At 43.4% G+C, this 244,011-nt stretch overlaps 1 protein-coding gene across 1 annotated transcript; it reads right to left on the reverse strand.

The window, feature by feature from the left end:
• Positions 1-109,604: 109,604 nt before the first annotated feature.
• On the reverse strand, positions 109,605-242,975 carry LOC124717026 (zinc finger protein 184-like). The gene is made up of 7 exons (XM_047243682.1): positions 242,930-242,975; positions 220,068-220,136; positions 213,076-213,138; positions 169,576-169,680; positions 147,088-147,189; positions 130,181-130,230; positions 109,605-112,662 (listed from the first exon to the last, which is right to left on the reverse strand). Exons 2-7 carry the CDS (start codon positions 220,116-220,118, stop codon positions 111,993-111,995), a joined length of 1,041 nt encoding a protein of 346 aa, XP_047099638.1. The 5' UTR covers positions 220,119-220,136; positions 242,930-242,975; the 3' UTR covers positions 109,605-111,992.
• Positions 242,976-244,011: the final 1,036 nt, after the last annotated feature.

Consider the following 244,011-nt stretch of genomic DNA (forward strand, 5'->3'; position numbering starts at 1 on the left):
GACATATCACAGGAAAACATACTCCACACAAGGACACCAACAAAAACGGAAAACATCTGATAGACTTTTGCAAAAGCCACGGCCTCGCCATTATGTCAACAAAATTCAAGAAACCAACACGAAAACTTACCACATGGAAATTCCCCAGCGGAAAGCAAGAACTACAAATCGACCACATAATAGTCCAGAAAGACTCACAAAAAGAAATTTTGAACATAGACACCCGTAAAGGCTACTTCGACTCAGACCACCACCTTCTACAGATCAGAATTCGTCTTTTGCCCAAGAAAAAGCTCCAGAAGAACAAAATTGTTAGACCAGATCCAGAATACGTTACTTTAAACCAGACACAAATATTACACAAAATTAAAATGGAGAAAACGACAGACTGGAGGCCATGAAACTAGCACAAGCACCACGCACACGGAAACACCGTTGGTGGAACCACACATGTGACCAAGCTATTGACCAACGAATCAGTGCATGGAAAAAATTTAGTAGCCATAAATCCCAAGAGAACTGGATGAACTTCTTGAAAACACAGAAGCAATCAAGCAAAATCATTCGCAGTGAGAAACGACAGTATGACGAACGGCGACTGACAGAGATCGAATCGGACTCCTTGAAGAACAATACAAGAAACTTCTACAGAACGTTCAGAGAAAATATGACTGGATATCAACCACCCAACTTGTGCTTCAGAAGACCGGATGGAACCCTAGAAACCAATACCAAAAAACAATTGTGACATTCTGGCAAAGTACTTTGAAAATCTGCTCAACACGGACCCCCCTATGGAAGAAATGATGACAGAAACGAGCACATACAATCCAGATAGTGAACCTCCAACTCTAGAACAAGTTAAAGAAATAATCAAGTCACTCAAGAATCGTAGAGCACCAGGAGAATATGGCATCATCGCGGAAATCTGGAAGTTACAAGACCCAGAACTCACCAAAGACATCCACAAGATCTTGGAAGACATCTGGAAGACCATGAAAATTCCTGACGACTGGAAAACTGCCCTGATCCACCCACTACACAAAAAAGGTGACAAGACTGACCCGAACAACTACAGAGGAATATCCCTACTACCGGTCACATACAAGATCCTCTCTAAAGCTTTACTGAACAGACTAGAATGCCAGACCGACCACTTGATTGGGGAATACCAAGCAGGCTTCCGTAAAGGGCGGTCTTGTGTGGAACAAATTTGGAACCTGAAAATGATTTTACAACACAAACAGAACCTGATCATTACCTTTGTTGACTTCAAAAAGGGGTACGACTCTATCGACCGGAAAACTCTCTTCAAAATTCTAGCAGAATACAAAGTAGACAACAGAACATGGGCTATCATAGAGCAAACTTTAACCAACACGACCTCCAAAGTAAAGTTCTGTGGGGAACTATCAGAGCCCTTTGAAATTCGCACAGGTGTCCGACAAGGCGATGGCCTCTCACCTCTCCTTTTCAATCTGGTGTTAGATAAGGTCATAAAAGAATGGGAAACATCACAACAGGGGATAACCTTAGGAAACCTACAGATTAAATGCCTGGCTTTTGCAGACGATTTGGCGATTGTCACGAAAGGTATAAAGGAAACAAAAGACGCTATTGAAAAACTGCACGAAATCGCTTCCAAAACTGGACTACAGATCTCTTACGAAAAGACACAGTTTATGAGCACAAAGAAACTCTCATCTCTGAACACAAAGTATGGCACGATTTACAAAACGGCAAACTTCAAATACCTCGGTGAAACACTACAAATGAGTGGACGTAACAGAGACTCAAACGAAGAAAGAAAGACTAAACTGGACAAGGCATACAAAGTAGTGTGGATTCATTACATCAAGAAGTCTATCTCACAAAAAGCCAAATTACGCCATTACGACACGGTGGTGCTCCCCGAGGCACTATATGCAGCAGAGACCACACTAATCCTAGGGCATACACGTATCAGACAATTAGAAAAAGTAGAACGGAAAATACTTAGGAAAATATTTGGCGCAACTAACAACAATGGATTATTGATCAAGAAACCTACAGAGGAACTGTACAAACATACGGAGACAATCACAGAAAAGATTAGAAAACGCAGACTACAATTCTATGGACACCTATAAAGAATGCCATCACACAGGCTGACCAAACAGATCTTTGACTGGGTAACCACTAGAAACAACAAATGGGTGGCAGAGGTAGAAAAGACCTGAACCAACTCGACATAACAGCAGACACAATAAACGACAGAATAAAATTCAGAAACATCATTAAGAAAAGTAAACTACATGAGATACAATGTGACAAACGAACAGGCATAAAATGGACCGAAGAACGCAAGCAAGATCACAGCAGAAGATGAAAGAAATATGGGCTACCAAAAAGGCAATCAAGATGAAGCCGAAGACACAAAGCCGACAAAAAGCATGGACAGAGGACCGGAAACAGAAACACAGCGAGCGAATGAGGGAAGTTTGGGCAGCAAGGAAGGCAGCAAAAGGAACTGGCCATGTAGTTTAGTCCAAATGTGCTCTTTAAGGGCAAAACACCAATAATAATAATAATAATTGTGTATATACCACAGTAGTGTTTCAGCGATTACATAATTACTGTTGTATTTGTGCTGTCAATTACTTCATTTACTGATGTGAAGTGAATAATGAGACAATTTCTGGTCTTCTGTGGGGACTAGATACAACTCAGAGAAAGCATGTTCATTAGATATTTCAGCTAATGTGATGAATACTCCTATGAGCCAAAACATTATGACCACCTGTTTAATAGCGGGTTTTTCCACTTTTCGAACATATGCGGTGCGACAATAAATGAGACTGAGGTGAAAAAAATGTTGCTTACCGTTTTAGTCAAGTTTAGTGTTGTCTTCTTCAAAGTAGCTACCTTCTGATTGCACACATTTTTTCCAGCACTTCTGCCATTTATGGTAACATTTCTGGATCCAAGCTTCTGTAATATCCTCCAAGGCCCTCGCCACAGCTTTTTGGACATCTTGTGTTGTTTGAAAGTGTGTCCCTTGACAGCAATTTTGACTCTTGGAAATAGAAAAAAGTCGCACGGAGCGATATCTGGTGAATAAGGTGGCTGTGGTAGTACTGAAATTTGTTTTGAGGTTAAAAATTGCTGTACCGACAGTGCAGTATGGGATGGCGCATTATCATGCAATGTTGGCATGGACATGAAGAACTCTTTTACGAAGTCTTTCTAAAATTTCTTTGTAGTACTATTGGTTAACTGTTTGTCCATGAGGCATCCACTCCTTATGAACAATTCCCTTGGAATCAAAGAAGCACACAAGCATGCATTTCACTTTTGACTTTGACATGCGACCTGTTGTTGGTCTGGGAGATCCCTTTGAGCACCATTGAAAACTTTGGCGTTTTGTCTCTGGATCGTACTGAAAAAAAAAACTTTCATCAGCAGTGATAATACGGCTCAACAATTCTGGATCGATTTCAGTTTGCTCTAGCAGATGGGTTGCCACATTTTTCCTTGTTTCTCGCTATTGTGGTGTGACATTTTTGGGGACCATTTTTGCACAAATCTTTCTCATACCAAGATCTTCAGTTATTATTAGACAAACCGTTTCTCGATTGATGTTCAGTTCTTCTGCAAACATTTTCACGGATAATCTTCGATCAGATCGTACGAGTTCACGCACCTTGGCCAAGTTGACATCCGTCCGTGAGGTTGATGGTTGCCCGCTGCGGTCTTCATCTTCAACATTCGTTGTGCCTTCAGTGAACATTTTATGCCAACAAAAAACTTGAGCTGTTGACATAACCTCCTCTCCAAAAGCATCCTGAAGCTAATGTAAGTTGTCGTCTCGTTTTCACCCTATTTAACGCAGAAAGAAATGGCATACCATTGCGCATTATTATGTGGTTCCATTTCTGTGACGAGAGACACTAACACGTGTTAACTTATTACGGCACAACTCACGACTGAGCAGCTGCATCGATGTGCCATTTGGACTAGCAGCAGCTTACAGACCAAGGTCAAGGTTATTGTGCCTACACAAGCCTGCAGGGTTGCCACGTCTTGCAAAGAAAATCGTCTCATTACTTTATTGTCGCACTTCGTAGTACTACAGAGGTTCTGCTTGGCTTGGATACTACAAGTCCTTCCAAGTATTCCAGAAGTATATGGCAGCAGTTCTCTACGCACAGGTCAAACAATTCTCGCAAACTTTGGGATGGTGGTTTACAGTCACACATCTGCCATCCGGAATGCGTCCCAATGGATACGAGATCGCGGACATTTTCTGACCGAGACATCAGCGTCAGTTCACTATAATGCCCCTCAAAACCATTGTAGATCGTTTCTGCACTGTCAACATATACATTTATCGTGCTGGAAGATGTCCTCGCCATAGGGGGAAGCTTCCAGCTTGAAGCGAAGGAGGTGGTCCGCAATATTGTTCACCTAGTTCACTGCTGCCATGATGACTCCGATTACCACCATAGACCCCATGGAAGCCCAACTCAGTACCCCATAGCGTAAGTCTGCCTCACCGGCCTGCGTCTGCAGTACAATATATCTTTCGTGCAGCCATTCGCTTGGATGACGGCGTGTAAGGACCCAACGATCGACCTGGTGTAACGAGAAATGCGATCCATTCGACAGGCGACATGTTTCTATTGAACCACGATTCTGTGCCCACTGCAGTCATAACAGATGATGTTATTGGGGCAACACAGTAACAGGTGTGGTTTGAGCGGTTTGGAGCTCCATGTTCAACAATGGCCTTTGAACGGTGTGCTCCGAGACAGTTGTGCCTGCACCAGCATCAGATCTGCCACAGATCGCTGCCTATACTACATTACACAGTAGGTGACCCTCCGACTTCTACGATTTGAGATGAGATGTGGTCAGCCTACTCATTACTTCACCGTCCTTCAACCACTTTCAGTAGGTGTTCTCGGTAGTAGTACTCCAACAGACGTCCGGCTTTTCCGTTTCAGACATTCTCGTTTCCAGACGCAGCGTCACATCAATGTGGCCTTAGTCAAAACCGCTCGTATCAGTGGATTTCCGCATTTGCGGCCCTTTTCATAGCTATAATGACTGCCCATTCGTCTCTCTTCCGCCTGCACCCTTTTCTTACTGCGCGACGTGCTCGCAACACCACGGGGCATTCATACTATCGGTGGACAGTGGTCATAATCTTTTGCCTCATCAGTGTACGTTTTACTGTCACAGACTCATGTTACAAAGTAAATGGGTAGTGCGGTGGACTATGTGAAGATGTTGTTCATAAATCCATTTGACAAGCTGTAACCTCCATCACATTGTGTAGCACGTATTTAATGCTGTTGCTGTTGTGGTCCTGAGACTGGTTTGATGCAGCTCTCCATGCTACTCTATCCAGTGCAAGCTTCTTCATCTCCCAGTACCTGCTGCAGCCTACATCCTTCTGAATCTGCTTAGTGTATTCATCTCTTGGTCTCCCTCTACGATTTTTACCCTCCACGCTGCCCTCCAATACTAAATTGGTGATCCCTTGATGCCTCAGAACATGTCCTACCAACCGATCCCTTCTTCTAGTCAGGTTGTGCCACAAGCTCCTCTTCTCCTCAGTTCTATTCAGTACCTCCTCATTAGTTATGTGATCTACCCATCTAATCTTCAGCATTCTTCTGTAGCACCACATTTCGAAAGCTTCTATTCTCTTCTTGTCTAAACTATTTATCGTCCACGTTTCACTTCCATACATGGCTACACTCCATACAAATACTTTCAGAAATGACTTCCTGACTCTTAAATCCATACTCGATGCTAACAAATTTCTCTTCTCCAGAAACGCTTTCCTTGCCATTGCCAGTCTACATTTTATATCCTGTCTACTTTGACCATCATCAGTTATTTTGCTCCCCAAACAGCAAAACTCATTTACTACTTTAAGCGTCTCATTTCCTAATCTGATTCCTTCAGTATCACCCGATTGAATTCGACTACATTCCATTATCCTAGTTTTGCATTTGTTGATGTTCGTCTTATATCCTCCTTTCAAGACACTGTCCACTGCGTTCAACTGCTCTTCCAAGTCCTTTGCTGTTTCTGACGTAATTACAATGTCATCGGCGAACCTTAATGTTTTTATCCATGGATTTTAATATCTAATCCAAACTTTTCTTTTGTTTCCTTTACTGCTTGCTCAATATACGCATTGAATAACATCGGAGAGAGGCTACAACCCTGTCTCATTCCCTTCCCTACCACTGCACCCCTTTCATGCCCCTCGACTCTTATAACTGCCATCTGGTTGCTGTACAAATTGTAAATAGTCTTTCGCTCCTTGTATTTTACCCATGCCACCTCCAGAATTTGAAAGAGAGTATTCCAGTCAACATTGTCAAAAGCTTTCTCTAAGTCTACAAGTGCTAGAAACGTAGGTTTGCTTTTCCTTAATCTATCTTCTAAGTTGAGTCGTAGGGTCAGTATTGCCTCACGTGTTCCAATATTTCTGCGGAATCCAAACTGATCTTCCCCGAGGTCGGCTTCTACCAGTTTTTCCATTCGTCTGTAAAGAATTCGCGTTTAATTTTGCAGCAGTGACTTATTAAACTGATAGTTCGGTAATTTTCACGTCTATCAACACCTGCTTTCTTTGGGATTGGAATTATTATACTCTTCTTGAAGTCTGAGGGTATTTCGTCTGTCTCATACATCTTGCTCACCAGACGGTAGAGTTTCGTCAGTACTGGCTCTCCCTAGGCTGCCAGTAGTTCTATTGGAATGTTCTCTACTCCCGGGGCCTTGTTTCGATCAAGTCTTTCAGTGCTCTATTTAACGCTAATTTCAAAAAATTTAATTATTGGTAACTCATGTAATTAGTATTACTCTCGTGCGATATAGTGACTACTGTAATGGTATTTCAGAAATAATTTAGTTTCGTGACCAGAACACAATACTGAATACCAACGTCTTTAACCCGCATATAATTACATTTTCATCTTCCGGTGGTAATTACCCGAGGTTGAGAACCATTGTTCTAGAATGTGTGGCATGCCCCGACCGCCCGACTGAAGGTTTGCCTTTCTTCAACCTAGCATAAGTCGTGCAGTCATTATTGCCCAACGAGTTCCTACATTTCTTCGGAACACCAACGGATCTTCCCTGAGTTTGTCTTCTGCTAGTTTTCCTATTCTTCTGCAAATAATACATGCCAATATTTTGCAACCAATTTCGAATGTCAGACAATCTGTCGTCCAGTTAAGTCACTTTGACTGCACGTGTTAAAGAAAGTGCTACGCCAAATTACTTGTGTGTAGGCTTCCATGTTCTCCAATTCTTCTGATGTCCTCTACAGGAAATGCAGTCTCGTTCTTCTTCTACTTTTAAGTGTGCAGCAACGGTGGATGGGTTATTGTCGCTTATTGCCGTGTGTTCTTTAAAGTTAGCACACAGCTTACAGAACACATGAAAATAAGCGACAGTAGCCCATCCACCTTTGCTGCGTACTTGAAAGACACCAAACACAAAATACCCAATGTAGATGCGTCACTTCAAACGTTACGTAAGTTTCAGTAAGGAAAATTCATGGATGTAATGGAAGAAATTGAAATTTACGCTCATCGAATATACCAGTCGTACAGAGTTTTAAATGAGCAAAAAGACCTGCGAAATTGGAAATTCCTTGACATCTTTTTACCTATTCTACGACGAAGCATTACAGAAACATAGAATGTAAAATTATCATTACACTCTTTAATAAATATGACTAATGCGAAACATCGCGCAACCATAAATCAGGTTTTATTCGAATCTCATAGTTTTCAGTAGGCTACTGTTTCATTAGAGTACTGTGATTCATTTTATATGTAAGATCTTGAAAAACGATATGCTCCCGCAATAAGAGAACATATACTTACAAGTTACTAAGAAGACATTACATACAGTCATATTTACACCAATGATGCACGATAATTAAATATAGTTGAGAAAAAAGCGTACATAGCTTAATACATACACTCCTGGAAATGGAAAAAAGAACACATTGACACCGGTGTGTCAGACCCACCATACTTGCTCCGAAAACTGCGAGAGGGCTGTACAAGCAATGATCACACGCACGGCACAGCGGACACACCAGGAACCGCGGTGTTGGCCGTCGAATGGCGCTAGCTGCGCAGCATTTGTGCACCGCCGCCGTCAGTGTCAGCCAGTTTGCCGTGGCATACGGAGCTCCATCGCAGTCTTTAACACTGGTAGCATGCCGCGACAGCGTGGACGTGAACCGTATGTGCTGTTGACGGACTTTGAGCGAGGGCGTATAGTGGGCATGCGGGAGGCCGGGTGGACGTACCGCCGAATTGCTCAACACGTGGGGCGTGAGGTCTCCACAGTACATCGATGTTGTCGCCAGTGGTCGGCGGAAGGTGCACGTGCCCGTCGACCTGGGACCGGACCGCAGCGACGCACGGATGCACGCCAAGACCGTAGGATCCTACGCAGTGCCGTAGGGGACTGCACCGCCACTTCCCAGCAAATTAGGGACACTGTTGCTCCTGGGGTATCGGCGAGGACCATTCGCAACCGTCTCCATGAAGCTGGGTAACGGTCCCGCACACCGTTAGGCCGTCTTCCGCTCACGCCCCAACATCGTGCAGCCCGCCTCCAGTGGTGTCGCGACAGGCGTGAATGGAGGGACGAATGGAGACGTGTCGTCTTCAGCGATGAGAGTCGCTTCTGCCTTGGTGCCAATGATGGTCGTATGCGTGTTTGGCGCCGTGCAGGTGAGCGCCACAATCAGGACTGCATACGACCGAGGCACACAGAGCCAACACCCGGCATCATGGTGTGGGGAGCGATCTCCTACACTGGCCGTACACCACTGGTGATCGTCGAGGGGACACTGAATAGTGCACGGTACATCCAAACCGTCATCGAACCCATCGTTCTACCATTCCTAGACCGGCAAGGGAACTTGCTGTTCCAACAGGACAATGCACGTCCGCATGTATCCCGTGCCACCCAACGTGCTCTAGAAGGTGTAAGTCAACTACCCTGGCCAGCAAGATCTCCGGATCTGTCCCCCATTGAGCATGTTTGGGACTGGATGAAGCGTCGTCTCACGCGGTCTGCACGTCCAGCACGAACGCTGGTCCAACTGAGGCGCCAGGTGGAAATGGCATGGCAAGCTGTTCCACAGGACTACATCCAGCATCTCTACGATCGTCTCCATGGGAGAATAGCAGCCTGCATTGCTGCGAAAGGTGGATATACACTGTACTAGTGCCGACATTGTGCATGCTCTGTTGCCTGTGTCTATGTGCCTGTGGTTCTGTCAGTGTGATCATGTGATGTATCTGACCCCAGGAATGTGTCAATAAAGTTTCCCCTTCCTGGGACAATGAATTCACGGTGTTCTTATTTCAATTTCCAGGAGTGTATGTATATAGCACATAACAACTGCTCGAAAGTAAAGTGCTCCTAAAAAAGCTAAAAACTTCTCTAATTTATTTTATGAGCAATATGGGCAGTCATAGGAGCAAGGACACACATGGCACAATATACCACTAAAGAATCATTCATAAAGTAAGTTACAATGCGCTTAGTCTATCTGACCCCAGGAATGTGTCAATAAAGTTTCCCCTTCCTGGGACAATGAATTCACGGTGTTCTTATTTCAATTTCCAGGAGTGTATGTATATAGCACATAACAACTGCTCGAAAGTAAAGTGCTCCTAAAAAAGCTAAAAACTTCTCTAATTTATTTTATGAGCAATATGGGCAGTCATAGGAGCAAGGACACACATGGCACAATATACCACTAAAGAATCATTCATAAAGTAAGTTACAATGCGCTTAGTCTATCTACAGATGTGTCGATTTCCAATGTCACAATCACAAATCTCACTAATGTATCCAATGCATAATGCTTACGTTTTAGGTACCTGAAAATGGCCTAAGCCCGAATTTGTACAATCATTCATGAAATAAAGAGAATGACAGATGAAGGCATCGCGAAATCATTCAAAAAATTCATTGCAGCTATAGACCATATCGCATCGAAACAAGGTTGTATAGTTTTTAAAAAAATTAATTTTTTTCTGTGCCTTTGTATTTTACACTTCACGTAAATGCTCTTACAATACGCACCCTCATTTACAAAATTTTATTTCTCCACACACACATTCTATGAGGGCTATTCAGAAAGTAGGGAACGTTTCCGTCTGACGCCGCTAGGCGCGCGCTGATCGCGTATATTTTGTTATGTGCGTGCTCTGCAGCTTTGTCGGTATCTATCTACGACAGCGGCAACGTCTGGGTTTTTCGATATTCGAATTTTGAATGCGCGCTGCAATCGAAAATCCCGCTAGTTGTGAGGTGCGGTCTGTGATACGGTATTTGTTTGCAAAAAACTTAAAACTTATAGAAATTTATCGTGAACTGTGCGAAGCGTACGGAAACAATGCAATGAGTGATTGTTCCATCCGGAAATGGTGCATTCGGCTTAAAAATGGCCGAACCAACGTTCATGATGAAAAGAGTGGACGCCCGAGCAACGTGACTGACGATCTTGTCGCTAAAGTAGATGAACGATTCGTGAAAACTGTCGATTCACAACGGAGTTTCCGTTTTTTTTTTTTTTTTTTTTTTTTTTTGAAACTGTCACTCAAAAGCTAGGCTGCCCAAAATTTTGTGCACGATGGGTGCCCAAAATGCTTAGAGAGCACCATAAAGAACAGCAAATGCAGGTAACATTGACATTTCTGGAGGTCTACCAAAAACATGGTGATTCACTACCGGATCGAATCGTAATCAGTGACGAAACTTGTGTGAAACACGTCAATTACGAGACAAAATTACAGTCCATGGAGTGGGGGCACATATGGCTCCCCCAAAAACCAAGAAAATATTTGCAAACCTTGTCAGCAAGGAAGTTGATGGCAACAGTGTTCTGGGATAGGCAAGGTGTGCTTCTTATTGATTTTCTCGAACGTGGAGCAACCATAAATTCTGCCCGGTACTGTCAAACTTTGCACAGCCGTAGTAGAGCAGTTCAAAATAAACGCTGAGGAAAGCTGACGTCCAAAATTTTGTTTTTGCATGACAATGCGCGACCTCACACAGCAAACCGTACTAAGGAACTCCTTAATTCATTCAAATGGTCCGCAGCTCGTGGTCGTGCGGTAGCGTTCTCGCTTCCCGCGCCCGGGTTGCCGGGTTCGATTCCCGGCGGGGTCAGGGATTTTTCTCTGCCTCGTGATGACTGGGTGTTGTATGATGTCCTTAGGTTGGTTACGTTTAAGTAGTTCTAAGTTCTCGGGGACTGATGACCATAGATGTTAAGTCCAATAGTGCTCAGAGCCATTTGAACCAATCATTCAAATGGGAAATTTTGCATCATCTGCCCTACAGCTCCGATCTTGGACCAAGCGACTTCCACTCATTTCCCAAGATGAAGAACTGACTTGCAACGCAGAGCTTTGATGACGACGCGGAACTCCAGGCTGAAGTCTCAGGCAGTAGAATTTTACGACGAAGGACTTTCAAAGTTTGTCCATCGCTATGACAAGTGGCTCGATGTGTTTGGTGACTATGTGGAAAAGTAGTATGTCAGTCGCTCTTTCGATGTATATAATAAAAAGTATTTCTTCAAAATGGTTCAAATGGCTCTAAGCACTATGGGACTTAACATCTGAGGTCATCAGTCCCCTAGACTTAGAACTACTTAAACCTAACTAACCTAAGCACATCACACGCATCCATTCTCGTGGCAGGATTCGAACCTGCGACCGTAGCAGCCGGACGGCGCCGGACTGAAGCGCCTAGAACCGCTCGACCACAGTGGCCGGTTGTATTTCTTGTACTTAGTTTCTTTTTTTAATGCCAAAACGGTCCCTACTTTTTGAATAGCCCTCGTGTCACAGAGCCATACTGCTTGTTTAAACATTTCTACCTTATTAAACGTGGTCGCAGAACTTCAAAGTCGATTTTCTCAAGAACTTTTGAGAATTGCGTGGAACAGCTTTGGGAGAGGTACAGTCAGGTGCAAAAAGTCGTAGGATAGCGACATGCACATATACAGGTGGCAGTAGAATCGCATACACAAGGTATAAAAGGGCAGCGCACTGGGGAAGCTGTCGTTTGTATTCAGGTGATTCATGTGAAAGGGTTTCCGACTTGATTATGACCGCACGACGGGAATTTTAACAGACCTTGAACGCTAAATTGTAGTTGCAGCTAGAAGCACCTTCGCTAACAGCACTACATCGCCTGCAGCTACTCTCCTGTGCTCGCGGCCATATCGGTTGGATCCTAGGCGACTGGAAAACCATGGCCTGGTCAGATGATTCGGGAATTCAGTTGGTAAGAGATAATGGTACGGTTGGAGTGTGACACAGACCCTGCGAAGCCATGGACCCAAGTTAACAAGGCACTGTGCGAGTTGGTGGTTCCTCCATGATCGTGTGGGCTGTGTTTACACGGAACGGACTGGATCCTCTGGTCCCACTAAACCGATCATTGACTGGAAATGGCTATGTTCGGCTACTTGGAGACTATTTGCAGCCGTTCATGGACTTCGTGTTCCAAAACAAAGACGGAATTTTTATTGATGACAGTGCTCCACATCAATGGGCCACAATTGTTTGCGACTGGTTTGTAGAACATTCTGGACAATCCGAGTGAATTATTTAGTCACACAGATCGCCCGACATGAATCCCATCGAACATCTGTGGGACATCATCGACAGGTCAGTTCATGTACAAAATTCTGCAGTGGCAACAATTTCGCAGCATGGTTCAGTATTTCTGCAGGGGACTTCCATAGACTTCTTGAGGCCATGCCAAGTCAAAAAGCTTCTGTATGCTGGTCAAAACGACCTCCGACACGATGTTAGGAGAGATACCAATGTAGGCCGGCCGCGGTGGTCGTGCGGTTCTAGGCGCTCCAGTCCGGAGCCGCGCTGCTGCTACGGTCGCAGGTTCGAATCCTGCCTCGAGCATGGATGTGTGTGTTGTCCTTAGGTTAGTTAGGTTTAATTGGTTCTAAGTTCTAGGGGACTGATGACCACAGCAGTTGAGTCCCATAGTGCTCAGAGCCATTTGAACCATTTAGATACCAATGTATCATTTACTCTTAACGCTGTTTGTCCCTCTTCATGTCTGGTTCTATCGGCCTCCTCCTGCTCTATATCCCATATTGTCTTTATTTTGTTATCTGATATGACTATCTTTTCCTTGTAATATGTTTTCTTCGATGTCCATATTACAGTCTTTGATATTTTGCGGTATTTCTTATAATGTGCTATAGCATCGGACTGACAGATAAAGTTTTTTTTTTTTTTTTTTACAAGATACCTCTATTCCTTGAGTAATCCATGGCTTCTGTGTAGAACCAAGGTTAGAGCAGTGTTCCAATAAGAAGAGCACTTTATTAGCAAAAGTGTTATATTTTCCATTCATGCCATGAGCACTGTAATCATCACTCCAGCCAATGTCTCTGAGCAGTGTCCTAAAATAATCAATTTTTGGCTGATTGATTACCCTCTTGAGCTCAGATTTAACAGATTTCGTATCCTGTTCAGTATGAACATTTAACAGAAGGAGCTGCGTGTCATGGTCTGCGAGGCCATTGACTATTGGTTTTGTAATATAATTTTGTTCATTCGACTTTTCTATAAAGATATTATCAATGGCTGTTTGTAAGCAGTTGGCTACCCTAGTGGAGAACTTTACAGTGGGAATTAAGTTGAATTATAGTGTTACTGACTCGAGTAAGTTCTTATTGGGAGAGTCTTTAAGGAAATCTACATTGAAGTCACCAGCAACCACTTTTTCTTTGTTTTCGGTTGTTAAATGGGCCAGTACAGCTTCAAGGTGGTCTAAAGCAAATACGTAGATCATTGTTCTTATAATGAACGCTGTAGTGTGTGAAACTTCTAAAACAGTGTGAATGCAGACGACGGGGAATTTTGTATCGTAATATGTTAGGTAAGTTTATGGTAAAAGGAAAGCTAATTCGAGTGCAAATGAAAATAGTTAATAGTGTAAAGTATATACAAAATATCAGAATGTTAAATATTTATGTCGGGAAAATGTACAGTTCGACAGTGGGTTATTTGTTGCTTGGTTAGTCATAAAAAGCGCGGACTAACGCGGATAATGTTTTTCTATCGGCCTCAAAGAAAACTGACCGGTCAGGAAGGAGTATTCTTCACGCATCTTTTCTCTTGGAGATAGAGAATACTTCCAGCAGTCTAGGTAGTCGGTGCCCATCCTTTCAGTAGTACGGTCGTGTGTAGTATGAGCTCCGAAGGCAGTTATAGTTTGCCGGTTTTAGTTGTGCTACACGCCTCAAAAGCTCTCTAAAGTGAAGGCATATTTATTCCGGTGTGTCTTTCAGAAAGTACGGATTTTTTAAGTAATTTTGTGTATGAGAAAAAGACAGTAATTCCGCGTGGCATATTGAGCAGATCGGTGACTAAAGACTTGAGTGCATTAGACAGCGATGAACTTAATGGTGTGGCGAGCATTTTCATTTAAGAACAATCCGTTTATAGTAGCTGTTCAGATTTCGGAAAATACGTTACCATAAACTTGCTAACATGAATGAAAGGATTTGTGCATGGCTGTGTTAGGATTAGCACGGGTTCGGCAGTGAACGTGTGATTCTCAACTTCAGAATATACGGAAGTTTTGCTAGTATTTCCACCTTTCATTCAAAATGAAAACCTGTTCCAGATTTTTAGAACAGTTACGTTGCATGCAGCCTGGTGCGTGTCGCAGTACGGTAGGTTTCTGCTCTGCTTTCCTACAGGCGATCTGCTGCGACGCGCTCACAGGTAGGTGCAGCTAAATGGACGAAAAGAAACCCCGCCGCCGCACTCTGCGAATCACACTTAAGCGGCTGGCAGAGGGCTAATCGAACTACCTTCACAGTAATTCTCTATTATTCCACTCTCTAACAGCCCGCGAAAGAAACGAACACCTATGTCTTTCCGTGCGAGCCCTGATTTCCCTTATTTTATGTTTTGATGATCGTTTCTCCCTATGTAGGTCTGCATCAACAAAATATTTTCGAGTTCGGACGAGAAAGTTCGTGATTAAAGTTTAGTGAGAAGGTTCCGCCGCAACGAAGAAACGCCTTTGTTTTAATGATGTCCAGCCCAAATCCCATATCATGTCCGTGACACTCTCTCCCCTGTTTCTCGATAGCAAAAAATCGCGCTGCCCTTCTTTGAACTTTCTCGAAGTACTCCGCCAATACTATCTGGTAAGGATCCCAGACCGCGCAGCAGTGTTCCAAAAGAGGACGGACAAGCGTAGTGTAGGCAGTCTCTTTAGCAGACCCATTGCTTTCCTAAGTGTTCTGGCAAATAAATACACTCGTAGGTTCGGCTTCCCACAACATTTTCTACGTGTTATTTCCAATTTAAATTGTTCGCAATTCTAATTTCTAGATATTTAGTTGAATTTACGGCCTGTAGATTAGACAAACTTATCGTGTAACCAAAGTTTAACTGATTCCTTTTAACACTCATGTGGATGACCTCACACTTTTCGTTATTTATGGTCAACTCCAATTTTCGCACCATTTACATACATTTTCTAAATCGGTTTGCATTTAGTTTTGATGTTCTGATAACTTAATTACTCGATAAACGATAGCGTCATCTGCAAACAACCTAAGACTGCTTCTCAGATTGTCTCCTAAATCTTTTATATAGCAGAGGGCCTATAACACTACCTTGGTAAACGCCTGAAACCATTTTCGCTTTACTCGATGACTTTCTGTCAATTACTACCAACTGTGACCTCTCTGACAGGAAATCACGAATCCAGGCACATAACTGAGACGATATTCCATAAGCACGCAATTTCACTATGAGCCGCTTGTGTGGTACAGTGTCAAAAGCCTTCCGGAAATCCAGAAATACAGAATGAATTTCTTATCAATAGCACTCAACACTGTGAGTAAGGAGCTAGTTATGTTTCACAAGAACGATGTTTTCTACATCCGTGTACTACGTTGTTTCTAAACCAAACACAAAAGGAAAACACAAACTGGCAGATGGAAATTACGTAGTTTCTCTACTGAACGCTGCGACTACCTTTTAAGAAGGCCTGGACATAACTCATTTTGCATAAAATTGGAGTTCAGTTGTTTCTAAAATAACCGATTCGTATGAAGATTTTCTTCATGTCACATGAAATGTACGATGGGTATTCTTTGTCTTGTCTGTACTAGCCTTCACATAACAAAAAGCAAAACCATATTAAATCAGAAATGCCATAAGAAAGGCATATGAAGATTCTTAGAATCAAAAGCAAGCATGTTGCTAGCCAAGTCTACAATCTAATATTCGTACAAAATCAATATGAGAACTATACATGCAGAGAGCTATATCCATAAAGAGAGACAAACAGATAGAGAAAATTAGACCAACTAGAACTTTAGGCCGCATATTAACAATAGTTTCTGTTAGCACGTGCCATAAAAACTTACTGAAGTAAGACTGTGCTACAGTTTGCAGAAATAAAAGTTTAGGGCTTAACGAAGAGGACTAGTTTAAAGTTTAGTTTAAGAAAAGGCGATATGGCAGTGATACGCACATTTGAAACCGCTGTGGCATTCCTTGTAAGTACACGCCCACCTTCCTGCAGCACTGCAGATGCAAGTGTTGCACTCCATTCTTGTCACTTTGCCAGGTACACACACTGTAAAAGAAAAACGCCATAAGAGTAGTTTGATATGTATTCAAAACAACTGGCTTCACCTGCGCTTGTGATGCAGAACTGAGATTTAGTCTACATGTGGCGAATTTCACCTGCTGTTAGACATTCATACGAACAAAAAATGTAGAGAAGAAGTCCTTTGGTTTATTTTCAGTCTGTATACTCCAGCCCTTGGTTTCGGTGGAAATAAAGTATTGCAAAATTCTTCAGTCAGTTTAATAATAAGATAATACCAAAAGAAAAACTCTTTTTTTGGCCTTATATCGGAATATTTTATTTTTAATTGCAGGACCTATGTTTCTGGTTGCTGTTTCAAAGTTATTGGTCACATCTTTTGGTGAAGAGGAGACTATGGGTAGCTTTTACAGTTTTTTTTTACAGTACAAGAAGGTTTCAGAGCAATTTCCATCTGAAATGAAATACCTTATAACGTAGCATCATTACTACAGATTCACTGCATATTTTTCTCTTATGCTCAGCTATCAGGAGTATCATTAACTTGACAAATTACTGGTAATGGCATTACTTTTTTCGCTACTTCACTATATGTTTCTTTTGATGTTGTGCCTCTGTTTCTCATCTTTTTCTTATTTCTCACGTCGCCTTCAAATAAATCTACGCAATAAGCAACTGCACATGACACTGGACAGCTTGCTACACCATAACAATTGCTCCCAATGAAATTGTAACAAGTTGGCCTGTACATCGCCACTTCATAATCGGTTATAGATAGGCGTCAGTTTTCAACTGTACAGATATTTTAAACATTATATTCCTCATCTGAAGTTAAGACTTCCACAACAGACAGCATTTGTACTGATGTACAGAAAGACTACGTTGCTATTAAAATGATCCCTGGAAAAGAAAAAGAAACAGTGTTACCTCCTACAGTCTCTCTAATACCGATAGCCAAGACTCCAACGATTGGCAGAGGTTGTACTATCAGTTACTATCAGCTACTGGAAGGATAGTGCATTGTTACTAGCGGGAGGAGACCGCAGATGAAGATGAGACAGAATTCGCGCTACTCCCAGAATAATTTGACAGAACGCTGGAACGCCTAAGTCTAAACAAGGCCTCTGGAATAGACTAAATTCCCTCAGAGCCCGTCATGATAGTGCTGTTCCACTGGGTGTCCAAGCCGTATGAGACTGGCGAAGAACAGACTTGTAGGAAAATGTAATAATTCCAACTACAAAGGAAGCGGATGCTGACAGGTGTGAATATTGCCCAACTATTTTTATGGTTGTAAAATATTAACACGAATTATTTACAGCAGAGTGGAAAAATATGATAGAACCTGACCTCAGGGAAGTTCAGTTTGGATTCCGGATAAATGTAGGAACATGTGAGGCAGTACTGAGGCTATTACTTACCTCAGAAGATAGTTTTTTTTCAGATTTGGAGAAAGCATTCGACAGTGTCGACTGGAATGCACTCTTTGAAACTCTGAATGTAGCAGAGATAAAACACAGGGAGAGAAAAGTTAGGCTTATGTACAACTTTTACTGAAATCAGACGTCAGTTATAAGAGATGAGGGACATGAAAGGGGATCAGTGGTTGAGAAGGGAGCGAGGCAGGGTTGTAGCCTATTCCTGATATACGAGGCGTGTTTTTTTAAGTAAGTACCGTTTTGAAATAAAAAAAAAATACGTGTTAAGATATCTCAGTAACTTTATTTTTGAAACTTCCTGGCAGATTAAAACTGTGTGCCAGACCGAGACTCGAACTCGGTACCCTTGCCTTTCGCGGGCAAGTGCTCTACCAACTGAGCTACCCAAGCACGACTCACGGCACATCCTCACAGCTTTACTTCCGCCATTACCTCCTCTCCTACCTTCCAAACTTAACAGAAGCTCTCCTGCAGGAGGGGGCGTGAGTCGTGCTTGGGTAGCTCAATTGGTAGAGCAGTTGCCCGCGAAAGGCAAAGGTCCCGAGTTCGAGTCTCGGTCTGGCACACAGTTTTAATCTGCCAGGAAGTTTCTTATCAGCGCACACTCCGCTGCAGAGCGAAAATCTCATTCTAGAAACTCTATTTTTACATGAAAGCCTGTACCTTAATCTACTTTTCTACATAATTTCCGTCAATATTGAGACACTTGTCATAACGTTGTACCAGTTTTTGAATACCTTCCTCATAGAAGTCTGCCGCCTGACTTGTTAACCACTGTATCACCACTGTTTTGACTTCGTCATCGTCTTGAAGACGCTGACTGCCCAGGTGTTTCTTCAAGTGCAGGAACAGATGGTAGTCACTGGGCGCAAGATCGGGGCTGTACGGAGGATGATCCAGAGTTTCCCATCGAAAAGGTGTGATGAGATCTTTGGTCTGATTCGCCACATGCGGACGGGCATTGTCTTGCACCAGAACGATGCCCTTGCTCAACTTCCATGGACTGTTCCTTTGATTTTGGTGTGACGTATGCCACCCATATTTCATCGCCCGTAACAATTTTGCTTAAGAAATCATTACCGTCGTTGTGGTACCGCTCAAGGAGAGTCAATGCACTGTCTAAGAAATTTGTTTTATGCACATCCGTCAACATTTTCGGTATCCAACGTGCGCACAATTTTCGGTATCTACATCTACATCTACATTTATACTCCGCAAGCCGCCCAACGGTGTGTGGCGGAGGGCCCTTTACGGGCCACTATCATTACCTCCCTTTCCTGTTCCAGTCGCGTATGGTTCGCGGGAAGAACGACTGTCTGAAAGCCTCCGTGCGCGCTCTAATCTCTCTAATTTTACATTCGTGATCTCCTCGGGAGGTATAAGTAGGAGGAAGCAATATATTTGATACCTCATCCAGAAACGCACCCTCTCAAAACCTGGCGAGCGAGCTACACCGCGATGCAGAGCGCCTCTCTTGCAGAGTCTGCCACTTGAGTTTGTTAAACATCTCCGTAATGCTATCACGGTTACCAAATAACCCTGTGACGAAACGCACCGCTCTTCTTTGGATCTTCTCTATCTCCTCCGTCAACCCGATCTGGTACGGATCCCACACTGATGAGCAATACTCAAGTATAGGTCGAACGAGTGTTTTGTAAGCCACCTCCTTTGTTGATGGACTACATTTTCTAAGGACTCTCCCAATGAATTTCAACCTGGTACCCGCCTTACCAACAATTAATTTTATATGATCATTCCACTTCAAATCGTTCCGCACGCATACTCCCAGATATTTTACAGAAGTAACTGCTACCAGTGTTTGTTCCGCTATCGTATAATCATACAATAAAGGATCCTTCTTTCTATGTAATCGCAATACATTACATTTGTCTATGTTAAGGGTCAGTTGCCACTCCCTGCACCAAGTGCCTATCCGCTGCAGATCTTCCTGCATTTCGCTACAATTTTCTAATGCTGCAACTTCTCTGTATACTACAGCATCATCCGCGAAAAGCCGCATGGGACTTCCGACACTATCTACTAGGTCATTTATATATATTGTGAAAAGCAATGATCCCATAACACTCCTCTGTGGCACGCCAGAGGTTACTTTAACGTCTGTAGACGTCTCTCCATTGATAACAACATGCTGTGTTCTGTTTGCTAAAAACTCTTCAATCCAGCCACACAGCTGGTCTGATATTCCGTAGGCTCTTACTTTGTTTATCAGGAGACAGTGCGGAACCGTATCGAACGCCTTGCGGAAGTCAAGGAAAATGGCATCTACCTGGGAGTCTGTATCTAATATTTTCTGGGTCTCATGAACAAATAAGGCGAGTTGGGTCTCACACGATCGCTGTTTCCGGAATCCATGTTGATTCCTACATAGTAGAGTCTGGGTTTCCAAAAACGACATGATACTCGAGCAAAAAACATGTTCTAAAATTCTACAACAGATCGACGTCAGAGATATAGGTCTATAGTTTTGCGCATCTGCTCGACGACCTTTCTTGAAGACTGGGACTACCTGTGCTCTTTTCCAATCATTTGGAACCTTCCGTTCCTCTAGAGACTTGCGGAACACGGCTGTTAGAAGGGGGGCAAGTTCTTTCGCGTACCCTGTGTAGAATCGAATTGGTATCCCGTCAGGTCCAGTGGACTTTCCTCTGTTGAGTGATTCCAGTTGCTTTTCTATTCCTTGGACACTTACTTCGATGTCAGCCATTTTTTCGTTTGTGCGAGGATTTAGAGAAGGAACTGCAGTGCGGTCTTCCTCTGTGAAACAGCTTTGGGAAAAGGTGTTTAGTATTTCAGCTTTACGCGTGTCATCCTCTGTTTCAATGCCATCATCATCCCGGAGTGTCTTGATATGCTGTTTCGAGCCACTTACTGATTTAACGGTAGACCAGAACTTCCTAGGATTTTCTGTCAAGTCGGTACATAGAATTTTACTTTCGAATTCACTGAACGCTTCACGCATAGCCCTCCTTACGGTAACTTTGACATCGTTTAGCTTCTGTTTGTCTGAGAGGTTTTGGCTGCGTTTAAACTTAGAGTGAAGCTCTCTTTGCTTTCGCAGTAGTTTCCTAACTTTGTTGTTGTACCACGGTGGGTTTTTCCCGTCCCTCACAGTTTTACTTGGCACGTACCTGTCTAAAACGCATTTTACGATTGCCTTGAACTTTTTCCATAAACACTCAAAATTGTCAGTGTCGGAACAGAAATTTTCGTTTTGATCTGTTAGGTAGTCTGAAATCTGCCTTCTATTACTCTTGCTAAACAGATAAACCTTCCTCCCTTTTTTTATATTCCTACTAACTTCCATATTCAGGGACGCTGCAACGGCCTTATGATCACTGATTCCCTGTTCTGTACATACAGAGTCGAAAAGTTCGGGTCTGTTTGTTATCAGTAGGTCCAAGATGTTATCTCCACGAGTCGGTTCTCTGTTTAATTGCTCGAGGTAATTTTCGGATAGTGCACTCAGTATAATGTCACTCGATGCTCTGTCCCTACCACCCGTCCTAAACATCTGTGTGTCCCATTCTATATCTGGTAAATTGAAATCTCCACCTAAGACTATAACATGCTGAGAAAATTTATGTGAAATGTATTCCAAATTTTCTCTCAGTTGTTCTGCCACTAATGCTGCTGAGTCGGGAGGTCGGTAAAAGGAGCCAATTATTATCCTAGCTCGGTTGTTGAGTGTAACCTCCACCCATAATAATTCACAGGAACTATCCACTTCTATTTCACTACAGGATAAACTACTACTAACAGCGACGAACACTCCACCACCGGTTGCATGCAATCTATCCGTTCTAAACACCGTCTGTACCTTTGTAAAAATTTCGGCAGAATTTATCTCTGGCTTCAACCAGCTTTCTGTACCTATAACGATTTCGGCTTCGGTGCTTTCTATCAGCGCTTGAAGTTCCGGTACTTTACCAACGCAGCTTCGACAGTTTACAATTACAATACCGATTGCTGCTTGTTCCCCGCATGTTCTGACTTTGCCCTGCACCCGTTGAGGCTGTTGCCCTTTCTGTACTTGCCCAAGGCCATCTAACCTAAAAAACCGCCCAGCCCACGCCACACAACCCCTGCTACCCGTGTAGCCGCTTGTTGCGTGTAGTGGACTCCTGACCTATCCAGCGGAACCTGAAACCCCACCACCCTATGGCGCAAGTCGAGGAATCTGCAGCCCACACGGTCGCAGAACCGTCTCAGCCTCTGATTCAGACCCTCCACTCGGCTCTGTACCAAAGGTCCGCAGTCAGTCCTGTCGACGATGCTGCAGATGGTGAGCTCTGCTTTCATCCCGCTAGCGAGACTGGCAGTCTTCACCAATTCAGATAGCCACCGGAAGCCAGAGATGATTTCCTCGGATCCATAGCGACACACATCATTGGTGCCGACATGAGCGACCACCTGCAGATGGGTGCACCCTGTACCCTTCATGGCATCCGGAAGGACCCTTTCCACATCTGGAATGACTCCCCCCGGTATGCACACGGAGTGCACATTGGTGTTCTTCCCCTCTCTTGCTGCCATATCCCTAAGGGGCCCCATTACGCGCCAGACGTTGGAGCTCCCAACTACCAGTAAGCCCACCCTCTGCGACCGCCCGGATCTTGCAGACTGAGGGGCAACCTCTGGAACAGGACAAGCAGCCATGTCAGGCTGAAGATCATTATCAGCCTGAGACAGAGCCCATGTGAGGGATCAGCCTCAATGCGGGCAGTATCCCGGGCAACCACAGTCGTAGTCCGATCGGGGGATGCGTGGGACGAGCTGGCCGTCCCCGACAAACCCCCATCCGGAACCCCACAGTGAAGCCCATTGGCAACAGCCTCAAGCTGTGTGACCGAAGCCAACACTGCCTGAAGCTGGGAGCGAAGGGATGCCAACTCAGCCTGCATCCGAACACAGCAGTTGCAGTCCCTATCCATGCTAAAAACTGTTGTGCAAAGAGCGTCTGAACTAATCTACAGAGCAAACAATTCGACACAAAATTTAAACGGTTATTAAAATACAAGATTGCCTAGTAAATGCAGTAATGCTGCTACTTGCGCACTGCTGACACACTGCTCGGCGGCGGAAGGAGACTACGCGATTTTACACTATTCAGGTACTAAAACGCGATGCTGCAACTCTCAAATACTATAATACGCCCGAAATTTATGAATTAAACAATGCAAGTAGCAAAAACACGCAAAGAAATTAAGAATTAAACTATGTAGCAAATGAGTGAGCTAGGAGTATACGACTTGCTGCTGCAGCTGCTTATCCAACGACGGCAGGGAGCGGTAATTCAAGTGCTCGGTCACAATGCCATACGAAAGACTACCAGAAACATTAGGAAAGTATCCCGCAAGGAGGAAATCGTAATGCGCCTGTTTTCTCTCACCTTATAGTCCACTTCCTGCACCAAACTTTCATTAACGACCGATCGCCTACGTTGTTCATCATGCACATTTCTGCGGCCATCTTTAAATGCTCTCACCCACTTTCTTACCTTCCATCACTCATAATGTTTTCTCCGTAAACTGCACAGATCTCACGATGAATATCGATCGCTTTTAGGCCTTTAGCACTAAGAAATCTTATAACAGCCCGTACTTCACAGTCGGCGGGACTCACGATTATCGGAGGCATCTTAAACATTCAGTACACAACGTAAACAAGGAAGAATCACACTGTAATGGCGTCAGTGCGTAGATTAAGGTGCAGGCTTTCATGTAAAAATAAATTTATCGAGATATCTTAGCACGTCTTTCTTTAATTTCAAAAGGGTACTTACTTAAAAAAAAACACGCCTCGTAATTCAATCTGTACACTGAGCAAACGGTAAAGGAAACCAAAGAGAAATTTAGAAGAGGAATTAAAGTTCAGGGAGAAGATATAAAAACTGTGAGGTTTGCCGGTGGCATTGTGATTCTGACAGAGGCAGCAAAGGACATGGAAGAGCAGTTAAACTGAATGGACAGTGTATTGAAATGGGGGGGGGGGGGTATAAGATGAACATTAACAGAAGCAAAACAGGGGTATTGGAATGTAGCAGAATTAAATCATGCGACATCGAGAGAATTAGATTAAAAATGAGACACTACATGAACAGATGAGGTTTGCTATTTCCACAGTGAAATAACTGATGATGGCCGAAGTAGAGAGAATATAACATGTAGATTGACAATGGCAAGAAAAATGTTTCTGAAGAAGCGAAGTTTGTTAACATCGAATGTAGGTTTACGTGCCGGAAGTCTTTTCTGAAAGCATTTTTCTGGATTGTAGGCTTGTATGAAAGTGAAACTGGATGATAAATAGTTCAGACAAGTCGAGAATAGAAGCTTTTTATTTAACCCTACAGAAGAATGCTGAAGATTAGATGGGTAGATCACGTAACTAATGAGGAGGTACTCAACATAAATGGGGCAAAAAAGGAATCTGTGGCATAACTTGAATGAAAGCAGGGCTCTGTTAATAGGTCACATTCTGAGACTTCAAGCAATCACCACTTTTAATACTGAAGGGAAGTTACAGTGGGGTGGTGGAGTAAAAATTGTACAGGAAGGCCACGAAATGGATACAGTAACCAAATTCAAAAGGATGTAGATAGCATTAGTTATTCAGAGATCAAGAGGCTTGCACAGGATGGAGTAGCGTGCAGAGCTGCATCAAACCAGCCTTGGGACTGAGGACCGTAGCAACAACATCAGCAACCCTGTACATTGCATACATGACGCTAGTGAGAACGGTTCTAAAATTCTCTCCAAGTGTTTCGAGACCTTATGCTTTCGGTATGATCCTAAGAGCTGAATGAATTGAGAGAGACCCATCTTGGATCGTAACAGATAAATGAGCCGAGCGCAACTCGTGTGCGTGCCATTTATTACTTGACATCTTGTCTTTGCGGTGCTGCCGTCACGTTTCTTATTCTATTTTCTGGCGTCACTAAGCTGCTGGCCTGCCTGCCCGTGAGTGGCAGCACAGCGCTATCGATAAGAGCACTGTCGTACTATCTTTGGAGCAACCGCTAGTATTTCAGGGTCGTGCAGGGAGTTCAGTCAGGATAGACCGCTGGTGACACACATGCACTGTCCGACGAAAGAAGACTTGAGCAGGGACGACCATTGGTTGGTTGTTCGGTCGGTCTTTCCATCAGGCGACGTGTATTTGATCTTCTGACCGCTTCGAGGCGCTCCAATCGGTCATCTTGCGGGATGTGGGTCGGTTCCTTCCTTCTGCAGAGATGTCGGGTGACCAATGGGCCAGTGTTCCCTCTGCATGGTTGGTTCCGATCCAGTGTCTCCGGGTCGTTGTGTGTCCGAGTTGCGAATGGACATCAAGGCAGTCGGGATGTAGTAGTGGTGAGGTTCGCTTCTGCCATGACTCGCCCGACCGTTGCCGACACACATCACTTGAGTGGGGCGACCTTGGTTGGTCGTCTCACCGTACGACGTGTATTTGGTCGCTGACCGCTTCTGGGTTCTCCGTGTGTGTCGACTTAGCTGGCCGGGGTGGCCGAGCGGTTCTAGGCGTTACAGTCTGTGTCGTGATTCATCCTTATTGTTCCACAGTCACTGGTTTCAGTACTGTTCGAGTTGTTTGTGGAAGTGTTTTCGTGGAACCCTGTGTAGCTTGTGTGATTTTGACTGAGCGGCTATTTTAATGCTGTCTGCGTGCTGATGCAGTGAGTCGGTTGGGACCAAGCAGCAAGCAAGTCTCCATGGCGCGAGGCCAAGCCGGAGCCGCTGGCGGGGTGCACGTGCTGTCGGATCGTGAGGCGCTAGCTGTGAGAGCGACGAGTTCGCTGCCCACAGAACCTGGACGCTATAGTTGAGTGATCTGTTAATCTGTTATTAAACCTCAACTATCTCTTCGTTCATTTGCCGGTTGTTGCTGTCTTGGCCGTTCGGGCTAGCAGCATCGTATGATGTGTTGGAGTTGGCGAAATCTTGCAGCCATCTTCCTACGTTTTGATTAATTATTGAATTGACTGTTACTTATCAGTGAAGTGCACCAGCGGTATTTTGTGTCCTGTGACGGTTAACGCTCCAGTTAACTGTCCTGGTCGTTAGCGTAGTTTGTAGGCAGTGTACCTTTTCTTCATCATGTTGTTGCTGTCCAGCACAGCCTGTAGTTCGACAGCCTTTAAGTTGTTTGGTTGATATTTGCTTAGACTGGTTATTGTTCCCCTGGATGTTTTTAGACGCCAATTTCTGGAGGCTTAGTGCTGTTCGTATTGTCATTCTCGGCCGATATTCTCCATCATTGTGCCATTGGTCGCACGGAAGGGAATTGGTTAAATTCTTGGTCGGTCCTTGGTACGGCCCTAGTTTGGGTTGCCATTCAATTACCTAACTTCAACTCTTGGCTGCCTGTCTCACCTCACCTTACGTTTGTGGTACCTTCCTAGGCCGACCCTTGGAACACTTCTCAGCACCAGTTGTTCTAAATTGTGATTTTAATTTTAGTTGAAGTATTGTGCGAGGCCTTTGGCTGTGTATTAATTCAGTTTTTTTAAAAGTTTACATAAAGGCCTTCAGACGTGTTAAATTAAATTTTGAGCATTGATTGTTTAAAAAAAAATTTATTCTTAGAAATTGTTCTATTTGAAATTGTAATCCAGGCCCTAAGGCATCAGTTGTTCCATGTGTTATGTGTGGACTTCAGCCGAGGGTTTGTGTGAACCCCTTAATAAGGCCTTCAGCCATGTATATTCTCCAAAGAAATTTTTTAAATAAAAAGCAAGAGGTTATTCTCAATTATTTATCTTACTTGTTCTTCAGGCCTTCAGCTGTTGTTTCAAATTTGTTTGCGGCCTTCAGCCATGCAATAAGTTAATCAGGCTTCGACCATTCTGTTATAACTTTAAAAGGAAATTTTCTTGCTTAGAAAAAAATTGATTATTAATGTGCCTTAATTATAGTTGTCCTTCAGACGTGTAGTGTAGGCCTTCAGCCGTTAATTGTTTTCATTGCATGTTTTTTATGAAAAAAGAATTTACCTTTTATTTTTAATTGCTTTTGATTTCTAAGCCAGGCCTTCAGCCGTTCTTGTGTTTGCTGTGTGTTTTTGTGTCTTCAGCCCAGAAAGCATTTTCAGGTTTCTTTAACTAGACCTTCAGCCATATTGTTTAATTGTGATCCTTAAGCCAACATGTAAATAAGTGGTTCTTAGAAAAATAAAGTTGTGTGTTCGTTTGTGCGACTCACAGTGACTGTTTACGGCCCCATCCACAACCTTAACCTTTTCCTGTGCGCTCTCTGACTACATACCAATCAGGTATCAATAAATACTAAATAATGGTTTAAAGGATGGAAGTGCCACGTATAAAAGAGCTTCAGACTTGTGATTACTTTTCAAATGAGTTACCTTGTTAAATGTTTAAGGCACGTAAGAAACAAAAAGTTTAGAAAAGGTATGGCATTATGTTTAAAGTGTAATGGAAGTTGCTATGTTTTACATAAAAGGCTTGTGTTAACCTTATATAATGCCTGCTTATGTGCTGTTTGTATGTGTCAAAGTACATAAATATGTCGAAGTATAGAATTAAGTTCTCAGAACTTTACTAATCTATGGAATTCATTTCATGTAACAAGCATTTTATATAGCATATATAATAAGGGAAACAGCTGGCAGACTAAAAATGTGTGCCAGACCGAGACTCGAACTCGCGACCTTCGCCTTTCAGGAACAAGTGCTCTACCAACTTTTTTTTTTTTAAATCTCATTTTGTTCGCTTATATTCGTTGCATCTGCTCGGGGCGGACGTCGTAATATATCCGTTCAAGTTCGTTGTTGATCGATTAACTTAGTTTTTTTTATGACAGAGGGTAGCTAACCCTCTGACCGAACACGCTGAGCTACCGTGCCGGCAACCAACTGAGCTACCCAAGCACGACTCACGACCCCTCCTCACAGCTTTGGAAGGTAGGAGACGAGGTACTAGCAGGGTTGAAGCTGTGAGAAGGGGCTGTAAGTCGTGCTTGGGTGGCTCAGTTGGTAGAGCACTTGCAGGTGAAAGGCGAAGGTCGCGAGTTCGACCCACGGTCCGGCACACAGTTTTAATCTGCCAGGAAGTTAAGTAAAAATGTCTGCTAGATTTCAGTTTTCACAGCACTTGGTCACAACAGTCGAGATTAGGTATTTTGTGTATGAATGATTTATTAAAAATGCATAACTATGTTTCATTCTAACAATGTATTAATTCTATAAATATTGACAGTTCCAATTTAGTCTAATGGATTCACATATTTTGACAATCTATTCACATATTTTGACAGTCTCCTGACAAATGATCACGGAAGAGAGTATATAGTCGAATGTTGTATGGTTTCTGTGTTCTACTTCCTGATGTGTTCCACACACTCGAGAATAATCTCATTTTTGGGCCTATATAACAAAAACTGAATTTGATCTAAAACTGATCTAATCCAGTGCAGTACTTGCCCACGAAAGGCAAAGATCCTGAGTTTTTAGTCTCTGTTTGGTAAACAGTTGTAATCTTAAAGGAAGCTTCATATTAGCACAGATTCCATGGTAGAGCGAAAAATTCATTCTGAAAGTCGCCAATTGTCCGATTCCTTGCTGACTTAGCGTACATGCAAATCTTAGCACAGTACCCCTGATGTCATATGAGTGTGATGAGGAGGTTGGTGAAGGGTGGAGGAAGGAGCCACGTGCCTGTAATGGCAGGGAGAGTGCACTAGGATGTGTAATATGTGTGTTTTGTCAACAAGGTCCCAGGTAAATCGAGACTAGTTGACGTCTTCAGATTTACACTCGTTATATTCCTCAGAGGTAGGCCGGACATATTGCTGCCAGATGTGAGTGTGCGTGTGTAGCAGAGGACTCCCAAAAATTATTAGAAAGGAACTGCATATAACATTAAACAAGTAAATGTGTGGCGCATTTAAAAATTATCTACGCGGTATATTCTCCAAGTTCAGATTTCCATGACTTGGTATCATGGTGAAAACACCATTCCCCCTACAGGGGAACGACAATGTACAGCAAGATGCATACCGGAAAAAATCAGCAAGGAAGCACTGTAGACCATTTCGAATAAACCGCTGCAGTAATGGATGACCTGCCTGGTATATAGCACCTACTCCGTTTAAATGAATGTTACGTAATGGACTTAGACATAACGCTAGATTTTACTGAAACTTCCTGGCAGATTAAAACTGTGTGCCCGACCGAGACTCGAACTCGGGACCTTTGCCTTTCGCGGGCAAGTGCTCTACCAAAGCACGACTCACGCCCGGTACTCACAGCTTTACTTCTGCCAGTATCTCGTCTCCTACCTTCCAAACTTTACAGAAGCTCTCCTGCGAACCTTGCAGAACTAGCACTCCTGAAAGAAAGGATATAGCGGAGACATGGCTTAGCCACAGCCTGGGGGATGTTTCCAGAATGAGATTTTCACTCTGCAGCGGAGTGTGCGCTGATATGAAACTTCCTGGCAGATTAAAACTGTGTGCCCGACCGAGACTCGAACTCGGGACCTTTGCCTTTCGCGGGCAAGTGCTCTACCAAAGCACGACTCACGCCCGGTACTCACAGCTTTACTTCTGCCAGTATCTCGTCTCCTACCTTCCAAACTTTACAGAAGCTCTCCTGCGAACCTTGCAGAACTAGCACTCCTGAAAGAAAGGATATAGCGGAGACATGGCTTAGCCACAGCCTGGGGGATGTTTCCAGAATGAGATTTTCACTCTGCAGCGGAGTGTGCGCTGATATGAAACTTCCTGGCAGATTAAAACTGTGTGCCTGACCGAGACTCGAACTCGGGACCTTTGCCTTTCGCGGGCAAGTGCTCTACCAAAGCACGACTCACGCCCGGTACTCACAGCTTTACTTCTGCCAGTATCTCGTCTCCTACCTTCCAAACTTTACAGAAGCTCTCCTGCGAACCTTGCAGAACTAGCACTCCTGAAAGAAAGGATATAGCGGAGACATGGCTTAGCCACAGCCTGGGGGATGTTTCCAGAATGAGATTTTCACTCTGCAGCGGAGTGTGCGCTGATATGAAACTTCCTGGCAGATTAAAACTGTGTGCCCGACCGAGACTCGAACTCGGGACCTTTGCCTTTCGCGGGCAAGTGCTCTACCAAAGCACGACTCACGCCCGGTACTCACAGCTTTACTTCTGCCAGTATCTCGTCTCCTACCTTCCAAACTTTACAGAAGCTCTCCTGCGAACCTTGCAGAACTAGCACTCCTGAAAGAAAGGATATAGCGGAGACATGGCTTAGCCACAGCCTGGGGGATGTTTCCAGAATGAGATTTTCACTCTGCAGCGGAGTGTGCGCTGATATGAAACTTCCTGGCAGATTAAAACTGTGTGCCCGACCGAGACTCGAACTCGGGACCTTTGCCTTTCGCGGGCAAGTGCTCTACCAAAGCACGACTCACGCCCGGTACTCACAGCTTTACTTCTGCCAGTATCTCGTCTCCTACCTTCCAAACTTTACAGAAGCTCTCCTGCGAACCTTGCAGAACTAGCACTCCTGAAAGAAAGGATATAGCGGAGACATGGCTTAGCCACAGCCTGGGGGATGTTTCCAGAATGAGATTTTCACTCTGCAGCGGAGTGTGCGCTGATATGAAACTTCCTGGCAGATTAAAACTGTGTGCCCGACCGAGACTCGAACTCGGGACCTTTGCCTTTCGCGGGCAAGTGCTCTACCAAAGCACGACTCACGCCCGGTACTCACAGCTTTACTTCTGCCAGTATCTCGTCTCCTACCTTCCAAACTTTACAGAAGCTCTCCTGCGAACCTTGCAGAACTAGCACTCCTGAAAGAAAGGATATAGCGGAGACATGGCTTAGCCACAGCCTGGGGGATGTTTCCAGAATGAGATTTTCACTCTGCAGCGGAGTGTGCGCTGATATGAAACTTCCTGGCAGATTAAAACTGTGTGCCCGACCGAGACTCGAACTCGGGACCTTTGCCTTTCGCGGGCAAGTGCTCTACCAAAGCACGACTCACGCCCGGTACTCACAGCTTTACTTCTGCCAGTATCTCGTCTCCTACCTTCCAAACTTTACAGAAGCTCTCCTGCGAACCTTGCAGAACTAGCACTCCTGAAAGAAAGGATATAGCGGAGACATGGCTTAGCCACAGCCTGGGGGATGTTTCCAGAATGAGATTTTCACTCTGCAGCGGAGTGTGCGCTGATATGAAACTTCCTGGCTTTGGTAGAGCACTTGCCCGCGAAAGGCAAAGGTCCCGAGTTCGAGTCTCGGTCGGGCACACAGTTTTAATCTGCCAGGAAGTTTCATATCAGCGCACACTCCGCTGCAGAGTGAAAAATCTCATTCTGGAAACATCCCCCAGGCTGTGGCTAAGCCATGTCTCCGCTATATCCTTTCTTTCAGGAGTGCTAGTTCTGCAAGGTTCGCAGGAGAGCTTCTGTAAAGTTTGGAAGGTAGGAGACGAGATACTGGCAGAAGTAAAGCTGTGAGTACCGGGCGTGAGTCGTGCTTTGGTAGAGCACTTGCCCGCGAAAGGCAAAGGTCCCGAGTTCGAGTCTCGGTCGGGCACACAGTTTTAATCTGCCAGGAAGTTTCATATCAGCGCACACTCCGCTGCAGAGTGAAAATCTCATTCTGGAAACATCCCCCAGGCTGTGGCTAAGCCATGTCTCCGCTATATCCTTTCTTTCAGGAGTGCTAGTTCTGCAAGGTTCGCAGGAGAGCTTCTGTAAAGTTTGGAAGGTAGGAGACGAGATACTGGCAGAAGTAAAGCTGTGAGTACCGGGCGTGAGTCGTGCTTTGGTAGAGCACTTGCCCGCGAAAGGCAAAGGTCCCGAGTTCGAGTGTCGGTCGGGCACACAGTTTTAATCTGCCTGGAAGTTTCATATCAGCGCACACTCCGCTGCAGAGTGAAAATCTCATTCTGGAAACATCCCCCAGGCTGTGGCTAAGCCATGTCTCCGCTATATCCTTTCTTTCAGGAGTGCTAGTTCTGCAAGGTTCGCAGGAGAGCTTCTGTAAAGTTTGGAAGGTAGGAGACGAGATACTGGCAGAAGTAAAGCTGTGAGTACCGGGCGTGAGTCGTGCTTTGGTAGAGCACTTGCCCGCGAAAGGCAAAGGTCCCGAGTTCGAGTCTCGGTCGGGCACACAGTTTTAATCTGCCAGGAAGTTTCATATCAGCGCACACTCCGCTGCAGAGTGAAAATCTCATTCTGGAAACATCCCCCAGGCTGTGGCTAAGCCATGTCTCCGCTATATCCTTTCTTTCAGGAGTGCTAGTTCTGCAAGGTTCGCAGGAGAGCTTCTGTAAAGTTTGGAAGGTAGGAGACGAGATACTGGCAGAAGTAAAGCTGTGAGTACCGGGCGTGAGTCGTGCTTTGGTAGAGCACTTGCCCGCGAAAGGCAAAGGTCCCGAGTTCGAGTCTCGGTCGGGCACACAGTTTTAATCTGCCAGGAAGTTTCATATCAGCGCACACTCCGCTGCAGAGTGAAAATCTCATTCTGGAAACATCCCCCAGGCTGTGGCTAAGCCATGTCTCCGCTATATCCTTTCTTTCAGGAGTGCTAGTTCTGCAAGGTTCGCAGGAGAGCTTCTGTAAAGTTTGGAAGGTAGGAGACGAGATACTGGCAGAAGTAAAGCTGTGAGTACCGGGCGTGAGTCGTGCTTTGGTAGAGCACTTGCCCGCGAAAGGCAAAGGTCCCGAGTTCGAGTCTCGGTCGGGCACACAGTTTTAATCTGCCAGGAAGTTTCATATCAGCGCACACTCCGCTGCAGAGTGAAAATCTCATTCTGGAAACATCCCCCAGGCTGTGGCTAAGCCATGTCTCCGCTATATCCTTTCTTTCAGGAGTGCTAGTTCTGCAAGGTTCGCAGGAGAGCTTCTGTAAAGTTTGGAAGGTAGGAGACGAGATACTGGCAGAAGTAAAGCTGTGAGTACCGGGCGTGAGTCGTGCTTTGGTAGAGCACTTGCCCGCGAAAGGCAAAGGTCCCGAGTTCGAGTCTCGGTCGGGCACACAGTTTTAATCTGCCAGGAAGTTTCATATCAGCGCACACTCCGCTAGATTTTACTGCTATTTTTAACAAAGTACGTGTGTCATAAAGTAACATCAGACCTCCGCTTCTTGTTAAGGATACAGGATAGTGACTATGAACAATGGTAACTTAATGTGAATGAGGCCAGCTGTTGGATAAAGATGCTGTCGGGCAACAACAATGGTAAAAATATTCCTCTTTAAAAGACTCTGACGTAAGAGCAGGGAAACTGCTGTGTCAATCCTCTTTCCACCTCCCTTACCAAAAATTTTGGCGTGTGAAAATGTTAGAGAGCTTTTTAACTCACTACATTCTAAATCCTTAAGGTCACAATATTCTTTTACCCAGTCTCCCTTCGTGGTTAAGCCTTCACACTCAGCATCTCCCTCTCACTGCCACTTTCTGTATATTTTTCTCTCCCACTGCCTCTTTTTCCTCCCATTGTTTTACAATATATTTCACTGGCACTGGCTCCTCTCTCACTTAAAGTGTCTTCTTCTGCCTTTCTTTTTCACTACCACTGGCTCCACCGTACCCTGGCAGTTGATATGTCTTTCCCTGTATCCACAGGTTTAAGATTTAGATCCAAACACTGCCCTCCCGTATACCTGCATGTTAAAGTTCTCTGGTCTGGGAGGGCTCTGACCACCAAAGCCTATGTAAGGACTTCACTCACCTCTCCCTTCCATTGACAATGTCTCCTCTCTCTTTTGTTTCCATTGCTTCTATCTCCATCCACCTCTCTTTCTCTTTTATTGTCACTGTCTGTCACTGACCATTAATATCTCCTGTCTGTTTGGCTCCCACTGCTATTGTCTCCATCTCTCTTTCTCTTTTACTGCCACTTCCTCTCCCCCATCATCACTTTCTCCTCGCCCTTTCTTTCTTGGCACTGTCACTATCTCTCTGCAACTCACTTTGACCACAAAAAAGCGCGAATACGATCACATACCAAAATATCTCTTCTCTCTTTTCCTCCCACTGCTTCTATCTCAATTCATTTCTCTTTCTCTTTTACTGCCGCTGTCTCTCACTGATCATCAATATCTCTTCTATGGCTCCGACTGCTGTTGTCTTCATCTATCTCCCTTTCTCTTTCCCCCCCCCCCCCCCCCCGTGTCACTATCACCTATCTCTGTCACTCTCATTGACTGTCCCACCTCTCTTCCACTGTCACTGTCCTTCTGCTACTCTCGCTCATCAGAAGAAAGTGCGAATATATCCAAGTGTCAATAATTTTAATTTCTGTCTGTCTTAAGAAGGAACATATTCCTCTTTGCCTTGCTCTGACAGGAGATTTTTCCCCGCTAGTTCCAGTTTTAATCCCTGGTATTCATTACGGTTTTGTATTCTCACCTTGTGCTTTCTTTATAGGAGCAGGCACTCTCTGGTTCTTGCGTTATGTTTGTGTACAGAGCTGTTTTGGCGTACTGATGTAAATTTTAACTGATATATACTAATGTTTGGAGAACATATTCACAGGAGACGATTACGATCCATAGCTCTTTAAATAATTCCGGTTAGTGAGACCGTTCTTCCGTGTCATTATTATTTTACGAGCCATCTTTTTTAAATTGAATTTTTTTTCTAGCTTTTATCTGTCCATGTCCCAGAAAATTATACCATATCTACTGACTGTGTGAACATTTGCATAATAAATTACTTCGAGGCTGGTGCTCTTAAAACATACACTGCAGCTGAAATTCGTTTTGCTACTCTTCTTGTATGTTTTCTCCATTTCAGTTGTTCATCTGTATCCATGGTTCAAATGGCTCTGAGCACTATGGAACTTTACATCTGAGTTCATCAGTCCCCTACACTTAGAACTACTTAAACCTAACATCACACACATCCGTGCCAGAGGCAGGATTCGAAACTACGACCTTAAAAGCAGCGCCGTTCCGGACTGAAGCGCCTAGAACCGCTCGGCCATAACGGCCGGTTATCTGTATCCATCCTTAATAATTTATTACACAGCTTACCAAGTCACCATTTAAGTTTAATTTAACATTGTTATTGTTTTTGTTTTGTACAAAAATGTGTCTTACGTATGTTACATGTTGCTTCGCTCGTATCTGGCCATTTTTGTATTAGAATGTCATCAGCTGTCCACAGCAGTAGCTCTAGTATTTAATCTGTGAGTGAATAGGATAGAAATGCGCTGATACTACACTACTGGCCATTAAAATTGCTACACCAAGAAGAAATGCAGATGATAAACGGGTGTTCATTGGACAAATATATTATATTAGAAATGACATGTGATTACATTTTCACGCAATTTGGGTCATAGACCCTAAGAAATCAGTACCCAGAACAACCACCATTGATCGTAATAACGGCCTTGATACGCTTGAGCATTGAGTCAAACAGATCTTGGATGGCGTGTACAGGTACAGATGTCCATGCAGCTTCAACACGATACCACAGTTCATCCAGAGTAGTGACTGGCGTATTGTGACGAAGCAGTTGCTCGGCCACCATTGACCAGACGTTTTCATTAGGTGAGAGACTTGGAGAATGTGCTGGCCAGGGCAGCAGTCGAACATTGTATGCATCCAGAAAGGCCCGTACAGGACCTGCAACATGCGTTCGTGGATTATCCTGCTGAAATGTAGGGTTTCGCAGGGGTCGAATGAAGGGTAGAGCCACGAGTCGTAACACATCTGAAATGTAACGTCCACTGTTCAAAGTGCCGTCAATGCGAACAAGAGGTGACCGAGACGTGTAACCAATGGCACCCCATACCATCACGCCGGGTGATACGCCAGTATGGCGATGACGAATACACACTTCCAACGTGGTTTCACCGCGATGTCGCCAAACACGAATGCGACCATCATGATGCTGTAAACAGAACCTGGATTCATCCGAAAGAATGTCGTTTTGCCATTCGTGCACCCAGGTTCGTCATTGAATACACCATCGCAGGCGCTCCTGTCTGTGATGCAGCGTCGAGGATAACCGCAGCCATGGTCTCCGAGCTTATAGTCCATGCTGCTGCAAATATCGTCGAACTGTTTGTGCAGACGGTTGTTGTCTTGCAAACGTCATCTGTTGACTCAGGGATCGAGACGTGGCTGCACGATCCGTTACAGCCATGCGGATAAGATGCCTGTCATCTCGACTGCTACTGATACGAGGCCGTTGGGATCCAGCACAATGTTCCGTATTACCCTCCTGAACCCACCGATTCCATATTCTGCTAACAGTCATCGGATCTTGACCAACGCGAGCAGCAATGTCGCGATACGATAAACCTCAATCGCGTTAGGCTGCAATCCGACCTTTATCAAAGTCGGAAACGTGATAGTACGCATTTCTCCTCCTTACACGAGGAATCACAACAACGTTTCACGAGGCAACGCCGGTCAACTGTTGTTTGTGTAGGAGTAATCGGTTGTCAGCACGTTGTAGGTGTCGCCACCGCCGCCAACGTTGTGTGAATGCTCTGAAAAGCTAATCATTTGCATATCACAGCATCTTCTTCCTGTCGGTTAAATTTCGCGTCTGTAGCACGTCATCTTCGTGGTGTAGCAATTTTAATGGCCAGTAGCGTAGTATGACAACCCTAAGCGAGATGCAATATTGTGGGCTGCGGAGTATGCAGATGTGGACTGGTTAATCTAACGTGTGAGTTTTGCGGGAAATGATCGCTTCGCTAGCCCGCTGTAGCAGGTGCCTGACTAGACTTACCATCATTTAGTTGTTTGTGGCAGTCCTTTTTGGTACAAAACGCTCTCCTGCCGCACTGCCTACACAAACATTTGTTGCACCCCATCATGAACGTTGTTCCTGGCATACAATGGGCCACACTGCCGCTCTTGGATCCACCTAGAAAAGAAAATGGGTATTAAATCCACAGTACCGTAACACAGAAGGCAAGTTGCTTTACGTAGGTTAAATGGAGTGTGAAATCCTTTCCGGACACTTTGTGACGCCACGTGCAAGCACTTAACGTCATGTTTCCGGTGTGTCACGATTTTTTCTGTTATATATGGCACAATACAAAATCTGCAGGCAAGTTTGTCATACAGCACGTCTGCAAGGAAATCCAAATTACTGGGATAGCTACGGAAATTTAAGGGTTTCGATTACTATATGCTTAGCTGGAAATTAGCGATTAATTGCATAATATACACTACTGGCCATTAAAATTGCAACACCAAGAAGAATTGCAGATGATAAACGGGTATTCATTGGACAAATATATAATACTAGAACTGACATGTGATTACATTTTCACGCAATTTGGGTGCATAGATCCTGAGAAATCAGTACCCATAACAACCACCTCTGGCCTTAATAACAGCCTTGATACGCCTGGGCATTGAGTCAAACAGAGCTTGGATGGCGTGTACAGGTACAGCTGCCCATGCAGCTTCAACACGATACCACAGTTCATCAAGAGCAGTGACTGGCGTATTGTGACGATCCAGTTGCCCGGCCACCATTGACCAGACGTTTTCAATTGGTGAGAGATTCGGAGAATGTGCTGGCCAAGACAGCAGTCCAAGATTATCTGTATCCAGAAAGGCTCGTACAGGACCTGCAACATGCGGTCGTGCATTATCCTGCTGAAATGTAGGGTTTCGCAGGGATCGAATGAAGGGCAGAGCCACTGGTCGTAACACATCTGAAATGTAACGTCCACTGTTCAAAGTGCCGTCAATGCGAACAAGAGGTGACCGAGACGTGTAACCAATTAGATCCCATACCATCACGCCGGGTGATACGCCAGTATGCTGACAACGAATACACGCTTCCAATGTGGGTTCACCGCGATGTCGCCAAACACGGATGCGACCATCATGATGCTGTACACAGAACCTGGATACATCCGAGAAAATGACGTTTTGCCATTCGTTCACCCAGGTTCGTCGTCGAGCACCCCATCGCAGGCGCTCCTGTCTGTGATGCAGCGTCAAGGATAACCGCAGCCGTGGTCTCCGAGCTGGTAGTCCATGCTGCGGGAAACGTCGTCCAACTTTTCGTGCAGATGGTTGTTGTCTTGCAAACGTCCCCATCTTTTGACTCAGGGATCGAGACGTGGCTGCACGATCCGTTACAGCCATGCGGATAAGATGCCTGTCATCTCGACTGCTAGTGATACGAGGCCGTTGGGATCCAGCACGGCGTTCCGTATTACCCTCCTGAACCCACCAATTCCATATTCTGCTAATAGTCATTGGATCTCGACCAACGCGAGCAGCAATGTCGCGATACGATAAACCGCAGTCGCGATGGGCTACAATCGGATCTTTATCAGAGTCGGAAGCGTGATGGTACGCATTTTTCCTCCTTACACGAGGCATCACAACAACGTTTCACCAGGCAACGTCGGTCAATTGCTGTTTGTGTATGAGAAATCGGTTGGAAACGTTCCTCGTGTCAGCACGTTGTAGGTGTCGCCACCGGCGCCAACCTTGTGTGAATGCTTTGAAAAGGTAATCATTTGCATATCACAGCATCGTCTTCCCGTCGGTTAAATTTCGCTTCTGTAGCACATCATCTTCGTGGTGTAGCAATTTTAATGGCCAGTAGTATATAAGCAGAGTAACAGCTGAAGTCCACACAAGGTTATCTTGCAGGCGCATATTTAAAGAACTAGAGATATTCACAGTACCTTCAAAATACATATAATCGTTAACGAAATTTTTTATTAACAGCAAATCCCAATTAAAAAACAATAGCAAAGTGTGTAGTTAACAACACTAGAAGAAAAGATGACGTTCAGTATTCTGAGTGCTGTAGTCAACCTTCAGGTATTAGTTTTCACTTTTAACTGCCCGAGCATGAACTCAGCATCATCTTGGTGTCCTTCTACGGTGAGGCAGTCATCAGCACACAGAAGTGTGTACAAGGTTTATAATATATTGATTACTCCTTGCTACTGTAGTGTTATCTTGAAGCTGTGAGAAAGGAGGACAGGCGTTCTAAGGCGCGGAAGCAGAGACGATGCTGAGGGCAGACGAAACTAGGATCGATATTGTTACAGGAAGTAAACTGTGAGGGTAGAGCCTTGCGAAAATGCAGACGCCCCCAGACGCGGTCCCAGGGCGTTAGTTACTCTTCAAGGAATAAACATGTAACTTCACATGTCGTCTAGACGCTGTGGTAGGTTGCCACCGTAGAAATTTGTAACCAACAGGCACATACTAGGGTAAAAGCCAGCTTGATACCACCCCTGAAAACAACAATGTCAGTAGGCTCACAAGGGTTAGAAAGAGAGCGGAAACGCGAAAAACTGTTAACCTAGCCCCCGAGGGGCGGGGCTAAATGACGTATAACAATAATGTTGCAAGCCGTATTTTGCAGAGCAGTTAACATTTTTCTTTCAGCTGAAAAATGTTGATACCAAATACGGACTTAGTGCAACTGCATTAACAAAAATGGTTCAAATGGCTCTGAACACTATGGGACTTAACTTCTGAGATCATCACTCCCCTAGAACATAGAACTACTTAAACCTAACCAACCTAAAGACATCGCACTCATCCATGCCTGAGGCAGGATTCGAACCTGCGACCCTAGTGGTCGCGCGGCTCCAGACTGTAGCGCCTAGAACCGCTCGGCCACTCCGAACTGCATTAACATCCCAACCTTAGGAGCTGTGTAGGGGACCTAACTAAACTGTGATTGGCAGGCACCTGCAAGAGACCTACGGGATTGGCTGGGTGGCTTTAAGTGGGAAAAACAGTGTCCCCACGAGACTCTTTAGATCCCCTAGATTCCGCATTTTGGCAGAGTTCTCAGTCAACGATCTGGGTGCCGAATCCGCGTCCGTCGACTCCAGCCTCGGTCCAGCTCCGCTTAAGTCTGCTCTCTCTCTTGGAGTGCCTCAGTGAACAGTGTCACATTCAGTACGTTTTGTTTTGCAACTAAGTTCTTGCCTTAAGATGATGCTAGCGTTTTCTACTGTGGTTAGTATCCACTCCTGGGACTTCTACACTGGCTTCTGTTGTAATAGTGTTATTGATGCTTTTTCTAACCCTAGAACTAGCCTCCAGTGTATTAGGTAGTCCTGTCTGGAATAAACAACTATTTCAAAACACTGTTTGTCCAAGAGTCTCCACAACGAGTTCCCTACCGAGTCTCACCACTTGCATTTCTAGTAAATGCCTGTACCAGTGTTGGCTCAGATAGAAGAAAACAATGAAATGCCTTCACTGTGAATTGTCTTTCTGCCTTCTGCTCTGGACCGCTCGGGAGCGCAGACTGACCAGTAACCCCTTTTTCCCTCTCCCACCTAAGTCAGGACATGACAGGTTTCATCCCCAAAAGGACTCACATGCCGCCAAATCTGTCCCTGCAGGTTTTAAGTGCTTTCTCCACGTACACTAACAGAAAAAAACAACGCCAAGAAATAATTAATGTAGAGTAATGAAATTTCGGGAATACATTTGTCTGCTTATGTGATTAACATTGCAAGATCACAGATTAATGTAAGCGGGAGGTAAGCCATTGAAAATTTGAAATGCTGGTAAAGTAATAACACGGTGTTGAATGCAAGCATGCAGACTTGCATGCATTGTGTTGTACAGGTGTCGGATGTCAGTTTGCGTGCTTGATTGGTTGGTTGGTTTAAAGGCGGGAGAAGGGACCAAACAACGAGGTCATCGGTCCCTTGTTCCTAATAAAACAACGCCACAAGTGTGAGAATAAAACGGACGAAACATATAACACAAAATGGAAAGAAAGGAAAAGCCACAAGAACGAAGAGAAGGCAACGTACACTAAAAGGATCAAAAGAGGACAATAAAACAACAGAGAGACGCTAGAAAGAGATGTGACTAAAACATGAAAGCAGATTACAGTGGCTGGCCAACCACGAGAATAAAAAGGGAAAGCCAGCCACTCTGCGACACATTAAAAATGGCTCTGAGCACTATGGGACTTAACATCTGAGGTCATCAGGCCCCTATAACTTAGAACTACTTAAACCTAACTAACCTAAGGACATCACACACATCGATGCCAGAGGCAGAATTCGAACCTGCGGCCGTAGCAGTCGCTCGGTTCCGGACTGAAGTGCCTAGAACCGCTCGGCCACCGCGCCCGCCGACACATTAAAACCTCCACCATAAAAGCACTAGGGTGGAGGACACAGAGGGACAAAGGACATGCGCCAAAACCTACATAGAAGTATAAAACCCACTCTCACGGATAAAACGTAAAACTAAAGCTGCTGTGGAGGCATTGTCGCCCAACACCGAAGGGTGCTGGAAAATGGACACGCAGCTCATCGTCGGACTGCAAAATAATGTCTCTGTGAAATATGATGCCCTGGACCATGTTTAAGCTCTTATGGGGCCTGATGGTTACAGAAACATCCCCCAGCTTGTCACAAGCGAGTTACTCCCGTGACTGGGAAGAGGATGCTGTTTTGTTCAAGACTGACCCAGATCTCATTTTGGACAAGCCCTCCACCTCCCCGAACTTGTCCTCTAAACGCTCAACAAAAAAACTGAGGCTTCATCGTCATGAAAGATTCCCCATCAGCTCTGGCACATACAAGGTACTGGAGCAAATAAGATCCGCTGCCATCCTTAGCCTGACGTTCCTCCCATGACGTGGCCAGAGAGGGAACGATTTGGGGTCGTACTTCTGTGCATTGAATTGAGCTCGTGATCGCTTAGAGACTGCTGCTGTTCACCACCAGCAAGATATGATGGACTACGCTTCATCTCGTGTCATCCTCCCTGATGACACCCACTCCGACCAGGGGCCCACCCACGGGCGCCAGCCAGCCGCAGCAAAGGCCACCTGACAGGATGGCCATTGCAGGGAGTCCTGATGCCGCAGGGGGATGGGCTGTTACCCCATGGCATACTTGGGAGGTTAACGGCGCAGGCTTCAGCAGAGCGATCCCTGTGTGGTCAGCGGGGGCTTCAACCAACATGGTACATTGCGGCCCCACCACAATGGACTGGCTACTGTGCTGGATGTCAGGTGCAAAGAAGTCCACAGTCATCGTCGACGCAGAAATCGACACTGCATAGTGCATGGTGGAAAACGCACCCAGGAAGGTGTCTTCGCCCAAGAAATGGAGAATGGGCAGGACTGCAATGCGACGACGAGAAAGTGGGCTAAAGATCTCAATGCACGATGGACAAGATGCACCTTGTAAGGCGCCCTTCCCCAATTGGCTTTTTGGGAAAATTTTGAAGAATGTAGGTCAAACCCTACAGGGGACCATCACAAAGGCCGAAACGTGTGAAACTCCTTTTAGTCGCCTCGTACGACAGGCAGGAATACTTTGGGCCTATTCTAACCCCCACAGGGGGGTGTGTGTTGGAGTTCCCTACCTGTTGCTTGGTGGGTCAATACAGGGACGGTTAACGCTGTTTGTGGATGACTCTGGAGTTGTTCTCTGATGTCTCGCAAGTGCTCGACTGGAGACAGGTCAAGCCAGCATGTCTACGCTCTGTAGAGCATGTTGAGTTACAACAGTGGTGTGTGGAGGAGCGTTATCCCGTTGGGAAGCACTCCCTGGATTGCTGTTCATGAACGGCAGCACAACAGGTTGAATCACCAGACTGACGTACACACTTGCAGTCAGGGTGCGTGGGATAACCAAGAGAGTACTCCTGCTGTCATACGAAATCGCACCCCACCCCGTAACTTAAAAAATCGCACCCCACCCCGTAACTTCAGGTGTATGTCCTGTACATCAAGCAAAAAAAAAAAAAAAAAGGTTCAAATGGCTCTGAGCACTATGGGACTCAACTGCTGAGGTCATTAGGTCATTAGTCCCCTAGAACTTAGAACTAGTTAAACCTAACTAACCTAAGGACATCACACACATCCATGCCCGAGGCAGGATTCGAACCTGCGACCGTAGCGGTCTCGCGGTTCCAGACTACAGCGCCAGAACCGCGCGGCCACTTCGGCCGGCTACATCAAGCATCCCGACAGGCTGGTTACAGGCGCCCTTCTACCGACACACGGTCATCACTGATACCAACGCAGAACTCGTTCCCATAAAAAAACGACAGACCGTGTGAGGTAACGGGTGAGTTGTGGCGCCCAGGAAATATTGTATGTTCGGTGTTGGGGCGGCCGCACAGAACGCTCGTCACAGCCGGGGCCCGGCTGCAAACACGTGGTGCCGAACAGTAGCCGGACGAGAGGGGTAGCCCCACCGCATGGTCCAGCCGGGAATTCCACTGTGGCGCTGTGTCGCTGGGAGTGCCAAAGATGGCGGACTTTGTGAAACCTTAATGGCAGACTTTTCACAGTTTGTATAGAAATTAATAGTAGCCAGATGAATCACGATACTTCAAAAAGAAACACGTACATTGGCATTATTTGCACGACGATTCTGATGGTGTGATCAAATTTTCAATATATTTATTAATCAGAGTTTAGTATCTGACGGTAAATTATACAAGTGACATCAAGCAACAAATTTCCAAAATATAAACGCTTCATCCGATTTTGTCGCTCGCCGTGTCTTTAGAAAGCTATTAGTGTAAACCTAAATTGGTATGAATTCCACGCATGTAACTTGATAGTATATGAGTTATTGGAGGTCCAAGTGGCCGATTACTACCGATCGCGTCAGGCCATAAGAACTCCACAGTTACACGAAAAAACGGTAGCAGCATGCTTATAAATACACTACTGGCCATTAAAATTGGTACACCAAGAGTAAATGCAGATGATAAAACGGGTATTCATTGGACAAATATATTATACTAGAACTGACGTGTGATTACATTTTCACGCAATTTGGGTGCATAGATCCTGAGAAATTAGTACCGAGAACAACCACCTCTGGACCTAATAACGGCCTTGATACACTTGGGCATTGAGTCAAACAGAGCTTGGATGGCGTGTATAGGTACAGATGCCCATGCAGCTTCAACACGATACCACAGTTCATCAAGAGTAGTGACTGGCGTATTGTGACGAGCCAGTTGCTCTGCCACCATTGACCAGACGTAACACATCTGGAATGTAACGTCCACTGTTCAAAGTGCCGTCAATGCGAACAAGAGGTGACCGAGACGTGTAACCAATGGCACCCCATACCATCACGCCGGGTGATACGCCAGTATGGCGATGACGAATACACGCTTGCAAATGTGCGTTCTCCGCGATGTCACCATACACGGATGCGACCATCATCATGCTGTAAACAGAACCTGGATTCATCCGAAAAAATTACATTTTGCCATTCGTGCACCCAGGTTCGTCGTTGAGTACACCATCGCAGGCGCTCCTGTGTGTGATGAAGCCTCAAGGATAACCGCAGCCGTGGCCTCCGAGCTGATAGTCCATGTCGCTGCAAACGTCGTCGAACTGTTCGTGCAGATGGTTCTTGTGTTGAAAACGTCCCCATCTGTTGACTCACGGATCGAGACGTGGCTGCACGATCCATTACAGCCAAGCGTATAAGATGCCTGTCATCTCTACTGCTAGTGATACGAGGCCGTTGGGACCCAGCACGGCGTTCCGTATTACCCTCCTGAACCCACCGATTCCATATTCTGCTAACAGTCATTGGATATCGATCAACGCGAGCAACAATGTCGCGATGCGATAAACCGCAATCGCGATAGGCTACAATCCAACCTTTATCAAAGTCAGTAGTTCTAATGAAATGTTGTCTACTCCCGGGGCCTTGTTTCGACTTAGGTCTTTCAGTGCTCTGTCAAACTCTTCACGCAGTATCATATCTCCTATTTCATCTTCATTTACATTCTCTTCCATTTCTATAATGATGTCCTCAAGAACGTCGCCCTTGTAAAGACCCTCTATATACTCCTTCCACCTTCCGGCTTTCCCTTCTTTGCTTAGAATTGGGTTTCCATCTGAGCTCTTGATATTCATACAAGTGATTCTCTTTTCCCGAAAGGTCTCTTTAATTTTCCTTTAGGCAGTATCTATCTTACCCCTAGTGATATGCGCCTCTACATCCTTACATTTGTCCTCTAGCCATGCCTCCTTAGCCGTTTTGCACTTCCTGTCGACCTCATTTTTGAGACGTTTGTATTCCCTTTTGCCTGCTTCATTTACTGCATTTTTATATTTTCTCCTTTGATGAATTAAATCCGATATATCTTCTGTTACCTAATGATTTCTACTAGCCCTCGTCTTTTTACCCACTTGCTCGTCTGCTGCCTTCACTATTTCATCTCTCAAAGCTACCCATTCTTCTTCTACTGTATTTCTTTCCCCCATTCTTGTCAATAGTTCCCTAATGCTCTCCTGGAAGCTCTCTACAACTTCTGGTTCTTTCAGTTTATCCAGGTCCCATCTCCTCAAATTCCCATCTTTTTGCAGTTTCTTCAGTTGTAATCTACAATTCAATTTATATTTTATTTAATTGCTGGACCATCGACACCAATACGTGTTTTGCAGAAACATACCGCATTCTCAAAAGTATTTCTGCTATCGTACTTAGCATTAAAAGTCTTTAAGATAGTACCTGCAGATTTTATTTAATTGTAACCTTTCATTTGTATATTTATATGTTACTTTCATATTTCGCAATTGCCGAGTGATAGAAACCTTCGACCACTCGATTCATGTGTGTATTCTTAGCGTATACTGTAGACTCAGCAGTATTTGCCCTGTAATGTGGCAACTATACTACTGGCCATTAAAATTGCTACACCACGAAGATGACGTGCTACAGACGCGAAATTTAACCGACAGGAAGAAGATGCTGCGATATGCAAATGATTAGCTTTTCAGAGCATTCACAACGTTGGCGCCGGTGGAGACACCTACAACGTGCTGACAGAGGAAAGTTTCCAACCGATTTCTCATACATAAACAGCAGTTGACCGGCGTTGCCTGGTGAAACGTTGTTGTGATGCCTGGTGTAAGGGGGAGAAATGCGTACCATCACGTTTCCGACTTTGATAAAGGTCGGATTGTAGCCTATCGCGATTGCAGTTTATCGTATCGCGGCATTGCTGCTCGCGTTGGTCTAGATCCAATGACTGTTAGCAGAATATGGAATCGGTGTGAGTTCAGGAGGGTAATACGGAACATTGTGCTGGATCCCAACGGCCTCGTATCAGTAGCAGTCGAGATGACAGGCATCTTATCCGCATGGCTGTAACGGATCGTGCAGCCAGGTCTCGATCCCTGAGTCAACAGATGGGGACGTTCGCAAGACAACAACCATCTGCACGAACCGTTCGACGACGTTTACAGCAGCATGGACTATCAGCTCGGAGACCATGGCTGTGGTTATCCTTGACGCTGCATCACAGACAGGAGCGCCTACGATGGTGTACTCAACGACGAACCTGGGTGCACGAATGGCAAAACGTCATTTTTTCGGATGAATCCAGGTTCTGTTTACAGCATCATTATGGTTGCTTCCGTGTTTGGCGACATCGCGGTGAACGCACATTGGAAGCGTGTATTCGTCATCGCCATAATGGCGTGATGATATGGGGTGCCATTGGTTACACGTCTCGGTCGACTCTTGCTCGCATTGACGGCACTTTGAACAGTGGACATATTTCAGATGTGTTACGACCCGTGGCTCTACCCTTCATTCAATCCCTGTGAAACCGTACATTTCAGCAGGATAATGCACGACCGCATGTTGCAGGTCCTGTACGGGCATTACTGGATACAGAAAATGTTCAAATGTTCAACTGCTGCCGTGGCCAGCACATTCTCCAGGTCTCTCACCAATTGAAAACGTCTAGTCAATGGTGGCCGAGCAACTGGCTCGTCATGATACGCCAGTCACTACTCTTGATGAACTGTGGTATCGTGTTGAAGCTGCATGGGCAGCTGTACCTGTACATGCCATCCAAGCTCTGTTTGACTCAATGCCCAGGCGTATCAGTGCCGTTTTACGGCCAGAGGTGGTTGTTCTGGGTACTGATTTCTCAGGATCTATGCACCCAAATTGCGTGAAAATGTAATCACATGTCAGTCCTAGTATAACATATTTGTCCAATGAATACCCGTTTATCATTTGCATTTCTACTTAGTGTAGCAATTTTAATGGCCAGTAGTGTATGTATCGCAGCCCGTAGAGTACAAAACCAGTCAAAACTTTTAATATTGCAACTCTGAGACCGAGGGTACGAAGCTGAGGGCCACATTGTGTCACATTTTCTGTTGTGAAAGACCGTAACCTTCACCCTGCCCTCCAGTCAGGTCTAGCTTGACACCACTGAAGTCGCAGATGACGGTGGTCTGGGATTAGTGGATTGCGCGCTACAGAGTTCTTGCAGTTACCGATTTGCAACAGTTCGTTGTGTCACTGCGGTGCCAAGCGCAGCACAAACTGCTGCGCCTGGGCCGCACACCGAGCACGGTCTTCTCTCTCGGTAATGCCAGGTGGCCGTCCGGAGCCCATGTCTTCTTGCGACCGTACATTCCTATGACAACCGCTGCCAGCAGTCATGTACAGTGACTACATAGCTGCCAAGTCTTCCTACAGTATCACAGAAGGAGCATCTAGCTTCTCATAGCCCTGTGAGACGACCTCGTTCAAAGTCAGTGAGCTCTTGATAATGGCGTGTTTGTCGCCTTGAAGTCATTCTTGACTAACATCGTCTCACTACGTCGAATCTCAGAGACGCTTGCAACCGTATAATGACTTTTCTGGAGACTAGAAATCTACTCTGTAGGAATCGGCATGGGTTTCGAAAAAGACGATCGTGTGAAACCCTGCTTGCGCTATTCGTCCACGAGACTCAGAGGGCCATAGACACGGGTTCCCAGGTAGATGCCGTGTTTCTTGACTTCCGCAAGGCGTTCGATACAGGTCCCCAAAGTCGTTTAATGAACAAAGTAACAGCATAGGGACTATCAGACCAATTGTGTGACTGGATTGAAGAGTTCCTAGATAACAGAACGCAGTATGTCATTCTCAATGGAGAGAAGTCTTCCGAAGTAAGAGTGATTTCAGGTGTGCCGCAGGGGTGTGTCGTAGGACCGTTGCTATTTACAATATACATAAATGACCTTGCGGATAACATCGGAAGTTCACTGAGGCTTTTTGCGGATGATCCTTTAGTATATCGAGAGGTTGTAACAATGAAAAATTGTACTGAAATGCAGGAGGATCTGCAACGAACTGACGCACGGTGCAGGGAATGGCAATTGAATCTCAATGTAGACAAGTGTAATGTGCTGCGAATACATAGAAAGAAAGATCCCTTATCATTTAGCTACAATATAGAAGGTCAGCAACTGGAAGCAGTTAATTCCATAAATTATCTGGGAGTAGGCATTAGGAGTGATTTAAAATGGAATGACCATATAAAATTAATCTTCGGTAAAACAGATGCCAGACTGAGATTCATTGGAAGAATCCTAAGGAAATGCAATCCGAAAACAAAGGAAATAGGTTACAGTACGCTTGTTCGCCCACTGCTTGAATACTGTTCAGCAGTGTGGGACCCGTACGAGATTGGGTTGATAGAAGAGATGGAGAAGATCCAACGGAGAGCAGCGCGCTTCGTTAGAGGATCATTTAGTAATCGCTAAAGCGTTACGGAGATGATAGATAAACTCCAGTGGAAGACTCTGCAGGAGAGACGCTCAGTAGCTCTGTAAGACCTTTTGTTGAAGTTTCGAGAACATACGTTCACCGAGGAGTCAAGCAGTATATTGCTCCCTCCTACGTATATCTCGCGAAGAGACCATGAGGATAAAATCAGAGAGATTAGAGCCCACACAGAGGCATACCGACAATCTTTCCTTCCACGAACAATACGGGACTGGAATAGAAGGGAGAACCGATAGAGGTACTCAAAGTACCCTCCGCCACACACCGTCAGATGACTTGCGGAGTAGAGATGTAGATGTAGATGTAGATGTAGATGTAGATGTACAGCTGGTTTGCATACTCATAGTGACGACACTATCGCCACTCCTATGCGACTGACACGAAATTTGAATAGACGCTATCTTTCAGATGTAGAAACAGGCCTACCAGCTTTAGTTTATGTCGCACAACTTCTTCTTAGTGTTGTGATTTTTTATGCCACTGTATTACCACTGTTGCTGATGTCGTGGTCATCAGACTAAAGACTGGTTATCAAGCAGTTCTCAGCGTTAGCCTGCTCTGTGCACGTATCTTCATCTCTGTGTAACCTCTGCAACCGACATCCATTCGAAATTGCTTACTCTACTCATGTACTCAAACTTTGATCTCCGTCAACAATTTTCAGCCCCCACATTTTCTACATTTTTTTTTCCTCCTGGTGACAACATCCTCTTTTTAATGGTAACAATAGTAATAACTATCATAATAATGATAATAGTAATAAATCTGACAGACTTAGTTATTCAAATAAATATCCTGGAATAAGTAGCAGAACTTGTTTCAAAATTTCAAGTGATAAAACAAAGTTCCCCCCCCCCTCCCCCCCCCCCCTCAACCATGGACCCTGCCGTTGGTGGGGAGGCTTGTGTGCCTCAGCGATACAGATAGCCGTACCGTAGGTGGAACCACAACGGAGGGGTATCTGTTGAGAGGCCAGACAAACGTGTGGTTCCTGAGGAGGGGCAGCAGCCTTTTCAGTAGTTGCAGGGGCAACCGTCTGGATGACTGACTGATCTGGCCTTGTAACAATAACCAAAACGGCCTTGCTGTTGTGGTACTGCGAACGGCTGAAAGCAAGGGGAAACCACAGCAGTAATTTTTCCCGAGGGCATGCAGCTTTACTGTATGGTTAAATGATGATGGCATCCTCTTGGGTAAAATATTCCGGAGGTAAAATAGTCCCCCATTCGGATCTCCCGGCGGGGACTACTCATGAGGACGTTGTTATCAGGAGAAAGAAAACTGGCGTTCTACAGATCGGAGCGTGGAATGTCAGATCCCTTATTCGGGCAGGTAGGTTAGAAAATTTAAAAAGAGAAATGGATAGATTAAAGTTAGATATAGTAGGAATTAGTGAAGTTCGGTGGCAGGAGGAACAAGACTTTTGGTCAGGTGAATACGGGATTATAAATATAAAATCAAATAGGGGTAATGCAGGAGTAGGTTTAATAATGAATAAAAAATAGGAGTGCGGGTAAGCTACTACAAAAAGTGTAGTGAACGCATTATTGTGGCCAAGATAGACACGAAGCCCATGCCCACTACAGCAGTACAAGTTTATATTCCAACTAGCTCTGCAGGTGATGAAGAAATTGATGAAATGTATGATGAGATAAAAGAGATTATTCAGGTAGTGAAGGGGGACGAAAATTTAATAGTCATGGGTGACTCGAATTCAAGAGTAGGAAAAGGGAGAGAAGGAAACATAGTAGGTGAATATGGATTGGGGCTAAGAAATGAAAGAGGAAGCCGCCTGGTAGAATTTTGGGCAGAGCATAACTTAATCATAACTAACACTTGGTTTAAGAATGAAAGAAGGTTGTATATGGAAGAACCCTGGAGATACTAAAAGGTAACAGATAGATTATATAATGGTAAGACAGAGATTTAGGAACCAGGTTTTAAATTGTAAGACATTTTCAGGGGCAGATGTGGATTCTGACCACAATCTATTGGTTATGAACTGTAGATTGAAACTGAAGAAACTGCAAAAAGGTGGGCATTTAAGGAGATGGGACCTGGATAAACTGAAAGAACCAGAGGTTGCAGAGAGTTTCAGGGAGAGCATAAGGGAACAATTGCCAGGAATGGGGGAAAGAAATACAGTAGAAGAAGAATGGGTAGCTTTGACCGATGAAATAGTGAAGGCAGCAGAGGATCAAATAGGTAAAAAGACGAGGGCTAGAGGAAACCCTTGGGTAACAGATGAAATACTGAATGTAATTAATGAAAGGAGAAAATATAAAAATGCAGTAAAGGAAGCAAGCAAAAAGGGATACAAACGTCTCAAAAATGATACCGACAGGCAGTGCAAAATGGCTAAGCAGGGATGGCTAGAGGACAAATCTAAGGATATAGAGGCTTACCTCACTAGGGGTAAGATAGATACAGCGTACAGGAAAATTAAAGAGACCTTTGGGGAATATCAAGAGCTTGCATGAATATCAACAGCTTTGATGGAAACCAAGTTCTAAGCAAAGAAGGGAAAGCAGAAAGGTGGAATGACTATATAGAGGGTCTATACAAGGGCGATGTACTTGAGGACAATATTGTGGAAATGGAAGAGGATGTAGATGAAGATGAAATGGGAGATATGATACTGCGTGAAGAGTTTGACAGAGTACTGAACGACCTGAGTCGAAACAAGGCCCCCAGAGTAGACAACATTCCATTCGAACTACTGACAGCCTTGGGAGAGCCAGTCCTGACAAAACTCTACCATCTGGTGAGCAATATATATGAGACAGGCGAAATACTATCAGACTTCAAGAACAATATAATAATTCCAATCCCAAAGAAAGCAGGTGTTGACAGATGTGAAAATGACCGAACTATCAGTTTAATAAGTCACAGCTTCAAAACACTAACGCGAATTCTTTACAGACGAATGGAAAAACTAGTAGAAGCCGACCTCGGGGAAGATCAGTTTGGATTCCGTAGAAATATGGGAACACGTGAGGCAATACTGACCTTACGACTTATCTTAGAAAATAGGTTAAGGAAAGGCAAACCTACGTTTCTAGTATTTGTAGACTTAGAGAAGGCTTTTGACAATGTTGATTGGAATACTCTCTTTCAAATTCTCAAGGTGGCAGGGGTAAAATATAGGGATCGAAAGTCTATTTACAATTTGTACAGAAAGCAGATGGCAGTTATAAGAGTCGAGGGCTACGAAAGGGAAGCAGTGGTTGGGAAGGGAGTGAGACAGGGTTGTAGCCTATCCCCGATGTTATTCAATCTGTATTTTGAGCAAGTAATAAAGGAAACGAAAGAAAAGTTCGGAGTAGGTATTAAAATACATGGAGCAAAAATAAAATCTTTGAGGTTCGCCGACGACATAGTAATTCTGTCAGAAACAGCAAAGGACTTGGAAGAGTAGTTGAACGGAATTGACAGTGTCTTGAAAGGAGGGTACAAGATGAACATCAACAAAAGCAAAACGAGGATAATGGAATGTAGTCGAATTAAGTCGGGTGATGCTGAGGGAATTAGGTTAGGAAATGAGACACTTGAAGTCGTAAAGGAGTTTTGCTATTTGGGGAGCAAAATAACTGATGATGGTCGAAGTAGAGAGGATATAAAATGTAGACGGGCAATGGCAAGGAAAGCCCTTCTGAAGAAGAAAAATTTGTTAACATCGAGTATAGATTTAAATGTCAGGAAGTCGTTTCTGAACGTATTTGTATGGAGTGTAGCATTTCGAAATGTGATGCTACAGAAAAATGCTGAAGATTAGATGGGTAGATCACATAACTAATGAGGAGGTATTGAATAGAATTGGGGAGAAGAGGAACTTGTGGCACAACTTGACTAGAAGAAGGGATCGGTTGGTAGGACATGTTCTGAGACATCGAGGGATCACCAATTTAGTACTGGAGGGCAGCGTGGAGGGTAAAAATCATAGAGGGAGACCAAGAGATGAATACACTAAGCAGATTCAGAAGGATGTAGGCTGCAGTAGATACTGGAAGATGAAGAAGCTTGCACAGGATAGAGTATCTTGGAGAGCTGCATCAAACCAGTCTCAGGTCTGAAGACCACAACAACAACAACGAAAGAAACTTCCTGGCAGATTAAAACTGTGTGCCCGACCGAGACTTGAACTCGACTCTCGGTCGGGCACACAGTTTTAATCTGCCAGGAAGTTTCATATCAGCGCACACTCCGCTGCAGAGTGAAAATCTCATTCTGGAAACATCCCATAGGCTGTGGCTAAGCCATGTCTCCGCTATATCCTTTCTTTCAGGAGTGCTAGTTCTGCAAGGTTCGCAGGAGAGTTTCTGTGAAGTTTGGAAGGTAGGAGACGAGGTACTGGCAGAAGTAAAGCTGTGAGTACCGGCTGTGAGTCGTGCTTCGGTAGCTCAGATGGTAGAGCACTTGCCCGCGAAAGGCAAAGGTCCCGAGTTCGAGTCTCGGTCGGGCACACAGTTTTAATCTGCCAGGAAGTTTCATATCAGCGCACACTCCGCTGCAGAGTGAAAATCTCATTCTGGGAACAACGAAAGAAAGTTTATGAGAAATTAAGTAAAATGCTTCAAAATTCATAAAAACAACAATGGTAAAATAGGGCGAGTAGCAAATTCAAATATCTTTGAGAAACTGTAAAACGCAATGGTCTAGAAAAATTTGAAGTAGTTGTAAGAGTTAACAAAATGGAGAGTGCATATGGTCTGACAAAGAATATTTGCAACAAGAAATGCATATGCAGAAAAATGAAACTAAAACATTATACCACAATGGTACGACCAGAATGTCTCGTAAACGTGAATGCTTAATAATGAACTATAAGCTTTACGGAATAGAGGTACTTGAAAGACGGATTCTTAAAAAAAATAATGGGTGCAGTACAAACTAGAGATGGCTAGAAAATCAGAAGTAATGAGCAGATATGCAAAAATATAAACACAATTTCAGAAGCAATGGTTAAAAGAAGATTAATCTGTTTTGGACACCTCTACAGAATAAACGAGACCAGTAACTTCATGGCAGATTAAAACTGTGTGGCCGGCCGCGGTGGTCTCGCGGTTCTAGGCGCGCAGTCCGGAGCCGTGCGACTACTACGGTCGCAGGTTCGAATCCTGCCTCGGGAATGGATGTGTGTGATGTCCTTAGGTTAGTTAGGTTTAAGTTCTAGGGGACTGATAACCACAGCAGTTGAGTCCCATAGTGCTCAGAGCCATTTGAACCATTTTTGAAAACTGTGTGCCGGACCAAGACTCGAACTCCGGACCTTTGTCTTTCGCGCGCAAGTGCTCTACCAACTTTTTTTCTCTTTCTTTTTAGCTTGGCTTATTCGCACCAACGATGTTACAGATCTTGACCACCTTAAAGATGTTGCAACTCATACCATTAAAGTGAAAGTCGTTCGAGAGTGGCCAGCAGGAGACTGAATTATTGTACATGAAATTCATTATTCATTCCATTATTTCATTGTAAGATCGTAATCGCTGCAGGAGATGTACAGCTTTTGGCTTCTGTGTCCGGAGGACAGCCGTCGATCAGGTAGGTGTTCTATCCGTGTGAAGTGTAACCGCAGCCATCTAGGCGCGTCTTCGCTGCATGATAAACCCCGGCTCAGTAACTACTTCAAGCTGGTCTTCTCGAAGGATAGTTTCTTGGCTTTCCGTTTCGTGTCAGGTGTATATCCACACTTTGGTTTCCCGAGTTCGGATTTCTCTGAGCTACCCAAGCACGACTCTCGACCCATCCTCACAGCTTTACTTCCGCCAGTACATCGACTCTTACTTTACTAAAGTCCCGAGTTCGAGTCTCGGTGCGGCACACAGTTTTAATCTGCCAGGAAGTCTCACATCGGCGCACACTCCGCTGCAGAGTGAATATTTCATTCTGGAAATGAGAACAAGGCGACGAATTACGGGAAGAAGAAATCGACAGTAGCTTGGATTGCAGAAATAAGGAAAGAACTAGAAAGTAACAACATCAAACAATCGTAAATAAGATACAATAACCTTTTTAAGAATAAAATACTAAACTGTCAGTGATCAAGAAATAAGAAATCTGGAACAAAATGTTCACAAGAAAGGAAAATACTACAAGTGGAGAAGATGAAGGCACTCCGTCTTCCGGCCACAAGTGGCCCACCGGGACCATCCGACCGCCGTGTCATCCTCATTTGTGGATGCGGATATGAGGGGCGTGTGGCCAGCACACCACTCTCCCGATCGTTACGATGGTTTTCTTTGACCGGAGCCGCTACTATTCGGTCGAGTAGCTCCTCGGCATTACGAGGCTGAGTGCACCCAGAAAAATGGCAACAGCGCAATGAGACCCGGTTGGTGACCCATTCAAGTGTCGGCCATGCCGACAGCGCTTAACTTCGGCGGTCTGATGGGAAGAACCGCTATATCCACTGCGGCAAGGCCGTTGCCAGAAGATGAAGTAAACCAGCAGAAATATAAAACAACAAGGATAGAAGGGGAACCGAGGTTGTTACGTGATCCTAGTTGGTCAATACGAAAATAAAATAATAGTAATTATTATTATTATAACAAAGAAGAAGAAGAAGACGAAGAAGAAGAGGTGGAGCCCTTCCACGCCAGCATTTGCTTGGTCACCACCACAGAAATGTCACCTCAGGAAAAGGGTTGATAATTCAATGGACGAGTCACAGGATTCGGGTCTGTGACATTCGTACGTCTGGGTGAGATCACTCACCAATTCCGGCCCATCGGGAGCCAATATCCTCCTGAGTAGCCCACGCCCAGAGATCTGAAGGGGGAATATTTTACCAGAGTGCTTGCCTCCGTCATTAAGCTGTGCGGTAGAGCAGCAAGTCCTAGGGGAATAGAACAGCTTTAGTTTCCCCTTCCTTTCGGCTGTACACACTTCCCTACATTACCAAACTAACAAATCCTTGACGCCTTACGACATGTCCTATCAACCGATCCTTACTGTGTCGCGTTGCAGCATAAATTTCTTTTCTCTTCTATTCCATACAGTGCCTCCTCATTAATCACGCGACCTATCCATGTAATCAACCATTATCTTGCATCAACACTTTTCGAAAGTTTCTACTCTGCTTGTCTAATTGTTTATCGTCTACATTTCCCTTTCATAAAGCACTTTACTTCAGAAAAAATACATTCCGAAAACACTCCTCAACTTTTAAATTTACGTACAACGTTAAAAACTTTCTCATTTGCAATAATATTTCCCTGCAGTTAGCAGTCTGCATTTTATACTGTCTCTACTTCATATCTCCTCTGTTATTTTCTTGCCCAAATAATAAAACTCATCTGTTGATTTTAGCGTCTCATTTACTTATTCCTTCAACATCGCCTGATTTAACAGGACTACATTCCCTCACCCTTGTTTTAATTTCGTTCAAGTTCATCCGGTAACGTCTTTTGAAAACAGAATCCATCCCATTCAACAGCTCTTCTATATTATATGTCGTCTCCGTCAGTATTACACACATCAAAAAGAGTTTAGCATCACCTCGGTTCCAAGAGTTTCGGAATCTGTACAGAAAATTGGATTAGAGATCAACAAAAACGTCATTTAACCCCTTTTTATTGCTCATGAAAACCACACATTGCATGTTGTACCACCATACAGGAAGACCTTCAGAGGTGGTGGTCCACATTGTTGTACACACTCTTACCTCTAATACGCAGTAGCACGTCCTCTTGCATTGCTGTATGCCTGCATTCGTCGTGGCATACTATCCACAAGTCCATCAAGGCACTGTTGGTCCAGATTGTCCCACTCCTCAACGGCGATTCGCCGTAGATCCCTTAGAGTAGTTGGTGGGTCATGTCGTCTGTAAAGAGCCCTTTTCAATCATCCCCGACATGTTCGATAGGGTTCATGTCTGGAGAACATGCTGGCCACTCTAGTCGAGCAATGTCGTTATCCTGAAGGAAGTCATTCACAAGATGTGCACGACGGGGGCGCGAATTTTCGTCCATAATGAACGAATGCCTCGCCAATATGCTGCCGATATGGTTGCACTATCGGTCGGAGGATGGCATTCACGTACAGACGTTACGGCGCCTTCCATGACCACCAGCGGCGTACGTCGGCCCCACATAATGCCACCCCAAAACATCAGGAAACCTCCACCTCGCTGCACTCGCTGGACGGTGTATCTAAGGCATCCAGCCTGACCGGGTTGCCTCCAGGCGCGTCTCTGACGGCTGTCTGGTTGAAGACGTATGCGACACTCAGCGGTGAAGAGAACGTGATGCCAATCCTGAGCGGTCCATTCGGCATGGTGTTGGGCCCATCTGTACCGTGCTGCAGTGTGTCGTGATTGCAAATATCGACCACGCTATGGACGTCGGGGGTGAAGTTGCGCATCATGCAGCCTATTGCGCGCAGTTTGAGTCGTAACACGAGGTCCTGTGGCTGCACGAAAAGCATTATTCAACATGGTGGCGTTGTTGTCAAGGTTCCTCCGAACCATAATCTGTAGGTAGCGGTCATCCACTGCAGTAGTAGCCCTTGGGCGGCCTGAGCGAGGCATCTCATCGACAGTTCCTGTCTCTCTGTATCTCCTCCATGTTCGAACAACATCGCTTTGGTTCACTCTGAGACACCAGGACATTTGCCTTGTTGGGAGGCCTTCCTGGCACAAAGTAACAATGCGGACTTTATGTACACCCTGTATTTATAATAGTGTTTTTCATTTGATATAGATAATGACGTACACTTTCTTGTGGAACTGACTGTATTTTTGACTAATAAGACACTCTTACAGTCGAGTCAAGGAAATTCCTAACACCTAGTAGCACCTTTGACAGCTTTCAATCGCAAAGCGCAAACGGTTGTAGGTGAAATGAAATCTGTAGCCGCCTAGCCGCGTGGGATAGCCGTACAGATTAAGCCGCCTTGCCACGGTTCGCGCGGCTGCCCCCCCCCCCCCCTCCCCCCCCCCCCCCGGCGGTGTTTTGATTCCTCCCTCGGGCATGTGTTTGAGTGTGTGTGTGTGTTGTCCTTAGTGTAAGTTAGTTTAGGTTAGATTATGTAGTGTGTAAGCCTAGGGACCGATGACCTGAGCAGTTTGGTGCCATAGGATCTTACCACAAATTTCCAAATACAGCTGCCTATGGGGATATGAAGAGGCATTGCCACGGGGACATTTACAAAATCGGGCTGTAGACACGCAAAGGAGCTGTGCCCAGCGTACAGAAACCGTCCGGGATACGGTGTGCATTGTGTATCATGTATTAAACCGGGAACCTAGACACGGCAGAGAGGCTTCGGCCTGCCGTAGCCCTCAGTGGTTCACAACCCCATAACAGGCCACAGCAGTCCACCCACCCCACCGCCGCCCCACACCGAATCCAGGCTTATTGTGCGTCTCATACCAGACGAGTGTAATCCCAAATGTTTGCGTGGTAGAGTAATTATAGTGTACACGTACGTGGAGAACTTGTTTGCGCAGCAATCGCCGACATAGTGTAACTGAGGCGGAATAAGGGGAACCAGCCCGCATTCGCCGAGGTAGATGGAAAACCGCCTTGAAAACCATCCACAGGCTGGCCGGCACACCGGACCTCGACAATAATTCGCCGGGCGGATACGTGCAGGGGACCGGCACGCCTTCCCGCTCGGAAAGCAGCGCGCTGGGCCGCGCGGCCAGCCCGGGATACGGTACTTATACATATTTCCTTGTACGTTTCATAATTTGTAAGGTGTCTTCGCCAATTTTCAATATTACACTACAAACAGAATCCTTATTTTTTTCGTTTCTAATAGAAAATTAACAAAATGAAATCACAGGCAACACCAAACGTAGGCGCTTTACAAAGGGTGGGTCTCCGGTCCAGATTGCACCAATTACGCTACTTTCGGAGTGTGCTGATATGATAGCTCTATACTTAGGAATCATACAACCGCTTGCTTGACGAAGGATGCCACCTAGAGTGGAAAGTAGCACAGGTCTGCAATACCCAAAAGAGGAAATGCGGGTGATTCGCTAATTTACAAACCGGTATCCCTGACTTCGGTTTTCCGTAGGATTTTGGAACATCAAAAAAATTGCTCTCAGCACTATGGGACTTAACTTCTGAAGTCATCAGTCCCCTGCAACTTGGAACTACTTAAACCTAACTAACCTAAGGACATCACAAACATCCATGCCCGAGGCAGGATTCGAACCTGCGACCGTAGCGTTCGCGTGGTTCCAGACTGTAGCGCCTAGAACCGCTCGGCCACCACGGCCGGCTACTGTGTTCAAAAATTATGAATTATCCCTGAAAAAACGATTTCTTAACAAATAGCCAACATGGATTTAAAAAATATCGTTCTTGTAGAACATAACTAGCTCATTATTCTCACGAAATAATAAGTCTTAAGGGCAGGCCATATCAAACTGATTACATGTTTTTGGATTTTCAGAAGGCATTTGAGACCATTCCTTATAAGTGACTCCTAATCAGATCTCGTGTCTATGGAGTATCGCTGTAGTTGTACGGCTGTTTTCTATATTTCGAGTCATAAAGGCCACAATACGTAGTAACCGATGAAAAATCATCGAGTAAAGCAGGAGCGATATCTGGGGTTCCCCAAGGAAATTTTGTAGGTCCTCTCCTGTTCCTAATCTATAAAAATGTTTAAGAGAGAATCTGAGCAGTCCTGTTAGATAGATTTCAGACGATGCTGTCATTTACTGTCTAGTTATCAGAAGATCAAACCCAATCGCAAAATGACTTCGGCAAAATATCAGTCTGGTGGTACTTGCTGTGACAGTGCGAGAGAGAGACAAAGATATTGTTTATTACTCTGTGGCGGTCAGCGCTCACATAATTATTCTTAGGATATAGAGTTTTTTTCTTCTTGTTAAGAGTAATTTTTAGGGGAGGAGAGCCATTCTTGTGATGTAAAAAATCGACGCCATTGCGAGTTTTGATTCACATTGTAAAATATAAGTGCATATGGAAGGAAATCAGTTAACAGAACAATAAAATATTGTTTATTTCAAGAAGGTACGTCTTATTATACACCCAGCGATATACTGCTATTGTGATTTACTAATAAACACCAGCTGAGAACAGTTCCGACGGGAGCGTTCAGTTCTAGTGAAATAGTTCGATGTTTTCTTCGGAAAAGAAGTCACTTCATGGATCATTCAAATCCACAATAGTAACTGGACATTTCTCAGAACTGAAAGAAATCTGATTGCTATGCAACAGAGCCCCGAAGAATATTTCTCCGTACTTTGGTTAACACTTTCAGCTCAACACGGTATCTGCAGCATCTGGAGCAGATTTCTACAACAGCGGAAGCGTGTAATCGCTATCAGTTTCACACACCGCCCTGTGTACGCTGTATGTATTTACCCACGACAGTGAACCTACAGTTACTCACACACATAGAAAGACAATACTAGGTGGTGTGGGGAAACATTTCAGTATAAAGGCCCTGTAGAGCTAAATAGTAATTAGCCTAGTAATAAAAGGAGTCTTTATATACTCTAAAAGCGATGATTATCTCTGAATAAGCAAAAGTATGAGGTCATCCACACGAGTACTGAAAGAAGTCCGTTACTTTCTGTTACACGATAAATCACACAAATGTAAAGGCTGTCAGTTCAACTAAATACTTAAAAATTACAATTACGAACAACTTAAACTCGAACGACGCATAGGTGATTTTGTGAGTAAAGCAAGCCAAAGAGTGCGTTTTGTTGGCAGAGCACTTGGAAGATGCAGCAGTTCTACTAAAGAGGCGGCCGCACTACGCTTGTCCGCCCTCTGCTAGAAAAAGGAAAGGAGCACTGGCGTTCTGCGCTAGAGTATTGTTGTGTAGTATGAGATCCTTACCACATAGAACTGACGGAGGACAACGGAAAACTCCAAAGAAGAGCTGCTCTTTTTCTATTATCGCCAAACTGGGGCGAGAGTGCCAAGAATACCATACACGAATTGGGGTGGCAATCACCAAAAAGGCGTTTTGCGTTGCGGATGGATCTTCTCATGAAATTCCAATCATTAACTTTCTCCTCCCAATGCGAAAATATTTAGCTGGAGAAATGTTCATCATAATAAAATAAGGGAAATCACAGAAAGATTCTTTTTTTTTCCGCGCGCTGTTCGAGAGTGGAACTGTTCGCAAATAGTCTGAGGGTGGTTAGGTGAACTCTCTGTCAGACACTTGATTGTAAATTGCAAAGTAATCAGGTGGATGTAGGAAAAGAGCACGAAGTATGTGCTGCGTTTACCTCGCACACAAACGCTCACCTTCACCTGTGAGGAATATGCAGCGCAGCGGGTGCTGTTGCCTCGGAAATGTCTCGACGCTTCGTTTTCTTCGGAAACCTAAGGAATAGAAATAAAATAATGTTAATGATGCGTATCATATAAAAGTAGTCATTAAGGTACGGCAACGCGCTTGTATTATACCAACCCATCCGCCTTGCATTAGACTTGGACTATGATGCGCTCAACGAACTTCCCAACATTTTCATCAGGCTAACATTTTCATCAGGCTCGACGACTGGCTATGTCGGCATCTCACCTGTTACCTCATAGTACACACCAGGCCGACAAGTTTCAAAAATTCTGCAAGTGGTTCAAAACCAACAGAAGGTGTATATCTCGCCAGTGATTGCGGAAATTAGTAAGCTAGAAAAATGTTCAAACTTTAGGCACCTTTACTGCGTAAGTCCCTGCACTAAGAGAAGCCGTTCGGTATGCAGATAACCCACACGATGACGCTTCTGTTATCACAGGTTCTCGAAGTGCTGTATAATTAACAGTTCATTAAAATTGTAACTCAAAAACTAACCACCATACATTATGCATACTTGAACATCTCCACAGACTTGTAAGTGAACATATCCTTTTGGTCAAAAGACTCTCGAAAACTACACGGAATGAGCTAGTAGACCAACTGCAGAAACAAACTGAGAGAGAAGGTAACTGAATAAAACTTCACAAGGCAAGACCGCTAGAAAAGCTGTTTATTGAATGACCGGTTTCGACAGATCTATGAGACAGGAGATTTCCCCTACTACAATAACTTAGTCATTCAATTTGTCTTCATCTCGATGAAACAGATCTTTTAGGAATGGAAAGAACTATAGCAGTCTTTCCAGCTGACAAAGGAGCAACACACTAAAAAGTAGTATACAATTAAATGTCCTGTCTCTGTCACGCAAGATTATCTAAACCCGACACAAACTGGACTCAATATATTTGTACAGGGTCGAAAGATTCGCTTATCTCTTCTGCCAGACACTTCCATAAGTAATTGCGGAACTCAGTCATGTAAAGTGAAATAATTAAGATTTGGAAGACAGCGAGATGTGTTACGTACAGTATTACTTGAAGCAGGAGTACCTCTCTAACGAATGTTTATAGGATTCAAGTAGCTACGCACATTACACCACGACATCCTGGATAGAGTATTGAGAGAAGCGGAAAGCTAATTCTAAACTATTCACATGAGGACTAAGAAAGAGAGTCTTCTGAGACGGCTGCAATTTATACAGCTCCTTGACGTATTTTTACTAATTTTGTGGCTATCGGACTCGAGTACGGGAGCTTTACAGACATGATAAACTTCATCACTAAATAAACCTAACGATGTAACCTAATGTCAACGACCTTGGCACAGTGGAACACCGGTTCCCGTCAGATCACCGAAGTTAAGCACTATCGGACTGGGCTAGCACTAGGGTGGGTGACCTCCGATCTACCGAGGGCTGTTGGCAAGCAGGGTCCACTCAGCTCTAGTGAGGCAAACTGAAGAGCTACACTATGTGATCAAAAGTATCCGGACGCTCCCAGAAACATACGCTTTTCATATTAGGTGCATTGTGCTGCCACCTACTGCCAGGTACTCCGTATCAGCGACCTCAGTAGTCATTAGTCATCTCGAGACGGCAGAATGGGGCGCTCCGCGCAATTCACGGACTTCGAAAGTGGTCAGGTGATTGGGCGTCACTTATGTCATAAGTCTGTACGCGAGATTTCTTGGTCGGGGGGCTGCTCATAAGCCACACATCACTCCGGTAAATGTCAAACGACGCCTCGCTTGGTGTCAGGAGCGTAAACATTGGCCAATTGAACAGTGGAGAAACGTTGTGTGGAGTGACGAATCACGGTACAGAATGTGGCGATCCGATGGCAGGGTGTGAGTATGGCGAATGCCCGGTGAACGTCGTCTGCCAGCGTGTGTAGTGCCAACATTAAAATTCGGAGGCGATGGTGTTATCGTGTGATCGTGTTTTTCAAGGAGGGGCTTGCACCCTTTGTTTTTCGTGGCACTATCACAGCACAGACCTACACTGATGTTTTAAGCACCTCTTGCTTCCCACTGTTGAAGAGCAATTCAGGGATGGCGACTGCACAAAAATGGCTCTGAGCGCAATGGGACTGAACATCTGAGGTCATCACTCCCCTAGAACTTAGAACTACTTAAACGCAACTAACCTAAGGACATCACACACATCCATACCCGAGGAGGGATTCGAACCTGCGACCATAGCGGTCGCACGACTCCAGACTGAAGCGCCTAGAACTGCTCGGCCACACCGGCCCGCAATGGCGACTGCGTCTTTAAACACAATCGAGCACCTGTTCATAATGCACGGCCTGTGGTGGAATGGTTACACGACAATAACATCCCTGTAATGGACTGGGCTGCACAGAGTCCTGAGCTGAATCCTATAGAACATCTTTGGGATGTTTTGGAACGCCGACTTAGTGCCAGGCCTCACCGACCGACATTGATTCCTCAGTGCAGCACTCCGTGAAGAATGGGCTGCCATTCCCCAAGAAATCGTCCAGCACCTGATTGAACGTATTGCCTGCGAGAGTGGAAGCTGTCATCAAGGCTAAGTGTGGGCCAACCATATTGATTCCAGCATTACCGATGAAGGGCGCAATGAACTTGTAAGTCATTTTTAGCCACGTGTCCGGATACTTTTGATCACACAGTGTACTTGATTGACAAGTAGTGGTTCCTGTCTCGTAAACTGACATACGGACGGGAGAGCAGTGTGCTGACCGCATGCCCTCAATATCCGGAGCCAGTGACGCCTTTGGGCAGAGGATGACAAGACTGCCAGTCGGTGCCCTTAGGCCTCCATGGTCTGCTCGGGTGGAGTAATGTAGCTTAATGGAAACAAGTGTCTTTTATGCTCTTCAGATATTAAAGTTCTTAAGTCACAAAACTGAAAATGTCATGTTCAATAGGGTTCACGTCTGGAGAAGATGCTGGCCACTCTAGTCGAGCAATGTCGTTGTCCTGAAGGAAGTCATTCACAAGATGTGCACGATGGAGGCGCGAATTGTCGTCCATGAAGACGAATATCTCGCCAATATGTTGTCGATATGGTTGCACTATTGGTCGGAGGATGCCATTCACGTATAGTACAGCTGTTACGGCGCCTTCCATGACCACCAGTGCCATACGTCGGCCGCATATAATGCCACCCCAAAACAACAGGGAACCTCCACCTTGCTGCACTCGCTGGACAGTGTGTCTAAGGCGTTCAGCCTGACCGGGTTGCCTCCAAACACGCCTCCGGCGATTATCTAGTTGAAGGCATTAGCGACACTCATAGGTGAAGAGAACGTGATGCCGATCCTGAGTGGTCCATTCGGCATGTTGTTGGGCCATCTGTACCGCGTTGCATGCTGTCGTGGTTGCAAATATGGACCTCGCTTTGGACGTCGGGAGTGAAGTTGCGCATCATGAATCTATTGCGCAATGTTTGAGTCGTAACACGACGTCCTGTGGCTGCATGAAAAGTATTATTCAACATGGCGACATTGCTGGCAGAGATCCTCCGAGCCATAATCCGTAGGTAGCAGTCATCCATTGCAGTAGTGGCCCTTCGGCGGCCTCAGCGAGGCATGTCATCCACAGTTCCTGTATCTCCTCCATGTCCAAAGAACATCGCCTTGGTTCACTCCGAGACGCGTGGACACTTCCCTTGTTGAGACCCCTTCCTGGCACAAAGTATCAATGCAGACGTGATCGAACCCCAGTATTGACCGTCTACGCTTGGTTGAACTACAGGCAACACGAGCTGTTACCTCCTTCCTGGTGGAATGACTGATCGGCTGTCAGACCCCCTCCGTCTAATACGCGCTGCTCATGCATGATTATTTACATTTTTGGCCAAGTTTAGTGACATCTCTGAACAGTCAAAGGGACTGTGTCTGTGATACAGTACCCACAGTCAACGTCTGTCTTCAGGACTTCTGAGAAACAGGATGATACAAAACTTCTTTTCATGTGTGTATGTAAGCAGAGCAGACACGGATGCGGCATCACTCTAACAAAGATATGGTCTGCAAATGGGGAAATCCAGTGAGATAAGCGAATCTGACAATTGGCATTGTTAACGGTTATCTCGAAAATGGCGAAGTTTGTCGAATGTTCACGTACTACGGTCATGAGCATCCACGGAAAGAGGAAGAAGGACAGTGAAACTGCCACCAGGTGCTAACTTGTTGGACGTACACGACTCTTCAACGAACGTGGGGTTCGGAGGCTTGTTTACTCTGTAAAGTAGGATAAATGGTGATCTGTCGCATCTCTGCCGAAAGAGCAAAATGCTGGTGCTCGCACAAGTGTTTCAGAGCACACAGTTCATTATACATTGTTGAACATGGAGCAGCCGGCCACCCCTCCGTGTTCACATGTTGACCAACTACGATTGTAGTGGGTATGGGACTATCGGGATTCGACCGTCGATTAATGCAAACGTGTCGACTCTTTGGGTGGATCACATTTTTGTTGTACTAGGTCGATGGTGGTCTCCAAAAACGCCGCCATCGAAGTGAATGGCGGCTCGAAACGTGCAGCGCACCATGGATGCAGGCTGATGGGAACAGTATTATGCTATGGGAAGCATTTTCCTGCACTTACATGGGACCTGCGGTACTAATCGAGGCTGACAGTTGCAAACCACTCGTATCTTTCATGCTTGATGTCTTCCCCAACGGCGGTATCATCTTTCAGCAGTCCAACTGTCAGTGTTTTTGAGCAGGAACCGTGCTAACGTGGTTTGAGGCGCCTTATGTTGAGTCTCAGTGTCCAAATTCGTCTGATATGAATCCTATGAAACCCACCTGGGTCGCTATCGAGCGCCATCACCTCATACTCAAATCAGCGGTTTGTTATTTACGAGAAAATCATGACCAGCGAGCAGATATCTAATGCCACACACCTCCACAAACCTGCCAACAAACTGTCGGATTCCCAATACGCAGAATCAGTCAAGTATTTCGATCCAAAGATGGAGAAATAAGTTATTAAGCTGCAGTTTCCTTTTCCTCCTGTAAAACAGTAATATCACTGAACGTGCCTCATACATATCTGCTGCTCCAGTGTAATAATGTACTATGGCTCCATTTTTAATTTTTTTCTTATGTCAGTATCAGTAGTGTTTGTAAATTTTTGGTTGTGTCCGACTAGGTGCAGCTAAATAAATGCTATTTTCGTTTCAAGAGCAGCGTTTCGCCTTAATTTCTTGAGAAAGCATCTGTGGGCTGAAATTCTCATTTAAATGTAGAATTTTTAATTTACATATTGTCCCCTCTAGGTAAAAGCCAGAGGCACTTCTGGTCCCGGGACTTGATTTCTCGTACAATATGTCTCATTACTGACAGCAAGTGTTGAAGTGTTCCATAAATTTATCTGAGCTATCTGTTCCTTTGCAACTAGCTACCAACCATAGACAAAAAATTGAAATGGATGCTACACACTGTAAGGAGCGTGTCAGAACTTTCCATTACATAAAACAATATATCCAACTTAGGGCTATTCTTTGCATTATGTAAGCACTCAGATATCGATAGTAACAATTTGAGAACAAAACATGGGAGCGCAATTCTAAGCATTGTTGTGAGACGAGATCTGTCTGCTAGAATGGAAGAGTAGTGCTGGTCGAGAGCTCGCAGACAGAAGACGTGTCACACTGCCCTCACGTCGGTGGTGGCAGATCTTACCACACTCGAGGCCTGATTTCGTTTATATAGCCAGGAGAGATTTAGATGGCTTAACTACGCTTGAAGATGGAATTCAAGGTAAAATTCACAATCATAGCGCAAAAGTAATTGCAGGGTCAGTCTCGTGATCGTTAATTAATGAAATCCCTTCTCAAAAGTTATTTAGTAGTTAACAGGACCCAAGCAAACTCCTTTTATTAAATTAATTCTTAATAACAATAAGCTTTAGCCGCTGCTGCTGTAAACCACATGGGAAAAGGCAGTCATCTAAAGAAGTGAATGCAAAACGTAGGGCCAAAACAGAGACACTGACACACCACAAAGTGTCATGTACTCTAGTCCAGTAAACTCCGTTGCACAAGTTAGATTCTGCTTATCGAAATGTTAGTTTTAAGTTTTCCATGTAACGATCTGTTGAGGACTCAAATAACAGTGAAACTGACACTCATGCAACGCGCATACAGCGTTATGCAGCTTAGATTCAATTTACTGATAGCTAGGTTGCTTATCGAGTCCATTTTCACAGACGAACGTAGGCAATATTGACTGTAGCTACGTTACATATACATAATTGTTCCATATACGTTAGCTTTACCCACTGTTACTGCGGAATGGTTACATTTAGCCGGAATTGGTTGTGTGTACGTTATACAAATTGGTTGTATATACCTTACATATGGCGAATATTAATGCTAGACAACACCATTGGAAATCATAAAAACGCAATAAGATCAACATTACACACACACACAGTGGTTATAGCTGTGCTACCTTGTTACTAGTTACATATGTACTTTTTTCAGCAATAATTGTTTATTATTGTCCATCTATGTTAATTATAAGAATTCTGTGTGACGTATTTCACAGACAAACATAGGCAATATTGGCTGTAGCTATGTTACATATACATATTTGTTCCATATACGTTAACTTTACCTGCTGTTACTGCGGAATGGTTGCATATACATTACTACACATGCAAACACACGTGCGCACGCTCATACAGACACACACACACACACACACACACACACACACACACACACACACACACAATATAATGTACAGCTAGCAACAGCGTTCAAAACAACCATAGTAGCACAGTGGAAATGTATGTATCTATGCATTTTAAACATTTTAAATTGTAAACTCTATATCATGAAATTCGTTATTTCTATTTTTAAGTTTCTTCATTCCTTTATATTTTATTATCATTTGTCCTTTTTTAATTATATCAAAATCAAAATCGTCAATTAATATAGAAAATCTATTTGGTAAAATAACTTTAAAATCATTGTTGAGTTCTAGACAAAGTTATTCTCCAAATCTACTATTTAAATAATCACAGTTTGAAATATTATGTAAAACATTTGTCTCAAGCTCATTAACTTCTCTAATATCCTTATAAATACTTAAATTACTTTGCTTCTTGATTAAAGTAGTTTCCATCTATATAGAAAATATTTTTATTAGTTTTACAAAAATAAATTTATAGTTTGTATTAAACATATTTTTCAAAATTGTATTTTTGGACTTATAGCTAAATGATTCATTGAAAATTATTACCTTTTTAATTTTTTATAAATCTAAAAAAATTATTTCTTAAAAATGGAGATCAAAAAAGAATGCAAGCTAAAGAAAAAGATACTTATGAAATAATTGAGGTATGTGTAAAAGATATTGATTGTCCTGTTTGTTTAAGTGATGCAAACAATAATCAATTTGATAAAGCAAATGGCAATCATATTTTGCTTAAAGAATGTATTGATAAATGGTGAAAGGAAAAAGAAAATTGCCCACTTTGTAGAACGATTATTAAAAACAAACCACCAACATTAGCTGATGATGAAGCTGATATTAGTACTATTAGGTTGGATGAAATTCTCGATCATACAGCACAGAACGTACTTCACGAGACATATTTTTGGATGGATTAGAATGATTATAAGATTATAAAAATTTACTTTTTCACAAATCTAATAAAGTTTTTCTATATAAATGGAGCAAGTGCCAGCTAAAGCAGGCTTAGAACTGTGTCAAGTAGAAAAAGATTGTTCTGTGAAAAATAAATTTTGTAAATTTTGTAATACAGAGAAATCAATCGATAATTTCACTTTACAAAAATACTCAAAATATGGTTATAGAACTATATGTAGGACATGTAAAAATAAATATAATGTAGAAAATTACAATAAAAATAGAATTCCTTGTGTATGTGGAAAAAGTGTTCCTAAATATTATTTTAAAGAACATTTAACACGAAAAACAAGTGAAAAGCATACATGGATAATGAAGAAAAATCTAAATCTACAATGAATAATGAAGAAATTGTAACTGAAGAAAAATCTACATCCACAACGAAAAATAAAATTAGTCAAAAAAAGAAAAATTTCAATTGTTTTTATATCAATCCAACACATAAAGAGAAACATAATAATAAATGTAAGAAATGTACTTTAGAATATAATAAGAATAAGAAAGCTTTAACTTTCTGATTTAATATTTATTAAAAAATAATTATCCTTTATGATTAAGTAAATACATTATTAACACTAATTTATTGTTAAACTAATTGTCTAAAAACTAATTAATTTTTAAACTATATAATAAACTAATTCTCTTTTTTAAATTAATTATTATATAACAATCCTTATCCATCTATTAAATAATTATCTTTTTATTCATAAAAATAATTTTTACAAATATAATGAAATTTTTGTAATAAATAGAAGAGCAAGCTAATTGATTATTAAACTAAATACCAAACTAAATAGGAAACTAATTCTTTGAGAAACTAATTGCTTAAAAACTGTTTAAAAACTAAATAATTAACTAATTGTTTAAAAACTAATTGACTGTTAAAGTAGATAGTAAACTAATTGATTTTTAAACTAAATAATAAACTAATTCTCTTTTCGATTAATTGTTTATTAAATAATAATCATTATCCATCTATTAAAAAATTATCATTCTATTAATGAAAATGATTTTTACAAATCTAATGAATTTTTTTGGGTAATAAATTGAAGAGCAAAAATGAAAGTAACATTGCTGCTCAACTACAACAATTCAATGTTCCAAGACTTCGTGAGTTTTATAAATTAATAATTTACGAGGATATTCAAAATTTCATAAAGCTGATTTAATTACTTTTCTTATTAGTAACTCTTCAATTATTATTAGTAATCATACAAATGTTGCCAGAAATAATACAACTGCAGTAAGTGAAAATAATACAAATATTGTGCAAAATAATAATAATAACAATAAATCTGAAGTAAGTGAAAATTATAAAAATTATAAAACTGAAATGAGTAAAAATTATAATGATATTGCTAATATTTATATACCTGTACAAGATAATACAAATATTGTTAAAAATACTAAAGCTGATCACAGATCTGAGACTGCTTCAGCTGTCACTGAACATAGTGAAAATATTTGGAAAAAGTTATCGTTTTATAATATTTATGATGTTCCTCTAACTAAAGAAGATAAATCATTAAAAAGAATATTTCGATTTTCTATAATTATATTTGTAAAACCGAAACCAAAGGAGAGGAAAACAATTAAAGATTACTTAGTTGAAAAAGCATTTGAAAATAGGTTACAAACTATAAATCTTGAAAGCAGTGTAGATATACTTGATCCCAAAAATTTCTTAAATTCAGTAAAAACAAAGATTTTTAAAACTGTTAAAGAATATTTGATAGTACTTCGTGGTGTAAAGACAAACGTTAATTTATATTGAGAATATATACTGAAAAAGATGAAATAGCTGCAAAAGTTCAAGATTTCGGACAATGAACACCAGATTATACTATTTTAGTAAAAAAAGATTTTAATAAAAAGTTTCAATATGGTATTGAATAGAGCTGGGGAGAAGAGGAGTTTGTGGCACAACTTGACAAGAAGAAGGGACCGGTTGGTAGGACATGTTCTGAGGCATCAAGGGATCACAAATTTAGCATTGGAGGGCAGTGTGGAGGGTAAAAATCGTAGAGGGAGACCAAGAGATGAATACATTAAGCAGATTCAGAAGGATGTAGGTTGCAATAGGTACTGGTAGATGAAGAAACTTGCACAGGATAGCGTAGCATGGAGCGCTGCATTAAACCTGTATCAGGACTGAAGACCACAACAACAACAACAACAAAAGACGTATTTGAAAAAATTTCTAATTTTTCAAACATCAGGATGGTCATTAACTAGAATTATTTGTTTACAGCTAGGAATTAATAAATATGTTCTATTAAAAGAATCATCCGATATTGATATACCTGAAGTAATAAAAAATAAAAAAGCTTGTGTTACTGAAAAAATAATGATGAAAAATGTTTTCTATGGTCTATAAAAGCAGCTTTGCTACCTGTAGATGAAAATTCAGAAAGAATAACAAAATACAAAAATGTTGGTCTTGACCTTGGTAAAAACTTGAAAATATTGAATTTCGTGTACTAGTTGATCATATTCCAAAAATAGAAAATCTAATTAATCTATCAATTATAATGTTTATTCAGTTGGTGATGAAGATGAACAATATTAAATGTGTCCATTAAAACTAACAAAATGTAAAAAAGAAAAACATGTACATCCACTTTATTTTAAGAAAGATAATAATTCACATTACTGTTATATCAAAAAATTATCTCGACTTGTATCAAGTCAAATTACCAAACAAGAAGCAGTAAAATTTATTTGTGATTTATGTTTACTACATTTTAATAGTAAAGAAAAATTAAATAAACATACACCAAATTTTTTAACTAAGAAACCATTAAAAGATGAAATGTCAAGTAAAGGGGAATATGTTTACTTAAAAAATTATCAATTTACACGAAAAGTTCCATTTGTTATTTATACTGATTTTGAATGTTTACTTTTAAAAATTGCTAATTGTAAATCAAATCCACAAACACCATATACAATGAAATATCAAAAACATGAACCAATTGGATTTTGTTATTATTTTAAATAAATGTATGGAAATTATAAAGATCCTGTTGTTTAAAGAGGACTAAACTGTCATAAAATTTATTGAATGCATAAAACAAGATGGTGAAGAAATTGGAAGAATATATTCTGAAACTGAAGAAATGAAACCACTTACACTTGATGAATACAAAATATATAACAAATCTACAGTTTGTACACTATGTAAATGTCGTTATACAAAAAATAATAAAAAAGTACATCATCATGATCATTTTACTGGAAAATAAATTGCTCCATTATGTAGTAATTGTAATTTAAAACTAAAACAACCTGATTTTGTTCTATTTATTTACATAATTTATCTGGTTATGATTCACAGCTTATTGTAAAATAACTTGGCTATGATAAGAATGAAATAGAACTAATACCAAATAATGAAAATCAATATATTAGTTTTGGTAAACATACAAAACTTTAAAAATTAGATTTGATGATACATTTAAATTTATGGCTTCTTCACTTGATAAACTTCCATCAAATTTAAAGAAGAATCAATCAAAAATATGAAAGAGCATTTTTCTTCAGAATTACTTAATTCAGCAATTATAAAAGGTGTTTATCCTTATGATTACATGGATTCTTGGAAAAAATTTGAAGAAACACCAAAAGAAGAATTTTAAAATGAACTGAATGATTGTGATATAACTGATGAAGATTATAAACATGCAAAATCATTTTGAGAAGAATTCAATATAAAAAATTTTGGTAAATATCATGATTTATATCTTAAAACTGATGTATAATTGGTAAGTGATGTTTTTGAAAATTTTAGAAAAATGCGTATAAATATCTATAATTTAGATCATTCTTGGTATTTTACAGCATCAGGTTTATCTTGGAATGCAATGTTAAGAATTACTGAACAAAATCTTGAATTACTAAATGATCATGATCCACTTGCCGGAATTCAAACTTACTAACATAAAACACTGTAAAGCACAGATTTTTTTAAATTTTGGTTTTGATAGGTTATAAACAGACAATTAAACACCAGTAAGAAAGACAGTAAAGACAACAGCATTCAGAAGGCTCCAGGGGGTCCGTCTGCCCTTGTTCACTTAGGTGAGACAGGTGGTGAGCCCAACTACTCTTGATCCGTCGGAACCCAACCAAGGGTCAGCTACGGACCGACCAACAAACGACTTACTTGCCACGAATCGGTACATGAGAATTCAAACACTGTGTTTGACTGCGATAACAGGTGAGGAAAGGACACTGCCTGAAATTACATTAGTGGCCAGGACAGGTAACTGGAACACTAACAGCCACAAGACAGAAAATTCCGCTGATGCACTTTAGTTGTAGTCAACCAATTTAGTTAGTTCCACCGCATGGTGGCTAAATTTCACTAATACAAACATAGTGTTGCTCGCAGGAAAACATCCCCAACAGCGAACCACCGAAACGAACCACAACTTGAATGGACGTGGCATGGGCACTTGAAACCACTACTAAACTTTGACGTCCTGGGTCGGTGAACCACGAAGCTCGTAGCGATTGGACAGCTCCACACACACTCCAACACTGTGCAGGGACCGCCAACAGTCCCAGCTGACTGCACCGCACAGAGATAACTTCCCTAGTCCGCAGCAACCGACAGACTCCCCTCAGAATGCCGACACCTCTAAAATAGTCGTCAATGGAAATATGCCGACTACACACACAACCTGACAAACACTTGCACGAAGACCTGAACGATACCCAACAGTAACTAAGTATGCACAAAGACAAATCAGGAGTCGATGCACAAACACACAGTCGACTCATAAACGATTGGCGAGCCAAAACGTGCCGTCCAGTAGAACGACTGGCTGACGATCCACTAAGACTGTGGCCCGGCTCAAGTGATGCATGGCGGCAATGGTCGGGCAAGCCATGTTGACGCATGCCTCACAGCCCCAACCCGACGGCACTAGTGCAGCATTGGAACTCCCGACTGGCAGGTCCTGACTGCACTCCAGACATTTTCCAACTGACTGGCAGACCGAACTCGCGATCCGAACTCGCTTACGACAGACAACGACTGGGAAGTAATAGCAGTCGAGCAAAGATACTACGAGAGGGGATATATCGATACACGCTGCTAACGCCATTCACGGTCAGGCAAAGCAGCAACACAGTGCCAGTAGTAATTTAAATTAATGTAGTGAGGTGGAAGTACATTAAATGCAGGGTGTAAAATACATGATGGCGGGAACACGTGCCACGCGCAGCTCACACACTAATGTGCATGTCCTGTGAATACGAACTTCCTATCTCTCACTTCAGAATGACTCTCTGGGAAATTGCTTTCAATTTAAATACTGAAACACAGTTTTAGCTTCTCTAATTAAATCATAGCAGCCTTCCACACAGCAACTACGCGGAACTGCTTCCACTTCGAAAATTTACTTGTATACAATAACTGGTAATCTGTAAAGTGTACGAAAGTTTCACGAAATTGTCATGAATGGTTAAGGAATCTGGACACCCGCTGTAGTAGAACTTAGTTACTTGCTGATCAAGGTCTGAATCGATATACACTTGAGGCTTAATCTCCTGTTTTCAAGGATCTGTGCCTAAGTGCCTCAGTCGGTGAAAATGGAATCCTTGTAGGAGCTTTGTTGTCCGTCTGTCTGTCCGATCGTTAAAAACCCATTTCTCAGGAATGTGCAAACGTAACAAGTTGAAATTTATCTCACATACTGAGGTATTTGGTTGCTTGGCGCTATAAAAACTTGAAGTTTCTAAATCAATGCAGTCAACAGATACCGTTATTTATGTCACATATTTTAATAACCGAAACTCACTCATCAAAAGCTATATGGTTCTTCCCATTGGCCGACGATCATGAAATTTGGCAAGAAGCAAGGATCCACAGTAAAAGTAAAGGAAAACATCCGAAAAATGTTAATTTGCCATTATAGGAAGTTTGATGTCGGATTACAAACGACAAAAGACATTTGTGATCCGGCCACAAACTTGAAATTAAAACAACCAGTTGTTCTGCATCCAGGCAGAAGGGCTCGTAATGGTAAAAGTCAAATATCAGGCAAGGAATGACTCTATTGCTGGTATGACGCGTTTCGGAATTTATCCTTCAAGTTATATCCAGGAGCACTGACTGCACGTAGATATGGCGTTCTAAGTTGTACGTGAAACAAACATTTGCAGACTAGTCTGGATATCTGATGATGGATAAATTCCGAAAAGCGTCATATGAGCAATAAAGTCACTCCTTGCCTGATGTTTGACTTTTACCATTGCGATCCCCTTAGCCCGGAGGCAGAACTGTTGATTATCATAATAATGGTCGCCTGCCTTCTGCATGATTTTGTGCCACACTAGTGGATAGGGTGTCAGGAGGTGCCATATTAAAACTTTCCCAATGATTTATTTGTTTCCAATACAGTGCTGTGTTCACCTCGGTCTGTGTCACAGGGCCCCGCAATGCTGAGGAAGCACCCCAGCAGTCTCTGCAACGCAGCACTGTGTCGTGCCAGTCTTGGCCAGCCCGCAGAGTTTCGATGATGCCAGGATGGCTGCGACAGCAGCCGACTCAGCACTGGTCGGTGTGAGCCAATGCGTCCTTCTCCTCGCCGGCGTGGCTGAGATCACCCGCTATCTGGTGTCCGAATCTGCGGCCCTCATCTCGGGAAGTCTCCAGCATGTGTCGGGGGCCAAGATGACTGCCTGAGGTAGCGAGCCGAATAGAGTGGCCTGCCGCTGGCTGGCTGTGGACCCCAATCAGCCTCAGAGGCGCGAACCAATGCCCAACCTTTTGCTGCGTGTAGCCCGGTGGTGTGACACACCCCGCCATCCAGGAGAGCTGCCACACTTGTATGAATCTCGTTATAAAACGGCACCTATTTATACTCGGCTGGGCGCCTCTGTTATGCAAACATGACGTGAAGCAGCGCGCTTGGCAAAACACTTAGGTTGGCCAGTGGCCCTATTCTGCCTGTGACTTGCGCCACAGAAACTGCTGTGTGCGCGCTCTCCAGCAGTTCTACGCCCCTGTGGCCTCTATTTGCCTTCACAACTGCTGGTATGCGTAACTTACTGCAATCCGGTCTACACCTGGCTGTAACTCTTGCTCCGAGTATCACACAAAACTAACTTTCCCTATCCTAAACGTTGGTGCCGCTACAACTGAGATACACATTCTCGATAATCTTTGAATCCCTGGTACTGGCACCTTGCCAGCATTAATCACGATAGCAGTCAAAAATGGTAGAAATTCTGAATTCCCAGAATGGATGAACGATCTGTATACACAATTAAGTTTGTACAGAATCCTCAGTACGTGAGTTCTGATCACACCTGACAGGTTTTCTTCACAGTTCCACATTACTCTACAGTAGCACAGAACTTCGTGTCACCCGAAACAGTAATCACAAAACAAAACAAAATTTTTCCTTATTTCTTCTTAATTGAGTAAAAACATTATTGTGCAACAGATACAGGGTGTTACAGATAAAAATAGCCCATGTACGTGTAAAGGAAATGCAGTGAAATTACGGAAATGAAGACTGAAATTGCCTTACCATTTTTTTACAACTAAAAACACAGTGGAAAATACAATTATAGAAGGTGTTGAAAGTGTAGCCCTGCAACATCAGTACACAGTTGTGCAAGTATATACGCAGTCAGATACACCCGATGTAAAGTTCGGATATCGATGACGGCAACTTCACGGCTGAGGTAATCTTCCAGTTCCTGTGTTTCATGTGGATTTGTTTCATAGACCTTGCTCTTCAAGTGTCCTCACAGGAAAAAAATCACATGCTGTTAGATCCGGCGAACATGATGATCGTAAGGTTTGCTGACAGTTTGTTCCTCAGTGAAGACCTCATGGACTCGTTCCAGGTATATCTTAGACATGTGGCATGTTACCCCATCTTGCTGGTCAGCATCCTTCTGAATCTGCTTAGTGTATTCATCCCTTGGTCCCCCCCCCCCCCCAATGAATTTTATCCTCCCTGCTTCCCACCAATACTAAACTGATGTCCCCGCGATGCCTCAGAATGTGTCCTACCAACAGATCCCTTCTTCTAGTCGAGTTGTGCCACAAATTACTCTTCTCTCCAATTGTATTCAGTACCTCCTCATTAGTTACCTGATCTACACATCTAATCTTCAGCATTCTTCCATAGCACCACATTTCGAAAGCTTCTGTTCTCTTCGTGTCTAAACTATTTATCGCCCATGTTTCCCATCCACACATGGTTGTGCTCCACACAAATACCTTCTTCAAAGTCTTCCTGACATTTAGATCTATACTCGATGTTAACAAATTGCTCTTCTTCAGAAACATTTGCCATTACCAGTCTACATTTTATATCCTCTCTGCTTGGATCATCATCAGTTATTTTGCTCCCCAAATAGCAAACTTCATCTACTACTTTAAGTGTCTCATTTCCTAATCTAATTCCCTCAGCATCACCTGCTTTCCATTATCCTCCTTTTGCTTTTGTTGATGTTCATCTTATATCCTCCTTTCAAGGCACTGTCCGGCCCATTCAACTGCTCTTCCAGGTCCCTTAATGTCACTGACAGAATTACAATGTCGTCGGCAAACCTCAAATTTTTTATTTCTTCTCCAATTTTTCTTTTATTTCCTTTATAACTTGCTCTCACATTGAATAACATCAGAGATAAGCTACAACTCTGTCCCACTTCCTTCTCAACCACTGCTTCACTTTCATGCCCTTCGACTCATAACTACCATCTGGTTTCTGTATGAATTCTATATAGCCTTTCGCTCCCTGTATTTTACCCCGGCCACTCTCAGAATTTGAAAGAGAGTATTCCAGTCAACATTGTCAAAAGCTTTCTCTAAGTCTACAAATGCTAGAAACGTAGGTTTGCCTTTCATTAATCTAAGATGAGTCGTAGAGTCAGTATTGCCTCACTGTTCCAACATTTCTATGGAATCCAAACTGATCTTCCCTGAGGTTGGCTTCTATCACTTTTTGTGTTCGTCTGTAAAGAATTGTTGTTAGTATTTTGCAGCCATGACTTATTAAACTGACAGATCGGTAATTTTCAAACCTGTCAACACTTGCTTTCTTTGGGATTGGAATTATTATATTCTTGTTGAGGTTTGAGGGTATTTCACCTGTCTCATACATCTTTCTCACTAGCTGGTAGAGTTTTGTCATGGCTGGCTCTCACAAAGCTATCAGTAGTTCTAATGGAATGTTTTCTACTCCCGGGACCTCGTTTCGACTTGGGTCTTTCAATGCTCTGTCACACTCTTCACACAGTATCATATCTCCCATTTCATCTTCAACTACGTCCTCTTCCATTTCCATAACATTACCCTCAAATACATTGCCCTTGTATAGACCCTCTATATACTCCTTCCACCTTTCTGCCTTCCCTTCTTTGCTTACAACTGGTTTTCCATCTGAGCTCTTGATATTAATACAAATGGTTCTTTTCTCCAAAGGTCCCTTTAATTTACCTGTAGGCAGTATCTACCTTACCCCTAGTAATATACGCCTCTACATCCTTACATTTGTCCTGTAGGCATCCCTGCTTAGCCATTTTGCACATATTTTCGATCTCAGTTTTGAGATGTTTGTATTTGTTTTTGCCTGCTTCATTTGCTGTAGTTTTATATTCTCTCCTTTCATCAATTAAATTCAATATGTCTTCTGTTACCCAAGGATATCTAGTAGCCCTCATCTTCTTACCTACTTGATCCTCTGCTGCCTTCATTACATCATCTCTCAAAGCTACCCATTCTTCCTCAACTGTATTTCTTTATCAAAATGGTTCAAATGCCTCTGAGCACTATGGGACTTAACTGCTGTTGTCATCATTCCCCTAGAACTTAGAACTACTTAAACCTAACTAACGTAAGGGCATCACACACATCCATGCCAGAGGCAGGATTCGAACCTGCGACCGTAGTGGTCGCGCGGTTCCAGACTGTAGCGCCTAGAACCGCTCGCCCACCTCGGCCGGCCATTTCTTTATCCTGTTTTTTGTCAATCGTCAATGCTGTCTCTGAAACTCTGTACAATCTCTGGTTCTTTTAGTTCATCCAGGTCCCACCTCTTTAAATTACTACCTGTTTGCAGTTTCTTCAGCTTTAATCTACAGTTCAAAACGAAAAAAATGTTGTCCAAGACCGCATCTGCCACTGTAAATGTCTTACAATTTAAAACCTGGTTCCAAAAGCTCTGTCTTGCCATTACATAATCTATCTGAAACCTTATAGTATTTCCAGGCTTCTTCCACGTATGCAGTCTTCTTTCATGATTCTTAAAACAACTGTTAGCTACGAATAAGTTAAGCTCTGTGCAAAATTCTACGAGGCAGCTTCACCTCTCATTCCTTACCCTCAGTCCATATTCACCTACTCCTATTCCCTCATCTTTGTCCTATCGAATTCCAGTCCCCCATGACAAATTTTCGTCTCCCTTAACTATCTGAATAATTTCTTTTATCACATCATACATTTCTTCAACCTTTTCATCGTCTGCGGAGCTAGTTGCTGTATAAACTTACTACTGTGGTAGGCGTGAGCTTCGTGTATCTTTGCTACAATAATGCGTCCACTGTGCTGTTCGTAGTAGCTTACCCGCACTCCTGTTTTTTTATTCATTATTAAACCCAATCCTGCATTGCCGCTATTTGATTCTGTATTTATAACCTTGTATTCACCTGACCAGAAGTCTTGTCCCTCCTGTCACCGAAATTAACTGATTCCCACTATATCTAGGTTTAACCTGTCCATTTCCATTTTTAAATTTTTTAACCTACCTGCCCAATAAAGGGATCTGACAATCCACACTCCGATCCGTAGAACACCAGTTTTCTTTCTCCGGATAACGACGTCCTCCTGAGTAGTCCCCACCCAGAGATCCGAATGGGGGACTATTTTACCTCCGGAATATTTTACTCAGGAGGGCGCCATCATCATGTAACCATACAGTAAAGCTGCATGCCCTCGGGAAAAATTACGGCTGTAGTTTCCCCTTGCTTTCAGCCGTTCGCAATACGAGCACAGCAAGGCCGTTTTGTTTAGTGTTACAAGGCCAGATCAGTCAGTCAAATGGTTCAAATTACTCTGAGCACTATGGGACTTGACCGCAGATGTTATCAGTCCCCTAGAACTTAGAACTACTTAAACCTAACTAATCTAAGGACATCACACACATCCATACCCGAGGCAGGATTCGAACCTGCGACTGTAGCGGTCGCGCGGTTCCAGACTGAAGCGCCTAGAACCTCTCGGCCACAGCGAGCGGCTTAGTCAGTCATCCAGACTGTTGCCCGTGCAACTACTGGAAAGGCTGCTGCCCCTCTTCAGGGACCACACGTTTGTCTGGCCTCTCAACAAATACCCCTCAATTGTGGTTGCACCTACGGTACGGCTATCTGTATCGCTGAGGCACGCAAGCCTCCACACCAAAGGCAAGGTCCTTGGTTCATTGGAATAAGTACATGTTTCACGAGGAGAAATTTTTATAAGTAATTGCATTCAGTTTTCTCTCACAAACCGACAATATTTTAGAAAGTCTAAATTTTAGCTAACTAAGCTGTTTAAAGATGTCTGCGGAAATACTTGTGTTCAAAGGGCCCGTGACTGCTGAAAATCACCCCCATTCTGCTTATAAGCTAACTAGGATTCTAGAAAATTTGGCAGCCTTACCACAGCATAGTATGCTCCAAGAAGAGATCGCCAACAAGATGGCAGCAACAGCAGCTGCGGTCTTCATGTCGACTCCAGCAGAGGAAGCAGTGGCGGTTGGCACCTATGTCCTCACCGGCTCACTTTGAATGCCCTCCCTCTGTCAGATTGAGTCATAACAGAGCCATAACAGATATCCACGTGGGAGTCATATTCTCTCGCTTTCCGAAAAAAAAAGTTTCTCGGAATGCCATTCGACATGCCTTATAGCTGTAATGATTGTGCTGTTTACGAATTTCTTGCAGACGCTTCAGTAACACCTGTCTTTAAAACTGTTAGTTACCTAAGCATTTTCATTTCAGCGTACGAAGTGCGACGTTATTCCGTTTATTACAGGACGTAATCCACGGAGATAAAGTGAGGAAAAAATTGTCATTCCGCAGGCACTTAACGCCGTCCGCTAATGCTAGCAAGTTTTGCGACTCTTGCATCTCTCTCATCAAGTGAGTGAAGCCGCTTTCGTACCTTGTCATCGAAATAACGACCGATGTCTTATCGTGTAAGCAACATTAAAAAATAGCTCGTTCTACGTCTGCATCTAAATACGGTGATGAGCCAAAAAATTATGACCACTGCCCACCGCGACGTAGAATGCCGCTTGGTAGCATTGTGGGCAGGTGACGAGATAACAAAAATATGCAAGCGGAGCAGACACTGACGGGGGATCATCTTAGCGAAGATATGGACTGCGAACGGGGAAATTCATTGAGATAAGCCACTTTGACAATGGGCAAATTATTATTATGCACAGCTTGTGAACGAGTATCTCGAAAACGTTGAAGCTGGTAGAATGTTCACGTGCTACTGTCGTGAGCATCTACGGAAAGAGGTAGAAGGGAGGTGAAACAACCACTTGGTGCTAAATGGTTGGACGTCCACGACTCTTCACAGAACGGATGCTCGTCTGCTCTGTAATGTACACAAAGAAATTGTTTCTGTTTATGGGAACATTATTAATCAACAAAATGTAACAGAATGGTGTCGTCATTTCTCTGAAGGTAGGACCCATGTTGATGACGAAGAAAGAACAGGTCAGCCATCTGTGATCTTTGATGCTCTTCTTCGGAGAACGGAGGAAGCAATTCGTGAGAATAGACGTTTCACATTGAATGAATTGCATCAGATCATACTGGACGTGTCAATGACAACTCTTTATGACGTTGTGACTGTCAAGTTAGGGTGCAGGAAATTGTGTGCACGCTGGGTTCCAAGACTGTTAACGGAAGAACACAAAAAGATGAGGATGAGCTTTGCACTCGACTTCCTTACACGCTATGCTGACCGAGCGAGGTGGCGCAGTGGTTAGCACACTGGACTCGCATTCGGGAGGATGACGGTTCAATCCCGTCTCCGGCCATCCTGATTTAGGTTTTCCGTGATTTCCCTAAATCGCTTCAGGCAAATGCCGGGATGGTTCCTTTGAAAGGGCACGGCCGATTTCCTTCCCCATCCTTCCCTCACCCGAACTTGCGCTCCGTCTCTAATGACCTCGTTGTCGACGGGACGTTAAACACTAAATCCTCCTCCATCCTCCCGCTATGCTGAAGCAGGTGATGAGTTCCTTGATCACATTGTGACAGGTGACGAGATGTGGGTTTATCACCATACACCTGAATCCAAGCAGCAATCAATGCAATGGCGCCATTTGAATTCACCAAAAGCCAAGAAATGCAAAACGTCGATTTCAGCGAAGAAAATCATGGTTTCTTTTTTTGGGACAGACAAGTCATTCTTCTGTTGGAATTTATGCCTCCTGGGACGACAATTAATGCTGCTGCATATTGCCAGACTTTGAAACGTCTTCAAAGGGCAATTCAAAACAAACGCAGGGGAATGCTGACAAGTGGAGTCCACTTGCTTCATGACAACGTTCGGCCTCACACAGCGCTCGTAACCAAAGCACTATTCAGGCAATTCAAATGAGACGTATTGGACCATCCGCCATACAGCCCTGACCTTGCGACCACCGACTTCCATGTCTTCCGTTACCTGAAGTCAGATCTTGGTGGAAAATCATTCCACGACGATGAAGAGATCAAAGATGAAGTTGAAATGTGGTTCCGACAACAGGCAGCAACCTTCTATGACTGTGGGTACAGAAGCTTGTGCACCGACTTAACAAATGTTTGGATAACGGGGGGTGATTATGTCGAAAAATAACAAATAATCCAGTTAATAAGATGTAACTGACGTTTTCTAAATAAATGTTCTATTTAAAGACTGCGAGCCATTGTATCTTTACTTTTCGAAATGTCCTCGTATTATATGCCTAATCTAACGATTTAGGAAAAAACATTCTGAGCTGTCCATGTAGACTGTTTGTGGATGATGTCATCTGAAGATTTCTTAGATAAGCTACTTGTATGATGTGAAAAGTGATTATAGTCTCCAAATAAGTTAGGTCGTCCACTTCAGTATGAAAGGAAATCCATTAAATTCGATTATAGTAATCACAATTATGAACATCTTAAATTGGTCATATACAACTGACAGAGCACATTAAAAAGAAGTTCCCAAGAAGGCAGAACTTTTTTCCGTGTATTATCATGTGCGCAATACTGTAAGTGCAATATCATTATTTAACTGAACATCCAAACCAGTTCAATGTCACTTGACGCTAATGCAACTGAGGTCAAAGCGAGGACCACCTTTAACATGTTCTCAGCCTTCGAAAAACGATTTGTGCCTGCGAAAAGCTTGTGCTCTTGGTAAGATTCCATATGTATGTCTCAGTTTCCCAAAGGTCACATCGTGGATTCCCCAAGTTTAATAGAACATTTGATGGCATAACGTTACTCTAAATTCTGCTGTTCCACCCAACAAAAACACATCTTATATGAAGGTGTAGCACGCAGAATTCGCATCTGTGATACATTGTATGTAAATTGAAGATGGAGGGGGGAGAAAAGAGAAAAAAAGGAAGGGCCAATTGATGTAGCTGCACCGAGATTTTACGCAGAATGGGCGGCAACGAGCGCAAGTGTGTGCCAGACCTGGATCCGAACCCGGGTACTCCTGCTTACTAGGCAGTTGCCTTAAATCACGCCCCACCTGGACACATTGTCTATCGCAATTGCCTGGACTATCTTCGCACCTTCTCAGCCGACCCACATTCTGTGTCGATGCACAAGTACGAGAGTTGAATGAAAAGCAATGCCTCCACCTTCGTTAATTGCGTTTGCATAGGAATATTTTAATAAATGAAACGCAGAAATAATCCTTAGAATGTGATCTTTAATTACCAATATTCACTTTTCCATTTAATCACCAGGCAATTGGATACATTTCTGCCAGCGATGAACAAGTTTTCTGAAGCCGTCACGGAAGAAGTCGACACTCCGTTTCCGCAACCACAGTCTCACAGTTCTCTCAAGGTCTTCATCAGAAGCATAATGATGTCCCCACGTTTCGTCTCCTGTCACAATTGAATGGAGAAAGGCATCACCTTCAGTCTCGTAATGCGAGAGGAGTTCCTGCCAAATTTCAAGTGTGTGCACTTTCATTTCAGGGGTCAGCATCCGGGATACCCATCGAGCACAGATCTCCGATAGCCAAGAAAAGCAATAATGTGACCCACAGTTCTTGTGAAATGCCGATTGTGCGTGCAATATCTCTCTGAGTGATATGATGATCGTCCTGAATCAATCTGTCAACATTTTGCTTGTCAAACTTGGTGGTTGCTGTCACAGGACGTCCAACTGTTTGTTTGTCATGCTGGTCAGATGTTCCAGGATCAATATCTTTAAACTTACTCGCCCAACGACGCACAGTACTGACATCAACACAATCACCATAAACCGCTTTCATTGTCTAATGAACCTCCTGTGGGGTGACACCTTCTGCTGTAAAGAATTCAATGACTGCATGTTGCTTAAATAGCATTGACCGACCGTCTGCGCATGGTTCCATACTTAACACTGTAACAACACAACCGTTCAATGCTAAGGCCACCTACCAACTGGATCTGTAGAGAAAAGGCGACGGAACAAGCCAGTATCTACCGCATACCAATGCTGCCAACTGTTGAAGAGTTACGGTGGAGGCATTACTTGTCAGTCAACCCTCGTACGTCCGACATCCTGCGGGAATCTCAGAGTAACGAGCGTGGAAGACATGGATAGGGCCTGCGGATGGGGGGTGATGGGTGGAAATGTGGGTCGGCCGAAGCACTCTGTGCTGTTGCGATGCACACTGTCTTTGTGGTGCAGTGGCTAAAGCGACTACCTAGTAAGCAGGAGATCCCGGGTTTGAATCCTAGTCCTGCACACATTTTCGCTCGTTGCTGTTGATTCTGCGTAAAGGTTCGATGCAGTTGTCATCAAGTGTTCCTTCCCTCCTTGCCTTTCTCTCCCATCCACCTTCAATTTATACAGGGTGGTCCATTGATCGTGACTGGGCCAAATATCGCACGAAATAAGCGTCAAACGAAAAAAAAACAAAGAACGAAACTTGTCTAGCTTGAAGAGGAAAACCAGATGGCGCTATGGTTGGCCCGCTAGATGGCACTGCCATAGGTCAAACGGATATCAACTGCGTTTTTTTAAAATACGAACCCCTATTTGTTATTACATATTCGTGTAGTACGTAAAGATATAGGAATGTTTTAGTTGGACTTCTTTTTTCGCTTGGTGATAGATGGCGCTGTAATAGTCACAATCGTATAAATACGTGATATCACGTAACATCCCGCCAGTGCGGACGGTATTTGCTTCGCGATACATTACCCGTGTTAAAATGGACCATATATCAATTGCGGAAAAGGTCGATATCGTGTTGATCAAAATGCCCAACGGGCGTGTGCTATGTATGCTGTTCGGTATCCTGGACGACATCATCCAAGCGTCCGGACCGTTCGCCGGATAGTAACGTTATTTAAGGAAACAGGAAGTGTTCAGCCACATGTGAAATGTCAACCACGACCTGCAACAACTGATGATGCCCAAGTAGGTGTTTTAGCTGCTGTTGCGGCTAATCCGCACATCAGTAGCAGAAAAATTGCGCGAGAATGGGGAATCTCAATAACTTCGGTGTTGGGAATGCTACATCAACATCGATTGCACCCGTACCATATTTCTATGCATCGGCAATTGCATGGCGACTACTTTGAACGTCGTGTACAGTTCTGCCACTGGGCACAAGAGAAATTACGGGACGATGATAGATTTTTTGCACGCGTTCTATTTAGCGACGAAGCGTCATTCACCAACAGTGGTAACGTAAACCAGCATAATGTGCAATATTGGGCAACGGGAAAGTGGAACATCAGCGACTTTGGCGGGTTAATGTGTGGTGCAGCATTATGGGGGAAAGGATAATTGGCCCCCATTTTATCGATGGAAGTCTAAATAGGGCAATGTATGCCGATTTCCTATGTAATGTTATACCGATGTTACTACAAGATGTTTCACTGCATGACAGATTGGCGATGTACTTCCAACATGATGGATGTCCGGCACACAGTTCGCATGCGGTTGAAGCTGTATTGAATAGCATATTTCATGACAGGTGGATTTGTCGTCGAAGCACCATACCACGGCCCACACGTTCACTGGATCTGACGTCCCCGGATTTCTTTCTGTGGGGAAAGTTGAAGGATATTTGCTATCGTGATCCACCGACAACGCCTGACAGCATGCGTCAGCGCATTGTTAATGCATGTGCGAACATTACTGAAGGCAAACTACTCGTTGTTGAGAGGAATTTCGTTACGCATATTGCCAAATGCATTGAGGTTGACGGACATCATTTTGAGCATTTATTCCATTAATGTGGTATTTACAGGTAATCACGCTGCAACAGCATGCGTTCTCAGAACTGATAAGTTCACAAAGGTCCATGTATCACATTGGAAGGATTTATACGTTTGTGACTATTACAGCGCCATCTATCACAAAGCGAAAAAGTGGTCCAACTAAAACAGTCATATTTATTTACGTACTACACGAATATGTAATATAAAATGGGGGCTCCTATGAAAAAAAAAAAAAACGCAGTTGATATCAGTTTGACCTATGGCAGCGCCATCTAGCAGGCCAACCATAGAGCCATCTGGTTTCCCTCTTCAAGGTAGACAAGTTTCGTTCTTTGTAGTTTTTTCGTTTGACGCTTATTTCGTGAGATATTTGGGCCGGTCACGATCAATGGATCACCATATATAAAACACAACTTCACCGATGGCACTCTCAAATATCACGTGATGGCTGTGCCGAGCTGAAACCTGGACTGAGCATCTGCAAGGGATGAACACACAGGTCTACTCACGTAGAACAACACAGCGTTGCCAGATCACTCGCAGTGTTGTCAGTCTCATTACTTTTCTCGCACATCTCATATGAGAGAGCTTTAGTGTTCCGTAAATACTTGTACACAGTATCCCCCAGGAGTTTTGCAGATGATGCAGTCATCTACAGTGAAGTACTGTCTGAAAGAAGCTACACAAATATTCAGTCACATGTTGCTAAGAGTTCAGAGTGGTGTGAGGATTGGCAACTTGCTTTAAATGTTCATAAAAATCTAAAATTGTGCATTTAACAAAACGGAAAAATGTGATATGCTATGACTACAGAATTACAAGCCACAACTGAAATGGGTCAATCGACAGATACCTTTGCAAGGTCATGAAATGGAACGATCATGTAAACTCTGATGTAGGGTAAGTAAGAGGCAGACTTCGGTTCATTGGTAGAACATTAGGAAAGTGCAATGAGTCTACAAAGGAGATATGATACTCATGCGAGCCATCCTAAATACTGATCAATTGTATGGGACCTGTACCAAAGAGGGCTAACACTCGATATTGAACATACCCAGAGAAGCGCAGTACAAAGGGCGATACGTTTGTTTGACCTGGGGGAGAAAGTCGCAGAGATGTTGAACAAACTAATCTGCTCAGCTCTCTGTGTGCGAAGTGGAGGAGCATTACATGTCACATTTAACTCGATATATTCCATGTCACCCATTTCCGTCGCAGTTCGGGTTTGCATCAGATGAAAATGCGATTCACTTTCAAGATTTCGTTTGCATAGTGAGTACACCGAATTTCAACAACAAAGTAGTTTTCCATTTGTTGAAATTTCGATAACATCATCGGGAAACGGATTTTTGTAATCATGTCTTAAGGGGACCACACCGTGGTTCAGGTCGAAAAAAATCGATTTTCAGTTTTAATCATATTTCGATAGCATTTAAAGAGCATTTTCCTACCACGTGTGTTTATGTGCCACGCCCACTTTTCTGCATATATTTTAGATCTTTATATCCCCCACATTGCAAGTTAGGGATTTTTTTTACTCCCGAGTCTGTTGGCTATCCTTGAAATGGACCAGTCGGTATTCTTTTGTTTCTGCAGTTTGTAAACAACACGCTTTCAAACATGCGGTTAGTTTTTTTCAAGTGTGATTGCAAGTAGTTGTTATACTAACTTTTGCAGTGCTTGTTTACATGTGTTTTGTTGTGTTTATTGAAGATGACGAAACGTAAAGGCATTTTCAAGAAACGACAATTTAGAGGAAACAAGTCCATGTCATGGATTGTGTCCATCAGGAAAAAATTCGTGGTGCAAATACAATAGGGCTCAGGCAACTGGAGAATCTTATTCTCACAAACATTCTCCTCCTGCTGCTGTTATTACATGCAATTAAACCTGTTTTCAGAGATTTGACTTATCGTGACCTTCTAAGAAAATGTCTGCATGGGCAGACAGAGAACTCAAATGAATGTTTCAACAATATGATTTGGAACTGCCTTCCTGAAACTTTATTTGTAGGCAAGCATACAATGAAACTAGGAGTTCATGATGCTGTTATTACATTCAATTGTGGTAATATTGGAAAGTGTTGGGTACTGAAAAAGTTGGGAATTAATCCTGGTGAAAATATGATCACTGGGCTGCAACATGGCGATAAAATGAGGATAGCCGATGCAGACAGGTCTGCATCTAATATGGCCAAGAAAGCCAGACAAACATCCAGGAAGGTGAAAAGGAAGCTGGAAGACCTGCGAAAGGACGAAGAAGGGCCATCATATGCAGCAGAACAGTTTTAATTAACTGTAATTAACAAATTTCAAAAGTTTTTTTTCCTGCAAACTAAAATTTTCAGTACATATGCCCCATTATATCAGAAACTATCATATTTAAATGAATGAAATTTTCTGAGACTCTGCATAACATAAAATTCCACCTCTGGTGCTACATTCATTAATATTCCCCCATTAAGAAGTACCCAAAAAAATATTTTCTGCAGCAAAAACTTAATACTTTTTGTTAATAAATTTAAAAAAGCATTTCTTAAAAACTATAAAATGGATAAAGTAGATTTTAGTACAGTTGACTCTATTTGCATCATGTAACATACAGTAAAAATATTAAGGTCCTGCATCAAATAGTTTTTTTCAGAAAAAGGTCAAATACTTGTCTAAATTAACATGGGTTAGATGGGCAGGGTGTGGTACCCTTAAGAAATTTGTTGCCGTATATACAACTAAAATGAAGCCATAATGCAGTTCTTGATGCCAAGGTCATCTCTTTGTACGAATAATGGTTTGTGAGTTCAAGTGGTTGAGTGAAATGTAAGATGGCGCATTGTGTTCTGTGCAGGACGGGGAAACTTTTAGTCTATGTCTGCATGTGCGCGTATTGATGTGTCGATCGTAAAGCAATTCTGAACATTTGTGTGATTCTTGGACTGTTCTTTAGACAGAGTAGGCTAAACAGACCATGAAATAGAAAAGTATAGAATGTTGAGAGATGTGTGATTCTGTAATATAAGAATAATACTCGATTTGTGAAGAACTATTGCTTTAGTAGTTTTTCCAGAAAGAAGCCATTATTCCTGCGTGCAGCTTTTTTTTGAAACATAAAATAAGCACTTTATTTCATTTCATTCGCCAGTATCCCCATTCTGCGGATTTTCTAATATGGAACAAAGAGTGGACTCAGCTTCCATATGTATCAGCTGATGATCGTCTGTCTTTAAGCGGCCAAGTGCGTTGCGTGTGCGGTGGCTACTTGACAATGTACGCACAGGCAGCTGGCTCGCCTGACGTCGCTTCCAAAGCAGGGAAATGCTATATTGGTTTTTAACAGAGTTTTAATAATAGTGTCATAAAAAACGGCAATAACTTACAAATGACACCCCATCTGTCTTTACTTAGTTTACTAACGACTCTTGCAGACATGGGACGGTACAGTACAGGGCAGTTTATTTACCGTTCTCTTCTAGCGTACAGACAATTAGTCAAGAATGTCATTTTTCTTAAAGAACAAAAAAGGCTAGTAAACAACAGAAGACATGGCCTTTTTCAGACAGACGACGTATGTCTTCCCAACAACGTGAAGTATCGTTCGCTGCACTTTCATCCAAATCACTGAGAGCGGAATGTAGGAAACTTGTGTGGAATGCAGTATCTACATTATTTAACGCACCAAGTGAGCTATCGCAACTGTAGCTGAGGGACAAACCACACAAACGAGATGATAAAACGTCAGAAGCAATAACACTGTATCGCAACAAAGAATAAACCAATTCTGCAATTGTCGCTACCTCTGAGCCACAAATGGCCGGAACCCTCAACACTATCGTCATTCGAAGAAAAACGTTATCACATTAACAAAAATATTCGTGTATACGGAAGTCAAGTGAAGTGTAAAGAAGTGCTAATCATTGCAGTCCGTACAAAATTGTTACGTGTCACAAAAAAATCACTATCATAACAAGCACAGCGTCAGAAATGTGCCTTTCTCATGCATGAAATCCTACGTCTACATTCTACGGCTTTCAACGGCGCTCTACATCTGCATCTATACTCTGCAAACCACATTTAAGTGCCTGGCAGAGGGCTCGTCGAACCGCCTTCACAATTCTCTATTGTTCCAATCTCGTATAGTGCGCAGAAAGAACGAACACCTATATCTTTCCGTACGAGCTCTGATTTCCTTTATTTTATCGTGGTGATCGTTTCTCCCTATGTAGATCGGTGTCAACAAAATATTTTCGCATTCGGAGGAGAAAGTTTGTGACTGTAATTTCATGAGAAGATTCCGTCGCAACGAAAAACTCCTTTCTTTTAATGTTGTCAAGCCCAAATCCTGTATCATTTCTGTGACACTCTCTCCCAAATTTCGCGATAATACAAAACGTGCCGCCCTTCTTTCAACTTTTTCGATGTACTCCGTCAGTCCTATGTGGTAAGGATCCCACACATCGCAGCAGTATTCTAAAAGAGGACGGACAAACGTAACGTAGGCAGTCTCCTTAGTAGGTCTGTTACATTTTCTAAGTGTCCCGCCAATAAAACGCAGTCTTTGGTTAGCCACCCCCACAACATTTTCTATCTGTTCCTTCCAATTTAAGTTGTTTGTAATTGCAATACCTAGGTATTCAGTTGAATTTACGGCTTTTAGATTAGACTGATTTATCGTGTAAGCGAAGTTTAAAGAATTCCTTATAGCACTCATGTGAATGACCTCACACTTTTCGTTATTTAGGGTCAACTGCCAATTTTCGCACCATTCAGATATCTTTTCTAAATCGTTTTGCCATTTGTTTTGATCTTCTGATGACTTTATTATTCGATAAACGACAGCGTCATCTGCAAACAACCTAAGACGGCTGCTCAGATTGTGTCCCAAATCGTTTATACAGATAAGGAACAGCAAAGGGCTTATAACGCTACCTTGGGGAACGCCACAAATCACTTCTGTTTTACTCGATGACTTTCCGTCAATTACTACGAACTGTGACCTCTCTGACAGGAAATCAGAAATCCAGTCACATAACTGAGACGATATTCCATAAGCACGCAATTTCACTACGAGCCGCTTGTGTGGTACAGTGTCAAAAGCCTTCCGGAAATACAGAAATACGGAATCGATATGAAATCCCTTGTCAATAGCACTCAACACTTCATGTGAATAAAGAGGTAGTTGTTTATCCACAGGAACGATGTTTTCTGAACTAATGTTTACTGTGTGTCAATAGACAGTTTTCTTAGAGGTAATTCGTAATGTCTGAACACAATTTATGTTCCAAAATCCTGCTGCATATCGACGTTAACGATATGGGCCTCTAATTTAGTGGATTACTCCTACTACCTTTCTTGAATATTGGTGTGACCTGTGTAACTTTCCAGTCTTTGGGTACGGGTCTTTCGTCGAGCTAACGGTTCTATATTACTGTTAAATATGGAGAAAATGCATCAGCATACTCCGAAGGGAACCTAATTGGTATACAGTCTGGACCAGAAGACTTGCTTTTATTAAGTGATGTAAGTTGCTTCACTACTCCGAGGATATTTACTTCTACGTTATTCATGTTGGCAGCTGTTCTCGATTCGAATTCTGGAATAATTACTTCGTCTTCTTTTTTGAAGGCATTTCGGAAGGCTGTGTTTAGTAACTCTGCTTTGGCAGCACTGTTCAAATGGCTCTGAGCACTATGGGACTCAACTGCTGAGGTCATTAGTCCCCTAGAACTTAGAACTAGTTAAACCTAACTAACCTAAGGACATCACAAACATCCATGCCCGAGGCAGGATTCGAACCTGCGACCGTAGCGGTCTTGCGGTTCGGCAGCACTGTCTTCGATGGTATCTCCATTGTTATCGTGCAGAGAAGGCACTGATTGTTTCTTGCCACTAACATACTTCACATACGACCAGAATCGCTTTGGATTTTTTGCCAGGTTTCGAGACAAAGTTTCGTTGTGGAAACTGTTACAGGCATCTCACACTGAAGTCCGCGCTAAATTTCGAGCTTCTGTAAAAGATCGCCAATCTTAGGGATTTTGCGTCTGTTTAAATTTGGCATGTTTGTTTCGTTGTTTCTGCAACAGTGTTCTAACCCGTTTTCTGTATCAAGGAGGATCAGCTCCGTCGTTTGTTAATGTATTTGGCAAAAATCTCTCAATTGCTGCCGATACTATTTCTCTGAATTCAAGCCATATCTGGTCTACACTTATATTATTAATTTGGAATGAGTGGAGATTGTCTCTCAGGAGGGCGTCAAGTGAAATTTTATCTGCTTTTTTGAATAGGTATATTTTTCACTTATTTTTGGAGGATTTGGGGATTATAATATTCAGTCTCGCTACGACAACCCCGTGTTCACTAATCCCTGAATCTATTTTGATGCTCGTTATTAACTTAAAATTATTTGTTGCTAAGATGTCAAGTGTGTTTTCACAACCGTTACTATTCGCATGGGCTCATAAACTAAGTGCTCGAAATAATTTTCAGATAATGCGTTTAGTACAATTTCGGATGATATTTTATGCTTACCTCCGGAATTAAACAGGTATGTTCGCCAACATATCGAGGGTAAATTGAAGTCACTACCAACTATTATCGTATTACTCGGGTACGTGTTTGAAATCAAACTCAAGCTTTCTTTGATCCTTTCAGCAACTGTATCATCTGAGTTGGGAGGTCGGTAAAAGGATCCAATTACTATTTTATTCTGGTTGCCAACAATGACCTCTGCCCATACTAGCTCACAGGAAGTATCTACTTCAATTTCGCGACAAGTTAAACTACTTGTAACAGCAACAAACACCGCCAACCGTGTTTACCCTACCCTTTCGGAACACCGTTAGGTTCTTCGCAAAAATTTCGGCTGCAATTAACACATATTCGAAAATATTTCTTCATGAATAAGTTGTAGCTTATGTCACTGTGTCAATGAGATTCTCCTGTTGGTAGATTTACGAGTATTCGCAATAATTCATGTCTCTTAGTAGTTTACTAATGCATGAAACACAAAAATATAAGAGCTATTTCGTTAATTACGTAGAAAAATAATTAAAAGCAAACATTATTTTTACGACAAATTTTACTGCTTTCTCACCACTTGGAGCGCTAGTATTGCTCCAACTGTTAACAGTAACAACTTTCGCAACAAAATGTGCCCGCCTACAGCGATTTGCATTTCGCAGAAGAAACCTGTCAAAAGCGCTGCTAAGTGTCTGGGATTTCCTAAGCTGACTCAACTGTAGGAGTGTCTTAGCAGTAAAGAATATTCCTAAATACATTAAAAGTTAAGGCATGATGCGGAATTTTTTTCACGAATCTGTGTTAATGACGTCATATCTCCTGAATGGTGTTTGGTAGTAGTGGTATAATTTTATTGGTGGATTTGGAGGAATCTGTGAATAACGTCTGCGAAATTTATTGGGAATAGAGTTAGTAACACAGAGGTAATAAATTTAAACGACATGCATGATGCGACACTTTTGATTATGTCATATCTCTTGAACCATGGTAAGGCCGCTCGGGGTAGTGTGTGTGTGTGTGTGTGTGTGTGTGTGTGTGTGTGTGTCGTACTTAGCATACGTTAGATTAAGTAGTGTGTAAGCTTAGGGACCGATGACCTCAGCAGTTTGGTCCCATAAGACCTTACTACAAATTAAAAAAAAAAAAAAAACTATCATAGGTAGCGATTGCTGCCTTGACAGAAAGGGATACCTTTACCAAGTTTGGTTGAAATCAGTCCAGTGGTTTAGAAGATGTGAAATGTTAGACTCTGCGTGGGACGTGGCAATTGCGCTCCGCATCTCCACGTGTTCCTGCTGAACAGTCAATCCTTAAGTAATTTTGGACGAGTTAGAAGCACATTCACACAGCGCGTCATGCTCCGTAGGTGTTTGTCTGCATGGAGCTTTAATAAACTACATTGTCTTCAACAAATATGATACACAAGCGCTATATTAAAGCTCTCTGGACTGTGACACAACTGAACTCATTTCCAAAATTGTAGTATGACAGCTTACATTGCAATAAACGCATTCTAAGATAACTTCAGGCGTAAACAGTTTGCTTTCCTAGTTGCAGCATAGTGTTTACTTGGAGGTGACAAACGTCGATGACCTCCAATTGCAGAACACTAAATATATAGTACCTCTATATGTCAAATCCAAAATGTAGTAGTGAACGAATATGCAAGCGTGTGCCTCTATGATAGAACTTATAAATCTCTTTAAACAATCTCTTTAAAGAATGGTGTTTTACAGGTGCTTCCATATGACATCAGCTACCAAATACCTTACAGAACTGCTGCTGTCTGGTGATTCACAAAGCTATGATTTCTATACTTGTGCACTGGTAAACTATCCCGCAAAACAGTATTATTATTAAATATTTCTTGTATATACATAGCTTTTATACACGATGCTGACTCCTCAATTACGACTCAGGAGCACTATAATAAAACAGGTGAAACATGTCAAATTTAGGACTGCTATCCACGAGCAATATTATTCCGACGGGGCTGTGTTTCTCATGTACGTATTTTCATGTTTCACAGTCTCGACCAGTCCTAACAAGTCAGGATTAGGCAGCTCACAATCACCGGCTACGCATAATTATGTATGTGTGTTTTGCAGGACAGGACTAGGAAAAAAATGCCTCTATTCAGCTTTGTGGCGTTTAAAACTTGCGTGAGTAATAGAAGGTGACTATAGTGCGGTTAAATAGGGCGGGGGGGGGGGGGGGAGGGGGTGGAGGGATTGGTGCACAATGTTGCATAACTACGAGGGCAGTTCAATAAGTAATGCAACACATTTTTTTTCTCGGCCAATTTTGGTTGAAAAAACCGGAAATTTCTTGTGGAATATTTTCAAACATTCCCGCTTCGTCTCGTATAGTTTCATTGACTTCCGACAGGTGGCAGCGCTGTACGGAGCTGTTAAAATGGCGTCTGTAACGGATGTGCGTTGCAAACAACGGGCAGTGATCGAGTTTCTTTTGCCGGAAAACCAGGGCATCTCAGATATTCATAGGCGCTTGCAGAATGTCTACGGTGATCTGGCAGTGGACAAAAGCACGGTGAGTCATTGGGCAAAGCGTGTGTCATCATCGCCGCAAGGTCAAGCAAGACTGTCTGATCTCCCGCGTGCGGGCCGGCCGTGCACAGCTGTGACTCCTGCAATGGCGGAGCGTGCGAACACACTCGTTCGAGATGATCGACGGATCACCATCAAACAACTCAGTGCTCAACTTGACATCTCTGTTGGTAGTGCTGCCACAATTGTTCACCAGTTGGAATATTCAAAGGTTTGTTCCCGCTGGGTCCCTCGTTGTCTAACCGAACACCATAAAGAGCAAAGGAGAACGATCTGTGCGGAATTGCTTGCTCGTCATGTGGCTGAGGGTGACAATTTCTTGTCAAAGATTGTTACAGGCGATGAAACATGGGTTCATCACTTCGAACCTGAAACAAAACGGCAATCAATGGAGTGGCGCCACACCCACTCCCCTACCAAGAAAAAGTTTAAAGCCATACCCCCAGCCGGTAAAGTCATGGTTACAGTCTTCTGGGACGCTGAAGGGGTTATTCTGTTCGATGTCCTTCCCCATGGTCAAACGATCAACTCTGAACTGTATTGTGCTACTCTTCAGAAATTGAAGAAACGACTTCAGCGTGTTCGTAGACACAAAAATCTGAATGAACTTCTCCTTCTTCATGACAACGCAAGACCGTACACAAGTCTTCGCACCCGAGAGGAGCTCACAAAACTTCAGTGGACTGTTCTTCCTCATGCACCCTACAGCCCCGATCTCGCACCGTCGGATTTCCATACGTTTGGCCCAATGAAGGACGCAATCCGTGGGAGGCACTACGCAGATGATGAAGAAGTTATTGATGCAGTACGACGTTGGCTCCGACATCGACCAGTGGAATGGTACCGTGCAGGCATACAGGCCCTCATTTCAAGGTGGAATAAGGCCGTAGCATTGAATGGAGATTACGTTGAAAAATAGTGTTGTGTAGCTAAAAGATTGGGGAATAACCTGGTGTATTTCAATGCTGAATAAAACAACCCCTGTTTCAGAAAAAAAATGTGTTGCATTACTTATTGAACTGCCCTCGTAGATTACTAAAATCAAAAAAGCTGCTACGATTTCTATCGGCAGAGATATCAGACAGTTTATGGCTCTCTGATACGTAACGGAGTCACTGTGTCTCGAGCAGGCTTAGGCTACTACGTATTAAAGATTTTCCGTATAAATTTCTCATAAGGTCGTTCTGCAATTTTGTCTACTGAGATGAAATAATGGCTTCTATGTCGATCTTGTGAGAATGATGCAGCAATAGACGTTTTTTGCATCGTGGTGTCACTTATTGTAAAATTTGCGAGAGCGTACATTCCTAGAAGAGTTAGCCTGTCTACTGCTTCGTCCTACACACTGCTCCCGAAAAGACGATAAAGCGAAAATGGTAGAGATCGGGTTCAAACGGAAGTTTAGCAACAATTGTTCTTCCGGCGAATCATTCACGATAGGAAAGGAAAAGTGGGAAATGACAGCGGTTCACAAAGTACCCTCCGCTACACATCGTAGGTTGTCTTGCGGAGTAAACAGAACAGACTGAACACAGTGTGAAAGAAGTGCATGTGTCACATCTGAGGGTTGCTGCGTTACTCCCTGTAAATAATAATTAAGTTATTACTGTGTAACGTGAAACATAAGAGCACCGGACCCCTGGCAAATCACGAAATTTTATCAGCGGATAATAGGTGCATGCTTAATCAAACTTTACTGGGCAGTGATGTACTGTTGAGACTTTCACTTAAGTGATAGTTCTCTATCGGATACTATCGTGTTCTCTCTCTTCGTTGTGGGCTTTATTTTATTTTATTTATTTATTTTTTCTTTATTGTTATTTTAAAACGTGTACAACAGGCAGGCTGTCAGTAGCATTCTACGCTGCTCTTCAGCCATAGAATAGACAATGAGAAAATAACAGAAAGAATACACATAAGTTACATAATGGTGGGTAATAAAACGGTAGACACATAAATACAAACACGGAGCCGTTCACACTCGACGATAATCCACACTACAAACTGTTGACACGATGCACAAACACTGAAGATGTCGATGCCACAGGTGAATGATGGAGTGTGATGGTGAACACTGAACACTAAACATGACGGCACACACGAGACACTAACGGCGATGATCTCTTGCGCGCGAATGTCCACGTAGCGTGTGCGAGTCCGGGGACCTGCCAAGAATGGAAGAAGGGTGAGAGGGGGGAGAGGGTAGAACAAAGATGCCGATGGCTGAGGAGATGGGAGGAGGAGTAGAGGGACAGGGGAGGGGAAGCCTGGGGGAGGAGTGGGGAGAAATGGAGAGAAGGGGGAGAGAAGGGAGGGAGGGTGCCCAAAGGAACAAACACAGGAAGAGGGAGGGAGGATCAAAGTTGGTAGGAGGGGTAGATGGAGGGGAGAAGGGCATCATCAGGGAGGGGAAGATGGCGGAAGCCACCTTGGGAGAGGGTAAGGAGGGTGGAGAGATGGAGAGCAGGTGGGAAATGGGAATACAGGCACGGCAGCGGGCGGGGGTGGGAGAGGATGGGGGAGACAAGCGGGTGAGGAGGATCGAGTTTTCAGGAGGTGTAGAGGTTCCGTATCCTTTCAAGGAAAAGGAGGAGGTGGGAGAACGGAATAAGGTCGTACAGGATCCGCTTGGGGGAAGGGGAGATGGATGCGATAGGTGAGGCAGAGAGCATGCCGTTCAAGGATCTGAAGGGATTTGTAAAAGGTAGGGGGGGGGGCGGAGATCCAGGCAGGATGGGCGTAGCAGAGGATAGGGCGGATGAGGGATTTATAGGTGTGGAGGATGGTGGAGGGGTCCAGACCCCACGTATGGCCGGAAAGCAGATTGAGGAGATGGAGTCGGGAGCATGTCTTGGCTTGAATTGTCCAGAGATGAGGGGTCCAGGAGAGGCGACGGTCGAGGGTGACGCCAAGGTACTTAAGGGTGGGGGTGAGGGCGATAGGACGGCCATAGATGGTGAGATAGAAATCAAGGAGGCGGAAGGAAGGGGTGGTTTTGCCTACAATGATCGCCTGGGTTTTGGAGGGATTGACCTTGAACAACCACTGGTTGCACCAAGTGGTGAACCAGTCAAGATGGGATTGGAGAAGGTGTTGGGAATGCTGAAGGCGGTGTCATCGGCAAACTGGAGAAGGTGGATGGGGGGGATGACGGTGGTGGCATGTCCGCCGTATACAAAAGGTAGAGAAGGGGGGAGAGGACAGAGCCTTGGGGCACATCAGTGGAGGGATAAAAGGTGTAGGAATCCGTGTTATGGATGGTGACGTAGGAAGGATGGTGGGAGAGAAAGGAGCCGATCAGATGGACGTAGTTAATGGGAAGGGCAAAGGTTTGGAGCTTGAAGAGGAGACCGGAATGCCATACGCGGTCATAGGCACATTCGAGATTGTGGAGCGACGGGAATTAAGCTGTTCAGAAAGGAGATGAGTAAGGTGGAGGAGAAGGTCATCGGAAGAGCAGGACAGCCAAAAGCCACACTGGGTAACGGGATGGAGGCGGTACTGGCGGAGATGCTGGTGGATGCGGCGGGTGAGGATAGATTCCACGACCTTGTTGAAGACCGAGGTAAGGCTGACAGGACGGTAGGAGGAGACGGCAGACGGTGGTTTACCAGGTTTAAGGAACATCAGGATACGGGAGATTGTCCACAGGTCGGGGTAGTAGCCGGTGGACAGGACTACATTGTAGAGCCCGGACAGGGTGGAGAGGAAAGAGACAGGAGCTTCACGAAGATGGCGGTAGGTGACACGATCGTGACCAGGAGCGGTGTTGCGTTTTGTGTGGAGTGTAGCAATGAGATCCTGTGTAGTGATAGGGGCATTGACTTCCGTGTGTGTAATGTTGTCCAAGTACTGGAAACCAGGTGCGGGGGGAGGGACAGCGGTGTCAGTTCGATCGCGGACATCCGGGAAGAGGGAGTAATCGAACTGGGGATCGTCGGGGATGGAAAAGACATCGGAAAGGTAGGAGGCAAAGTGATTGGCCTTACTAAGGGTGTCAGGGTAGGGGTGATCATCATGGATATGAGGATAGTAGGGGGAGGGTTTATTTCCGGTAAGGCGAAGGAAGGCTCACCATAACTTGGACGAGTTTATAGGTAGGGTAGAATTTAAATGGGTGCATGTCTGTCGCCAGTCACGGTGTTTCTTAGCCGCAAGCAAGTTTCGGATGTTTCGCTGGAGTTGCCGGTGGCGTCGTAGTGTGTCCGGGTCACGCGTGTGGAGGAAGGCGCGGTAGAGACGGCGGGATTCACGGAGGAGGAGGACAGCCTGTGGGGGTAAGGTAGGGCGGTGGGGGTGGATGACGACAGTAGGGATGTGGGCCTCCACAGCCTCAGACAAGGTCTGCTGGAGAAAGGAGGCGGCATGCGTAACATCGTCAGGGTGGTGGTAGGTGAAGGGGTGGCCTTCGACCTGGGTGGAGAGGGTATCCCGGTAGGCATTCCAGTCGGCGTGGGAATAATCATGGACGTACTTCGGGGGAGGGTGATTACGAGAGTCGTGGCGGGGGCGACGACCGTATGAAACGGTGAGGAGGACAGGGAGATGGTCGCTACCAATGGGGTCCAGGACATCCACCGCTATGCGGCCAAGGAGGTTGGGGGAGGAGAGGGTGACATCGGGAGTGGAGCTGGATTCGGAGTGGGTGTGCTGGGGAATGGGGACGAGGTCGCCTTGGAGGGTGGAGAGGAACCAATGCCACCGCCGTAACTGGGTGGCGGAACGACTATGGATGTTGAGGTCGGCGGCGATCATGTAGGAGAAGGTACGATCAATGTGGGAGAGGAAGTCGAAAGGAATAGGGGCATTAGGGCGGACATTGATGGTGGCGCAGGTGACGGTAAGGCCAGGGAAGAACAGACTAAGGATCAGGTGTTCAGTGGGGTCGGGAAGGAGAGGTTGGAGCCGAACCGGGATCTGGCGGTGGTGACCAATGGCAACTCCACCACGCGCAATCGGGAGGGGATTATCGGAGCGGTGGAGAAGATAGGGCGAAGTGTGGATGGTGTGCTGGGGTTGGAGGAAGGTTACATTGAGGAGGAAGACATCCACGTGGTGGGTTGCAAGGGTGTGCATGAAGAGGTTCTTGTTGGAGGGAAGGGAACAGATGTTGTTGAACAGGATGTTGTGCTGTTGCGCCATGACAGGGATTTAGACGAGAGTGTCGAGACGGGAGAAGGTGAAATGGGCCTGGTTGTGGGAGTAGGTGGCATACATTTTTAGGTGGAAGATGGAACGGGCGGCGAGGGAGACCTGTTGGAGGGTGTGAGGGCGCTGGAAAGGGTGGAAGTTTTGAAGGACAATGGTGAGGAACCTGATGTCCTCAGCAGTGGGGGGGGGGGGGGGGGAACAAAGGGAATTGCCAGGAGGGGTGGGGGCATCCAGAGAGCGGACAGGGACGGTGTGTTCAGGAGTGGTCGGAGGGGGTCGGGCTTTACATTTTTGGGAGTAGGTGGGATGGGGGAGATTGCAGGTATTACAGGAGGGAGGCGACTGAAGGTTAGGGCACTGCCGGAGGAAGTGCGCTTGCCTAAAATGCGGGCAGGTGGGGGCCTCGCGGCACTCAGCTGTTGGGTGCACGTTGTAGCACAGACACCTCTGGCAGCGAAGGGATTGAGGAGGGGAATGGGAGGGGTCAACCTTATATCGCTGGTTCAAGAGGAGGGCATCCTCCTTCAGGAGATGGTCAATGGAGGGGGCGTCCTCGGAGAAAACCTGCATAAGGCGGGTGGGGTCAGTTGAGTTAAAAATGCGACGGACCGCCCGCACCTCCAGCGAGGGATGTGCCTCGAGCTCCGCCAACACCTCCTCCTCCGTGATCGTCGGACTAAGCCGAGTGATCACGGCAGTGAGGGTCAGTGGGCGATGCGGGTGTTGGGATTAGCGGGTAGAAGATGGAGCAGGGGTGAGGGAGGTGTTGGGGCCAAACCAGGTGATGGGGAGGCAGGAGAGGATGTCAGTATGGAGGGTGGGGCTGGGGGAGGAGATGAGAACTGAATCCCATCTGGGAGTGAGATGGGGGCACCAGAGAAATGTTGGTGGAGGAGGAGGGAGAGGCTCTGGGCCTTGAGAAGGGAAGGATCGGGATGGGAGAGGAGGTATTTGTATAAAGAGAGGGGCGAGGAGGAGGAGGAGGAGGTCGAGGGAGCAGGGCCAGGCGGGGAGACATCCATGGCATCCTGGGGGCTGGAAGGAGGACGGGGCGGGGCCTTCTTGGGAGCGGAGGGGCAGCGGAAGGGAGGGTGGTGATATGAGGGACGGAAGGTGGCGGGAAGTGGCAGGTCCCGGCGTGGACGCAGTAGGCGGTGCCAGTGATGGTGATGGTGATGGCAACGGCGATGGTGGTGGCGGTGATGGCGAAGGTGATAGGGAGAGCTAGGCATGGGCAATGGCCCGTCGGGCCACCACCCTAAATGGAGCTGCAGTGACAGGCTGGAGGAGTGGGCGGAAAGGATCAGAGGTAGAGGAGCGGGAGGAAGAAGGTGGGGAGGGGGCGACAAAGGGCGAGAGAGAAGGGAGAGTTAGAAGAGGAGGGATGAAAAGAGTGGGGGCACCACTGGGCACACCATGTAATGGTGGTGGTGGCGGCAGTGGTGGTAGTAGTGGCAATGGTGGTGGGGGCTGACATGACGACACGGAAGAACTAAAACAGTACAGGACGAAAAAGAGAGGAAAAAACTGGGGACGGACGAAGACGAGGACCAGAGTCCCACGCTGCTGGCGCTGGCTGGCAGTAACGCCGCAGCTGCTGCTGCCGTGGATGGGGCCGAGGCCGCTGCTGCTGCTGCCGCTGCTGCTGGCTGGACCGCCGCTGGCCGGGACCACTGCTGGCTGGCCGGCTGGCTGAACCGCTGCTGCTGCTTGGCTGGACCGCTGGCACCTGCAACCCTAACGCTTCGATTAGTGCTGGAATGGCACAATCAAAGGGCGGTACTCGTAGCGAGGTACCGCCAGAGATGGCTTTATTTCAGTTTCATCCATATTTACAAAGCGTGTTTTCATCACATCAGGAGGAAATTTCTGTACTTCTTTCTTTCTTGCATCGTCCAACAACGATCCATCCTGTAAGTAGAAGCTGACTGAGATGCTGATCCTATCTGGCAAATTGTTTATGTATACAGGGTGGTCCATTGATTGTGACCGGGCCAAATATCTCACGAAATAAGCGTCAAACGAAAAAACTAGAAACAACGAACTTGTCTAGCTTGAAAGAGGAAACCAAATGGCGCCATGGTTGGCCCGCTAGATGGCGCTGGCATAGGTCAAACGGATATCAGCTGAGGTTTCTAAATAGGAACCCCCATTTTTATTACATATTCGTGTAGCACGTAAAGAAATATGAATGTTTTAACTGGAACACTTTTTCGCTTCGTGATAGATGGCACTGTAATAGTCACAAACATATGGCTCGCAATTTTAGACGAACAGTTGGTAACAGGTAAGTTGTTTAAATTAAAATACAGAATGTAGGTACGTTTGAACATTTTATTTCGGTTGTTCCAATGTGATACACTGAACCGTAATAAAATTTGCTGTTTTGAAGAGCGCGCCGCAGCTCGTAGGGTAAAGCAGTCACCTTCCGTTTCTGGCGGTGGCGCCGCTGTGGCAATCGCAGCATTGGTGTCTCCCTCTGGTGGGAAAGGGGAAAGGTTGCCTGTTCACGTGCATTTAAGGGGCGCTATGAATTCGGCAATTGGTCAGTCTCAGTCGGTGCAGTCTGGTCAGTTGGTCAGCCGGGTCAGCGTAGGGCAGTCAGTGTCTGTCTGTTGTCCGGAGTGCTAGTATGTGTTAGGCCGCCAGACTGCTCGAGTTTGCTCAGGCAATGGGCATTGGCTGTTGGATATATCGGTTGGTCGGTCGTGCACTGGGACACCAGATGACTTGTCCGCCTGGAGCGTCAGCGCATGTGAGGTCGCCACGTGAGTCCAGTGGGCCGCGCCGTATAGCGAGGGGTAGTGACTCCGCGGTCGACACGACAGCAACAGGAGTCAACCCACGACATCAGTCTGGCCGGGGCGAGCTGCGACGCCCGGAGATCAGCGCGCCTCCCTGCGTCTGTTGAAGCGGCTGGCAGCGGTCGGTTCGGCAGATCGTTTTGGGGGGTGCTGTGCCAGGTCTTCGCCAGAAATCGCGGTTTATTAGAAGTTAAGTGATTCGTGATGTGTTGTCTCATTTACTTGTTAAATTCTATTTGTTCTCTTGGTCAGTCTCTTGTACCCAGCTTGCTCATCTCTCTCTCGTTTGCATTTGTTAGGCAGTTAGTGTCTGTCTGCCATACGTTAATAGCTGCCTCTGTCATGTTTGTCGGATTCAGTGTTAACGAATTTATTGTGTAAGGTGTAAAGGCCGAATTTCTGAAATATGTTTTTATCTTGCCTATCATCTTGCGAGGTGGTATATGTGTAATGTAGAGCATGTTGGCACATTTTATGTAAAACTGCATTTCATGGATTTTATTTAAACGGTCATTTTAGTATATAAAGTTGCCACCCTTCCACCGTAAGAGTTCTATAAAAAAACAAGTTGCATTTTCGGTGGCAAATAATTTTTAATGTGAGTGTTTTGTACCGTTTCCATCCCTCTTACAGGGTGCAGAGTTTACGTGTTTCTGTGAGTTGCTAAAATTTTTAGTTTAAAGTAATCTGGTGTGTTGCAGATTTGCACCAGTGTAGTCTTTCCGAGGTGGTTGTGAGCGGTCGTGACTACAGCCATGTTAAAAGGGAGCGGCAAGGTTCTCAGCCCGAAAGCTCACATTATATAAACACAGATGATGTGACTTACCGAACGAAAGTGCTGGCAGGTCGATAGACACACAAACATACACACGAAATTCAAGCTTTCGCAACAAACTGTTGCCTCATCAGGAAAGAGGGAAGGAGAGGGAAAGATGAAAGGATGTGGGTTTTAAGGGAGAGGGTAAGGAGTCATTCCAATCCCGGGAGTGGAAAGACTTACCTTAGGGGGCAAAAAGGACAGGTATACACTCGCACACACACACATATCCATCCGCACATACACAGACACAAGCAGAAATGTCTATTTTCTCGAGAGGTATACAGGCACGGTTGCGACAAGTTTCCCCAAGCGAAATTCCATATTTCCCTGATTTCCCTACAAGTTTTAGCGCTTTGCCTGACAAGTTTTGAGATCTCAAGGGTAAGTTAAGACGTAAGTTAACAATCTAGCTTTGCAGCAACTGTACAGGAAACAATAGTGCAAACGGGGAAATATCGGGGAAAAAACCTTCCAAGCAGATAGCGTTTCCTGATGTGAGCAAAAATCTTAAGTGCTGACATCGACATCTTTCGTATGTTTTTAGATGGAGAATGCAAGCCATATGGTATGTGTGTTTCATCAAGACCACTGATGTTATTAACGAAACACATTTGGTGACAAAAATATGCATTTCCTTGAAGTGGCAAGACATTACTCCACACACAAAGAGACCCGGCCTGCGGGCAGATTGGTGAGACTAGATCTGACGGGCAGGACCAGCGCATTAGTGGGAACCGAATGTCTTCAGGTCGGCAGGCCCAATTCATTACAGACAACTGCAGGAACGGTCTGCGGTTTTGGCTCGCCATGGAAATTCACTCGTGTGGCCAGCTATTCACGACTCACAGGCAACATGTTGACGAAATGAGACCTCGGTGATGGATCTATGAAACAGATAACTTGTTCAAATACTCTGAGAATCAATAATAATGATAGGCAGGAACTCACTATAATGACTGCTGAGCTGCAGACAAGCACGCAGAAAAGACAATCACACTCTCAAAACTAATTTTTCGGCCATAACTTCTGTCAGAAAACGAGAGCACATACACATTGACACAACCACTCACTCACAACTCATGCACACGTGACGGCCATCTCCGGCTGCTGCGTCTACGGCCTGACAATCAGATCCAAACAAACCATTCCTCATGCCTCCCTGCCTGTCGTCGTCGGCAGTTGCCAGGTTAGCGGCAAGAAGCGGTGGCAGCACTGGCTGCAAGCAGTGCTGCCACCACTGCAAGCAGGAAGGAGAGAAATAATGAGGGAGTTGGGAAGCGGCGCACATATTCAACCGCACCAAGGCAGTGAAGATGCATGAAAACTCAGTAAAAAAACCATCTCATCTATGAGACAAAAACGAGATTTTTCCAGCGTCTTTTTCAAATTTCCCTGACGTGTTTGAAATTCGCTTATATTCCCCAATTTCCAGAATATGTGGCACCACTGAAACGTTCATTTGCCGCTAAACTATTAGTGCTCCAGTTATGGGTCCTTGGGGGCACGCCCGATGTTACTTTTGTTTTTTCTATGAATTACTTAAAATATCGTGGTATGTGTCTGCAATCATTATCACTAGTCGTTATAACTGCCTCGATCACTGCCTTCATCAGAATCTGTCAGACAAAAGGAACAAACGAGAAGTTATAATTCTACCAAAAATACAGCACTGCATTGTATACAGCAAAATGAAGATATGCCATATTTACAATCTCGATATCTCTCGCATTCTTGCATAAATTTACACAAGTTAGTTTTTCACTAACTGTAAAACCCTACAGAAAAAAATTGTTAATTATTCTTATTGGTTACGTGAGATGTGGCGATATAATTCAAGGTAATTACAATTCCGAAAATAACAGCTCGCTCTGGTCATCTGTTAGTCCACTAACATTTCAGAGCCTCTCGACGCCAAGTGGGAGCATCTCTCTCTCTCTCTCTCTCTCTCTCTCTCTCTCTCACACACACACACACACACACACACACACACACACAATCATTATTTCTTGTGTATTAATCGTCAGAATCTGAGTCTTTCTCTCACCCATACTTAGAATTTCCATAATGTGCAGATTCTATCGTATATTGGTGGTTCCACGTGGAGATCAGATCGTGCTCGTGTAGGAACACGCCTGCTGCAACACAGGTCACCTGCCAGATGTGGTATAGGTGTGCGATTCTTGCCTGACTGAAACGTCTAAAATATTGGTTGTAAACGTTTTGTATAACGTGCCACTACCGTGTGCAGGACGGGTTGCACTGCATTCGCAGTACAAACCATTATACTGTGAACTGTGGTGGTGTTAACAGAAAATTCGTTGACCCTCTGGCAGTTTTAAACCACACATAAACTGTTCTGTTGGATCTTGATATTATGTGGAAGGGTATTTCACGTCATCTCATGGTTATGCGTTACAACTATGCCAAGCACAAATAGAGAAAAGGTTGGTTTGTTGGTAGTATAGCAGAGATCGTTTCTTACCTACATGACGTCACTGTTTTATACTGTCAGAGGATCTTACCTTGCTTCTCATAGCAGCACAGATGTCTCGAATGAAAGATAAATATTACAGGGACGCTTCTCACTCCAGCACGGATGTCTCGAATAATCGATAAATACTACAGGGACTCTTGGTCACTAAATATCTTATGAACATTGATGTGACGTTGCACCATGTGAGACATTACCGGTCGTTCAGGTATATTTTTTATGGACAAAATAAAATTAATTGGTTGTTGTTATAACGGATACCCACGTTCTGAGGCGCAGAATGGAGCACATATTGATACAATTACATACAGCAGCATAATTGTGGTGTAACAATTTACAGCTTGTTTACTAATTTTTTCAGAATTTGACTTCCTGTTAGTTTCCAGAAGTTGGTGCCACTCGAATATGCGCTGACATCATTTCTTCTTACCTGTCAAAGTATCATTCTTACTACAGAGTAGATGCCTCAGATGATTCATAAATACTACAGGTATTTTTGAACACTGTATTGCTTATGGACATTACGCTAGTGTGTGACATTGTTCGATCATTTGGGCAGCAATACGTTGTTGTCACAAACACCGTGTGTGTGTGTGTGTGTGTGTGTGTGTGTGTGTGTGTGTGTGTGTGTGTGTGTGTGTGTGTGTAGGGGGAGGGAGGTCTATATTACACAGATGTGATGCACGTGTGATGTCATAAGATTGTTTAAGTACTTTAAATTAATTTCCTGTTGTAACAAATACCAGAGTGCTGAACATATTGCTCGAATTCAGCTGGGTATTCCGCCACTGACGTTGACGTCGACGGGCAGAGGAGTACGAGATGTGGATGTCAGCGAAGTATGTGAACTTCATGAAAGCAGTGCTGCGTTTCATACTGACAGCATGCATGCCACTGTCTGCAGAATGGACAGCTCAGCTTGGCGGGTGGTACATGCAAATTGACGCAACAAAGCAGGTGGCCGGGATGGGAGGGCCCTCTCGTCCAATACCCTTCCCTCCTTTACCATGGCATGTGGTTCTCAGTATGGCCTTGGAGATAAGGAAGTACTAATGCTGACAGTAGCAGAATATGATATGCACAATTGCCTCAGCTGTAATGTGACAGCAATGGTCGTTTTAATGTTATGTTATGTTACGAGGAATATACTACAACTCTCAACATATCACTCCTTTAAGGCTAGCAAGGGCAAAATTACATTAATTACAGTGCACACAGAGGCATTTAAGCAATTATTCCTCCCACTCTACATGTGAATGGAATATGAAAGTGCTGGTACAGTGGGATGTACCTTCTGCTGTGGACTGCATCGTGGTTTGCGGAGTATGGATGTAGATCTTTGGCACACGGCTCCAAAATGTGGGCAGCAACAATGTCTTGCATCCAGGCCAAAAATAATGAGATTACACTTGAAAGGATTTCATAAATGACTAGGACTGAATTTCTTGGTGGCAAGTGATGTTCATGCTCAGTATTGTTACTATGGCTGCTAGTATATACATGGCACGAGAACAGTGTTAGATGTTGAGTGATCACTGTAAAGAACACAGAGATGCTGCATACTTGTGAGCCTCCATATGGCCGGCTGGTCGAATTATGATTTTTGGACCCTTCAGATGTGACAGTGGCCTGGTACTGGACTGCATGGGAATGCGAGAGCAGGGTTGCCGGTCAACCATGTCTGATCACCACAAAGGAGAATTGCTGTATTGTGCACCAAGCACACTGTAACCCCTTCACATCTGTAGCTGCAATCCAAGAATAAGTAATGAACTCCCTCAACATTCAGTCTCATCCTCTGACATTTAACAGAGACTAACAATAGCCTTACAAGAGAATTAGCATCCCATGCGTAGGCTTCCATTTAGCACCACAACACAAAAAGCCTTTGTTTGGAGTGGTTTTGTGACCAGGATGCATGACATCACCTTGTGTTTAGCTTTACACCTATTTCACAATGTCAAGCACAAATTCAAAGTGAGTCTCACAACTAATACATGCTACTCAGACTTTCAATGAAGAAAAAAGAAGTAGTAGAAGAAATGAAATGTCATGTGACTATGGCCTCCCGTCGCGTAGACCATGTACCGGGTGCAAGTCTTTCGATTTGACGCCACTTCGGTGACTTGTGCGTCAATGGGGATGAAATGATGATGATTACGACAACACAACACCCAGTCCCTGAGTGGAGAAAATCTCCGACCCAGTCGGGAATCGAACCCGGGCCCTTAGGATTGACATTCTGTGGAGCTGACCACGCAGCTACTGGGGGCACACAGAAGAAGAAGGGGGGGAGGGGGGGAAAGGGGGGGGGAGAGAGAGAGAGAGAGAGAGAGAGAGAGAGAGAGAGAGAGAGAGAGAGAGAGGGAGAGAGAAGGGGGGGGGGGCCAAGTGCCACTGGGTTAGATAAGCTAACAAATGGTTGAAGCAGAGCAAGACAAAGAGACCATATCACTTGATTCACTAACCTTAGTGTACTGCTGCCTGTTTAGAGCTACACATTTCTCATTTTACACTTAAGATGCCTATGTTTTGGGTTTTACGACATGATCCTCTCTGCTGGATATATATGCTGTCTTAATTCAGGGCAATATGAGAGCCCAAACAGATGAGTAAATTTGCTCAATTTCTTTACAGCTGTAAGGCATTACATTTAATTAGCAGCATTGGGCCATACGCTATGCATACATTTAGTATCTGTGTCTCAAATATACAATGAGGAAATATTGCAGACCATTTCAACCCGTTACCTAATGTAGACTCCGCAATGTTTATATCTATTAATACAATGCAGTGGTCTGACATGCAAGAAATGTCTTGCACCTAGTTGTGAGTGTCACATTAAGACACGACCGGGTTACTTACGTATGGTACATATAGTCTGTAACACCTATTATACAGCCTAATAATGCAGTACAGGGTAAGATAAAACATCAAGCTGTTGTGTGAACTCACAGATAAGACACAGCTGTAGTATTCAGAGTGAAATTTCTCTCTCTCTCTCTCTCTCTCTCTCTCTCTCTCTCTCTCTCTCTCTCTCTCTCTCTCTCATATGCTTGCTGGCTGGACATCTCATCAATAATCCTCATGTCAATCATTTAGAACCTTATAATTCCTATTTTGGAAAAGTGTTTGGTTTTGATAGGTGGTCTTAATTAATCAACGATTGGGATATGGAGCTGAACATTTATACACTCCTGGAAAGAAATTAGTGTGCTCTTTTAGAGGTTTCCAGTTCACTCAAGATTTATTGTTCCAACAGTGCATATGGAGTAGATGAAATGATTAAATTTACAGATCAACAGCACAAACAGTTCTGAGGTACCAGGTATCCACTCATGCTGCGACATCCATATTAGCACGTGGTGGTAATGCACACGCTGGCTCTGGCATCCAGTTGATCACACTGATGATGAATACTGTCCTGGGATATGTTATGCATCACCCACTCTACTACATAGTTCTGTAACACAGATGATGAATACAACTGACAAATTATAAGAGTCACTTTTTATATCATCATGTTCCTCACACGCTTGAGTGCACACAAGTTTGGAGATTGTGCTGACCAGCAAAGTTGCTGCATGTCTTGCAGAGTGGTTTCACAGGCAGTATATGGGCGAACATTATCCTGCTGTAACAACACATCACATTTCTGTTGCAATAACAGCAAAAGAATGTGTCTAAAATCATTCTGCACATACCAAGTGTTGATTAGAGTCCTCTCCAGAAACAGCAAAGCTGTACAGGAGTTGTAGCTTATTGTACCCCAAACCGTAAGGCCTGGGGTGGGGTCAGTGTGACTTGGATGAATGCTCTCTACAAGGCAGTGCTCACCAGGTACATCGTACATGCAAATGACCACCACCTGCATGCAAGCCAAATCTGCTTTCATCACTGAAGACCACGCCATGCCATTCTATCTTCCAACCGATCCTCTGACAGCACCAGTTGAGCTGCACAAGTCAATGATATGGCACGAATGGAAGACAAGACACGCTAGAGGTAAGAATGCCTGTAGTCCCAGTGCTAATAACTGGTTTGCAACATTTCATGTCGACACACCTGCACTCACAAGCCCTCTTATCTGTAGTGTGGTAGCTGTATGATCCGCCACTGCTGTCCTTACAATATGGCGATCCTGGTGGGCATTTGTGCTGTGTGGATGTCCAGAACCTTGTCTATGGGTGTGAGACTGTTCACATGTCCACTGGTGCCAGAATCTTTGCATAACAGAATCTTTGCACAGCTGATGCAGCACGCCCTCCTTGTGTGGTAAGTCTCTGAAAGGACCATCCTGTCACATGGAAGGCCGCAACTGGACAGCTTCCAAACTCACTCAGTTGGCTGCAGGTAGCACCAGTCAATCTCCACAGCATACTTGCCTATTTGCTTCACACCTTTGCTCCACACTGAGCCTTCCGGCAGTGAGCATTCCCTATTAAAGGGTGGATGAGATGGCACACTGGTAGCTATGCCACTACACTATCTGTTGGAGGACGACACTGAACCATTATTAGTACACCTACTACCCCTCCTCCCCTCAGGTGGCATATACCATCACTGGATCAAAACTGATGTCATCTTTCCCAGTCTACTATTTTCTCCTAGCAGTGTAGTTCACGGAAACTTCAATATGAATGTCCATGTTTCACACTGAAGAAAAATCATTGTTCAATTACAACAAAATTAGTGGCATAACTTTCAAGTACTTGAAAAACATAATTATAGTCATACCAAGCATTCTAAGGTAAGACAATAGCAGTTGATGACATACTTTTCTCATTACCTTTGTATCTGTCACAACTGATTCAATAAGACATTGTTTTGCATTACAGCTTCCATCCTGTAATCAGATATTGTGCAGGATCACAAAACATTCATTGGACGTCTCATTAAACAAAAATATGAGACTTCGTTGTCGCTCCAGGATTTTACCTGTGATACCTCAGCAATCCCCATGATTCAAGTAGTCTTAGACTTATAGCGCTTGTGATTACATTGATGTATCAGTTTCTATATTATGCATGCATTAGTGTGCCACAGAAGTTGTCCCTGTAGAAAGCATTCCAGCCCAAGTAATGAGTGATTATAAAATTTTAAATATTACACAGAGAAACTAAAGTCTGATAATGAATATTTTGTGTATTTTTGCACGTCTGCATCTGCAATTCTGACATGCATTAAAATTCATGAGAGGAATGATTACAAAATAACACAGCCTATTGATAAAGTGAAGATGAACGGCTCCATCTTGTTTTGGTTGGTCTAGCAGCGTACAACTGCAATGTGGTGCAAAGATTTCAATGTGTACCAGAACTGTAGGTATTTTTCATGTGGAGACAAAGGTCATATTAATTACATAATTTTAATTGTAAACAGGGTAATTAAAATTTATCACAACCCATTGTTAGCCTACAGGAAAGACAAAGTAATAGAAATCATGCTAGATACACATTTACTCTTGCATTTTTAAGTCAATTCTTCTCTTCAACTTAATACGACAGTCATATAAACAGCTGTAGAGTGTACTTACAAGCTGTGCTTAAGTGTCCTGCATGCAAAATTGAAATCTTCTCCAGCATACAGCTCATTGTCAGTCCCTTTGGAAACACATCAAGTGTATATGGTTGTTTTGTCATGTGTAAGTACGTGTTTTCTCATGTTACCTTTACAAGCGAATTTCTTCTGACAAATGTTGCAACTGTATGGTCTTTCCCCAGTGTGCTGTCGCAGGTGTTCCTTCAGGTGGCTGTTGCACCTGAATCTCTTCTGACACACTTCACAGATGTAGGGACGTTCGCCTGTGTGTATCTGTGAATGCTGCTTCAGTTTATTTTTTTGGCCGAATGGCTTGTTGCACACACCACAAACGTATGGGCGTTCGCCAGTATGCACCAGTAAATGCTGCTTCAGTTTATGATATTGTACGAATGTTTTGTTGCAAATGCTGCACTTGTATGGATTTTTGCCAGTGTGCACTCTAAAGTGTTTATTCAGACTACTACTACTTGTGAATGCTTTGTGACACAAGTTGCAGGAAAGCAGAAATTCACATCTGTCCACATCTGTGTCCTCCTCCAAGTCCTGCAACTGTGAAAACGTCTTACTGTAGATGTCACATCTTTGCCTTAGATGCCTAATAACAAACTCATTCAAACAAGATGTTTCCTGCAGGCCAGTGCGTTGTATCCTGTTGCATGTTCCTCTAGACAGTGTGACGTTGGTAACCAATCTGCCACTGCCATCACTGATTTTGTTGTCCTCCATGTCAACAGGGATAGTACTGCAGAAAAGTAGAGAAAACTCTGTCAGAAGGTATTGTAATAATTCAACCATGGAAATGAAAAACTGTTAACAAATGTTATGTAGACAAAAGTATAAAACGTACCTCCAAAACATGTTATAAAGCAGGAGCACACTGTCTTGAGTTTACATAATTTTTAAATCCATTTCAACAGGCCACAGAGAGAAACGAGTTCATTGGAGGTATTACTTTAGGACCCAAAAGGTTGTAAATTGGTCAGGATAACATGAACAACAGTCATTACGACTGTAGACGTAGCAAATTAACTGATTAGGGCCATAGAACTTTAAGGTACACTACGGGAATTCCTACGTCAACATCTATACTCTACAAGCCACCTAACATACAGGCTGTCCAGCGAAGGAGTCCCTCGATGAGTGCAACAAACAGTATGATTACTGCGAAAGTTGTAAGAACTTTATACAGAAATTATACAAAAATATCCTAAATAGAATAGCTGGTATCCGATGGCGTTGTAATCGCAGTACTTACTGCCCATAAATCATTTGCTGCAGCTCAGAGCGACCAGTTCCACCACTGAAACGTAAAAGGAGGCTCATGCACTGATGGAAGATGACAAAATCACGAATTCCACTGAACATAGTGTTTTTTGGTATTGGAATACCACAAATTAGAACACAGTCCTGTGGCAGAGAGGCGCAGTTTTTGAGCACGATTTAATATTCCATAGCGATCTGATGCGAAAACCATTTGCAAGCTCTTTGCCAAATTCCAATGGACAGGAAGTGTAGCTGATGGTCTACTGGGAACGTTGGCCCCAGATCAACTCCTGAAAGTGTCACCACGGTTTCTGGAATTATTCAGAAAAATCCAAGACAATGCATCCGAAGAATTGCAGCAGGGACTGTTTTGAAGTTTCCAGCATGCAGAAAATACCGAGGCAGAGCATACATATGTTTCCATTCAAAATCAAAACCCATCAAACCACAGTGTATGCACTGACTTTGAAAAACAGATTCTCGCAATGATTGATAATGAAGAATTTGATATTGGCTGCATCTGGTTTACAGATGAAACACACTGGCACTGGAAAGGAGTTGTCAAAAAAAAAAAAAAAAAAAAAAAAAAAAAAAGCTGTCAATTTTGGGGCTCTGAAAATCTCCATTCGTGTGAAGCGAATCTATTACATTCACCCAAAGTTACTGTCTGGGTACGCACCAGAGGCAATACTGGCCCTATTGCTGCAATTTTGCAACCATTTGTCACACAGCTAATGGTTGCTGATTGACGTGGCATCAAGTGGTTGGAGCAAGATTGGGCCAGATTACATCTCACCCATTAGGTGGCTTTCTTGATCAATACTTTGGACGATTGCAAATTTACTTTCGCAGGTGTGGATTGGCCTCCACATTCACCGACTCTGACTCCTTGTAACTATTTTTTGTGGGTCACATTGAAATATACTGTAACCCAGAACCATCCCACTACACAGGGCGAGCCTGAAACTGCGATCTTTGTAACATCTGAATCCACTTCACTTGAGAGACTACAGACTGCGAAACAAGTTTAATTATGCACACTGATACTGTACAAGCTACACAGTGTACACTGCCATCTGTTAGCAGCTTACTGAACTATTCAGAAACTTACATATAAAATTCTTACAGCTTTCAGAATAAACATACCTTTTGTTGCACTTCTCAAACGTTCTTATTTTTCGAAATACTTAACTTTGAAATCAGTGACTACTTCACTGGACGTCCTGTTCGTGGAAGATATTTAAGTTCCAATATTCCTTTTGTTGTTCCTCACTGATATAATAAGACACATTAAGTGTATTTTCATTTGCATCCTACCACAGAGAATACACTGGTCACAAAAACAGATGAGCGACTTTGCTTAGATCAGGGGTTCCCAACCTTTCTTAGACAAGTACCCCTGAATGCAATTAGACATTATCTAGTAACCCTGCCCTCCTCCCTCTCCCTAACCCCACAATATCACCAACTTCAGCACCCAACTAAACTGTAGAACGAAAGACTTTTCTTGGAATACTTTTATTTTTAAAATGATGAAAGATGAATGATATTTTGTGTGTGTGTGTGTGTGAGAGAGAGAGAGAGAGAGAGAGAGAGAGAGAGAGAGAGAGAGAGAGAGGGTGGGAGGGAGGGGGGGAGGGAGGGAGGGGGAGAGAGAGAGAGAGAGAGGGGGGGGGGTGGGAGGGAGGGAGGGAGGGAGGGAGGGAGGGAGGGGGGAGAGAGAGAGAGAGAGAGAGAGAGAGAGAGAGAGAGAGAGAGAGAGAGAGAGAGAGAGAGAGAGAGAGAACGATGAAGGAATTCGTGGTGCATCGCAAATGCTACTCACAACTCCTCCCCAAATAAGAAAGCTAACTATACACAGTGAGAGTAGACACTTGTTACAAAACATACTTCCCCTGCATTACTCTTCTCCATTGTGGCACTTGTTTGACCTGCAAACTACAACCCCATTTAAAATGAACCAAGTTAATATGTGTGCTCTATACTTACTGTTTGTAAATCACTTGATTTCTGCATTCCTTACTTGTGAACTGGCAGACTTCAGGCTGTTAATACTTTGTGTCTGATAACATCGACTAATAATAACAGTAATAATAATAATAATAATAAGAAGAAGAAGAAGAAGAATACTGTGTGTAGCACTATAGTAGGCCTTATGTAGTTACTGCTGTGTTGTACTGCCAATTAATTCATTTATCTGTTTCAGAGTGAGTAACAAAAGCAATTTCTGAACTACAACTTGGAGAAGAAATTTTCTTGAGATATTTAGCATTTGTTACATATGTGTCTCATTTATATCATCAGTGATTTATGGGACAAAGCACTATGTATGTATGTAGTGGGTGACTGTGAGGAACCTGTAACCTCCATCACATTAATGCTACTAACTGAGAAAAGTAATTACTGACTACTTGTATAATTAATATTAAAGTCTTACAAAAACTGTGATAATAGTAATGATCTTTTAAAAATAATTTAGTTTTGTGACTGAAACAGACTCGAATCATTTGGATTTTATGCCTCAGACAATTCCACTTTACCCCACAGGGGGTAACTACCACCAGGTTGGGAACCACTGGCTTAGACTATTATAAATGATACCACCTTTAGTTGTGGAGCAGTGAACACAAACTTTCACACAATAGTGGACTGTGAAACAAATGCTGCACAAAGAAAACCTGCATAAATCTTATGGAAGCCCAGAGAAATATTTAAATGTAAGTGGGTGGTTATAAAGGTTCAACATAGAATTTGGCTGAAAATTAGCGCAGGTATTAGCCTTCAAAAGAAAATAAACAGTTTCAATAGTTTTCGGCTCAGCACACCATAGTTTATTACAAAATCTTGATGTATTTTGTGTTGTGTAATTTCAATTAGTAATGTCAACTGCTGATTGGTTCTCTGTTAACTATCATCAAAATTAAATGTATAAATATGTCTGTTTCATTAATACAGAAATCTGTCACACCAGCACATGTGACGGCAAAATTCGTGACCACTAAAGGTCACACGCCATTATACAAGACACCAAGTAACACTGTAATTCTAGATTTTAAAACCTAAACCCACAATACCATGCACATACCAACACAGTCCAAACAAAAGAGGGACAATCACATTATGTTATGCCAGTAACTGCTCATCTCGCCATTCTAAATAATCACTTATATTGCCGTTGCCATCCTCTCATTGAGGATACAAAGAAGGGATTATGCACATTTGGTTAATGTTAAAATGAACATCAATCATAACACTAGATACACTTAAAGCTCACGGGTGTTATTGCAAAGAACTGCTGCTCAATAATTCGCAATGTCATGTTATTAAGGCCATCAGCTGACTACTCTGCCTTTTTTTTAGAAAACACAATATTCCATATTCGTCTGCTGTGATATTACAATCATCACAAGGTATGGCAAAGTACTATTCCCACTGTGTACCACTGAGATTTCAATATCAATAATGTTTAGCTCACATATCTCCAGGGGGCCCTTCAAAAGTGGCCACTACAGTCACGTCATGTCTAGAGAGAGAGAGAGAGAGAGAGAGAGAGAGAGAGAGAGAGAGAGAGAGAGAGAGAGAGAGAGAGAGGCCTCCACAGAGTGCAGTGCTGGCAGGCTGGCAGTTGATGGGATTTTTTTTTTTTGCACAGTCTGGAGCTGGGGTGGCAGTAGTGGCAGTAGCAGCAGCAGGAGTGCTTGGAGCAACACAAAAGTGGAGTGGATTGACAAGACATCTTTTCCAGGTCATCATTCACTCTCCTTCTAGGAGGAAAATGTCTACTTCGCTTATGTTGTGCACAACTAGTTCTTCAGCTCCATGCACCGATTTCCAGCTCCGCAAGCTGCTTGGACAGATGTTCATGTTTATGTTCATTGAGTCATCATGCACAGCTTGTTACTTGGCTCTGAGATTTTAAGAATGAGGTGTTAACCTGCTTGCTCTGTGTGATTTTGAAGTAATTTGTCTTAATCTACTGGCCAGCATTCTCTCTCAAAAAATTTGGCATGGTTAATGTTGTTATTGTTATGAAATGTGACCAGTTGTCACACGTGGCTATATCAGGGGCCTACATCTTATCTAGTTTTCTTTTCTTCTTCTTTTTTTTTAAAAATGCTTTTTTTTTAAAATTTGATGCAAGAGAACCAGTTGTTCTAAGTTTTCATGTTTGTTTCCATGATGTTTTAGAAGCTGGTGTGCTCTCTGGTATTACTATTACCCAGCCCTTTTAAGCATATTGTGAGTTCCAGCTAACAGTAAGACCCTAGCAAATTGTTTATTATATTTTTTCCTGGAATAAATTACAGCTCCCTTTCTGTAGTTCTGTTAGCAAAACTTATTTCCCTTCGTGTATCAACTAATTGGAAATACTCTATAACTGCAATTGTAGTTAAAACATAACTTTACTTGTAGTATAGTCCGGTTAGACACTTATCTTTCTTGTTTGTTAAAAGCACTTACTAAGTTGCTGGAAGGGTGTTCGGTGTTGGTGGCTTCTTGCTGCATGAAATTTTGCTGTCAGCCAAGAGGCCTTTGATTAACTGGTTTCACTCAGGAAATTTTTCTTTAATGCTTAATACATATTGTATTCTTGTTCTACGTTTCATTGTAATATTTTTGTGTAAACCTTTTAGGTAACCTCTTTGTTATCTTTCTTGATATTTATTGTTTGGGGGTCCACCTAATGTCTTGGATTTCATTTCACTCGAAGAAATTTATCTGGAAATGTTTCAATTATTTCAACTGGCTGGTTTATTTACACTTGTTTAATTTAATTTTTTTGAAGGCCAATATTGTTAAGATCTTATTTCTTAAGTTTGTTTGAGAATATTATTATTGTAATTTAACAACTGTCTCACTCACCATTTTGAGCACCTGTACGGGTAAATTAACTTCAATTTTTTTACCCATTTTTCAAATAGGAGGAGTTGTTACCAAAAAAATATATAAAAATAAAAGTTGTCATTCAAGGATAAATGATGTTACTTAAAGGGGCCTAGTCTTTCCATGTCATTTCTCTGATCCTGACAATTACCAGTTTCAGCCACAACCAATGGTATGTATGTAATCATCAAGTTGGCCCTCAAGCTCCCTACTATTTGTCATACTGATAAAACAATGCAAGTTTAACAGAATAAAACACTCAACAATATTAGCAGTACAGATACAATAAAATAGTATTGGCATGCTGTGCCAAAATGAAATACCCACAACTTAACTCCAAGTAGGCTCATTAGTTGCCTATTATTTGCCACATTTATAACAAACAGAATATTATTGTGGTCTCACCGCCAGACACCACACTTGTTAGGTGGTAGCTTAAATCAGCTGCGGTCCATTTAGTACATGTCGGACCCGCGTGTCGCCACTGTGTGATCGCAGACAGAGCGCCACCACAAGGCAGGTCTCGAGATACGGACGAGCACTCGCCCCAGTGGTACGACGACATTGCTAGCGACTATACGGACGAAGCCTTTCTCTCATTTGCCGAGAGACAGTTAGAATAGCCTTCAGCTAAGTCCATGGCTACGACCTAGCAAGGCGCCATTAGCCTTACGTAGTTTGATAGTATCGTATGAAATGTCTCAACAAGAAGAACGATGTATACCACAAGAATAAATAAAAGTTAAGTATTCAAGGAGCTGCATACTTTTCTTATTAGCATTCAATACTTATCCTGTTCCAGACTTCACGCAAATCGGCGTGTGTGTACGCGTGCCTTTCTTTCGGCTACACATCACTGTGGACTGGCTGCCTTGTCAGTCCACATCATTGGCGACGAGGCAACGGAAAGGGTCTTGTTCTTTCTAATTGCTTACATTTACTTGTGTCATGGGTTCACCAGATGTGCTGTCCGAATTTTATCGCTTGCAGAATCGGCAGACGCAGGCGTTATTGGATGCCCTTGGACAGCTCGTCCAGGGTCACCGTGCCATTCAAACTGATGCGGCAGCCGCCGCTTCATTGCTGCCGCCGCCACAACATGCAGTTGCACCGCAGTTTCACCAGTTTGACCAAACCCACGAGACTTGGACTGAGTGGTCCCGCCAGTTTGGATTTCATCTCGCCGCCTACAGAATTCAAGGTAATGAGCGGTAGCCGTTTTTGCTTTCGTGTGTAGGTGTGTCCACCTACCGTGTGATAGTGAAATTGTTTCCCCGACGCAACGTAGCAACTCTGTCCTACGAAGAAATTTTGTCTGCTTTAGATGCCTATTTCAAAGAAACAGTCAATGTCGTTGCAAAAAGGTATACTTTCTTTCGTACAAAACGTACGGCCGGTCAAACTAATAGGGAGTGGGTTGCAACATTGCAAGGACTTACTAGGGAGTGTGCATTTGAATGTGACTGTGGACTTCCTTATTCAGATACAATGGTACGTGATGCAATAGCACAGAACGTTTCTGATGTTCGCATACGGGAGCAAATTTTAAAACTAGTTAATCCCTCCCTTCAACAAGTGATAGACATATTGGATAGACAAGACTCACTTGACTGTGCTCAGGACTCTTTTGAAACTTCGCCAGCCGTGTGTAAATTGGATAGGCAAGACACACTTGACTGTGCTCAGGAATCAATTTCAACTTCGCCAGCCGTGTGTAACATTAACCGGCCCGCCGGGCGCGCTGCGCTGCCCGGTAACCTGCCCTCGTGCACTTCCGACGCAGCTGCCGCCGCGCTCTAAACCCGGTGTGCTGCGCCAGCACACAAATGCAGTGAAATCATGCCCGCGGTGTGCTACTAGATATTCGCGTGAACATTGCCCGTCACGCCAAGCTATTTGCTTTTACTGTAATAGGAAAGGACATGTTCAAAGTGTTTGCCAGAAAAAGCTCGGATCAGACAATCACAATCATTCCAGGCCCTTTGCTTCGCGCCGGAATCGAACCAAGGACACTCAGGCTCGTGAACCTTCGCCCATGGACATTCATGTAGTTAATTCCACTTCGTCCAGTGACACTGTCTCTAACAGTGACTGTGTTCGTCCCACAAAAAGTGTGCGTCGACGTCGCCGGAAATCACGTCAATTAGCACGCGACAGTCGCTCTTGTCGTCAGCAGGACAATAAACTTTTTGTAGATTTGGACTTTAATGGCAAGGTCATACCATTCCAGCTCGATACCGGAGCTGCAGTTTCATTGCTCAATCACGACACGTACAAACAACTGGGCAAACCTCCGTTGCGTGCCGCAAATGTTCAGTTAAAAAGTTATTCAGGACAGCAGATCCCTGTGTTAGGACAGTGCACTCTTCTTGCAACATACAAGGGACAAACAAAATTTGTGTCATTTTACGTTCTTCGTTCTTCGTTCTTCTACTGCAGTGAACTTGTTTGGTTTAGAGTTATTTCAATTGTTTAACATGTCTATCGTAAATCAGGTCCTATCAGTGAATCAGACTGTGCCTTCAGACAGTGTTTCTTGGCTATGTGACGAATTTGCAGACATTTTTGCACCGGGCTTAGGTTGCGCTAAAAACTATGAAGCACATTTGGAACTGAAAGTAAACGCGCAACCGAAATTTTTCCGAGCGCGCAATGTTCCCCACGCATTGCGTGATGAGGTCGCAAGAACATTAAACGATTTAGAATCACAAGGTGTAATTGAACGTGTGCAAGCTTCTCTCTGGGCCTCACCCTTAGTAATTTTGCCAAAACCTTCTGGAAAATTGAGACTTTGCGTGGACTTCAAGGCCACAGTGAATTCACAACTAGTGACTGCTACTTTTCCTTTGACCCGCCCGGAAGATCTTTTTGATAAACTGTGCCCGGGAAAATATTTTTCAAAGTTGGACCTAGCCGATGCGTACTTGCAAATACCGGTGGATGACGAATCCCAGTGCGTATTGGTGGTTAACACGCCTCTTGGATTGTACAGGTTCAAAAGACTGCCATTCGGGTGTGCATCCGCCCCTGCATTGTTTCAGCAATATTTACAAACCATTTGTGCGTCGGTCCCTACTGCAGCAAACTATCTGGACGATATAGTGATCTCTGGACAGACAGAAGAAGATCATCTTGCGAACCTACGAACATTATTTCAGGTCTTGCGACAAAATAGTCTTCGCTTGCGGAAGGACAAATGTGTGTTTTTTCCTCGTGACTTACCATACCTGGGACATGTCATTAATGCCAAAGGCATACATCCGAGTCCAGAGCACCTCCGTGCCATACAAGAATTGCCTTCGCCACAAAATATGAAGCAGCTACAGAATGTGTTGGGTAAAATTAACTATTATCATCGCTTTCTGCACAATGCCTCTTCCATTTCAGCTCCGCTTCATAGCTTACGCCGTAAGGGTGTTCCGTTCGTCTGGACGACGGAATGCGAACGCGCCTTTCGCCGGTTGAAATCGGCGTTGCTTTCAAATACTTGCCTTACGCCATTCGATCCCCAGAAACCCCTTTTGTTGATAGTAGATGCATCGGATTTCGGGATTGGTACTGTGCTTGCACACAAAGTTGGCTCGCATGATTGCCCTATTGCCTTTGCGTCAAAATTGCTCTCATCTGCGCAAAGAAATTATTCCCAGATAGAGAAAGAAGCTTTGGCTCTCGTTTTTGGTGTTACAAAGTTCCATGATTTCTTGTATGGTCGTCACTTTACCATCATCACAGACCACAAACCTTTGACGTCGCTTTTTCATCCGAACAAGCCTGTACCTTCGCGTACAGCGCAGAAATTCATTCGCTGGTCTATTTTCCTCTCGCAGTACCGCTACGATGTCTTGTATCGGTCCACTGCTAAGCACGGAAGCCGATGCGTTGTCCCATTTGCCTGTTGCTGAGGATAAAGCATTCGATTCTTCCGAACTTGCTTGCCTGTTCATTGATTCGGAAACCGATGACGTGGTCGAATCGTTTCCGATTGATTTTCGTCGTGTAACTACAGCCACAGCGGCTGACCCTGTCCTTGCTACTGTTTTGTGTTTTGTTGCTACGCAATGGCCCTTGTCAAAGTCACAAATCGAGGATCCGTTGGTTCGCCGATTTTTTGCTCACAAGGAGAGACTTTTTGTTCGACATGGTGTTTAGTTGTTGCGTTCTGATACTGATCAGTCCAGAATCGTGGTCCCACGTTCGTTACAGTCCTCTGTTCACCAAGGACATTGGGGTATAGTGCGAACAAAACAACTTGCTCGTCAGCACTGTACTTGGTTCGGAATCGATGCTGCGATTACGAATATGTGTTCTTCTTGCATGGCGTGTGCCAAACAACAATCCGCACTGCTGCGGATAGTCTTTGCATGGCCCAAAGCCCCTTCCCCTTGGCAACGCTTGCACATTGATTTTGCTGGTCCATTCTGGAATGCTCGATGGTTGGTTCTGGTAGATACCTTCAGTAATTTTCCTTTTGTTGTCCGGATGTCTTCCACGACGTCCTCCGCCACCATCCAAGCGTTGTCTGCTATCTTTTGCATTGAAGGTCTTCCGCAGACTATTGTTTCCGACAATGGCCCACAATTCATGTCCGCAGAATTTCAGTCATTCTGCAAGGCCAATAGTATTCAACTTCTGACATCCATGCCGTTTTCGCCTCAGTCAAACGGTGCCGCTGAACGATTGGTCCGGACTTTCAAGTCCCAGATGTTGAAGTTGAAAGAGTCGAATTCTCAGGAGGACGCGTTGTTGCTCTTTTTGTCATCGTATCGCTCTCAGCCCCGAGATGGTCGCTCGCCGGCTGAGTTGCTCCACGGTCGTCCTCATCGAACCTTGATGTCTTTGCTGCACCCGCCGCATCAGGTTCCTGTGCAGCGGCAGATTCCTGCTTTTGCTCCAGGCGACGTTGTATTTTATCGCAACTATCGAGGTTCACGGCGTTGGCTCGCAGGGCGCATTCTTCGCTGTCTCGGCCGCGCGATGTATTTGGTTTTGGGGGCCTCTGGTGAGGTGCCTCGGCATCTCAATCAGCTGCGCCTCTGTCGTCGCACGGGATCTGCCGCTCGCCGTCTGCTTTCAGCGACGGTGCCGTCCGGTCAGCGCCCTGGGGACCCATCTACTGGCTCGCCTCATCCCCAGGTGTTACCGACGATGCCTTCCATTTTGACCCCTAGCGACGCACCGCCGCAGCCGTCACCGCCGCTGCCTGTTCTCCCGCTGGCGCCGCCCACATTCGAAGCTTCGCTGCAGCCGCCAAGCGCCTCCCTGGGTCACGCGCCGCCGATCGCTTCCCGTGACCAGCTGTCCTCCGCCATGGAACTCTTGCCCGCTCCGGACCACATGGCGTCTTCGCGCGTTGGATACCCCGACGCAATGGAGGTCGACCCTTCGGCCCCTCCTGTCTCTTTACGGGCGCATACACCGCATGTTGACGTGCACCCTGGACTAGGTTTTCAGGCGTTTCCTAGCTCCCCTCGGACCGAATGGCCGGGTGCGGGTGGCACAGCCTCGCCTGTTGTTAGGCTCCCCACCTCATCGCATACGTCAACATGGGGTCCTCCCCACGGCGGGCAGAAGCCTTATAACATGACCGTTCGCCGATTTGCGGGGGAGGAATGTGGTGTCACCGCCAGACACCACACTTGCTAGGTGGTAGCTTAAATCGGCCGCGGTCCATTTAGTACATGTCGGACCCGCGTGTCGCCACTGTGTGATCGCAGACAGAGCGCCACCACAAGGCAGGTCTCGAGATACGGACGAGCACTCGCCCCAGTGGTACGACGACATTGCTAGTGACTATATGGACGAAGCCTTTCTCTCATTTGCCGAGAGACAGTTAGAATAGCCTTCAGCTAAGTCCATGGCTACGACCTAGCAAGGCGCCATTAGCCTTACATAGTTTGATAGTATCGTATGAAATGTCTCAACAAGAAGAACGATGTATACAACAAGAATAAATAAAAGTTAAGTATTCGAGGAGCTGCATACTTTTCTTATTAGCTTTCAATACTTATCCTGTTCCAGACTTCACGCAAATCGGCGTGTGTGTACGCGTGCCTTTCTTTCGGCTACCCGTTACTGTGGACTGGCTGCCTTGTCAGTCCACATCAATTATCATAGGCAGTTCCATGTAATTCATTGGTCCTCATTCCCACTGTAGTAATATCCTTATCTTAATCTAAAAAGACAAGCACAAAACATATAACTCAACGCCTTGGCTAGCTGCCATTTCAAAAGTCACAGCACTCAACTTTATGAATGTTAATTGAAAACGTTATTTTAATACAAAATACTTGATGATTACTAATACATAGTTAATCTAAAACATTAGCAAAGCAAAGCACACTTAGGCTCAGAAACCCATAAAACAAATTTCACCAAGGACACCAAAGAAAAAATTATGAAAGCATGCACTGTATGATAAAACAGAAACTAACCATAGACAATAGAAGCCCTGAACAAGATGATGAGGCAGGCAAATGTCTACCACTTTAAGAAAGAAGAAGATAAATGATTTAAGCACTTTAACAATCTTTTCATATCTGACAGCATGCTGAAAAGTAATGCCTCTGAATTTTTTATTCTGTTCTCAGTATTGGTTGAGCTATTACATTCATGTGTATTACTTGCTCAACTTTCGCACTCATTGGCAGCAGTTGCAACCTTCTGCTGCTAGTGGGCTCCAAATTGCAGTGTATAATGTGGCGGTGTATAACATAACTATGTCTGTGTATGGGAAATATTGTGCTGTAGCAACTTTGTGCTGTAGTGAAGCTTCTAACTGCAGAAATCATGCTTCTAATCGAAATCCATGTAAGATTGAAAGCTGTGTATGGTGCTGATTGCATCTACATCGATAATGAGAGATGTTGAGTTGTTCATGCTTGTAATGAAAGAAATGGTAGTGCTAACCTCAACACGTGTGACAGAGTTAGGGGGGGATGACCTCACATGACAACCATAGTGACTCATCATAATCAGGTTGATGAATTCATTAGAGGACGTTGTCAGATAACACTGACACAGATCTCAGGTAAGTGTAGCATGTCACACAAGCTTGTACAGGCCATCACTGCAGAACTGCAGTACAGAAAACTGTGTGCCTCAAATGCTCATTCCTGGCATGAAACGGTGGAGATTGCACATCTGTAACAATTTATTTCACATTTTGAACAGGAGGATGATGGAATCTTTTACAACACTGACATAGGTGATGGAAGTTGGGTTCATCAGTTTGACCCTGAAGGCAAGAGAACACCAATGGAACCCCATCACCAAAAAAGTTGAAGATTGTGCCACCCATAGGCCTAGTCAGTAAGGATTGTTCAAGGTGTGGTGCATTTGGAATTCATGCTAAAGGAACTGCTATAAACTCTGCAAGGTACTGTGATACACTCCAAAAAGTGAAAGCACAAATTTGAAGAGTGTGAACACAAGCCAACTCACACAAGCACATTGTGAATGGGCCTGGTTTACAGCATATCATGGAAAATGCATTACCCAACTGGTATTTCCTAGCACAGTACACCAGATTTGCTGTCATGCACATTTCCATACATTCTTTATGCAATGGTGCTGCAGCCAAAATTGTTGTTTTATTATACTCCATTGAATGCCCAATGGAGATACAACTTCCAGCAGTGACAGAATTGATTGATTGTTAAAGGCAAGTGTAGCATTGATGTTTAGCGCAGTGTTCTTCCACGGACATGGTCTGGCCTATGGAAACCATACTACATTGGCAAAGTACACTCCTGGAAATGGAAAAAAGAACACATTGACACCGGTGTGTCAGACCCACCATACTTGCTCCGGACACTGCGAGAGGGCTGTACAAGCAATGATCACACGCACGGCACAGCGGACACACCAGGAACCGCGGTGTTGGCCGTCGAATGGCGCTAGCTGCGCAGCATTTGTGCACCGCCACCGTCAGTGTCAGCCAGTTTGCCGTGGCATACGGAGCTCCATCGCAGTCTTTAACACTGGTAGCATGCCGCGACAGTGTGGACGTGAACCGTATGTGCAGTTGACGGACTTTGAGCGAGGGCATATAGTGGGCATGCGGGAGGCCGGGTGGATGTACCGCCGAATTGCTCAACACGTGGGGCGTGAGGTCTCCACAGTACATCGATGTTGTCGCCAGTGGTCGGCGGAAGGTGCACGTGCCTGTCGACCTGGGACCGGACCGCAGCGACGCACGGATGCACGCCAAGACCGTAGGATCCTACGCAGTGCCGTAGGGGACCGCACCGCCACTTCCCAGCAAATTAGGGACACTGTTGCTCCTGGGGTATCGGCGAGGACCATTCACAACCGTCTCCATGAAGCTGGGCTACGGTCCCGCACACCGTTAGGCCGTCTTCCGCTCACGCCCCAACATCGTGCAGCCCGCCTCCAGTGGTGTCGCGACAGGCGTGAATGGAGGGACGAATGGAGACGTGTCGTCTTCAGCGATGAGAGTCGCTTCTGCCTTGGTGCCAATGATGGTCGTATGCGTGTTTGGCGCCGTGCAGGTGAGCGCCACAATCAGAACTGCATACGACCGAGGCACACAGGGCCAACACCCGGCATCATGGTGTGGGGAGCGATCTCCTACACTGGCCGTACACCACTGGTGATCGTCGAGGGGACACTGAATAGTGCACGGTACATCCAAACCGTCATCGAACCCATCGTTCTACCATTCCTAGACCGGCAAGGGAACTTGCTGTTCCAACAGGACAATGCACGTCCGCATGTATCCCGTGCCACCAACGTGCTCTAGAAGGTGTAAGTCAACTACCCTGGCCAGCAAGATCTCCGGATCTGTCCCCCACTGAGCATGTTTGGACTGGATGAAGGGTCGTCTCACGCGGTCTGCACGTCCAGCACGAACGCTGGTCCAACTGAGGCGCCAGGTGGAAATGGCATGGCAAGCCGTTCCACAGGACTACATCCAGCATCTCTACGATCGTCTCCATGGGAGAATAGCAGCCTGCATTGCTGCGAAATGTGGATATACACTGTACTAGTGCCAACATTGTGCATGCTCTGTTGCCTGTGTCTATGTGCCTGTGGTTCTGTCAGTGTGATCATGTGATGTATCGGACCCCAGGAATGTGTCAATAAAGTTTCCCCTTCCTGGGACAATGAATTCACGGTGTTCTTATTTCAATTTCCAGGAGTGTATTTTCTAAATTCCAGCCTCCTGCTATTAGAAGTCATCATTCACTGATCTCAGAGGATCTGCTATCTTAGATAGTTGGCAGAAAACCAATTTAACCTGAAACTTCCAGGGGATTCTGCCTATTTTTAAAGACATATTGCCAATAACTGGATGAAAAGCTAGGGTTGTTGCTGGCATTTTCTAGTCTTTATCCAGTTCCTAGTTTTTGGCTTTACCTGACAGTAGTGTGCTTCATGGATTACAGGGTGGCGCATGAAATGTGTTACCAATTGTTTCTTTCACAAGTTACGACGCACATTAGATATCCCGCTGGGATCTCTACAGCAGTACCAGCAGAGCTTGGAAAAACAAATGCGTTACGAAATGGCATGTAATTCACGATACTGCCGCTAGGAGACTAGTAAGCAACAATGGCTGACAATGGAAGACTGACAACACAGCAATGATCGGCAATTGTGTTACTTTTTCATGAAACAAAAAGCCTTGTTGTGACTCAGAGGCGTTTTCGACAACAGTTTAACACGCGATGGGTTCTTTGCAAGAAGACCATCCTCAGGTTGTACGATAAATTTGTACAGGAAAGAACAGTATTGGAAGCGAAGCGACCTCGGCCTAAGCCTGTTTGTTCGCCGGAGAATATTGAAGCAGTACGAGTTGCTGTACAGAGAAGTCCCGGGAAATCATGTAGAAAGGCAGCAGTGCAACTGGGAATATCCAGACACTCTGTTCAATGCATTCTCAAAAGTGACCTTTTCACGAGCATTTCGACATGTGGATCATTTCACTCAGGTTTCCAGGTCGCTTCAGTGATGGACAAAATTGCCCCCCCCCCCCCCCCCCCTCCCCAAATAATCCAGACGTCAATCCATGTGACTTTTTTTCTTTGGGTGTACCTAAAGGAAAAAATATTCCCAAAACATCCACGTGATTTAATGGAGCTCAGAACACTTATTCTTCAAGCTTGCAGTGAAATTACGGAAGACATGTGCCGTAGGGTAGTCACTAACTTCAGTGTTCATTTGAAGGAAGTTAGGAAACAAAATGGTGGACATATTGAGCATCTGCTGAGTTAGAACAAATCTCCATGGATGGCTCTTCATTGTAGTATATGTTCCTTTCAGATTGTATTGACAATAAAGTTTATATTCAAACACAAAATGGTAACACATTTCGTTTGCCACCCTGTATAAAGTCATTTCCAAATACTTACAATCATACTGACGTGCTGTCAGTATAACAACACAGATTCCAAAGCACATATCAGGATAGAACATATTTATATATGGTAAAGCAACATCCAGGCAAGATGACTAAGGGATACGAATTGTTGTAGGAACACAGCAGCTATTGTAGTTAACTTAGGAATGAGTACGGACTAAAGAGTGCAGCCCATTTATATATTTTTTGGTTGAAAAGGGTGAACAATTTTTACAAGAGACCCATAAAATTTCCAACATTCAGCTGGAACAAAACTCTGTCTGGTGCTAATACTTTAGTTGCAAGTTGTTTGTCCATTTTTAAAGTGAGCCAGAAAAACTGACAGTCAACCACTCCCATCCACCCTATATGCTGGTATGGAGTGCTAAATGCATGCGAGTACATGGCAAAATATTGTGAAAAACATACTACATAGGTAGCAGAGATACTTGCTATCACAACCCCACTGTGAAGGATGATGTTGCACTATTGTAACAATTCTAGCTGACAGGCACACAGGACAGTTGTCTATGAGATTTAACTATTGCCAGTGCCAGTTTCTGCATTTTGTCTAACTCAAACCATCATTATGAATAACTTAATATTTTTTCAAATGTATTTCAATCATCCCCTTGAAAACTGAATCTTAGAAGAATGAAACAGGTATTGAAATCTGGGCATTTTCGCAGTCCATTGCGTGGCTTGCCTTTATACAGTGCTCAGCCACAGCAGATTTATCAGACTGTAGAGGTGAGTATAGCATAAATGTTTCATACACTGTTCTTGAACTGTGCATAAAGTATGTCACATGTATGACAAACCACATTGACAGAGAATCTTATAAATGCTTGCCTTCTGTAGAGTCAAGTTATCTTTCACAGAGAAAAAGAGTATGGCTACCTTTGATGCTGGCAGAAAAATAGCCTTGACTATGTTTAGAGAGGATCAATCTATTTTAGAGGAAAGATGCCACAGCATGTACTTGCAACTTTCCTCTATAGCCTCTTACAGTGAGACATTTGCCTCTGGCTTTAAATTCAAAGCTTTGCAGCAGATCTCCCACTTCAAAATCTTTTTTGAGATGTTCGAGTTCTGGTCCTTATCAGTAATCATATGTTCCCCATGAGACAAATGTATTGGGAACACAACTGGTCTGCTTGCAGGTGTATTAATTGGTTTGCTGAAGATTCCATGTCTCAGGGAGCCAAACGTTTTACTAAGAAACCAAGATGTCAAAGCCCCACAGTACATTTGATGTAGCCATGAAAGGAATTTAGATGGTCCAAGTATTGACGCAATTTCTCCTCACCTTGTTGGAGGGAGGAGGGGACAAGGTGGGGTGGGGTGGGGGGGGGGGGGGGTGGGGGGAAGGAGGGTAAATACTACAAAAGTGCCTTACCTACAAAAGCGTCATATCTCCAAAAGATGACAGCCTTAAAAATTGAAGTATTCAAAACTTTCTCCCCAAAATCTTGATGCATGTTAACAATTTTACCAGTGGTTTAAGTGAGTAATTTTAAAATGTGCATGGCCCCCAGCCCAGGTGCCAATTAGTTATAGGAAAAGAAGCTGCTGATGAAACAAGATTACTTGGCTGAGAGTCTCTCAGCAGATCAATTGTGTGAAGATTACAGGCACCAATCATCAGTGTTCAATATTCTGTGTACACATATGTACCTACAATAACAATAAGAAGCTGCAAAACCATCCATGTACAAAATGAAAAAGAAGAAATACAAAAACTGCACAATACCTTCCTGGTTCACCACCACTACTTGTCAACTCCACTCCATGGTTGAACTCCTGAAAGAAGGATTAAGAGAATATGATGTAATAAAAATAATAATGACAACAACACAACAAACAATAACAATGATAGAATATATATATTAGTTTTCAATTTTTTTTGTACACCATATCTCCTGTATTACTTAATCAAAATTAATGATTGAGACATCATTTTCAAGATATTGTTCACCACCAACAACAACAAAACACAAATATCTGAAAGTAATTGTTTTCGTTAAAAAACTTTACTTGGAAAATATTTTTATAAAAACCATGAAGTTGGTGTCATCTATTGACAACCTGTTAACTAACATGCAGAACAATTGATGCAGTTCTTTAGATTCTGTATGCAAGTGTAACCTATCATGCAATTTCAATCATATACACTGATGCAAAGAATTTAGAAGGTGCCATCAGTTGGAAAACTAATTTTACTATTTTGTACAATGGCAGGTGAAGTTGTTTACTTTCTTGAAGCAACTGATATGCACTGTGTGGATAAACCTAATTACATCAATGTTAATCATCACAGGTAGGTACCATTTACTTGTGTAAAACACATGAGCAGGTCTATCATATGATAGGAAGTTTGTTACCTCCTGCAGGAGTTGCACTAATTTACACTGGCCTCTGCATTATAGATTCTGATACTGCGATATGATACTTTTATAATTGCATTTACATATTTACCCATTACTGTGTTGCCTATCAATGACCAATCAGGATAGTGTGTGAATTATTCACATGGGACAACTAATATATCACTCCAAGGTGGCCAATCCACGGCTCTTGAAGGCATTGAAAGCAGATGTGCAGATTCTGGAGTTTCTGCATCATACACATGCAGCAGCTGAGAGATCCTAAAAATCTTTGTGATCTGAAATTGAAATTTAAGAGGGTATATAAACTTGCAGCCATAAATATTAACTCTCTCTGCCACATTGGGAAACTCAAGCAAAGGATGAACTATTTGAACAGCAACAACATCTTGCAAGCAGCCAGCCAAGAAACAAGATATGCTGATGCACTTACAATGAATAGGGAAAACTATACAATTTTCAAAGATAAACCGGCAGTTAGATTTTCCAACTCAAATCTCAGAATTTTAGGAACTGTCTTCACAGTTCATAAAAGTATAATCTAAAATGTTGTTGATTTTGAATCCTTCTGATTTAGTAATTATGTGTAAGAATAATTATTACTAAGTATTCAATGGCCATGCATCAACAGCTGAAGACAACAAGAAAACTTGAGACAAAGTAAAAAAATTCTGGGAAGATCTAGAAAACAGGTTGTCAAAAATAATAATCATGATGTGGGACTTCAATGCCCAACTGGGCAAGAAAAATATCATTCCAAAAAGTTGTTGGAAACTATCCATCTCTTAACAGAACTGATACAAAGAGCTGAAGTTTAGTAAATGTATGCAAGTAATTTGATACTAAAATCATGTCAACACACTTCAAAAATTACCTACGATGCAGGGAACATGGATATCAGCAAATCTCAACTTGGTACAGCTTCAAGTTGATCATTTGATCATGCCGCCATCTCCATGTATAATTTTCAAGAAATCAAGAACATTAAGAGTCAAGGGAGGAAAGGATGTTGCTTGAGATCACATGAGATTTATTCCAAAACACGAAATCATGAAGCAAGTCAGTATGACTAAGATAATAAGGAAACTTTGTAGAAAAGAAATTTGATTTTCAAAGGATGCTGAAAGGTGTGAATATTAATGTCAACAATTTAACAAAAACAATTCACCACAGTGCATTTGAAATAGCTCCAGAGAACAGAAAAACAAAGAACAGATGGTGGAATAATAAATGCAAAGAAGTACTTAGACAAAAATGGAAGATTGTAACAGCTGGTACAGTAAGAAAATAATCAGTCATTGAAAAATCTACGTTTCAGAAGAAGCGAGCAAATAAAATTATTAAGGCACAAAAGAGGTACTCTGAAAAGGAACAACTTAATACAAGAACGCTTAAAAAAATATCGTGTAATATAAGCTACTACAGTAGAGTCAATAGTTCAAGGTAACCAGGACCGGGAAGACCTCAAACTATTGTAAACTCAGACTATTGAAATTTATGTGGAAATAGGAAATAAAACATTGTTGAAAACAATAATGGGATCAAAATATGAACTTTATTAAAATGAAGTGTTTACATAAGGATTTACATTGGCAGAATAAGGTTTTAACTGAAGTCTCTTAAGAATTTACTTCATGGAATTATGGTGCAGTGTCTTTTGTTTGGTGACGTTGCAACATTTCTGCACAACAGGATCATGCCACTATGTGAAGAGCAGATTGTCGGTTGCTTACCTCAGGCTGCTACTCCAAGCAGCATATGGTGGCCTAAAGTGCAGCATAGACACATCAGTACAATCTTGGCCTCATCATCCTCATCACTCTCACACTGCATTGGGATGTTAACTTCCAATTATTTGTCTGATCACAACATGGCAACCTTGTCATTAAATCACACAATGGCTAATAATCTGCTTCATCAAAATCTAGTGTTTCTGTTTTAGTCCTACTTTCCTGCACAATTTTTCTCCACGTCTTAGAAAAATGAATTTGACTACCTTGCTCAAAGTCTCACTAATATAGTGCACAAGGTCCTTCACAGTCACTTTCTTTAAAGCTAACACAATGCTTTCAATATCTTCTGAATTCAAGTCTGATTGTAGGAGTCACAGATGAAACTACTTCTTCAGGCATTCCAAAACATTCTGCTCCTTTGGCTGAATCAAATTGGTAACGTTTGATGGAAGAAACAAGGTGTGAATCCCTTCATGCTGCAGTTCTTCTACACTTGGATGTGAGAATGCATTATCCATTGTCAAAATAGTTTTGCATGGACATTTTTTTCTTTTAAAAACTCTTTGCACTCTGATGCAAATGAGTTCAAAAACCAAATCTTAAAATCAATTAGGCACTATTTTGATGTCTGTAGATAACTAGAAGAGCTGACATGGTTACATTCTTGAATGCTCTTGGCTTGGCAGTTTTCTCAGTCACAACCAGTTTTAGTTTGTGATCTCCATTGCATCTGAAGCTGCCATGATGACAAGCCTCTCTCCACCTTTTTTTTTTTTTTTTTTTTTTTGACCTGGAGCACTTTTTTTCTTCACACATGGCAAATGTTTTTTCCAGCAACATTTTAAAATTTGAACCATTTTCATAATAGTTAGTTGTAAATTTGGCCATTGGTTAAATTTTCTTCAGTTATGGTTTTCTTTAAACATTACATTAAATTTCCAAACAGCCTCAGAGTCACCAGAGAGTTTTTCATTGCATACACCTAGCTGATGCATTCCATACCTCTTCTTCCACTTGTCGAAGCAATGCACATTAATGGTGAATTTGCCTTTACCTCCTGTAGTTTGTTTCCAAAAAACAACTCTCTCTCCAGCAAGATTGGGCCAGAAATCGGAGCCCCCTTCTGTCTTTGATCCATAAACCATATGAGCAATGCTCACTTCTTTTTTCAAACTGCAACTTCCTTATAGTTTTTTGGGCAAGAAAATCTTCAGGGCATTTCTCTGAAGAGAACTGTTCCGATTTACATCTGTTTCTTTTCCAGTCGCCAACAGGAACTTTGCGGACACCATAACTCAGAGCAAGCTTTTTTTTAGTTTCTGCTTTGTCAAGTCACTTCAGTTCACCTAACTTAACATTCATGGGCACAAATTTCCTTTTTTGGTTACTGCACTCATTTTCAGAAGGTGTACAATCAAGGGAGGTGAGTGGTTCAAAGGCGGTGAGCTATGAGCTGGTGGGGGACATAGTTTCACCTTTTTATTTTTTTTTACAAGGCTCGGATGCATGGGAAATTTGAAATATTGAGACAGTACCGTATTAAAAAAGTATTCAAAAACAGCAAGCCTGCATACATTCTGCAGCCACATTATGCTTCTGGAAAGAAAATTGAAAACTCACACTTAACAATGAAAATAGCTCCAAATTACAGGCAACATATTTCAAAAAGCTGTTGAACTGTGAAACACCTACCCAACTGAAATTCCATGATAATATTCCAAAAAAAAAAAAAAAAAAAAAAAAAAAAAAAAATTCAAAATCACAAGCATCAATATGATTAAAAGCTGAATCAAATAATTAAAACACAATAAAGCCCCAGGTGAAGATGGCCTCACATCATAAATTCTAAGAGCTGATGGAGATCTGGGTGTCACAATTATAAAAGAAAAACCAGATAAGGTCTGGGACATTCAAACAATTCCAGGAAACTGGAAGGTTGCAGTAATTCACTTACTTATAAGAAAGGGGCATAACAGTTTCCTAGAAATCTGAGCCTCTTTATGGAAACACCACACTACTGTGCAACGTATTGATCCTTAATTTGTTTCACCCACCATCTCATTGTTCAACACCTGTCAAGTCACTCATTCCCCTTAGTTATGTGTGTATATCAATGAGCCCACACATATGCTTCTGCTGGTTTTAAATTGTTTACATTATTAAAGAATCCGTAGAAATACGACTGGCGGAAAATCTGTTAAACTGTGACAGTGGCTACCAGCTGGACAATGTATGGAATCCCATCATCTCCACGATTTGCTCAAATCGAAGATGACAAAGTGCGTCGACGGCCGTGGCAAACAGCAACGCAGAGGGCGACTGAGTTCCGCTATTCCACCAGCGAGGGCACTGTCGGCGGGCAGTGTTGGTTCAACTATCAAGTTTTCGACGCATGCACAGAATAGTTACAGTACGCTATATATTGCGGAGCGGAGGACGTTATCGCCAGTCTGCGACAGCTCACCTGAAGATGACTGGCAGGTGCCCAGTTGAAATATCGTGCGAAGTATTGAACGACAACCGGCTGCAAGCCCGAAATTTGTTTGCACAACAGAAGAACTTGCTTGCAAATATGGTGTTGGAGAAATTACTGTCAGTGAGTGATTTAAATATGAGCAGCTTTCTTCAAAGAAATGCTCTGAAGAATCTCTTAATCAAAAACTATAAAGAGAAGTGTGGCATTATCCACATAGTGTACACAACAAAGACAAAAGGTTTCTCCAGTTTCTGGCACACTCTTGCAGGAGAAAGCCTTGTTTTTTAGAAACCAAATGTAGAAGGGAGATGACAAATTCACCATTAGTTATTCCCCCCCCCCGCCCCCCCCCCCCCCGCCCCCCCGGGCGCAAAACTGCTATGGTCATTAGCACCCGGTCCGTGACTTAGGAAACAATAAAAAACCGAAAATGGAAACCAGAGCAGTGGGAACGAAACTCAAAAAATTGGAGAAACTAAAGGCAAAAGGAAGGCTTAAAAATCCACTACAGAAAGGGGTTGGTTGTCGCCAAAAAAAAAAAAAAAACCTTCAAATGACTGACGTCATTTCACTGGCACTAATAAACTCGAGAACGCGATCGGCCGAGCGCGTGTCATCTGCTAAAATTGACGATAGATCAGGTGACAGCTGTAGACGGGCACATAACGGAGTAAAATAGGGGCACTCAATTAAAAGGTGTCTTACCGTCCACAGCTGAGAGCAGTGGGGACAGAGTGGAGGAGGATCGCCGCTTAAAAGATGTCGATGGCTAAAAAGACAGTGCCCTATCCGGAGTCTAGTAAATATTACCTCCTCCCGACGACGCGTTCGGGAGGAAGAGGTCCAAGCACAAGGAAGAGCTTTTACGTCCCGCAATTGATTATGGGGAAGTGTCGACCAATGTGCATGCCATAAAAGAACAACACGACGACATAAAACGCTCCGTACATTGGCGAAGGGAATCAATTGAATAGCTGGCCGAAGAAGAGAGACTGCAGCCTTGGCTGTTATTACGGCCACCTCATTTCAATAAATACCAACGTGTACCGGGAGCCAGAGGAACGCCACCCAGACGCCCCCCAGGTGGAGCAAGCGCAGACAGTCCTGAATCCGGTGGACCAGATGGTGGACAGGGTAAGGAGCTTTGAGACTGAGGAGAGAGCCGAGAGAATCTGAACAGATAACATACTGTATCCGCTGATGGCGGCGGATGTAGTAGACAGCCTGGAGAACAGCGTAAAGCTCTGCAGTATAAACCGAACACTGGTCGGGAATCCGGAATTGATTTGGGGTGTCACCAACAATATAGGCACTCCCTACACCAAACGATGTTTTTGAGCCATCAGTGTAAATAAATGTGGCGTCCTTCATTTGTGCACATATAGCAGAAAATGCCCGACGATAAACAAGTGAAGGGGGACCATCTTTGGGAAACTGACAAAGGTCACGGAGCAGGCAGATCCGGGGACGGAGCCAAGGCGGTGCTGTACCCCAAGTTGTCAAGAAGGTTTTAGGAAAGTGGAAGGAAAGAGAATGGAGCAGTTGATGGAAGCGGACTCCCAGTGGTAGTAGGGAGGAGGAGCGGCCTGCATACCCTACATCAAAGGAGGCGTCGAAAAAGATGTCATGGGCTGGATTAGCAGGCATGGAAGACAGATGGCTAGCATAACGACTCAGATGAACTGCTCGCCAGTTGGACAGCGGAGGTTCAGCAGTCTCAGCATAAATGCTTTCCACAGGGCTGGTGTAGAAAGCTCCAGACACTAAACGTAATCCACGGTGGTGGATAGAGTCGAGACGAAGAATAGACGGCCGAGCAGAGGAGTAGACTATGCTTCCATAGTCCGAGCTGTCCGCTCCCCAGGAGGTACCATTCAGGATTCGGAGGGTGTTGAGGGATCGCAGACAGCGAGCCGAAAGATAGGAAATGTGGGAGGACCAGCAGAGTTTTCTGTCAAACATAAGACCCAAGAATTTAGCGATGTCTGAAAACAGAAGGTTGACAGGTCCTAGATGTAAGGAGGGTGGAAGAAACTCCTTACGTCGCCAAAAATTAACACAAACGGTCTTACTGGGAGAAAAACGGAACCCGGTTTTGATGCTCCAAGAGTGGAGGCGATCGAGACAGCCTTGAAGACATCGTTCAAGAAGGCTGGTTCGTTGAGAGCTGTAGTAGATCGCAAAATCATCCACAAAGAGGGAGCCCGAGACATCAGGAAGGAGACATTCCATAATTGGATTTATGGCAATGGCAAACAGTACAACACTCAGCATGGAGCCCTGCGGTACCCCGTTTCCTTGGGAGAAAGTACGAGAGAGAGTAGTGTTCACCCGCACTCTAAATGTGCGCTCTGCCATAAATTCGCGAAGAAAAAGGGGCAGCCGACCTCGAAAGCCCCAAGAGAACAGTGTGCGGAGGATGCCTGTTCTCCAACAGGTATCGTATGCTCTCTCCAGATCAAAAAATATTGCTACTGTTTGGCGTTTCTGGAGAAAATTGTTCATGATATAAGTGGAGAGAGCAACAAGATGGTCAACTGCAGAACGTTGATTTCGGAATCCGCATTGGGCAGGTGTTCAAAGAGTGCGGGACTCCAGCCACCAAGCTAAACGGCAATTCACCATACGCTCCAAACCCTTACATACACTACTCGTGAGAGAAATGGGGCGATAGCTAGAGGGGAGATGTTTGTCCTTTCCAGGTTTCAGAACAGGGATGACGATAGCTTCCCGCCATCATCTGGGAAAAGTACTGTCGGTCCAAATTCGATTATAAAGGTGAAGGAGGTAACGCAGACTATGGGTTGATAAATGCAGCAACATTTGGATGTGGATACCATCCGGTCCCGGGGCGGAGGAGCGAGAAGAAGAGAGTGCATGTTGGAGTTCCCGCATGGAGAAATCAGTATTATAGCTTTCGCGATTTTGAGAGAAGAAAGCAAGAGGTTGCACTTCCGCTGCACGTTTCTTTGGGAGAAACGCTGGCGGGTAATTTGAAGATCTCGAAATCTCAGCAAAGTGTTTACCCAAGGAGTTAGAAATTGCGACGGGGTCCACTAACGTATCACGCGTGACAGTGAGCCCAGAGACCAGGGAGAAACTAGGCGCGCCAGATAACCGTCGAATTCGACTCCAATCTTCCGAGGAGGGAGTGAAGTTGTTAAATGAGTTAGTAAAGAATTTCCAGCTCGCCTTCTTGCTATCGCGGATGATGCGACGGCATCGCGCACGGAACTGCTTATAGCGGATACAGTTGGCCAAAGTAGGATGGTGGCGGAAAACGCGAAGAGCACGTCGCCGCTCACGTATTGCATCACGGCATGCCTCGTTCCACCAAGGAACTGGGGGGCACCGGGGCAATTCGGAGGTGCGTGGTATTGAATGTTCCGCACCTGTAAGAATAACGTCGGTAAGATGTGTGACCTCACTGTCGACGCTAGAAAAGTGACGGTCATCGAATGTCACTAGAGACGAAAAAAGTATCCAATCAGCTTGGGCAAACTTCCAGCGTCGCGGGCGCATATATGGCAGTTGAGGCTGCAGTCTAAGGACACATGGAAAGTGGTCACTCGAGTGTGTATCAGCAAGGGCGAACCATTCGAAGCGCCGAGCTAGCGGAACAGTACCGACCAAAAGGTCCAAATGAGAGAAATTTGTCATGGAGGCAAACAAAAATGTAGGGACCCCAGTGTTGAGGCAAACTAGATTCGCTTGGTGGAAGACATCTAGCAATAGTGAGCCACGTGGACAAGGATGTGGAGATCCCCAAGTGGGTGGTGGGCATTGAAGTCCCCAACCAGCAAATAGGGGGGTGGAAGCTGACCAAGAAGATGAAGGAGATCAGCTTGTGCCATTGGTGTGGACGATGGAATGTATACAGTACAAAGAGAAAAGGTATATCCAGAAAGGGAAAGACGGACAGCGACAGCTTGGAAGGAGGTGGTTAAGGGGATTGGGTGATAATGGAGAGTATCATGGAGAAGAATCATGAGTCCACCATGGGCTGGAGTGCCTTCAACAGAGGGGAGATCAAATCGGACAGACTGAAAAGGGGGGAGAACAAAGCAGTCATGGGGACGCAGCTTTGTTTCCTGAAGACAGAAGATGACCGGCGAGTAGGATCGTAAGAGGATCGACAATTCATCCCGATTGGCTCGAATGCCGCGGATATTCCAGTGGATAATGGACATTGCGTAAAAGGAAAATGGAGGAAGATGACCAAGGTTGCCGTCAGCTCAACGACTGCTCAGAGCTTGCGACCGACAGCATGGAATGGCATTCAGCCGAAGGCAGAAGATCCTGATCCATAGGTTGTTCAGGAGCAGCTCCTGCCACCAGCGATCGGCCGGTTGATCGGTTGCCAGCAGTGCGCCTCGGCGACACAGAAGACGGCCGAGGGCGATTTCCGTCAGGTGGTGCTGTAGATGGGACACGCCTTGGCGGAGAAGGAGGTGAACTGGGTTTCTTATTAGCCTTTTTAGAAACATGATGTTTAGATGAAGGAGGAACAGATGGTTGTGAAGTTGGGGTACGTAAAAAATCTTCACGAGTATGCTCTTTTTTCGAAGTCTTGGTGTCTGACTTTTGGGCTCGAGATTTAGCAGAACCCGATGAAGGCTGAGCCATAGAGTGGGCAGGCGAAAGTGGTGAGGTTGAACGGGCGATCTTTGTGCTGGCTGATCCGACAACCGTGGTACTAAAGGTGAGGTCGCAAGTCTGTGTGGCCGCCTCCTTTGTTGGCCGAGGAGAAGCAAGGACAGTGCTGTATTTTCCTGTCTGAGGCACGGCAGGCTGTTGACTGGCGAATAATTTTCGAGCAGCAAAGGTCGACACCTTTTCCTTCACTCTGATTTCCTGGATGAGCTTTTCGTCTTTAAAAATGGGGCAATCTCGAGAGGAAGCAGCGTGGTCACCCACACAGTTGATGCAGCGAGGGGATGGATGTGGACAAGCACCCTCATGGGCATCCTTGCCACACGTAACACATTTGGCCGGATTGGAACAGGACTGACTCGTGTGATTGAACTGCTGAAACCGATAGCAATGCGTAGGGTTTGGGACGTAAGGGCGAACAGAAATTATCTCATAGCCTGCTTTGATTTTCGATGGGAGTTGAACTTTGTCAAATGTCAAGAAGACAGTGCGGGTTGGAATGATGTTCGTGTCAACCCTTTTCATAACTCTATGTACAGCCGTTACGCCCTGGTCAGACAGGTAGTGCTGAATTTCTTCGTCAGTGTGTATAAATGACTCCACGCGAGGAATTTAAACTGTGGTGCGCTTCAACCCGGACAGGGAAGGTGTGGAGCAGTGAAGTACGCAGAAATTTTTGTGCCTGAAGGGCATTGACTGTTTCTAACAACAAGGTGCCATTCCATAATCTGGAACAAGACTTTACAGGACCTGCAATTGCGTCGACGCCTTTCTGAATAATGAAAGGGTTGACCGTGGAGAAGTCGTGACCTTCGTCAGACCGAGAAACAACAAGGAACTGTGGCAACGATGGAAGAACTGTCTGTGGCTGAGACTCAGTGAACTTACGCTTGTGAGCGGACATAGTGGAAGGTGAGGAAACCATTGCGGAAAAATCCCCCATGATTACCGGCATCTCCAATGGTGCGCTCCTCCCTTGTGGGGGCCCTCTCTGAGGGCACTCCCGCCTTAGGTGATTGTTCACACCTCAGGTCACAACTACCGGCAAACGGACGGAGGGACCAATCGGCACTTTCGGAAGGTATCAGCTCGGGTAATCACCCCTCCCTGGGCCTGGCCGTTACCAGGGGGTACGTACATGTCCTACCTGTCTACCCGGGGCGGGGAATTGCGCGTTACCCCGTCACCGGCTACGCATAGAAATGCGTGGGTTGGCCTTCAGACACGCACAGGGAGGAAAAAAGAGAAAGGGAAAGGAAAGAAGAGGGGTCTCAAACGCCGCAGCGGAGGATAGGGCAAAGAGAAGAGGTAAGGAAAAGAGTAGGACAGAAGAAGGACGAAGACTTGCATGCGGAGAAAGCAAAGAATTTGTTACTGTTTCGAGCGTCCGTCTCCGGACGTAGGCACAAACCATACTCCCAGAGGGGGAGAAAGGGAAGGAAAGAGCCAGAGTTGAGAGGGGGGGGCGAAGACGGGGGATGGGGAAGGATGTGGAAAGGGAAGGTATGCAGCCCCGGAAAGGAAGGAAGGTGACATTAGCTCGGGGTCCCGTGCTCGCTACACATGTATCCACAAAAGAGTTTGGACCCCCTGGGGGGAAATTCACCATTAGTGTGGGCTGGCTCAACAGGGGGAAAAAAGAATTATGGAGTGTGTTAAGTCAATGTACACGAAGAAAAATTCACTGATGATTCGGAGGCAATTTGGGAATTTATTGGAAAGTTTAAAAAAATCATAAGTGAGGAACATTTCTATAATAAACAAATTTACAACTGTGACGAGGCTGGTTTAAATTTCAGAATGTTGTCAGGAAAAACACTTTCTTCGTGTGAAGAAAAAAGTGTTCCACGTTACAAAAAAGTGAGGCTTATAGTTATGGCAGTTTTAAATGCAACTGGAAACCACAAACTAAAACTGATTGTAATTTGGAAGTCTGCCAAGACAAGAACATTCAAGTAAAAAGTTTTTGAAAGAAAAGGGGTTGCAATGCAAAGCCATTTTGACAATGGATAATGCATCCTCACATCCAAGTGTGGAAGAACTGCAGTGTGATGGGATCTGCACCTTATTTTTCTCATCAACCATTACCAGTTTAATTCAGTCAGTGGATTGGGGCATAGCAGGATGCGTGAAGAAAAAGTATTGTCAACAACTACTAAAATCGATCTCGAATTCCGAAGACGTTGAAAGCATTGTAAGAGCTTTAATGAAAGAGTGTATCTGATTTTCTCACTCCAAGATTCAGTTTCTGTTGTGGAAAAAAAAAAAAAAAAATTGTCTAGGAAAGTAGCCAGAGCACAGAAGCTGAAGATTTTGATGATGAGGATGATCACCCTTTGTGTAATTTAATCAGAAGGTTGTCTGGGTGTGATGAGGCAGAAAATAAGGAAATAATTGAGTGGTCTAATTCAGATGAACAGTTGGAAGTTACAGATTCTTCTATGATTGACATGGTTAGCATCCCAACACATCTGCGAATGATGATGATGATGATGATGATGATGACAATGCTGAGACTGTACCATTGATGAGACACAAAATGGCCACGCTGTATTCGAGGCCACCAAGCACAATGTGAAACAACAACCTGAGGTGCCATCAACTGACATCCTGCTGTTCAGACAGTGGCATGATATTGCTGTGTGGTAACATTGCAGCTTCACCAAATAAATGACACTCCACCATAATTTCATGAATTAACTGTTACTAGACTTGAGTTAAATCCCTTATTCTGCCAGTGTAATTACATATGTAAACACTGTTTTAATAAACTTCATAATTCAGTGGCTGCATTCTTTTCAATATTGTTTTATTTCTTTATCCTACATAAATTTCGAAAGTCCTGAGTTTTCAGTGTTTGGAGGCAGTCCTGGTTTAGTTCACCTTGGACAATGGAGACTCTACTGTACCTGTAATTGCAGAGGAATTTTGATACTGTGGCGTTGTCCACCGTAAAGTAAGGAGCCACAGTGAGGTTGTTATCTCTCAGAGCAATCACAAGAAATGACAATTGCTGCAAGTCACACTGACGAATAAGCAAACACCAGCATAGCCACACTCACACACATTTTGCTATGCTTCCACATCTTCTGGTTAGTTAGTGTTGAATGTAAGCTGATGGAGAGACTTGTATTTTGTCTGCATGAAGTAATATGTCATTGTTCAGACAGCTGCAAATGCTCATGACATTCCTTTGGAAATTGATTGTACAAAGTTAAGCAATTCAGTCTGTCTACAATACCCTCCATAAGTTTGGAAACACCATGCTGCATATCAAAATGAAGCAAGATGCAAATGATTTATGTGAGTTATTGGTTAGAATACACAACAGTATGCTCAAATAACAATTAATAATGATACTTATGGTATTGTACAGAGAATTAGTGTACATCTACATACACATTTGTACATACTGGTACTGCTCAGTTTTACATAAACTGGCTTTACCTGACCAATCAGTTCCACTAAGCATGCCAGGTGGCACCAGCTGAAAGAACAACTGTGTAGAGATACGTTGTTTAAAGTTTTGTTCAGTTGTAGTTCTGTTTGTATAAAAGTGAGATACACCGCAAAAAAAAAAAAGGTAGCACAAACAGTAAAAGAAATTGAAAACAGTCACAAAGTGCCAGATTCCTAGCGATTCATGGGACAAAATAATCACTTTGCACCAAGAAGGCAACAGCGTCTGATAAAAGTCAGATTACTATCAGCGAGAGCACCAAGACCATGTGTGATAAACCTCGCTCAGGGGCACCCATGAAAATATCAGATGCTAGGAAAACTTTTGGTTGTGACCAGAAAACTTAATAGATTTAAAACTGTCTGAGAACTGACTGCTGTACCGAACACAACTAGGGATACACCAGTGAGTGAGTCAACAGTGGGGCGGTGCCTGGCAGAAAACAACCTCCAGGGTTATGTAGCAGCAAGGAAACCATTGTTGCACCCTGTTAACAAGAAGAAAAAGACGTCCGTGGACTGACACACCAACACTGCACAGCAGGGGATTGAGAAAGAGTCTTATTCACTAATGAATCCAAGTTCAAAATATTTGTAAGTAAATGCCATCAACTTGTATGCCGTTTACACCGTGAAGCTTGAATCCTCCGTGTGTAATTTCAACTGTGAAGCATGGAGAGGATTCTTTGATGGCATGGGGATCTTTTGGAGGGAATGAAGTTGGAGATTTGGTGAAAGTAGATGGAAAAATGAATGAAAATGATTATCATGTCACTTTCCAGTGACATGCCAAGACATCCTGTTTTTGTCTGATGGGGAAGGATATTGCAACAAGGCAGCAGTCTGAAACATGTATCCCACTTGTGTCAGAACTGTTGAGGTCTCTGTAGGTTCATAAAATTTCGAAAAACATGGAACAGCCTCCCCAGTCCTCCTAATAGTACTCCAATTGAGCTACCAAGGGATGAGTTGGACAAGAGGATCTGAAAACAGGGAATCATGAATGGGAAGTTATGCAGCAAGAATGGAGACTAATTTCAACTGAAGTGCTGGCAAAATTGACCTATCATATGCCAAGAGTATGGAAAGCAGTGATTAAATAAAATGGTGGCTATTTTGAGGACTCAAAAATTTAATAGTTACATTTATCTATGTATTGTTTGAGCTTAACAAACATTTAGAGAACAATGCAAATTTATAAAGTATTTCCTTTCCATTGTCCTTAATGAACTGGTGTTTCCAAACTTATGGAGGGTAATGTATATGAAAAGTATCCATTGCTGCATGAGACTTCTGTTGTGGTTCACCTTTGTCAATATGGACTTCATTGAGTAATGTACATAATACCTGACAACACAGTCATAACAGAGTAAGGAACACTGAACTGAGCAAAATTTTCCAGATAACCATAAGTCAGAAAGGCACCATTAAGGAGCTAAAACTGCATGGAAATTAGCCCACTAAGTGAATGTGTTTGGGTGTGTGTAGTACTGCAGTTTTTCAGGAGAGTAAGCCAAACAGTTCTTCAACAATGTGAATTTTGTAGTGAAGTTGGAGGCAGGAATTTCAAACATTTGCTAGATTCGTTAATTTTTGAAAAATAAGTGTTTAAAATTTAATTTCTGTTCTCTTTTTCACCACTGTCTTAGTTTACACTCACTAATCTACTGCATCTGTTAGACTAAAAGTTGTTTTGTACATTAGTAAAAATTAAAATGTATGCCTTTTACTTTCATTTCAACAAATTTGTATCTTACAGTATCGTATGTTGAATAAAACCTGTTATCTTAACTGTTACGGCATAAAGTCAAGCGCTGGCAAGCCAGTCGGGAATGAGAGAGCAGAGAGGGCTATGAAGAAGACATCAGCCAATTGTACGCTGACCAACCCGTCTCCAGGACGACAACACGATAGCAGCAGCCTATACATGAAGAGGACAAGCGCCACGCCCGACTGATTGCTGCCCAGGTTAAGAGAAGCATCAAGACTACCAACCTGAATAGAAGCGCCAATGCTCTTTACTTTGCTTGTATTAGAATTGTTATATTGAAGAAGCTTGTTTATTTTGGATGCCGCACTTTGTTTGGGACAAGTCTACGTAATTCTCAAAGTTAAGTATTGTCATTTACTTTTCATAAAAAAACTCATTATAATGATTTGCTTGAACTGCCTAGTGGTCTGAAAAAGCAGGTTTCCTGGATGCCCCATATTCGACAACTATGCAGGATTCAACATTAACAAATAAATGGCATTATGGTACTTCTAAACATACAACGAATGTTCAAAAAGTTCTGCACAGTTGTCTCTAATTTTTTTATTATTTGCAGGAGGAGAATGAAATTTTTTGTGAACATACTTGGAACATTTAACTATACATTGAGCCTTCTGAATGTAGCATCCATTGCTGGGACGCATCTGGCCCAGCATTCTTTCCATGATGTAAATGCACTTTGGTATATTTCTGAGGACTGACTTTTACACCATGGCCTGACACAGGAAATAAGGTCTTTCTCACTATCAAATGTTTTACCGTGCAGGTGGGCCTTTAGATGATCAAAGATGTAAAAGTCAGATGGAGCCAAGTCCAGACCATAGGGAGGATGAGGAACAATTTTCCAATCCATTTTCCTGATTTTCTACTGCGTCATAAGGGCTGTATGGGGTTTGGCACTGTCATGGTGTAGTCTGATGAGCTGGCCCTGAAGCTGTGGTCTGTGGGTCATGATGGCACGTTGCAGCTTGTCCAATGACAAACAGTAATGGTCCCGGCTGCTCTTAGGTTCAGACAAAAACAACCACATTTCATTCTGGGTAATGATGCCATCAAACCACTGTTTCCACTCTTCAGTAAAGGTCTTCATGAGACTCTCGCACACATTCTTCCTCATCATTTTTGTTTCTCTTGTCAATAATCTAGGCACCCAACATGCACAGATTTTCCGTATTTTAGTGACTGTACCAGTGATACCACACTACCCAACGACAAATGATTCATTTCAGCAAGCTGACATGTAGTCACACATCTGTCATTTTGGATGATTTGATCAATGATCCCCTTATTCACATCACTCACTGCCGTCGATGATGTACCGCATCGTGGATTGTCCAGCAGAGAGAAATCACCTTCTTTAAACTTTTGCAACCACTGCTGGATACTGCTGCAATCCACGGTGTCCTCCCCATAAACAGAGAGCAACTTCCTGTGAATCAATGTAGCAGAGTCATCACCGGTCTTGGAGGAGGAGGAGGAGGAGATTAGTGTTTAACGTCCCGTCAACAACGAGGTCATTAGAGACGGAGCACAAGCTCGGGTGGGGGAAGGATGGGGAAGGAAATCGGCCGTGCCCTTTCAAAGGATCCATCCCGGCATTTGCCTGAAGCGATTTAGGGAAATCACGGAAAACCTAAATCAGGATGGCCGGAGACGGGATTGAACCGTCGTCCTCCCGAATGCGAGTCCAGTGTGCTAACCACTGCGCCACCTCGCTCGGTTCGCCGGTCTTGAAGAGGAACTCCATCACCGACCGTTGTCGCAACCTGCCATCTACTTCACGGTCCATTATACTTTTATACCAACTTATAGCTAAATGTTCCAAGTATGTTCACAAAAAATTTCATTCTCCTCCTGCAAAAAATAAAAAAAAAGAGATGACTGTGACAAACCTTTTGAACTCCCTTTGTAATAGAATTAATAATCCAGCTTCACCCAGTAAACATCAGACTATTTATGTCTCACATATGTGTGAGCATTTATGTCCAACATAATCATAAATATTTATGTCTAATGAAATCACCCCTAGCTTTTATTGTTTAGCTGAAACCATTGCTTCTGCTAATTTAATAACTACTCATATAGTCCTACTAAAATTACTTGATAGTTGACATATCAGAGATTGTTGCTGGCTTCCTCCAATCAGAGACATCACGTCATGTTACCAAAAACACAACTCACCTTAAAGGCATGCTCGTTCGCTGCCCCCTCATCTTCATCATCCCGCATCTTCTCAATACTGAATGTGCTGGGTCCAAGAAAATCTTCAGAAGGTGAATATTCCTGGAATGGTTTGAAAAAAAAATGCTTCATAAAGACAAGAGAAGTAAAACAAAGGTAATGTACTGCAGTCAAATTAAATCAGGTAATGTTGCACGAATTGGATCAGGAAGTAAGACACCAAAAGCAGTACATGAGCTTTGCTATATGGGCAGCAAAATAACTGATGATAGCTGAAGCAAGGTGGATAAAAAATTACGACTGGCTATAGCAAGAATAACAATTCTGACCAAGAGGAACTTGTTGACACTGAATATAAATTTATGTGTTAGTAAGTCTTTTCTGAAGGTATTTGTCTGGAGTTTTCACATTGTACAGAAATGAAAGACAGATGATCAAGACTTCAGATAAGAGATGAATAGAAGCTTTTTGAATGTGGTGCTACAGAAGAATGCCACAGATTACCTGGATAGATCGAATAACTAATGATGGGGCACTGAAGATATTTGTCTGGAGTTTTCGCATTGTACAGAAATGAAAGACAGATGATCAAGAGTTTAGATAAGAGATGAATAGAAGCTTTTGAAAAGTGGTGCTACAGGCAACCATCACATGTAAATATCCTACTTTCAACATACCATAAATAGTTTTCTTCAATGATGTCCTGACAACTTGCTACAACAAATCATACCATGGAGATATCTTTAATGTGGTGCATCAACTACACTATATTTTCGTAGTACACAAGTACAAAGCAAAGTTACCAAATATGACAGATAAGGTTCACAAATGTATAAAGCAACTTGGCACCCTTTTGGTTTGCTTCTTCGATCAGCCAATCATAACAATAATACACAGAAGTTTGGAAAAGAAAATTGCGGATGTGTGAGGACCAGTTGCACTTCAGCAAAGTTAAAGACATCAGAGAGGCAATTCCGATGTTGTGCTTGATAATGGAAGCAAGACTGGGAAAAACCTAGACACAGTCAAATGATCTGTCAACCCAGAAAATGTGTTCAGCAAAGTAAAATGGTGCAATATATTCAAAATTCTCAGAAAAACGGGAGCAAGCTCCATGGAAAGATGGGCAATACCCAATACAGAGACGAATCGAGAGGCAATTATAAGAATGAGTGACCAAGAATGAAGTGCTCGGAATAAGAAGGATGTAAGACAAGGATGAAGTCTTTTGAACCTACTTTTTAATCTGTACACTGAAGAAACAATGAGATTAGGTTAGATTAAATTCAGTTTTTGTTCCATAGACCCAAAAAATGAGATGATTCTTGTGGGTGGGGAACATGCCAGAAAGTATAACATAAACCATTTCCATTTCAATATAATATTTACTACCCTGGTCATTTTTCAGGAGATTGTTGAAATAGGTGAATACGATGCTGTAAACTGGAACAGCTAATATTTACAGAATGAAACATTGTTATACACTATTGATAAATCTATCAACACAAAATACCTAATCTTGACTGTTGTGACCAAGTGCTGTCAAAACTGAAATCTACCATTTTTTTTAAATTTAAGCTGGCTTAACAGTCTCTGTTAAGATATTCATCTACGGAGTAGAAGGAGTTGCCTATCAAAAAGTCTTTCAAACTCTGTTTAAACTGTGCTTTATCTGCAACCAAGGTTTTATTGGTTGCTGGCAAGTTATTGAAAATGTGTGTTCCTGAATATTGGACCCCTTTTTGGACCAAGGTAAATGACTTTAGATCTTTATGTAGATTTTTCTTATTCCTAGTGTTGATACTATGTATTGAGCTATTGGATGGAAATAGAGATGTATTACTTGCAACAAATTTCACTAAATAATAAATATACTGAGAAGCAATGGTTAGAATACGAAGTTCCTTGAACAGATTTCTACAAGTGTTCTTGAATTTACACCACAAATGATTATTATCACATGCTTTTGTGCCCTAAAAACTTTTGCTCGGTTTGATGAGTTGCCCCAGAATATGATCCCATATGACATAATAGAATGAAAGTAAGCAAAGTATGCAAGTTTTTTATATTTATATCTCCTACATCTGACATCATTCTCACTGCAAATATAAACTTGCTTAGGTGCTTAAGCAATTCTGTGGTATGCCCTTCCCAACAGAATTTATTATCAAGTTGTAATCACAGAAATTTAACACTGTCAACCTCTTTGACCTGCATCTCTTCATATGTTACACACATGCTCGGGTGAAATTTCTTACAGGTTCTGGACTACATATAGTGGGACTTCTCAAAGTTTAATGACAGTGAATTAGCTTTAAACCACTTATTAATATCAATGAAAATTTGATTAGCAGTTATTTATAAATTTGTAATTGACTTACTACTTATTGCAATGTTTGTATCATCTGAAAACAAAACAAACTTAGCATCTGGGATGTAACAGATGAGAGGTCATTAATGTGCACAAGAAAAAGCAATGGACCAAAGGTGGAACCTTGAGGAACACCACATGTAATTAATTCCCAGCCAGATGAAGACAGACTGCTTACTGCACAGAAATTTCGCAATGATATCCTTTGTTTCCTGTTGGATAAATGACTCAAACAATTTTGCAGCATTGCTGGTGACACCACAATATTCTAATTTACTTAAGAGAATGCTGTAGTTCACACAGTCAAAGGCTTCTGACAGGTCACAGAAAATGCCAGTAGCCTCTAATTTATTATCTAATGAATTAAGTACATTCTCACTGTAAGTGTAAATAGCTTCCTCTACATCAGAAACCTTAAGAAATCCAAACTGTGACTTGGACAATATATTATTTGCAGTCAGATGCTTAAGGAGACACTTAAACACAACCTTTTCAAATATTTTTGAGAAAGCCGGCAAAAGTAAAATTGATCAATAGTTTGATGGTATCTCTTTATCCCCCTTCTTGTAAACAGGCCTAACGTCAGCATATTTTAGCCAATCTGGAAATGTTCTGTTGATGAGAGTTTTATTACACAAATACCTTAAGATGTAACACAACTCACGTGAGCACTCTTTGATTAATTTCCTTGATATGTTATCATACTCACTGGAATACTTAGATTTTAAGGATTTTATGATGAATGCTACTTCTTTGGGAGATGTGAGTGTCATTTCCATTTAACTGAAGTCATTTTTAAAGACTGGTCTCAGATACTCCATTGCACTGTTCACTGAACCTGATAACCCCAAGCTGTCAGTAATAGAAATGAAGTACTTGTTTAAGAGGTTTGCAACACTACATGTACTTGTTACCAAAGTCTCATTCATTTTTAGAGCTATCTGTTCCTCTTACTTTTTGGTCCCAATTGTCTCTGTCTTTGCTATATCCCATATCCCATACAATTTTTCTTTTGTTGCCTGATGTAATTACTTTTTTCAATATTTAGCTCTATTACTTGTCATGCATTACAATTCTAACATCAGAGCTGTTCCTAGATAGTAGAGACAGTTTCTTTTTTGTTCCATATGGTATCTTATTCCTTGTGTAATCCACAGTTTATTTTTTGACTTCTGTGTGATTTGAGTTATCTTTAGGGAAAAACAATTTTCAAAAGTGTAGGTGACTTCATTAATGAATGCTTTGTATTTTTACATTTGAGTCAGCAGTATTGTGAACATCTATCCACTTCATGTCTTTGAGCAATTTCCTGAATTTCTCAATTTTTTACTTGCTTATTACCCTCCTGTACTCATATTTAAGGTAGGTTCAGGAATGGTATTAAAATTCATGGTGAGAGGATATCAATCATAAGATTCACAGAAAGTGAGGTAGAATTGCAGGACTTGCTGAGTGGAATGGACAGTGGATTGAGAATAAACCAAAGGTAGATGAAAGTCTGATGAGTAGCAGCAATGAAATTACTCATAAAATTAAGACCAAAACTTGGGACAGTGAAGGAGATAAAGTGAAGGAATTCTGCTACCTTACAAGCGAAATATCACGTGGCGGACAATGCAAGGAGGACACAGAAAGCAGATTAGCGTTGGCAAAGTGGGCATTATCGGTCAAAAGAAGCCTACTAGCATCAAACATCGATCTCAATTTGGAGAAGAAATTTCTGAATATATAGGTTTGTAACACAGCACTGTATCGAAATTGAACATGGACCGTGGGAAAACTGGAAAAGAAGAGAACTGAAGTGCCTGAGGTGTGGCGCTACAGGAAGATATTGGTTGAAAATTAGATGGACCGATGAGGAGGTTCTCTGTAGAGTCAGTGAGCAAAGGAGAATACGCTGGCAAGGAAAGGGGACAGGATGATAAGACATGTGTTGTGACATCAAGGAATAATTTTCATACTACTGCAGTGAGGTGTAAAGGTTTTAAGCTGTAAGAGAAGGCAGCGACTGAATAATACCCAACAAATGATTGAGGGCAAATGCAAGTGCTACTCTGAGAGAAAGAGTTGGTAAGATAGGAATTTGTGGTAGATTGTATCGAACCAGTCAGAAAACTGATGAAAAAACTGACGTACCTTCACTCATTACATGCGCAAAGTTTGCCAAAGCAAGAATAAATATGATTTATGGAACATAGTACTTTATAGAGAAACATGTAAGATACAATGGAGTACAGGTTGTGCATAGAACTGAACACATTGACAGGACACCAGTAATACAGATTACAGAATAGGCAGAGCACTCGTTTGTGAATGCTTAAGTAATACTGTTTCCTTGGTGGCTCACAAGAGCATGCCAGAGGGCTGACCCAATCGGCCCCTATAAGCACGCTTGTTAACTGTATGGATTGCAATGTCTGAAATTGTGCACATTGTGAGTGAAGGTACAACAAAAACAGGCAGTCATAGTGCAAGACATGCGAAATCATGCAAACACCATTGTCATCGCACACAATATGTTCTTATGGTTCAAATGGCTCTGAGCACTATGGGTCTTAACTGCTGAGGCCATCAGTCCCCTAGAACTTAAAACTGTTTAAACCTAACTAACCTAAGGACAACACACACATCCATGCCTGAGGCAGGATTTGAACCTGCGATAGTAGCGGTCACACGGTTCCAGACTGTAGCGCCTAGAACTGCTCGGCCACTTCGGCCGGCTGTTCATATGGAATCACATTCACAGCCAAGCTCTTCTTTCAACCTAACCTAGACCTCGGACAACACTACAGATCATAATGTCACCATGAACTTCTTTCATGAAATAGTAAAAATAATACTGAATAAACATTCTCAGTGTTCCATTGCAGCATCATACACATGTTTGTATCATGTCACATGTCCTGTGCTGTGACTGGCTGATAGAAGCAAATGGAGCTGCCACGATGTTGATTAACATGTTTGTATAGCTGCAGTGTTGTAATTAGTGGAATTCATCTTCATTCAGCCTATGTAAATAAGCAATTTAACTGATGCAGCACATAAGGATCTCCTCTAAATGTGCCATGTTTGGTTCTATTTATTATGCTTAATGTCACGAAATTTGAGGTCAATGCATAGAGCTTACTTTTATGAGGTCATCCAACCTTTGGAAAAAAAAAAAAAAAAAGTGGCTCACCTGGAGCACTGGAGACCAAATCACAGTTGAAGTAGTTCCCTTGGAACTCCACACACTTCTCCCAGCAGTGCCGCCATTGTTGGAAGAATGAAAAAAGCCTCTTTTGGAATGGAGTTTTCTTGGCTGGTATTGCTGCCATAATTTCCTCTCATGTCTGAAATTGTGTTCCTTTCCTTTCAATGGTCTCTTGAGTTTAGGGAGCAGTCAGAAGTTGTAGGGGGGCCATATGAGGAGAGTAAGGAGCCTGTTGAAGCACAGGAATCTGGTTTTCCGCTAAAAAATAAAAAAGTCTGAATCAAGTGTGAGGAATGAGATGGACCACTGTCGTGATGGACATACCAATTTCCTGTTGCTCGTAAGTCCAGTCTCTTGTGCCGCACACCATCATATAGGCAACAAAGGACATCCCTGCAGTACTCTTCAGTTAGTGATTGACCCTGTGGTGTGCACACATTGTGTACCGCACTGCAGAAGTCAGAAAAAACAGTCAGAATCACTGATTCTGCTGCACAGTTGGCGAGCCTCTTTGGTCTTGGTGATGAATACTTCCACAGTGATGACTGGGATTCAGTTTATGGGTCATACCCATACACTGACAACTTGTCACCAGTGATTATGGTGTTCACGAAGACATGGTCTCTGTTTGTGTAGTCCAGAATATCCTGTGAGACTTCAACAAAAAGTTGCTTTTGCTCTGTCGTCATTGGCTTCGGCACAAATCTCACTGACACTCTCTTCACGACCAAATCTTAGGTCACAATGGAATGTGCCAATATGTGCCAATACACTCACCTCCTCCACAATTTATCTGACAGTCACACGATGGTCCCGCATCACTGCAGTGCTCACTTTGGCAGTGACCTGGTCATTTGGGCTTGTTGATGGCTGACGAGTGTGGCTCGCTCTCCTCTGATATGCAGCCATATTTAAACTGCTTGTACTACTCCTTAACATGTGCGATGCTCGTAGCATCGGCACCAAAAACCGTCAGAACCTTCAGAATGGTTTCCACCTGGCTGTTGCCCAATTTCTGGCAAAATTTCATGTAGTAGTGCGGCTCCAGTTGTTCCATCATTTCCCTTGAAATGAAAAACTGACGCAAGACCTATACACTACCCCACTCAGCTGCTGCTTGCCAGCAACTGATGCTATCGACAGGTGGGAAAAAATTTGTACATGTGCACGAAGGTTCAAGTCGGCTCATGCAAGCACACTAGATTCATATTGATGAGGTTTTCAAGGGGAGGGGGGAGGGGGGAGGGCGGAGGGGGGAAGGGGGAGGGGAATGAGGGAGTCAAATACATTTTTTTAACAGACCTCATACTTCAAGTTAAAAGTTCAAAAAAAGCTTAATTATCATAGGAAAATCAACTTTTAGTGATGAGACCTGTAAGTTTCTGAAAAGCATAAAGAGGGAAATACTTCAGGCAGAGGTGAAGGAAACACTGAAACACAATAGGTTGCAACTTCAAATTAGATGTCTACTCTTATGCCCACACATCCATGCAGGTATATGTTCACAGCACTATGTTCTTGGCTCAACCCTATGATGACAATGATGCACTCCAGTAATGTTGAGAGGGTAAAATGTCTGTTATGTACACCTATAGTCTATGACAGAGTTTACAGCCTACGGGATGAGGATGGACAGTAGACTGCTGCGTGGATAGCCAATCAGCACTCAGCCTGTTTCCACATTCTGTACTGTATATGCTTTCATTCATATTTGAGCATTCTATCATGTTTCACATGCACAAAACTACAATTAACTGACTTATGGGGTGTTCTGTGTGATGTGCGAGTTTTCTCATAATGGCTAAAACACTTAGAAGATGAAAAGCGTTTCACAAACTGGCAATGGACCTTATTTTTAAAGTGTATTCATTCTTCACATGTGAAGCAGATCCAAGTGAGCTGGTTTGCAACGTTGCCAAGGGGCAGGAATGTAAGATAGTGGCTGTTTATGCACTTTCACTGAGTTGACAATGCAGCATTACTTGTGAGTCGTGTGGCTAGAGGCTACTGATGCTGTCACTGACTATAAAATGGGATATCTCAGAAGTGTAAACATTCTGTATGCATAGAAATCCTTTCAGATTTTAGCGGAAATGTGGACTTCTCCAAATTCCACTTTTTTTGTTGAAGGCAGATTGCCTTCCATGTCCAAATATGGACTTCTTGTGGCTGTTTTCACACTGCAGTGAAGTGTTGTTGGATCAATGGAATAATGTTCAAAAGAGAATTCTGAAGTTGTGACAATGTCTTCTTTCATAAAACCTTCAGCAGTTTATGGATGCAGAGTTGTATTTTGCCCTATTAATCAGCTTTAATAAATTTAATGAGGTACTGGTGTAATCCAGATATGGCAGCCAAGTCTCAGGCCCTAGATGTCACTTCTATTGGGCCACTAATATGCACAATGGGTCAGGGGGTGGAGTGTGTTTGTGTGTGTGAGTGAGTGTGTGTGTGTGTGTGTGTGTGTGTGTGTGTGTGTGTTGGGGGGGGGGGGGGGGCAGGTAAAAGCAAAGAGATCAAGAAAAAGAAAAGTAGGAAGTGGAAAAAGAAGAAGTACAGATAGAAGGAAAAGATAAAAGACCAGAGGGCACAAAAAACGGAAGAAGCTAAGATATAAGGAGAGGATTAATGACAATATTCTGATCAAACTTTGCTGAACAATAGTTCCACAAGACATACCTCTTCTGTATTGTATTCTTTATTGGTCCTTTCAATCATTTTTGTAAAGCAAGTATATTATGATATTGGAAAAAATTTTTATGATACAATACACACAGTATACACATCCAACAGTAATCATACATAACATTTTCATCATAGAAGACAATAGGTATCATACAGTTGTTCAATCAGTTCCATTTACACCAAATGCAAGAAATTCAATTGCTCCACATCTTAAAAAATCTTTACAAATTTTCTACTATCATTACATTTTTATAATTTTTGTGGCGGCGTTCGTAGCGACAAACAATTCGCTGTAGAAACGGCTTACGAAGTCACCGCCACACTTTTAATAGCGGGCCGACCGGTCCGCTGGAACAGTGAACAGAAAGATGAAAACCCAAACACTCTGATTAAATAAAAGTCGGTACTTATCTTTATTAATGAAGATACAGAAACACAGTAGTGAACTCCGTGTCTACAGAAATCTGTGTAGTTCGAGTCGGAGCGGCTAGGTCAGCGTCGGCTGACGACAAACAACAACTCTGCCGCGATGAACACACAACTGACTAGCAAGTACACAATTCGGTGGCGAGTATACAACTGAGCGGCGAATACAGAACTGTCCTAGCGCTCGCGACTCCAGCGCTTAAGAAGCCAGAAGCCAGCGGTGGCGCGCGCAGACTTGCGGCGATTTCCTGTATCGCTGGCGCTGCTTATGCGGACGGCGTCCGGACTTTGATGCTGCCAACCTTTTGGCAGCGGGCTCGGTTGGCATTACTGGCTAGGATATAACACTCCTCCCCCCCAAATCGCCGCACCGTCGTTGAATAATGACGTGGCGAGCGTCGACGGCGGGGGAGGGGTCTGGCCGCAGGCGTAGCAGAAGAGACCGGGGTGGAGACTGTTGTCGGTGGCAGTCCCCGGTCCGCACCCCAGCATTGGCTGCGCGGGGCCTCGGGAAACACCGACTGAAAACCGAGGTCAGGGTGCACGCCTGTGACCACGGGCGCAGCTTCTGGTACTGGACACGACGGGGCATCGGGACCCACGAAGAGAGGCAGCGTCTCCTGACGCTGCGTCGACGGCTGCTGAGTGGGCGCCGGACAAGACGCTGCGGTGTCAGACTCCTTGGGGGTGCCCAAGGAAAGCGGCTGCAGGACAGGCTGCACAGCCACCGCTTGGGAAGGCGGCCCGGCTGAGGGGTCGAGGTCCATCAGCTCCGAAGGTGGTGGCGACTGAAGAGGGACCACAGGCGCCGGAGCGACCACCTGGGGCGCTCCCGGATGAAGCTGCGCGGGAGGCATCAACGGGACGGGCTGTCGGCGTGGGAGCGGCGACGGCTGCTGCTGCTGCCCTGGGGGCGGCAGCGAAGTCGGAAGGCGCGGCTGGAACCCGCCGCGGACCAAATCTGCGGACAAAGAACGAGCGGCAGAATCTGGGCGGCCAGCGCGGCGCAACTGGTTCTGATGCCTCCTGTGCACCCCAGTAGCACCTCGAACAGTATAAAAACCGCGACCCTGGACACGTATCACGGTACCACGTTCCCAACGACGGCGACCGTGATAAACTCTGAATAAAACGGCGTCGTTGCGCTGAAAACGCGTGCAATGCTCAGAAGCGGCGGGTCGATCCGGGGGGGTGCAACAACCGTAGTAGGGTGCGATGACGACGGCCGTGGAGAAGCTCCGCAGGCGAAGGGCCGTCGCGTGGCGTGGTCCGGTACAACGACAGGAACGTGATGAGGGCCTGCTGACGAGAGTGCGTAGCACGAAGGCGGTCCATATGATCCTTGAATGTGCGTACAAAACGTTCCGCTGCACCATTCGATTGAGGGTGGAACGGCGGAGTAAGAACATGGCGAATGCCATTGGCAGAACAAAAACTTTCAAATTCAGCAGAGGTAAACTGTGGACCATTGTCAGACACTAAAACTTCTGGAAGACCCTCAATACAAAAAATTGAAGTCAACGCCTGTATAGTTTGTGCAGACGTTGTAGACTGCATGGGCACAACAAACGGAAAATTACTAAATGCATCTATCACGATGAGCCAATGAGAATTCCAATATGGACCAGCGAAATCAATATGTACTCGCTGCCAGGGACCGGCAGGGCGTGCCCACTCGAAATAGCGTTGAGGCGGAGCAGCTTGGTGTTCGGCACACGTCAAACAATCTGTAGACATCTGCGTAATCTGCTTATCAATGCCGATCCATGTACAATGACGGCGGGCAAGCTGCTTGGTGCGGACCACTCCCCAATGACCTTGATGCAACAAGTCGAGGACCTTGGATTGGAGCACTTGGGGAACCACTACACGAAGCTGGTCATTCTCGGTGCGTAACAGCAAAACTCCGTGCGAAACAGGCAACAGATGACGTTGCGGATAATAGCGACGAGCCACAGGATCCGATATGTCCTTTGCCTTGGATGGCCAACCACGTTGAACAAAACGTAATAGTAAACTCAGATGAGGATCCGTAGCTGTCTCACGTGCCACCTGACGATAATCAATTGGAAAATCCCGGAGGGACTGATGCTCATCGGCGTCAATCTGATGGCAAGAGTCGTCAGAGGAATCGAAGACATCATCCGCAGCAATCGGCAATCTAGAAAGCGTTTGCATGCTGAGCTGTAGGGCGATACAATATCTCATACTGGTATTGTGATAACAAAAGAGCCCAACGTTGTAGTCTCTGAGCTGTCCGCTGAGGAACTGGTTTAGACGGATGAAACAGTGATGTCAGGGGCTTGTGATCTGTTACTAAATAGAATGGTCTACCATAGAGGTAGTGATGGAATTTTGTGACACCGAACACAATAGCCAACGCTTCCTTGTCCAATTGGCTATAATTACACTGAGCTTTGTTTAGCAATTTAGATGCGAACGCAATAGGACGTTCGGTGTTACCGACTCGGTGAGACAACACAGCACCGAGGCCGAAAGAAGAGGCATCACAAGCTAACACCAGAGGCTTGTTAGAGTCGTAATGGACCAGACAACGATCATTCAATAAAGCCTCTTTAAGCTGCTGAAAGGCTGATTGGCAATCAGCTGTCCACACAAACGGAACATTCTTACGGCGGAGACGATGCAACGGTGCAGCAATCTGTGATGCATTAGGTATAAACCTAATATAATATGTCAATTTGCCAAGAACTGCTTGCAATTCATGCAGATTGCGAGGGGCGGGCAAATCACGAATAGGTGCTAAATGTGACTGGGAGGGATGAATGCCTTGAGCATTAATAACATGTCCCAGATACTCCAGCTCCGTAAGGAAAAATGAACATTTATCGATGTTGCAACGTAGGCCTGCCTGAGACAACACTTTAAACAAACACTCCAAATTACGGAAATGTTCAGCAGACGTCCGACCGGACACAACAATATCGTCTAAATAGTTGCAACACGATGGCACATTAGCCAGAAGTTGTGACAAAAAGCGCTGAAAAACAGCTGGAGCTGACGCACAACCAAAAGGCAAATGCAGAAAACGGAACAACCCCAACGACGTGTTTATGACAAAATACTGATGTGATTGCTCGTCGAGGGGCAATTGCAAATATGCTTCACGGAGATCAATTTTGGAAAAGAAACGAGCTTCCCCTAACTTATCCATCAGCTCGTCCGGTCTAGGCAAAGGAAAAGAATCAATGACAGTCTGAGGATTAACTGTCGACTTAAAATCAGCACACAAACGTAACTTGCCAGACGGTTTCTTTATAATAACTAAGGGAGAAGCCCACTGGCTCGCTGAAACGGGTTGAATAACACCGTTGTTTTGCCAACGACGAAGTTCATCTGCTACAGGTGCCCGGAGGGCGTGAGGCACTGGACGAGCATGACAAAATCGAGGCTGAGCATTATCTTTTAACGTAATATGAGCGGCAAAGTTCGCAGCACAACCTAGTTCGTCTTTAAATATGTCACTGTATTGTTTACACAAATCGGTTATGCTGTCTTGAGGAACAACAACAGAATTAATTTGCAACACATTGTCTTGGATAGACAGGCCAAACAAGTCAAAACAGTCTAATCCGAAAATGTTTACACTGTCTGTAGCGCGGAGCACTGTGAATGAAACTGTTTTTGTATTGCCACGGAATGTGGCTGGCACGCTACATACACCTAACACAGGAATTTGTTCTCCACTATAAGTAGCCAAAGAATGTTTTGCCGCTGAAAGTTTAGGGCGGCCGATAGCCACATACGTAACACTATTTATGAGAGTCACAGACGCACCAGTGTCTAATTGAAAATTGAAGGTCTTATCCTGGATGCGTAGTTTCACAAATAGTTTATTACACTGTCTCTGGATCGGTGCAGTGGAGGCGGAAGACACAAAATCAGCGCGTTTAGTGCGTGTTCGCTGCTTACGACAACTCGTGGGTTGGGCGGGTGGAACAACAACTCCTGCGTCACTTGCAGTCTGTACATCACTTTTCACAGCGTTTGAATTACGCTTGGGTCGCATAGCAGAGGGCTGGGTGGGTGGCTTATTGCGAACAAGTTTATTACCCACACGAACCGTGGAAGAGTCTTTAAACGCGACCTTCTGGGCGGGCTGGCTTTGAAGAACATGAATATCCATGGGCTGGGCAGCACTAGAATTGTTCTTGCGTTTACGCAAACAAACAGTCTGGATGTGTCCTTTCCTTTGACAAAAGTGACAAACCGCGTTTCTTAACGGGCAACGTTCACGAGGATGAGCAAGAACACACTTAGGGCAAGACTTAACTCTTGCATTTTGCACACGCGGCTGACGAATGTGTTGAACATGACGCGGCCGGCTAGTGTTTACAGTCTGACTCTGCCGGTGGGGCCGCGGGCGTGACATAACTTGCTTAGCACAGGCAATTTGAGAAATACATGGCTGATCTAACTCACACTCAGCATAGTCAAAAGTATCTTGGGCTTCAATGATGTTCATCACAGTCTCTAATGACGGGTCAGGCAACTTTAAGATAGCAGCACGAATACGAGAATCTGCAATGTTTTGAGTAATAGCGTCTCGTAGCATGACATCACTGTAGGAAGCTCCACACACACAATTAAATCGGCACTGACGGGTGAGGCCCCGTAAATCTGTTAACCACTGTTTATTAGATTGTTGTGGCAGTTTCTTTAATCTGAAGAACTTGAATCTGGCTGCTGCCACATGAACTCACGACTCGAAATACTCAGCAAGCTTGTTAACAACAACGTCATAGTCTAAAGCTTCTGGCTGGGATTCCGGGAACAACTTACAAAGTAGTCGATAGACTTCCACGCCTGCAGTGCTAATTAAATGAAGCTGCCGCTCAGTGCCTGTGATTTTGTAGACTGTCATGTGCGCCTGCAACTGCGCGAAATATTCTCGCCATTCTTCTCTTGATGCATCAAAAGCAAGGAAAGGTGGTGCTGCCTGTGCTTGTTCCTTTTGTGTTGGAGGATTAGCCGCTTGTTTGGCGATTGCTTCCACCAGACTTTGTATTTGCTGACTCTGTAACAAGATCAACTGTTGTAATTCGGCAGACATAGTGAACACAAATTAAACCAGCCCCCAAAATTTTATCGCTATAATTAGTATAACCAGAAACAAGTTGAACCAGCCCTGCACACGAGTTCGGAAGTTCTCGTCGCCAGTTTTGTGGTGGCGTTCGTAGCGACAAACAATTCGCTGTAGAAACAGCTTACGAAGTCACCGCCACACTTTTAATAGCGGGCCGACCGGTCCGCTGGAACAGTGAACAGAAAGATGAAAACCCAAACACTCTGATTAAATAAAAGTCGGTACTTATCTTTATTAATGAAGATACAGAAACACAGTAGTGAACTCCGTGTCTACAGAAATCTGTGTAGTTCGAGTCGGAGCGGCTAGGTCAGCGTCGGCTGACGACAAACAACAACTCTGCCGCGATGAACACACAACTGACTAGCAAGTACACAATTCGGTGGCGAGTATACAACTGAGCGGCGAATACAGAACTGTCCTAGCGCTCGCGACTCCAGAGCTTAAGAAGCCAGAAGCCAGCGGTGGCGCGCACAGAATTGCGGCGATTTCCTGTATCGCTGGCGCTGCTTATGCGGACGGCGTCCGGACTTTGATGCTGCCAACCTTTTGGCAGCGGGCTCGGTTGGCATTACTGGCTAGGATATAACAATAATAATAGTACACACATTTAGCTTTTTAACCTGCTAGTACTCAGCTACACCTTAACAACACTCTTGAACTAGTCTGATCCAGGTAGATGTTCCAAATGCTGAACCATTATGGGGTTGGTGGAAGGAAGTGCTAACCCACAAGAGTATACTGTGTTAGATTAGAGGTACATTTGTTCCATAGTGAGGGGATCCTCAAGGATGTAGAACATGCCATAAAACAATACATAACACACATTTTAAAAAAGAAAGCAGAAGAAGAAGGATGGACACACACACACACACACACACACACACACACACACACACACACACACACACACACACACACAGAGAGAGAGAGAGAGAGAGAGAGAGAGAGAGAGAGAGATTTTGGGAGGGGGTGGGAGGGTGGGGGAGGGGGGGATGCTAATGTGCAAACACAGTTAATAGCACTTATTTACATTAATGGCATGACTGCATTGAAGATTATTAGCCTTTACAAATGTCTGCTTGTGTCTGTGTACGTGCAGATGGATATGTGTGTGTGTGCGCGTGTATACTTGTCCTTTTTTCCCCCTTAGGTAAGTCTTTCCACTCCTAGGATTGGAATGACTCCTTACCCTCTCCCTTAAAACCCAAATCCTTTCGACTTTCCCTCTACTTCCCTCTTTCCTGATGAAGCAACCGTTGGTTGCGAAAGCTTGAATTTTGTGTGTATGTTTGTGTGTGTTTGTGTGTCTATCAACATGCCAGCACTTTCGTTTGGTAAGTTACATCATCGTTGTTTTTAGATATATTTTTCGCATGTGGAAAACAAAGATGATGTTTCTTACCAAATGAAAGCGCTGGCAGGTCGACAGACACACAAACAAACACAAACATACACACAAAATACAAGCTTTCGCAACAAACTGTTGCCTCATCAGGAAAGAGGGAAGTAGAGGGAAAGACGAAAGGATGTGGGTTTTAAGGGGGAGAGGGTAAGGAGTCATTCCAATCCCGGGAGCAGAAAGACTTACCTTAGGGGGAAAAAAGGACGGGTATACACCCACACACACACACACACACACACACACACACACACACATATCCATCCACACATATACAGACACAAGCAGACATATTTAAAGACAAAGAGTTTGGGCAGAGATGTCAGTCGAGGCGGAAGTGCAGAGGCAAAGATGATGTTGAATGACAGGTGAGCTTTGAGTGGCGGAAACTTGAAATTAGTGGAGATTGAGGCCTCAATCTCTGCCAATTTCAAGTTGCCGCCAGTCACACCTCACCCGTCATTCAACATCACCTCCGCCTCCGCACCTCCGCCTCGACCGACATCTCCGTCCAAACCCTCCATCTTTAAACATGTTTGCTTGCGTCTGTATATGTGTGGATGGATATGTGTGTGTGTGCGAGCATACACCCGTCCTTCCCCCCCCCCCCCCCAAGGCAAGTCCCTCCGCCCCCGTGATTGGAATGACTCCCCACCCTCTCCCCTAAAACCCACTTCCATTCATGCATGTGTCCGTCTGTGTTTCTATCGACCTGCCAGCACTTTCGTATGGTAAGTCACATCATCTCCGTTTTTTATATATATATAAAAAAACAAAGATGAGGTGACTTACCGAACGAAAGTGCTGGCAGGTCGATAGACACACAAACAAACACAAACACACACACAAAATTCAAGCCTTCGCAACAAACCGCTGCCCCATCAGGAAAGAGGGAAGGAGAGGGAAAGACGAAAGGAAGCGGGCTTCAAGGGTGAGGGCAAGGAGTCACCCCAATCCCGGGAGCGGAAAGACCCACCCTAGGGGGAAAAAAGGACAGGCATACACTCGCACACGCACACATATCCATCCACACATACAGACAAGCAGACATATTTAAAGACAAAGAGTTTGGGCAGAGATGTCAGTCGAGGCAGAGGTGCAGAGGCAAAGAAGCTGCTGAAAGACAGGTGAGGCACGAGTGGCGGCAACCCAAAATTAGCGGAGATTGAGGCCTGGCGGATAACGAGAAGAGAGGATATACTGAAGGGCAAGTTCCCATCTCCGGAGTTCGGATAGGTTGGTGTTGGTGGGAAGTATCCAGATAACCCGGACGGTGTAACACTGTGCCAAGATGTGCTGGCTGTGCACCAAGGCATGTTTAGCCACAGGGTGATCCTCATTACCAACAAACACTGTCTGCCTGTGTCCATTCATGCGAATGGACAGTTTGTTGCTGGTCATTCCCACATAAAATGCATCACAGTGTAGGCAGGTCAGTTGGTAAATCACGTGGGTGCTTTCACACGTGGCTCTGCCTTTGATCGTGTACACCTTCCGGGTTACCGGACTGGAGTAGGTGGTGGTGGGAGGGTGCATGGGACAGGTTTTGCATCGGGGGCGGTTACAAGGATAGGAGCCAGAGGGTAGGGAAGGTGGTTTGGGGATTTCATAGGGATGAACTAACAGGTTACGAAGGTCAGGTGGACGGCGGAAAGACACTCTTGGCGGAGTGGGGAGGATTTCATGAAGGATGGATCTCATTTCAGGGCAGGATTTGAGGAAGTCGTATCCCTGCTGGAGAGCCACATTCAGAGTCTGGTCCAGTCCCGGAAAGTATCCTGTCACAAGTGAGGCACTTTTGTGGTTCTTCTGTGGGGGATTCTGGGTTTGAGGGGATGAGGAAGTGGCTCTGGTTATTTGCTTCTGTACCAGGTCAGGAGGGTAGTTGCGGGATGCGAAAGCTGTTGTCAGGTTGTTGGTGTAATGATTCAGGGATTCCGGACTGGAGCAGATTCGTTTGCCACGAAGACCTAGGCTGTAGGGAAGGGACCGTTTGATGTGGAATGGGTGGCAGCTGTCATAATGGAGGTACTGTTGCTTGTTGGTGGGTTTGATGTGGACGGACGTGTGAAGTTGGCCATTGGACAGGTGGAGGTCAACGTCAAGGAAAGTGGTATGGGATTTGGAGTAGGACCAGGTGAATCTGATGGAACCAAAGGAGTTGAGGTTGGAGAGGAAATTCTGGAGTTCTTCTTAACTGTGAGTCCAAATCATGAAGATGTCATCAATAAATCTGTACCAAACTTTGGGTTGGCAGACTTGGGTAGCCAAGAAGGCTTCCTCTAAGCGACCCATGAATAGGTTGGCATACGAGGGGGCCATCCTGGTACCCATGGCTGTTCCCTTTAATTGTTGGTATGTCTGGCCTTCAAAAGTGAAGAAGTTGTGGGTCAGGATGAAGCTGGCTAAGGATATGAGGAAAGAGGTTTTAGACGTCGGTCGAGGCGGAGGTGCGGAGGCGGAGGTGATGTTGAATGACGGGTGAGGTGTGAGTGGTGGCAACTTGAAATTGGCAGAGATTGAGGCCTCAATCTCCGCTAATTTCAAGTTGCCGCCACTCAAAGCTCACCTGTCATTCAACATCATCTTTGCCTCTGCACTTCCGCCTCGACTGACATCTCTGCCCAAACTCTTTGTCTTTAAATATGTCTGCTTGTGTCTGTATATGTGTGGATGGATATATATGTGAGTGTGTGTGTGTGTGTGTGTGTGTGTGTGTGTGTGTGTGTGTGTGTGTGTGTGTGTATACCCGTCCTTTTTTCCCCCTAAGGTAAGTCTTTCCGCTCCCGTGATTGGAATGACTCCTTACCCTCTCCCTTCAAACCCACTTCCTTTTGTCTTTCCCTCTCCTTCCCTCTTTCCTGATGAGGCAACAGTTTGTTGCGAAAGCTTGAATTTTGTGTGTATGTTTGTGTTTGTTTGTGTGTCTATCGACCTGCCAGCGCTTTCGTTCGGTAAGTCACCTCATCTTTGTTTTTATATATAGTTTTTATATATAATTTTTCCCACGTGGAATGTTTCCCTCTATTATATACACACACACACACACACACACACACACACACACACACACACACCCTCGTACGTGCATACGAGGAAGTCATTGACAGAGATGTCAACAAATGAATACAGGAATCAATATACAAAACTACAATATGTCTTAAACACTGCCTGCACTGCTAATGTGCTGGAAAGAGTTGACTGTATGTGGGAATCCAGCATGCTACTGAGATGACTGAAGTTATGAAATAATGATCGAGGTGACAAAGTGGGGTGGCGGTTGTGACTTCTTACCACATGACTGGAGATGTCACTGTGTCACATAGTAGCACACAGTGATAGAAAGTGGTAAAGCCTGTGCACGAGGCATGTTACTATCTTCTGCTTAAGATAATAAATAGGCAAACTGTAATCTGACTCAAGAAGGCAAGTGAGAACAGCACAGTGCATTCCTGTAGCAGTTGTCTGTTTACAACCACTGGACTGAAGAGAAGCTGACAAGAAGTGAGACTGGGGAGACTGTTGATACTGTACTCTGGGGTTTTATAACCTAGGAGTGTCAACTCTATAATGAGCTCTGGCCTCAGAAAATAAGCCCAGTACCAACAGCTGAGAGCAGCAGTGCTCATGAACTACCTGCTGCTACTTGGACAACAAACAATGTTTTCCGTCCACAGGCATTTCACATCGTGCCTCAGCTCCTACCACCAGAACAGTTGTATTTGTATCACTTCAGCTCCTCAAAGAAGAAGAAGAAGAAGAAGAAAGGGACCATCTCGATTTCTATCTCAGTTTAATGGTTGCCACTATGTTGATAAAGTGAGTAAATCCTTTCAAAATGACTGCATCTGAAATACGGTTCCAGATACACTGTTCCTGCACTGTACAAGAATCTGTCTATTTTGGTTTTCTTTCTGCCTACATTTTTATAGGTAATGGGACACTACATTCACCAGCAATTAGTCATTAAGTACAGGTCTGGAATATGCAATGATATGTGTTGTTGTCATCTTCGGACTCAAGACTGGTTTGTTGCAACTCTCCATGCCATTCTATCCTGTGCAAGCCTCATCATCTCTGAATAACAACTTACATCCTTCTGCATCTGCTTACTGTATACATCTCATAGTTTCCCTCTACAATTTTTGTTGCCCACACTTCCCTTTGATGAACTGACAATACCTTGAATTCTCAGAATATGTCCCATCAACCAATCCCTTCTTCTGGTCAGGTTGCATCACAAACTTCTTTTCTAACCAACTCTATTCAGAACCTCCTCATTAGTTATGTGATCTACCCATCCAATCCTCAGAATTCTTCTTATATTCTCTACTTGTCTAAACTGTTTAATGTCATGTTTTACTTCCATAAATGGTTACATTCCATACTAATTTTTTCAGGAAAAACTTCTTGACTCTTAAATCTATATTTGATGTCAACAAAATTCCTCTTCTTCAGAAAAACTTTTCTTGCCATTGCTAGCCAACATTTTATATCCTCTCAAGTTCTGCTATAACCAATCATTTTGCTGCTCAAACAGCATAACTCGTCTACTACTTTAATTGTCTCATTTCCTAATCTCATTCCCTTAGCATCATCTGATGTAATGCAATTACCTTCCATTATCTTGGTTTTGCTTTTTGTTGATGTTCATCATATACCTTCCTTATGAAACACTGTCCATTCTGTTCAACTGCTCTTCCAAGTCCTTTGCTGTCTCTGACAGAATTACAATGTCATCAACAAATCTCAGAGTTTTTGTTTCTTCTCCCTGGACTTTAATTCCTATTCCAAATTTTTCTTTGGTTTCCTTTACTACTTGCTCAATGAACAGATTGAATAACATCAGGGATAGGGTGCACCCCTGTCTCACTCCCTCCTCAACCACTGCCTTCCTTTCATGCCCCTCGATTCTTGCAACTGCCGTCTGGTTTCTGTAAAAGTTGTAAATAACCCTTTGTTCCCTGTATTTTACCCCTACTACCTTAAGAATGTCCTGCATATAAGAAGGGCAAAAGAATGGACCTGCAAGATTACAGACTAATATCCTAACATTAGTGTGCTGCAGAATTCTTGAACATATTCTCAATTCAAATATAACTAATCTTCATGACACCAAGAAGCTTATATCTATGAATCAGTATGGTTTTAGAAAGCATCACTCATGCAAAACTCAGTTTGCCCTTTTCTCATGTGATATACTGCAAACTATGGATGAAGGGCAACAGGCAGATTCCATATTTCTAGATTTCTGGAAAGCATTTGACACGGTGCCCCATTGCAAGCTGTTTATGAAGATACAAGAATATAGAATAAGTTCACAGATATGTGAGTGGCTCACAGAAGTATGTTGTTTTCGATGGCAAGTGTTCATCAGAGACAAGGGTATCATCAGCTGGGCCCCAGGAAAGAGTGACAGGGCCACTGTTGTTCTATACACATAAAGAATTTGGCAGAAAGGCTGAGCAGCAATCTGTGGTTGTTTGCTGATGATGGCATGTTGTGCAGTAAGGTGTCAAAGTTCACTGACTGTAGGAAGATACAAGATGACTTAGATAAAATTTGCAGTTGGTGTGATGAACAGCAGCTACCCCTAAATGTAGAAAAATGTAAATTAATGTGGATGAGTAGGATAAACAAACCCATAATGTTGGGATACAGCATTAGTAGTGTCCTGATTGCACAGTCATGTCATTTAAATATCTGAGCACGGCATTGCAAAGCGACATGAAGTGGAACGAGCATATGAGGATTGTGGTAGGAAAGGCAAATAGTTGACTTCAGTTTGTTGGGAGAATTCTCAGAAAGTGTGGTTCATCTGTTAAGGAGATTGCATATAGGACACTAGTGAACCTATTCTTGAGTACTGCTCAAGTGTTTGTGATCCATACTAAGTCAGATTAAAGGAAGACATTGAAGCATTTCAGAGGCAGGCTGCTAGATTCATTACTTGTAGGTTCAAACTCAAATGAGAGTCCCTGGAGGAAAGACAACATTTTTTCAAGAAACGCTACTGTGAAAATTTAGAGAACTGATTCTGTTATCTCCAATATAAATCGTGCATAAGGACCACGAAGATAAGCTACAAGAAATTAGGGCTCATACAGAGACAGACACACAGTCATTTTTCCTTTGTTCTATTTGTTACTGGAACAGGACAGGAAGTGTTTGGTAGTGGTACAGGGTACCCTCTGTCACATGCTGTAAGGTGGATTGTGGAGTATCAGTGTAGATGTAGGTCAAAGAAAATATTCCAGTCAACATTGTCAAATGTCGCAGCTAGTGAAATTGTCAAAAGCTTTCTCTAAGTCTACAAATGCTAACTTTCTTCTAAGGTAAGTCATAGGGGCAGTATTGCTTTTCTCATTCTTCTGTACAGATTGTGTGTTACTAATTTGTAACCATGACTTATTAAAATGATTGTTTAGTATTATTCACACCTGTCATCATCTGCATTCTTTGGAACTGTAATTATTACAATCTTCTTGAAATATTTGATTAATTTCTCATGGTTGGGATTCACAGTCATATAATATTTCTTAAAAGACATTGTAGTCACCATTGACTGTATGAATGTCAACAGCGACTATGATGTCTTTTAAGAAGTTCTTGAAATATGATGGTATTTTGCCCGTTTTGTGCATCTTGCATACCAGATGGAAGAGTTTTGTCATGGCTTGCTCTCCCAAGTCTGTCAGTCTGTCAGTAGTTCTGACAGAATGTTGTCTAACTCAGGGGCCTTGTTTCGACTTAGGTCTTTCAGTGCTCTGTCAAATTACTCTCACATACCATATGTCCCATCTCGTCTTCATGTATGACCTCTTCCATTTCTATAATATTGCCTTCAAGTTCATCTCCTTCATATGGACCATCTATATACCCCTTCCACCTTTCCTTAGAACTAGTTTTTCACTGAGCTCTTGATATTCATACAGCTGCTTCTCTTTTCCCCAAAGGTTTCTTTGATTTTCCCGCAGGCAGCATCTATCTTTACACTAAGCAAATATACTTCTAATTTGGCCTCTAGCCATTCGTGCTTAGCCATGTTGCATTTCCTGTCAATCTCATTTTTTAGACATTAGTATTCCCTTTCGCCTACTTCATTTGCTGCACTTCTATATTTTCTCCTTTAATATTAAGCCTTGTCTTTTTACCAACTTGATCCTCTGATATGTACAAAATTTTAATTATCTTGGGCCTTTTTCTTAATGAGGCCTTGCGTGAATGCACATGCACATGTACTGACATACTGACACATGGAGTGCATAGTCAGGGTCGTTGTATTACAAAGGAACATGACTTACCTCTTGAAAGTCATCGCTGACTGCCTTCTCTTCATCTTCGACAACCTCTATTTTCAAAGTATTGAATGTGATAGGCACAGGAAAATTTTCCGAAGGTGGGTATTCCTGAAACAGTGAAACAGTTTAAACAAAATGCCTTGTAAGGTGGGTACAGAGAACTTTCTAGCAAAATCATGGAGAAACAATCAGCCCATTTCTGTTTATTTCCATCTGTCTAACAAAAGCCTTCGAAGGAAATGATTACAGCTATGAACACAGTACTGTTTAAGCATCATATAGCAAATTTATACCAATGCATTTGGACAAAGACTCATCATACTAGCATTCAGGGATGTAGTTTAGATTAGATTAGATTAGATTAGCTTTTCGTTCCATAGATCCATGCTGAGGCGATCCTTGTGGATGTGGAACATGTCAACTTTTTTTTTTTTATCATTTGTTTCTATTAAAAAATTCATCAATGGAGTAGAAGGAGTTGGCCACTAGTAAGTCTTTCAGGCTCCTTTTAAATTGATCTTTATTTGTAACTAAATTTTTTATGTCTGCTGGCAAATTATTGAAGATGAGTGTTCCTGAGTAGTGGACCCCTTTTTGAACTAAAGTTAAGTGCTTTTAAGTCTTTGTGCAGATCATTTTTGTTCCTGGTATTGTATGTATGAACTGAGCTGTTTGTTGGAAAAAGAGATATATTATTTAGGACAAATTTCATTAAGGAGTAAATATACTGAGAGGCAGTGGTTAGTATACCCAGTTCTTTGAGGAGGTTTCTACATGACATCCGTGAATTTACTCCACAAATAATACATATTATACACTTTTGGACTCTGAAAACTTTTGTTTGACTTGAAGAGTTACCCAAAAATATTGTACCATATGACATTATGGAATGAAAGTAGGCAAAGTATGCAAGCTTTTTCATTTTTATGTCGCCTATGTCTGCTAACACTCGAATTGCAAATACAGATTTGTTAAGGTGTTTCTGCAGTTCTGTGGTGTACTTCTCCCAACTGAATTTATTATCAAGTTGTAATCCCAGGAATTTAAGACTGTCAACCTCTTCTATCTGCTCTTCTTCATACTTCATGTATATGCTGGGTGGAAACCTCTTACAGGTTCTGAATTGCATGTAGTGAGTCTTTTCAAAGTTTAATGTCAATGAGTTGGCTTTAAACCATTTATTAATATACATGAAAATATCATTAGCAGATCTTTCTAGAACTACACTCAACATACTATTTATTGCAATACTTGTGTCATCTGCAAACAAAATGAACTCTGCTTCTGGCAGTGTAACTGATGAGAGATCATTAATGTACACAAGAAAAAGCAATGGCCCTAAGATGGATCCTTGTGGGACACCACATGTAATTTCTTCCCATTCTGATGATGACTGATGACTTAATTCACTAGTCTCTTGTACTGACACCCTTTGTTTCCTATTAGCTAGGTATGACTTGAACCATTTTGCAGCACTGCCCGTGACACCATAGAATTCTAATTTATTTAAAAGGATGTTGTGGTTCACAAAATCAAATGCCTTTGACAAATCACAGAAAATACCTGCTGCTTGTAATCTGTTATTTAATGAATTAAGTACATTTTCGCTGTAGGTGTAAATAGCCTTCTCGATATCAGAACCCTTCAGAAATCCAAACTGTGTTCTTGATAATATGTTATTTGTGGTCAGATGGTTGAGAAGCTGCTTGTACATTACTTTTTCTAAAATTTTCGAGAATGCTGGCAATAGTGAAATTGGTCTGTAGTTTGATGGTATCTCTTTATCCCCTTTCTTGAATAGAGGCTTAACATCTGCATATTTTAGCCAGTCAGGAAATATCCCAGTTATAATTGACTGGTTACACAAGTAACTTAGAATTGTACGAAACTCACAAGAACATGCCTTAATTAACTTTGTTGATATTTCATCGTAACCACTAGAATGCTTTGTTTTCAAAGATTTTATTATGGAAGTTATTTATTTTGGTGAAGTGAGTGACATATTCATGTAGCTGAAGCTATTTGTAAAGACTAGTTTCACATATACAAGGGAATTATTTACTGATCCTGACAATCCCATTCTATCAGTAATGGATATAAAGTACTTGTTACATAGATTTGCCACACTATGCCCATCGGTTACTCATGTGTCATCTACCCTTAATGCTATTTGCTCCTGTTCCTTTCCGGTTCTACCAGTCTCCTCTTTCACTATATCCCATATTGTTTTTATTTTGTGCCCTGACATTGCTATCTTCTTCTCGTAGTGCATTTGTTTAGATGTCTGAATTACTTTTTTTAAATATTTTAAAGTATTCCTTATATTTAGCTAAATCATCAGTATTGGAGCTATTCTTGGTCAACAGATACATTTTCCTTTTTGTCTTACAGGAAATCTTTATTCCTTGTGTAATCCATGGTTTTATTATACACTTCTGTTTAATTTGAGTAACTTTTAGAGGAAAACAGTTTTCAAATATGGTACTGACATTGTTCATGAATGTATTATATTTTTCATTCATGTCATGGGCACTATAAACATCTTTCCAGTTCATATCTTTGAGCAGTTTTCTAAATCACTCAATTTTTGGTTGATTGACTACTCTCCTGTACTCAGACTTAGCAGTCTTGATAATCTGCTCAGGATTTACATCTAAAACAAGGAGCTGCATGTCATGATCTGATAGTCCATTTATTACAGGTTTTATGATATGATTTTGTTCCTTTGATTTGCCTATAAAATGTTATCAATGGCTGTCCTTGAGGATTTAGTGATCCTAGTTGGAAAGTTTACAGTGTGAGTTAGATTGAAAGACAACATTACTAACTGCAGTAAATGTTTACTGGAAGATTGCATTAGAAAATCTGTATTAAAGTCACCAGCAATCAAAATTTCTTTGTTTCTTCCTGTTAAATAACCCAAAAGAGCTTCTAGATGATTTATGAATAGATATTCAGTTGGACCAGAGTCCTGTACACTTTGAGAAAAGCCTGGCTGCAAAATCAGAAATCAACCATTGCAACACAGTTGTAAAGGTCCAGTTTAAGCATTATGTTGATGTAAGAAATGTAATTTGAACAAATGTGACTCACACAAAGCTGTAAATCAATAAGAAGGGATAATAACTTCAAAATATTTTTCATTTAAATGTACAATATCTCAGAAACAAACTCTACTTATTGCTAATACTCATAGAGAAACACTCAACACATGTTTTAGTAATAACTGAACATAAACTAAAATCCAATGAAATAATATGTATTATAAAGCTGTTTATTAGCAAATAGTTATTATTGAAGGTAGCGAAATGAAGGAGGTGGCATGGCAGTTTATGTTAGTAAACAGACAGCAGTTTAAAAAAGATCTCTTTTTGAGCACCACACCATAAAAGTATCAATCTAAATGACAAGTGTTGTTCTCCACTGTAATATGTTGCAAAGCATAAAGTAATTATTTTGATCACTTTTGCATGGTGACAGTATCTACATTCTACTGTGTCAAAATCAACAAACATTCTGGAGAAACAAATGGTGAAAATGCCAAACATTATCCACTAAATAGAAATTAACAGAATAGAAATGGGATTTTCCATATCAGATGAAAGGATGTGGTGACAAGTGGAATGAGTATTATTCAATACTTGTGTGACTTTATGACTATTGCTGTCCTGTCATGGAAATACAGAAGGTAGTAAAACATTGACAAAATTGAAGGAATTCTGCATTGAACTTCCCGCTAGGTCTCATTGAGCTCAGGAAGAGTATACATGATGTAAATTGCTTTATAAAGCACCCTCTGCATATTTAAAAAAATACAAATCAAAATACAGTTAAAAATCAAACCACCAGAGATGGTTAAAACAGATTAACCTGAATGTCAATGGAGCGTCATGTTACAGCCAATGGTGATGTGTTCAATTAGACAGAACATCAACACCACACCATTTCGGTTTGAGACAATGGATACAGCAATAGGGGAGACATTGCAATAAAGACCTATGAGGAAACTCATTGCAAAAAACTGACAGAACAATTTTTTTTACTTTTATTTTAGCATTTCAGAAGGACTCTTACAACCAATGCCACTGTTTGTCACGGAGCAAGTTTTCCATAACTGTAGATTTCCTGCCATCTTACTGGGAGATCCAGACTTTCTCCATGTGAACAGTATGTGTGGCATGTTTAAACACAGGGAGATAACTGCCTTACATTTTCAGCATTAGATTTTCAAATATTTTAACACAAATATTAACAATATAGGATCATTTCCTACCTTCCAGGTAGGTAGGAAATGATCCTATGGTAGGATGTTTCAATACAAATATTTTAAGAACTTATTGTTTACGTGTTCTGAAATGTGTTTTTATTAATATACGATTTATACTTTTGATGAAGAACATGATACACTTGTATATTTTTATTTTATAACTTTTTGTTTTATTAATTAATGTTTTGGTCAATAATTTGAGTATGTTGTTTAATATAGGATTTCAAAATCAAAATTTGCATAACAACAACAACAACAACAACAACAATAATAATAATAATAATAATACATTGCAGATCCATACACATTCCCTGATACACTTACACTTGGAATAACTTATCTGAAACCTAAAGATCAAGCAGACACAGCAAACCCAGCTAAATATCGCCCCATACCATGTCTACCAACAATATACAAAATATTAACTTCAGTCATTACACAGAGATTAATGACACATACAACACAGAACAAAATTATAAATGAAGAACAAAAAGGTTGTTGCAAAGGAGCATGCAGATGTAAAGAGCAACTGATAATAGATGCAGAGGTGACATACCAAGCTAAAACTAAACAAAGGTCGCTACACTACGCATACATTGATTACCGAAAAGCTTTTGATAGTGTTCCCCACTCATGGTTACTACAAATATTGGAAATATACAAAGTAGATTCTAAATTGATACAGTTCCTAAACATAGTGATGAAAAATTGGAAAACCACACTAAATATCCAAACAAATTCAAATACTATCACATCACAGCCAATACAGATTAAGTGTGGAATATACCAAGGAGACTCATTAAGTCCTTTCTGGTTCTGCCTTGCTCTGAACCACTATCCAACATGCTAAATAATACAAATTATGGATATAATATTACTGGAACATAGCCACACAAAATGACACATTTGCTATACATGGATGATCTAAAACTACTGGCAGCAACAAATCAGCAACTCAACCAATTACTAAATATAACAGAAGTATTCAGCAATGATATAAATATGGCTTTTGGAACAGACAAATGTAAGAAAAATAGCATAGTCAAGGGAAAACACACTAAACAAGAAGATTACATATTGGATAACCACAGCGACTGCATAGAAGCAATGGAAAAAACAGATGCCTATAAATATCTAGGATACAGACAAAAAATAGGAATAGATAATACAAATATTAAAGAAGAACTAAAAAAACATATAGACAAAGACTAACAAAAATACTGAAAACAGAATTGACAGCAAGAAACAAGACAAAAGCTATAAACACTTATGCTATACCAATATTGACCTACTCATTTGGAGTAGTGAAATGGAGTAACACAGACCTAGAAGCACTCAATACACTTACACAATCACAATGCCACAAATATAGAATACATCACATACATTCAGCAACAGAAAGATTCACATTAAGCAGAAAGGAAGGAGGAAGGGGATTTATCGACATAAAAAACCTACATTATGGACAGGTAGACAATTTAAGAAAATTCTTTATAGAACGAGCAGAAACTAGCAAAATACAAAAAGCAATCACTCATATAAACACATCGGCTACACCACTACAATTTCATAACCATCTCTATAACCCTTTAGATCACATAACATCAACAGATACGAAGAAAGTAAATTGGAAAAAGAAAACACTACATGGCAAGCACCGGTATCATCTAACACAGCCACACATCGATCAAGACACATCCAACACATGGCTAAGAAAAGGCAATATATACAGTGAGACAGAAGGATTCATGATTGCAATACAGGATCAAACAATAAACACCAGATATTACAGCAAGCATATTATTAAAGATCCCAATACCACAACAGATAAATGCAGACTTTGCAAACAACAAATAGAAACAGTAGATCACATCACAAGCGGATGTACAATACTAACAAATACAGAATACCCCAGAAGACATGACAATGTAGCAAAAATAATACATCAACAGCTTGCCTTACAACATAAACTAATAAAACAACACGTTCCCACATACAAGTATGCACCACAAAATGTACTGGAGAATGATGAATACAAATTATACTGGAACAGAACCATTATAATAGATAAAACAACACCACATAACAAACCTGACATCATACTCACCAATAAAAAGAAGAAATTAACACAACTAATTGAAATATCCATACCCAATACAACAAATATACAGAAGAAAACAGGAGAAAAAATTGAAAAATACATCCAACTGGCTGAGGAAGTCAAGGACATGTGGCATCAGGATAAAGTTGACATTATACCGATTATACTATCAACTACAGGAGTCATACCACACAATATCCACCAGTACATCAACGCAATACAGCTACATCCAAACTTATATAAACAACTACAGAAATCTGTAATTATTGATACTTGTTCAATTACCCGAAAGTTCCTAAATGCAATGTAACATATACCGTACAGTTAAAAGGAAGTCATGCTTGATCAAGATCCATGTCACTTTCCATTTTTAACCAGACATAACGTCTGAGAAAGAAAATAAATAATAATAATATGTGGACGATGGGTACTTCACTGTTTTTAGTCATGTAAGTCCACAATACCCCATATAAAAATAAGCCAAACAGAGCTTGGATAATTTTATGTAATGTACAATTACTGTACACAAGAAAGTATTTAACACACTTTAACAGAAGTATGGTTTTATATAAATGTGGAAAAGTCTGAATTGTATGAAAAAGACCATATAACTATGCACAGAAGAAGTAAAGTCTCAAAAGGAATTTGTTGTGGACAAATTTACAGAACAATACTGAATAATGTGTCACATGAAGTCTGTTAAAAATTGTTTAAGTACATTAAATTTAATTGTAAAAACAAATTCTAACAAAGCAAGGAATACACTGATTGCTGACATACAGGGTGTTTCAAAAATAACCGGTATATTTGAAACGGCAATAAAAACTAAACGAGCAGCGATAGAAATACACCGTTTGTTGCAATATGCTTGGGACAACAGTACATTTTCAGGCAGACAAACTTTCGAAATTACAGTAGTTACAATTTTCAACAACAGATGGTGCTGCGGTCTGAGAAACTCTATAGTACGATATTTTCCACATATCCACCATGCGTTGCAATAATATGGCGTAGTCTCTGAATGAAATTACCCGAAACCTTTGACAACGTGTCTGGCGGAATGGCTTCACATGCAGATGAGATGTACTGCTTCAGCTGTTCAATTGTTTCTGGATTCTGGCGGTACACCTGGTCTTTCAAGTGTCCCCACAGAAAGAAGTCACAGGGGTTCATGTCTGGCGAATAGGGAGGCCAATCCATGCCGCCTCCTGTATGTTTCGGATAGCCCAAAGCAATCACACGATCATCGAAATATTCATTCAGGAAATTAAAGACGTCGGCCGTGCGATGTGGCCGGGCACCATCTTGCATAAACCACGAGGTGTTCGCAGTGTCGTCTAAGGCAGTTTGTACCGCGACAAATTCACGAAGAATGTCCAGATAGCGTGATGCAGTAATCGTTTCGGATCTGAAAAATGGGCCAATGATTCCTTTGGAAGAAATGGCGGCCCAGACCAGTACTTTTTGAGGATGCAGGGACAATGGGACTGCAACATGGGGCTTTTCGGTTCCCCATATGCGCCAGTTCTGTTTATTGACGAAGCCGTCCAGGTAAAAATAAGCTTCATCAGTAAACCAAATGCTGCCCACATGCATATCGCCGTCATCAATCCTGTGCACTATATCGTTAGCGAATGTCTCTCGTGCAGCAATGGTAGCGGTGCTGAGGGGTTGCCGCGTTTGAATTTTGTATGGATAGAGGTGTAAACTCTGGTGCATGAGACGATACGTGGACGTTGGCGTCATTTGGACCGCAGCTGCAACACGGCGAATGGAAACCCGAGGCCGCTGTTGGATCACCTGCTGCACTAGCTGCGCGTTGCCCTCTGTGGTTGCCATACACGGTCGCCCTACCTTTCCAGCACGTTCATCCGTCACGTTCCCAGTCCGTTGAAATTTTTCAAACAGATCCTTTATTGTATCGCTTTTCGGTCCTTTGGTTACATTAAACCTCCGTTGAAAACTTCGTCTTGTTGCAACAACACTGTATTCTAGGCGGTGGAATTCCAACACCAGAAAAATCCTCTGTTCTAAGGAATAAACCATGTTGTCTACAGCACACTTGCACGTTGTGAACAGCACACGCTTACAGCAGAAAGACGACGTACAGAATGGCGCACCCACAGACTGCGTTGTCTTCTATATCTTTCACATCACTTGCAGCGCCATCTGTTGTTGAAAATTGTAACTACTGTAATTTCGAAAGTTTGTCCACCTGAAAATGTACTGTTGTCCCAAGCATATTGCAACAAACGGTGTATTTCTATCGCTGCTCGTTTAGTTTTTATTGCCGTTTCAAATATACCGGTCATTTTTGAAACACCCTGTATTATAAATAAGATAGCAGCTTCGACCACCTAGCTTATTACTCTTTAACTTTGTTTTGATTGGCTCATTATTAGTTTTGGTTCAGTTTGTTCTATACGGGGATCATTGTTTTTTTGACTTATTACATACTGTTCAGTTTTCAGTGCTTTGATGATCTACTGTAATAGAAGCTTGAAGTGAAGAAAGCAGAAATATTTTTATATGCTTCTTTACTTGTGTGTCTACATTCCAAGGCAAAAATCCCTCTCCTGAACGAGAAGTAATCCGAGTTCATGATGTACGAGTCTGCAAATAACTTTGGTCCACCACATAAGCCATAAATTTTGCTAAAATGTGCTCTGGTTCAATAAGAAATTGTATTTATGACAGAGCTCACTTGTACTTTATGGTATACTTCAGAAGTATTAAAAATACAGAAAAGAACAAAATTGTTTAAAATCTGCTTGTATCTTCTTCAAACAAATGAATAAAATGTACAAATAAATAGTACTGATTTATACATAAAACTGGCATTGTGTTCAGTAGAATACAATCAAAATTAGTTAGAAGAGGATGAACGTGTCAGAAGGACACAAAGAGGTCTGAAGATACCAACTGAATTTAAAGTAACATGAAAACTGGTTGATGTTTTACTATCCAATCCCATCAACAGAGAGACCATATAAGTTGACGGGCTTGATTGGTCTTCACTGCTTTGTTAGGACACTGTATTAAAAAAAAAAAAAGGGGGGGGGGGACAGATTATTTGTCTGACGAGAGGATGAGCACAGAACAGTGAGACGTTGGAGGAAACATGCATTTCATTATTTCCTTATGTGTCTGGTAAATGAATACAGTCACCACAGTAAAGTAAAAAATAAGACGATGCCTCTGCCTACATTTATAGAGGTATTGTGTGGAAAATTATCATTAAGCGATGACATTTCCACACCGAGTTCTGCTAGGTGCCAAATGTAAGGTTATCTACAAGGAAGTATTTCCTGGATAAAGCTCTACCTCTACCAGGTAAAACAATAAGCAAACAGCAACAGCTGCAAGAAAAGACACTACATACCAGTGCAGATAGTGCAAAATCACTAACTGCAAAGAACACTATCACAGATCATATCTTGACAAAAAACAGGCATAACTACAACCTCTGACAAGAAAGTTCAGTGAATAGTCCTGTAACATTAACAATGATGAACTATGAACTACTGTTACCTTACTGTCTTTCAAAATAAGTCACCTCCCATAACTATGCACCGCTGAGCTCTGCTATTCATGTCCTGGAAACTTTGCACGAAGTCTTCCTTTTGGATAATGTTCAAAAGCTGCATCACATTTTGTTGGATGTCAGGAATATCATCAAATCTCTTTCCCTTCAAATCGAGTTTGAGTCAGGGGAATAGGAAAAAGGCTGGACAATTGAGATCCAGTGAATATGGCAGATGTTCAAGTTGCACCACCCCCTTTTTTGACAGGAACTGTTGGACAATATTGGCTGTGTGCGGGCAAGCGTTGTCGTGAACAAAAAACCAGCAACCTAGTTGTGCATACCTGCACAGACATTGAATCAAATGGGTCAAAATTCCAATGTACCATGCAGCATTCTACGTCATTCCCTCAGGTAGAAATTCCTTGTGGATAATGCCTCGACTTTCGAAAAAGGTGATGAACATCGTTTTGATGCGTGATTTTTTGGCTCTGACCTTTTTTCGATGAAGTGATGTCGGATAGTGCCATTCAATGCTTTGCTGTTTCGTTTCAGAGTTGTACCAGAGACACTAGGTTCCATCCTCAGTGACAATACAGTTCAAATAATTGAGTGTCACATCCACCATTTTGACAAAATCCAGTGAAGCCTCTAAACATACCTGCTTCTGATCATCAGTCAAGTGGTGTGGCACAACACATTTTCCTCTTCAGAATGAGATTTTCACTCTGCAACGGAGTGTGCGCTGATATGAAACTTCCTGGCAGATTAAAACTGTGTGCCGGACCGAGACTCAAACTCGGGACCTTCGCCTTTCGCGGGCAAGTGCTCTACCAACTGAGCTACCCAAGCACAACTCACACCCCGTCCTCACAGCTTTACTTCTGCCAGTACCTCGTCTCCTACCTTCCAAACTTTGCAGAAGCTCTCCTGCGAACCTTGCAGTTCGAAGGTAGGAGACGAGGTACTGGCAGAAGTAAAGCTGTGAGGACAGAGCGTGAGTCGTGCTTGGGTAGCTCAGTTGGTAGAGCACTTGCCCACGAAAGGCAAAGGTCCTGAGTTCGAGTCTCAGTCCGGCACACAGTTTTAATCTGTCAGGAAGTTTCACATTTTCCTCTTCCCTAACTCCTGGTTAAGGTATTGTCACACAGACTCACGGTTCTTCTGTAGTACATCCGCTATCATGCACGCAGTTAATCGACAGTTGTTCGTAATTAATGTCCTCAATTTCTCAATGTTTTTGTCAATGATGGTGGTCGCCGGTCGTCCACTATGGGGATTGTCAGAAACACTTCCCTGGCCTCCTCGAAAACTACTCGTACATACACTTCATGGACAGTGCTTGATCCCCATAAACACACACCAGCATTGCATGTGTTTCTTTTGGTGTCTTGCCAATCTTAAAGCAAAACTTTAAATTGATCCTTTGCTCGTTCATTGTCCTGTTCTCAGTTCAGAACCAACACACTAAATAAGCACTTAGTCCAACAGGTCTAACACAGAACACACAAGATGCTCAACTGAACTATGATGGGGAGAGGTTGTCAACACTGGCAACTATGAAGGTGCAGCGTTATGAGTCACCAGTGTTACTTGATCGATCATTCTGACTTCATTCACCAGACTAAGTGAAGACACATGCTTTCAGAAAGTTCTAGCAAATGCTGACAGATGGCATGACAAGCTGAATAGCAAAGGCAGTTTAAATGAAGTAACCACATCCCTAGCTGTGTCCACCGTAGAAGAACAGCGAGCAGTAATACAATTGTGTGATTGGAGGGAGTAAAACTTTGACAGATTCATAGGAGGATGTTGGAAAGGTATGGAGGAGGATGTTGGAAAGGTATGGAGATAGCTGCATTAGTGAGAGAAGAGTGTATGAGTGGGTAGATGCCTTTGAATGTGGATGTATGTCATCCACAGTTAAGCAATGTTCTGATTGTCCTAGCACGGCCATTACTGCAAGAATGTGGGACGCACTGACGCCATGATTCATGAGAACTGGCATATTTCTATAGAAGCTTTAGTCAGGGAACAGTATCAGTGTTGGATCCACTCATACCATTATTAGTGAGTTTCTCACATAACATTTTTTGTGTGCACAATGAGTGCCTAGGATGCTCAATGGTGAACACAAGATGATTCATGGTCAGGCTCCCACACCACTTGTGGTGTGATAACACTGAAGGACACAACTTTCTAACACGTGTTGCCACAGGAGACGAAATCTGGATGCGTCACTATGAAACACAAAGCAAAAGACAGTCTTCAGAATGGTGACACCCATCTTCTCCGCACAAGAAGAAGTTCAAGTCTCAGCCCTTTGCTGCAAAGGTCCTTTTCACCCTCTTCTGAGATATGAATGTGACAATTTTGGAGCACTCTCTGCAAAGGAGTAAAACAGTGAAGAGTGCCAAATACAGCGCCATGTTGGAGAGTGAGCTAAAGCCAACAATATAGAACCATCACAGAGGTCTTCTTTCTAGAGGCATTCTTCTACTTCAAGACATGTGCCCCCACACCACCACTTGAGATTTCAGATCGTACTGCATCCCCTATACAGTACTGATCTCGATCCTTTGAATTACCATATTTATTTTTAGACCCCTGAAGGATGCTCTCAGAAGATGACGATTTCAAAGTGATGATGAGGTTAAAGAAGTGGTGCACTCTTGATTGTGAGCACAACTTCTATTTGAATGGAACAGAAAAGTTAGTGCAACAGTATGAGACATGTATCAAAAAGGAGGGTAGCTATGTTGAAAAATGACATCTTGTTTGTATCTGGAAGTGAAATATATGCTTCGCAACAAATAGTTTGCTGTTACATTTTGAATCACCCTCATAAATACTGAAAACACGTGAATGTGGCTGGCATACTACGCATCTAAATGGTTTACAAGGTCAACAGTCAAAGTGTTAATTACAGCACTGAAAGCAGGAAAAATAAATTAAGAACAATGAAATACTATTTTTTGTATGTGATAATAAAATTATTGGCATTATATTAGAAGAAAACATTTTATTGTAGTTAAACATACAATGACTCAAAGTTATCATTTTTGCTTGTCTGTGTTTTAAAACAACTGCTACATATCTGACCAGTTTGACCTAAAACAATCCTCATCTTGAAAGTTGGTTTGAAGACTTTAGCACTTTGCTATGCAAGGTTCTGTTGTCTATGTTATCTCCTCGCCTTCTTCAGGCTTTAGAACTGGGCTACCGTGATCAACATGGATTCCATACAACTTGGCATTTATAACATTGACAAATAATTGCCACAGATCTAAAACCTGCGACCAACTGGGTATCGAACACCAGACCTTTGGATTTCAAGTCCACCACTTATCCACTAACCCGCCAAGCAACACATCTTGCCAATGTCTAAGTGCAATACTGTACAGTTCATGAATTACAGCTTTCTTGTTGTTGTTGTTGTTATTCTTCTTCTTCTTCTTCTTCTTCTTCTTCTTCAGTCCAAAAAATGGTTTGATGCAGCTCTCCATGCTAATCTCCCACAACTGATCCACCCCAGAAACACACTTCTGACAATGCTCCAGATAATTATTCCTCGATGCCTCAGTACGTGTCCTGCCAAACAATCTCTGCTTTCAGCCATGTTGTGTCAAACTTATTTTTGTCCAGTTAGATTCAGTACCTTGTGTTTAATTACTTGATCTACCTATTTAATCTCAGTTTTCTACTGTAGCACACATTTTAAAAGTTTCTTCTCTTTTTGTCTGAACTGCTTATCATCTATGTTTCACTTCCGTACATGACTACACTCCAGACAAATACTTTCTTTAATGTTACCTATGACAAACAGACCATTTATGTCACAAATTTAGTGACAAATTAAAATGATCGTATCACAATAAATTTGTAATAAGACAGATGACATGGTTTTCATTAATAATTAATATTAGTGTCAGCTGAGGTGTCCAACATGATCAATATTATTTCATAATAGACTTACTAACACTTAAATTTATACTGAAGTGACAAAAGTTATGGGGTTGTGATACACACATACACAGATGGTGTAGTATCGTGTAGACAAGATATAAAAGGGCAGTGCCTTGGCAGAGCTGTCATTTCTACTCAGGTGATTCATGTGGAAAGGTGTTTTATATGATTATGGCCACACAACAGGAACTAACAGACTTTGAATGCAGAATGTTAGTCACAGCTGGAAGCACAGGGCATTCCATTTCAGAAATAGTTAGGGAACTCAATACTCCGAGATCTCCACTGTCAAAGGCATGTCGAGAATACAAAATTTCAGGCATTACCTCTCACTACAGACAATGCAGTGGCCGACACCCATCACTTAAGAATGTCTAATCCATATCGCCAGCAGTGTTTGCGTAGAGATGTCAGTGCTAACAGACAAGCAACACTGTTTGAAATAACTGCAAAAATCAATGTGGGATGTACGACAAACATATCCATTAGGACAGTGCAGCGAATTTTGGTGTTAATGTGCTGAAACAGCAGACAACTGATGTGGGTGCCTCTGAAAACAGCATCACATCATCTGCAGTAGCTCTCCTGGGCTTGTGACCATATTGGTTGAACCATAGATCACTAGAAAACTGTGGCCTGGTCAGATGAGTCCCGATTTCAGTTGGTAAAAGCTGATGGTGGAGTTTGAGTGTGGCACAGACTGAACAAAGCCACAGACCCCAAGTTGTCAACAAACACCTGAAATTTTTTTATTGCAATGCATGTATTCAACACCTCAACACGAAGATCTCCAAAATCCTTTAAAATTTATTCTGTAATAATTTTGTTACGATTTATAATCTTTGTACTTTGGAGTAATGTTTCTATTCTACTATATGTCCTTGGCATCTAATAGTTTCCAGGTGCCATATTTGTTTGCAAAAAATGACAGTATACATGTGATGTGTTCTGACAGTGAAAGGAACCTGTGACCATTGGAGGTACACAACTTTACTTATTTTATTTTTACCGTTAGATACACATTTAGTTTTGGCAAAAGAAATCTAAATCCATGTTCTAAAATAGGGTTTTGTTTTCTCTACTAGACAGCGCCTCAAGTTCTTCCAAAAAATCGCAACACGCAACACACACACACACACACACACACACACACACACACACAAAAACACAAACATACTAACGAATGTAATTCCACCTCATGATGAAGATTTAAACCTTAGAAACACGTTATTGGGATAAATAAACAGTGACTAGTAAACCTGTTGTCTCATTTAATCATTGGATCTAATGATTTCTTTTGGCAGAAGGTGCAAATTGATTACATTTGTTTGCAACATGAGGAGTGGGAAGAGAACTGGATATGCTTAACAGTCTGACATGAAGCATAACCAGAGGCCTAGGTTAGCTTGGAATGTGCCATTTTGTTTAGAGTTTGTGAAGCCAACAAATTTCAGCATGAAAACTTGATAGCTGCAATGAATTGATAAATACTGTAGTCCAAGATGTATATTTGTCACTGCAGTAACCTACTTCTATGCCTTACTTCTGATTTTGCCCAAAATTCTCAAGATGATGTTGCATTCTGATGTAACAGAATAGAATATCAGCTAACTTCATTTATGAAACGCAGGAAACTGATGCACAAGCATTCTGACTGGCTACCGACAACCGACTCACAATTCATCATGTTCACTTCCCATCATTCACTGTGCAGTTACCAACTACAGCACACAATAGAAGAGCTGGGTACACCTTAAGTGCACTTATACCCGGTTTTTATTTTGTGCAGGCCCAGTACTAATGATTCATCTGAAGAGATGTGCAAGACTTCGAAATAATTATCAACAATGCCACCAACAACACTGCTTGACAAAATAAAGAAGCATCCGCAGTGGGAGATTGAGACAACATGTGATGTTATTTAATTGCTTACAATACTGAGTCAAATTTACAAAGATCTTGGCACTGCGAACCTCCTTATAGTATAATTTTTTTTTTTTTGTATGTCCACCCTTTTGGTAGATGGTCTGCAGGACTTTGGCCATTCACTTACACAATAGCATGAAACACCTGTAGCCAACATTTTGATGTTATTTTATTACACTACTGACCATTAAAATTGCTACACCATGAAGATGACGTGCTACAGATGCGAAATTTAACCGACAGGAAGAAGATGCTGTGATATGCAAATGATTAGCTTTTCAGAGCATTCACACAAGGTTGGCACTGGTGGCGATACCTAAAACGTGCTGACATGAGGGAAGTTTCCAACCGATTTCTCATGCACAAACAGCAGCTGACCGGCATTGCCTGGTGAAATGTTGCTGTGATGCCTCGTGTCAGGAGGAGAAATGCGTACCATCACATTTCCAACTTTGATAAAGGGCAGATTGGAGCCTATCGCGATTGCGGTTTATTGTATCGCGACATTGCTGCTCGCGTTGATCAAGATCCAATGAATGTTAGCAGAATATGGAATCAGTGGGTTCAGGAGGGTTATACAGAATGCCGTGCTGGATCCCAACAGCCTCGTATCACTAGCAGTCGAGATGACAGGCATCTTATCCGTATGGCTGTAACAGATCGTGCAGCCACGCCTCGATGCCTGAGTCAACAGATGGGGACGTTTGCAAGACAACAACCATCTGCACAAACAGTCTGACGATGTTTGCAGCAGCACGGACTATCAGCTGAGACCATGGCTGCGGTTACCCTTGATGCTACATCACAGACAGGAGCGCCTGTGATGGTATACTCAACGACGAACATTGGTGCACAAATGACAAAACATCATTTTTTCGGATGAATCCAGGTTCTGTTTACAGCATCATGATGGTCACATCCATGTTTGGTGACATTGCGGTGAATGCAGACTGGAAGCATGTATTCGTCATCGCCATACTGGTGCATCACCCAGCGTGACGATATGGGTTACCACTGGTTACATGTCCCGGTCACCTCTTGTTCGCATTGACGGCACTTTGAACAGTGGACGTTACATCTCAGATGTATTATGACCCGTGGCTCTACCCTTTATTTGATCCCTGCGAAACCCTACATTTCAGCAGGATAATGCACGACCGCATGTTGCAGGTTCTGTACGGGCCTTTCTGGATACAGAAAATGTTCGACTACTGCCCTGGCCAGCACATTCCCCAGATCTCTCACCAATTGAAAACGTCTGGTCAATGGTGGCCGAGCAACTGGCTCATCACGATACGCCAGTCACTACTCTTGATGAAATGTGGTATTGTGTTGGAAGCTGCATGGGCCGCTGTACCTGTACATGCCATACAAACTCTGTTTGACTCAATGCCCAGGCGTGTCAAGGCTGTTATTATGGCCAGAGGTGGTTGTTCTGGGTACTGATTTCTCAGGATCGATGCACCCAAATTGCGAGAAAATGTAATCACATGTCAGTCCTAGTATAATATATTTGTCTAATGAATACCCATTTATCCTCTGCATTTCTTCTTGGTGTAGCGATTTTAATGGCCAGGAGTGTATATTGCACCTAGTTTCGGCAACTCAGGACACCATCTTCAGGGCTTAACTGACACCAAAACGATGGCTACAGGTGTTTCATTTTATTACATTATCAGTATGATGTTGCATCCCCTCTGTCCTGGATGCACGCATTGATTGAGAAGCATCTCATCATGAAGCCACTGATCCTCTCCTTAGGTGAGCTCACCTACAACTGTTGCAACTGGTCCTCGATATCCTGGACTCTGGCGCTGGGATAGAGCTGGTCTGTGCTGATCCCACACATGTTCCATCAGACACAAATCTGGGGATCTCGCTGACCATGAGAGTTCATAGACACATGCACCACATGTGGATGAGCATTGTATTGCTGCAAAATGGCTCCACAATACTACCAAATGAGAGGTAACAGATGAGGATGCAGTATGCTTGTGACATACCATTCTGTCATCAGAGTTCCCTCAATCACTACACCTGTTGTGACCTGAAGTCATACCCGACAGCTCCCCACACTGTGATGCCAGGAGGAATGCCGCTGTGCCTCTCATAATTGTTTGAAGAACGGGGAATTCCCCCCCCCCCCCCCCTGTCAGTTCCATATTTGCCGACAATGGTCATTTGCATTACTGCAGAATCACGACACAGCTGAACACAAAGTGACTTGCTTCTCAGTCACAGCACTGCTCTACACAGCTGTTTGTGTTATGGTGTTAATGGCAACCTACATGAGGGCTGCTGCTAAGATCCTACCAGTGGTGCAGGATGACACAGATTGTTGCAGGAAGTCATCACTTGTTCTCTGATGGCAGATGAAGATGTGAAGGGGTTATGATGTGTGTGCTGCACAATCAGGTAATCCTCCTTTATGGCGGTCAGAACACGTCAACCAGAGCCTACTGATGTAATCAGGCCTAATACATATTAGGAATACAGCTAGGTATTAATAATTTCATTTGTGTGTCAAGTGTTTCATACATCTCTTATGTGTCTGAATTATGAATTACTGGTTACCTTTGAAGTAAACAGAAACAGATAGTGCAATTGGATACATAAAAAGTCTACTCACCAAGTGGCATGAGGAGGAAACTCATATAAGAAATTTGCAAGCTTTCGGAGCCAGTGGCCCCTTCTGGCAAAATGGTTGAAAGGGAAACATATGGAGGAAATGCTCAGACAAGGGTAAGGAAATGGGGAGTGTAACGGGAAAATCACCCAGAAAATCAGGTCATGGATAAGTTACCAGACAGTATGAGAAGGAAAAACTAGTTGTTGGAGACAGCATCAGATGAGATTTGAAAACCCGAGTGCTTATAGGGAGGGTAGTTGCCAATATTAACTCTTTCGGCACTTTAGCTTTCTGCTCTTATTAATCCTTACATGATGTTTGGTCAGTAATCTCTATCTTACTTATTACCCTATCATACACCTGTAAGCTCCCAGGTTTTCAAATCTTGTCCGGTGCAGTCCTCAACAATCAGCCTTTCCTTCTCATACCATCCAGTATAACTCCATTGACTTAGGGTTCAAAGTGCCTTTCTGTAACTCTGCTCATTCCCTTAACCTCGCCAGTGCTTTTCCTTCATCCATCTTCCTTCCCCTGCAACCCTTCTGCCAGATGAAGGGACCATCAGCTCAGCAAATCTGCACATTCCCATAATTTTTGTGTGTGTTTACTTCTGCTGCTGCTTAGTGAGCAGATTTTTTATTCATCCCATTCTATTACATTTTCTGGTACAGAGCAAGTGGAGAAAAGCGCAGCCGCCAGTATGTGCCGAGCATGCTAGCAGGTGGTGAGAAGTCTTGCTCACCTTAGGTTGTGATTGTCAGCTGGCCACCAGGAAAACATTATATGGTGGTAAAGAAATGACAAAAACAAATAGCACAGTTATATGAATTAATCTTTTATACTTACTCACAGTTTTGTGTAACTGGAGCAACTAGAAAGGAAGAATCGTCACTGCCCTCTTCCTCGGACCCAGAACTGGTTCTGGAGCTGATTGAAATGACTATCTCCTCAATCTGTTCTTCCAGCAGACCTTGGCAGACCCACACCTCCTCAACTACCTTCTTGTATGGCTCACAATTTGAGGTGAATCCTGTGCAGTAACATTTGCAATGGCTTCTTTCTCAGCATTTCAACCACAACTACTTGTTTTTTGCTACACCACCTTTCACCTGGCCCCATATATTCTCAATCGAATTTAAATGAGCATGATACGGAGGAAGCCTGATTACACCATGCCCTTTAGTGTTAGCCAGTTTGTCAACTTGATAGTGTGAAATCCATGGCTTTTTCATTGCTACAAGCTCCATTAAATCCACCTTATTTGTGCCAGAATCAACTTTATCTTGAAGGAACATTTCTTTGTACCCAGAGCAAAATATCCACTTTCCTCCACTGCATTGTTGGAATTTAATCCATCACATCAGAGTGATATGGTACTTTGTCCATTACCATTTTTGAATTTGGAGGAATATTTTGCAGCAGAACATTAGAAAACCACTCCGTGAAAACTTTGGCATTTATTTCATCATGATAGACATCTTGCTTGCTGGAACAGAACAGCAATAAACAGTCTGGAATGAAGATGCGAGTACAGCCAGCACGACGGATGATTATTCTCCCACCCTTACCTAACAGTGCTTTCTTCTTTCTTGTGCTGCGGTTTGTCCACAGCTTTGTCAGTTTGTGACACAAATTAACTCTTGTCTCATCCAACCATAGAATACAGTCCTCACGACATGCAGATATTGCTTTCTTCAGGCCACAATGTCACTTCTCTCCATCATAAATGTCTGAGACAAAACTTTTCATGTCAGAAACCAAGCTTGTGAAAACAATTTCAAAGCGACGACATACTCTGAACAGCTCTAGTTTTCTGAAGAGAAGTTTATTTAAAGCAGAGTATTTCTTGCATTGATGATAAGAATACACATCTGCACATGCTTTCCTGCTGGAATATGTACCTCTTGGTTACCCATCTGTCTTAACTTCATTTCTTGTCCTGAGTTTCTAGTAAAGGATATGTTGCTGTTGCTTCTTTCCTTTCTTTCTCCTTTTCAGTTCTCAGTATTGTAGAGCAGTAAATATACTTCAATTGAACAATTTTTTAAGTAAAGATTAACGTATATTAGTAGATAACTTCCTAAAATTTACAGTTCCTGTGTATTTGCAGCAGCTTTCCACATTCCTTTTAACATCTAAAATTTGTCCTCGACTACTGCAACTGAGTTCATAATATATGTGCATGAAGCACACAAATTTGCGACCTTGTCCATGGATCAGAATTCCCCTTCCAAGGTTCGATATCGTCACAACTAGTGAATGTGTTCTTGGACAACCTCTTTTATTGTGGATCTCATGTTCACACATGATGCACTGTTCTTATTAAAGCAACAAAAATCACACCACCCTGATGACTACAGAGCACTTCAACAGAAGAAATACCAGTTCGTAACAAGAGCTGATGAACATAAATGCGTTGAATGCATGACGAATTGTGGTCCCGTTCATCAACGGTGTGGAAATGGGTGCTTTATCAACCACACTGCTGGCAGTGTGATAGGAAAGACAGCTCACCTTGGGTGTTACCAGGGCAACAGTGTCATGACTCTCTGGTGAGCCATAAAAAGTTGCAACTAATTTCAAATACACAATAACTGTAAATTTTAGAAAGTTATTTGCAATATTTCTATTAAAATACATTAACCTTTACTTAAAAAAGTTTTCTTTTAAAGTTTATTTAGAATCTCATTGTCAGAGATGAAAATTAATAAAACCTTTTATTTTATATGTTATGGTTGGCCTTTCTTGCATTTAGTGGGAAGCCTTGTGTGAAACAGTCTGAGATGTCGTAGAAGACAGAAATGTTTGGATGGAATTTGGAGCTCTAGAATAAATGGATGTTTATTTTGTCAACCAGAAGTTTGAAGAGTTTAAAACACAGAGAGTTAAAATAGGAGACATTTTGCAGTTAGTGATTCATCAACATTCACAATCTGGAAACAGAGTATTTTCTTTGAACCAGCGAGACCTGTGGATATTGCCACACACCCGAGAAGAAATATCTAAGCCAACTTCAAGATAATTGGCTGAGTAAAAATTTATATTTTAGTAAAGTAGACACACCTTTCATTTACACTTCTTTCAGAAAAATGACGAAAATCCATTTAATGGGTGTGCCACTGTACAGACATTATTGAAGATGTGTGTTGCATGTGGGGATGTAGTCCTGGGATACTAATATTGTATGAAGAAATCTTAAGCCCTCATGTACTTTGTTTCAGATAATCTAAAATAGATTTAAAATGGACGTAAAATGGAGTTGAAACTGAACTCTAAAGTAATTACAATCTGTGAACAATAATACCTGACAATGAAAAGGACATATCTGGACAACACTGAAGGTAAAGTACCTAGTTTCAGTTGGCTTCTTTAATTAACATACTTAATCAGAGTAGAACAGTGAAATAAATTTTAGTAGTTGTGACTATCCTTTTGCATGTGAAACACTTTTTGTTTCAACTTCCATTACTTGTAACCCTTGAAGATGTCCAACACAATAATTAAAAGGAGTTCAGCAAATAAAATAATGTTAGAACAGTGTATGAGGGAATTGTTAGTCAAAAGCTATAATAAGTTAAAGAATGATCTAGGAAAACAACTTTCTGAAACAAAATTAAGAGTCACAAAACAATCTAATTTCTGAAACAAATAATCTAATTTCCGGAACAATCAATGTTATATCACAAAGCTATAATGATATAAAATGTTTTAGGAAATAAACTTTTGGAATGTAAAGAAGTAGTGAATAGTGATATTATTGCATCTGAAAATGAACTGAAACATCAATTTGCAAATATAAATTCAAAACACAATGAACTAGATGACAAATTCAACAAAACAAAATACAGATCTCAAGCACTTAATCAAAAATTAACTTTTTTGAGAGCTGTAACTAAAACTGTAGATAATGTTGAAAACTATATGAATGCATGGAGTCAGTTCTTCTGGACATGTTCAAAATAACAGACACCACAGATTCATATAATTGATTCACCTTGTTTGGCAATGAATGAATCAACTCCGGTGTGGATGCACAATTATGTCTGATCTCCTGTGGGAATATCAAAGTAGTGAGCATGCAGGACATGGATTGACTGATAGGTGGGAATGTGGGTCGGCCGAGAGGCATTCCGAGATAGTCCGTACAATTGCGGTAAACATTACGTCCGGGTGGTGCAGTGGTTAACATAACTGTCGAGCAAGCAGAAGATTCTGTGTTTGAATCCAGGTCCAGCACACATTTTCACTTGTCAAGAGCGATTCTGCATAAAGTCTCAATGCCACTGATATCAATAGTCCCTTCCCTTCTATTCCCTTCCCTTTTTTCCCACTCCACCTTCAATTTACATAATGTTGAAAACTTTGATGTATCAGATGTAATTAGAACATAAGAGAATGTAGCCACTATATGTGATCTTGGAAATGCAGTAGATGAAGTTCATGGAGAGAGAAACAGTTTTCTTGCTTTGAATGATAACACTGTATTTGTAGAAGCTGAGTTTTCTGAATTGGACACAGAAAGTCATGAAAAACTAAATTTTGTAACAACAAATCTGTTTGGAAAAAATTTTCACAGTTATGGTATCCCAATGTGACAGCCTGCCAGAGGGCATGGACGTAGACGATAGCCTCTAGGTGGCGCCCCAGTAATCTGCACTCACAGTGGTCCTACAAAGCCAGGAGTGCAAAGGCTCAGACTGCAGCCATGTTCTGACATCGCTTGTGACCGTTTATCTATTCTTCATTATTCTGGTCACTGATAGTCGCTATGTCTTGGTGTCCAGTTTGGCTTTGCTCTCTAGTCTTGGTATTTCACCATGTGGTCTGTGTTGCCAGCCATCCCTGTTGTGTGTGTCTGCATGTGCCAGAAATTCCTTGTTGATATCATCAGCATGTCAGCCGGGTTGCTTCGGTCTCACTCGATTCCAGTTACTAGAATTGGTGATGAGGTAAAAGATTAACAGAGCATTATGGCCGCAAAACTTGTACAGCTCGTGGAACAGCGACAGCAACAGCTCCCCTGTAGCAGCAATAGCAACAGCACATTCAACAGCAGTTCAGCAGCAAACCTTTTGTATCAGGAAATTCAGCTTCTGTCAGAACCATTACAGATACAAGAATCACAACACGTTCAGACTGTAGTCACCTCCCAGACGGAGTCTTGCCCTTTCACATTTCCACCGTTTAACAATACCAAGGATGATTGGAATGCGTATTTGCGGTGGTTGAAACAGCACTTTGTCACTTTTAGGGTTTTTGATGACGCTCTTCAACAGTCTTTTCTTCCTTTCTTGGACTTCCCCAGAGCCATTTTTCTTACTTATGAAGTCAATAATTCCAATCCCAAAGAAAGCAGGTGTTGACAGATGTGAAAATTACCGAACTATCAGTTTAATAAGTCACAGCTGCAAAATACTAACGCGAATTCTTTACAGACGAATGGAAAAACTGGTAGAAGCGGACCTCGGGGAAGATCAGTTTGGATTCCGTAGAAATGTTGGAACACGTGAGGCAATACTAACCTTACGACTTATCTTAGAAGAAAGATTAAGAAAAGGCAAACCTACGTTTCTAACATTTGTAGACTTAGAGAAAGCTTTTGACAACGTTAACTGGAATACTCTCTTTCAAATTCTGAAGGAGGCAGGGGTAAAATACAGGGAGCGAAAGGCTATTTACAATTTGTACAGAAACCAGATGGCAGTTATAAGAGTGGTTGGGAAAGGAGTGAGACAGGGTTGTAGCCTCTCCCCGATGTTATTCAATCTGTATATTGAGCAAGCAGTAAAAGAAACCAAAGAAAAATTCGGAGTAGGTATTAAAATCCATGGAGAAGAAATAAAAACTTTGAGGTTCGCCGATTACATTGTAATTCTGTCAGAGACAGCAAAGGACTTGGAAGAGCAGTTGAACGGAATGGACAGTGTCTTGAAAGGAGGATATAAGATGAACATCAACAAAAGCAAAACGAGGATAATGGAATGTAGTCAAATTAAATCGGGTGATGCTGAGGGGATTAGATTAGGAAATGAGACACTTAAAGTAGTAAAGGAGTTTTGCTATTTAGGGAGTAAAATAACTGATGATGGTCGAAGTAGAGAGGATATAAAATGTAGACTGGCAATGGCAAGGAAATCGTTTCTGAAGAAGAGAAATTTGTTAACATCGAGTGTAGATTTAAGTGTCAGGAAGTCGTTTCTGAAAGTATTTGTATGGAGTATAGCCATGTATGGAAGTGAAACATGGACGATAACCAGTTTGGACAAGAAGAGAATAGAACCTTTCGAAATGTGGTGCTACAGAAGAATGCTGAAGATAAGGTGGGTAGATCACGTAACTAATGAGGAGGTATTGAATAGGATTGGGGAGAAGAGAAGTTTGTGGCACAACTTGACTAGAAGAAGGGATCGGTTGGTAGGACATGTTTTGAGGCATCAAGGGATCACAAATTTAGCATTGGAGGGCAGCGTGGAGGGTAAAAATCGTAGAGGGAGACCAAGAGATCAATACACTAAGCAAATTCAGAAGGATGTAGGTTGCAGTAGGTACTGGGAGATGAAGAAGCTTGCACAGGATAGAGTAGCACGGAGAGCTGCATCAAACCAGTCTCAGGACTGAAGACCACAACAACAACAACATGAAGTCAATTCCCCTCTCAAACCCAGAAATGTGTTCACTGCTGTCGAACTATTATTCACAATGGTTACACATGGTCGCATCGTGCCTCAAGTTCCATCAGTGCCAAAAGTAAATGGGGCAATCTTATCACTCATGGTCTGAGTTGCCATCGTGATTTCACCTTTGCCAAACCATCTTGCAAAACCTCATATTCTGATTGCCTGATCTGATCCAGAAGTTCACACTGCAGCCCTCAAGCTAGAAAGTCCTTCCTTGGATGACATAGTGACGATAGCGCACTCTCTCGGGATCGTGCAGGCAGCAAATGAACATCTTATGGCCTGTCTCCAGCTTGCAGTGGTTTGACCATAACCATGGAGATGGAATTCTTACAAGCCTTCTTCCTGACGGCAGTGCCATGACTCATCATTTTCAGACTGTCAATGACCTCTGAGCAGCCAGTCCAGCTGCGATGGCACAAACAGCAGGGACTTCTTGCTTGTCCTGCCATTTTGTGATACACCAACACTCAAACTGCCCTGATTGCTGGGCACATTGCACCCACTGTGGAAAGGCTGGACATCTCCGAACTGTCTGCCATCCAGCGTCAGGTCAGTAAAACCACACTCCTAAGTTGCATCACGGGACAGTGTATGAACTCCAGGCCATCATTTTCCAGGGCAATCCTTGCATCACAAATTGTTTATCGACGTCACAACTGCTCGTCATGACTTTTGTTTCCAAGTTGACCCGGGAGCAATGGTTTCCCTGGTCAATTTCCAGGCATACGCTCATCTGGGTTACCCAGCACTGGGCTCGCCTTCTCGCACATTGGCTATGTATGGTGACAGCTTTATTCCCCTCAGAGGTCAATTCACCACTACGGCAACGTACAAGATGGCTACATGGCCACTAACTGTATGCTGTCAACAGTCATTCAGCTGGAAACTTTTTCAGCCTGGATGGTTTCTTGCTGTTTGGGTTTTCCACCATGGATGAAGTTCAGGTCATCTCAAACACAGTCCTCTTCCATGGACTTGATGATCTTTATGCCTCTTTCATGTCTGTTTGCACCTGGCCTGGGTTGCACCACCAATTTTGAGACACACATTTCTTTATGTCCAGATACAGTGCTCGTTACTGTTGAGCACCTCCTCTTCCAGTCTCCTTACAGATGGCCGTGATCGCCTTCATGATGCTGTGGTCATAGAACCGGCCAAATCTAGTGCTTGGGCCACACCCCTGGTTGTGGTCTATAATACAAATGGCTCTGTCAGGCTTTGTGGAGATTTTAAGTCAACAATCAATGCCCAGGGTCTGGTGGAAACCTACCCGCTTCATATCAAGACGATCTGCTCTGAAAGCTTGTTGGAGGTGCATGTTTTTCTAAAACAGACCTAGCTGATGCTTATTAACACATTCTTCTACAGGAGGAATCACAACACACTGTTGTCATCAATATGCCTTTTGGCTTATGCAAATATCAGTGTTTGCCTTGTGCTTGGGCTTGGGCCACACCCCTGGTTGTGGTCTATAATACAAATGGCTCTGTCAGGCTTTGTGGAGATTTTAAGTCAACAATCAATGCCCAGGGTCCGGTGGAAACCTACCCCCCTTCATGTCAAGAGGATCTGCTCTCAAAGCTTGTTGGAGGTGCATGTTTTTCTAAAACAGACCTAGCTGATGCTTATTAACAAATTCCTCTACAGGAGGAATCGCAACACACTGTTGTCATCAATATGCCTTTTGGTTTATGCAAATATCAGTGTTTGCCTTTTGGGATCTCTTCTGCCCTGACAATCTTCAGAGATACCTAGAACAGTTGACCAAGTCCATCTCAGCTTGTACCAATTACCTTGATGACTTAATTGTAATGGGTCCCACATACCAAGACACCTGCATAACCACAGTACCCTCTTTACTATGTTGTGTGATGCAGGGCTCAAGTGTCGTCTGCACAAATGCCAATTTTTTAGGAACAAGTGGACTACCTTGCTCACTTGCACACCAAAGACAGGATTCAGCACATTGGCCATAAAGTTTCTTTTATTAACTCTTTTCTGCATTCTCAAAACCTCCAGGAGTTGTAGGCTTTTCTGAGAAAAGTGAATTCTAAGTTCCTTCTGCAGGCAGCACACATTATGCATCCCGCAGCCAGTTGTCGAAAAAAGGCACTCTGTTTCAGTGGTCAGCAGACTGTGAGCAGGCCTTCACACAGCTGAAGAGTATGTTCTGCAGCCAGTCTCACCCCCTTCTCCCCATCATGCCCCTTGTTTTGCCTGCAGATGTTTTTCCCTACAGTATTGGTGCAGTGCTGGCACACCATAATGATGATTGTATGAAGCAACCAATCACCTATACACCCAAAATGCTGACACCTGCTCAGCACAATTACTCCCACATTAAGGAAGAGGCATTAGAAATCATCTTTGATGTGAAGAAATTCCATGTATGTCTCTTTGGAACCCGGTTTACCCTCGTTACAGAGTGTAAACCATTAGTAGCACTCTTTGGGCCACACACTCAGCTTCCACAGAAGATGGCCCCAGAGCCTTCCATTGGGCTCTTTTCCTTAGCTCCTACAATTACACCATCAAGTACTACTGCACGACATTCAAATGTGGATGCCCTCTCACATTTACCCTCAGGACCAGACCCGGCATTTAACCAACTGAAGATCTGTTTTTACATCGACGTGGCATGACAACACACCTTGGATGGGTTTCCCATTACCGCTACTCATGTTGTGGCAGACATGTGCTGCAACTATCTTGCAGCATGTCATATGCTATGTACTTCTTGGGTGGTCCACTTACTCTTCGAAGTCAGCTAATCCCAAGCTCCAGGCCTGGGCTTGCCTCTCATCGTTTGTCCATCATCTCAAATGTCCTCCTGCTGGATGTTGAGGCAGGTACCCATTGTGATGACATCCCGACTACCTTACACACTCACATCTTGGAATTCCCCCATCGCAGGCCTTGGGGTATGCCACACATGAAAGCCCTTGCGAGGCCCATGTCTACTGTCCAGAACTGAACAAGGATGTGGCGGCTATAGTGCACTGCTGTTCTGCATGTGCTCACCATCAGGTTGCTCCACCTCAGCCTTTTTTCCCCCAGCCCCACTCCTTGTCGCCTTTGGGATCATATTCATCTCAGCTTTGCTGGCCCCTTCCTCGGCTCAATGTGGTTCATTGTCATGGATGTTTATTCAAACTGCCCGTATGTGGTCAGCATGGCAACCACCACCACAGCTGCCGCACTCGATTCCCTTTTGCAGATTCCCGCCATTGAAGGGCTTTCCCTGCACCATCATAACTGACAATGGGCCTCAGTTCACAACTATGGCCTTTGACTAGTTCTGCACCGCCAATGGCATCAAACACCTGTGTAGCCCTGTTTCACCACTCCTCCAATGGTGAAGCAGAGTGGATGGTGTGCTCATTTAAACAACAAATGTGGAAGGCCAAAGGTGCATCTACGATGACAGCAGCACTCAAGATGTTCCTGAGCACTTACAGGTCCACCCCTCCATGACCACAGCCCAGCAGAACTCCTCCATCGTCAACAGCTGCAGATCCTCCCCCATCTCCTGGCACCCAACCCAAGAAACCCCACACTCAACAGGTTCGGCAGTTTGGGCAAGTTTCTATGGGGCAAAACCCTCACGGGTGCTGGCTACAGTAGTGGCCACTCGCGGGAAGTGCCTTATGATGGTTGGTACCAGAAGAGGTTTGGAGCACCAGAACATGAACAATTCTATCCCCGCCTCCAGCCTACCCCTCCAGTGATGGATCACTCTTAGTTGGAGATCCCCCCCCTCACATGTCCTTCCACATCACGAGTACCATTTGCGTTCCAGGACATAGTCGGCAGCTCATGTGGGCACGGATATGGAGTTTGAGACATCACCACAACCTCCCACTGCTCTGCGGTCATCCAGCACACCGCAGTTCCTCAGCGCAGTGCCCAAAGTCCTCTGTACCTTCTACCAGTTCGCGGCCTCTACTGACGGGACACCACCTGTTCACCTCCCAAAACATTGTCCACGGTGCTTCAGCCCTAAATGCCCATTTTGAGTGGAAGGGGGTGGGCAGGGGGGAGTGGGGTGGGAATATGATATCCCAGCCTGACGATTTTGACAGCCTACCAGAAGGCATGGATGTAGACAACAGCTGCTAGGCAGCGTCCCTATAATCTGCGTGCACTGCTGTCGCTGCCAGACAGACCGCTATGCATGGACCACGCCCACCCCACTGGCCTATCAGTGTTCACGGTGGTCCTGTAAAGCGAGCAGTGCATGGGCTCAGACTGAAGTTGTGTCCCGACAGTGCTCATGATCATTTATCTATTCATCATTGCTCTGGTTGCTGATAGCTGCTACAGCTTGGTATCCAATGGTCTTGGTATTTCGCTGTGTGGTCTGTGTTGTCAGCTGTCACTGTTGTGTGTGTCTGCGTGTACCAGTGACTCCCCATTGATGCCCAATTGATGCCATCAGCCTGGTCAGTTGGTGAACTCCAGTCTCACTTGAGTCCACTTGCTACAGAAGTTTACAAAACATTTAAGTCTGACTGGTGGGTGAAGTATCTGGAATGTATTTCGAAGACAGTTTAAAGTCAAACAGGAAGAACTTAATGCAGTAAATTATGTTGACTCATTTGAAGCATTTGACACTGGTGGAAAAATAGTTAATCAGAACTTTGCAGTAGCACAAAAGGCAAAGGTTACTGAAGTATGTAGATGTAAGGTTATGTTTGTCCTCAATAACAATCACGCAGCTTTGGTGTGCTGTTAGATTAGTTGAAAGACTGCCTGGAAAATATAATAGTGTTACAGCACAAAATAGTAAGGGGTACAAAATCCGATATTCTTATAATACTTATTTGCACTGCCGCAGGCAAAATCAAGTCATGCCAAACACAGAGGCAGAAGCAGGATGAGAGCTGGTATGCCGACAGTGGGTCAGGCCCTGGACACATTACGATAGAATGTGCTGAGTGAGAATACACACTCAGCAGAAAGACGACTGTGCTGAAAACCAAAGGAAGTGGTACAAGATTATTTTTAGTTCCAGCAAGGAAATGTCAGAGCAGTTAACAGCCTGTAAGTGAATATAGCAAAATAAGGACACATGTGGTCATTGCTAATGGAGCCTTGCAGCATCGGCTCCTACTACCTCCTTTTAAGTACTCCAGCATTCCAGCCCTCTGTAATAGCAAGATTGTGTTTGGGGTAGTCTTTAAGATAGAAATGGCACCATAGAATTTACTAGTTAAAAGGTTTAAGTATGTACTAGTTAACAGGTTTAAGAAGCCACCAGACAAATTGATATGTATGTGTTAGAAAAGCAACAGTGGTGAAAAAAAATTCTCCTACAGAGAATTTAGAACATTGTTACCTGTATTTTAGAAAATGAACTTTTGATTTTACTGTGTTGTACTTTATTATAGTTTTGTCTCTGCACAGGGCATGGCAATTCCACAAGACCATCGCTGCTGGCACAAATGCAACTACACCACCCATTGGTGGTTCAACTACAAAGTCAGGTAGCCGAATACTGGAAGAGGGAGCAAAACTCACTTTGGAAGTCAATCTACGGGGGAGCAGAGAGTATGAACACCACATAGACGTGATCACAGAAATAAACACAAAATGCAACCAGCACAAATGACTGAGCAACTAAGCATATGGAAACAGCATGGCTCCAGGTGAATGCCAGGTCTGAAGCAGTTGAAATCAAAGTAAGAACTTGTAATGCGGCAGAAAGAGGGGATGTATTCAGAATAAATCAGCACTGTATCAACAGTAAATTACGATAGTCACATTGGTCATTGTGTATACTTATTACAGTCAATTATCAATGTTGCTGTAAAGAACAAACATTTTGCAGCATATTTAGCTGATTTTCATTGTAATTTCAAGATGTAATATTCATTAAAGCACTTTTCCATCAATGAAATGTAATAAGACAGGAACATTTTAACTTCTCAAATTTCTAGGCAGAGAAGCAGAAGTTATACATGAAGTACTGAACATAATTTTGTCAAAAAGATGTTAGACTTGTTAATCAGCATAATTTACAAGTAATTAATGTTTTTATGTACTGTAGTGTTTACTCTAATGGAATTATATGTTTGTGGGAGATAATCTTTGTCAATCATCAAAACTACTTCACTATACAGAAATTAAAATCGGAAGCAAGCTTTATTTATTGCTTAACTGTAATTCACAATAAGCAGACAACTAACAATGTGTATACTTTAGTTAAATTATTGTCAGTTTATGTAATATATGTGGATGAAGTCACAAAGCTCAGTGTTAAGTGTTCGCTCAGTCCTCATTCAGTTCTTGTAACATCAATTCTTTATATGCAGGAGCATGCTGTAAAGTGACAAGGCTGAGGAGGAAGCCTCAGGCTGCTGTTGAGTTCTACATCTAACTCTACATCTACATCCATACTCTGCAAATCACTGGGAAGTGCATGGTAGAGGACACGTTCCATTGTAGTGACTATTAGGGTTTCTTCCCATTCCTTTCACATATGGAGAGTGGGAAGAATGAGTCTTTGAATGCCTCTCTGCCTGTTATAATTATTCTTATGTTGTCCTCACAGTCCTTGTGTGAGGAATATGTAGGGGTTGCAGTATGCTCCTAGAGTCATCATTTAAAATTGGTTCTTGAAACTTTGTTAGTAGACTTTCTCCAGATAGTTTACATCTGCCTTCAAATGTCTGCACAGTCTGTTCCTTCAGTATCTCTGCGACACTCTCCCACAGGTCAAACAAACCTGTGACCATTCGTACTGACCTTCCCTGTATACATTCAATATCTGCTGTTAGTTCTATTTGGTTCAGGTCTCACACACTTGAGCAATATTCTAGAATGGGTTGCATGAGTGATACATAAGCAATCACCTTTGGAGACTGATTGCACTCCCCCAATATTATATGAGTAAGTTGAAGTCTACCACTTGCTTTACCCACAACTCAGTCTGTATGATCATTCCATTTCATATTCCTACAAAGTGTTACACCCAGCTATTTGTATGAGTTGGCCGATTCCAACTGTGACTCATTGCTGTTATAGTCATAGGATATTACGTGTTTTCATTTCGTGAAGTACACAATTTTACATTTCCAAACATTTAAAACAAGTTTCCATCTTCGGCACCACTCTGAAATGCTATCACAATATCTGACTGAATATTCATGCAGCTTCTTTCAGACGGTACTTCATTATAGATAGCTGCATAATCTGCATGGTTACCATTAATATTGTCCACAAGGTCATCAATATTGAACATGAAAAGCAAGGGTCTTAACACGTTTCCCTGGGGCACACCCGAAGTATCTTATACCTCTGAGATGACTCTCCATTCAGGGTAACATGCCGTGTCCTCCCTACCAAAAAAAGCCCTCAATTCAGTCACAAAATTTACTTGCTATCTCATGTCACAGAACTTTTGACAATGAGCATAGATGTGATACTGAGTCAAATTCTCTACAGAAATAAAAAAATACTGCATCCCCCTGACTGCTAAAGCTTTAAGTATATCATGTGAGAAAAGTGCAAGTTGGGTTTCACACAATCGATGTTTTTGAAATCCATGCTGGTTGGCATGGAGAAGGTCATTCCGTTCAAGATACCTCATTATGTTTGAACTCAGAATATGTTATAAAATTCTGCAACAAATCAATGTCAAAGACATTGGATGGTAGTTTTATGGATCACTTCTACTACCCTTCTTGTAGATGGGTGTTACCCATCCTTTCTTGCAACTACTGGGTGTGGTTTTGTGTTTGGGGGATTTACGATAGATTATAGTTACAAGAGGGGCTAACTCAGCTGCAAATTCAGTATAGAATCTGATAGGGACTCCATCAGGCCCTGGAGCTTTGCTCAGGTTTAATGATTTCAGCTGTTTTCAATGTGACTGACACTGATTTCACTCATCCTGTCTGTGGTTCAAGGGTTAAATAGGGGGAACTTTTAGGTTTTCCTTTGTAAAGGAACATTTGAAAACAGAGATAAGCATTTCAACTTTTGATTTGCTACACTCAACTTCAGTTCCTGTCTCATTCACTGGGAACTGGACATTAGCTTTGGTGGCACTAACAGCCTTTATACAGGCAGAATTGCTTTGTGCATTACGAAAGATCATTTGACAATATTCTGCTGTGGTAGTCACTGAAGGCTTCAGGCATTGTCCTCTCGTCAGCCAAATGCATTTCATTCAGCATCTGTTTATCTACAGTGCTATGCTTAGTTTTACACGTAATATGCAATAGTCCTGGTTTCTTTAGAAGTTTCTTTACAGTGACTGTATACCACAAAGGGTGTAATTGTAAGTTAAAGCTGGGGAAACTAGGTAAGGTTCCTCTACTGCAGTAATACACAGAAGCATGAACAATAACAGAAAGTCCTAACAAGTGCTGTGGAAAGGCCAGAGTGATGAAGGCATGTAACCATTAGTTTAAGCTTTTTAAGAACGGCAGGGATAGTTCCCTTTCAGAAATGTGTCCAAAGTAGAATTATTACAGAAAACTGTTCACTGTTCTGTGTGTGAGTCGAGGCTGGGCAAATTGTAATGGGTTCCAAGGAGGTAGCTATGGTGATGGCCTACAGACAAGGGAGGGATTAGTGGGCGTGAGTGTCTGGCCTTAAGTGGTAAGCACCTACAGGTTAAAGCTGAAAGCGCAGCTAACAGCTGCAGACGGCTGAAGCTAGGTGTTATTTGGAACTACCAAGACTCTTCACATAACGAACACTCTATCAGCTTAAACTGAGACAATGAATGTTGATGCAGTAAGCTTAAGGGATGTCCAAGAAATGCAACCCTGTGTACACAGGCACCAACTGTAATTGCAAGCTTAACTGGACTGTACAATGTATTCATTCACACTATAAATAAAAAGCAATGCTGTCTTACAAGGCAGACATAATATCGGATAATGGCATTGCACATCAGCCACTATCACGAGCAGCGATGCAAATTACATTTTTCTCTGCTGTGCCTGCAGCTTGTATAATGTCATATTATGACATCTTCCTTGTACTTGTGGCAAAAATTAGCTGCAAATTGTTAATTTCTCATTCATTGCAAGAATGTTTCAGCATGTGTCCCATTTTCAAGTGTTCCTATTGACATTACATTTACATATCATTTTTTTTTCTACATCTACATAATAGTACTATGAGATTTTGTCTCATGTTATACTTACGTCTACATGGAGTGATGTCCATAAAATATCTTGGAACATAATTCCTTTTATTTACTACATTGATAATACAGGACATGTATTAATTTTCTATGGAAGAATAATAGTGGAATTTCAAATTATTTTTTGAGAGTTATAAAATTATAGATCATTCCTATGTCAATGTAACAGTGTTATGAGATTTTGTCTTACATTATACTTACGTTTAGATGGAGCGACATCCATAAATCATCTTAGAACCTAAGTTCTTTTATGTATTACATTGTTAACACAGGTTATGTATTTACTTTATATAGATATTTTGTGTTATTTTTTCACAGTCATAAAATGACAAATCATTCCAATCATCCTTTAGGTCTACAAGATATGATTACCTAAGATATAATTCACTTGTGAATATAATTTACTTGTAAACATAAAGCTTCATTGGAATGATCTGCCATTTTACAACTGTCAAAAAATAACACAAAATTTCTGTAGAAAGTAAATATATGACGTATGTTAACAATGCAGTGCATAAAAGAACTTAGGCTGCAAGATGTTTTATGGACATCACTCCTTCTAGATGTAAATCTAATATAAGATAAAATGCCATACTACTATTACGAGGGAAATCCCAAAAGTAAGGTCTCCTATTTTGTTATAAGTACATAGACCTGTTTATTTCTACAATGGTTTACAGCAGTTTACAGCTTGAACATTTAGCTATTTTTCGACAAAATCACCATTTCTGTCGATGCATTTTTGTAGACACTGTGCCAGTTTTTGTATGCCCATGTCATACCGGCTTGCTACCATGCTGTTCAGAAAGTTACGAACCTCTTCTTTTACCTCGTCGTCGGAGCTGAATCACTGGAACCACAATTAACGCTGACAGGTACTGTGAGACTCTGAAAAAATTCAAATGGGCAATTCAGAACTGGAGAAGAGGAATGTTGAGCAAGGGCGTACACATTCTCCATGACAACGCTCGCCCACACATCGCTCGGCAAACCGTTGCTCTCCTGCAACAGTTTCAGTGGAACATAATCACCCACCCACCCTATAGTCCTGACTTGGCGCCAGTGACTATCACCTGTTCCCTAGGTTAGAAGAACATTTGGCCGGAAAGTGATTCAGCTCCGACGAAGAGGTGAAAGAAGGGGGTTCATAACTTTCTGAACAGCATGGCATCGAGCTGGTATGACATGGGCATACAAAAACTGCCATAGTGTCTACAAAAATGCATCAACAGAAATGGTAATTATGTCGAAAAATAGCTAAATGTCCAAGCTGTAAACTGCTGTAAACCATTGTAGAAATAAACAGGTCTATGTACTTATAAAAAATAGGAGACCTTACTTTTGGGATTACCCTCGTACATAGACATAGAATAAAATGTTATATGTTAACAGTAACATTTAAAAATGACACATATGCTGAAACAAGCTTGTCGTGAACATACTTAATGAACAAGAAATAAACAATTTGCAGCTAATTATGTGAAAACTATAAAGAAAATGGCAAATTACATTATTACTAAACATGCTATGATGATAAGTGTCTACATTAAGTGTGTCACATCAGAAAGTACTCCACGCATACACTTATAAATGAAGCAGTATGTAGTTATTAGTGTATCAAATTAATTTAGCTTATTTACCTTGATGACAGTATGTGATTCTAAGTGTGATAAATCCACATCCACTTCTAAGTAATGTTTCACGTGACATATGCAAATTAATTTTAGAATTATTAGTGTGGGAATGGTTGTCCAATTCCATTTTCATTTACATATCGAGTTCGTTTTGGCTCCATTTCAATTGCATATGATGTGTCAGTGCACAGTAAGAAGTGCATTATGGAGATCTCATTGGCTAAAGTTTGTTGACATCAGTGGTGGGAGATGTGTTCTTGGGAGTGGCTGAAATGCAAGGGGAATGATATTACAGCCATAGCCATTCGACAGAGAAATTTTTTTTTTTTTTGTTTGTTTTTTGTGAGAGTGGTGGATGTTTGGTTACAACCATCGGAAACACGCGTTTTCACTATTGGGAGGGAACCAAGCAATAGATTCTGAACAGAGATGCAATTGTGACTTAAGCTGTCAGAACATGAGACTGTAATTTCATTATACGTGGACTTCAGTTTATGCACCTGAGTGAAGGGGTTAGAAGAAGTGGTGTGTAAACGCACTTAATAATTTGGGCATATTAAACAAAGACTACCATCACTCATGTGCTACTAGTGAAGTTGAAAATAGGACATACTTACTAGATGAACTCATATTATTTCATCAAGGGCCACCATTCAGTAGGAAGCTGCATCTTACTGAATAAATAAGTGACTTCAAATATAAATCTGGAGCGTAGCATACAATATTACTGTGATTACCCTGATCTCTTATGTTTAATAATCTTTAACTCGGATTAAGTGTCTCCCTCAAGTATTTGACCGCAGGATCACCAGCATTGTTTATTGAGTGGTTACTACTGCATCAAGGCATAAAGCAGACAGTATGCAGCTCCACCCTGAGACAACTATGACCTATGTCTTTAATGAACAGAGTTTGCAAAGTTGCAATGTGGAATAGTCAAGTCATGTTTGAGATGCTGCATAGGGCAGACATATTTGGTTGGAATTTGTAGCTACATACGAGGGGCATTCAATGGAACCCATTTTTTCCCTTAAAGAAAGACAGTTTTATTCAGAATTTCAATACACCATGTCATTCCCCCAGTCTATTGGCTAAAAACCCTGTGTTTCAACACAGTCTCTGTTCAATGCAACAGCTAGGAGGGCCTGTATGCCTGCATAATACCTCTCAACTGGTCGACATCAGAACTAACATCTTGCTGCATCAATAACCTCCCCATCATTTATATACTGCTTCCCCCAGAGTGTGTTCTTCTTTGGGCCAAATAGATGGAAGTCAGAAGGTGCGAAGTCCGGGCTGTAGTGAGGATGAGGAATGTAGTGTAACGGATTATTTGTGAGGACGATCTATGTTCCATTGAAGACACTCATGCTGGTGAAAGATGGCTGTGTCTTTTATAAACATTTTATGCAGTGCAAAAAATATACTGTGGAAACCTTATCTGTGCAAATTGTTCATACACAGTGATGTAACACAGCAGAGGCATGGCACATCTCAGTGAGTGCAGTAGCACTTGCTGGACGTGGACATTTATGCCTTGGTGACACCCCTTGAAGGTGTCATGAACATCTCAGAGAAAACAGACATATTACAATGTAAATGTTCAAGACAAATGAAAACCATAAATTTTATATCTTAAGCTGAGTTCACTGTGGCCAGACATATTGAATGAGGTATTTGAAATTGTGATTTACTGATACTTGGATATGTCTTCACAGTTGTTGTAATTAGCTGAAGCAGTATAGCATGTTATCATTGAAGACGTGTTCGACATTCAGCAGCTGGAAATAGCGAGACACTCTCTTACAGCATCATCCTGCCTAGAGACAAAGTCAAGACAAACAAGTTCGTACACGGCTATGGTACAGAGTAGCTGGCCCATGAGCACAAAACAGAAAGACAGCTGTATTTGGGGAACAATAAAAGGTAACTTAGACCACAACAAACTGACAGATCCACTCATACACACACACACACACACACACACACACACACACACACACACACACACACACACACACATGAGCATGCAAGAAAGGGAAGCACCGCAGGAAGAACAGTCCAATGAAGTTCTGTGAGCTCCTCTTAGGTGCACAGACTTGTGTGAGGCCTTGCATTGTCATAGAGAAGGAGAAGTTCATTTGCATTTTTGTGGTGATGAATAAAATGAACTTGTTTTTTTTCAGTTTCCTGAGGGTAGTACAACACACTTCACAGCTGATTGCTGCGCCATGAGGGAGGATATTAAACAGAATAGCCCCTTCAGTATCCCATAAGATGATCACCATGACTTTACTGTTTGAGGGTGCAGCTTTGAACTTTTTTTTCAGAGGAGAGATGGTGTGGTGTCAGTCTACAGATTGCCATTTTGTTTCCCGTTTGAAGTGATGAACCCGTTTCATCACTTGTGACAATGTTTGACAAAAAGTTGTCATCATCAGCCTCATAATGCACAAACAATTCTGCACCGACAGTCATTTGTTGCTCTTTATGATTTTGTGTTAGGCAGTGAGGAACCCAGACGGGCACAAACCTCTCAGCACCCCAACTAGTGGATGAGTGTCAGCACTACCAACAGAGGCGTCCCGCCATGCAGTGAGGTATTTGATTGTGACCCCCTGATCACCTCGAATGAGAGTGTCTGCATGTTCCATTATTGCAGGAGTGACAGCTGTGAGCAGCCAGCCGGCACGCTGGTGATGAGATAGGTTTCCGCAACGTTGTTGCGAGGGTGACAGATGCCTCACCCAACAATTCAGCATGCTTTTGTTCACTGCCAGGTCTCTGTACATATTCTGGAAGTGCCGATGAATATCTGCAGCACTGTTGTTTTTTGCCAAAAGAAACTCAATGACACCTCCTGCTTGGAACACACCTCCATTACAGATGAAATTCTGAAGGCAATGTATAGTACCACCACTTAACAAAACTTCAGGAAACTATAGAGGCTGAAGCAAGAATATTCCATGATATCCCACAACATGTTCCGCATTTTTTCAACCAAATTTGACTGAAAGAGAAAAAAAAAGTATTGAGAGTTTGGACTGTAAATGTTTTATTTATTTCACAGCTAGTGATTCATCAAATACTCACAGTCCTGGCCACTGTATATTCTTTTTGTGTCGCCAAAACTGGTGGACGCACTTATACCCCTGACAAGAGACAATGGAGCCAACTTTAAGATAATCAGCTAAATAAAGACTTATGTTTTAATAAAGTACATACATCTTTCAATAACACTTCTATCAGAAAAAATAGTGAAAAAACATTTAGTGGATATGTCACACTACTGAAATCGCATGTTACAATCCTGACGATGAGTATGCCTGCCTCACGTTCCCAAGCAATCTGACAATGGGCCACTGTTACACCTGAATGCATCACAAATCTGGATATTGCACAAATTAACCAGTCAGCCAAATAGAGACCCACAATGAGGTTGCTGTTAAACTCTGTCAGGTGCTGATAATGCTGCCTCACAAGAGCATGTGGCATCTCCATATTTTTTACAGTGATACTTAACCCCCGATGATGTTCCCACCCCTTACAAATCCTATGGGAGCTGGTAACAACAATAAACACAAATGGGTAAAACTTTACAAGGAGCCTTCCGGACTCTTACCTTGCACACTATTCACTTACATACATACTGATAGCACGTATATCCATGAAGTTACACTGGCATCCGTACTTGTCTTCCCGCTGCTTCACCTTTTTAATCAAGGTATGTACATTCTTAGTTAATCCTTACCTACCACCTTTTACACATTACAATAACAGAAATTCTTCTCTAGAATAGGAGTTATTAAGGAGAAACTTCTTCAGTTTTTTTTCAAATTTGACTTTGCTTTCTGTCAGGTGTCTTATATCACTGAGCAAACTACTAAAAATTATAGTTGCAGCACTGTGCACCTTCTTTTGCACTAACTACAACCTTAATGTGGAGTAATGAATGTCATTTTTTCTTCTGGAATTGTAATTATGTACATCACTGTTCCTTTTGAACTGCAGTGGATTGTTTACAACAAACTTCATGACGGAATAAATATACCGTGAAGGAGTAGTCAGAAAGCCCAACTCCTTAAACAGATACCTACAAGACAGTCATGAGTGAGCACTACAGAGTATTCTTACAGCATGTTTGAAGCAATATAAAACAATAATAATCTGTCTGATATATTTTAGGCACATGCAGGTGAAAAACCTGTTATAAGTTCTGAACTGCATGTAATGTGTTTTTTCCCCAGAGTTTAGTTTTTTCAAAGTTTAGTGACAAAGAACTGGGTAGGAGCCTAAGGGCACTTGACCATGCAACGATTGCACTGATGGTGCCTGAGCTGAAAACTTTCCATGGAAACTTCTCTGTACCCTCTGCAGATAGGTCTGATTTCCAGTTGCCGAGCTGTCTGGTCACTGTTCCATACCTCCCACTCTTTATATTGACATTCCTGTCAATTGTTCATTTATTTTATATTACAAAGAAAATCCTGTGATGTGTTAAAAAAAAAGGCAGTTTTGTTTTTCTTCTTGCAGTCAGTTTTTTAACTAAAATAGCATGGCATGCAAATGATGAAACAAATTTTTTCTTTCTCACTGTCAGTTTAACAGAAAACAGGAAAACTGATTTATGATTTTTTTTCCTCATGATTAGAGAACTATTATGGAATCTGAATCTTCTGAAACTCTATAATCCTATCCAATCACAGATTCAAAATATTGCTACTGACGTTAGTATCCTCACAGATCCAGCACTGAGAGGGTCTGTCATACCTCGTATACCACTAATCCCAACTGATTTACCCTAATCCCAACTGATTTACTCATTCATTTTAAGCAACTTCAATTTCCAATCAAGGTTTTGTTGGCAATAAATAATAATAAGCAAGACAAAAGATAGAAGGGTGGGGGTGGGGTGGGGTGGGGGGGGGGGGGGGGGGGGAGATAAGGGCATACAGCAAATTCCCATACATCTTTAGCAACTGTGAGCACTGCCAGGTTTGCTAGTTACAAACTTCCTTGTTTGCCATACAAGCAAATTGTTTGCCGTACAAGCAACTTGCCCGCTTATATGAATCTACACACATCAAAAAAAGTTTTGCATCACCTCGGTTCCGAGAGTTCCGGAACCTGTACAGAAAACTGGAACAGAGATCAACATAAACATCATTTCTGGCTTTTTTATTGCTCGTGTAAACCACACATTGCATGCTGTACCACCATACAGTGAGACCTTCAGAGTTGGTTGTCCAGATTGCTGTACACACCAGTACCTCCAACACCCAGTAGCACATCCTCTTGCATTAATGCATGCCTGCATTCATCATGGCATACTATCCACAAGTCCATCGAGGCACTGTAGGTCCAGATTGTCCTACTCCTCAATGGCAATTCGGCCTAGATCCCTCAGATTAGTTGGTGGGTCACATCATCCATAAACAGCCCCTTTCAATCTATCCCAGGCATGTTTGATAAGGTTCATGTCTGGAGAACATGCTGGCCACTCTAGTCAAGCAATGTCATTACCCTGAAGGAAGTCATTCACAAGATGTGCATGACGTGGGTGCAAATTGTCGTCCATGAAGACAAATGCCTCACCAATATGCTGCCGATATGATTGCACTAGCAGTTGAAGGGTGGCATCCACGTACCATGGAGCCATTACGAAACCTTCCATGATCACCAGCGGTGTACGTCAGCCCCACACAATGCCACCCCAAAACAGCAGGGAACCTCCACCTCGCTGCACCCGATGGGCAGTGTGTCTAAGGCATTCAGCCTGATTGGGTTGCCTCCAAACTCATCTCCGACGATTGTCTGGTTGAAGGCATATGTGACACTCATCAGTGAAGAGAACGTAATGCCAGTCCTGAACGATCCATTTGGCATGTTGTTGGGCCCATCTGTACTGCGCTGCATTGTGTTGTGGTTGCAAAGATGCACCTCGCCATGGATGTCGGGAGTGAAGTTGCGCGTCATGCAGCCTACTGCAGACAGTTTGAGTCATAACACAAAGTCCTGTGGCTGCATGAAAAGCATTATTCAATATGGTGGCCTTGCTATCAGGGTTCCTCCAAGCCATAATCCATAGGTAGCAGTCACCCACTGCAGTAGTAGCCCTTGGGCGGCCTGTGTGAGGCATGACATCGACAGTTCCTGTCTCTCTCTATCTCCTCCATGTCTGAACAACATCACTTTGGTTCACTCTGAGACGCCTGGACAAAGTAACAAAGCAGACGCAATCGAACCATGGTAGTGACCATCAAGGCATGGTTGAACTACAGACAACATGAGCCATGTACCTCCTTCCTGGTGGAATGACTGGAACTGATCAGCTGTCAGACCCCCTCCGTCTAATAGGCACTGCACATGTGTGGTTATTTACATCTTTGAGCGGATTTAGTGACATCTCTGAACAGTCAAAGGGACTGTGTCTGTGACACAATATCCACATTCAATGTCTATATTCAAGAGTTGTGGGAACCGAGGTGATGCAAAACTTTTTTTGATGTGTGTATGAAACAAATATGTCCTAAATAAGAGATATTAGTTCATTGATACTGTTGTGTCTAGACAAGACAGCCTAGACACAATGAGAGGAAGCCGAAAGGCACGCGCTACGCTCACGCAGATGGGCGTGAGGTCTGAAACAGGATAAGTAATGAATGCTATAAAGAAAAGTACGTAGCTTCTGGAATACTTAACTTTAATCCATCCTTTTGGTACATCTGGAGATTGTGGCGATACAAGTGAGACTCTTTAGATACATGCAATGTTACTAATGGCGCCTTGCTAGGTCGTAGCCATTGACTTAGCTTAAGGCTATTCTATCGGCTTGGCAAATGAGCGAGGCTTCGTCAGTGTGCATCGCTAGCTACGTCGTCCGTACAACTGGGGCGAGTGCTAGTCCGTATCTCGAGACCTGCCTTGTGGTGGCGCTCGGTCTGCGATCACACAGTGGCAACACGCGGGTCCGACATGTACTAATGGACCGCGGCCGATTTAAAACTACCACCTAGCAAGTGTGGTGTCTGGCGGTGACACCACAGATACTAGCAAAACATCTCAATAATGCCACCTATAATCAAAGAGAACTGTGATGCTTCTGTTTGTCAAAGATTTCTGGGGTGTGAAATTATGAAGAAACATGCTGAGAGAGATCCAGTTGGAAGACTGACCAAGAAAATTAATAATTCATTTGTCGTTACAAACTAATGAAACACGAGGGCAATGAAATTGCAAAACCTGAGGTGAAAGCATTCTCAACCAAGAGGGAGGGTGGGGTGGAAGTAAGTTGCCTTGTTGAATCTTTCTCAATAAAGGTAGGTTCATATTGTAGTTTTTATATGAGAAGTAATTACACACGCACATGCACACAAACAAACAAAACAGTCCAATGTATCACATTTTCACAAAAAAGCAAGACAAACTGTAAACACCTCATAGGTGCCAAAACAGGTCAGTTATATTCTATATTTTATGTGACTGTGCTGGACAATAAATGATTGTAGAAGGATTTAGTCTTCTGTTTTTCCTTTCTTGATAACAGAATTCCTGGGTTTATTGTTGAGCTTCTGAGTCTTAATAAACAACATGATTGCTCTTGTTAATACTACTTACTGGTTCTTGTTTGACAATCATCTCACTGCTAACAGAACTTCCACCTTCTTCTGGTGCAGTCTTCTGAAAAAGAAAAACTAATAAGTGAAGACAAACTACAAACAATGGCCTGAGATTAAATCATAACTCATAAAAAAGTATGTGAAAAGTTCTAGACTTATGTACTTAGGAATTACATGATGTATATTTACATTTTGTTTTGTTTCACTTAAGCTTCAACCAATTTATTATTATTGGATGGAAGTTGGCATTTAAGCCAGTGTTTGAAAGCTTACTTGTGCTATACATACATAGATTTGGTCAGTGGGACTAAACTTGAGTTGACTTGTATTGTTTTCTGTTTGCAAGAATCTAAATTGTTTTTTTATAAGTGTCCTTAGACTTAGGACAGGGAAATTTAAATCTCTCACAAATATAAAACTAAATGAAATGAATGTCTTCTTGGCCACTCATTCTGTAACTTATGTCGTCACTTCCAGTACCAATCTGCATAGCTTTGTTAGCAGACCTAGTTCAGTAGACATAACCTTTCATGATACAGCATTATAAATATCTTCTTCTGTTCGAGAGAAACCATGAAGGAACTAGCATTTGTTGAACAGCAACTGAATAATCCAAAATAGAAGAATTTGTGGTAATAAAGCACAATCTTAAGATGTAGCTTTCCAAATAATAACAGTTATTACTGTAATCAACAGAAGTGGTTCATCTTAACAACATACTATAGGAATGTACACTGAAGAGCCAAAAAAACTGGTATGCCTGCCTAATGTATTGTAGGGTCCAACCAAGCACAATGAAGTGATGCAACTGACGTGGTATGGACTCTACTAATGTCTGAAGTATTGCTAGAGGGAATGCACACCATGAATCCTGCAGGGCTGTCCATAAACCCGTAAGAGTACGAGGGGGTGAAGATCTCTTCTGAACAGCACGTTGCAAGGCATCCCAGTTATGCTCAATAATGTTCATGTCTGGGAAGTTTGGTGGCCAGCGGAAGTGTTTAAACTCAGAAAAGAGTTCCTGCAACCACTCCGTAGCATTTTTGGAAGTGAAGGGTGTCACATTGTCCTGCTGGAATTGTCCAAGTCCATCAAAATGCACAGTGGACATGAATGGATGCAGGGGATCAGAGAGGATGCTTACGTATGTGTCATCCGTCAGAGTCATATCTAGACATATCAGAGGTCCCATATCACTCCAACTGCACATGCCCCACACCATTACAGAGCTTCCATCATTTAAACAGTCCTCTGCTGACATGCAGGGTCCATGGATTCATGAGGTTGTCTCCATATCCGTGCACGTCAAAGCCACTCTATACAATTTGAAATGACCAGGCAACATGTCTCCAGACATCAACAGGTGTTGATGACCCAGGTGAGGTGTAAAGCTTTGTTTTGTCAGGGGCACACACGAGTGGGCCTTCCGCTCCAAAAGCCCATATCGATGATGTTTTGTTGAATTGTTCACATGCTGATACTTGTTGATGGCACAGCATTGGAATCTGCAGCAATTTGAGGAGGGGTTGCACTTCTGTCATGTTGAACGATTCTCTTCAGTCAATGTAGGTCCCGTTCTTGTAGGATCTTTTTCTGGCCACAGCGATGTCAGAGATTTGATGTTTTACTGCATATTGACAGTACACTCATGAAATGGTCATACGGGAATTTCCCCACTTCATCGTTACCTCGGAAACACTGTGTCCCATTGCTCATGCAACGACTATAACACCAAATTCAAACTCACTTAAATCTTGATAACCTGCCACTGTAGCGGCAGTAACCGATCTAACAACTGCGTCAGGCACTTGTTGTCTTATACAGGCGCTGCCAACCACAGCGCCGTATTCTACCTGTTTACATATCACTGTAATGAATATGCATGCCTGTACCAGTTTCTTTGGTGCTTCACTGTATATTTCTGAACTGTTTTACACTCTTCTGGATTCCACACAATGGAGGACTTCTCAAAACGTAGTGTCTGAGATTTTCTCTAATCCTGATGGTGTTCTATCTCATTGCGAACTGTATAATTATTGTTGTGAAATGCTTCACTCAGGCTCCACACCAGTTTGACCGCACAACTCATTGCAAAATTACCACATCCTCCATAGAGTTCCGATTTAGCACCTTCAGACTTCCATCTCTTTGGGCCTTTGAAAGATTGACTAAGTAGCAAACAGTTTCAAGACCCGGATGCTATTGTCAAAGCTGTAAGGAAATGGTTAGCCTCAGCTGGTCCCAATTTTTACAAGTGCGGCACGCAGGCTCTGGTTCATTGTTGGAAAAAGTGCATAACAAATTGTGATGACCATATGGAAAAATGACAGCTATAGCTGAAATATTGCTCCATTTAGCTGTGCTGTTGTGATTTATGTATCTCCTGTAGTTTCCATGAATAAAAAGAGGCATTACTTTTGGAACAATCCTCATAATTCTAGCACAGAAATTGAAACAATTGTTTCCTTTGCTGTTTTCAGACATATTAATGAGTTCTGAGAGAAGTATTTTGTGATTACAACAGTGAGTGCTACAAAGTGGAGTGATTTAGGTGATTTAGTATGGCATTGTGATGTTGGCCGTTGGTGCATTTCTCAAGGATTAATTGCGGAGACCTGAAAATGTATCAAACATGGTGGTGAAATGACTACTTAATCGATCTGCGCGAGCACACTAAGTGAATCAGTGTTTTTAAACTTAATCATGTGGGAAGGTAGATAAATGTTTATTAATACAGAGAAGGAAAGTTGTTACTCACGATATAGTGAAGATGTTGAGTTGCAAATAGTCACAACAGAAAGACTCTACAATTAAAGCTTTTGGCCATTAAGACCTTCGTCAGCAATAGACACACATATGCACATACTCACGCAAACGCAAATCACACACACGACTGCAGTCTCAGGTGTGGTTCCACTTGCCTGAGACTGAAACTGTGTATGTGACAGTTGCGTTTGCATTTTTGTGTGTGTGTGTGTGTGTGTGTGTGTGTGTGTGTGTGTGTGTGTGTGTGTGTGCGCGCAGCAATGTTTCACCCCTTCCTCCAAATGTATTACTTCGAAACATATTGTCTAGCTGCTACTCTCTCACTGGCTGTGTAATACAAACAGTTGACACACCTTCTTTTGTTCCCACAAGATTCCTGTGAAACACTTAAGTATGCCACTGGCCCTATTCCCTTTATGGCACAACACAGTTGAAAACCAATTATACAAAGAAATGGTCAGCTCAGTATCAATAACCAATAGCTATTTTAGAGTACATCTTACTATAGGGTAAGAACTGATGGAGCAGCTCAGCATCATAAATGAAACATATTTAAGAGCTGAGTCTCCAAATACTGAGAAGTTGCTACTGTGAATAGCAAACTTCTTTATCTTTCAACTACAAACCAGAGTGGAGCAAAACAATACAAACATATATGTATATCATTCTATTTGTAGCATATGTGTGGAACAGAAGACAAAACCTAGAAAAGGAAAGATGTGGGGACGTAATCTAGACTCTAAAACCTGGAAACAATTATATGCTGGACTTGACAACTTCTTGCAAAAGACATAGGTAAGCCGGAGACAGAGTTCTAAAGTTTACTACTGCTGCTTTGCTGCTTACAAAATACTAGTTAGTTAGTCTCATGTTCTGTAGACCATGTGCATGATAAATTGCCATGGTGGTGAAACATGTCATTTTATATTTACCTCACAGATCATTCATAAATATAGCTACATGCTGAACATTTATTATGTTGTTTTTTCTTAATTAAATACACAGATGTAATTCCTACCCATCAACTTTTACACATTTCAATAACAGAAATTCTTACACAGACTAGGAGTTGTCAAGGAGAAACTTTTTCTGTTGGTTTTCAAATTTTACTTTGCTGCCTGTCACACATTTATAATAAAATGTAAATGGGTAAAATATCAAAAATTTTAGACACAACATTGTACAGCCCTTTTTGTGTGAAAGGAAACCATAATGTGGAGTAATTAATTTCAATTTTCCTTCTGCTATTGTAATTACGTACATCATTGTTCTTTTTGAACTGCAGTGGATTATTTATAGTTAACTTCACGGGGGAATAAATAAACTGTGAAGCAGCAGTCAGAATGCCTAACAGATGTCTACAAGGTGATCATGGGTGAGCACCATATATTATTTTTACAACATGTTTTTGAGCAAGGAAGACTTTCCCAATCCTCAACCCTTTGTGTGGGGTCTTCAGAAGCTAGCTTCTACATAAATGCCAATTACGTACTTTTAAAATTTTTACAGCGGTCTGTTATTCTTTTAGCTTCCTAAAAGGGACAACAATCCGTGCTGGCAACAATCAGTCTGTGCGTGTGCCATTACGTACAGACGTGTTTCTGCGTGAGACTTCGAGAGATCCCACGCGACGACTGGCGTAAGTGAAATTCTACAGACTCCTTTACTTGGTTTTTGATTTCTTTATGATTCTTTTGTTACAGTGCTTATGTTAATGATTCGTTTTGTTGTAGAGCAGTTCAAATAAAATAAACATGGACGAACGACAGTGCGAACAAATTCTGAGATGGCTGGAAGAGGAAATCTATGAAATTATTGCTCATGGAGAAGAGAATGTTGATTTTCCAGAGGAAGTTGGTGATCATGACACAGAGTCAGAGCAAGACCGTGAAGATGACAATCCTCAGAACTTCTTCAACTGCCAGAATCCTCAAATAGTGACGAAGATGACATTTCATTATCGAATTTATCGTCGCATAATTTCTATTCTGTCAAAAGAAGATAAAGAGATGGAACCTAAACTGTTATTTGCAAAAGGAAAAAAACTCCCTACCAACAGGCTGTTAGAAGATGATTTCATAATATGTCACAGAACAACAAGGTCCCCAAGGTGCAGCATGTGAGACTAGTAACCCTTTAGAATCTTGGTTATAGTTTATTGACAGAAAACGAGACTGTGGGTTTACAAATTTGACTAAGTTGAAAGCTTTGTTTGACGTCTTGTACATAACAGGGCTATATAAGTCATCATATACTTCGATTGATGACATTTGGATTACTGATTGAACTGGCCTTGATTTTTGTTATGCTGTTATGTGATTTCAATTTTTATTTAGAGCTCTTAGATTTGATGACATTCACACATGTGAAGAGTTAAATCTGACAGCCAAGTTGGCACCGATCAAGTAATTATACAATGTCTTTGTCAACAATTGTGAGAAAAATTACAGAAACAATGAGTACGTAACAGTGGCTGAGATGCTAGAGAATTTCAGAGGATCATGCTGATTTTGCCAATATGTGCCCAACAAACCTGCAAAATACGGAATCAAGGTGTTTTCTTTAGTAGATGCTGTTACATTTTACACCAGAAAATTAGAGATTTACGTTGGTAAATGGCCAGAAGGACCTATTTATCAAGACACTTTGACCAATGCACTTGTCACGCAGCTAATTGCTCCCGTATCAGGTACTGGACAAAATATGACCATGAACAATTGGTTCACAAGCGTTCCTTTGGTTGAGGAACTGCTGCGAGATCACAGACTGACAGTGGTAGGTACACTTCGAAAAAATAAACCAGAAATTCCAAGTGAATTCAAGCAGAAGAGTATGCAAGAATGTTCAACAATTCTTGACTATCAACCAGCAATCACTTTGCTGTCTTATTGCCCAAAGAAGAACAAAACATTAATACTTCTTTCAACAATGCAATCATAGATGATAGTGCCCACAAAAAACTTCCTGAAATTATAAACTTTTACAATAAAACAAAAGGGGGCATTGATGTAGTGGACCAACTTATCCGCAGCTAGTCAGCTGCACGAGTTTGCCACCGATGGCCACTGTGGCTGCTCTTTACTTTTCTAGACATTGGTGCACTGAATGCTCACATAATACTGGACACAGTCAATCAGGCACACAAAATGGCATGTAAAATTTTCTTGAAAACATTGGCATTTGAACTGTGTCACCCTCAAATGCATTTATGAGGAACTATAACGACTCTGCCTCATGAGTTGAAACAGTGTTTAACGTGATTCATACCTGCTGTTCAGGATGTACCACCTGACGATAACGAGTTCGTACCAATGAGAAAACATTGCATTCACTGTCCAAGATGAGCAGATAGAAAATTCAAATCTATTTGTCATTTTTGCAAGGCTAATATATGCCCAACTCATACCAAAGCAGTATGCACAGGCTGTATCCGTAATGATAACTAGGGACAGATGTGTGGAACTTCATACATTTTTTATCAGATCATGTTACTTTCTATTTCTTATAGTTTCATGTCTGCACTGAATGCAAATAACTGTAAGATTTAAAGAAATTACTTGGTTTTCATAAAGAAAGAAATATCACGATAAACTTGTTCCAAAGAGACAATGTTTACATAGTGTAAATAAATAATTAATTTACAATTACTTCTTTATTTCATTATGGTCCTATTACATAACTAAATCCTATATCTAAATATCTAACAGCAATAAGATGCTGTTTATCCTCTTATAACCCCACGCAACACCTCACGTTACAAGAAAGGCGCGATGGATCGAGAGTTAAAGATGTACATATAATTTTAAAATACAAGCAATAATACAATAGCTTAAACTAAGTTTTAGACTGGCATAGCATCACACAAAAGGTGCAAACAACAGTCCCTATGACATAGGCATTAAATTGCTTAACAGACTTCCAAAGTACCCAAAAGGGAAGTTACTCTAAGGCAGTATTTTACTAATAAGTTTTTTATAGTATAGAATAATGCCTTTCTGAGGAGTAGACTGCCTTTCTTTTCAACATACTATCCATATGTAATTGAGATAGATTAGGTTTTTATAGCTGTTTCCAGCAATTTATGACACGATTTGTAACGAGTGTTCAAAATTTGAAACAAATCTTGTATTTTTCTATGGAGAATAAATAAATTACTATTCTAAACTATACAATGCCATTATCCACAGAAACATAAGAGGAATACAAAAGAAAAGACATACTCACATCTGTGTCAGTGTTTTGTGGATCCTGCATACTACCATGTCCACCTGGCATCTCCCAGTCCTGCAGACACTGGAAAGGAGTACAATGAGTTACTCTCATTAACTGCGATGTCCATATACACACTTAAGTGGTATCATGACCACTACACAACAGCAAATAATGTACACAGAGCCATTTTTACATAATTTGGTGCCATTTGCAATTAATAGTAGGGGTAGGGACAAGCAAATTTAAGTTTTAATGTTATGTATCTTAATAATAAACCTAAAAAAGGAGGCACTTCAGAGAAATGAGGGGAAACTACTTTATTGCAATAAGCATATGTGATAAACCCGCATAACAAACAAAATATTTAGGGACGAACAATAAATGTTGGGTATCATGGAATGAACACACAACAATATTGGCAAAAAGAATTCATCAGCATTTTAGGCGCTTAAGGCTACAGTGTGAAAAAGCCAGTGTCTTGTGGTGACATAGTACTGTATTTCTATGAACACTCAATTCTAAGCTGCAGGATTCTTTCCTGGAGTTCAAAGGGACCAAATATGGACACAGTTTTCAAACTACAGAAAGGGAACATACAATGTTAATTAAAAATAACAGCTGGACTAAGATGATTCATTGCCACAATGATACAGAAGGTGGCGTTGACTCATTAGACCAGATGTCTCGCAACATTTCTTGCAGGCGGAAGACATTGGTGGAAATGCTGGAATAACATCTGCCCCAATGAGAACTATCTGCCACACCTGTCTGTCGAAAAAGAGAAGAATGACAACAATGTTTTTACTGTTTGTTGTAAGGTATTTTGCAAAGAGCATCGAGTGCAATTATGCACTAATTGTTCAAAATATATGTTGTCATTGTTGTCCAAAACTACTGTTTCTGTGATCACAGACTGTGGCCCGTGTGGTTTATTAGTGGTAATTAATAATTGATAAAATGTGTTAACAAATTTTGCTTACTTTTTTTTTAATGTCGTAAAAATTATGAACGTTTGTAAGATTGGATAATTGAAGAATGTTTGTGTTGTAGCATTAAACATTTGTTGGCTTTGCTATCTCACAACCAAACTGTCACCTTCCGACCCACTCTACACTTCGGGCTGGTTACACATCAATTTCTCACCACAGCCAGATTTTTTTTCTTCCACATTTGTTGGCTTCACCAACTTTCAACCAAACTGTTACCTCCCAACTTAAACTAGATCTCAAGGAGTGCTGCAGATACATCTGTCAACAAAACCACGTGTTCTGCTTTCACATTCATGTGCTTAGCCAACTCACAACAAATCAGTTATCTTCCAACCTACCTACACCTTGGGCTAAGCAACAGATCACACTGCCACCACAACCAGATTTTTTTGCTTTCATGTATACTGCAGTTCCAACTCGCAACTAAAGATCAGCCTATCATTACAAACAGTTTTTTGTGGCAATTCGAGTTGCGCTCTTGTATCCCAGCCTAACCACACCTATGCAAATTGTTACCTATTCAGAGACTAACAACCATATATGAAGAATATAAATGTCACTGTTTCACTCCCAGCAATTTAAGCTGTGTTGTTACGTCCCAATTGAAACTGTACTCTCAGAAATTGCTACATATTTGCAAAACATCAGCCAAATATTCCTCATTCTGACAATGTGTGTGTGTGTGTGTGTGTGTGTGTGTATATGTGTGTGTGTGTGTGTGTGTGTGTTAATTCATCGGCCCAACCACGTCCATACGTCAATACTTGCTGTACACGTAAAAATTACAAAAGGTTATAAGCCCAGTGCACAGGTGTGGTGAGTATGTTTTGAGTTCAATGAAAAAAGAACTTCAGGCACAAGAACTGGTGAAGACGATGTATCTGATGTTCTAGCTTAGCTAATGACGAAGGAAACAATTTGGAATGATCGAACCATCTGTGAAGATTGATCGCCAATGCAGCAATAACTATTTCACGTGGTCAGTTCATGGTTGTTCACTGATACAATATCATGAAGCATGGGATGTCATAGAACCTGGATTTGGAATATGTTACAATCAGTTAGATGCAGAGAGACCACTACCTAGGGACAATTGGCACTCCGTAACTGGTGAAGGAAGCATAGGGGAAACTGGAAAGAATACACTGTGCAACAATGACCTACTTAACACTATATCCAAGATGAGGGACTTAGTAAACATGAAGAAAGAAGATGATATGACTATGGATGACTATGTAACGAAGAATACCAGTTGCCAATAAATTAGTGAAGCAGGAGGGCTTTACATTCAATGGAAAGACAGTTGCACGCTGCATACTTCTAGGACTGCATCTGGAGAAGTATGAATACCTCATTAGAATGAGATTTTCACTCTGCAGCGGAGTGTGCGCTGATATGAAACTTCCTGGCAGATTAAAACTGTGTGCCCAACCGAGACTCGAACTCGGGTACACAGTTTTAATCTGCCAGGAAGTTTCATATCAGTACACACTCTGCTGCAGAGAGAAAATCTCATTCTGGAAACATCCCCCAGGCTGTGGCTAAGCCATGTCTCCGCAATATCCTTTCTTTCAGGAGTGCTAGTTCTGCTAGGTTCGCAGGAGAGCTTCTGTAAAGTTTGGATGGTAGGAGACGAGATACTGGCAGAAGTAAAGCTGTGAGGACCAGGCGTGAGGCGTGCTTCGGTAGCTCAGATGGAGAGCACTTGCCCGTGAAAGGCAAAGGTCCCGAGTTCGAGTCTCGGTCGGGCACACAGTTTTAATCTGCCAGGAAGTCTCACCTCATTAGAAGTTTAGAAAGAGATGAAGGCAGATTGACCACAGACCTAGTCATCAACAGACTAGAATTAGAAGAGAAGCACCTGGAACCAGATTTGAAGTCTACTAAGAGCCAAGAAGAAGCCAACGCAGATGCAGCACAAAGTGGAGGTCATAAAGAACATAAGTTTCGCTGGAGCCACTATAAACATCATAAACAAAACCACTGTGGTGAAGCAGATCACACTGCCAAGAAGTGCCCACATTTCCATGGAAACCAAGGAGTGAGTGCACCAAGCAAGCAGAATGTTTCCGAGCAATCAACATACAGGACAAGTGGGTGTAAGCTCAACAGTGTTAAGACTTACCCAAACAGTGAAGACTCAAGTGCAAGTGCAAGTGCAAAGGAAGATGATGAAATTGAGGCTATGATAGTGAACAAAAGTGGAGGAGGTGCTGATGGAAAGGTGTGGGTTCTAGATTTAGGAGCATCACATCATATGACTAGTCACCAAGAGATACTATAGAACTTGGAGATGAGCAACTTTGGAGAACTGAAACTGGCTGATAGGAAAGTTACTAAAGCAACTGGTAACGGAACTGTTGTCATGAGAGCAGAAAAGTAATGTGGGGATAGGTCAATCCAACCAACAGAAGTGCTTCTGGAGGAAGAACTGGATGGGAACTTCTTGTCTGTTAAACAAGTGGACAAGAAAAGAATGTGCATTACACTGAAAAATGGTGATGTTAATGTGTCTGTTGGTGAGAAGGAAGTGTTGAGAGGAAGATCATCAGGCCGTGATGTCTACATAGTGCACTGTGAATTCTGTAAAGTGAATAACAATAAAGTGATGGCCCACAATGACAAAACACAGCAAGGGGAAAATGAAGCAACAGCCAGATGGGCAGAAATTTTGTGGCACCAAAGACTTGGACACAAAGAAGCTTTACCCAAAGTATGTGGAGCCACTAAGTATACAGAAAAATGCGAAGTGTGTATGCAAGGAAAAATGAGAGACAGCATTTCACACCAAGCCAAACTACTACTGAAAATGTTCTAGAACTGGTACAAAGCAATGTGGGGTATATTACACTGATCTCCTTAGGTGGAGCACATTACTATGCTACTTACTCGATGATCACTCAAGATTTCGAGAGTGAAAGTGCTAAAGGAGAAAGTGACGCATTTGACTCATTTGTGGAGTTTAAGGGATGTACAGAGAGTGAGGCAGGGAGAAAACTACATTGGACAATGGGACTGAGTACATCAAAAGCAAATCTGAACAATTGTACAAGGAAGAGGGCATATTATACTGGAAAAGCACAGTTTACTCTCTCCCATCCTAAATAAAACGCTTATATCCATTGTGAGGTGTCTACTATTCCAAGGTGGTTTCCCCAACAACGTTTTGGAAGAAGTTCTGATGTCGGCCTACTATATGCAAAATAGATGCCCAATAAGATCACTTTGGGAAAAATCCCATATGAAGTCTTGAAATCAGAAATAACTTATTAAAAAAGACTTGAAAACGCTCAAAGTGATTGGCTGCAGACCTGGACAAGGACACTGACATTTGACAATCTTACAAAATGATCAGAAGAATGTGTTTATCTTGGACTAGAAGCAGGATCATCTGGGGAGCCTTAGACAAGGAAAAATCTGGGGAGTCTTAGACAAGGAAAAATCATTTTGAGAAGGGATGTCATCTTTGATGAGGGAGTATTCCCTTTGAAGGCTACAGTAAATAAAGAACTGTGTCTTCTAGGGGAAGTAATCACAAAGCAGAAAGCAACAGCTGCTCCATATAGCAGTGAGGTGACAGCAGACAATGCCAACAGAGTGCAGTTGAGCTTTTGTCATCTATCAACATATGGTGACAAGTCATAACCAAGGAGTGCAGAACTGGTAACAGATGATGCGGTTGAGTCAACAGCTGTCTGAGGAGATGGAAGACAATAGAAGGTCGGATTGATTGACTGATTAATTGAGAAGGTTTATGGGATCAAATGGTGATGTCATCAGTCATGCGATTCCGAAGTTACTCACAGGTGAAAGAGGGTCCGCTAAAAGTGGACAGATCCAGTCAGGGGAGTCAAATTATAAAGTAATGAAGTTAAAACATACACAGCAAAAGGCATAAAAGGTGAGACCAAATCTAAATACTGGACAAAAAAGAGCACTCTTTCCATGAGGGAGTGGTCAAGGGGTCCCAGATCGAGGAGGCATGAAGAGAGGTCCCAGCCACAACCACCCTGCCCCTACTCCAGGAGTGAAGCAAAACCTTAAATCTGGAAATAAAAATCACTTTCATGGAGTAAACTGAGGACCAGTTCAACCAGCTGTGAGTTGTCTGCTAGTACGAAAATTAAGGAACCTGGAAGACTATACTTAGCAAGAAGGGCCAAATGCAGGGAACATTCCACCAATATGAGGGATAACGTCAGTCTGTCTCCACAACCACATTGTGGGGGTGGTTCATTACGCATGAGGAAATAATGGGTGAGCCCGGTATGACCAAAAAACAGTGGACCCCTTCTGAGAGGAGTGGAAGGAAGAGTGCTGAACTGCAGTAGACCCCTTGATTGTGGGGAGTTTATTACTGTGAGCAGTAGCGCACCAGGTGTCATTCCACTTTAGGGCAAAGAGAGATTTGACGGAGGTCTGCATATCCACAGATGGAATCATGAAAGGGAATGGAGGGTAAGTATCTGCTTCTCTAGCCAAACGGTCAGCCAGTTCATTCCCTGGGATGCCCACATGACTTGCAACCCAAAGAAAGACAATGGAGCAGGTGGCATGGCCAAGGGCAGAGACAAGGTCATGGACAGCAGAGAGCAAAGGGTGATGAAAGTAGCAGGCTGCTCATTGAGTTGGTACAAATTAAAACACTGGCGAGTGAGGCCTGAAAAACAAAATGGAGGGCTCTGTGAACGGCTACAAACTCTGCTGTGAACATTCTACATGATCCTGGCAATAAATGGTGTTCTAAGCCAATGGGAGATGTGAAAGCATATCCCACCTCTCCTTATATCTTGTCTTAGAACCATCAGTGTAGAAGATGCTGGTGCCCTGGAATGCTGCAACGATGGCACGTATAAAATGCCAGAAAACCATAGGGGCAACAGAGACCTTACACTCTGGAATAGGTCAGTCCTAATCCATGGTCTAGGCACAATCCATGGGGGCGTGTGGGAAGAAATACATGGGGCTCATTCCAGTGAGTGGAGATGGAGATCTCGATAGAGGCAAGTGAGACGCATTCCAACTGGTAATCCTACCCATGGGCAGTTAGGAGGGAGACATCCCCCGTTCGCAAAGAGGACAGGGTACATGGGACGGTCAGGGAATTGGTGAATGGTGATTGTGTAAGAAACCAAGAGTTGGCTCCGCAATATTTGTAGAGGGGGAATACCTGCTTCTGTGAGGAGACTGTGAATGGGACTAGAGTGAAAGACACCAATAGTCAGATATACCCCACAGTGACGGATATGGTCAAGGTGATTCAAAGAAGAGGGAGCTGTGAGCCATAAATTTGACTACCCAAATCTAGTCTGGACAAGATCAGAGCTTGGTAAAGATGGAGAAGAGCAGTACATTCTGCACCCCAAGATGTGTGGGCTGGAGGTGAATATCATTATGCTTCCACATGCATGTAGTCTCTAAGTGGTGAATATGGGGCAGCTACATCAGCTTTTTATAAAAAAATACGGCCCACGAAATTGGACCATGCTACAACATCGAGGAGCTGGTCACCTTAATAAAGTTCTGGATCAGGTTGGACTGTGGGTCGACGACAAAAATGCATAACCCGCGTTTTGGAGGGAGTAAACTGGAAGCCATGAGAGATGGCCCATGCAGAGGCACGTCGGATGGCGCCTTGGGGCCAGCGCTCAGCAGGTGATACCGAGTGGGAGCTGCACCAGAAGCAAAAATTGCCAATGTACAATGCCAATGTAACCACAGGCCCAACAGAGGTTACAAGCCCATTGATGGCTATGAGGAAGAGTGCGACATTTAACACAGAACCCTGAGGGATACCGTTCTCCCAAATCCGAGGGGTACTGAGTGAAGCGACAACTCGAAGCCAGAAGAGCTGGTGAGATAAAAACTCTCAGATAAAAATTGGAAGGAAGTCATGCAAGTCCCAGTGATGGGGTGTAACTAAAATGTGATGGCACCAAGCATTGCCGTACATGCCTCATGTAGATCAAAGAAGACCGCAACAAGGTGCTGGCAGTTAGTAAAAACCTGTCAGATTACTGTTTCCAATCTGAGTAAATGGTCATTGCAGACCGTCCATCTCGGAAGCCATACTGATACGAGGACAAAAGGCCCTGAGATTCGAGTACCCAACATAATCTGAAGCTAACCATCCACTTGAGCACATTACAAAATGCATTTGTCAGGCTAATTGGGCAGTAGCTGTCTAGAGACGTAGGGTTCTCCCCGGACTTAAGGACGAGGATAACTATACTGTTGTTTTTTTTTTTTTTTTTTTTTTTTGGTGGGGTTTAAGGGCGCTCAACTACTGAGGTCATTAGCACCCAGTCACTGTTGTTAGAGCACATGGAACCTAGTAAAACTCAAGGGGATGGGGGACACCAGAAGGACCTGACAAAGATGCAGATAAAATAAGTAAAAAGGTTAGATGTCTTTGGACAAGCCAGTCAAAGTTATAAAACGCAGAACACGAGCAGCTGCTCGAGCGTCATCAGCTAAAATATCCGGTAAAGTAGATGGCAGGGACAGGACAACACGAGATTGACTAAAGCGGGGACACGACAATAAAACATGGCGCACTGTTAATGCCTGACCACAAGGACACTGTGGGGCTGGGTCACCGGAGAGCAGGTAGCGGTGGCTAAACCGGCAATGCCCAATCCGCAACCTGGTCAGAAGGACCTCCTCTTGCCGAGATGGTCGGGAGGAGGTTGTCCAAGCAGTTGGGAGCGGTTTTACTGCCCGGAGCTTGTTTCCTTGGAGGGATGACCAAGCATCCCACCACAACGACAGAAGCCTCTTACAAACATCCCCACGAACGTCAGATGACGGGACACAATGGGAGGCTGGCCGAGGCAGGAGGACTGCAGTCTTGGCTGCAGCATCCGCAGCCTCATTCCCAGGCACTCCTACATGTCCGGAAACCCACAGAAAGCTGACAGGAGAACCATTATCAGCGAAAGAATGGAGGGACTGCTGTATCCGTTGAATCAAGGGGTGGACCGGATAGGGAGCTCCAAGGCTCTGAAGAGCACTGAGTTAGTCAGAGCAGAGTACATACGATGAATGGCGGTGGCAGCGGGCATACTGAACGGCCTGATGGAGGGCAGAAAGCTCGGCCGTAAAGCTCGAACATTGGTCGAGGAGCCGGTATTTAAAGGTGGCAGCCCCGACGACAAAGGCACAGCCGACACCATCGTCAGTTTTGGAGCCATCGGTGTAAATAAAGGTGTGACCGGCAAGTCGAGCACGAAGTTTGACAAACCGTGAGCAATACACTCCAGCCGGAGTACCCTCCTTCGGGAGTGAGCTGAGGTCGAGATAAATATGAACCGGAGCCTGGAGCCAAGGTGGTGTCGGGCTCTCACCCTCTCTGAAGGTGGTAGGGAGGGCAAAATCCAATTGTCGAAGCAGGTGACGGAAGCGGACTCCGGGGGGCAGCAGGGCAGACACATACAACCCGTACTGACGGTCGAGAGAATCGGCGAAGAAGGACTGGTAAGAGGGGTGGTCGGGCATAGACAACAGCCGGCAGGCATACCGACACAGCAGTACGTCGCGTCGGTAGGTCAATGGTAATTCGGCAGCTTCAGCATAAAGACTCTCGACAGGACTAGTGTAGAAGGCTCCGGTCGCAAGATGTAACCCCCGATGGTGGATGGAGTTGAGACGGCGTAAGAGGGATGGCCGTGCAGACGAGTAGATGAAGCTCCCATAATCCAGCTTCGATCGGACTATGGACCGATACAAGCAAAGCAGGACAGTGCGATCCGCTCCCCAAGATGAACCACTAAGAACTCTGAGGACATTAAGGGAATGTGTACAACGGGCCACCAAATAAGAGACATGCGGAGACCAACACAGTTTCCTGTCCAACGTGAGCCCTAGAAACTTAGTTGTTTCCACGAATGGGAGAACAACGGGACCGAGATGTAAGGATGGCGGAAGGAACGCTTTATATCGCCAAAAGTTGATACAAACTGTCTTCTCTTCAGAGAACCGGAAGCCATTTGCCACGCTCCATGAGTATAGGCTGTCTAGACAACGCTGAAGGCAGCGCTCCAGGAGACATTAGGTGGAATGCAATCCATAATTGGATTGATCGCGATGGCAAAAAGGGCTACGCTCAAGACGGAGCCCTGAGGCACTCCGTTCTCCTGGAGGAAGACGTCGGACAATAAGGAACCCACACGTACCCTAAACTTTCGATCCGTTAAAAAGGAATCAATAAAAAGGGGCAGGCGACTGCGTAGGCCCCACCTGAGCATAGTGCAGAGGATACCTCCTCTCCAACAGGTATCATAAGCCTTCTCCAAATCGAAGAACACGGCTACCATTTGGCGCCTTCGCAAAAAGCTGTTCATGATGAATGTCGACAAGGTCACAAGGTGGTCAACAGCGGAGCGGCAGCGACGAAAGCCTCATTGGAAATTGGTAAGTAGCCGTCGAGATTAAAGAATCCAAACTAACCGAGCATGAACCATGCGCTCCGTCACCTTACAGACACAGCTTGTAAGAGAAATGGGGCGGTAACTAGAAGGAAGGTGTCTATCCTTCCCGGGTTTGGGTATAGGAACAACGACGGCGTCATGCCAACGGATGGGTACCTGGCCTTCGGTCCAGACGCGATTGTAGGTACGAAGAAGGAAGCTTTTGCCCGCCGGAGAAAGGTGTGCCAGCATCTGAACGTGAATGGCATCTGGCCCCGGAGCAGAGGACCGGGGCAGTGCAAGCGCACGTTCGAGTTCCCGCATAGTAATGGGGGCATTATAAGTTTCCAGATTCAGCGAGTGGAAGGAAGGTCGCCGAGCCTCTTCTGCCTCTTTCCTGGGAAGGAAGGCAGGGTGGTAATGGGCGGAGCTTGAAACCTTCGCGAAAAACCGGCCGAAGGCGTTGGAGACAGCCACAGGATCAACGAGGACCTCATTACCTGAGGTCAGGCCAGGTACCGAGGAGTGGGCCTTAATGCCCGACAGCCGGCGCAGGCCACCCCATACGACAGAAGAGGGAGTAAAACTGTTAAAGGAGCTGGTGAAAGAGGCCCAACATGCTTTTTTGCTGTCTTTGATGACTCTACGGCATTGCGCTCGGAGTCGTTTGTATCCAATACAATTCGCCAACGTAGGATGGCGGCGAAAGGTGCGTAAAGCACGTCGCCGAGCACGGATAGCGTCTCTACAAGCCTCGTTCCACCAGGGGACGGAAACGCGACGTGAAGAAGAGGTAGTATGAGGAATGGAACGTTCGGCAGCATTGATGATAACAGCCGTGAGGTATTCAACCTGACTGTCACAACTGAGAAAATCGTGGTCCGGAAAGGTCGCCAGGGAGGAGTAAAGTCCCCAGTCAGCTTTCGGTATGTTCCAGCTCGAAGGACGTGGGGATGGGGTGGGGTGCAGGAGACGAACGACACAGGGGAAGTGGTCGCTCGAATAGGTGTCAGAAAGGACATACCACTCGAACCGACAGGCAAGAGTGGTAGAACAGATCGAGAGGTCCAAGTGGGAGTAGGTATGAGTAGAGTCAGAGAGGAAAGTCGGGGCGCCAGTATTGAGGCAGACGAGATTGAGATGGTTGAAGACATCCGCCAAGAGTGAGCCTCTTTGACAGGATGCAGGAGAGCCCCAAAGAGGATGATGGGCATTGAAGTCGCCAAACAATAAAAACGGCAGGGGAAGCTGAACGATCAGGTGCATCATGTCAGCCCGACTAACAGCAGATGACGATGGAGTGTAGATAGCACAAACTGAAAAAGTAAAAGCAGAAAGAGTAATACGGACAGCTATTGCTTGGAGTGGGGTGGTCAATGGGATGGGATGGTAATAGACATTGTCCCGAACAAGCAACATGACCCCACCATGAGCTGGGAAACCGTCCACAGGGGTGAGGTCATACCACTCCGAGGGATAGTGGGTAAAGGCAATACGGTCAGTCGGGCGCAACTTGGTTTCCTGGAGACCAAGGACGAGCGGACAGTGCAGGCAGAGGAGCAGTTGTAATTCCTCCCGATTAGATCGAATACCTCTTATGTTCCAATGTAACAAGGCCATCGCTAGTCAAAAAAGAGGGGGAACGAGACGGGGGAAGAGCTGGTCACCTCGACGGCCGCGGAGGGCCAGGTTTTGAGGGAACAACGCTACAACCGGCGGGAGGGGGATCCTGTTCCATCAAGTCGTCGCCAGCTGCGGCCACTGTCCCTGGTTGTGTAAGAGGGGCAGCATCATTTGCCGACGAGAGGCCAGCTGAGCGCCTGGCAGCAGAGCGTCCCGGCGAAACTGAGGATGGCCGGGAGCAGCGACTCACGGATGGAGCGTCAGACGAAACGCGCCGGGGTGGAGAGGGGGATAGAGACTTCTTCTTGGAGGCCTTCTTGGAAGTCCGAGGAGGCACAGGGATGGTAGGCTGGACCCGAAGAAGGTCCTCACATGCGGGGTCCGTTTTGGAAGCTGGGGGTCCAGAACGTTTCCCCGATGGACGCCTGAGAAGAGGATCGCTTCTCAGGCGGCGGGGGGCGGGGGGGGGGGGGGGAGGAGGAGGAAGGGTGGCCCCTGGGGCAGAGGGGGCGGGGGCCACGCGGGAGGAGGATTTGGAAGGGAGGGATTTGGGAGGCGGAGGCAGAGACCCCGGATGGGGGGAGTAGGCGGAGGGGGGACAGGATAGGGGTGAGGATACCGCGGAAGGAGTGGACACAACTGAGGCAAACGAAGAGGTCAATGGCACGGGATGGAGGCGGTCATACTTCTTCCTGGCCTCAGAATAAGAGAGCCGATCCAAAGTTTTGAGTTCTTGTATCTTCTTCTCCTTCTGATATGCGGGGCAGTCTGAGGATCTAGGCGAGTGGATGCCAGGACAATTAATGCACTGAGGTGGTGGGGTGCATGTATGTTACTCACAAAGGGGCTCAGCCTCACACCATGACAACATGTGCCCAAAGCGCAAACACCGAAAACAGCGCATAGGAGGCGGGATGTAAGGTCGCATGTCGCACCGGTAGCACATCACCTTTACTTTCTTCGAGAGAACGTCCCCCTCGAAGGCGAGGATAAAGGCCCCGGTGTCGATGCGACGGTCTTTGGGGCCGCGCTGGACACGCCGGACGAAATGCATGCCTCGGCACTCCAGGTTGGCCCTGAGCTCCTCATCAGATTGCAGCAGGAGGTCCCGATGAAAAATAACTCCCTGCATCCTATTTAGTGCCAGATGCGGGACAATGGACACTGGGATATCCCCTAGGCGGTCGCACGCCTGGAGTGCCGCCGACTGTGTAGCGGAGGTAGTCTTTATAAGAACGGACCCCGAACACATCTTACTGAGAGCCTCGATTTCCCCGAAGATGTCCTCAATGTGCTGAACAAAGAACATGGGCTTGGAGGTGGCGAACGTCCCCCCATCGGTTCGAGAACAGACCAAACAGCGGGGGAAGTACTTCGCCCCAAGCCGGCAGGCCTGTCCCACCTCCCAGGGAGTGGGCAAGGGGGAAAGGGCAGGAGAACTAGAACTAGAAACAGTACCTTTCCTTTTGAAAGACTCGGCCGCAGAGCGACCTGATATGTGTTGACGTTTCATCTGCGAAACGTCCGCCCCGATACCACCCACTCCGACCAGGGGCTCTCCCCACGGGCGCCACCCAGCCTCAGCAAGGGCCACCTGGCAGGATGACCGTTGCCGGGAGTCCTGATGCCCCAAGGAGACGGGCATCTACTCCTTGGCCGACGTGGGGAGGGTGCAGCTCAGGTATCGGCAGTACGATCCCTGTGTTGTCAGGGGGCTACAACCTAGAGGGTACATGACGACCCCACCACAACGGGCTGGCTACCGTGCTGGATTTCTGGTGTCATGGAAAGTCCATCATGATTGTAGGTGCAGATGGCGACGCACTATGGGCGTAACTTGTACAACCCATCAGGCGTTTAGGCCCAATTTGAGGAATAGTGGTTATGGTTACAACGCCGGTACAATGCTGAGTGACAAGGTCTTAGTGCACTGAGGACCAGTGGTACACCACGTAAGGCGTCCTTCCCCAAAAGGCTCGTACTTCTGTAGAATTTTGAAAAATGGAGGTCAAACCCCAAGGGGGACCATCACATGGAAGGCCGAAACGGTTGAAACTCCTTTTAGTCGCCTCTTACGACAGGCAGGAAGACCTCGGGCCTATTCTTACCCTGGACCCGCAGGGGGGATAACTATACTGTCTAGCCATTGCTACAGGAAAGCACCCATGACCCAAATGCGGTTGAAGACTCTGAGGAGACATTACCTGTGGGGAACATCCAAGTGTCAAATCATCTGGTTGTGGATGGAATCTTAATGTGGGGCCATGCCACGTGAAGAAGTAAGAGCCTGCAATAATTCCCATTTTGTTAAGGGTTCATCATGGGGTTCAGGGTGGTGCGGGTTGGAACAGAGAAGGTCTGTTCAATCAGCATTTCTGTCGGAGAATGGTAGCAGTATAGGAAGAGGACGCTGGTGTTGTCACAAAGAGTGTCACGAGGTGTTCTGCTAGTTCCAATGGATCAATGTGCAAAGCATTTCGCAGGCTAAGACCTGGATAGTTGACTGTCGCTGGTGGCCCAGAAGGCTTCGGAGCTTGGACCAAACCTGTGATGAAGAGGTATACGTCCCCAGGGGGAAACATAGTGCTCCCAACATTTCTTTTTACTCCGCTTATAAGGTAATGAGCCTCCACACAGAGACGCTTAAAATCGAGGAAGCTGGTCTGTGAAAGGCGTCATTTAAACCGCTGCAGCACCCGTCGGCAGTTCTGGACAGCGATTGCTACATCCTTTGCCCACCACAGTACCGGTCCCTGACAAGGGGGCCTGTGGATAAGGGGACAGCAGTGCCAGCAGCATGAACAATAGTGGCAGAGACGTCTAGCATGACTCCATAACAGCAGTTTGAGAGGGAGGTATCGAAGCACACAGCAGATGTATATAAAGGGCCAATGGGCCCTGCCAAATGCCAAAAGTGGGGCCTGTCTGCCTGGTGGCAGTAAGGGAACAATAGAATCACCAGAAAGTAGTCACTGTCATCCAGAGAGCAGGGGAGGAGATCATGAGATTGATAACAGTAAAAGTGCCACGAGTGGCACTGAAGAGGCTAGGGGAACCATTATTGAGGGGAGACAAATCGAAGATTGTAATAAGTTGATCAATGAGAAGACCCCAACCCATTGAAGTGGCACTCCCCCACAGTGGGTGGTGGGCACTGAAGTCCCCAAGGATGAGAAACAGGGGCTGGAGTCACTATATTACGCTGCTGGATGGGCCCTACCCTATGACGGGCCTGACTCCTGATGCTGCAGAAGTTGGGGTCAGCTGTGGATGATGTGGGCCAGCAAGAGGTGCAGTGTGAGGTCCCGGCGCTCAAGTGGATCTTGACATGGGAAGGCCATCTTTCCACGACACCGGAGCAGGTCGGGGACATGTGGGCGGTGCACCTGCACGTCGCCTTCGACAGTGAGGCCCTCTCCGAGTCTGCTGCCATCCGGGGACAGCACCAGTGGGTTGCCGACACCAGTGGTCTACTCTCTGAGCACAACTTCATCAATGCCACCCACCCCTGCATCAACACCTTTCGACATCTTGGTGGAGCCCCATCTTAGAACATTGGACGGTCTCTGCATCATTGTGGTCAAAGACGGCCTGCCTGCATAGTCGATGCCCAGATAGTCAGCAACCACCTCCGATTTGCCACCAGCAGAAGGCAGTGAAGTACAACACACTGTCGGCCACCTTGAATTGGAGGAGAACATGGTCCCCACAGTCCGTGAGCGACCTCCTGAAGCTGGGCTTCAAGGTGCGGGAGTTCTCCATCATCTTGTCCAGGGTGCCGACGTCGTACTGTGCATCGTTCAGAATCTTTGAGCGAAAGACAGTACAGCGCCCGATGCCCAAGGCTGGTGCTGGGTAGAGCGCTGGCTTCTCTCTCCCTGACTCCTGGGGTCTGTCACAGGAGCAATAACTATCTTCATGTTCTTGTCTTATTTTGTAAATTTGTTATGTTTATCTCTCTATGTAATATATACATTTGGAGTGTGTTGCCAAACGTAAGCTGTTGCCAAACGTAAGCTCCCACTGTGGTGGGGGTACTGGTGAGCTACTGTACTCCTATGCACCATTTTCATTTCATATATATGTATGAATTATTCCTTTTGGAATAAAGACGGCTTGAAACGGTGCAACATAAGGAAGTGGCCTACCTGGAGAAAGGTCGACACTGCAAATGGTGATTGTCAGAGCCATTGGAACTCTAACCGCTATTGCTTCCAGGTTGGTATAAAAGGGGATCCAGTCACTAATGACATCGGACAAAGTGCAGACCCCGCCAGATACTGCCCGGGACCAGTACGGTTCTGACAGAATGCCCAATAACCATGAAATTTTCGAGACCGGTCATCACAGAAGCATGTTTCTTGAAGAGCATGACAGAATGTAGAACAGGAGGAAACAAGATGATGTATTTCCAGTAGGTGATGACAGTATCTGTTGCAATCCCACTGGATGACAGTGTGATGAGAGTCCAGGTTAGACATAAAGAAGCCGAGAGGAGGTAATGTTACTCAGTCAGTGGTCATCACCGACAAGGATGGAGTGACAGCCATAAATAAGATGTCAGACTCAGGTTGCGAGGGGGGAGAGGGCACGTCCAGGGGCTTAAGTTTCTTCTTCTTCTCTTTTGGAGGTGGAGGAGGGCACGGTACAGAGGGAGTACAGGCGTCAGCAAGATTGTGGTAGGAGGCATCCTACGTGAGAGAAGGCAGGGAGAGGGGTCTTGGGTTGGGCGGGAGGGATCATCACCAGCAGGTGCCGAAGGGGGGGCTACCGGGTGGGATGTCATGGGAACTCCAGGGGTGGGGGAGGGGAGAGGGAGACGGAGCTAGGGTAAGGAAGAGGTAGAAGAGGAAAAGGATGTAACAGAGGCAAAGTGACACTGGATGGAGTCTCTCATATTTTCGGCAAGCCTCAGCTTAAGACAGGCAATCCTGGGACTTGTATCCTTGGATTGTGAGTGAGGGGAGTGGTGGTCATGACAAATGACACACACAGGTGGTGGAACACAGGGGCTTCCTTCATGCAGTGGGTGGCCACAGTCAGCACACAGAGGGTGTGCCATACAGTGGGAAGACATATGCCCAAAATGCAAGCACCGAAGGCACCTCAAATGTAGGGGGATGTAGGCTTCACGTCACATCTGTAGCACATAACCTTGACTTTCTCTGGGACGGTATCCCCCTCAAAAGCCAGAATGAAGGCGCTGGTATTGGTGTGGTTGTCTCTGTGACCCTTCCACACATGTCGAACAAAATGAACGCTGTGTCGCTCCAGATTAGCCTGGAGTTCCTCATCAGTTTGCAGGATGAGGTCCCTATTAAAAATCACTCCCTGGACCATATTCAGAGATTCGTGAGGGGTAATAAGACACTGAGACATTGCCAAGATGATCACAAGCACGAAGAACTGCAGACTGAGTGGCAGAAGAAGCTGTGATCAACAGGGAGGCCGACTGCATCTTACTGAGAGACTCCACTTCACCAAACTTGTCTCTGATATTTTCCACAAAAAAACAATGGTGGTGAATTCGTCCCCATCTGTCCTAGGACAGATGAGGTAGCAGGAAAAATCTTTCATCCCAAGACGGAGAGCCTGACCCTCCTCCCATGGTGTAGCTGAGGAAGGGAAGGCTGCTTGGTCATACACAGCAGTATTCAATGATCCTTCACCATTTGAAGAGATGACCGTTTGAGAATGGCCCGATTTTTGCAGCTTGATATGCTGCATGTGCCAACCATCTGCTCTGATACCACTCCAACCTCACGGGCAGCACCTAGCCACAACAAGGGCTGTCTGGTATGGTGGCCACTGCTGGGAGTTCCAGTGCTCCAGGAAGACATGTAACCATTACTTGGCATACATGGGGAGGGAACAGCTCAGGTATCAGTAGTATGATACCTGTATTGTCAGGGGGCTCAGTCAAGCCAGATGGGTACACATCTGCCTCATCACACAGACTGGCTACATGTGTAGTGACCTAGCAGCACAAATTGTGAGCCCCGGGTGAAAATCCAGGATCAGAGTAGAGGATGGATACAATACTGAAGGCAATATAGTTACCAGTAGTGGAGACAGTGAAGTGTGTGAGAGGTGCTATACCATACGGGAAAGCGAAATTTCTAGTGCAAATAGTGAAATAGGTTTACGATGGTCTTTACGCCTGGAGAAATGGAAAAAGTGTGGTTCGTTTCTCTTTGCATGTTTTTTTGCTAGCATGTGTTAAGTGAATTCATCGGATCCAACATCAGTAGAAGAGGCTTTAGCCTCCGTTCACAGGCACAAGTGGCGTACAGCCATTGAGTGGGAGATGAGTAGCCTAAAACACTACAATACATGGCAACCTGTTGACAGATCAAAAGCTGATCATGTAGTTGAGAGTAAGTGGGCGTTTACTACAAAGAAAATCAGAGGTGAGATTACTAAATTTAAAGCAAGGTTAGTAGCTCTGGGCTATTGCCAGATATTTGAAGTAGATTACAAGGAAAGCTGCAGCCCAGTAGTGAGACAAAGTAGCAATTGCAGTACTTAGGGGATGAAAAATCAAATACAATGATGTAGAAACTGCTTATCTTAATAGCCCCATAAGTGGCAGCATTTTCATGGAGCAACAAAATTGTGTAGCGTGGCGATAAAGTGTGTTTAGTAAATAACAGTTTGTATGGACTTCACCCCCCCCCTCGATGCCATGGACCTTGCCGTTGGTGGGGAGGCTTGCGTGCCTCAGTGATGCAGATGGCCGTACCGTAGGTGCAACCACAACGGAGGGGTATCTGTTCAGAGGCCAGACAAACTTGTGATTCCTGAAGAGGGGCAGCAGCCTTTTCAGTAGTTGCAGGGGCAACAGTCTGGATGATTGACTGATCTGGCCTTGTAACACTAACCAAAACGGCCATGCTGTGCTGGGACTGTGAATGACAAAGCAAGGGGAAACTACAGCCATAATTTTTCCTGAGGCATGCAGCTTTACTGTATGGTTAAATGATGATGGCGTCCTATTGGGTAGAATATTCCGGAGGTGAAATAGTCCCCCATTCAGATCTCCGGGCGGGGACTACTCAGGAGGACGTTGTTATCAGGAGAAAGAAAATGTGTTCTACGAATTGGAGTGTGGAATGTCAGATCCCTTAATCGGGCAGGTAGGTTAGAAAATTTAAAACAGGAAATGGATGGGTTAAATTAGATATAGTGGGAATTAGTGAGGTTCGGAGGCAGGAGGAACAAGACTTTTGGTCAGGTGAATAAAGGGTTATATACACAAAATCAGATAGGGGTAATGCAGGAGTAGGTTTAATAATGAATAAAAAAGAGGAGTGCGGGTAAGCTACTACAAACAGCATAGTGAACGCATTATTGTGGCCAAGATAGACACGAAGCCCATGCCTAATACAGTAGTACAAGTTTATATCCCAACTAGCTCTGCAGGTGATGAAGAAATTGATGAAATATATGATGCGATAAAAGAAATTATTAAGGTAGTGAAGGGAGATGAAAATTTAATAGTCATGGGTGACTGGAATTTGAGAGTAGGAAAAGGAAGAGAAGGAAACTGTAATAACACTGTTCACGTTTACATCGCACTTCACTTAGCGTAGACCGGGACTGTGTCCTAGGCACGCCCGATGTTAACTGACTGGGCCCGGCCCGTGCTGCCGGAATTGTTGTTGTTGTTGTTGTTGTTATGCCGGCAGAGGTCGCATCCAAATTCTCGCGTGCCCTCTGGTGGACGGGGCTCTACTTGCGGCAACTACCGTCCGTGACGCGCCGTGCCAATGTGCGCCTCCCGCGATCTTTCTGGTGGCTACTGCACTCCTCCTCCTTCGGGGGGTGAAGCCACTGTGATCCACTGCGTCGGAAGGTGGAGTGTCTGGCAGGAGCGATGACCTTCACATCCATTGGAAGGCCGGAGTCGAGGGGATCTGCCAACCCTCGAGCCGGAACCTTCGAATACGGCTGGAAGTGACCCACACGAAGAGGCCGCTGTCGTCGCACAACCAGAGCCCGGGACAGAACGGGCGACAAGCTGTCGAACTCTGGATCCTGTTCCACCTCGGGAGGGGCAAGACCCAGTGGCGGGGACGATGGGGAAGGGACGACCACAGGTGAACCAGCCTCCTGAGGAACCGGGCCTGGTAGGGGGCCGGCTCTCACTGGGGCATCTCGAACGATGGCGATGCCGGTGCTGGAGCTACTGGAGGCTGCCAAGGCTGAGAACCATCGCAGTGCGGCAGAGTCACAGCGGGGAGAGGAGGTAACGTCCCCTGCGAAACCAATACAGGTGCCGGCAATGGGGAAGCCGGTGTCCGAGAGGTTGGAGGGTGGGTGCCCGAACATGGACGTAGCTGATTTTGGTGACGACATACCACCTGGTCCCCCGCCTGCAAGGTATAGAGCCAGCGGCCATTTTGGCGCAGGACCACCGCCGATATCCAACGTGGATTGCGACCAAACCCACAGGCCCAGACTGACATACCCAGTGGAAAGCCAGGTACTCCGTTTTGTGAAGACTGACGAGGACCAGGCCGGAGGAGGTGCAGCAGAGTCCTAGGTTGACGCCCACGGAGGAGCTCTGCGGGGCTGCGTTCTCCCATTGGTGTGGTCCGGTATGCCGTCAAGAAAAACGTCAATGCTTCCTCCGCAGGAAATTCGTGCACATACTTTTTCATCTGGGTCTTAAATGTGCGCACCATGCGCTCGGCTTCCCCATTCGAATGTGGATGGAAGGGGGAGAGCAAACGCGTCTACAAAAATCCTGGAAGGTCTGTGAAATAAACTGCGGTCCATTGTCCGAGACCAGTGTGATTGGCAGACCTTCCACAGAAAAGATTTTTGCTAGTGCCTGGATTGCAACTTCTGAAGTGGTTGAGGAGCAGCGAACCACATATGGGAATCGGGAATAAGCATCAATGACAATGAGCCAAAAGCCATTGAGAAACGGGCCCGCAAAATCGATGTGAACACGTTCCCATGCTTGGGTTGCCTGTGGCCATGAAGAGAACACTGCCCTGGGAGATGCTTGTTGGCTCACACACTGGGAACAGGCGGCCACCAAGTGCTCAATTTCTCTGTCAATACTGGGCCAGTACACATGTCTGCGAGCCAAGGTTTTAGTACGGGAAACACCCCAGTGCCCCGCATGTAATAACGTGAGGACTTCCCTTCATAAACTTGCAGGAACAACCACGCGAGAGCTGTATCATCGGTAGCCAGAAGGAGAACTCCTTCCAAGACCGAGAGGCGGTCTCGTAGAAGAAAATAATTACGAAGAGGGTCCGAGGCCCGGCCCGGAGGGCGGGATGACCACCCCTGCTGAATGAGGCGAACTACTTGCCGGAGAAGCGGGTCAGCTGCCGTTTCCCTGGCAACTCGAGAACTAGTGATCGGGAAGCCATCAACCGCTTGGCGGGACGCCACATCCAAATGAAAACACATAATCTCCTCTCGATCGAATGTAGGATCCGGGCCCACCGGAAGACGGGAAAGAGCGTCGGCGTTGGCATGCTGTCCTGTAGGGCGAAAATGAATGTCATAATGGTACTTAGAGAGGAACAAGGCCCAGCGCTGTAGTCTGTGGGCCGCCCTATCCGGAATCTGAGAGGCGGGGCCAAATAACGATATTAACGGCTTATGGTCAGTGATTAACTGAAACTTCGTGCCATACAAGAAAGGGTGAAACTTGGTAACAGCGTAGACAATGGCCAAAGCCTCTTCTTCCACCTGGAAGTAATGGGCCTGCGCGGGACTAAGCGTTTTAGACGCAAACACCAGTGGTTGCTCGGAACCATCTGCGTTGCGATGGGCCAGGACCGCCCCCACCCCATACTGCGAAGCATCTGTAGCCAGGACCAACGGCTTATGAGGATCAAAAGTAGCCAAACAAGGGGCTGACGTGAGGAGGCCCTTCAACGAGGTGAACGCTCGCTCGCATGCAGGCGACCAATCAAAAGGAACACCCTTGCGCAGAAGGCAGCACAGGGGGCGGGCTATAGTGGAAGCCCTGGGAATGAACCGGTGGTAATAGGCTATCTTGCCTAAAAAAGCTTGTAACTCTTTCAGCGAAGCGGGCCGAGGAAGGTCGACGATACCTTGGACCAAACTTCCTAGTGACTGGATGCCGTGCCGAGAGATGGTGTAGCCCACATACTCAATGGACGGTTGGAAGAAGGTTGACTTATGCAGGTTGCAACGCAAGCCCACAGACCTGAATTTGAGAAAGAGGGTGCGAAGGTTGTGCAAGTGTTCCTTCGTGCTGCGGCCTGTGACAATCATGTCATCCAGGTAATTAATACAATGAGGGATTGTCAATGTGACATGCTCAAGATAACACTGGAATATCGCCGGGGCACTGGATATTCCAAAGGCCAACCGCTGGTATTGGTAAAGGCCAAACGGGGTGTTGACGACCGCCAGCCATTTGGAGTCCTCATCAAGTGGTATCTGATGATAAGCCTCTGACAGATCGATTTTCGAAAAATATTGGCCTCCCGCCACGGCGGAGAACAATTCATCAGCACGAGGCAAAGGATAGGTGTCCACCACCAATTGGGAATTAATGGTGGCCTTGAAATCGCCACAAAGACATAATTTTCCCGAGGGCTTCCTTACAATAACGAGGGGCGAAGCCCACTCACTGGAAGAAATGGGAAGAACGACCCCTAGGGCTGTCAGCCGGTCTAGCACTTCCTTTACCTGAGGGTGGAGAGCCAAGGGGATCTGCCTCGCGCGTAGAAAACGCGGGCGAGCCGACGCCTTCAACGTTAAGTGAGCCTCAAAATCTGAAACACGCCCCAGGCCCTCCTCAAAAACATCTGGAAAGTCTGAGATCAAAGATTCCAATGATTGATAGGGAACGTCTTCGGAGACCAACTGTATAGTGTCAGCGATAGAAAAACCGAAAGCTTGAAAGGCATCCAGGCCAAAAAGATTAGCGGAGCTCACATCACTGGCAACAATAAAAGTAATAGGCCGAGTGACTGATTTGTAAGTCACGTCGGTAGTGAATCACCCAGTAGGGGAATGAACTGTTTACCATAACCACGTAGACGCCGGTAAACTGGGGCCAACGGGGGCGATCCATGGTCGGAATAAGTTTGTGCATTCAACAACGAAACTGCCGCGTCCTGAATGTCAATGTCCATGTCCTCTGTACCTGCTTCCTTCGATTCTTTTGAGGCTGAGCGGCAAACCTTAGCAATGTGAACTTTTTTATTACATTTGCGACAAACGGCCCAACGCTGGGGGCACTCTGACCGATCATGATGTATATAGCACGACGCACAGGATGGCAACAGGGGCCGACGGCCGGAATTCTGTTTACGCGCCGTGCGGGAGCAGCCGTAACGGCCGGATTTACTGCTCGCACGTCGTCCACCCCGGACACAGTGGACGCGGCCGCGCCGCCCTGAACCACCGCGATGTCGCACCACGCTTCCAGCTGTTGACCTGCTGCATGAGAGACTTCATATGATTGAGCAATGGACAGGACTTCCTCGAGGGAAGGGTCTTCTAACTGCAGGGCCCGTTGCCGGACCTCCCTATCAGGGGCCGAACGAACAATGACGTCGCGTACCATAACGTGGACATACGACTCTCGCGACTGCTCCGTGACAAAATGACACTTGCGACTAAGATTGTGCAGGGTAGCGGCCCACGCCCGGTAAGACTGATGGGGCTGTTTCTTGCATTGATAGAACTCGACCCTAGCCGCCACAACATGCATGCGGCGGCGATAATATGAAGACAGCAATGAACACAACGCGTCAAAAGACAAGGACGAGGGTTCCTGCAACGGCGCTAGCTGCCGCAAAACGTGATACAGCGAGGGAGATATCCAAGACAAGAAGAGAGCACGACATACCTCTGCATCGGCAACATGAAACGCCTGGAAATGCTGCCGAAGGCGATGTTCATAGGCGTCCCAATCCTCCGCCGTCTCGTCATACGGGGGAAAGGGAGGAGGGAACGGCGCTGGAGCAGACGGCGTGGAGAGCAACGCCGGAAGCACTTGTTTCATGGTGGCCATGAGCTCCGTCTGCTGCGCAACCAAAACCCGCACCAAACCCTCCATGCCGTGGAGAAGCTGCAAAACCAGAATAACGACGCAACACGCGAAAGAACGACCCTACTCGTCGCCAATTGTGTAGTAACACTGTTCACGTTTATGTCGCACTTCACTTAGCGTAGACCGGGACTGTGTCCTAGGCAAGCCCGATGTTAACTGACTGGGCCCGGCCCGTGCTGCCGGAGTTGTTGTTGTTGTTATGCCGGCAGAGGTCGCGTCCAAATTCTCGCGTGCCCTCTGGCGGACGGGGCTCTACTTGCGGCAACTACCGTCCGTGACGAGCCGTGCCAATGTGCGCCTGCCGCGATCTTTCTGGTGGCTACTGCAGAAACATAGTAGGTGAATATGGATTGGGGGTAAGAAATGAAAGAGGAAGCCATCTGGTAGAATTTTGCACAGAGCATAACTTAATCATAGCTAACACTTGGTTCACGAATCATAAAAGAAGGTTGTATACATGGAAGAATCCTGGAGATACTAGAATGTATCAGACAGATTATATAATGGTAAGACAGAGATTTAGGAACCAGGTTTTAAATTGTAAGACATTTCCAGGGGCAGATGTGGACTCTGACCACAATCTATTGGTTATGAACTGTACATTAAAACCGAAGAAACTGCAAAAAGGTGGGAATTTAAGGAGATGGGACATGGATAAACTGACTAAACCAGAGGTTGTATAGAGTTTCAGGAAGAGCATATGAGAACAATTGACAGGAATAGGGGAAAGAAATACAGTAGAAGAAGAATGGGTAGCTCTGAGGGATGAAGTAGTGAAGGCAGCAGACGATCAAGTAGGTAAAAAGACAAGGGCTAGTAGAAATCCTTGGGTAACAGAAGAAATATTGAATTTAATTGATGAAAGGAGAAAATATAAA

Source organism: Schistocerca piceifrons, chromosome 9 (genome assembly GCF_021461385.2).
Source record: "Schistocerca piceifrons isolate TAMUIC-IGC-003096 chromosome 9, iqSchPice1.1, whole genome shotgun sequence".
Lineage (NCBI taxonomy): Eukaryota > Metazoa > Arthropoda > Insecta > Orthoptera > Acrididae > Schistocerca > Schistocerca piceifrons.

Excerpts from the sequence above, each read along its gene's own strand:
- LOC124717026 (XM_047243682.1), bottom strand. The coding sequence starts at position 220,118 with ATGCCAGGTGGACATGGTAGTATGCAGGATCCACAAAACACTGACACA. Across the intron at positions 130,231-147,087 it reads CGAACGAGCATGCCTTTAAG|GAGTTCAACCATGGAGTGGA; the intron begins GTGAGTTGTGTT and ends TCCTTCTTTCAG. Across the intron at positions 112,663-130,180 it reads AGTGGTGGTGAACCAGGAAG|TACTATCCCTGTTGACATGG; the intron begins GTATTGTGCAGT and ends ACTTTTCTGCAG.